This window comes from Ctenopharyngodon idella, chromosome 7 (genome assembly GCF_019924925.1).
Source record: "Ctenopharyngodon idella isolate HZGC_01 chromosome 7, HZGC01, whole genome shotgun sequence".
Taxonomy (NCBI): Eukaryota; Metazoa; Chordata; class Actinopteri; order Cypriniformes; family Xenocyprididae; genus Ctenopharyngodon; species Ctenopharyngodon idella.
In genome coordinates this window covers 38,654,160-38,938,467 of record NC_067226.1, presented here as the reverse complement: position 1 = coordinate 38,938,467, position 284,308 = coordinate 38,654,160, and the positions used below count along the sequence as shown (strand labels likewise).

General features: G+C 39.1%; 4 protein-coding genes and 1 long non-coding RNA gene across 20 annotated transcripts; 4 read left to right on the top strand and 1 right to left on the bottom strand.

Moving 5' to 3' along the window:
* Window positions 1–41,490: 41,490 nt before the first annotated feature.
* On the top strand, window positions 41,491–70,865 carry LOC127516644 (hepatocyte growth factor activator). 5 transcript variants are annotated; one of them, XM_051901430.1, is made up of 14 exons: window positions 41,499–42,100; window positions 42,216–42,279; window positions 42,365–42,458; window positions 49,388–49,461; window positions 51,583–51,723; window positions 58,694–58,825; window positions 58,925–59,035; window positions 59,581–59,755; window positions 64,138–64,235; window positions 65,665–65,905; window positions 65,982–66,121; window positions 67,255–67,395; window positions 69,825–69,967; window positions 70,409–70,865. In XM_051901430.1, exons 1-14 carry the CDS (start codon window positions 41,966–41,968, stop codon window positions 70,631–70,633), a joined length of 1,914 nt encoding a protein of 637 aa, XP_051757390.1. In that variant the 5' UTR covers window positions 41,499–41,965; the 3' UTR covers window positions 70,634–70,865. The 5 variants fall into 5 exon arrangements, with proteins under 5 accessions (XP_051757393.1, XP_051757391.1, XP_051757390.1 ...); XM_051901431.1 differs by lacking the exon at window positions 58,925–59,035 and having other exon boundaries at window positions 41,493–42,100; XM_051901432.1 differs by lacking the exon at window positions 42,216–42,279 and having other exon boundaries at window positions 41,502–42,100.
* A 3,106-nt stretch (window positions 70,866–73,971) lies between these two features.
* Window positions 73,972–121,708, top strand: dok7a (docking protein 7a). Of its 2 annotated transcripts, none has more exons than XM_051900290.1 (13): window positions 73,972–74,078; window positions 74,169–74,214; window positions 78,177–78,392; window positions 82,646–82,846; window positions 92,210–92,329; window positions 99,424–99,516; window positions 100,804–101,588; window positions 103,172–103,220; window positions 106,267–106,365; window positions 110,434–110,522; window positions 119,506–119,581; window positions 119,658–119,813; window positions 120,528–121,708. In XM_051900290.1, exons 1-13 carry the CDS (start codon window positions 74,025–74,027, stop codon window positions 120,671–120,673), a joined length of 2,130 nt encoding a protein of 709 aa, XP_051756250.1. In that variant the 5' UTR covers window positions 73,972–74,024; the 3' UTR covers window positions 120,674–121,708. The 2 variants fall into 2 exon arrangements, with proteins under 2 accessions (XP_051756250.1, XP_051756249.1); XM_051900289.1 differs by lacking the exon at window positions 106,267–106,365 and adding an exon at window positions 104,568–105,032.
* Window positions 121,709–127,637: 5,929 nt separating this feature from the next.
* On the top strand, window positions 127,638–198,016 carry LOC127516029 (sodium/potassium/calcium exchanger 2-like). Of its 9 annotated transcripts, XM_051900294.1 has the most exons (14): window positions 127,639–127,996; window positions 128,215–128,274; window positions 129,149–129,247; window positions 129,429–130,409; window positions 151,028–151,066; window positions 154,003–154,111; window positions 164,195–164,209; window positions 169,701–169,751; window positions 177,651–177,731; window positions 179,368–179,450; window positions 187,848–187,982; window positions 188,072–188,161; window positions 188,754–188,920; window positions 193,747–198,016. In XM_051900294.1, the coding sequence occupies exons 4-14, from the start codon at window positions 129,543–129,545 to the stop codon at window positions 193,994–193,996; spliced, it is 1,887 nt and encodes a 628-aa protein (XP_051756254.1). In that variant the 5' UTR covers window positions 127,639–127,996; window positions 128,215–128,274; window positions 129,149–129,247; window positions 129,429–129,542; the 3' UTR covers window positions 193,997–198,016. The 9 variants fall into 9 exon arrangements, with proteins under 9 accessions (XP_051756256.1, XP_051756258.1, XP_051756257.1 ...); XM_051900293.1 differs by lacking the exon at window positions 128,215–128,274; XM_051900292.1 differs by lacking the exon at window positions 129,149–129,247.
* A 17,989-nt stretch (window positions 198,017–216,005) lies between these two features.
* LOC127516027 (Fc receptor-like protein 5) lies at window positions 216,006–280,910 on the top strand. Of its 3 annotated transcripts, none has more exons than XM_051900288.1 (9): window positions 216,006–216,188; window positions 217,333–217,368; window positions 218,727–218,987; window positions 219,079–219,366; window positions 227,642–227,917; window positions 230,156–230,428; window positions 230,690–230,938; window positions 231,731–231,844; window positions 243,229–244,573. In XM_051900288.1, the coding sequence occupies exons 1-9, from the start codon at window positions 216,158–216,160 to the stop codon at window positions 243,252–243,254; spliced, it is 1,554 nt and encodes a 517-aa protein (XP_051756248.1). In that variant the 5' UTR covers window positions 216,006–216,157; the 3' UTR covers window positions 243,255–244,573. The 3 variants fall into 3 exon arrangements, with proteins under 3 accessions (XP_051756248.1, XP_051756247.1, XP_051756245.1); XM_051900287.1 differs by lacking the exon at window positions 243,229–244,573 and adding an exon at window positions 277,799–280,910 and having other exon boundaries at window positions 216,038–216,188; window positions 218,727–218,906; XM_051900285.1 differs by lacking the exon at window positions 243,229–244,573 and adding an exon at window positions 277,799–280,910 and having other exon boundaries at window positions 216,039–216,188.
* LOC127516038 (uncharacterized) lies at window positions 257,294–259,354 on the bottom strand. The gene is made up of 2 exons (XR_007930920.1): window positions 259,033–259,354; window positions 257,294–258,845 (listed from the first exon to the last, which is right to left on the bottom strand). It is a non-coding gene; the product is annotated as an uncharacterized LOC127516038 (long non-coding RNA).
* Window positions 280,911–284,308: the final 3,398 nt, after the last annotated feature.

Genomic DNA, 284,308 nt, shown 5'->3' with positions numbered 1-284,308 from the left:
TATCTTAATTTGCGTTCCAAAGATGAACGAAGGTCTTACGGGTGTGGAACGACATGAGGGTGAGTAATTAACTACATCATTTTTGGGTGAACTAACCCTTTAAGTAGAACTCAATCAGCAAGGTACAGATTCTTTGAGGTCCGATGAACCATTCAGAGGGCAGTGTGCTGTGGTAGTTTTTGCTTTTTTGTTCTAAAAGAGTGGCTGTGTATTTTAATGACAATGGGCTGCCCACAGTAAAAGGTTGGATTCAGCAGTAAAACATTAATGTGGCCTTTGGGACAGGTTTCAAACAGAGCAAAGATTTTGACATGTTTTTGAATGGCAGCTGTCAATATACAGTATGTGTGTGAATCGACCTGTATGAAACCAGACTGAAGGGAAAACACAGGGACTCTTATTGATTGACGGATCATAGCAGCTTCAGAACAGGGCACTCTCAGTTGTTTGAGCATTCCTGACACATACACACACTAACATAAAAAGGTTTGCTCATGATTCAAACTTGTTAAAAATTAAGGAGTGTGAGGGATTTAATGATTAAATTAAAATTTCTCATTTAAGGTATTTTTATTCAGCACATTTTTAGTTGTTATCCTTAATTATATCATTAAAATCATATCACACTAGTGAAAAGAACTCTGGGAATGGTGATGCAGTGTGTGTGTGTTGATAATTATAAGAAATGTTTCTTGAGCAGCAAATCAGCATTTTAGAATGATTTTTGAAGGATCGTGGCATTTTAGAATGATTTTTGTAGGATCATGTGGCACTGAAGACTGGAGTAATCAGTTCCCTCATTTGGATGAATTCCTTTGTTTTGTCCTCATTGGTCACTTTGGATAAAAGCTTCTGCTAAATGAATAAATGTAATGCCAGCCATTGGCAGATATGGCAAAAGTTAATTTTGGAGCATGTGTGTATTTAACAGCTGTGTGAGAGTGTCAGCTGCCCTTCTATCAGCAGTCGTTTTGCTCCCCTGCTGGTGACCGTGGCATTGGGGTTCAGAGGGCAGGACTGAAGGTTTCCACAACAATCTGTTCTCTCTCACACACACACACACACACACAAGTCCTTGCGTGCCATATGGATGCAGAGCTGCTAATTTCAGATCCTGAGATGAATGTGGATGGAAGACAAGATAAACCAGAACCTGTTGAGAGAGAATCATTCCGCGCTGCAGAGAGGTGATGATGCCCTTGACCCATAAATTGTGTTTTTGTTTAGGGCCATCTGAACGGTGTACTTTCACATGAAATGAAGACTGTACTCATAATAGGTTTCTATAAAAAGTGTCTTAATTATATATGTTGTGGATCGCCTGTTCACTGCCACGTGTCTAAGCATCAGAGAGAATCCTCGCTCATTGGCTTCTGCTTTAGTAGGTACACTAGTGGCGTAGTGTTGTTTGCTGACGCGAAGAGCGAAAATTTACAGAGCCGTGGACATGACCTGCAGGAAAAAAATAGTAAGCTAAATCGTGCACACAATTTATTAATTCGTTCCCTCGATTTATAAATCACGTGCATGTGATTTAGTAAATCGAGGGAACGAATTAGTAAGTCGTGCACACGATTTAGTAAATCGAGGGAACTATTTTTTTTTCTTGCATGTCATGTGCGGGCCTCCGTAAAACGAAATGTAACGAAGCCTCGTTTACTGAAATCATGTGACGTTGGCTGTTTGATACGCACTAAAGAAAAATAACAAGTTTGAACATTATTACGGCAAACACAAAATGGAAAGGTTTGATGGAGAAAATACTGTGACAGTAGTGACGCCCAGAAGTCGAATTGTAAAAAAAAATTCAAGGGGGATGGTGTGGTCATCTGTTGGCGGGCTCGGGTGGGGTCTACTGTATCTTTATCACATTTTATTTATTGGTTTAAATAGTAGAAAAATAGGCATTATTCGTTAAATTATTTATATCATTGTTGTATTGGATCAGTGACCACTCAGAATCCCAGATCCCAATCCCAATAAGAGATTTTACTTTGTGTTTTCTATAATAACCACTAGTAGGTGCTCTAGGCAAATGTTTTCTCTGAAGAGAAATACGTTGTTGAAAACGAAAATAAAAGAGTGACGCACTTTCGTTGCGTCTTACCGTAAAATGAGAGTTTAGTGTCTTTATTAAAATCAACACATTAATAATTTATCTCTCATCCACCTACAATTAATTGGAATGTTATTTTTTATTACTTGGCCCACCCGCCCGACCCGCGGATTATCCGCAGTATCCACGGATATAACCGCGATCCGCGCATCACTATCGAACGGTTCGAGAATGGACACAGGCCGGGAACCCGCATTAGAACCATGTCGGTGGAAAAGGGGCATCTGAGCATGTGACTGCCTTTTTGTCGACAGCCAGAGGCGGTATTAGGTAGCCTATTCGTTCTAATGTGTCAGGGGAATATTCTTAAAATACTAATTAAAGTAATATCATACCTTCCGTTCTCTTCTTTTTAAAGAACGTCAAAAGATCCACTCGAACCGTTCTCCTGATCCTTTTGAACTAGCTCGAAAAATGATCAAAGCTTGCTTGAATCAGAGCTCTGGCGTGACTGTGCGCCAGAGTTCTGATTGGTCTGATTGGTCAATTGCTGTTAGTTTGTTAATTATCATACAGAGAATTTTGAAGTTTACATGATAAGTTTTAATACATAACACTGTTAATGTAAAGGGGATGGTGGCTTTACAGAGGGGATGCTTTTTGTCATTTTTTTTCAACAAGGGGGATGCCATCCCCCCGCCTCCCCCCTCAAATCGAGCCCTGGTGACGGCCAAGATGCTTCTCTGTCGGACAGGTAAGAGAGGTAATTCTTGTGTAGACCGCTCTCTGAATCGGTGTAATTTACAAAAAACGGCTGTTTAGGAATCATTTTAAACGATTTCTTTGCAAAATGATGCACCACAGGCTGGCGGCACTTGATGGTCAAAACGGTGTAAAACATCAATGTGCAAACTCACCTTTTAAAAACCAATTGCAAATGTGTTTTTATTTATTTATTTTTTTTATAAATTTTATTTAATTTTATTAAATTATTAAAAATTAACCTAAATTATAAAACTGAGCCGAGATTATTTAAAACCATTGGACACTTGTTCATGGGTTCACCACATCAACGCCATTCAAAACTAACTAACTGAATAAGGCCCGGATATAGATCACTTTCCGTGCCCGGACGCGTCTCGCGCGCTTCTTTCAAAGTATACTCGACCGCGGATGCGCGCAGATGACTGAGTTCGACACATGCGCAGTACAGTTTTTATACTCTTTACCAGACATTGTGTCATCAACGGGACATTCGGTGGGCAGGATCGGAGAAGAAAAATATGCATCCACCATTGCAACATTGTTCAGAAGATACACCAAGTGAACAAGAATCAAAAACAATGGAGAAGGATATGCTTCTAAATTTACTCGTCTTGTTTTTGAATCGCTCTTTCCACACTCTTTCCACGACTGCACACTGTGCTGAGTACTGTGCGTATTGCCACCTAGTGGACTCTTCTGTCCTGCTTGCGTATGGGCTGTTGCACGCGGGCTCGAAATTTGGGCTGCACACGGACGGTGTGTGCGTACGTCCGCGAGCCCTCCGGATGACGAAAATTACCGAAGTATACTTTGGGCTAAACTAAATAAATAAATAAATAGTCACACTTATAACATATACTCATTATGAGATAAAAAGTCGAAATTATGACATGAGAAGTCGATGTGACATTAAGTTATAATTGAGAAGTCATAATTATGAAAAAAAAGTTGAAATTATGATTTAAAATTAAGTCGAAATTATGACGTCAAAATTATGAGATTAAAATTCAAAAATATGACATACTAAGTCATAATTATGAGATATAAAAGTCGAAATTATGTCTGCACAGTAGGTAGAATTTCTACTTTTTGTCATAATTTCCACTTTTCATCATTTTGACTTATTATGATTTACAAAAGCATTTTTTTTTTTTTTTTATGTGGTGGTAATGGGGCTTCCACGTGTCTTCCCTGTGTGTATAAAATTGAAAGGATGAGAGAGATAGCAGGTGTGTGGTATGTAAGGACTGATTGATCAGATGTTCAGCGAGACATCCGAGTAAGTGGATGTGTTGTGCGTTTCTGAGTGTCGTTATGTGATGTGTTTGATCTGTGTGTTTATGTGTATTACAGTCATGCATTACTGCAGAAAATGAAGTGAGTGTATGTGTTGCATTGTAATGTGGTCGATGGTGCACAGATGGCAACTTGGATCCAACTGGCGAGGTTTGCTGCTGTTGCCAGGTGAGCGGTGTCACAAGGGGCGAAGGTCGTAAAACTGTACACACACAAGTTTCGTCAAGGTGACAAAACCCATCTGCCCAGTTTGGTTTCAGTAAACCCACCCTCACCCTAACCAGCATGCTTCCAGGACACACACATTTACGTAGCTGTCTAAAATGCCCTCATGTGTGGTTTTGTCAGATTCAGCTCAAATTGGTCCTTAAAGTATAGCTAGTACACACATTCTCAGAAGGTTACAGTGTTGCAGGTTGACTCTTTTTCTTGTCTTTATGTAATGAAACAGCGCCATTTAGTGGCCAGTAAGTGTAAGAATGTGAAGTGAATATAGTTATTTGCTCAGCGTTGTCATTATTAGGGCTCTAAGCACCACAGCGTGTTTGTGGTTTTCTTCTTCATTATTTGTCTACTCCCAAACTGTTTGTACTGTACATTAGATTACTGTAATTCCCAGATATCTCACAATCCCAAAGTCCCAAATCCTAATTGAGAAGTGGGAATTGGGATTGCCCTTACAAAAAATAACTTCATTCAAGTGTGCTATTAGTATACTTCTTTTAAACAAAACAAGAAAGCTTACTTTCAGTCTACTTTTTTATGTACTGGTAGTGTACAGAGGAATTTACTTAAATCTACTTAACCCTTTCACCGCCATTGATTGAATTTTCCGGAATTTATGACACAATGGTTTCTGAAAGAATTTTTCAGCAATCCATGTTTTCACTGTTATACAGTAGGGGGCGCTATTACACATCTTCTGAAAGAGTACACAATCTCCAGATCATAACACTGGTAAAGAAGCAGAAACAAGCGATAGAAGCATATGCACATGTAAAATATCATCAAACAATAAACAGCATATAAATCAAAACTGCCTAAAGTTACCGAACGAAATGTCGACCTAGGAGGAGGTTTTCGAATGTGAAGCTTTGGGGGTGTTGATGGATGCAATCTACTCGACCTATGTTTTGATCAATGTTTTGAATGCGATCCGGACAGGGTTGGGGAGTAACGGAATACATTTAACTGTGTTACGTAATCAGGATACAAAAATCTGGTAAATGTATTTTGTTACAGTTATGTCAACAAACAAAGTAATCAGATTACAGTTTGTAAAAAAAAAATTGGGATACTATCAGGAGTACAATGGTTTCACTTAAAACTAAATAAATTAGTATTTTGACATAATAATGCTTTATTGACAGTAGAAATGCATGGATCGTGGTTATATCTGTGGATGCTGCAGATAAAGTAATAAAAAAATAACATTTTCAATTTATTGTGGGTGTATCTTAGGTCGATGAGAGAAAAATCATTAATATGTTTTAATAAAGACACAGAACTCTCATTTCACGGAAAAATGCAACAAACGTGTGTCACTGTTTTCGTTTTCAATAACAACTCTTCAGGGAAAACCAAGGAAAACATATGCCTAGCACCTCCTAGTGGTCATTATATAAAACACAAAGGAAAAAACCTACATTATTGCTTAATAACTTAATGGCCTGGTTTCATAGACAGGGCTTAGAGAAAGCCAGGAATATGCCTTAGCTAAGTAGCTTTTATAAACATGCCTTAGAAGAGAGAGAGAGAAAAAAAAACATTACTTGTGTGCAACATTATGGTCTTGAGACAAAACAATGGCAAGTTGCTTTCAGTTAAGACAGTTCAAACATGCATTTTAGTATGGGACTAGGCTTAAAACTGGTCTGTGTTTAGGCTATTAAGGAAATGTAATTTTCCCAAAAGAAGAATTTTAACTTTAACCTGTTAGCCAGCACCCCCACTTTTGAAAAAATCCCAAGAAATGACATATCCACTAAAACAGATGTTCATGAACCCTTCGCACTAAAAGCATAAGTATAGTCACATTTGAAAGCAGACACTTTGCAGTTTATTGTAAAGTCATAATGAATTATTGTCATAATGAAAAAAATAGTTATAAATAGCTTCAAAGTTATGTGAAGTTATTAGAAATTTATTTGTATGAAATATCTTTATGGAAATAAAAGTGAAGTTGACCTTGTTGCAATCTAGAAATGCACTGCAGCTAAAGCCACATGTCTGACCATGTTATATTTTAAATCTGAAGATGACAAGTCTAAAACTCTGAGTTTTATTAAATGTTTTTCAAGACCATGTCATGTGACAATGTTTTATTTTGAGAAGACCCTAAAATGCTAACTTGTGTTTATTGCCATCTTCTAAGCATCTATTCAGTGTATTGTCTCTATTGTTTTGTGGTGCAAACTGCTCCATTCAATTTCAGTCTCCTCTCCTGCACACATTCACACCTCTCCGGCCTGGTTATGGCTCTAATTATTCTTTTCTTTTGTCTCTGTTATAATTACTGATGATGTTTTATTCAAGCAGATTTAATCCCTAATTTCTTTCATCAAACTTCTCACTTCACCTTCTTTAAAACTGTAAAGCTTTACAATTACAGATTATTTATTTGCATTATTCGTTTAAAAACGGGTGCGTCTAGCATGTTATCTTAGCACACCAACAAAACAGTCAAGTGTTTTTAATAATCTTCTGTGATGTAATGTGGCTTCGGAAAAAAAAAATCAGACAGAAAATATATTCTTTTATGCTATTCTGCACAATGAGAAAAGCTATTTCGATTAGCATTGCATTATAAATATAATCTATTATTATGAAAATACCCGACATGGCATGAAGAACACAGATAAACCATATATCGTCACAATCTGCATGTTATAGCAATATCTGGAAGCCTCTGTTAGTTCCTGCAAAGAGTATAGAACCCAAGAGGCGAAACTCTGATGCTTTTTGGGTAACAGCCATGAGGAGGCACTTCGGTAGTGCAGCAGCCATTTTGGGGTGAAAATGCCAACTGGACAATAGAGTACCTCAGAGATGACGTGTTTTTGTATGCAAAACCCGGAAGCGAGTTAGCATTTTAGGACTTCCGGTTCCATCGCCCTAAAGTCTATGGGTTTTTTTAATGGGTTTTTGCTAAATCGCCTGAAATAAGGTCTGTGGTTAACAAAGCCTCTAAATATTTTCACGTTTTGATCTATGACATAAAACACACCAGTTATAACCCGCTTGTGATTTTTTTTAAACCTTCATTGTGTCTTAAAAACGCCGGTTGCTAACAAGTTGTTAAAGGGACTACTTCCTTTGGCGGGGACTTTAGATGTCATCATGACAAATAGGACATTTGGACAGCATTTCTCATAAAAAAGTGGATAAGTATTCATACACAGCGCAGATCATAACCAGCGAGCATGTTTTTAAATAAAGTTGTTTTTAAATAAAGTTTGAGGAAGCTTGGTGGTGGTGACATTGATCCGCGACCATGGTGTGCTGTAGTCCGTTTATAGCCTATTAGCTTTTTATATCTGACGACTTTATTTAGGCTTCAAAATGTATAAATGTGGGGGGCGCTCGAGAGCACCGCATGCAGTGGACGTAGTTTGGAGGGTCTCCTCCACTAACCTCGGAAAATTAGTTTTATTTAATCATAAACAAAACAATACCTTATCAATCCTGAAGTCAAGATGACGAAACCTAAAGCGAAAAAAGGGAACCAATCGACCAACGTGGACGAGCAATTGGTGGAGAAGCAAACACTGACTGAACAAGTGGCTACTGCTACTCCTAGCGACGAGACCGTGGCCTTATCCCCTATTTTGGCGGCTATCCAAGCATCTATCCAAGCTATGGATAAGTCGATGAATGACAGATTTAACTCCATTGAGAATACTTTATCGCAGATGCAAACATCACTCTTCGAAACTAATTCCCGCATCTCCGAATTGGAGAGCGCTAGAACCGAACATGAGAACCGCATCTCCGTGCTCTTTGCCAGGATATCGCTGCGGCCAATAAAGCCCTACACGCCAAGCTTGATGACCTGGAGGGTCGCTCCCGCCGGCAAAATATAAAAATAACAGGGCTACAAGAGAAAGTTGAAAACAATCGACCCACTGAATTTGTGGAAAAGCTGATTCCGGCTCTCTTGGGAGCTCAAAACTTTCCATCTGGGGTAAAATCGCGCGCATCGCATTGGACCTCTGCCAGCCAAAGCAGGACGCCCCCGGACGCTATAGCAAGAATCCATTACCCCGTGAAAGAACTAATCCTAAGGCTGTCCCGACAACAGTCACACCTACAGTTTGAAGGAACACGGATCTCCATATATCCTGATTTGACAGCGGAAGTAATGTCGCAACGCCGAAACTTTGATGAAGAAATTAAAGGAGGCTGGTGTCAGATATGGACTGCTGTTTCCCGCGCGTCTTATCGGCACTCACGGATCGGAAAAGATAATCTTCGATTCAGTCGCGGATGCCGAAGCATTTGCCAATACAATCACCGCCGCATGTTGACTTTTTAATGCACGCGCATTTGATTTGGACAATTTTCGCAGTTGCTCTATGCAAATGGAACCTGGATCCTGTGAGTATGTTCCTGTTCGCGCGCTGTTATACAGACTGATGTCCCGGGCTTTCTGATGTGGAAAGCCGATGATGGCTGTATAATGGACGCTCTCACTAAGACTATGAGTACTGATTTTCTATTGAAATTATTTTTTTGTGGCATCATGGTCCTGACATGTTCATATGCTAGTTTTGGCCTCGTGCCAATGTTGAAAAAAACTATTTGTTTTGTTAATCTTAAGTGCCGAGAGTGGAGGAGGAGCTGTTTTCACCGGACAGTTAAGCTCGTTTCAGCTCGTTTGCTCCTTAGCAGCCTTGTAGCTCCACGGTTCATATATGGGGTTTGTTTTTTCTACTCCACTTCGTTTGGGGAAACGGATAAGAGGGAAGGGGAGGGCGTTGGTTTTTTTCTTCATGATCATGTGTTAAGTGTTATATGTTTTGTCCTGTTTACTGTAATAACTTCAGTTCCACACAGTCATTACAACAATACTGAAGCTCATTTACATTGGTATATGAGATCTTCAGACTGCAGTGTTACCCTAGCCAGTTGGAACGTACGAGGCATTAATAACCGGGCTAAAAGGTTCAAAGTCTTTTCTTACTTGAAGTCAATCTCTGCTGATATCATTTTTTTTTGCAAGAGACACACATTAAACTTAATGAACAAGGACTCCTAAAATGTAACTGGGTTTCACAGGTGTTCCAATCTACATTCTCTTGTAGAGCCAGAGGAGTGGCCATTTTATTCCGCAAAACAATTCCTTTTAAGCATATATCTACTATTTGTGATCCTAATGGTCGATATGTGATAGTCTCTGGTCTCATTTTTTCTGTACATATTACGCTATTGAATATATACGGACCAAATTATGATGACCCATCCTTCTTCCGTAAAGTTTTTAATCTCCTGCCCAATCTGTCAAACACTCATCTAATAATCGGTGGTGACTTTAACCTGGTTTTAGATCCCATTTTGGACAGGACTCCTGTTCGTTCTGTGGGTCACCTTCCAAATTACACCACCACTCTAAACGAATTAATGAACTCGCTTGATTTAGTTGATATTTGGAGGTTAAAGCATCCGACTGACAGGCAATATACTTTTTTCTCCCACGTTCACAATTCATATTCTAGAATAGATTTTTTCCTGGTCGACTTTAAGGTTGCCTCATGTGTAACCTCAATGAAACACCACAATAGAATAATTTAAGACCATTCTGCGGTGACCATTTCCCTTGACCTTTTTGAAATAAAGCCTAATTATAGCTGGCGATTCAACCCTACATTACTCCTTGATTCTCATTTTTCCCAGCATGTCAGAATGGTTAGATGACTATCTTGCGTTCAACGATACAGGGGATGTGTCTGATTCAACGCTGTGGGAGTCACTTAAGGCGGTGTTGAGGGGACACATCATAGCATATGAATCCGGGTTAAAAAAAAACAAAGGAAAGCACGCCTGTCAGTAATTGAATCTTCTCTTAATCAACTTGAACATTTACATGCAGACTCTGCGGACCCTGACGTGCTCAAAGAGATTACAGCATTAAAGCTAGAGTATAATTCAATCCTTTCCAATCAAATTAATAATATGCTATTAAAAATAAAACAAAAACAATTCGAACTAGGGGACAAACCGGACAGGCTGCTCGCACGTCAGCTGAGAAGCATCCAAGCTAATAGAGCTATGCATCAAATTAGGAACAAGGATGGGACCCTAGTGACAAACCCCAGAGACATCAATGAGTGTTTCAAAGAATTTTATGAAGCTTTATATGAATCTCAGACTTCCGTTGCCCCTACAGCCCTTTCTTGCTTCCTTCAATCACTACCTCTCCCTAAATTGGATGATACAGAACGAAACGCCCTTAATGCAGAAATTACTTTAGATGAAGTATTTCAAGCCATCACATCGTTCCCCAGCGGTAGAGCCCCTGGACCCGACGGCTTCGGAATTGAATTTTACAAGGAATATTCTCAGAAACTTGCTCCCTGATGCTGAGATTATTCAACCATTCTATTGACAGTCAAGAATTTCCACAATCAATGTGCGATGCCAACATTTCTTTAATTCTTAAAAAAGGGAAAGAGGAAACGGATCCATCATCATATCGCCCCATAGCCCTTCTGAATTCAGATCTTAAAATTTTCACTAAGATACTTGCGAACAGATTAAATAAATGTATAACAAAAATTATTCATTCTGATCAGACCGGTTTCATCCCAGGGCGCTTTTCCTTTTTTAATGTGAGACGCTTAATGAACATTCTATATTCAAAGCATGATTCTCTCTCGAATGTCGCCATCTTATCTCTGGACGCTGAAAAGGCATTCGACCAAATCGAATGGAATTATATTATTTCAGTGCTCCAGGAGTTTGACCTAGGAGAATCATTCTCTCTATGGGTGAAAATGCTTTATGCTAAACTCAGGGCCTCAGTGCTCACTAATTTCGATAAATCATCACAATTCACTCTGCATAGAGGCACTAGGCAGGGGTGTCCACTTTCACCTCTGCTTTTTGCCTTTGCTATAGAACCCCTCGCGGCTGCTATAAGAAGTAACCCACTTATTTTATCTCCCAAGATCAATTAGACCATCATATATCTCTCTATGCTGATGACATTATTCTTTACCTTGTTAATCCAGAGCGGTCTATCCCACCCCTATTAGATTTGTTGGAGACTTTTGGAAAGTTCTCTGGTTACTCTATAAATTGGCAAAAGAGTGAATTTATGCCTGTAACGAACAATATTGACCCAGGCTTTATACAAAACCTAGCTTTTAAAATGCAGCAAACAGTTTGAAATATCTGGGGGTCACTATACCAAAAAATGCAAATGATATATATAAATTAAATTACTTAACTATGCTAGAGAGCTTGAAACGTAATATAGAAGGTTGGAGGACCTTCCCACTGTCTATGGTAGGGCGCGTGAATGCAATCAAGATGGTGACATTGCACAAATTTCTGTACCTTTTTCAAAACCTGCCAGTTTCCCTGCCCAAAAGTTTTTTTAAAGCCTTGGATTCGATTATATTGCCATTTGTGTGGGGCTTTAAAGTGCACCGTATTTCTAAACTACATGTATGTAAACCAAGGTCACTTGGCGGATTAGGCCTTCCAAATTTCCAGCATTATTATTGGGCTGCAAACTGCAGAGCTTTATCATATTGGAAAAAATTTCACCGTGACATTCCATCTTGGCTTGCCATTGAACAGAGTGTTACAAACCACTCTCTTTCCTCTCTGCACATAACAGTGGCCAGCACAAACTTCATACTTTGCAGCTCTTTTAAAATATGGTGTCAGGTCCGGAAAGTGTTTAAGTTGCCATCTACTGCTCTGTCATGTCCTATTGCTTGTAATCATGTCTTTAAGCCATCACTCACAGACTCCACATTTTCGGTCTGGTCCAGTAAAGGAATGGTCACCGTGAGAGACTTATACGTGGACTGTAAATTTGCCCTATTTTCCCAGCTCAAAGAGAAATTTGATCTTCCACCATCACATTTTTTAGATACCTTCAGCTGAGAAATTATGTTCGCATGTCTTTCTCACACTTTGAACTACTCACAGACGAAAATGAGATATATAATTTACTTTCTGCCTCTCCTGATGCCCCTAATTTGATTTCCTGTTTTATGGCTGTCTTCACTAATCAGCTCAACATATCTACTTTACATCTGAAAGATTCCTGGGAAAAGGATTTAGGTATTCAGATAACTGACGAGGACTGGTTAGAGTCTATCAAGGTCATAAATACATGTTCTATTAATTCAAGGCACCAACTAATTCAATATAAAGTAGTACATAGGCTTCATTATTCTAGGGTTAAGGTTAACAAATTCTACCCCTCAATCTCCTCTACCTGTAACAAGTGTGAATCTGCCGAGGGCTCTCTAGGACATCTCTTTTGGTTCTGTCTGAAACTTTTTGAGTTTTGGAGCGAAATTTTCAGATTCTACTCTGAGGCATATTCTTGTGATCTCTCCCCTGACCCAGAAATTGCTGTTTTCGGCTGGTCTGACTCTCTTCATGGCATCAGCCATCAAATTCAAAAAGCTGCCCAATATGGAATGGTGGTAGCTAAAAAAAAATCATCCTTTGTCTATGGAAAAAGGCATCAAAACCACTTTTTAAATCTTGGCTCTCTGAGCCAAGTAACATTGCTGGTTACATTGCTGGCTTCGAGGCCACCTGGGAACCCTTTCTTAAACATCTATCAAATGTCAAGGATAACAGTTTAAAGGTTTGATCCATTTATTACTCACATGATCACCATATTGCCCTTGTCCACTGGCCTAGAAATGTATAACATTATAGAAAATATGTATAAAACTGAAGGAACTGATGTAATTCAAGGTTGTAAAATCATTCAAAAATGTATTTTTTTTTTCTCTCTCTTTCTTGTCATTGTCTTTTTGCACTGTTCTACGTTGTCTTAATGCCAAAATAAAAACAGCGCCGCTAACTTCTGGGTTGGCCTACAAAAACACGTCATCTCTGAGGTAATCTATAGAATCCATCACATCTTACACACCCCAAATCAGCGAATCTCACAGCCAAATCAGAAACGCAATAGAAAATTTCTCAAATTCAGTAAATTTTATGACACCTACAGTAAATGTTGTATTGTCTCAAACTATATATGTTTTATGTGATCAGTTGTGGAATCCAACATTACACATCTGAGGTAACGTAGTTAGCCTACTTTGAGTATTTCCATTTTATGCAACTTTACATATTTACTATTAATAGTAGATTAATAAATTATTAACGTTAAGATCATCATGTTTGTAGCGTGATCCAGGGGATTAAAACGTATAGACAGACCTAGTGGAGTAATATAGTAATAGTAAATTACTCCACTAGGTCTGAAATACATTTTAATCCCCTGGATCGCGTTACAAACATAATGATCTTATAGAACATGATGCATTGCTGTGTCTGTTATCCCATAATTCCCACTTTTGGACACAGTGGCTGTGTTTTTTTTGTTTGTTTGTTTACACAGTCTTGCTTTAACGGACATTAATATAAGACAACACTGCAAAACAGTTTACTGTCAAGCTGTTGTATTCTTGTCCAACATTCCCAATTTTTCTGATGCATGTCCTTAATTTAATTTCATATGTTGGTATTAATTCAGTGTTTATAATGCTAATACTTGAACTTCAAAGAATTTTAACCCAAACTGACTTCTAGAGAGCAAAGGTTTTGTGAAAAAAGTAGAAGACTTAAACACAAAGTCTCTAAAATAAACTGTTAAAAGGATTTGATGATCACTAGCGATAGTATTTTATTCTGTGTTGTCATCATCCAGGTTGCATTTTAGCTTTAATGTATGTTTTTTTTTTAACAAAGCAGCTGATATTGCCATAGAAACTAGCAGACTGCCGAGTCGCTTTCACCCCAAAATGGAGGAAACGCAGGGCTGCTGCTGGGCGCCGGTGTTGCAATGGAACGTTCCATTGAGTTTCGCTTCATCAGTGTATATTCTTTGGTTCCTGTTAGTTCCTGGAATGTCACATGGTATGCCTGTTCTTTATCAATGCCATTTGTGGACTAAATGTGCACAGAGCGCCCTCAGGCTGCAAGTATGAATTGAAAACACAGTACATCAGAGTATCCAGCGCTCATAATGAATACAACGGCGCATTTTGGGTAAAAAATTGAATAAATATTACTCCTCCGTATTGAAATTTGACAAACATATGAGACTCCATCAATATTTATCAAAATGTGCATGCTTTTAAGATAAAAGCCCTGAGGGATGTTGTTTTGTCAAGTGTTTTAATGACGACATCACAAGAGTTTTTTCTCAATGAATGTGGCTAAGGTAACGACCAAAACTCCTGACGCATATTAAAAAATAACGGTCACTATACGATATTGAGAGTAAAACAGAGGATAAAAGCTTGAGTCTTAGATCTTTTTAATGATGTATAGTTTGTCAATGTAATTACATTACATCTAACAGTAAATTTGAGCTAATTTAAACAAATAAGCTTCAGTGCATCAGCGTCCTCATGAAGGTTGACAGATTTTAAATAGCTAAATGTTCATTTAAAAGCAGCCGTATTCGGTGTAATATGTTACCACATTATTATGCTTAACACTGAGAATTAGAATAATTATAATTAAATGATCGGGTGCGGATAACTAAATCAGCGAAAACCATAAGTTCGAGTGGTTGGCGGGTGGATGATTTCCCTACGCTGAGTCGGCATTCTGACGTAGGACCTGGAAGCGCTGCAGTGTCTCTACAACATAAACAGCATAGGAGACTAACATGGAAGTGAAGAAATTGTTATTTTTGTTTTGTTTTTGTGCACAAAAAGTATTCCCGTCGCTTCATAACATTAAAGTTGAATCACTGTAGTCACATTGACCATTTTAACGATGTATTTTTTTGTTAACAACTGTTTATTGAGTTTTCTTTTTTTTTATTAAAGGCAAAGAAATACAAGAATACAATTATACAAATCTAGAACCCACCCCAAACCATCCCATCCCATCCCATCCCATCCCATTCCATCCCAGGTAGACTTAGAAATATAATACAAACACAGAAGGAAGGCAAGGAAGACAAAATAAATTAATAAAAATAAAAAATAAAAAGTTAAAAATCAGGTTTACAAAGATGTTAAAAAAGTTGAGACAATATCAAAAGCAGCATGCTATAAATTCACAGTCGTAACATTGGATCCATGCATACGATAAGGTGAGAGTTCCATTGAAATAATGTCCAACAAAGACACTGTCCATGTTCGTCTGTCCATTGTGTGAGGAGGATTCCATTGGTTGACTAACATTTTTTTTTTTTTGCCGCTGTTAAGAGCGGCTAACAGTAAATCTTTGTTAAAATTGACCTTCCATTATCCACTCAATGTCTTTGCTACCTTTCTGGGCCTTGAAAAGTGCAATGTCGTTGCTGCCTGTGTGGTTCAGATAATTCTCGAATTTCATCAAAAATATCTTGATTTGTGTTCCGAAGATGAACGAAGGTCTTACAGGTTTGGAACGACATGAGGGTGAGTACTTAATGACGGAAATTTCATTTTTGGGTGAACAAACCCTTTGATAAAATAAGTATAATTAGTATACTTTATTTTTTGTAAGGCTGAGAATGCCTTGTAAATTGCAGTTCATTTCCTCAATTTGAACTGAATTTAGCATACAGAATGCAGATATGCAATTCAAGTGTGAAAGTAAGGGAGTATTAAAATGAATTGAAAATCTGAGAAATTCAACTATAATTTTGTAATTAGGAAAGCAAAGTTGGTCAAGACAAACTTGAATGTTGTTTGACAATTTTTAAAGTTTGTTTGAAAGTTTTAAAAAACATTGAAGTTTGATGCTTTATAGCCCTTAAAGAGATTAGAAATTTAGAAGTTTGAGAGATTATAATTTAGTCACCATCCTGGGAATATTGTTGTAAAATTTTCAGATGATACTGCCATTCTTGGTCTTTTGTATAAGGATAAGGACATTCAACACTGCAGAGATTGTCAACTTTGTTACATGGAATAAAGAACACAGTCAAACGTTAGAAAAACAGAGGAAATGATTTTTGATCCCAAGTTAGTAGGCAACCACTCACTTATCATGATTAACAATGAGCCCATTAGACAGGTTGTTTTGTACAGATACTTATGTTTACTTATTGATAATAAACTTTCATGGGAGGTGCATGTGGATAATTTGTGTCAAAAGGTGAAACAAAAAATGTACTTTAAGGCTCAGACATTTTGAAGTTGCTCAGAGGATCATGTTGCTGTTTTATCAAGCCTGTATTGAATCCATTTCACTGTATGGTATATTGGTTAGAGATCGACTGATATATCGATTTACCGATATTTTCCCCAATATTTAAGCATTTTACCATAATCGGATATCGGTTTTGTAATATCGGATTTACCGATAAACGCCGCCATCTTGTGTCCGTGTTTTGAGAATTGCGCGTAGGATCACCATTAGGCTACAGCGCATCTGAGGGGAGACGAGACAACGGCGTTGTGACGATGAGAAGCGTTTATTTATGTATTTATATCGTCACCAGGTCTGTGTGATATACAGTCCTTACATAATTTACATTATTATTTCCACACTCAGACAATAAAACCGTTTATATTTCAAAAGTTTAATCAGTCATCATGTTTTGGTAAAATGGCATTAACTGGGGAATGAAGACGCTGTGGGGGATGTTCGGTGATAGGTGCACATATCAACGGACATCACAACACGCTTCATTTATCAGTTCAGTTTTCAATAAATAAGGACATGACATATTTGTTTTGTTACTATACCGTTTATTTGTAAGATTGATGAGTAAAGACGATTGCCGTTGTCATCTGCTCTGGCTTAGACAATGCCATTCACTTCCTGGTTGGATTGGGGGTTTCCCAAGGGGCGAGGCGCTTTCAGGGTTGTGCATTTGTTGCACGCTAGGAATATGTTAAAATTTAATTTTTTTTTTTAATCGGATGTGAATTTTAGTTTTGAAAGGGGACTATATCAAAATTACATCCTAGTTCTATTGTGTTAAATTATGTTGACTGATTTTGCTACCGATACGTCGGAGGTGAGCAGAAGAGTGGCGTCATCAGCCGGAGTCCTCGAGAAAAAAAAAGAGAGCGAACGTGCACTGTTGATTGTGTGTGTGTAGGCTATGTATAGAGAAATCCTTGCGTGTAAATACGAACTCCAACACTGAACTGAGAAGAATAAAGTTGTAAAAAGGAGAAGACGGAGTCTTGTCTTTCCAGGGGTGCAACATAAACTTGGTGTTTCTGCTCGGTTCTGGAGTTTGGACCGCAAGGTGTGGCGTTGGCTACGGGCAGTGACGCGGCGAGAGCTGGCGGCTAGCGGGGGAGACCGACTGGGTCAACACTGCAGCACTACACACAAGCTGTGGAGGTAAAAAAAAAAAAAAAAAAAAAACTTTTTGCCATGTCTATAACACCACCGATGTCATCTGAGTGGGAAAATGTCGTGACGGAGATAGAAGAAAAGTTACTAACACTGTCCGCGTCGGAGCTGAATGATATTTGCGCAGCACTAAGCTTAAAAGTGGAGAGGAGTGAAAGAGACCTACCACGTAAGCTGAGAAGGCGAATTCTTCAGTATGTGGAAGGAGAAGAGGTCACGTCACGAGAGGATGAGGGTTTGTCGGTATTATTGCAACTAAATGATAAAATTGACGAACTAAAAGAGAAAAATGATGATGATGAAGCCCCACTTCAACAAATAGAGCAACAGTGCCCCCCCGTGGATGAAATTAGTATGACGCCCAGTAACTTAAATGGGAAAAGAGAGAATGTTGCCGCTGCAAACGCAATAGAAGCCGCATCTGTTGCGAATCAGAGCGTAGCCTTTGTTCATCCAATGTACAGAAGAGACCTCAAAATAATAGGACAAATTGGAGAACCAAATCAAAAGGATAAATTAGCGTACACTAGTTTGGAAAGACAAATTCAGAGGGCGTTGAAAAAAGGATATGATGAAGGAGAAGTAGTTGAAGCTGTTATTCAAGCCATAGCCCCAGGAACAAAACTGAAGAGTTATCTTGAAAGCAGGGTTGATTTAACATTACAAGGGCTCAGACAGATACTACGAACTCATTACATTGAAAAGGATGCTACTGAGTTGTACCACTCCCTCACGCGTGCTGTTCAGGAGCCAAAAGAAACCCCCATACAGTTTGTGGTGCGCGCTATGGACCTGAGACAACAAATTGTTCTCGCTTCAGAACGAGTTAAATCTGGATTGAAGTACAGTGCAGAACTAATTCAGAATCAGTTTCTTCAAACAGTACTCACTGGTCTCCATGACGACACCATCCGAGCTGATGTGAAGCCATATTTACAAGATCCAGGAGTCAAGGATGAGGTTCTTCTGGAGAAAGTGACGATGGCGTACAACCTGGAGACGGAAAGAAAGAATAAGTTATCATCTACATCAAAGGCAAGAATGATCAGAGTTGCTGTGATTGCTGAGGAAAATGAGAAGGTGGATAAAGAGCTCCAAGCACACAAAGCAGACAGTAAGAACAAACGTGACACACTGATGGAGAAGGTTGATCAGGGCAATAAAGCCATATGCGAGGCCATTCAGAATCTCACCACTCAAATAGCAAGTCTTCAGCAAACACCTAGGCTTCAACCAGTGAGGATGAGTGAACAGCCAGACAGGAAGTACAGATCACAGCCAAAGACCCCAAATGGTAAACGTTGTCAGATGTGTCAGCTGTCTAAGGCGGAGGGAAGGTGTGATCACTGTTATAAGTGTGGTAGCACCGAACATTGGGCTTCGGGTTGTCGAAAGAAAAATGTCTCCGCCAGCACAAACAAGATTGATATTCGACTTCATCACACAGAAGACATGGAAAAAGCGGATCTGTTTAGTGCAAATACTCCACTCACTGGCAAGCAGCGACAGACGGCCAAGCTGGTAGGGAAAAGGTGTCTAGTTAGAGCCTCTCTGGGAGGAGTCGACACTACAATACTGTGGGACACAGGTTCACAGGTATCAATAGTGGGAACGAACTGGAAGAAAAAATACCTGCCAGACATTGAGGTGCGACCGGTGAAGGAGTTGCTTGAAGAAGGAGTGTTGGAACTCTCAGCTGCAAATGGAACAGATATTCCATATGAAGGGTGGATGGAGATTGAATTCACATTGTGTAAGGATACAGTAGCTGGAATGAGTGACAAACCTGTACTGGTCCCAATCCTGGTTGCTAGCAGTAACATTGATCGACCTATAATCGGATTCAATGTGGTTGAAGAATTAGCGCTGATAAATGATCCATCTGGAGACGGCACACGATCGGGTGACATGGTGAAGAGGCTGTGCTCAGCAATGGAGGTGGGGCGTAAAACTGCAAGGGCTGTTTTATCTGTTTTAAAGAAACACAAGCCTGAAGTTCAACCCCATACAGTCAAAGTAGGCAGGCGGCCAGTGACCATACCCAAGAATGAAGTGATGGCGGTGCATTGCAGTTGGCCGAAAAAGAGAGCGTTAAGTGCATCACATGCAGTGTTAGAACCGAGCTATGAAGCACCCTGGCCAACAGGGCTAGTGATCAGAGAACAGTTGGTCTATCTACCTGCAGATGATGAGGGTGAAATTGAGATCTCTGTGGAAAATGTAACGGCAGCCGCACTATACTTGGCTGGTTGCACAATGTGGATGTTGTCTGCCCACTGCAGACAAAGCCTACTGAGGAGCAGAGCTCAGGGGTGTTGGATGACAATGTCACCTTACCAGTGCAGCAGCCCGGTCCTGATCCACCAGCTGAGCCCTGGGATCCACCTGTGGATCTGAGCCATTTGCAAGATGACCAACAAGAAAAGGTACGGCAGATGCTCAGAGAGGAATGTGATGTCTTTGCAAAGGATGAGTGGGATACAGGATGCATTAAAGAGTTGGAGATGGACATACAGTTAAAAGACAATGTACCTGTACAGAAAACATACAATGCAATCCCTAGGCATCTCTACCAAGAAGTTAAGACACACATTCAGGATCTACTCAACCGTGGGTGGATACAGAAGTCCTGTTCCCCGTATTCCTCACCTGTTGTATGTGTCAGGAAGAGAGATGGGGGTCTTCGTCTATGTATAGACTATAGACTGTTAAACAGGAAGACGCTGTCTGACCGTCATCCAATCCCGAGGATACAGGAAATCCTGGAAAACTTGGGAGGTAACTCTTGGTTCACGGTGCTGGACCAGGGGAAAGCTTACCACCAGGGCTTCATGAGCGAGAAGAGCAGACCCTGCACCGCATTCATTACACCCTGGGGGTTATACGAATGGGTGAGGATCCCATTTGGGCTGACTAATGCCCCAGCGTCTTTTCAACGCTACATGGAGGGATGCCTGGGAGATCTCCGAGATGAAATCTGTGTCCCGTATTTGGATGATGTCCTGGTGTTTAGCCCCACCTTTGAACAGCATGTTCAGGATGTGCGTCAAGTTCTCCAACGGCAACGAGAGTGTGGGATAAAACTAAGGCCAAAGAAATGTGATTTCTTCAAGGGTGAAGTCTGCTATGTGGGCCGGATAGTCTCTGCGGAGGGATACAAAATGAATCCCAAAGAGGTGGAAGCGGTCCAAAAATTGAAACAAGAGGCTCCAACCACTGTACGAGGAGTGAGAAAGCTGATGGGTTTCCTCAGTTATTACAGAGCTTATATACCAGACTTCTCTAGGGTGGCTAGACCTCTTTATGAACTCTTGGCTAAGCCCAAGTCTGAACTGAAACAGAGCCGAAAGAAAAAGGGAACTGGCCGAAAGTCTGTTCAGCTGCCGCCATCCCACCCAATCCAGTGGACAGTGACCCATCAGGAGATAGTGAACCAAATCGTAGATCAGTTGACAAATCCTCCGGTGATGGCATACCCCGACCTGGAGGAACCATTCATCTTGCATGTAGATGCATCGGAAGAGGGCCTTGGCGCAGTTCTGTACCAGCGTCAGAAAGGTGTCCTAAGAGTGATAGCTTATGGGTCGCGGACATTGACAGCAGCGGAGCGCAACTATAAGCTACACTCAGGAAAATTAGAATTCCTTGCGCTAAAGTGGGCCGTAACGGAACGCTTCCGAGATTATCTGTTTCACGCACCTCACTTTACGGTATATAGTGATAATAATCCTCTGACATATGTCACTAAATCAGCGAAGCTCAATGCTACCGGACACCGCTGGGTGTCAGAGTTAGCGGATTATCGATTCACCCTAAAATACAGACCGGGGACAGCAAACCGAGATGCGGATTTCTTGTCACGAAGGTCAAAGCCCATTGATGAGATCATGCAAGAATGCACCGAGGAATGCCAACAGGAAGCTATTGAATGTATTGGGAAAGCTCTAGAGAAAAATCACAAGGGAGAAGTTAATTGGATCTCTGCCCTCACCTGTAATGTAGATGCACTACCAGAGGAGTATAACATCTTAGAACCGATTCAGCCTCTTGTACCAGAAGACATCAGAGTCGCTCAAAATGCAGACGTAGTCATTAGTAGAGTCTTGACCCTGAAAAAAACGTGTGTGTACTTGAAACATAAAGACAAAGTGGTAGAGGATGGAGCGGTTAGACGGCTTCTCAGGGAGTGGCCTCCTCTGCAGATCGATGAAGATGGCATCCTCAGAAGGGAGACAGCAACAAGGAATCAGTTGGTTGTTCCTGAATCCTTAAAGCCTCTTGTCTATAAGCACTTACATGAGGAAATGGGGCATTTAGGTGCAGAAAGGATGGTGGCTCTTGCTAGGGAACGCTTCTTCTGGCCTAAGATGAGACAAGAGATGGAACACTACGTTACTCAGGTGTGCCACTGCATGAAAAGAAAAAAACCTAATAGGATAACCCGCACTCCAATCCAAAGTATTGAGACCTCTGCACCACTTGAAATGGTCTCTATTGACTACTTACACTTGGACAAGTGTCAGGGAGGGGAGGAGTACATACTAGTGGTCGTGGATCATTTTACAAAATATGCACAAGCATATGCGACGAAAAATAAGTCCGGGAAAACAGCGGCCAGGAAGCTCTTTGATGACTTTATTATGCGCTTTGGCTTCCCATCCAAGATCCACCACGATCAAGGGAAGGAGTTTGAAAATACCCTCTTCCACAAGCTCGAAGACTACTGTGGTATCCACCATTCACGCACCTCCCCATATCACCCACAAGCCAATCCTGCAGAGCACTTTAACAGAACGCTGTTGGGTATGTTGCGTACCCTGGGGGAATCTCAGAAGTCAAGATGGAAAGAACACTTGAATAAAGTGGTACATGCATATAACTCAACTGTGCATGAAGCTACGGGATTTTCTCCATTCTTCCTTCTCTTTGGTCGTGAGCCAACTCTACCTGTGGATCTGATGTTCCCGAAGCAAGGAAATAAATGGAGCCAGCCACCCACAGACTATGCAGAAAAGTGGAGGGATGTCATGCAAGAGGCTTATGCTATCGCCATGCAAAATCTAAAGAAAAGTGCGAAGAGAGGGCAGAAAAATTACAATCGACAGGCATGGAGTTCCACTCTTGAGCCAGGTGACCACGTCCTGGTGAGAAACCTCACACCCAGAGGCGGTCCGGGTAAACTGCGTAGCTACTGGGAGGACGTAATTCATGTGGTCAAAGAACGAAAAGGCGATGGGAGCCCTGTGTATGTGGTAGAACCCTTCCAAGGAGCAGGAAGAAGACGTGTGTTACATCGTAACTTACTGCTGCCATGTCCTTACCTGGTTGAAGAACCCGACGTTCATGAACCCAATCTGAAGAAAAAAAACAATGAAAGAAAAGCAGAACGGACAGCGAGAAGAAATAATAAACACAGTCGTGGTACTTACCTGTCAGATCCAGATAGTTCCAGCGAAGAAGAGTATCCCCTGTGGACAAGGGCTAAGCGGGCCAATCTACCCCTCAGTGTCAGAGCAGAGGAGTTCCGCCCAAAAAGGGAAACACCTAAACATGTGACCAAGGAGACGGTGGTACAAGAAGAACCCCTTGAAGAAGAGAACATTGAGAAGGGACAGAACATTGAAAGAGAAATAGAAGCGCCAATCATTGAATCTGAAGATGAGCAGAGTGAGGCTGGGACAATAAACAACAGGCCCAAGAGAGTTAGACAGCCCCGACGTGTCTACACCTATGACCAGTTAGGTGAGCCAACGTTTCAGCAGTTGAAGATCTGTCCTGTCGGAGTGAAGTGGTCTACAGGAACCAGCCGTGACCTCTCTGCTGGCTCATCCTTCATGTATCCTTTCTATCATTGCTAATGGTTAAAAAAAAAAAAAGGAACACAGAGATACAAATTCATAAGTTTTAGTTCATAATTCATAACTAATTTAGAGTAACATTTAACAAAATATAGTTCATGGCAGAAGTTACAAAATAAGTTATCTATGCAATTATTATAAATAATAAGTACGGAAATGGGCTATTATTTGAGTATATTGAAATAAAACAGTAGTGTAATAATGGTTACGTATGCACTTACCATATAAAAGGGGTTAAACTCATAGCTGAAAATATGTAGACATACAAGAAATGGGTGTAAATGGTATTTTCCTTGTCCCTGTGTGAAGATTTGGGGGGCCCACCAACACTTCTATGGATTATGCACCCTTTAATACTAATGGACTATGAACTCTTAGTCTTGTGTTGATGCTATGTGATGTTGATGCTAAGGGAAAAAAATGTGGAGAAATAATAGAGCCCAATTACTCTACAATGTATAGTGTGGAAAAGTAAAACTTATTTGTTAACTCACCCTTCTTCAAAAGTTAGATTGTTGACTTTGTTAAATCTAATTAAGTAGGAAATGTTTGACAACATTTTTTTTTTAGTGGGGGAGGGTGTTGCACGCTAGGAATATGTTAAAAAATTTTATTTTTTTTTTTAATCGGATGTGAATTTTAGTTTTGAAAGGGGACTATATCAAAATTACATTCTAGTTCTATTGTGTTAAATTATGTTGACTGATTTTGCTACCGATACGTCGGAGGTGAGCAGAAGAGTGGCGTCATCAGCCGGAGTCCTCGAGAAAAAAAAAGAGAGCGAACGTGCACTGTTGATTGTGTGTGTGTAGGCTATGTATAGAGAAATCCTTGCGTGTAAATACGAACTCCAACACTGAACTGAGAAGAATAAAGTTGTAAAAAGGAGAAGACGGAGTCTTGTCTTTCCAGGGGTGCAACACATTTAAAGGGCTGCAACGAACCAATTGTTTTTTTGTTTTTTTTCCTGGTGTTTTCTTTTGACAAATGTACTGAATAAGAAAACATTTATAACTGTTATACTTATTAATTGCATTTTCTATATCTGTTTATTTTCTGTTTCAATGGCTGTCCTGTTCTTCTTTAAACATGAGATCAATGTTTTTATTATTATTATTATTATTATTATTATTTGTTTTTTTCTTCTTTATGCTATCTGGCTGCAGAGTTGGTATAGTCCACTTACTATTCTGGCGGGAATTTAGGATATTTAAGCCAGACCTTCTCAGCCTTTGGAGAGGAAAAGAGGGGTCAGTGAGTTAAATTGAATGTTACGTTGTTTAAGCAAATTTACTTTGTTCTCGGAAAGATAGAACAAGTGTATGCTGTGTAAAGGGTTTGTAAGGTTTTTTTTTTTTTTTTTTTGCTCATTTATTGTTTTTTTTTCTTTAAGCATACTCACTTATTTGTAAATATCACCCCAACTCTTGCTACTTGGATAAATAATTTTTTTTTTTTTTTTAAATTAAAAAACACCCTTTGGATTATCCTGGAGTTCGCCTATGCCTTCCTATCCCCTCTGTTGGTCCCTAACAGCATACTCTATGACAGGCGTGCACATGTAAAGTAGCCTACACTTACCTGCTTTGCTGTAATTAGTGAACTTTATTTAACATAACAACCATTAATGCACAAATTAGATGTGTTACATAAATGCCTGAAATGTAGCTAGTTTATGCAGCTTGTCATGATGGACCACAATGGGCAAATTTGGCCAGGATGTCGGGGTTACACCCCTACTCTTTTCGAAAGATAATTATTATTATTATTATTATTATTTAACAAATAAAAAGTATAAAACGTTTTTTTTTTTTTTTTCAGTAGGCTACATCCGAGATTTCCATGTTCCACTTTTAAGTTACATGTCGCCTAGCCCTAGCCACAACCTACAGATCCCAGCATAAACGGTGATACATCATAATATTTGTTATTAAAGTATCAACAACATTCAGAAACATAAAAGCAAGCATAGGCAGTGCTGCGTGCATGATTTGGCATGGCAGAATGCGCTCAAGGAGTGTTCATTATATTCACAAAAAAGATGAAAGTTCGTCGCGATCTCACAACGCTTCAATAACTGCACAATGATTCTTTAATACTAATGTCTACACATTTTAATCAGGATTTGCCAGCATGCAAACAAAGCATTCAGTGCTGAACAAAAACTCCGACGTTTTGAGCGGTGAGTGGATCCTAACGTCTCATTGCGTTCCAGAAATCAGCAGATTTGTCTGCGATTGGCTACATTACTCAACGCTGCAAAACACGTTATTGGGAACTCTGCCTATGCTTGAGACCGTAAAGCGTTTTTATTAGATCTTAGTTGTTCTTTTAAAAAAACAACAACATTTTTATAGCCAATTTAAAGTGTTTATTACAAACAAATTATTAAATAATAAAAATGAATAAATGTAACTGAACAAACATTTGCTTTGCATTTAGCCTATAGCAGCACCTCCAGCACCTCCACTTCCCGCGCCTATGTTCAACAAAATAATTTTCAATCAGAAAAGGAAAACGACTCCGGATCCTTCTCAAGTGCTCTATCCAGAATTCAAACAACTACCATCTAATCCCGAGGTTTAGACACAACCGCTAGAAAAACTCTTTTGTTTCTTTGGCAACTGACTGTTCATCTCTTTTGGAAAGGACACAACTGTATGATTGTTATGCAGCTTCATTTGTATTGCTTTAAAAGAGACAAAGTATTACCAATTTAGATAGATACATATAGATCTTTTTAACCTCTTACTCATTGTGATCTCCTAAATCAGCTATTCACACAGTATTTTTAGGACATTTGCTGTATCTGACTAGAACATCAAATTTCAACACATAATGACTTAAATTGTGAATGAGTGATTATAAAATATAGTAGGCTTACATAGAGGATGAATTTGTAGCATACTGTACTTGAATTGAATACAAATGTTGCAGACCTTGATGATTGCTAGAAGTACTTTAGAAAGTAGTGATTCAACTGAAGTGATGAGTCTTCAGTATCTCCTGTTGCAACACTGACAACATCCAATTCCTCCGAACTGGGTAATTGTAGTGATGCTACCTCAACCGAGGCGGAAGAAACCGCAGCTTCCGACACCTGAGTTGAGACACTGGATCTGCCAGGTGAAGACAGAGAAAAGGCAGAGCCCGTCTCTAACCCCTCTGTCAGATCCATTTGCGAACCCCACGACCACAGGTGTGCATGCTATTTTCTTCGATCAAATAGTTACGATGGTGATATTTACGTATAGTTTTTTCGTTTTTACAATAATGAAAAGTTGGTAACACTCATTACTTAATATATTGACTAAATTGAAATAACCATGAGTAATACATTTGTTAGGCCTACTGTATTTACTAATCTTCGTTAACGTTAGATAATAAAAAAATACAGTTCATTGTTTGTTCATGTTAGTTCACAGTGCATTAACTAATGTTAACAAGATTTTAATAATGTATTAGTAAATGTTGAAATTAACATTAACAAAGATTAATAAATGCTGTAAGTGAAGTTCATTATTAGTTCATGTTACTGTAGTTAACTAATGTTAACAAATGAACCTTATTGTTAAGTTTATATATTATCCTAACTTAAACGAGAATCTCATTCTCATTCAGATGATATAAATTCTGTAATTAAACAATTAAAAGCAAATCACAAACAAGAAACTGAAACCAGAAATTTTAATTTCTTTCTTTAAAATACCAAACCAACCAAATGGTTTGGTTCAGACTATGTCTATTAAACCTAGAAAATAATGCCTACATAATTGCTGACAAGAAATATGACATTAGAATTGGATTTTCCATCCAAACCAGAGCCCACCCATCTTAAAAGGACTTTGCAGCAGTAGTCATGTTTGAACCGGTTCGGTTCTGAGACTGAATTCAGTTGAGTCATTTCCTCTACCATCAGATTCTCATTCCCAGTCAGCGTTAATCCCAAATACACCCTTCACATAAGAGTTCGCTGAAGACGGCACTGCTGAGTAACCATGAAAGATTAAACTGAAGGATTACTCTGGTGCCTGCTTCATATCTGGGTGTGTTAGAAAGGTTCTCAGCAAATGAGCATAATTATTCTCACTTAAACATTTGTGTGTGTGTGTGTGTATGTGTATGTGTATGTGTGTGTGTGTGTGTGTGTGTTTAGTTAGTATAGTTAGTGCTTTGGCCCATAAATATAAATAACAAATGAACACAAATGTTGTATTGCAGTATTTTTTGTTGAATTCAGTAAAACTTTGTTTAAATGAAGTAGATGATGTAATGATGTTTCCCATAATTGAGATTCAAACCTTCACTGTTTGGTGAAATTATTCCTGATGGTTCAGTTAATCTGACATTTTAAATCTACCAACTTCTGATTCTGTTTAGATTCTGTTTAGTTAGTATATATATATATATATATATATATATATATATATATATATATATAAAGGCCAAGGAATTTACATTAAAAGATTTGGTTACTTTGCGATGGTTCACTTTAGACATTCTACTAACTCTAAGTAACTTTGCAACTACATGTCAACTAACTCTCATAGGTATTAGTAGACTGTAAGGCTTAGTAGAATAAGTTGACAAGTAGTTTGACAAGTTATTAATAGTCAGTAGAATGTCTGTTGGGGAGTGCTAGCATATATTAAGAAATTAAGAATACAGTCTACTAATGAAATGAAAGTTAGTTGACATGTAGCTGCAACATTAGTAGTTAGTAGAATGTCTAAAGTGGAACATTGAAATAACGTGTTACCAAAAAAAAATAAAAAAATAAATTAACACTACTGCATGCTTAAAAACTATTGGTAAGTTGATCTTTACTTGAAATAGAAAAATCAACACAAACACAATTACAGTACTTTGTAGTCATCATTATTTATATTTATATATAAATACATTATTATAAAATAATTTTAAACAGCATATCATCATCCATAAGAATTAAATCAGAATAAAATCATAAAATCACTGTGACATTATACAACTAAATAAAATTTGTGCCCTTGGGCTCTTGAGTTTTTACATATTACATACATACACTATAGGGTTATGAGAAAATGTTACATAACACAGGAACAACTGAATTATTCACTGAATCAATGAATGAATGAATCATTTCTCTAAAAAGACCTCTATAAATCAGAGAGTTTTGTAAAACATATCTAAATTATCTATTTAACATCATTTCATTTTAAATAAATGTGATTCTTATTTTTTCTCACATAATGTCATAAACATGAACAGCCACTTTGAATAACACTGTGGATTGGTTGCATTTCTTTTTGCTGTGCAGGTATTGGAAGTAAAAAAAATGGCAATATGGAGGCATAGCAGGGCCGTAAACACAAACAGCTATGCCAACATCTTGCCATGTTTTCTCTTCCGATCCGAAAACTTGACTGTCTCCTCTAGACCTGATGAACAACTTCACAACAACATTTTTACAGCTACAGTGAAACAGTTTTCATGTGTTAGCATGTAGCAGTTTATTTAAAAAACAAAACACAAAAAGCAAACAAACAATTTTATCTAATTTGACAGAATCAACCACAGATCAGTGAGTCTCAATCAAGCATATTTAAACAGGATTGAGGAGGAACTTGTTTTGAAGGTATTCCATTATTTTAATTTAAAATATCTTAAAAATATCTTTTGTTGGCGATTTAACACATTTTGATGAAAAATACAGATTAATATATGTATGCGTTCTCAATTTGTGTGGGTGACACTTGTCGCAAAATATATGTACAAATACATAAAAGCAGATTTCTACAGCAGTGCAATTTCTTCACTCACTTTTTTTACAATAGTATTTTTAATATTTCTCAAATTGTATCTGATGACGCACATACATCTGTTTTCACCCACAGTAGTGATTGTTTTAAAAGCGAATCATTGTAGTAATACTTGATTATATCCAATATGAGTTAAAAGGAAGATATACCTGTATATGGTTTATGAAGGGTTATTTGAGCCTTACTGATGGGATTGATGGAGTAAATAAGACAAAACAGATTGGGAAACACAGACAACTGCTCCTAGAAATAAATTCATTTTGAAGGGTCAGGTGGAAAGAGACAGTTGAACAGGGATAATCGAGATCTCTTCGCTCAGTTCTTATCACAGTACTTAAGATAATTGTTTTGTACAAGTTTTCTGAATTGTTATGTTTGAATATGTAAACTAGGCGTTGTCTATTTAAAGGGATAGTTCACCCCAAAAAAATCTGTCATCTACTCACCCTCAAGTTGTTCCAAACCTGTATGAATTTCTTTCTTCTGCTGAACACAAAAGGTTTTTTTTGTTTGTTTGTTTGTTTGAAGAATATGGGTAACCAAAACAGTTGGGCCCCATTGAGTTCCATAGTATTTTTTGACAGATTTTTCTCTCTTTTTTGGGGGGGGGGTGGGGGTTAACTATCCCTTTAAGTATGCACTGATTGCATATACAGTATTTACAGGACAGAAATCTAAACACTGGATAAAATTATATTCAAAGTTATTATTTAATTTTGTTGACATATTAGATTTAAAAGTTTTTACAGAGGGGTTTTTTGATATCTCTTTTTATCACACCATAAAACAAAAATACTCTCAACAGGCAGAATTAGTAAAAAAAAAAAAAAAAAAAAAACATTTTCACCATGTAATATAAATCAGGTAAATAGTAGAAAATATATATGAAAAATCTTCATAAGGTAGATATAGTAAATTAATAAAACCGGAAAGTTTTTTCATGAGGAAAAAAAAAAACAAAACAAAAAAAAAACAAAAAACAAAAAAAAAACAATAGTTTTGCCGTAAGGAGACAACTGTTTCACTTACAGTAAACACAGTAAGTCTAAAAAAAGGTTTCAACTCAATGAAGAGCAATAAAAATCAACTTACCCTGCTGATTTTGAGTCGGAAAACGTTCTGCTGCTATAATCAAGATGTTCCTCAACATCGTTTCTGCTGTCGATATTTCAATAATCTCTCGTATCGCTGCAAAGGTCCCGCTGGAATGAATCGAGCTGCTTCCACTGAAGAGCTTTTTTCCGAATGAGGTGAGTCAGCAAACTTCGGCAGGGTGCAGGTGTGTTCAGGTGTGTTTCAGCGCGATCGCGTCACCACAGCGCCGCGCCCATGTTAGAGGAGAATAATGGAGCGCGCACGTCAGGCGTCAGAGTATCCCGGCATTCAGGTTACACTGGCCTGAAGATGCTTTTAAATGCAAAGCTCTGCTCGGTGCTTCATGTTTGTGTGAATCACGCGTGGTCTCGGTCTAGACGGGGTCCTGCATCTCTTGGGATGTGAGCTAGACTCTTGGAGGGGGTCTCGTGCTGAGTCAGGGTAGATTTTACGGATGAATCATTTAATAATTCGGCAGACTTTCCGTTTTTTTCTTTTCTTCTGCTGCTGATTCTGACCCGATGCTTTGTCACTCACTTACAGTCCACACCTTTATTAACTAGTGCGAATCACATATTTACACCCGGTTAAAAACGGGTCAGTCAAAACTATTTCGAATATATAGAATCTTTTTTATGATAAAATCCTTTATAGCTTATAATTACTACACAATTATACAGCTTACAATGTTGATTGACGACTAGGTAACACTTAGGACTATTACAGTATGTTCCCATTAGTTAACGTTAGTTAATGCGTTACCAAGTAGGCTATTAACACCTATATTTTATTAGCTTTGATTAATCTATATTAACTTCTCATTGTCAGTTCATGTCAGCGCAGGCTTGAATAATATGAATAAGGTTCTAATTGTTAACATTATATAACATAAACTAACAATGAAAAATAGTAATATTGGCCTATTTATTCATCTTTGATCAATAAAGCAGTTATTAATCTTTGTTAATGTTAATTTTAACATTTATGGGCTACTAAAGCATTATTCAAATCAAAAGTTGTATTTGTTAATATTATTTAATGGACCTTAACATAAACTAACAACATTAACATACACTGTAAAAAATTAATGTGATTTTAACAGTGAAATATTGTAAAAACGCTACGGAATTTTTTTTTAAATAGGTTAACAGTAAGTTCCAGTACTATATACAGGGAAAAACTGTAAAAGCTCTTACCAGACATTTTATGTAATTTTCACAGTAAAATGCTGTAAAATGCACAATTTTTAGAAGTAAAAAAGAACAAATCAATGTATAATTTACAGTCAAAAACTGTAAACTGATATTCCCAAAATTCCCTGTGTGACACTCCACATTTGAAAGTATTTTGTTTAAAAAATCATGTTTCTTAATAGTTTTTGTTATCAGTTATGTACATTAGGGTTTTATGTTACATCTTCTGTTGTTTAATGAATGTTTATTGCATTATGTAAGTGTTGTGGGTTACCATGATGGTGTTTTGCGTTTGCGTGAATGACTCTTTGCACCCTCTTTACATTAGTATATACTTCAGCTCGTGGAAAAGCTATTTGTGATGAACTCTGATTCTTCATGTGGCTTTCTCTTTTACCAACTGCATTATTATGGTGGTTGTCAGTATATGTTAAAGGTACAAAACAGATTTTAGTAGTAGTGTGCATTGTTGAATTTACTTGTTTACATTCAAATTTTCTTGTTTGTAAATTACAGTTTTATACTGTAAAACTGACAGTTTGTTCTGTAAATGTGTTTACAGTTTTTCTGTATTTTTTACAAAATTATTCTGGCAACCACAGCTGCCAAAATTATTTTGTAAAAACTACGGAATATGTTTTACAGTGTAGATACTGTAACAAATGTATTGTTCATTGTCAATGTTAATTAATGAATTAAAGTTAACTAATGGGACGTTGCTGTAAAGTGTTACTAATAATATTCACATATACTTTTGATTGTAATAATGCATTAGTAAATAATGAAATTAACATTAAGATTAATACATGCTTTAAACGTATTTTAGGCTAATTGTTAGTTCATGTTAACAAATGGAACCTTATTGTAAAGTGTTACTGATTGTCTGATCGGCTACTCATGTTTATCTACCATCTTTCTAATGCTTTAAAGATCCTACAGTAATTCTGATTCTACTGACAATTGTGTGAATGATTATAATGATAATAATAATAATTGTCAGACTGTTGTCCTAATTTCTCAGTGAGGTGAGTCACTTCCTGTGCCAAACCCATCACTGAATCCCACCTGAATCCTCCCACATTACAAACATGAAATACCTCCATTCGTGCGCAAACCGCCAAACCCAAAAAACGCCTAGCAGCACTCTCAACTTTCCATTGTATACCTAAAAAAACAGCAGGAAAAAAAAAAAAAAAAAAAAAAAACTGAGATCGCATTGTTTTAGTCTATACGCCTTAATTCTTCAAGCAGTAAGTGTGTGTGCTTTAATTACAGTAGGTACACATATTTCCTATAAAGAAAAAAACAATACTTAACCCTATAAAGCCTGACATATGAAAATAATTTTTTTTTTTTTTTAAATTGTACAGTTTATTGTATTATATGTTTTCTTTTGAGTATCATATTTGATACATCAGGCTTTTATGGCTCATATTTTATGATATAGTGAGAATATGGAGCTCAATTTTATTCAGAGGCCCAAAGTGAGCAAAAATATGCAATTTGGTGCAAATGCTAATATTTATATAGCCAACAAATAAGGTGAAATACTGATAGCTTGTAATGTAATTCAATGAGATCTTCATATAACAGTATACCAGACTTACATAAAATGCATCAGTTGTCACTCTATATCTGCCAATAATTTGTCTTAAGATGATATTTAAATGCTTAGTTTTATGATCGAAGCTCTGTAGCTTTAAAACATATAATGCAATTCAATACAATGATTGAGAGATGAACATATAAACGTTCTTTAAAAACATGATGGATTTGATACTCACATTTTAACATGATTTTTCTAAAAAATGATGTGTGGATAATCAAGTAAACCTGCTGCGTTAGTCCAGTGTTCATCTTGAAATATTACTAACAATATAAGTTATTCTTATGTTTACTTTATAAAAATCAGTTAAGATTTCACAGCAAAAAGACACATGAACCATGACTTTTACAACATTTTTACAATTAGACTAAGATCTTTTACTATCAATCAGATGTCAGAGTGCATGTAGTAGATTGTGTGCAACAGGTTTTCATCAGGTTTCAGGTTTTTTTCAAGGTTTTTTTTGATCATGGTGATAATGTAGAGGCCTTAGAAATTTGTGCATTAAATATGTCTCTATAGAGTTAAACAACAGATTATGCTGATTATGCTGATTCTACTAAAGGGCTTGTGTTCTCAGCAGAATGAAAGTCTGACGTGTGTGTCAAATGACTGAATCATACACACTCAACAGTACTTTGAGCTCTACGTGTGAATCACCTACAGTGACCCAGACGGGCAGATCTTCATGGCTTCACCCGTCCGTTATACAGGCCAAGGCTTGACTCACCGAAAATAACCAAAACTGCCGAGTCTGGCTGTGTGTCATGTAAGGAAAACAAAATGTTCTGCATCCAGCTCATAAGGGGATAATAAAGTTGTTGCCGTTCAGCTCGAGTGAGTCTGGTCACACTGCCAGTCCAGCAGAGTATTTTGTCATCCACACATGGTTACAATCAGACACTCGTGACGCACATTTTGCTCACTGCATGAATCAGCTCTCTAGCGGCGAAATGAACGTCCTGCTGCTTTATTTTTATGTATTTTACTAGTCTGTGCTCTTATCATTGTGAGCAAAAGTTCATGTATTCGTGTAGCTCAAAAATCAAAGGTCAAACAAATATGACCCAATTCACACTGTACAGCACAGGGGTGATTGAGTGGGGCATGTTGTCACACCATATGGGGTCAGCTGCCTCCACTGAAACCTGCTGTTTATTGCTGCTAATTTGAGAGGAATGGTGAATATAATAATGTGTAAAATCTAAAAAAGGCATCTTTCACAGCATATGGCCCAAAGAAATTACAATTAATAAATTAAAATACACATAAAATAACTGACAACTTGCCCTTAAACCTACACTCTGTTGTCACTGGGAGTCGGACGGCACCCTTTAAAAAGATGCTAATATGTAGCTTATACCTTTGGTGCCAATATGTACTTTTAAGGTACTAATATGCACAAAGGGTGTACTTTTTGAAAAGGGTACTGTCCCAGTGACACTATTTGTAGGCTACCTTTTTTCTGAGGGTTTAACATTTATAAAAAAGATACTCTCAACCGGAGAACATCAACCTTAAAAACTAGTTTGATTACATTCTTCTCTCAGTGTATGATTTATTGTGTTCACAATTTACTCAGCCACAGCAAAAATAGGAGGGTTTCTGAAAACTATATAATTTGAAATACACATTTAAACCAACCTAGGTAAACCCAGTAGAGAAAACCTTCTCAAATGAGAAAATCATTTGTACAAAATCTTTAGGATATTCCCTATTAATACACACACACACAGGTTTGCTTTGCTATCAGAGTGAGGACATTCCATAGGCGTAATGGTTTTTATACTGTACAAACTGTACATGCTATCCTTCTACACTACCCCTACTCCTAAACCCATCACAGAAAACATTCTGCATTTTTAATAAAACATTGTTTAGTATAAAGCTATTTTAAATATGAGGACAAATTTGTGTCCTCATACATCATGAAAACAAGCACACACACACACACACCAAATTAAACACAGAATCAGCTGATTGTTTTATAATAATTTAGAATTTACTACTAACATGATCACAAATCAAATAAACATAATAACCAGATGTAAAACATATAATTCTTACTTCACAAATCGTTTTTGTCCTTTTTTCCTTCTTTCTTTTTTTTTTTTTTTTTTTTTTTTTTTTTGTCACCTCAAGAGGATGGTGGACATGTAGTCATTTCAGCCCTGTACCTTCTAAGTGGTTAAACTGACACAATCAACAGACTATCCTAACTATCTTGGTCTCCTCTAGCATATAGAAAATGTATACTATTTATGAAAGAGAAAAAATAATTCAGATTTACCTGATGTACCTTCTAGGAACATTTTTATGAATTCTGCTTTATAATTGAGGACATGTAAAACGAATTTTAATGACTACTCGACTAATCTAAAAATAAAATCGCATTTTGCCATTTTTTTTTTCTTTTGTCATTTTAGCTCGTTTTTAGTTTTTAATTGTAATTTTTATTTGAACACACACACACACACACACACACACACACACACACACACGTGTCTCCTCACCTTTGCTGGATCAACTGCTGCGTCCTTGAATCGAGTTCTTCACATAAGTTTCTCTCCAGGTACGAGAATCCCCCTCAAGCTCACTTAATTCTGACCACAGAACATTCCTAGAGCTTTATAAACACCTTCAGAGGGATTCCCTGGAATCTCGGTGAGACTTTCCCACCATCCTCATTGAGACGGAATTCCCCTTGATACGATGGAATTGGGCAGAAAATAGCCGGAATTCAGTGGGATTTTTCCTCGTTATTCTGAGTGAAACGTACCGTTAATTCCCAGGAAACGACGTTTCTACAACCGTCTGTTTTTCTGTCTGAATGTCTTGTCTAGATTCAGTAATGAATGAAAGCAATGAATGAATGAACACGAAAGTGAAAGTCATTACTACTCGAGTATATGTGCATCTTTTGTGCGCTAGATGGCGACTAAATCAAATGCATGAGAGTTGTTAATATCCCATGCGACGTTGCAGCAGTGTCCTACATCTCATTTAAAACTACTTTGAACATTGTTTCAACACTATTTGACTAACTATTATTCACATAACTATTTTGAACACATACTTGAACATGATTCATCGTAGGCCTATACATAGCAGTTTATATTTATTGAGATGCTGCATTAAATATTTACTAAATAAAAGATTACTAAAGACTTTATAGGCTATCCTATACCCAGCTAACATTTATTTTTTTTTTTTTGCTACTGTTCCAATTGGGTTATAAAAACGCTATTTCTGAATGTTGTCAAAACGTCCATTGAAAAAAAAAAGAGTTATTTATTTATTTATTTATTTATTTATTGTTTTTGCTTGGTTGTCAACATTAATGGAATATTCCATTTTATCATTTTGCCAATGTAATGGGAGTGATACACCTACTTTATGTTCTCTGAACGTTCTGGAACAAGTAGGAACATTTTTGAGAGAATTATTAAAGACCAGACAACTTTGAACAAATGTTGTGTTAACATTACTGGAATAATGTTTGTTCATGACTTTGAGAGAACCTTGTCACAACGTTGGCTGAAGTTCCTGTTAGCTGGGTATGCCTACATTTTAACCTAAAATAGGCCTATATATGTATATATTTCAAAAATATTGTTTCACAAGACTTCAAATATGTAATAACTTTTCTTTTATACAACTGACAACAGAAATTCAGAGGTATCATATAAAGATTTGACCGATGTGTAACATTGCTGCAGAACTGACCAATCAAACGGCTCTGATTATAGTCATTCCTGAGATTCTGTAATATTTCATTCTGGATTTATTTATTTATTTATTTAAAACTATATATAATTATTTTTTTCTACAAACCCGATTCCAAAAAAGTTAGGACACTGTACAAATTGTGAATAAAAAAAGAAAGAAGTTTCAAATTTCAATATTTTATTCAGAATACAACATAGATGACATATCAAATGTTTAAACTGAGTAAATGTATCATTTTAAGGGAAAAATAAGTTGATTTTAAATTAAATGGCATCAACACATCTCAAAAAAGTTGGGACAAGGCCATGTTTACCACTGTGTGGCATCCCCTCTTCTTTTTATAACAGTCGGCAAACGTCTGGGGACTGAGGAGACAAGTTGCTTAAGTTTAGGAATAGGAATGTTGTCCCATTCTTGTCTAATACAGGCTTCTAGTGGCTCAACTGTCTTAGGTCTTCTTTGTCGCATCTTCCTCTTTATGATGCACCAAATGTTTTCCATGGGTGAAAGATCTGGACTGCAGGCTGGCCATTTCAGTACCCGGATCCTTCTTCTACGCAGCCATGATGTTGTAATTGATGCAGTATGTGGTCTGGCATTGTCATGTTGGAAAATGCAAGGTCTTCCCTGAAAGAGACGACGTCTGGATGGGAGCATATGTTTTTCTAGAACTTATACCTTTCAGCATTGATGGTGCCTTTCCAGATGTGTAAGCTGCCCATGCCACACACACTCATGCAACCCCATACCATCAGAGATGCAGGCTTCTGAACTGAGCGCTGATAACAACTTGGGTTGTCCTTGTCCTCTTTAGTTTGGATGACATGGCGTCCCAGTTTTCCAAAAAGAACTTCAAATTTTGATTCGTCTGACCACAGAACAGTTTTCCACTTTGCCACAGTCCATTTTAAATGAGCCTTGGCCTAGAGAAAACGCCTGCGCTTCTGGATCATGTTTAGATATGGCTTCTTTTTTGACCTATAGAGTTTTAGCCGGCAACGGTGAATGGCACGGTGGATTGTGTTTACCGACAATGTTTTCTGGAAGTATTCCTGAGCCCATGTTGTGATTTCCATTACAGTAGCATTCCTGTATGTGATGCAGTGCCGTCTAAGGGCCCGAAGATCATGGGCATCCAGTATGGTTTTCCAGCCTTGACCCTTACGCACAGAGATTGTTCCAGATTCTCTGAAACTTTGGATGATATTATGCACTGTAGATGATGATAACTTCAAACTCTTTGCAGTTTTTCTCTGAGAAACTCCTTTCTGATATTGCTCCACTCTTTTTCGCCGCAGCATTGGGGGAATTGGTGATCGTCTGCCCATCTTGACTTCTTAGAGACACTGCCACTCTCTGCTCTTTATATACCCAATCATGTTGCCAATTGACCTAATAAGTTGCAAATTGTTCCTCCAGCTGTTCCTTATATGTAGATTTAACTTTTCCGGCCTCTTATTGCTACCTGTCCCAACTTTTTTGGAATGTGTAGCTCTCATGAAATCCAAAATGAGCCAATATTTGGCATGACATTTCAAAATGTCTCACTTTCGACATTTGATATGTTATCTATATTCTATTGTGAATAAAATATAAGTTTATGAGATTTGTAAATTATTGCATTCCTTTTTTATTCACAATTTGTACAGTGTCCCAACTTTTTTGGAATCGAGTTTGTAAATACCCCACATCATTAAGCACATATCAAACCTCCAACAAATATTTTCCCACCTCAGGCATTAAAGACCTTTTATTATTTTCAGGGTTTTTTTTGTTTGTTTGTTTGTTTTGTTTTCCAGATTTAAACACCTTTTATTCTTAACCCCGTAATGGACAAAATGGAATTGGTTTAAAAGGGATTTTACACAGTATTTGTTATAAAACAAACATCTACCTACTGCTCATGTGTCCCTCACAACACTTTAGTAACTACAAATGTAAAATTTATGATAATTTTCACATTTTTATAAGTTAAAAATAGACAAAATGTGTGTCTTTGGTCTCTGGGAAAAAAATGTTTTCAATTTAGATGTTTATTTAAAAACACAGTTTTATTGTTAGTCCTTAACATGTCAGGTGGTAATCAGCAAGAAATGCCTTAGTTTTTAATCTTCCCCCCAAAAGCAAGAAATGCCTTAGTTTTTAATGATGTCATTTCTGGTAAATGATGTCACATCTGGGGGGTCTAAATTATTATAGGTGGAGAATGGTTGGCGTGACGGGGTTGAGTTCAGACTGAGGGACATAACTTTTTGCAGACTATATTTTTGTATTTATTTAGAAAAATATTTTTCACAAGAAAGTAACACAAAATAAATACTTACAATACTGCCAACAATTACAGACACTGTGCACATTTTGTTAAATATTTTGGTAGTGCAAATTCAGTGCCTCAGGGACATGACAAAATGCTAATGTATGATAGAAATAAGACATTATTTTATAATAAAAATGATTTAAATGCAATAATTATTTTTATTTATTATAATGGACATGAATGTAAACATGCCTAACATTTCATTTTGGTGAACCACCACTTTAAATAGTCTGGGGGACTAAAATATCACCGAATTTGAATGACCCACATGCAGTTTTTTACTGTTAAATCTTACCTTTCTGAAGGCAGTTACTCCAAGCTGCAGCTACCCATAGGAGTAGTTTATTAACAATTATTGTAATTGATAAAATGCTTAAAATCTTGCATAAATGTATTTTTAACTCATTTTTGACATCTGCTGCTGTAAACAGATCATCTCACACTCTGATACATTCATAGTATGTGACCTTTGTCCAAAAAAGTTGTAAGTGTTGAAAAACTTCAGTGGGTGGGGCTAAACTATCAGTGATATCACTGCGCTAAAATCTAAGTGGTAACTTTAAGCACAAAGGCCAGATGGCAAGATTTAATTTAAGAGCTTTTTTTTTTTCGTCCTTTGACTTTCACTTCAAAACAGTCACACCCAGACTCTCCTTTAAAATGACAAAAGAGTAAAATGACATATTTCCTCACGTCTTCACCCGACTGTGAATGATATGCCTGTGCTATTCATGAGACAGTTTAAGGGAGTATGTGCTGTCTGCAGTGGGGATACAGGGAATGAAAATCCACCTTAAAAGAACTAACGTGCATCTCTGTGGCTTCAAAGCTATAGACAATATTCTTAGCCTACACTTTTTCCTGAGATTTTATTAATTTGACAAATAAGAAAGTGCAGAATGGCAGTTATTTTCTTAGTAAATCTAATCTTTTATTTTAACCCCTCTAAGCTAGTCTTTTTAACCCCGAATGACGTATGCAGAAAAAAAGTTCCCTTCATCTAAATGGCATGAGACTTGATGTCGTGGTCGACACTTGCTAGCTCTACAAACAATCAAACAAACAATAAAGAAATTGTAATGATATCTAGTTGTATGTTAGCGTGAACTTTGAAATGAATGGGGAAATATGAAAAAAAAAAAAATATATATATATATATATATATATATATATATATTAAATATTTGTCAAATAAAAAAATGAAATCAGCCACAACACAGCAAAAAAAAAAAAAAAAAAAAAAAAAAAATCAGTTACAATGCAGAAAACACACACACAAAAATGAAGGGCCAATGCCACAACACATCCCTGATGGTGTGAACACACATAACACCACCACCCCACCCCCCAAATCCACAAATTACTCATAAGAAATGAAAAATGGGCTGCCATAAGTTGCTCTCTGTTACATAATTTGTCAAGAATAAATCAGCTACAAGGCAGAGCGCACACAAAAATTATGGAGTGACAGCACAGCACATTTACGATTTACGACATTTACGAGAACAAATGCAAATACTCACAACATACACACATATAACATACATAAAACACATATATACTATATTCAAATGATACTTCAGTAAATGCTAAACTTTGAAAGAGTCATTGTTATAATAATTATTTTTATAATGTCTAAACATAAATCTAAATAAATAAAAAAAAACTTGTGAAAAGATGTATACCCATGATAAGGAAATGGCAGATGAGCCATTGAGTAATTCTTTGAAGCCATCTACTGGCTGTAGTTGAAATTTCATGTTATTTTAATTTTAAAAGTAGCTATTTGTTCTAAAGGCAGCAATCTTCCTTTAAACCAAGGCACATTGTCCATGTTATCTCCAGGAATGAAAATGAGAAATGTGGATCTTTTTTTAACGTGAATTTTACACAAAAGGTTTTTTAAAATATATTTTTAATTTATATAAATTAAAAATATCTTAAATACCCCAAATACTGCACAAATGTAGAGTAAAAACATTTATACAGTGAGTGATATTACATTTGTTTTAAATAAATTATATTATTGTGTTACAAAATCACATTTTATTGTCTGGGGTTTCTGGAGACCCCACCATCCTGAGTGTACATCCCAAATGAATAGCTTAGAAGTGTTAAATAGGGTTTGTTGTTAAACATCAATAATATGATTATTAGGCTATTTTTATTAACTGTATGTATTTAGCTCATTCAGATGTAGAAAGCTTCGTGAGTATAATTCTGCTCTCATTTAGCTCAAAATTGTCTCCTTACTACTGTTACTCAGTAACCATGGCTCTTATTTTCATGTTTTCCGCTATGCACACATATGTAGAGAAATTCCTTGCTTTCGCTTTGAATGTAGTTTCGGTCAATGAATGATTAACTGCATTCATCCGAGCGTGACGCGCAAAACTCTAATCAGGTTTTCCGCGTGTCTCTCGCGGCGCAACATCACTTGTGGGTGGATTCCGTTGTCACTGACAACAACCCCAAAATCAAAGCATGAAGATCGGTATTACATCACAGGCTCGTGCTGGGCTGGGTCTGTCCACTCCGTCAGGTGTAATCACAGGCTTTTCTCGTGGGAACTCCCTTCAAGAGGCTTTTCCTGCGGTGAGCTTTCACACATCCATCGCCCCGGGATATAATGGAGGAATCCTACAAATGACACTTGCGTGCGGGACGGAAACTCTCTGAATTTATCTAGTGCTTTTATTCCTGGTGAAACTTGTCCAAAGATCAAAGATCTGCCATGCGGAGAACACCTCGTTCACAAATCTCTTGCTTGGATATTTCTGTGTTTTCTCCAGTTCTGACTCGTCGAGTGTTTCTTCTTCTGCTGCTGTCATGTCTTATTTTATTGCCCCGTTTGCAGTGTGTTGGATCGGTGAGTGTCCCATATGAGTTTTGCTGAATGTTAGTTATTTGGGATACATCTTGGCAAACTCTCTCTCTCTCTCTCTCTCTCTCTCTCTCTCTCTCTCTCACTCTGTCTTTTAAAGCGCAAGCAGCCACCTGGTTTTGAAATTTTAGTTTCCAGACAGTCTAACACTGTAACCCAGAAAGGTATGAACTCCCGAATTGCTCTAAGTCCTTAGTGTTTCTGTTTCTAATAACTGTTCGTTCATGGTTCATTGTGTGTGTGTTTTAGTTCTCACAACAGATGGCAAAGAGTGCAAGTTTCCTTTTCGCTTTGGTGGGATGATTTATCACCAGTGTATCTCTATGAACTCTAACAAGGCCTGGTAAGTGCTAACACACATGCACAGCATGTACACATTCAATGTCCTTCAACCATTCTCTTTGAGAAATAACTCCTAATCCACTGACCATCAAACCTCAGCTCTTACTTTAACTTCAGCCTAAATATAATGCCAAAGTGATCTCAAACCCCAATACAACAGCTCATGCCCAGATGCCTAAATCGTTACCAGACCCACAAAGAATCTGCATGCGTAGAATGTGTTTGTTTTTTAAATAGTTTGGCTAATTTGATGTTTTCAGTTACCAATAATAGTCTAGTACCCTCAGATTCATGATTATTACCATTTTACAGATTTTACCAACAAATCAGCATAACCTGTAATCAGATGAGATTAATCAACGTAAGTTTAAAGGGTTAGTTCACCCCAAAATGAAAATTCTGTCATTAATTACTCACCCTCATGTCGTTCCACACCAGTAAGACTTGGCAGAAGCTCAACCTCAACCTAATGGTGCAAAAGAACAAACCCCTTCCGGAAGCTCAAATGTGCTGCGTAACCAAAGAGGTTCATTCTCGTGTGTTACACAGCACGTTTGAGTTTCCGGAGGTTTGTTCTTATGCATTATTCAGGTTTGGTTGAGCTTCTGTTTATGTTCACTCATCAATGTGTACATGTGAGTAAAAGCCTAAATTAAACCTGTTTATCAAAACAAGCGATCGATTCTCTTCAGAAAATTTGGACTAAACCACTCGATTCAGATGGATTATTTATCCAATCTTTTTATGAAGTTTTTGAAGTGTCAAATTGGTAGTTGCAAAGGCAGTCTATGGAAGGAAATCTGACAGCATTCTGTCATCAAAAAGATCTTCACTTGTGTTCCGAAGATGAACGAAAGTCTTACGGGTTTGGAACGACATCAGGGTGAGTAATTAAAGACAGAATTTTCATTTTGGGGTGAACTAACCCTTTAAGACATAACTTCTGAAGATCTGGTCTGTTAGTTTGGGAAAACTAAAGGTCTGGCTTAAGCTGGTTACAGACACATTCTTAACCAGTTCAAATGAGAACTAATTTTAAAGATTTATTCAGTTTGGTTTCTAAAATCCATGCTGAATCCACCCCATCTGATGGGATCAGTAAATCCTAAATTGTTTGGATCAAAGTTATCATAATCCTACTAAAAGTTTTGAACAACACATACTGAAGATTTGAGATCGAAACCAAGACTAAATTATGTGATCCAATTCAATTAGAATATTTTTTCTTTATCTTTTGAACAACCCATTTTCAAGATTTGATCCAATCCAAATCCAATCAACTTAAAATAGTTTCTTTTGTAAACATTAGTTAACTACATTAGTTAACATAATCTAGCAACGAATAATACTTCTACAGCATTTATTAACATTTACTTATACATTTTTAGAATCAAAAGTTGCATGTTAACATTAGTTAAACAATGATCAATTGTATTTTTATTAACTAACATTAACAAAGATTAAAAATGTAGTTATATGTTTCTCATTGTTAGTTCATGTTAGCTAATGCATTAACTAGTGCTAACAAATAAGGCCTACGGTGAAGTATTACCCTATTTTTTTAAACAACTGCACCCTGGTAGTTACCCATCTTAAACCAGTTACTTAGCCAACCCATAACAATGTCCTTACAAATCCAAACCCACATCCCTAATGAGTTTAAACCACATTGTACCATCAAACAAAACTCATAACCCAGCCCTAGTTCTGATGTAACCTGGCTGTATTCATAGTGCAGACTCATCTGCATATTGAGTAACCTTTACCAAAACCAGTGATCTGTTCACTTAACCCTTGACTCTACACTACTCTGTTTGCTAAAAATGATCTTTTGTCATCATCTCTGCGGCTCTTTATGTTTCCTCTGTCAACGAGTGGAGCAGATGACTACACATACCGATGTGATAAACCATTATAAACAATGAAAAGGAGTGAGTTTTATCAGTCAGAGATCAGGGCTGTGAAGAAAGATCAAGGAGGCGGTGCGGTTATTAATGTCACTGCAGCTGAACAAGTGTGTGCAGATCTCCATATGGAGCAACTCTTAAGTGAGTTTTACTCCATAAATATGGAGGAGGGTTTGCTTGTGCCTGAGTGTTGTGAAACACAGTGCATTTGCTTCAAGCAATGCCAAAAACTGAAAAGTCATAGTTTAATTTAATTCATTTTCATTTCATTTCACTTTATTTATAAAGCACTTTACAACTGCGCCTGCAGACCAAAGTGCTGTACAAACAAGAGACACAAGCAATACATAAAAACAACCTAAAACAACACATATCCTACTAAAACAACAAATACAAGCCCACCCTCTCAAAGGCTAAAACAAGAAGTAGTTTTTGACATCAGCCTTAAAAGCATTTAAAGATGTGACCTCTCTAAGTTCCTGAGGATGACTATTCCAGAGCCTTGGACCCGCAACAGCAAAGGCCTGATCCCCTTTTAACTTTACATGAGTAAGCAAAACTTGGCGAAGAGCAATGAGCTCAGACACATAAGCAGGAGCCATCCCATGCACTGCTTTAAAAACTTACACCAGAATTTTATATTTGATCCTGTAGTCCACTGGTAGCCACTTGAGTGAAGCCAAAATAGGATAGATATGATGGAACACAAATTAAGATATTTTTGATGAAATCCGAGGGTATCTGATCCACAAATAGGCAGCAACATCATTGCACCTTTTGATGTCCTGAAAGGTAGTTAAAAACATGGTTAAAATAGTCAACATGACTACAGTGTTCAACCTTAATGTTATAAAGCGACGACAATACTTTTTGTAACATTAAGGTTGAACCACTGTACTCACGTTGAATATTTTAACCATGTTTTTAACTACCTTTCTGGACGTCAAAAGGTGCAATGACATTGCTGCATATGTGTGGATCAGATACCCTTGGATTTCATCAAAAATATCTTAATTTGTGTTCCGAAGATTAATAAAGGTCTTACGGGTGTGGAACGACATAAGGGTGAGTACTTGATGACAGACATTTCATTTTTGGGTGAACTAACACTTTAACTAAACCAGATTGTAAGCCATCCAGCTTTTAATCTCCTCTTGACATGCCAAAAGTAAATTAAGGCCATATTTCTCTCCCACTCTCAAAGGAAGATAAATCTGTGTATCATCAGCATACAAATGGTAAGACATGTCGTAATTTTAAAATTAACATATACAAGGAAAATAAAATAGGGCCAATAACAGAACCCTGAGGAACCCCACAAGTGACAGACACTGTTGTTGAAACAAGTTACCATACTTTACAGAGAATGATATATTTAAGAGATAAGACTTGAACCACTCTAAAACCATCCCACGAATTCCAACCATGGGATAACCGCTTTATAAGAATCACATGGTCTATTGTGTCAAAAGCTGTGCTCAAGTCCAATAAAATCAGAGCTGCAGCATTACCTGCATCTCGGATTATACGAAGGTTATTAACAACTCTTAACAAGAGTGCAGACTCAGTGCTGTGACCTGCCTTAAAACTGTACTGAAATTTGTGTAAGATCTTATACTTATTTAAAAATGACATTAGCTGCAAATAAACCACCTTCTCTAAAATCTTTGATAAGCATGGTAGTTTTGAGATGGGCCCATAATTCTTCAGTTCTAGAGGGTCTAAATTACGCTTTTTAAGAAGTGGCTGAATAACCGCTTGCTTAAGGCCTGTTAGGACAATCCCATTATGAAGACTACTGTTAATAATGGAAGTAATACTTGGCCCAACAACATCAACCATCACCTTAAGAAGATGTAAAGGAACCACATCGCAACTACCAGATAAACTACCAGTAGGCTTCAAACGCATAATGATGTCCTTAACTTGCGCCAGTGACACCTGCTCAAAGAGTTTATGTTTATGTACTTTTATATTCTTCCAAACCCATGTGTTATAAATTCTTTCTGTGGAACACAAAAGAAGAATTTTGAAGAATCGTTATGCAGCTTTTTGCCATTTATTTGCCATTTAGTGATGTGTGACGGCCGAAGCTATAAGGATACCTGGAACAAAGCAGTGTTAGCTTCTGATTGGCTGAAGCAAGCCACTCAAAGGCATGCAGTATGGCAGGGCAACGCAGCATCTCGTTCCCTTCTCAGGGAACCATTGTTACAGTCATAACCTGAGATGTTCCCTTTCAAAGGAATACTATGCTGCCTCTGACGTTGACGCTATGGGGAACAAAATACCCACTGCGCCATACTGACAATTGCCTGTCCTAGTGTGAAGCTCTTCAGGTACAACTTAGTACAAGAGCACTTGAGACCCTGTGTATAGTCCAGGTCCAGACTATAAAACCTTATAAATGTGTGTGGGAAACAGAGTCCTTCAGCTGGTCGGGTACCCGCTAATATTTGATGTAATGGGTGGAATAATATTTACGTGTCGGGTGTGGTGCGGGTCGGACATGCGGTAGGCACAGGCAGACTGCAGGTCCAATAGCCAAGACTATTTCAACTCAATTTGGTGCATTTCACAGCTGCTTTCAAATGGTCCCATGCTTATTTGTGTTCACACTCTCTCTGAAGACCCTTAAAGGCTTCTAATTACAGCAAAATTTGCAGCACTAGGCATTGTAGCTAATCACGCTGCATCTGATTAAAAGCTAGTGAATATATTAAAGGGAGCGCACTTTGCTCGCTTGATAATATATTCACAATTTGAATAAAAGTTTAAGCCTATTTTTCGTCCTGCTACAGAGAGGACCAGTGGCCAGGTAAACACTGCTGAGTTTCAGAAGGAACAACTGTGTTTAAATGCAAGTGAATCTGCTAAAACATTTAGGCCTACTAGCTTTAAGCTTACAGTTACATAGGCATACTAAAACATTATTTGTTCTATTATTTTACTTGTGTTGTTTAATGCAATGTTTAAATAATTGCAACAACTCAGGTTTTATTCCTTGTGTTAGGCTACATGAGAAAATAATTTTTGGCTACCTCATGTAGGAGATTTAATGTGGGTGCAGTTCGGGTCGCAGTTTTTACGTCAAACAGGTCGGGTCAGGTGCGGACTAAAATTGGTGTTTCTGTCGGATATCGGGTTGGGTGTTCTGTTAATTACTGCGGGTGCGGGTTCGGGTTACCCGTACAGGACTCTGGCAGGGAAGACCAGCCAGCATTACATACTTCTTGGGGGGAAACTCCTGACAGTAACACTTTTGAAGCTGCCATACTAGCAGAATAATGTGGGTTCTCACAACCAAAGGTGAAGGCAAGAGTATGCTATAATTGTCAGAACTTTAGGCATGTAGCCCAGTCTAGAGTGCAAAATTGCCTTGACCCTACCTGGGGCAAATTCTAGGCAGGAGGAGGATGGAGGAGGACCAGCTGAAATGCCCTTGCCACCAGGGACACTCCATCACAGACTGTTGTCACTCCATCAAGGTCTCATTGCCTGGTCTCATCATCCATGATTGTCTACAGCTATTTCTCATTACCTTGTTTACCACAGCCTATATAAAGCCTGTTCACTCAGTGATTCATTGCGAAGTGTTGTACGTGTCTACACTGTATTTCTGAGCTTGCTGCCCGGTTTCTTGGTTATCCCTGTTTGCCTGTGTTCCTGTGCCCTGTGACTGGTTGGACTTTTTACTCTGTGTTTTGACCTTTGCCTGCTTTTGGACTTTGGTTACCCTTTCAGTAAATACTGCATTTGGATCCTCAACCTTCATGTCTCGGAACAGTTTCATGACACTTTGCCTCACTATGCTTCATACCACAGTAACGTTAATAAAACTTTAAAGGATTAGTCCACTTTCAAATAAACTTTTCCTGATAATTTACTCACCCCCATGTCATCCAAGATGTTCATGTCTTTCTTTCTTCAGTCGAAAAGAAATTAAGGTTTTTGATGAAAGCATTCCAGGATTATTCTCCTTATAGTGGACTTCAATGGCCTCCAAACGGTTGAAGGTCAAAATTACAGTTTCAGTGCAGCTTCATAGGGCTTTAAATGATACCAGACGAGGAATAAGGGTCTTATCTAGCGAAATGATTGGTCATTTTCGAAAAAATACAACTGTATATGTTTTATATAAACAAACGTTCGCCTTCTAAGTGCCTCCGCCAAAACCGCATTTCCGCATTCTCCAAAATGCTTACGCTGTATGTCCTACGCCTTCCCTATTCAACTTACGGAATGAACACAGCGCCAGTTACATTTTTTTTCCGTAAGTAGAATAGGGAAGGTGTAGGACATACAGCGTAAGCATTTTGGAGAATGCGGAAATGCGGTTTTGGCGGAGGCACTTAGAAGGCGAACTATAAGTCCACTATAAGGAGAATAATCCTGGAATGTTTTCATCAAAAACCTTAATTTCTTTTCGACTGAAGAAAGAAAGACATGAACATCTTGGATGACATGGGGGTGAGTAAATTATCAGCAAATTTTCATTCAGAAGTGAACTAATCCTTTAATACATTAGTTTATTCATGAACATGATTTCTGCCTTGAGTCCCACCAAATTGCTTTCCATCGGCTGTGGAGGTGAAGACAACAACTCCCATGATTCCACGTTCATTCATGGTATCATCAAGCTACACCTTTGTTATTGTTTTGAATAAGCGACTCCTAGCGGTGAAACTTACATACTGTGCCTTTAAGTACACTTAAGTGGCCTTTAATTTTATTGATATTGTATTATCTGCAGTTTTTAAAAAAAAAAAAAATACTATACTTTTAAGATTTAAAAGTATACCACAAGTACATATTCAATACAATTAAGCACAATTATTTTTCACAAGGGTGTCCAATATGATACAAAGTTATAATGAAATTTCTCCTTTTGTGTTCCCCGGACAGAAATAACAGCATGCAGGTTTGGTGCGATATGACATAAATACATAAATAATGGCAAATTTTCCATGCACTCAACAGCCAAAGTGTGTCATGCTCATTGTTTTTTCGGTTTGACTTTTAGGTGTTCTCTCACACACAACTTTGACCGTGATCAGAAGCGGGGATTCTGCAGTTCACCCACACGAATGTTTAATCGTAAGAAATCATTTTTTTCTCTCCCATGTAAACTGTCTTGTCAAAAGTCACAAGATCTTGCATCAGCCTTTTGACAATATTAGATATCTCATCGACAGTATTTGCTCTGATTTTTTTTTTCAATTAGAGAAACCAAACAGTTAATTTGTTGCCAAGTAAAATCAAAATGTGTAATGTTTAATAAACTGATGCACAGTAAAACATTTAGTTAAAAATAACCATGGCATGTCATTCACAGTTATTAACTAAATGAACACAACAACGGAATTTATATGCATATAACAATAAATAGTAATGGTAACACTTTTCAATAAGGTTCATTAGTTAAACATTAGTTAATGTATTAACTAACATTAACTAACCATGAGCAATGCATTTGTTACTGTATTTACTAATCTTTGTTAACATTAGTTAATAAAAATACAGTTGTTCATTGTTTGTTCATGTTAGTTCACAGTGCATTAACTAATGTTGACAAGATTTTTAAAATGTATTAGTAAATGTTGAAATTAACATTAACAAAAATGTAATAAATGCTGTATAAGTGCAGTTCATTATTGGTTCATGTTAACTAATGTAGTTAACTAATGTTAACTAATGAACCTTAGTAATAAACCGTAATATTTATACGCTGGCCAAGAGAGCTTTTTTATTTATTTATTTTAATTAGTTGTCAGTATTTATAATTTTCATTTAAGTTTTCTTTTTTCTTTTTTAGTTTAAAGGGATAGTTTATCCAAAAATTCTGTCAATATTTACTCACCCTCAAGTTGTTCAAACCTGTATGAAGTTTTATTCTTCGGTAACACTTTAGTTTAGGGTCCAGTATTAACTAGTTGCTTATTAGCATGCATATTACTAGGATATTGGCTGTTTATTAGTACTTATAAAGCACATATTAATGCCTTATTCTGCATGACCATATTCTACATCCCTTAATCCTACCCAATACCTAAACTTAACAACTACCTTACTAACTATTAATAAGCAGTAATTAGGAGTTTATTAAGGCAAAAGTCATAGTTAATAGTGAGAATTGTACCCTAAACTAAAGTGTGACCCTTTCTTCTGTTGAACATAAAGGAAGATATTTTAAAGAATGTTGGTAACTAATCAGTTTTGACTACCATAGTGTATAAAAAAAACCTGTTGGAAACTGTTTGGTTACCAACGTTCTTCAAAATATCTTATTTTGTGTTCAGCAGAAGAAAGAACTTCATACAGGTTTATAACAACTTGAGGGTGAATAAATGAAAACAGAATTTTCATTTTTGGGTGAACTATCTCTTAAAGCTTTTCCATCTAATTCCTTCATCTAATACTTATAAATATTTAAAACTTAACTTAAAACCTAAATAAGCAATATTTGATAGTTTTAGCTTTAGTTAACAACACTGCATGGAAGTGCACTAAACTAGTATAATGACTTGTAAAGAAGTGTAATGGCCAAATAAAAATGGCATTAAAATCACTGCATTGCATATACACAATGTTGCTTCATTTTACATCACTAACAAATTCATTAAATGATGTGTATATCACTCAGCCTTAGTCTGCGGTCGTGTGTACATTTCTTGCTTGTGAATGGATTTATGACTGAAACTGTGGGTTTACCAGGATGTTTTACTTTCAGAGGGAGCTGTTTATGTTAATGCATAAATGACACGCTTTGTTTGTAAGACGCAGACCTCTGTGTTTATAACAGCAGATGTACAGAGTTTGTTTTCAAGTGCGTGCTCTGGTTCAAACACAGTCTGTGTATATGCTCACATCATGCACTGGATTTTTGAAGGGTCACTAGTGGCAGTTCTTGCTTATTTGGTTCCTTATACAAGACATTTTTTAGCTTAATTATTAATTCACTTGGCTTAAAAAGTGCTGTGTGAGTTTGGATGGGCAGAAATGCTTCTGTACTGTATCTACATGCACATATAACTGTGTTCAGTAATCATGGCTGAGAGTAATGCGGACTGCATTTGGCACAACATTGTTTATGATTTGGAAAACAGATACTGTATGTCTCATTGACTCATTCAAGGTTTGAGAAATGAGTGTGATGAATCAGCCCTACCGTCATGATGATAAGCAAGTTTTTCTTTATTTATCTCATTCTCTCCTCAGGATTTCTTCTTCTGCGTCAGGGTCCAAGTCTCTGCCGACAAAACCCGTGTTTGAACGGGGGCGTTTGTGCCACGAACACTAACCTGGACTCATTTGATTGTGTGTGTCCTGATGAATTTACTGGAGCTCTGTGTGAAAAAAGTAAGTGAAACACAGTGAAGTGGCCATATTCACATAATGCAATGATAATTTCAGTGTAATTATGGATTATTGGCTATTAATTGCCACTCATATGGCACAATCATGAGTGGAGTTATACAAATTCATTGACCTCCTGGCGGTGGTGGATAAAGTACTCGAAAGCCATACTTGAGTAAAAGTATAGATATCTTACCAGAAAATGACTTTGGTAGAAGTTAAAGTCACTGTTTAGAATATTACTTGAGTAAAAGTTTTAAAGTATGTGATATTTTTTGTACTTAAATATGAAAAAGTATTTTTTTTAAGTATTGACAGTAAAAGTAATATAAAAAACACTCATATATTAATTATACATTGATCATTCATGTTAATTCATAGTGCATTATAACTAATGTAAGAGACTTTAAAATGTTAATGTTGAAATTAACAATGAACAATACTTTTATTAACCTTATTTAATGTTACAAATGGACTCTTATTGTAAAGTGTTACCATTTCATTTAAATCAAAACAGTCATGCTTAAAAATTGCCATCTTTACACACAAAGGCATAGCATAGGTCTATTATATGTATACTTTCACACATTATTTGGCTCTATTTTAGAAAACTTGATGATTATCTAATCATAATATGTGTTACAGTGGCCATAAAAAAAGAACAAATCGAATACATTTCTGATTTGCTATGTTTCTGTCGTTGCATGATGAAGATACAGTTTAAATATGCAACTTCGCTGGATAACGAATGCACAACAGCGAACAAATGGATATAAACTAATGCAAATGAATGGCAACAATCATGACATTAAACAGTTGGTGTTTTTGTCACATTGTTTTAACCGCTTGAGGTACTACTAATGTTAACATCCTCTCAGCCTCGACGGCAAACATACTACTGTTCTCCACTAATGCAGCATCTAGTCAACAAACTAATTACTTTATATTGATATTAAAACATGTACTGTAGTGTACACTGTATAACATACCGTTTTGTTGTCTATGTTTTAAATCTATTTTTAAAGTGTCCCGCTCTGTGCAGCGCGCAGCCTCACGTCACGTGTCACACTCGTACTGTATAATAATGACAGCGCACTCTTCTCAGCCGCTCCAGCAACGGACGCAACCCGGAAAATGAATTCAACCGCGGTTGTGCGAGCACTTGTTTGCACATGCTTGCTTGCAGTCTATGTTCCTCCTAATTTATTTTGTAGTAAGTAATGCTTTGGGAAAATGTATCGGAGTAAGAGTATACATTTTATTTAGGAAATGTAGTGGATTAAAAGTACAAGTTGACAGAAATATAAAAACTCAAGTAAAGTACAGATTCTCCCAAAAAATACTCAAGTACAGTAACAAAGTATTATTACTTAGTTACATTACACCACTGCCTGCTGGGAGATTGTTTTAAAGGCTTCACATTATCCCTGTGAAAAAGAAGTGCGCTTAAATTGTTTTAAATGTGCACTTGTGGTGTACTTCAAATCTTAAAAGTATTTTTTAACTATACTTGCAGATTATGTAATATTAATAAAATAAAAGGCCACTTAAGTGTATTTAAAAAGAGTACACTTTCATGACTGTTTCTTAACACACTTAAGTACACTTTTAAAAAATGCACTTTGTAATGTAAATTAAAAGTTTTAGTTTACATTTTAAACCTGTCATGCTTTAAAGAAGTATAATTATTTTGATGTGTTGACTAACATATAAGCACATGTAAAGCATTTGATTATAATTTTAACTGTAGTGTGGTATGTAAGCAATAAGGTACGAGAGGCTGTGCTGTATCGTGAATAAGTCACGGCTGAAGGGCGTTGTTAGGCACGACGAGAAGTGGAGTGTCTGCAACCCCTTCAGCCGTGACTTATTCACGATTACCAACTTACCACACAGTACAAATATTAAAGCCAAAAATATGTATTAATGCAACTTTCATGAAGTAAACGTTAACTAAAAGCCTTTCTTCCGTCTGAAAAAATAGTCCCTGACCATGAACAGCAACAGAAGTTACATTATAACTCCATTAGATGGCGGCAAAGACTTTATGAGTGTGTCAGTCAGTAGTGAAGACTTTTACATTGAAAAGACTGAATTGTTGTGAACACGGAACAAGACACAACTGACAAACGCTTTGACGAGTGGTGTCAGTCACAGGAAAACCCCTTAACTGTTAAAAGGACAAGATAATACTTCGGACATGTAAACAGATTTTTTATTATGAACATAGGACTGACCTGAAGGAAAATGCTAAATCTGAATGCAGGGTAATAAACTCGCTCACTCGATCTTTTTCTCATAACACTCTTCTACATAATACAGTAAGTTTCAATGAACAATATCAATTGAGAACAAACAGTTTACGTTGCTAAGAGTGGTTGCTAAGGGTGTTGTGTAGTAATACACAGAACCGTTGGGTGAAGCGGTCATAGCCGTGTTTAATATATTTTAAATGTACTAAATTGCAACTTCATCATTACAATGTGTAATTACAAATATATTTAAATACATGCGCATTTCAATAGAAATGACATTAAAGGATATTTTAGATATTTATCCCATGATTTACTCACCCTCAAGCCATCCTAGGTGTATATGACAATCTTCTTTCAGACGAACACATTCCGAGATATATTTAAAAATATCCTTAGTCCTCCGAAGTTTATAATGGTTGTGAATGGTAGCCCAAATTCTGAAGACAGAAAAAATGCATCCATCCATACAAAAAATGAATCCATACAACTCCAGAGGGTTAATAAAGGCCTTTTGAAGCGAAGGGATGCGTTTTTGTAAGAAAACATCTCAGGTTACGTATGTAACCATAGTTCATTGAGAAAGGGAACAAGACGCTGCGTCTGATAGGATCGCTTTGGGAACGCCCCCAGCATGATTGCGTCTGATGCACGTCTGTCAACTAGTCCAATGGCGAGAGTGAACGTTACGGGCGGGTGATGTCACGACCAGGAAAGGATAAATACACATCTGGCCAGACCGGCTTCAGCTTCAATTGCAGAAGCAAATCGATCACAGGGATGCAGGGAGTATGGCAACGCGACGCAGCGTCTCGTTCCCTTTCTCAGGGAACTATGGTTACATATGTAAACTGAGACGTTCCCTTTCGAGGGAACTCGCGCTGCGTCCGATAGGATCGCTTTAGGAACGATATACCAAAACGCCGTAATTCCAAAATTCCTGTCCGTGTGAAACTGTGGCACACTAAGACAGTAGAACTGCTGATCCTGGAGCTGCGTCCAGGTCAAGGTCATAATATCTCACAAAAGTGAGCGGCAACGACCAACTGGCCGCATCACAAACTTCTTTGAGGGAAACCCCCGAAATTAAGGCCTTGGAGGCCGCCATACTCCTAGTAGAGTGAGCTCTGAAAGCTAAAGGACACTGCTGACCAGAGACCTCGTAGGCAAGTGAAATAGCTTCGACTATCCACTTACTTACTGTATGTTTGTACGCAGGGTGACCCCTTTTGTGCTGTCCAAAACACACAAATAGTTGATCCGCTTTCCTCCACAGGGCAGCTCTGTGGACGTATGTGTCCAGTGCTCGCACTGGACACAAAAGATTCAACTTCTCCTGGTCTGGGTTCAAGAACGGAGGAGGACAGAAGGCCTGCAGCACTATAGGCCGAGGAACATTGGTCAGAACCTTAGAGATATAACCCGGTTTAGGGTAAAGGAAAGCTTTGACCATCCCTGGTGCAAACTCAAGGCACGTAGGGGATACAGAAAGGGCCTGAAGGTCTCCTACTCTCTTAAGGGAAGAAATGGCAAGAAGGAAAACAGTTTTCAGTGTCAGAAACTTTTCTGAGATGGATTCAAGTGGCTCAAACAGAGCTGTAGATAAACCTTCTAAAACAATAGCCAAATCCCAAGCAGGGACCCTAGTGCATGTTGCAGGCCTCAGCCTCTGGGTGCCACGAAGGAATCGAGTCATTGATGGGTTTTTCCCCACAGTGGTACCATCCACAGGAGCATGGTAGGCAGAGATAGAAGAAACGTACACTTTTAGTGTAGATGGGGTTAACCCGGATGAGAAACGACTTTGTAAGAACTCTAGTACTGAACCGATAGGGCAGTTAACTGGATCTAACTGTCGCTCATGACACCAAGAAGTGAAGAGTTTCCACTTCAGGGGATATAGTTTCCTTGTGGAAGGAGCTCTGTAGTGAAGAATGGTCTCTACAACCTCAGTTGAGAGACCAGATTCTATGAGTTGGGCCCCCTCAGAGGCCAAACCCACAGGTTCCACATTTCTGGGCGGGGATGATGAATCATGCCCCCCACCTGAGATAGGAGGACCCTCCTGATTGGAATCCTCCAAGGTGAGCCATCGAGGAGAGTTACAAGGTCCGAAAACCATATCTGACTCGGCCAGTAAGGTGCTACTAGCGGTAGGCTTATCCCTTCCCGGCGAATTTTCTCCAGAACTCCTGGGAGCAGAACAACTGTACGTCTGTACCATGGCATCCAGTCCTAGTGGAGCTGGATGTGTGAGGGAGAACCAAAGTGGACAGTGCGTCGTATCCTGAGATGCAAACAGATCCACTTCCGCTTGGCCATAAATCTCCCATATGAGCTTCACCACCTCTGGGTGAAGTCTCCATTACCCTGGCCTCAGCCCCTGTCTCGACAGGATGTCTGCTCCTATATTCTGGGCCCCTGGAATATAGATTGCTCTCAAGGAGAGCATCTATCTTCCCCAGAGACCACAGGAGGATCTGGTGCGCCAGTTTGCAGAGTGGGCACAAATGCAGACCCCCCTGTCGATTTATATAAGAGACCACCGATGTGTTGTCTGTCCGGACAAGCACATGATGGCCTCTCAGGTCCGGGAGGAAAAACTTCAACGCATTGAAGACTGCCATCATCTCCAGGCAATTTATGTGCCACAAAAGATGATGACTAAATCGGGACAGACAACAATAAATAGACAGAGACAGATGAGTTGCATTCTTATGCTAAACATGGCCAAAGTTTCAAAACAGTTGGAAGTATGACGGAGTATTTCTATGCCAAATACACTACTTCTGTTTTCGAACCAGGTTTAGGAGAGTTTTTTTCAAATATGGCCTGTATGACATCAAAAGAGAGCAGAATTCCTTGTATAGGCACTTCTCCCTGAGAAGCGTGCACACACACACACACATCACCCAGAGCAAGAGCAAGAGCACGCCCATCAACGCGTTTCGTTCGGGACACAGAAGCCGAGAGATTTTTCAACAATGGCTGTGTCCCAATTCAGGGGCTGCACCCTTCGAAGGCTGCATACATCATCGAGGCAGTCTCATTTAAGAAAAATAAGCGTTAGATTGCAACGTAAGAGAGAAATTACAGTATTTTACACCTCACAATGAATATCAGTCAATTTTATTACGGTTACTTTTCTTAAATATGACATCCTTGATGAAGTATTCAGTCCTCAAATGCGATCTCCGAAGGACGCAGCCTCCAAAATGAGACGCAGCTCCTGTCACCAAAGGAGTGTGTTTTTGGTTGTGAGGGAAAGATTACCTTCTTCAGCTTCCCAAAGAACCCAGCGTTAAGGGAACAGTGGATGAAGTTTGTTTTTCGGGGCAGCAACGGAGTTGTGCATGTATGTTTGTTTGTTCCCGGGATTTCGGTGATGAATACTTTGTAAACAAGTCCCAGTTCAGGGCTGGATTTGCAGATCGCGGGTGGTGAGTAAAGCTGCATCAGATGTCTGTGTTTTGTTGGCAATCGGCGCGCAAGTGTATAAAATGTAAACACCATGAACGTTTTTGCTTCCTTTGTATTTATAATGATGTCGCAGCTAGCTGACGATCTCTACGCAAAAGCTGCGCGTAGTCTTGACTCTTTAGCTCCGCCCACAGCTCTGACGGCAGGCACGCCTCCAGGAGCTCTGGAAGACTTGGTTTAGCGTATCTATCTTTTATAAATATAATAAAACTAAAGAGTTTTCGGAGATATGAAGGATGCATTGTTACTCTAGATGTACTCAAGATTAACATGAGATTGACAGAAACTGTGTGTGATACCCCCCCTTTAAATATATTTTGGATTGTGTTCGTCTGAAAGAAGATAGTCATATAAACCTAGGATGGCTTGAGGGTGAGTAAATCATGGGATAATTTTCGTTTTTGGGTGAACTAACCCTTTAAGTGGGTCTATAAAGTTCAGCTAATTGCATTTAATGTAAATTTAAATTACAAAACATTTTAATTTAATTGCAATTAACATGCAAATAAGTGCCCAAAAACATTACACACACACACACACACACACACACACATATATAATAAGGACTCTTTAAATGTATGCTAAAGTGTACTTCTTTTTCACAAGGGGAATTGATATCTTTAGAGATAAAAAATATTCACTGTACTATGAAAACATTCAGAACATTCAGAAGTAAACATGTCTCAGGAGCATCCAAAAAATGTTGTTTAATTCTTGCGATCTCAGTGAAAATTTGTATCCAAGATGTTGGACGAGTTAAGAAAAGCAATTATAAATATATTATAATAATATATTATAGCAATTAATATATCAATAAATGATAGCTATTATAAATATATTTCCACTGAATTGCAGTTTTGTCTGATTAAAGTGTTTAATTGAATATTCTAATTGATCTTTTCTTCTGTTTTGGGTATCATTAACAATATTATAAGACTATAATCTGCAGTAATGATAATTAGTTTAACAGTAATAATTAATAATAGTGTATGATCTGTTCTCATATAAGTAACTAAACGTGTTCTTTTTCAAGCATTACGTCACATGTTCTCCATTCATGCGTCGCTCTCTTTTATGTTTTGAAAATTTCTCATCTTTAACACTATCACATGTCCTGTGAACCGTGAAGTTTTTGTGCTTCTTCTTTTGTCTGTCATCTGATATTGGTGGAGTTGTTTCTTCAGGGTTGATCTGATTGGTGGCAGATTTTGTTTTCTGACAGCTTGGGGTATGTTTTATAGAGAAGTGCTATGAACCGCTGCATCTGAAACACTATGACATTGGAGAGTCGTGGGGACGGATCTACCAGCGAAGTGTAGAGCTGTGCACGTGCCTCGGTGGAGAGGTCATCTGCAAGCGTGCACGTTACACGGGTACGACTTACTGAAACTACATTACTGACACCTGATCCCCTGGAGCTATGGCTCTTTCCTTTTGAACATTGTTCTTTTTGTTTGTGTGTGTGTGTGTAGTGTGTTTGCGAAATCACTGTGAAAATGACGGAGTCTGTAGAATAATAGAGGCCACTGGTGAAGAGGTGTGTGGGTGCAAATCTGGATATATTGGAAAATATTGCAACATCAGTGAGTACACACACACACACACCCATACTGAAAACATAAATTTTGAAGCAGTTTATTTTTGAAGATGTTTTTAATAAGTAACTAGATAAGACAGTTTGGGGTGAGAGTGTGTGCAGTTCACGTTGTAGAGCAAAACGTCAAAGTATTGTCAAGTTATGCCACAGGCTTCAGTTTACTCATAAAAAAAAAAACAAAAAAACAAAAAAAACAACAACACATTATAAAACCCCATAGGAAAGTTTTGAAGGAAATGGGGAGAATTAATCTTCTGGGTTTCAATGTCATCCCTGCACCACTCTATTAAAGGAATAGTTCAGCCAAAAATGAAAATATTGTCATCACTTACTCACCCTCAGGTTGTTCCAAACCTGTATGAGTTTCTTTCTTCTGTTGAACACAAAAGAAGATATTTTAAAGAATGTTTGCCCAGACAGATAGCCATTGCATTACATAGTAGCAAAAAAATATTTGGGTGAACTATCCCTTTAACACACATACGCACATGCAAATACAGTGTAATAAGCTTTCCCTGTGTGTGTCATCAGACCCACAAGAGCAGTGTTACCGTGATTCAGGTGCACAATATCGTGGTCTAGCCAATGCCACCGTCTCCGGATCGCCCTGCCTGCCGTGGAACTCGGATCTGTTGTTCAATGAGCTGACAGTAGATACAGTGGACAGCGCCACCCTCAGGGGTCTCGGAGAACATGCTTTCTGCAGGTGACTTCTTGCATTTACAGTCTCATCATGCTTGTCATTATAGTAATGTGCTGAAGATTTATAATAGAGCAAAGGTATCTTAAAAAAGTGCACTTAACTGTACACTTATTTTGATGTGTTGACTAACATACTAAAGCACATGTAAAGTACTTGATTCATTTTACTGTAGTGTGTTCAATATTACATTTAAAGTTAATATATTGGTAACACTTTACAATAAGGATTCACTTAACATTAGTTAACTACTTTAGTTAACATGAACTAAGAATTAACAATACTTCTACAGCGTTTATTAATCTTAGTTAAAGGGATAGTTCACCCAAAAATGAAAATTTGATGTTTATCTGCTTACCCCCAGGGCATCCAAGATGTAGGTGACTTTGTTTCTTCAGTAGAACACAAATGATGATTTTTAACTCCAACTGTTGCAGTCTGTCAGTCATATAATGCATGTCAATGGTAACACACACATCTATGAGAGGAAAAAAAAAACATGCACAGACAAATCCAAATTAAACCCTGCGGCTCGTGACGACACATTGATGTCCTAAGACACGAAACGATCGGTCTGTGCAAGAAACCTTTAGAATCATTCTTTACCTCTAATACACCTTGAGCGCACGCACATCTGGCGCGTGAGGTGTGTATGCGCTCTGGCGTAGTTTAAAGGATTAGTCCATTTTCAAATAAAATTTTCCTGATAATTTACTCACCCCCATGTCATCCAAGATGTTCATGTCTTTCTTTCTTCAGTCAAAAAGAAATTAAGGTTTTTGATGAAAACATTCCAGGATTATTCTCCTTATAGTGGACTTCAATGGTTTCTCCAAACGGTTGAAGATCAAAATTACAGTTTCAGTGCAGCTTCAAAAGGCTTTAAACGATACCAGATGAGGAAATAAGGGTCTTATCTAGCAAAAGATCGGTCATTTTCTTAAAAAATACAAATGTATGTGCTTTATAAACACAAATGATCACCTTGCACGTGCTTCTGCTTTCCGTATTCTTCAAAAAGCTTACGCTGTATGTCCTACGCCTTCCTTATTGCGTTCAAGGCAGGTGGACATAGTGGTGTACTAGAGGTAAAAAATGATAAAAATATTGTTCGGTTTCTCGCACAAACCGATCATTTCGTGTCTTAGGACATCAATGTGTCGTCACGAGCCGCAGGGTTTAATTTGGATTTGTCTGTGCTTGTTTTTTTTACTCTCATAGATTGTGTTCCCATTGACATGCATTATACGACTGACAGACTGCAACAGTTGGAGTTAAAAATCATCATTTTTGTTCTACTGAAGAAACAAAGTCACCTACATCTTGGATGCCCTGGGGGCAAGCAGATAAACATCAAATTTTCATTTTTAGGTGAACTATCCCTTTAATGTCAATCTTAGTTAAAATCAATGTTGCATTTGTTAACATTAGTTAATGCACTGTGAAATAACATGAACAAACAATGAACAGCTGGATTTTTATTAACTAACATTAACAAAGATTAATAATTGCTGTAACAAATGTATTGCTCATTGTTAGTTCATTAGTTAATACATTAACTAATGTTAAAAAATGAGGCCTTATTGTAAAGTGTTACCAATATTTACAGTGCCTTGCGAAAGTATTTACACCCCTTCATTTTTTTTTCACATTTTATGTTGCTGCCCTACATTAAACTACTTTAAATTACTTTTTTCCACATCAATCTACACCCCATACACCATAATAACAAAGCATGCATAATAAAAAAAAAACAGATCTGTGACAACTTTGCATATTTATTAAAAAGGGAAAACATTGCACAAGTATTCAAACCCTTAACTAAGTACTTAGTTAAAGCACCTTTATAGCTTTAAGTCTTTTTGGGTATGATGCGTCAAGTTTTGCACATCTGCATTTGGCGATTGTCTTCAATTCTTCTCCTCAGAAGCTCTGTCAGGTTGGATGGGGACAGTTGGTGGACAAACATTTTCATCTTTCTCCAGAGATTTTCGATTGGGTTCAAGCTGTGGCTCGAGGACATTCACAGAGTTGTCCATAAGCCATTCTTGCATTGTCTTAGCTGTGTGCTTTGGGTCATTGTCCTGTTGGAAGGTGAACCTTCTGCCCAGTCCAAGGTTCTGAATGCTCTGTATTAGGTTTTCCATTAAGGCTAACTCTATATTTTGCTGCCTGCCACTGAAAAACACCCCCACAGCATGATGCCACCGTCCTTTACTTTTGCGATGATATTGTGCAGGTAATGAGTAGTGCCGGATTTCCTCCAGACATGATGATTGGAACTGAGGTTCATCAGACCAGAGAATATTGTTTCTCACAGTCTGAGAGTGTCCTTTAGGTGCTTTTTAGGTGCCAGGTCACTCTGGCATAAAGCCCAGATCGGTGGAGTTTTGCAGTGATGTTTGTCTTTCCGTAAATTTCTCCCATCTCCAAATATGATCATGGAGCTAAACTGACAATCAGCTTCTTGGTCACTACTCTAACCAAGGCCCTTCTCCATCAATTGCTCAGTTTGGCCAGTAGGCCAGCTCTAGGAAGAGTCCTGGTTGTTCCAAAGTCCTTCTATTAAGGATTATAGAGGCTACATGCTTCTGTGAACCTTCAATACAGCAGAATTTGTTTTGTAGCCTTTCCCAGATCTGTGTCTTCATACAGTCCTGTCTCTGAGCCCTACAGGCAGTTCCTTTGACCTCATGGCTTGGTTTTTCTCTGATAAGCATTTTCAGCTGTTAGACCTTTTATTGAGGTGTGTGCCTTTCCAAATCATACCCATGTAACGATCGGTCCAATAGGTTGAGATTACATGTATTAAAATGAGGTCAGATTAAACTGTGTGAGCTTTTGGAGTGTTTAAAAAGATGAGACAGACAACATAAATGAATAAATAAAGTGTATTTACAATATTCACAAGGAACTTAAAACAACACAATAAAACTAGAAAAACCTAGGCTGTTAAAAGTGTGGAGTCCTTTGCACCATACCCTAAAACAGTCCTTAAGAGTCCTAGTAGCGTAGCTGAAAGTCCCAATGTGAAAGTGTCCACCGGTGTATATACAAAGTCCACAGAAGTGATAATCCAATGAAAGTGATGTGGTGTGCTGGAAAAGTAAGTCCTTAAAAACAACTCCGCAATCCAGCTTGTGGTCTTTGAATAATGACCCAGTTTGTTTGCCATGCTGCCTCCTTTATACTGGCTTACTTCCTGATTCCTGTCATGTGATCAGTCACATGACAGGCAGACTCAGACTCATTTAAAGACATACATTAAAACCAATAAGAGGAAAAATGGACTAAAAAACATGTAAACCAATTAAAGCTCTATTATACATAAAATCATTGTAATAAATATGTATTTATGTGACAGTGTCATACCCGTTCAATTGATTTTGCCCCAGGTTAACTCCACTCAAAGTGTAGTAACATCTACAAGCGAAATTGGAATGCTCCTGAGCTAAATTTCCAGAAAAGGGTCTGAATAATTGTGCAATGTACCTATTTCACTTTTTCCTTTTTAATAAATTTGCAAAGTTGTCACAAATCTGTTTTTTTGCTATGCAATTGTGGTGTATAGGGTGTAGATTGATGTGGGGGGAAAAGTAATTTAAAGTAGTTTAACATAAGGCAGCAACATAACAAAATGTGAAAAAAAATAATGAAGGGGTTTGAATACTTTCGCAAGGCACTGTATATGTACTATATTGCTACTTCATTATTACAAGTGTGTAATAACAAATATATTTAAATACATGTTACATACAGGTCTCAATAGAAATGACATTAAAGTATATTTTAGTTTACCATAAATGCTTGTCAGTACATTCAGCAATACACTTTAACCATATTTCAAAGACAATGGAATTATGAAATTACAATGAAGATGTACTTAAGTCCTACTTAAGTTGCTCAAAAACACATTAAAGTTCAGCTAATTGCATTTAATATAAATTTAAACTATAATATATTTTAATTTAATTGCAGTTAACATGGGATTAAGTGTCTGAAAACATCATAATCAATTTACACTTAAGTATATTCTTTTAAAGTATATTATTTCAATAATAAGTCTGCTAAAGTGTTCTTCTTTTTCACAAATGTAATGTTATACTTCTACATAACTGTGTGCTTACATTTCTAAGCAATCAGACGTATGATTTTCACTCAGTAAAACAGGTGAAAAAATTCCAGAGACCAGAAGATCACATGCAAGCACCTAGCAACTGCATAGCAATGCCCTTTAGAACACTTTAGTGACCGCAACATAGCGACACTCCTGGCAACCAGCCACAACAGTGTCATTATCACAGCATATAGATATAATTTGATTTGATTTTGCAGAAAGCATTGATGTTATGCTGTCTGAATTGTTTCCGTGTGACTCCATTTGGCAGGAACCCTGATCAAGATAAGCTGCCGTGGTGTTACACAACGTCAGACAGAGCCATTTCCTGGGAGTACTGCAACATCCAGCCCTGCTCCAAACAGCCATGTTAGTACAACTGCACATGCACATACAAGAGTGACAGATCCTTCAGCTTCTCCAGAATATTCCTGATAACTCACAAATAATTGTACATGAGAAGTAAAAGAAAGATAAAGCTTTCTAAAAATTCTGTAGAATTCTCATTGACTTCTTCTAGGCGTGGGAAGAGGAAATCTAAAGCAGTGTTGCCTGAAGCAATAGATTTATTGGTCATGAGCACTTGACATCATGTACATGGAATGCCATGAACATGTTATGGATTTTATTAACACTGATTCTAGCACAGATATGAGCGACACAAGTGATCAGCGATAAACATGTTAAAGCAAGCTGCTCTTACTGTGACATATTCATTCTTACAATTTATTTATGCTGATCAAAAGTTTGGGGTCAGTAAGATTTTTGTTCTTTTTGCACAATGCACAAGGACACATTAAATTGATTAAAAGTGACTGTAAATACATTTGTAATCATGTTACAATAGATTTAGATTTCAAATAAATGCTGTTCTTTTTACTCATCAAAAGGGCCCTCAAAAACTAATATACAACAAAGTTGTGACACGGCAGCACAACTGTTTTCAACATTGATAGTAATAAGAAATTATTCTTGAGCAGCAAATCAGCATATTAGAATAATTTCTGAAGAATCATGTCACACTGAAGTCTGGAGTAATGATGCTGAAAATTCAGCTTTGCATCACAAGAATAAATTACATTTTACAGTATATTACAATATAAAACAGTTTATTTAATTCATAATAATATTTCACTGTTTTGATTAAATAAATGCAGCCTTCATTCAAAAACATTAGTTAAAAAACAGTAGTTAGCACAAATGGATCATCTATATCTAGTCACTTAATCCTAAATGTTTGCAATTTTTTTGTTTGTTTGTTTTTGCAGTGACTCATTTATATATAGTTTCATTCACCAGCTGATAAAAAAACTGCTGACAAAAGCTCAAATACTATACTTTTTGTCGCAGTTTCTTTTAAATTCAGAATAAAATAGAAGTTGCGATAGTCTTTTTGTTCCTATTGTGACATATATCTGAGTAAAATGGCTTCTGGATTGAGAAAGAAATGTAGGGCGGGACTTGATTTTGTCCATGGGGAATTGATTGGATGGTTGTGGTTTGCTATTGGTTGATCTAATGTGAGTGACAGGATGTCCCGCCCCCGCACAAGTAAACACGTCATTAGAGAAGAGATGGTGCTGCAGGAGGGAGGGGAAGTTATTTTGGGCTCATAAATCAAAAATAAATGCATATAATGATGTGCATGAATAAATCATTTATAATAAATACTGCAATATTCCATAAAAAAACCAAGAATGGTCAATTTTGATTTCTTGATGACGTGAATATTCAATATACTTCAATCAGGTGTGTTTGGATTATTTTAGTTGAATATTCTCTCTGTTCCTACTGTCAGTCACCCGCAGAGATCCTGTCATAGCTGCTACACCGCGGCCGTCCCGCACCCCTGCCAGGACACCGGTGTGTGGGAAGAGGCACAAGAAACGGATCAGTAGGGCTCGTATCCTGGGTGGGACATCTGCATTGCCTGGCGCTCACCCCTGGATGGCAGCGTTGTACATCAGAGATGAGTTCTGTGCGGGAACTCTGGTTTCTTCCTGCTGGATTGTATCTGCAGCTCACTGCTTCCTGAGCAAGTATGTGTGTGTCTGTGTGTTTACATACATTTGCATTTTTATGAAGTTATAACTTCATTCTAACTCTCTTTCTCAGTCCATTGCAGTCACAGATTCGGGTTGTTCTTGGCCAGCATGGCTTTAATGACACCGGCCCGAACACCAGGACATTTGATGTTGAGAAATATATTTTGTACCCCCTTTATACTCAGTTCCAGCCGACCTTAAATGATATTGGTGAGTTTGGACTCCAAGTACAGAAACTTTAACATCATTACAGATTTACAAGCAATGTCCTGAGTGTGTGTGTGTGTGTGTCTGTGTGTGTGAGCACATTTTTGTGATTTATGAGGACACAAATTTGTATAATGACATGGGTATTACACTGGTATTATGACGTAAACATGAAATATGAGGACATTTCATGAGTCCTCATATTTAAAATAGCTTTAAAAACATACTAACATAATAAAACAATGTTTTATTAAAAATGTAAAAATGCAGAATGTTTTCTGTGATGGGTAGGTTTAGGAGTAGGGGTAGTGTAGGAGGACAGAATGTACAGTTTGTACAGTATAAAAACCATTACGTCTATGGAATGTCCTCACTTTGATAGCAAAACAAACCTGTGTGTGTGTGTGGGTGTGGGACATTCCATAGACAATAATTTCACAGAAAACTTTCTGCATTTTTACATTTTCAAAAAACATCACTTAGTGTGATTTATAAGCTGGTTTCCTCGTGGGGACCAAAAAATGTCCCCACAAGATAAAAAAAAAAAAAAAAAAAAACTGCTATTATTATCCTTGTGGGGACATTTTGTCCACAAAGTAGGGAATTCCTGACCCCACCCACCCTCACACACAGACTTTATAGACACTTTAGTTTGTCTTACATTTAAACTTTATCCCTTTGCTCTCATTAATGTTCATATTTACACTGTAAAAAAATAAAAAAAACTTATTTGCTTTTAGTAAACTAAACTTAATTTACTCAAGTTTCATAGGACATTTCATGGGAAATTCTAATTGTGATTTTTAAAGTTTCCCAGGAAATGCGTGAAAAACATATACAGATGCAGACGTGGGCTGGTGTGACACAGACACGCTCCAACACGCTGTTCACCAGCACTTGTATTGTTTGAAATGTTTTGTTTTTCCAATCTTGCCATTTCCCATTCTCTTAATAGTATTCCTATCTCCAAAAGCCTATAAATAAAACTTATTTTTTGTATTTTCCAAAAGAAAAAAGTGCACCCTTTGTCTGTGCAAAACTTGCCAAGGCATTGCAATTCAGAGAGTAAGCATTTGTGTGTTGTGTTGTGTTGTGGTGTCTATGTGTTTTGTATGTAATAAAAGCTGTTTTCATAGCCTTAGTGAAGCTGAAGAAGGTCAACGGAAGCTGTGCTCAGAAAACACCATTCATCAGGCCAATCTGCCTGCCAGGGAAAGACACAACGTTCCCGGATCACTACTGCTGTAAGATCTCAGGCTGGGGTCACATGAGCGAGAGTGAGTGACTAACAATCTCTTAGAGATTTATAATATTTATAAATTTTTAGCATTTATTTTGTAGATGTGAATTTTTTTTTTTTTTTTTTTAAGATTATGATATTCTATAATGGTAAAGATGCTGATAGGCAAAAAACAGCAGCTCACTGTGTTTTGGAACACACGCATATAATGTACTGATGAGCCAAAACATTATGTACAGTCTCTTGTGAAGCGAATATCGTTGATCTTCTTCTAACAAGGCCACATATTATAGTCTGGGTAGAATAGATGGTAAGCAAACAATCAGTTCTCGTAGTCAACATGTTGGATGCAGGAGAAATGGGCAGGAGTTAACTTCTGAGTGACTTTAACAAGGGCCAAATTGTTATGGCAAGGCGAGTGGATCAGAGTAGTGGTGAGTGGTGAGAATTTAGTGGTCTGAAGAGGGACAAACCACAAATAGGCGACAGGGTGTTGGGTGCCCAAGGCTCATCGATGCATGAGGGCAATGAAGGCTATCCCATCTGGTCTGAGCCAACATAAGGTCTACTGTGCCACAAGTCACACAACAGTTTAATGATGGTAATGAGAGGAATGTGTCAAAACACTGGTAATGAGAGGAATGTGTCACAATCGCGTAGCCGCAGACCAATCGGAGTGCCTAGATGACCCCTGTCCACTATCGAAAGTTACTTTTTTAACTGGGTATGCTGGGTGGTGCGTCATGTAAAAAAAATGTGGCCGATGCAGTTGCGTTGAATGGGTTTATAGCTAATAAGACAGACACTCGCGTTATCTCTAGACAGTGTTAGTTTACTCAGTTTCTTACTCATGACACATAGCAACACAGCGAAAAGTATTTCTAATATGTTGGACCTTTTATTGAGAGTAGCCTACATTTACTGTTGAGACGTGCCTTCACAAGCAACCGTAAGAGCTTTTGGGATGTTTGAGTCGACAGAGGAGTGACATGTGAAAGCGCGTTGGCAAAATATGCTGTATTTTTGTAAGTGTGCTAGGTGCCGCTAGTGTCACAGAAACGACTTACTTCACCTTTAAACGTATCAGTTTAGGACACAGATCTAAAAAGAGGATAAATAAGAATCACTATGGCATCAATTCAAATGTATGCCAGAAATAGTTTTTAAATTAATAATTAAAAATAAGCACTATAATTTAATTAGTATTAGTAGCCTATTATAAATAAAAAGTAAAATGTAGTTATAATAAATATATGTAGGCTATAATAAATAAAAATATCAGTAGCCTATTCTTTAAAAAAATAAGTTGCAATTATGCAAACTGATCATTTTAACAAATGCACAGTCTATTGATTAACATCCTCTGATAGTTACAGTAGGACTGTCTTAAACAATTTAATAGTTTTCATAAAAAATTATTTTCCCAATGGAGAAAATGAAATTTGATTTAGTCTAGTTAGTTTTGTATCAAATACGATGTGATTTCGGCAATTTTGGTGATCAAGATCTGGTAGCAGCAGCTCACTTTTCCTTTCGGGCGAGACACACACACACACACACACACACACACACACACACACACACACACACACACACACACATATATATATGTGTGTGTGTGTGTGTGTGTGTGTGTCTGTAAAATAATGTCTGTATCACACTGCATTGTGGGATAGTAGTGTTAAAAATGTTAGTATAAGAATGGTAGTGTATTGTGATTGTTTGAGGTCACCATTATTTTGATTGCGCTGCTAAAAAAAGATATTCATTACTCAGTATTTTTATCTTGAGAAGCAAAATTAATTAAGATATTAAGTCTTGTTTTCTGAAACCAAAATGAAGCAAGTTTATGCTTAAAGGTGCAGTAAGCGATTTCTGAGAATCATTGCTGAACACAGATATTTGATATCAACCCAAACAAACATTGCTTTGTCCCAAAAATGCACAAACATGCAATGCAAGAGTAGATGTCTTTTTGTCATAGCAGAAGCGAAGCTAAATAAAGCTTCGCGAAAAATAAAGTGAAGATGACGAGGAAGAACAAAAAATTAACATACAGTACATGAGTATATACAAGCAAAAGTTCATTGTCAGCAGCACACCAGCTCCAGACATGACACTCAAAACCATGTTTCTCACATATGGAGCAGAAACAACGCAACTCTTTTCTAACGTCTCTCAGCCATCTCTTTTTCTACAGTCTTTCTTAAAATCTCCCTCTTACTCACTCTCTCTCTCTCCTCTCCCATCATAAGTGTATACGCCCCCTACTGCTTATTGGCAGTATGCAAGTTTGTTGTGGTGCTCAGTCCGATCGACTTTCAACAGCGTTTTTCAGGAAATGCGTACTGCAACTTTAATCAAGAAAAAATATCTGCAAACTTGTTTTCCCTTTGAATTCAGTTTATGAACATGAATTATGATCTGAATAAAATTTGTGAAAGTAACTTGTGTTTGTTTGTTTAGAGGCAAACTCGTATTCTCAGCTGATTGAGGGAGTGGTGAAGATTATTCCTTTTGACCATTGTTCGAGTCCAGAAGTGTATGGATCAGAGGTCCGGTCTGGGATGCTGTGTGCCGGGAGTGACTCCTGTGTGGATGCCTGTCAGGTGAGACGTCAAAATACTAAACCCTTGTAACATATGATGTATCTTCCTCTAAGTATCACGTTTTTTTTTTTTTTGCTTTTTTACAACAAAAAATGTATTAGATTACATATTTTTATATGAATGGTACTGACATTGATAAAGCAGGTCGAAATATTTCACTTTTTTATTTTAGACTAATATCTACTAATGAACAGCTGTATTTTTATTAACTGATGTTAACAATAACTACTGTAACAAATGCATAGCTCATTGTTAATTAATGTTAGATAATGCGTTATCTAATGTGACCTTATTTTGTCAGTTTTTGCTAATGGTTGACATTGAGTAAAAAAAAGATTTTATGATTTTTGCTGAATAGAGTGACAGAAACAATTTTGCATCAAAGTAATTAAAAAGCATTGAAAAATTAGCCTTTTTTAATGTGTGATGTGATTTGTTTAGGGAGACTCCGGCGGTCCTTTAGCGTGTGAGTGTGACGGTGTGAGTTTCCTTTATGGCATCATCAGTTGGGGGGACGGATGTGGACGGTCGGGAAAACCAGGCGTTTACACCCTCGTGCCCAAATATGCTGACTGGATAAACAGCGTCATCAAAAGATCCAAAAAAAAAACAACAGCTAACAGAACAAAGATAAACATTTGCATCGGGAATCAGTGCCAAAGATAACCCATAAATCAACTGTGACTTTATTATTAACGTATTAGTTGACACTTTCCATTACAGTGTTCATGTTAACGAGTAATACTAATGAACTTAATGTGTTATTAATGCTATTGTATTTATATTAACAAGCAATGTTGTGACATGTATACACTGTAATGTTAAGTTTATGTATTATATTATTCTATATATATTTTTGCATATCAATAAATTTTTGAGTTGACTGTGGTGAAGTAAATGTGTCTTTTACAGTTTTTTTCAATTGTTTACACGCAATTTTGAAAACCGGGTTCTTTTTTCAAAATATAATCACAATTATCCAAACACCACACTCAATTTGCATAATTCCTAGATTGTTTGCAAAATGACACACTTCAGTCAAAACATATACACATATTTGTGAAAATGCTATTAGTTTTCATTTAACCAACACAGTCCTCAATGATCAGACACTATTGCAGCCAGTTTCACACTGCTGTGATAAATAAAAAACACATTTGTAAAAAACTAATTTTAGGAAATAGCATGTGCTAGATTTTTGGCCAGACATTGTTATGTAAGGGATAATTTAGATGAAAAAAAAAAAAAAAATAGTGACAAACCCACAACATTCTTCAAGATTAGTTTGAGATATAGGGAGAATGTACACAAATAGGCCTACTATAAACTTACCAAGCACTGCACAACGCTGATGCTGCAGACTGAATATTTCAAGTATTTATTTCAATACTTACAGTATTTCTTACCATAATCAGTTACAGTAATCAACCAACAATGAAATCAATGAAACAAATAAAATCTGTAGACAAATAAAAATTACATCATGAAGTACATACACTTTGACTACTGTAAAAGCAACAAGAATACTGTAACTATTCATCATCTCTCCGTCTGGCTGGATCAGGCCATAAGATTTCATCCACATCACAGGCTATGTCTTCATTGGCCAGGCACCGCTGGAAGAATCGCCTCGTGTGACGAATCCACCCCTGCACAGAAGCTGCTTCGATATGATCACAGGCCTGCTCCATGGCCTGACTGAGGGGCAAACGGTCATAGGGCCGCAGGTCGTATACCTTCCACCGCCATGCTGAAAAAAACTCTTCTATTGGATTCAGGAAGGGGGAGTATGGGGGAAGGTATAAGACTTCAAATTCAGGGTGCTCATGGAACCAATTCTGGACCAGAGCAGCCTGATGGAATGAGACATTGTCCCAAACGACAATGTACCGCATCTGGTCCACTTGGTTTAATGCTGTGACAATCTCATGCAATCTGTCAAGAAATGCAAGTATTAGATTTGCATTATAGGGTCCCAGATTTGCATGGTGGTGGAGGACCCCATTTTGTGTAATAGCAGCGCAAAGGGTGATGTTACCCCCTCGCTGCCCTGGCACATTGGTGATTGCCCTCTGTCCAATTACATTTCTCCCTCTTCTTCTTGTTTTCACAAGGTTAAATCCAGCCTCATCCACATATATAAATTCATGTTGAATTTCTGCAGCATCCATTTGCAAGACTCTCTGAAACACAGTAAAAGACAATAGGATGCTATTCAATATCTATTGCACAGTATTTTTTTGTGCCAGAACATTATGAGCAGTGCACAATACCACACCATAGTAAGATGAACAATACATACCTCCACATACTCATTGCGCAGATGTTTCACTCTCTCTGAATTTCTGTCAAATGGTACCCGATACAGTTGCTTCATGTATATTTGATTTTTCTTGAGGATTCCACCCAATGTTGACAGAGAGACTCGTTGGATGTTATTGAAAATATGGTCATCATTGATGATATTGGCTTGGATTTCTCACAGCCTGATACAATTATTGGTCAAAACCATGTTCACAATGGCGGCCTCTTGTGCACGAGTGAACATAGGGCCCCTTCCACCTTGGTGTCCTCGACCCTCAATCCTATGTAAAAAAAAAAATACATATAAAAAAATACACATGCAGCCTACTGTCAAATGTCACAGTAAACAATATTGATGATAAGTACATCAAGCTTCAGTTTCAATGTACTGTGTGGTTAGCTTACCTGTTTTCTCGATGAAATGTCCGAATTACTGATGCAACAGTATTTCTGCTGAGATTTGGTTGAACTCTTTGTCCAGCTTCCATCAGTGTCAGTCCATGGTTGATAATATGGTCAATAAGTGTTGCACGGATTTCTTGAGTCAAATTTGGTCGTCGTCTTCTTTGTTCAGGTTCTATCAACTCTTCAAGTCCTTCTCTACCTCTTCCTCTACCTCCTTCTCCTCTTCCTCTACCTCGGCCTCTTCCTCTATCTCCTTCTTCTCCTCTTCCTCTACCTAGGCCTCTTCCTCTATCTCCTTCTTCTCCTCTTCCTCTACCTGGGCCTCCTCCTCTACCTCCTTCTCCTCTTCCTCTACCTCCTTCATCTCCTCTTTGAGCTCCCCCTCTCATTCTCACACTTCTTCTTCTTCTTCTTCTAGCTCCTTCCATTTTTGTTGAAGACAGGTGAACTCACCTGCTGCCTTTTATAGCACACCTGAGTGCTGCGTTTTCAAATTAGTGCACTCAGGTGTGCTATAATTCCTTATCTGTGTCTAAGGTGTGAAAATGTGTGTAGAGTTTTACAAATCACTGTGTGTAATGTTTTGCAAAAAGGGTGAAGCAGACATTGTGTGTAATGTTGTGCAAATCTGTGGAGGTGTTTTGCTCATTGGAGTAGAATTTTGCAAATTGTGTGGACATTTTTATTTTAGTGTGTAAACAATCGTAAAAAACTGTAATCTGCAAGAAGTATTAAAAAATGTTATTAGACAGTGTTTCGTGGAATCTCACGGAATCTATCAAGAATATTTCCTCACAGTTTTCTTTACTTAAATGGGTGACTTTTGATTTTGTTTGTAATTCAGTATTTTAATTCTTATTAAGGATTATTTCCATCATATTCTCATTACTGTACTATAGTAATGAGAATTTCCAGTTATATATATATATATATATATATATATATATATATATATATGTATATATATACACACAAAACAAGGCACTGCTCATATATGTGTGTGTGTGTGTGCAAGCAAGAGATGTGTGCAAATTATAAATGTGACACTGCACTATTTCTACCTGATCTGACCATTATAAAAGACCTCGTTGTTGTGGTGCTTTCATTAATGTTACTTTAGATACCACATGATCACATTTGCTACATGACAAATTTTGTAAGTGTTACATGACAAATGCATGTAAGGGTTAATTATGTTTGACCTAAAATAATTGTTCTGAACCGACACAGTAACCTTTGACTGACCCCTGACATATGTGGTCTATTGGGGCGCGTGCTTGAGGAAGCGGGGTCGAGCGCTCCGGAGTTATTTTGAAAGTGACGCACGCACAGCTGTCATGAGGGGAAGATGAGCGATACCGTGATCGCGGAGGGAGCAGCAAAAATCAGAGACGGCAAAAAAGTACGCAAATCGCACGGTTGAGCTGAATGTGTGTATAATGTGTTCAGGAGTGACTGTGTGTAAAGCTTTGCTTTGAATTTTCTCTCGCAGTGGAGGAGCCGCTGGCTGGTTCTGCGGAAACCCTCACCGGTCGCAGGTCAGTTCATCATGATCATACGCTTCACAGCAACACAAACTCAACAATGGTAACAAGCAACAAATTTTTATTTTACGTAAAAATAACATGTACATTAATAAATATAAATAAACGGAACATTATTACAAGTAAAATCGACAACGACAATATAGCAAAATAAACCAGCAAACAAAATGTGAATAATCCTGCAGTGCATGCTTGGGAATCTAAGTGCATACAGTAAATACTGTATATATATATATATATATATAGTTTCATGACAATGAAAAGGGCCTATTAACTGCCATTAAAGTGAAATTACTGAACCTAAAGATACGATGTTCACTATATATAACGAGCATCGTATCTTTAGGTTCAGTAATTTCACTTTAATGGCAGTTAATAGGTCCTTTTCATTGTCATTAGAGTGAAATAACTGAACATAAGCATACAAGCTTGATAAAAATGCTAATTTTAGAAAAAATTTTTGCAAACTTTTACACAAACCTGTAATAATTAACCATATTAAATTACATAAATATACTTTATGTATTTAATCTAACTTTATTAACCAATGTCTTTGCTGCTTACCTAATTCAATAATAAGCAAAAATTACTTTAAATTAGATTTAGAAATAAAAGTGTTGAACTTCCTTCTTCTGTATCCTATTCTTCTTTAATCCAGAATGGCAGCACAGCTGAAAGATTTGTTTGAGATACGTTAACATTACTTTTGAGAACGGTAATTCAGGTCCACTCATTTATGTTCCAGGAGTTTCATATAACCGCACTGGAATGTTTCACTATTCAGTACAGCACTCTTGCTTCAGTGAAATGTCTTGCCGTCGCTGCAGTGTTTTAGTGGCACAGTGAAGTTTTTTATTGCGGTAGATCAGCTGTGAGAGCAGAAATGTGTGAAGAAAGACGTTTGTACAGCTGTTCACACTTGTGTGTGTGATATGCCAAAGGTGGTTTTGTTTGTTTGTTTGGTTTTGTAGTAGCAGGCATCACATGTTTGACCTATCTACATCTTTGAGGGGATGTAAAAATTGTTTTTTGAACATGCACCTCTACATGTACCTCTTTATTTACATTTAACTATGGTTAAGGTTACAGTAGTTCATAGTAGACCTATAAATGGTACAATGGCACATGAAACATTAGACTACTATTCAAAAGTTTGGGGTCGATAAGTTTTTAAAATATTTTTGAAAGAAGTCTCTCAAAATAGCTGTTTTCTATTGAAATATATTTTAAAATTGAATTAATTCCTGTGATCAAAGCTGAAATTTCAGCATCATTACTCCAGTCTTCAGTGTCATATTGTCCTTCAGAAATAATTCTAATATGCTGATTTGCTGCTCAAGAAACATTTCTGATTATTATCAATGTTGAAATCAGTTGTGCTCCTTCATATTTTTGTGGAAATGTTTTTTTTCTCAGTAATCTTTGATGAATAGAAAGTTCAAAACAACAGCATTTATTTGAAATAGAAATCTTTCGTAACATTACAGTTTTTCTCAATCGATTTGACACATTTCTCCAAACTCGGATCACTGTTCTCAAAACAGTTAACACAGTGATCTGAACACTTTGTCCTTACCAGATTGTACGTTTTCATTCATTTCACACAAATTGCAAATCATGTGAATAATTTTCTCAAAACACTATGCACAAAATTCTCAAATGTTTTCATAATAGTTAATACATCCAACCAAAACTTTAATAAAGCAGGAGAAAACGATTTCAGCTTTTTTTATTGGCTTTACACAATTCACAAACATTTATGTCAACAATTAAAAAACACTGCTTCGGAGCTTTACGATTCTTTTGTTTCGAATCAGTGATTCGGATCTCCTACACTGCTGAAATCATGTGACTTTGGTGCTCCGAACCACTGATTCGATTCGTAAAGCTTCGAAGCAGCGTTTTGAAATCGGCCATCACGATATATTGTTGAAAAGTCATTATTTTATTTTTTTTAGTGCACAAAAAGTATTCTCGTCGCTTTATAATATTAAGATAGAACCACTGAACGCACATGAACTGTTTCAAATATGCTTTTAGTACCTTTATGGATCTTGAGATTTTCAGTGGCATTGCTGTCTATAGAGGCCTCACTGAGCCATCAGATTTAATCGAAATATCTTAATTTGTGTTCCGAAGATTAACGAAGGTCTTACGGGTGTAGAACGACATGAGGGTGAGTAATTAATGACATTATTTTCATTTTTGGGTGAACTAACCCTTTAAACACTTTGAAATGTTATGTAACAACTGAAACTTCTTTTAAACACGTGCATTTCATGTGGATTAAATATGCATTTCATCAGTTTTGAAAAGATTTTTTTTTTTTTAAATACCTTTTTTGAAGCTTTATTTGTCAATGACCCATATAACAAAACCTGTTGAAAGAATATTACAATAAACGTGTATTTTCGTAAGTGTATTTATACAGCCACAGCTGACAATGTTTTAAAAACAATAGACAATATGCCTGTAGTTTTGATGTTAGTATTTACTTTTAATAAATGCATTACTAGAAAAAAATGCAGTGCTTTACTTTGCAGCAAAGTTGAACTGTTTGGCTAAGATAAGAGTGTGTTTAGATCACTGTGTTACAGTTTTTTTCAACTGCTTACACACATTTTCAAAACTTTGCCTCTTTTTTCAAAACTTTACACATAAATCCAAGAATTGCACAGACAAAATGCAAAATGCCTCACATCTCTTGCAAAATGAAGCACTGCATTCAAAATATCACAAACACATCTCAAAAGCAAACATTTGTCTTATGTTGCAAACACCTTTGACATAATATTCTATTTCTGGATATATCATATACACAGAGTTATTCAAAACCTAAAGCTCTTCTTTCATGAGCTCCTTTGTACATTTCTGTACAAGATTGAAAGTAATTGGCAGAGAGATGTTGAACAATTCATGGTAAACACGAAAGCAAGATTGAAACCAAACAATTTATTTTTTTACTGTAAGCATTTGTGGTTGTGAATACAGTACGAAAGAAAAGAAATACATCAACCATGTGTAGTTGGACAGAAACAATGGTTGTGTTGGAAAAAGGAAATCAAGATACTTCCTGTTAGATTTTTGTGTGTTACATAGAGAATTGTGTGTTGTGTTTTGCAAAAAGTGTTTTATGAAATTGAGTTGAAGACCAATAATTAGTGTATGGTTTTGCAGATTTATTGTGTCATTCTGGTGTTTGAGTGTCAGGTTTCAGAAATTGTGTGATAAGTAAGGATTTTGTGTGTGAACAGTTGAAAAAAACTGTAATTGTTTTGAGAGCAGTTACATTACTTTGGAAAAATGTATCAAATCGATTGAGAAAAACTGTAAAAACGTCTTTACTGTTTGATAAATGTAATGCATCCTTGCTGAATAAAAGTATTAATTTCTTTTAAAGACAACAACAACAAAAATCAGGGCCGTGTTCAAAAACCGAATAAGCTCAAATGCTGTAGCCGGGTCAAAGACATTACGTTTTTTTTTTTTTTTTTTTTCTGGATCTATTAATTTATTCAAAAATACATTAAAATGCATTTAATACATACAGTGACTTGAACATACCATTTCAATTCTGTTGTTTTTAATTTTTAAATTAAAATTCACATTCAATTTTTTAGGGGGATAAAGTAAATCATTGACAGCTCCAATAAGACAAATGTCCTCATAAAACACACACACACACAAAAACTCTCTTGCACTCTTACAAAAACAAAAACAAAGGTAAGTATAGTATTTTCTTACTATGTCTTGGGGAAAAACAAAAAAATAAGCAGTGCTATGTTAAAATATTGAAAGACTTGTCATAGTCATGTCATAATCATAGTCATGTCATTGTCATCAAGGTCAAGTGGAGCTTTTAGACCTTCGTGACTGTATGTCAAGGTTAATAAATCTCTTTAAATATGTCCTTTATAAAAGCTAATGTGTAAACTGTGTGTGTTTGTGTGTGTCAGATTGTTTGGTGCTGTACATGTATAAGGAGCGCGGTGTGAAGGACAGGAGCAGCGTAACGCTGGAGCACATCTGCGGTCTGGAGGCATGTGTCAGCGCTGATGGCGTTCCCTTCATCCTCTCAATACTGTGTCTCAGTCAAACTGCCATGCTTGGCTTTGACAGCAGGGAGGCGCTGCAGAGCTGGGACCTGCGACTACGCTACTGCCTTGGGGAAGGTCAGAGTTCAACATTTAACCCATAAAACAGTCACTTACAGTCCACAATGACCGATGAGATAATAGCTATCTGTATCTGTATCCATGATAAAGGGGTAGGGTTGGCTCGATACCACAATTTTGGCTTCAGAACGATACCACAATCTAATAACGTAGTATCGATGTTAGATCAATACCATACAGGATCTGAATTTCGGGGTGGGATTGTGGGTATTGCACATAATTTTACTCATTCCTGCAGGTTTCATGTTTATAATGTGGGAAATCACCGCAACCATTTATTAGTAAATTAATTAACACATATTATCACATCAAATCAGTAATTTGAAGACTTTTTGTGAGAAGTAATTTCACAAACAGCGTGATTAATTAGTTTTGGTCGTGCTGAGTGAGATTCACCTGCTTTATCCGTTTTGTTCTTCTGTGTTGTCACATTTGCCGCGTCAGTTTGGGTAGCACACTGCCACCTAGCGGTGAACTTCGGAACAGCAGTGTATCAAGTACCGAAATTAGCAAAATCATGATATCGTAGTATTTGAAATAAAATATATACCGATATTTTCCAAGTAGCGTTATACTGCGCAAACCTAGTAGTTTAGTCAAATAGTTTAGTTGCTAAATGTTTAACATTAAATCTATTTTTTAAAAATAAATCTATATATTTTTTAACGTATGCAGCTTTATGAGCTCATATCAAAGACTACATGGAATAATTACTGTCTATTAAGTGTTATATATTTATAATTATAAATTAAAATGATTTTTAAAAATAATTTGTCACACCGAAACAGGACCATTTATATTGAGGTAGGCGATATGGTGACACATTTGACCAGTTAGAGCATTTAAAGCATATACTTTTCCACATTGATGTACATTTTAACTACGTTTTGATGTTGAAACCAACATCATGCTGCATTATGCATCAGCTACCCAAAGAGATTTGATTGATTCATATGATTGTTGTGTATGTGCTTGAACTCTTTGTAGTTGTGAGCAGGCATGTGATACAGTCAGCTGCGTGTCTGTGTGTGTGTGTGTGTGTGTGTGTGTGTGTGTGTTTGTAGCTGCCTCTTTTTTGATTTGTATACCCTCATAAATCTCTTTCAAAGTTAGTGCTAACAGGTTTAACCCTGCCTGCATTCCCTCATCACATTTTACACACACAGACAAAGACAAGCTGTTGTTACTGCACAGACCAAAGTAAGTGAATGAAGTTCTTGGAATCAGGAATACTTACTAGAGTTTTTAGTTAGTGCTGTTTGCTGAGGCAAGGAGTACTGTCATTCATAAGTTGGATTAGGGATCTAAACAAATCCAAAACTTATGATTTTCATTGAATATAATAAATAAAACTATGAGTGTAAATTAAAGCTGCAAGCAGCGATGAAAGGGTCCTCACACCCGTGCCACTGCCACCTGGTGGCTTTAGGAAAACAGAGCACAGAGGGCAAAATGCATTTCAGGTCCCGTCCACACGGAGACGAGTTTAGCTGTATACACAAAAAAATTGTATCGTATAGGCGTTTCGTCCAGACGGATCCGGCGTTTTCAGAAGGTGAAACCGCTATTTTTTGAAACCGGGTCCTAGAGTGGATAAATCTGAAAACGACGCCCTTGCGTTTTCGTGTGTACAGCCAATCCGTATATTTTGTGAAACGATGATGTCCTCACCCCACGTGTCGACCCTAGTCAGACACCACTAACAGCACAAAACAGCAAGAACAATAACAATAGAGGACTACATGCTTGTGTTCATGCTGCAGAAGCTACCGAGGCTAAAGCTTTATTAAAATAAAGCTTTATTTCTAAGCTTTACTAAAGTTTGTATACATCGCGCAAGGTTTATGTGCATGCTCCAAGTCTTATTCTTTGTTTTAAGTGTATCTCTATTGCAGAATTACAGAGCCACATACTGATCTGGCATGTATACTACATCGTTTTGAGTCGTTTCAGTGGTTTCATGTGTACGCAGATATAGGGAAAACTCTGGCTTCGTATGGATGTAGCCTCAGTAGGTAAATATAGGAGGACTACGTCAGTCATTTGCATTTGCCACCCTTCCTGCTGCCAGGTGGTGGTGCTATAACTAAACCTAAATTTTAGCATGTAGATGTGTCCTGGCCAGGACTTTTATCACACATGTAAAGTTTGGGGCAGATTGGACATTGAATGCATGAGTTACAACAACTTCCTGTTTCAGGCATTAATAGCATGCTTTAGCACTTAGTAAGTGTTGCTAGCATGTTTGAGCATGGTGTGTCTCAACCAGCTCCCTAGTTCAGTAGTCAGGGCATTGACCAGGGAGTCGGCCATTTTAAGGGCTGTCCCAATCGCAGAATCCTTCCAGGGCACTGAAACTTTCGCTCCTTAAAAAGTCCCACAATGCACAGGGAAAACCAGGGAGCATATAGGGAGCATGATAGATGTTTTTAAAAATACAAACCATTATTTTATTATATTTCTGCATAAACATACATTGCTAGACAGGTAATGAACATAATCTAGCTAACATTTACAATTTATTTACGGCTGAAATGTTGCACGTAAATGTACCAAGCAAATAATTTATCATAATGTACTTTAAATAACATTACAAGTAATGTCAGAAAATATCAGCTCTGCTGTTGTTCATAAATACTAGTAGTGATGTTGTACAATGAGGATGTTGTCACGTCACCAGAAATAGAGTTATAAGTGTCCCAAAGTGTAGTGAACCAGCATCCTTTACTGTCCTTACCAGTGCCCGAATTTGTGTACACAATATACTGATTCACGAGCTCGGGAGCTAGGGAGCTGATTGAGACACACCCGATGGCATATTTTATTATGTTGCTAATAGTGCATCACAGTGTTAAATGTCACTTCCTGTTTCCAATAGGGGGCGCTATGACTATAACTGAATATGGGCATGTAGATGTGTTAAGGCCAATACTCTTATCAAACATGTGAAGTTTGAGGCAGATTGGACATTGTATGCATGAGATACAACAACTTCCTGTTTCATTGCATTAATAGCATGCTTAACAACTAGGGCTGCATGATTTATCGTGATTAAACCGCACGTGATTTGGCAAAGGCTGCGATTATTTCATGCGCAGCGTGTCAGAGCTGTACGGCTCTGTGATCATAGTAAATGCTTCTCCATCTGAAAGCCAGAGGGCGATCTTGCGCAGAAACACTAAATATGCCCTGCAGTAGAAGTACATAACACCCATCACTTCAGAATTCCTATTAGCATCATACTATCGCTGCAGCTGAATAAACAGAAGATTGAAAAGCTTAGATTGATTAAACATGACTAATAAACACACGACTGCCTTATTCTGTGTAAGAAGCCAACTGTAAAAACGTACAGCTCAGCTGTAGTTATTAAGTGAGTTTGAGTAAAAACATGTTATTAAATGTTGTCTTTTGTTGGACAAGATTTTAATAAATGCTTCTCATGTCTGGAAAGATGTTTTACGCGTGTTGCTTTTTCAAATGTACATTATAAGCGACTCAAACTCGCAGTGCTTTCAGATGGTTTAGCATTTGAAGCCATAGTTCATTGACAGGCTGCACATAAAAAATAAAGAATCACATTTAAGTGATAATCACGTTTAAGTTCAATGTTATTTTTCGTATCGTGCGATAAATTGTGCAGCCCTATTAACAACCCTATCAACCACCCGGAACACTCTAGCAACCACCCAGAATTCCTTAGAAAATATATAGCAGTCAACAGCAATCACCTGGCAATACCCCACCTTGCAATGTCCTTGCAAACACCCAAAATAACTTAGTAACCACCTATCATTGTCCTACTAACTCCCTTGCAATACCCTACAAACCACACAAAATACCACAGAAAGCACCTATAGCAATGCCCTAGCAACCAGAAGTCTTTAGAAACTACCTAGCAACCACCAATAACACACCAGTAACCACCTGGCAATGCCCTTGCATCTAACAAAATACCTTAGTAACCAACTAACAACCGCACAAACCATCCTTAAAATCACTTAGCAACGCCCTTGCAACCACACAGAATACCTTAGTAACCACCTTGCAGTGCCCAAGCAACCATCCTTAATTATTCTGAAACTAGTACCTAGAAGTCACCTAGCAACCACCCATAGCACCTTGGTTACCACACTGTAACATATTGTTAGTTTTGCACAGGAAAGCATCACTTACTTGTCCATCAGTTTCAGTTTATTGTTTACATCTGATTGAATGGTGCATGCAAATCATGTTTTCCCTTCTGTCAGTCCACAGTTTCAGCGTCTCTGTGCTTCCTGGCACTAAACTGGAAAGTGGAGCGGCGACTCTGCATTTATGCAACAATGTCCTGGTCATCGCTAAAGACCTGCCGGCCGTCATCATTGGCCACTGGAATCTGCTGGACCTGCGGAGATACGGGCCAGTCAACAACGGCTTTGTGTTTGAGGGAGGAACACGCTGTGGTTACTGTGAGTATGCTAATATAAAAATGAAAAGGCTCATTATTTTTAGCCTTTTTTATAAAATGCAATTTCAAGGTTTGGTTAGTTATCATGGTCTGTTGCTTTGTGACAAGTAAAGTTTGATGCTTTGGCATATTTTGGGACTTTTTTAAAAGTAAAAAATATACAAACTAACTATTCAAATTTTGTCTGAAATACAAGTTTGTTGTTTTTATATTGGAAATAAAATAACATTTAGTATATAGTTATATAGTATCACATTCATAATCGATAATGTACATCCAGCTGGTTATTATCACAAAATAAAACCCGACAAGGTGATCAGTACCCAGATACGAACGAGCGTAATTAATTAATTAATTAATTAATTAAATTTATTACACAGCTCTCTGGAATACTTGGTTCTGATTGGTAAGTCATGGCATTCTGAGATCTGATATTTCCTGATAAATAACCATTGTCAATTGTACTGTTGTCTGTGCTTCTTTCATGTCCCTTGAATCAGACTGTTTCAGTCTGGTTTTAAATCACTTCATAGCACAGAAACAGCCCTGTTAAAAGTTTTTAATGACCTGTTACTAGCCACTGACTAGTGATTGTGCTGTTCTCATGCTCCTGGATCTTACGGCTGCATTTGACGCTGTAGACCATAACATCTTGATTTTGATTGGAGCATTGTGTTGGCATTAAGCGTACTGCATTGGAGTGGTTCAAATCTTATCTGTCTGACAGAAGTTTTTCGGTCCGCCTTGGGGATTTTGTGTCAGCCTCGGCATCTCTCTTGTGTGGAGTCCCTCAGGGTTCCATTCTTGGGCCTATCCTATTCTCTTTATATATACATCCTTTAGGTTTCCTTTTTAGGAAATATGGCATCTCGTTTCATTGTTACGCAGATGATACACAACTTTATCGCCTTTGAAATGGAAAGATGCAAACTCTATAGCACCATTGTTGGACTTTCTTGAGGATGTTAGAGCCTGGATGGCTTTAAATTTTTTTTAAGTTCAATGAAGGGAAAACAGAAGTCATGGTATTTGGACCTGGCAATGCCCTTACCTGGATCTGAGTGCTATAAAATCATGTGTGAAGCCCAGTGTTAAAAACCTGGGTGTAATGGACAGTGACTTTAAACTGGATAAACAATTTAACTCAGTAATTAAATCCATTTTTTTTTTTTTCAGTTGAGGTAATTATCCAAAGTCAAGTCTTTTCTGTCTTTTAAAAATTTCAAAGGGTTATACATGATTTTATCTCGACCCGCCTTGACTACTGTAATGGCCTTTATGTAGGGATCAATCAGGCCTCCCTCAAACATTTGCAGATGGTACAGAATGCTTCTGCTCGTCTTTTAACAGGAACAAGAACATAGTACACCCATACTGACCTCCCTTCACTGGCTTCCTGGCTCATTAAATGGACTCCATGAAGCGCACTTAGGTCCGCTGTGCTTTTACTCTCGAACAAGGCTGAAAAGGCTGAAGGCTGAAAAGCTGAAATGGGTGCTTTTGCAGTCACAGCCCCAAAACTTTGGAATAATTTGCCTCTACATGTTAGGCAGGCCCAAACACTTTCTGCTTTTAAATCCAGTCTTAAAACTCATTTTTACACTCATTTGTTGAAACAGATGTAGATCGTGCTGAAGCTACTGTTAGTGTGTTTTATAATGAGATGTGTTTTTATAATGAGATGTGTAGTGAGATGCTCTGAATGGAGGCATTGGTTTGTGACAGCATTCAAAACTGTTTTTTTACTTGATTAATTGTGATTGTGTGTGTGTGGTCACAGCTGACAGTGTTTGTGTGGTTGTGAAGTGTCAGCTGGTTTTGGGTGGTCTTCCCAGCTAATAGGGAATGTTCTCATAACTTTGACTAAAGTTCTAGCAAGGTTCTCTCAAACTTATGAACAAAAGTTCTTCCAGTAATACTAATAGAATGTTTGTTCAAAGTTATCTGGTCTTCAATAATGTTCTCAAGAAGTTATCACAAAAACATTTATACATTGTTTGTAAAAAGGTTTTTTAAATGTCCTCATAATGTTGGGAAAAATGTTACAACACCCTTTAAACATTTAGAATGACAACTAACTTGGTAGTGTGTGCTGTTTTAAAAGAACATCCTTGGAATGTGGGACAGTTTTATAGCCTGTCCCTTAATTATTGTTCCCAACTTTTCTCTTAAATTTATGTAAAGGTTGTACAAGTGCTAGAATACAATACAATAGTACAAGTGCTTCCTGTCTACTCTCATAAATAAATAAATAAGAAAATAATGTCCCATCACATGTGTGAGTTGTCTCACGAGTTCACATTTAAAAATTATGACAGATTTCCATCAACTGGAAAAAATGAGGGGAAAAGAAACATGTAGCGCATTGTTGTTGTTCTGCTGGCTCAGCTATTCATTTCAATTATATTCATTGAAACGGCTGGCTCTTAACCACACAATTACTTCTGATTGGTCAGAGCGCGTGTGTGGTGGTGGGAGAGGGTATTAGCCTTGTTAAAAAAAACAAGAGTTTACGCATTAAGCTAGCATATCAGTTATGGACGTGCTGCTTTTGGAGGAAGTCTGTTAAAAACAAATGGAGATGGGCCTGGCTTGGAGAAACGGGGGAGGATGGCCACTCGCTCCGATCCTGGTGTAGAAAAATGAAGAGGCCAGGTGCGTGTATTGTGTGCAGAGATGTTTACGAGTCTTTTATCTGGAGTCCGAATCAAGTCTGAAGTCTTTGAGCTGGAGTCCGAGTCAAGTCTGAAGTCTTTATCACTGAAGTCTGAGTCAAGTCTGGAGTCTTTTGTCACGAGTACAAGTCGAGTCTCGAGTCATTAAAAAAAAAAAAAAATTCTCATACTCAAATCCTATTTTTTATCCTAGTTGTATTATATAGACAAAATAATATGATCTTTCTATCATCTGTTTTGTTTGTAATAAAGGTCCTGAGATGTAAGGGATAATGTACATCTAGCTTGTTACTTTATAATCCATTACAATGTACAAAACAATCGCCCTGGCAACACGAATAGTCATTTTCAATACAGTCGATAAGCGGACGCAAGATGGCGCCAGTGAGTCAGTTTGTTATACAGCAGTTTGTTATACAGCTTCGTTGTTATTGACGACAGTCATTATCAGAAAATATCAAACCTCGGAATGTTTAAGAATTTCAATAGAAAACTGTGCGCATGCTGTTTGTGATACCTTAAAATATGAGCTTTAAGTAATAAATGGATTAACATCTCTTTCTATCTCTCTCTTATGGACACATTAAAGGGTTAGTTCACCCAAAAATGAAAATAATGTCATTTATTACTCACCCTCATGCCGTTCCACACCCGTAAGACCTTCGTTAATCTTCGGAACACAAACTGAGATATTTTTGTTGAAATCCGATGGCTCCGTGAGGCCTACATAGGGAGCAATGACATTTCCTCTCTCAAGATCCATAAAGGTACTAAAAACAATTTAAATCAGTTCATGTGAGTAAAACAAAATAACAAAAAACAAAATAACGACTTATTTAGTGATGGCCGATTTCAAAACACTGCTTCAGGAAGCTTCGGAGCATAATGAATCAGCGTATCGAATCATGATTCGGATCGCGTGTCAAACCGCCAAACTGCTGAAATCACATGACTTTGGCGCTCCGAACCGCTGATTCGACACGCTGATTCCTGAAGGAGCATAAAGGAGGATGTGGTGTATCAGTCTGCAAAAAAGGAGTGACCGCAGACCCCTCTGATGATTTGTGTGTGAGACTACCAATGTGTTGTCTGAAAGGAAAAGAACTACTGAGGTCTGGGAGGAAGTACCTCAGAGCTAGAAATACAGGCATCATCTCCAGGCAATTTATGTGGGGACACGTCTGTCGTTAGTATCTTGCAATGACTAGAGGCCCCCAACACAGGTCTCTGGGACAAGAACCAAGGCTTTTTCCACATCACTAGGGCACAAAACCACCTGCGCTTAACCCTAATGATGTGAAATGGGTTGCCCCTTGGGAAAACCCTTTGGTCTTGGGCTAAAACTGCAATGGTCTCATGTCCAGAAGGCCAAAAGTAATCCCACTGAACACAGCTGTCATGAGTCCCAACAGTCTCTGGAACTGTTTCACAGTGTCGGATTAGCCTAGCATGATCTCACCTATGGCTGAGAGAATCGACTGAATACCAGCAGGAGACAAACGTGCCTCCATCGTAGTTGAGCCCCACCCATAGACAAGTGGTTCTCTGTAGTGGAGAAAGCACAGACTTCTTGGAGTTCAGTTTTAACCCCAGGCATCTCATGTGGATGGGGACATCTCAATGTCGAAACACTATTTCCTCAGACTGACCTAGAATTAGCCAGTCATCAATATAATTTACATTTACATTTAATTGAGTACAGAGATGCCCTGGAGTCACAACAGAGCCAGACCTGCATCCATGCACTTTGTGTTGGTGTGAGGTGACAAGGCTAGGCTGAAAGGAAGAACCCGATACTGGTAAGTTTCGCCCCCGAAAGCAAACCTGAGGAACATCCTGTGTTGAGGAAGGATGGATATATGGAAGTACTCATTTTTAGATCTGTTATGACCAGGCTCTGAACCGGTTCAAGGAACATAAAAAAAAAAAAACTATAAACTAGCAAAATTTTAACAGGAACTTCACAATTTTACACTTACAAATAAGTCTGATTGCGTAAATGGTATGCGTATCTGGCATGCTGTCCGAGGAGAGGGTTAAATGTTAAATTGTTAAATGAAGTTTAATTGTTCTGAGCAGAAATACTTATTTGAAATTATCATTAACTGGTTAATAACATTTTTTTATCATTCTGTTTAAGATTTTAATTTAGCAGTCAACAAATCATGAATTCAAATAGTACGGCCTCTGCAAATGTGATGTTGATGCATCCAATGTGAGTGAAATGCCCACACTCAGTTGTAAAGTCATCCTATGTAAGTTGCAAGGCAATTTGCTGGCATTAGCTGTTAGATCTAAAGAGTTTATCAGAGGATATGTCACCATGGCAAGCTATATTCAGCGCGGTGTGTTTTGAAACAGCGAAAATTGCAGGTTAGTGTACAACCGCTACAATTCAGGCTGTATTGGCTATGTCTAGACAGCAAAGACACTCTTCTCTGCTCCTCAAATACATAAAACATTAGCCTTTATACACATTGTCTTTTGAATAAAGAAAACACTTTACTTATTCACAAGCTCTTAGTATAAAGTTTAATTCAAGCCGTGGTATAAGTAGGGGTGGTCTGATCCGCCTTTTTTGCCTCCGATACCAATACCTGGGATTGCAGTATTGGCCGATACCGATTCTGATCCGATACTAAAATAATAAACAGTGCTGAATTACCTAATAAACTGTATACCTCACTGTGTGGAAGAGACTGGGATCATTCTTTTGTGAAAGGCATCAGGCTTGACTTAAAAAAAATTTTCCTAACTTTGTAAAACAATACACAGAAACAAATGTAGAGAATTATTTATTAAATAATTGTGCACCAGTGCAACAACTGCAAATAAACCAGTAGCTTCAGTAGCTTGGTTAACATTCAAAATAAACAGGAGTCAGGCTGACTCCTTCATTCATGAAGCATGATTTTGTCATGTATGACTCATACATTCATGAAAAACATATATATATATATATATATATATATACTACAAAATTAAAAGACATTTCTTTTCAATTTTAAGCGCAACTTTTTAATGAAGCAGCAACATATGATAGATAGGACAGAACAAGAATGGCTATTAATAATCTTTCATTGTGCAAAAGTATTATAATATGAAAGGCTCAATACAGAGCATCACTGAGCAACACGGACTCACAGTGCGCAGAGGCAGCGCTTCGCATTGAAAAGTTCAAAGCACAAAGGGGCGAGATGTTGATGCGTAGTGTAATATTTCTATGCAATAGTTTATTGATCCTTTTCTTTTAATTTCAGTTACTGTGTGCGTGAAGAGCAATTATAGTGCTCTCTACTCCAGTGTTGTGATCTAACAGACACCCGGGAGAAAGTAACATGAGAAACAGCAATAAACTCCAGCCAAATAAAGTCCTTTTATGCAAAACCATAGACCTTTATCAACAGATCAAGTATAATAATAGAAACATTGAATCATCTTGGAGAGAGTGTTATCGTGTTGACTGTCGTAACCGAACACAACGCACTGTTTGAATGCTGAATGGAGAATGACTGACAGCCGCTGCAGAGGGAAGCATTCACGTGAACTTGAATTTAAAAACTTAAATATTGATCTGTACCTCACATCAAACTATGAAATGGCTTCAGAAAACCTGGAATATAGTGCAGAAAAACTTTATCGTGCTTTATAATGTTTTTGTGCCTTTTGTGTGGTATAACAATAACAAAATAGTATATGCACAAAGTATCGGATTTAGATCGGGTCTCGTCTGGCCGATTATAACAAACCAGTCCTTGGATCTAATTTGAATTTTTCAGTTCCTGAAAAGTCTATTTTTTTTCCATGTTGGCCAAGAGGGCCGTTCCTGAAAACTCTGCCTGTCCTGTATCAGATAAGGAGGCCGCTGTCTGTGACTTTTAGACTGTCTGTGTGTCCAGTATTGGCCAGGAAGGCCATTTGTTAAAACCACTGCCTGCACTACCCAGTCCTTCAACCCTGTCTTCACTTCTTCTCATCAGCTCTTCTTCTTCTTCTACGCTGCGTGCTCTGTGTTTTGTGAATTCACGTCGAGCTGATTGTTCACCAGTTCAGCTCCGGAGTGTCGACCTATTTGCTCTGCCTAGAACCTCCATGCCTATTACTCCACCTCGGCCCATTGACCTGTCGGTTCCACCGTGGCTCCTCGCCCCCTTGGCTCCATCGGAGGGACCGTCACCCTATGGCTCCACTGGGCTTCCTTGTATCCTCCTTGATCAGTCGTCACTCTGACTGCACCATGGACTTACAGAGCTTCATCTGTGACTCGTCCCTCCACCCCTTTTGGCTTTGCTGGGCTCCGCCTTCCCTCTGGCTTCACCTTAGTCCATCGTCCACCCTGGCTTCACCTCAGCCACTTGGCTCCGTGGCTCCACCTTGGTCTCTAGGACCTTCTGTATAGCCCAGTTTCTTTGCCCCGTCTGGGTTTCCACTACAATCGGCTTCATCTCCTGTGTTTCAGTTTGTTTCCATTGTGTTTCATTGATTTGATTATGATTTGCACCTGATGTTAATTTTGTTGTTTAGTTTGCCTTTGTATTTATAGCCTTGGGTTAAAGGGTTAGTTCACCCAGAAATGAAAATTCTGTCATTAATTATTCACCCTCATGTTGTTCCAAACCCATAAGACTTTCATTCATCTTTGGAATACAAATGAAGATCTTTTTGATGAAATCTAAGAGCTTTCTGTCCCTCCATAGACAGCTGTCAATTGAACTGTCCCTCCATAGACAATTGAAACTTTGACACATCAAAAATTTTTGATACACCGGTGCTCTGATTGAGATTTAAATCAACATACACTGCATGTTTTATACTATGATTATGGCTGATACGATTATGAGCTTAATAAAATCAATTTTATTAGAATTGTTGTATTTACATGAGGTAAATTTAATCACAATATTGCCTAAATCTCATTATAGTTTATGATCATTAGATCATTATACAGTGGGTACTGAAAGTATTCAGACCCCCTTAAATTTTTCACTCTTTGTTATATTGCAGCCATTTGCTAAAATCATTTAAATTCTTTTTTTTTTCCTCATTAATGTACACACAGCACCCCATATTGACAGAAAAACACAGAATTGTTAACATTTTTGCAGATTTATTAAAAAAGGAAAAACTGAAATATCACATGGTCCTAAGTATTCAGACCCTTTGCTCAGTATTTAGTAGAAGCACCCTTTTGATCTAATACAGCCATGAGTCTTTTTGTGAAAGATGCAACAAGTTTTTCACACCTGGATTTGGGGATCCTCTGCCATTCCTCCTTGCAGATCCACTCCAGTTCTGTCAGGTTGGATGGTAAACGTTAAACGTTGGTGGACAGCCATTTTTAGGTCTCTCCAGAGATGCTCAATTGGGTTTAAGTCAGGGCTCTGGCTGGGCCATTCAAGAACAGTCACGGAGTTGTTGTGAAGCCACTCCTTCTTTATTTTAGCTGTGTGCTTAGGGTCATTGTCTTGTTGGAAGGTAAACCTTTGGCCCAGTCTGAGGTCCTGAGCACTCTGGAGAAGGTTTTCGTCCAGGATATCCCTGTACTTGGCCGCATTCATCTTTCCCTCGATTGCAACCAGTCGTCCTGTCCCTGCAGCTGAAAAACACCCCCACAGCATGATGCTGCCACCACCATGCTTCACTGTTGGGACTGTATTGGACAGGTGATGAGCAGTGCCTGGTTTTCTCCACACATACCGCTTAGAATTAAGGCCAAAAAGTTCTATCTTGGTCTCATCAGACCAGAGAATCTTATTTCTCACCATCTTGGAGTCCTCCATGTGGGCTTTCATGTGTCTTGCACTGAGGAGAGGCTTCCGTCGGGCCACACTGCCATAAAGCCCCGACTGGTGGAGGGCTGCAGTGATGGTTGACTTTCTACAACTTTCTCCCATCTCCCGACTGCATCTCTGGAGCTCAGCCACAGTGATCTTTGGGTTCTTGTTTACCTCTCTCACCAAGGCTCTTGTCCCCCGATAGCTCAGTTTGGCCGGACGGCCAGCTCTAGGAAGGGTTCTGGTCGTTCCAAACGTCTTCCATTTAAGGATTATGGAGGCCACTGTGCTCTTAGGAACCTTAAGTGCAGCAGAAATTTTTTTGTAACCTTGGCCAGATCTGTGCCTTGCCACAATTCTGTCTCTGAGCTCTTCAGGCAGTTCCTTTGACCTCATGATTCTCATTTGCTCTGACATGCACTGTGAGCTGTAAGGTCTTATATAGACAGGTGTGTGGCTTTCCTAATCAAGTCCAATCAGTATAATCAAACACAGCTGGACTCAAATGAAGGTGTAGAACCATCTCAAGGATGATCAGAAGAAATGGACAGCACCTGAGTTAAATATATGAGTGCCACAGCAAAGGGTCTGAATACTTAGGACCATGTGATATTTCAGTTTTTCTTTTTTAATAAATCTGCAAAAAATGTCAACAATTCTGTGTTTTTCTGTCAATATGGGGTGCTGTGTGTACATTAATGAGGAAAAAAAATGAACTTAAATGATTTTAGCAAATGGCTGCAATATAACAAAGAGTGAAAAATGTAAGGGGGTCTGAATACTTTCCGTACCCACTGTATATTATAGAATTATGATGGTACATGTAAACATAGTCAATGATCCAATATCATTCTCATTTTATGTTCCACAGACTAAATGATGACATTATTCTCTACCTTTAACATCTGTGTGTAGGGGCCGGCGTGTTCCTCCTGTCATGTGCTGAGGGCGAGCAGATCAGTTTTCTGTTTGACTGTATTGTTCGTGGCATTTCCCCGTCCAGAGGCCCTTTTGGACTGAAGCCACCGCTACCAGGTCAGTGCTGTATCACTGTAACACGTACAGTATGTATCGTTATATCAGCTTAAAGCCTCATCTGGAACCAAATTCTTAAAGCTTTCAAGCTATATGCATCAAAATCTGGTTAGTCTGTCTGTTTTGAGTTTTTGTGCTGTATCTGTCTATCGGTTTGTCTCTCTCTTATGGTCTCAGAAACTACATAAGGAATTTATAACCATCAGACATCAAGGCTTTTGTAAACATTCAGGGAAATCTTTTTTAAGACACCATTCAGTGTTTGTCTTGCAAACTTAGTTTTTATGATAATATCAAATCAGTTAAAACTATGGTATGATCCCCTTGTAAAAAAGAATTACACTTAATTGTTTTGCATTTGTAGTGTACTTTAAATCTTAAAAGTATATTTATAAAAGGATTTACTTGAAGAGAATAATATGATTGAAATAAAAGGCCACTTAAGTGTACTTAAAGACAGTACACTTTCATGACCGTTTCTTAACACACTTAAGTGTACTTCTAAAAGAAAAAAAGTTTTAGTATAGAAAGATACAGAAATTACATTAAAATATATTTTAGTTTACCTTAAATGCTTGTCAGTACATCCAACAGTACACATTTCAATGACAATGTGTATAGGACCTAAGTCCTATTTAAGTGGGTCAATAAACCACTCTAAAGTTCAGCTAATTGTATTTAATATGAATTTAAACTATAATACATTTTAACTTAATTGCAATTAACATTCAGTTAAGCATCGGAAAACATTACATTCAGTTCACACTTAAGTATACCCTTTTAAAGTATATTGTTTCTGTAATAAGTACTCTTTTTAAAGTATGCTAAAGTGTATTTATCTTTTACGTGTATTTAAGTGTATTTATCTTTTTTCTTTCTTTTTTTTTTTTTTTTTTTTAAATAAAAAGACACTTTTTAATTTTTATGTACACTTAAAAATACTGTTTCCAAAAGGGGGTTTTCACAGTAATTCCATAGAAGAAGCATTTTTGGTTCCCCAAAGATCCTTTTAGTGTTCAGTTCTTAAAATAACCATTTTTTTCTTAGTGTGAAGAACATTTTTATAATCTAAAGAACCTTTTTCCATTATAAAGACCCTTAAAGGATTAGTCCACTTTTAAATAAACTTTTCCTGATAATGTACTAACCCCCATGTCATCCAAGATGTTCACGTCGTTCTTTCTTCAGTCGAAAAGAAATGAAGGTTTTTGACGAAAACATTCCAGGATTATTCTCCTTATAGTAGACTTCAATGGCCTCCAAACGGCCAAAACCGCATTTCCGTATTCTCCAAAAAGTTTACGCTGTATGTCCTACGCCTACCCTATTCAACTTACGGAAAAAATGTAACTGGCGCTGCGTTCGTTCCGTAAGTAGAATAGGGAAGGGGCATAGACATTATAATGTCTATGGGGAAGGTGTAGGACATGCAGCGTAAACTTTTTGGAGAATACGGAAATGCGGTTTTGGCGGAAACACTTAGAAGGCGAACATTTGTTTATATAAAGCATATACATTTACATTTTTTTTTCGAAAATGACCGATCGTTTCGCTAGATAAGACCCTTATTCTTCGTCTGGTATCGTTTAAAGCCCTTTGAAGCTGCACTGAAACTGTAATTTTGACCTTCAACCGTCTGGAGGCCATTGAAGTCCACTATAAGGAAAATAATCCTGGAATATTTTCGTCAAAAACCTTCATTTCTTTTCGAAGAAAGAAAGACATGAACATCTTGGATGACATGGGGGTGAGTAAATTATCAGGAAAAGTTTATTTGAAAGTGGACTAATCCTTTAAGTGGTTCCATGGATGTTAAAGGTTCTTCATGGAACCATCAATGTCAATAAAGAACCTCTATTTTTAAGAGTGTAGTATATAGAGATCTATTTATGCTGCTTAAAAAATAACAAGTGTGATATTATAAAGACAAGACATTGTTTACAAAATTAAATAACAGGCTTTTGTTTTGTCATTGTACTAAAGCCAAAAGAAGTCACTAAAGTCTTATCTGGAAATGATTTTTCTCCATATAGTGAACTTCAGTAGGGTTCACCGGGTGGAAGGTCCAAATGTCAGTTTCAGTGCAGCTTCAAAGGGCTCTACACGATCCCAGAGGAGGAATAATGGTCTTGTCTTGATCGATTGTTCATGTATCTACTTTTTAACCAGAAATGTTTGTCTTGCACTGCTTTGCGATCCGCCAAGCATTACATCACACGTGACGTAGGAGGAAGTACCGTGGTAGGGCAAAAAACTCCATCTCATTTTCTCCTCCAACTTCAAAATTGTCCGACATCATTGTTTTACCTTTTTCTTTGTAAAGGGCATTTGACTTAGTCTTTGCACGTTCACTTTGTAGACACTGGATCTGTACTTTTACCTACGTCACACGTGACCTTTCTAACGTGATTACGTCATGCGTGGCGGATAGCAGAGCAGTGCAAGACGCGCATTTGTGGTTAAAAAGTGTGTATGTGTATATATATATATATATATATATATATATATATATTTTTTTTTTTTTTTTGAGAAAATGACCAATCGTTTCTCTTGACAAGACCCTTATTCCTCTTCTGGGATCGTGTAGAGTGCTTTGAAGCTGCACTGAAACTGCAATTTGGACCTTCCACCTGTTGTACCCCACTGAAGTCCACTATATGGAGGAAACTCCTGGAATGTTTTCCTGAAAAACCTGAATTTTTTTTCAACTGAAGAAAGAAAGACATGAAAATCTTCAATGACATGGGGGTGAGTAAATTATCAGGAAATTTTAATTCAGAAGTGAACTAGTCCTTTAATAGAATAATGTTCGATGTTTAAAGCGGACAATTTAATTTCAATTTAATTTAATAATTCGTTATTCTCCCTATCTCTCTCTCTCTGAAACTTAAATCCCTAGTTTTAAAAAAGCCCCTGGTATAATTCATGCAAGATCAGCCCTATGGCTTTTTACTGGGACATTTAAGACACTAATAAGAGTTTACATATCGGCCCAGCCAATCAGAGTGTTTCACACCTCGTCCTGACCAATCAGAACTTGAGCTTCTCTCCTATTCTGAGATGACGGGAGATCAAGGGGTCAAAGTCACAGTTTATATACGTGTGCATTCCTGATCACTCCAAGAATGCTGTAACCTCATCCTCTCTCGCGCAGTACTGTACTGTAAGCAAAGCTGTTCCTGTACCATAGCAGGTGTGGCCATTGCCCTGAGACTCAGCTGAAGACAAATACACAGACAACCAGTGTTAGGCCATTGCTTTCATATAAATTCAGTCAGAAAACTTGCATGAGTTTGAAACAACTCCAGACACATCCGTGTTTATTGATGATCAACAAATATCTGACAAAGTCAGTGCTTCTCTGGCTATTTGCCATCTCATCCACATGTCTGCTCTATTAATAGCACTTTAAGTGTTAAACAAATACTGGGACGATCTGCTGTAACCCCCTTACATGTGGTCAACGTGTCCCTACAGTTTGCTTGTACACACAATGTGTATCAGTCAGTCAGGCCATAAATATTTCACTTAGCAAGACAAAAATGAATGCAACAACATCAGTAAGTGTTTTAAAAAGCACTGACCCTCGTATCACGATCAGTTTTAAATAGTGATGCTGTGATTTTCTCTAGTCGTCAATCTCAAAACTTCTTCTTAAGCCATACTCGAAACAGGATTGGATTAATATGGGACGAAGGGTGATGTAATAATTACCAGAGCTTCTCCAGAATGTTAAATCACTTCTTAATCTGCAGTTTTAGTCAATTGCCAGAACTTTTTACAAAAAGCTATTAATATTTGGCTCATTGCACCCTCTTGTAGCCTCAGGAGACAAGCCAAATGCTTTTTTCCCCCTAACTGAAATTATGCCTTTTAAATTTGAATATAATTTGAATATTCATAACATTTAACTATAAAATTCGAATTTAGTTTTTCAGCAATTTTGACAGCCCCAAGGCTTGTCATAGTGAATCAGGGTAAGACAAAATCGCAAATTTGGAAGAAGGATTGATGCTGTATTGACTCATTATTTAAATGTTGTTAATTTTAAACAAAAAAGGTTACATAGTGTACCTTTAAAATGAATAAATAAAATTTAGTTATTATCATTGTTTGCTGCATAAGACATTTGGTAGCCATCTATGGATGTATGGAAATGGATTGCTTTATCGATTGGTTAGGAAAACGAAAAAAGTACACAAGCATGACATTTTGAGATTGGAGCAGAGGGAATTTTGGAACAGTTTATTCTAAGAAAAACAAAAGAGAGAGACAAATAAAGTTGCAAACATTGAATGGACTGCACATCTTTTTAGTCCAAGAGTACAATATAGGATTGCAGGTTCACAATCTGAAATCCCAATCAATTTCTCCTTACAATCTCAGATATGTGATATGAGATATCTCATAATTAATATTTTCAGCAAAATTAATTGACAGCTCAGCTTTTTTTGCTGCATTTCAGTCATCTTGTAAAATCTGAATTTCTAACTTCCTTCATGGAAAAGAGCAGTGGAATAGCACTTAAAGTCAGACAGCATTCCCATTTTGTTTGTTTACATGTCATATTCTGAGTGTCCGACAAAAAGCTCGATTTGTCAAGTCAAGTCACCTTTATTTATATAGTGCTTTTTACAATGCAGATTGTGTCAAAGCAGCTTTACAGTGATAACTGGTATATAATTTTGGCTGCACAGCAGCTCTTAAAGAAAATGGTGTCATCGTCCAGCTCAGTTCAGTTCGCATACAATGGTGTCAATGCAGGCAGATCAAAACATTGTTGAATATCAAATGTCAAGTGTCCCCAACTAAGCAAGCCAAAGGCGACGACGACAAGGAACCCAAACTCTAACAGGTGACATCAGGTGGCAAACAGGTGTTAAAATGGAGATAAAAGCTTGGGAGAAACCAGGCTCAGTCAGGGTGGCAGTTCTCCTCTGGCCAACAGTGCATGATTATGATTCAGGCAGCTTTCATAAGTCCGATTGGGATCGCAACAGTCAAAGTATTTATTCCAGTTCCATCTAGTCGAAGATCGTATTCATCACGCTGGTATGGGGCGGTTTGTTGAGGATCTGTGCCACTGGCTGTCGTGTCGATGAGGCCTTCACAGGGATGATCTAGTTGATACAATCTCTGCTGACACTTCAGAGCCGCATTTTTGTCGTGTCTAGGCACAGGTCCTTGATCTCACCTGGATACGGCCTGAATCCGACTACGGTAAACCTCAGGATAAACAGAGAGACTAATATTAGTGTAGATGCCATTCTTCTTCTGATGTAACGAGTACATCGGGTGTTATAGGAAGTGTTCCTGGTTCCGGCTGACCTAATTTATGGAGCCTAGCAATCCTTTAACAGATTTGAAAACATAAATTGATAATGTGTTAAGTGTATGCCAGGTTAAAGAGATGCGTTTTTAGTCTAGAATTAAACTGACAGAGTGTGTCTGCTTCCCAAACAATGCTAGGAAGATTGTTCCAGAGTTTAGGTGCCAAATAGGAGAAGGATCTACCGCCTGCAGTTGATTTTGATATTCTAGGTATTATCAACTGGCCTGAATTCTGAGATCGCAATAGACGTCAAGGACTATAATGCGTTAAGAGCTCGCTCAGGTACTAGGGGAGCTAACCCATTTAGTGCTTTGTAAGTAATTAGCAAGATTTTAAAATCTATACGATGTTTAACAGGAAGCCAATGCAGTGTTGACAGAACTGGGCTAATATGGTCATACTTCCTGGTTCTAGTAAGAACTGTAGCTGCTGCGTTTTGGACCAGCTGTAGTTTATTTATTAAGCGAGCAGGACAACCACCCAGGAGAGCGTTACAGTAATCTAGCCTTGAGGTCATAAAAGCATGAACTAACTGTTCTGCATTTGTCACTGAGAGCATATGTCGTAGTTTAGATATATTTTTAAGATGGAAGAATGCGGTTTTACAGATGCTAGAAATGTGGCTTTCAAATGAAAGATTGGTATCAAAAAGCACACCCAGGTTCCTAACTGACGACGAAGACTTAACAGAGCAGCCATCAAGTGTTAGACAGTATTCTAGGTTATTATGTGCATAAGTTTTTGGTCCAATAATTAGAATCTCTGTTTTTTTCTGAATTTAGTAGTAGGAAATTACTGGTCATCCAATTTTTTATATCAGCTATGCATTCCATTAATTTTGTGAATTGGTAAGTTTTGTCAGGGCGCAAGAAAATATAGAGCTGAGTATCATCAGCGTAACAGTGAAAACTAATGCCATGCTTCCTAATGATATCTCCCAAGGGTAGCATGTACAGAGGGAAAAGCAACGGTCCTAGTACTGAGCTTTGCGGTACACCATATTGAACTTGTGATCGATATGACACTACAAACTGATAACTGTCAGATAAGTGTGATTTGAACCATGTCAATGCGATTCCACTAATGCCATCATAATTTTCAAGCCTATTCAAAAGAATGTTGTGATCGATAATGTTGAATGCAGCACTAAGATCCAGTAACAATAATAGAGAGATACAGCCCCGATCTGATGATAAGAGCAAATCATTTGTAACTCTAATGAGAGCAGTCTCAGTACTATGGTACGGTCTAAATCCTGATTGGAAACCCTCACAGATAACATTTTTTTCTAAAAAGGAACATAATTGTGATGAAACTGCCTTTTCTAGTATTTTTGACAGAAAAGGTAGATTCGAGATTGGCCTGTAATTGATATTCTCTAGGATCAAGTTGTGGTTTTTTAATAAGAGGTTTAATAATAGCCAGCTTAAATGTTTTCGGTGCGTATCCTAGTGATAAAGATGAATTAACGATATTAAGAAGAGGATCTATGACCTCTGGAAGCATCTCTTTCAATAGCTTAGTCAGTATAGGGTCTAACATACATGTTGTTGATTTTTATGATTTAACAAGTTTAGACAATTCTTCCTCTCCTCAGGGACACTACAATGCACTGTGTGACGTGATACTGTAGTAGACAGTTGCATGGTTATAATTTTCTCTCCAATATCACCAATCTTGCAAGTAAAGAAGTTTATTTGTGTATTTGTGTTTGCTGTCTGTCTCTCACAGTTCTTTTTAATTTGCTCTGTCTCTGTCTTAGAGCCCAGTGTCAATGCAGCTTTAGTGCAGGACAGACTAAACCATGAAGCGGAGGAATTGGAACGGAGGCTCAGTCTGCTGTCTCATAGCACAGGTACCTGTGTCTCACAAGACCCCCAAAACCACATCCAAAATGTTACTCTGGTGACCCTCAATCTGGAGGATTTATGTAAAGCTTCACTTATCTGTAGAAGTTATCATGTGTTTGAATGATGGCATCAGATCTTTCCTTTTTGAAAAAGATGTGCACTTTAGCACACTTATGTTATTATGGAAATAATATACTTTCAAAGAACATATTTAAGAATGAACTGAATGCAATGTTTTCAGACATTTAACTGCATGAAAATGTATTATAGTTTAAATTTATATTAAATGCAATTAGTTGATTTTTAGAGTGATTAAGTAGGACTTTTTATAATTACTTACATAATTAATAATTACAATAATTACTTTACATAATTACTTGTATTGTCTTTGAAATATGGTTAAGTATACAGCCGAAGCATTTATGATAAACTAAAAAAAAAAAAAAAACTTTTGGCCTGGTTTCACAGACAGGGCTTAGATTAAGCCAGAATTAGGCCTTAGTTCAATTAGGATATTTAAGCAACTTTTTAAAATGTACCTTAGAAAAAACATTACTGGTGTGCATCTTGAGATAAAAAATGGCAGTGACATATTTTAAGATATGTCATTGCAAGTTGCTTTCAGTTAAGACAGCTTAAACATGCATTTTAGTCTGGGACTAGGCTTAAGCCTCGTCTGTGAAACTGGACAATAATGTAATTTCTATTAAAACTTGTATGTCATGTATTAAATATATTTGTTATAATGAAGTTGCATTTTAGTACATTTATATATTGTAATATCAAATAACACACTACAGTTAACATTATAATTAAGTACTTCACGGCCCGGTTTCACAGACAGGGTTTAGATTAAGCCAAGATTTAAGTCGCTTTTGTAAACCTGCCTTAGAAAAAAATTACTGGTGTGCGTCTTGAGATAAAACAATAGTAGTGACATATTTTAAGATATGTCAGTGCAAGTTGCTTTCAGTTAAGACAGCTCAAACATGCATTTTAGTCTGGGACTAGGCTTAAACCTTTTCTGTGAAACCGGGGGTACATGTGCTTTATAGTCAACACATCAAAATAAGTGTCTTAAATAAATAAGAATACTTAAGTGGCATTTTATTTAATTAATAGTATATTATCTGCATGTACATGTTTAAAAAAAACATTTAAGGTTCAAAGTAGCCGACAAGTGCACATTCATAGCAAATAAGTTAACTTCTTTTAGTATCTGTGAGGAGGGAAGCAAATATTTGTGCAGTCAGGTTGAATAATACTGCTTTCTTTCTCTTTTGTCCTGAAAGCTTCCAGCTCCCATTTCGGCTCTTCGATGACAGCAGACGACCGCAGCATATCTGGTTCATCTGACACCTCAGACACAGATTGCAGCATTAGCAGTCGCTCTGCACCATGGACCGATCTGGTTCTGCCCAGCACTGCAGAAACTCCTCACCCGCAAGCATCTCAGGTCGAAGAGAAACTCTCCGCTGAACTCAAGGTCCCAAATGATCCCGTTTGCTCACGGAAGCTAAAAGAAACCGGCCGACAGAACTCATCCGACAGTGGCATTGCGACGGGAAGCCACTCGTCTTACACAGGAAGCTTCTCTTCCTACAGCGGCAGTCTGGATGCTGCTGGTCCGGGGGAGGAATACGGCATGCCGTTCAACCTGGCACCACCTGCTATCCCAGAAAAACACCTGTGCACATGCAATCATGAGTACCAAATTCCCTCTTCCCTACGATACCTTTACGACTCTCCCCGGAGTCTGCTTGAGATCACCAGTGCTCCCGAGGACAACAGAGACAGTAGCAGATCTCAAAATGATACTGGACTTATAGAGCCATTCGTCCGGAAACAGTCTGAAGAATATTCAGAATCCCCCAGCCAATCAGATTCTGGCTCAGCTCTGATTTATTCTCTGGAGCTTGGTAAAATGGAGTCAAAGACAAGGAAGGGCTTAATAAAAGGGGAGGAGTCTCAGGGATTATTTTGTAATAAAAGCTGCAGTGATTGTGCAAACTGTTCACTTCCTACAGTCGGCTCTAAATCGGTCGTCACTACCTGCCCCATCTGCAGAGGACTCAAGGTACACACACTACTCAGGGTTATTATAGTTTAAAGCTAAAACTACAGCCATAAAAAAAAAAAAAACATTTTCGTTACTTGAAATAAAATAAATGTTAACTGAAATAAAATGAAATAAATAAAAAAAAAAATAATTTTATTTCAGCTAGTTGCTTCATTGTAAGCTAGTAGCTAGTTGCTCATTTTAATTTAGCTTATCTCGATATACTAAAATAACAAAAACTAAAACTGAAATAAAAATAATAAAAACAATAACATAGACATTAAAAAACAATAAGAAAAATGACAAAAACACCCTAATGCAAAATAAAAAAAAGTATATATAATAAAAAAATGTTTAATTTTTCTACAATAATGAACAGATTAAGACTGCATGATAAAATCCATATCACGTTATGGCTTAATGTATTAGTCATATCATGAAGGCTGCATTTTAATTAACTAAATATATGTGTTGCATGTTTCAGAGTGAAGTGTGGCACTCTGTTTTTATTTACACCAGTGGTTCTCAATTCCGGTGCTATAGTAATAATAATAAGTAAAGGATAATCCACAGCTAGCTGTGCTTTAAACGATTTTAATGCACGACATGGAGGCAATTCAAAACGTTTAATGCACAGCTAGCCATGGATTATCCTGCTTATAACACAATCATTTGCCTGCATTGAGAAAGTTGTTTTTGGTGTTTGCAGAGCAATATTTGACCGGAAAGGGTAAAAATATTTTTGGTCAGTTACGAAACTGTTAGATCTAGCATTCTGCCTGCTTTGAATCAGACACAGGCATAAAGTATTGCGTAAGGTTATATTTATTTGCATGAATGAATTATAGCATTTATTTGAATTAACTGTAGAGAGAGAGAGAGATGAGAGATGTGTGTGTGAATTACCTACATCTGTTCAGCATCCCTCTCTATTAACAATGAAGCTGTTTAATTGAAGAGTTTAATTACTTCAAAACCAGTGATGTTTTTCCCTTGTTTCTGTGTGTACAGCGCAATCTCTGAGTGACGTGTGTGTGTGTGCTTCCATGAAAACAGCACAAGTGACATAAGTGTGTTTGTGCTACAATGAAAACAACGCATTAGAACGGTGATTAAACTGACTTGGAATTACCTGTGCATTAAACAGTTTTATTGCACAACTTTCAGCCAATCATAATAGAATATTTAGACAGACCATGGTATAATATAAAAAATAATCACAAAATCTTTGGCCAAACTGTGCAGTCCTACAAACAAGCACAGCAAACCTGGAGCTTTTTTTTTATTTATTTTTTTTATTATTATTTTATTTTTTTAAATCAAAATCACAAAAAAGTCTTTTTTTCTCCCCAAAGTGTAAACATAAAAAAAAAAAAAATACATGGGCACATGTCACAATTACCTTATTATTATTATTATTATTATTCTATATTATTATTTTATTCTGTGGTGGGAACAAGCTTCCATACTATAGTGTTGGGAAGCAACACCCTCTGGTGTACTGCAATAAGAACAGACTCTTGCATCCAGTTCAGTTCTTTGTGGCATTGATTATGGTGTTATGTAACTGTTAATTGATTTATTCTGTGTTTGTTAAACAGGGCACATTCCTGCCTCATCCTGGAGGGACTTTACTGCCCACTGTGCCAAGTAAGATTCCTGCAGCCAGTATATCTCTTTACAACCTCTCCCTCATTCTGCATGTCCCATAATGAAATGCTTAAAAGGTTATTTAATGAGTCTCCATGAGAAAAATATGTGCACTTTAACATGCTTTTAAAAAGAGTACTTATTACGGAAAGTAAGTATATAAGTGTGAACAGAATATAAGTCTTTAGGACATTAAATTGCATGTTAATTTATTAATATTAATATTAATATTAAATGCAATTAGCTAAACTTGCTAAAGTGCTTTTTGACCCACTTAAGTAGGACTTAAGTACATCTTTATATGTAATTTCACTTCTATTTTCTTTGAATTATAAAGTGTACTGACAAGCATTTATGTTATACTAAAATATACGGTCACCTGTGATTTTGCCAAGTAAGACATGTTCCTGGATCAACATATTTTGTTGATCCTGGAACAACATTCTTGTCTGAAAATGTAGTCACAACCCCATTCCTACCCCTAAACCTATCCCTACCCATAATTTATCCCTAAAATCAGAGAGAAATGAATTTAAATGTAATGTATTTAAATATATTTGCAGTTGTACACTTGTAATGATAAAGTTGCAATTTAGTACATTTAAAATATATTCCCCCGGTTTCACAGACAAGGCCTAGTCCTAGACTAAAATGCATGTTGAGCTGTTTTAACTGAAAGTAACTTGCACTGACATATCTTAAAATATGTCAGAGCCATTGATTTGTCTCAACATGCACACCAGTAATGTTTTTTTCTAAGGCACACTAAGGCAAAACCTAATTGCCCTAATTGAACTAGACTTAATCCTGGCTTAATCTAAGCCCTGTCTGTGAAACCGGTCTATTAACTTTAAATGTAATATCCAACAACACACTACTGTTAAAATTATAATCAAATATGACATTACATGTATTTTAGTATGTTAGTCAACACATCGAAATAAGTGTACTTTAAAGCATGACAAAATATTATTAAAGCAATGATTTAAAAATGTATGTAAAGGTAAACTTTTTATTTGACATTTACAACAGCACTTTTTTTAAAATGTGTTAAGAAACAGTCATGAAAGCATACTCTCTTTAAGTACACTTAAGTGGCCTTTTATTTCCTTAATATTATATTATCTGCAAATATAGTATTTTAAGAATATACTTGTAAGATTTGAAGTGCACATTTAATACAATTAAGTGCACTTCTTTTTCACAAGGGTCTGGATACCTCCCGTATTTATTAAGGCAGTTCTCTATTAAGGCAATATACAGCGAATTTTAACATGGTAATATAAAGTGAGATTTATATGTGAGGAAAGTACAGACACACTTTCAAAGCAGCAGGTGTTACTTCAGCAGGTGAATATTCATCCCCTCCCACTGGACCAGCCACCAGTCAGGAGCCAGTGGAGATCAGCGAGTCATCTTTGACCAATCAGGATCCATGGAAACCATTATCTGAACATTCACAGACCAATGAGGAGGAGCAATCTGAGGGCTACATTTCCTGTCTGTCTGATCTCCTGGCACATTACAATCCTGCTGGGAAATCAATCAGTAGTAGCGTTTATGAGGCAATGTCATCGTCCAGACGCCCCGTTCGCAACATACACAACATCCTCTACGAGAACTGCCTCCAGTGCAGGAAAGGAGAGGGAAACTGCCGGCTGCTTAGACTCACTCCTCCATCCAGACTCGTAAATTTTGTCCAGGATCAGAGCAGAGACCTGCGTAGTAACAACTTGAACATCCCAGAGTCCGTCTGCTCTTCCATTGAGCATCCCAGTAGGCCAGTCTCTTTGCAACGAAAACCTGAAGAAGGTAAGAGAATGTTGACCCTAAACCTCTCACACTGGACATTGTCTCATCTCTAACCTAACTCTTTTTTGACGACTCAATCTTCTTCTCCTCCTCACTCCAGAAGCCTCTGTCTAATCTTATTAATAATTAGCTTTCCTCTTCTGCAAACCCATCTATATTGTTGTTTTCCATTCCTCTTCTTTGAGGGTTTGGATGGGTGAAAAATCTTAAGGACTTGAAAGCGAGTTCGATACAAGGTTGCATGTGTCATGAGTTATATCTGACTTCTGAGCCATTATGGGATTTAAAACAATACACAGGATTTATCCGATGTGACGTTTTTTATTATACAAAATAAAACAGAGAACAAAAACAAGTGGGGGAATACAGTTTAGTTGTATAATGTGTGATTTTTTATTTTTTATTTTTTTTTTTTAATTGGAGATTTTTGAAGTGATGATAGTAAACAAGTTGGCTTTAACTTTAAGGTCTCTTGCTTTGTACATTTAGTATCCAAAATACTAATCTCTTGTATAGATGGTTGAGGGAAAGTCCAACTCATATTGTAGTGTATTTTGTAAGATTTCACCAAGAGCAACACATTGAAAGGAATAGTATTTATTAGATAAATATAATCCTGCTTTGATGTACCTAATGTAACTTATAGTCTGTCAGTGTCTAAAAGACCTTCACTGTACACGAGTCTCTCAGAGCTGATATGTGTGATCAAGATGGTAATAAAGTATTGAACCAACCAATCAATCATGTGCCAATGTGTATTTGGTATGCATTGATATGTAAAGTTTGGGAAATACTAATCATTATATTTATATTAAGGCCAGTATCATGGCCAAAATCATAAATCAATACTGTTTGTCTGTTTTTTAAATTATATTCACACTAAGGCCTGGAACATATTTTATGCAAATGTGTGAATGCAAGCACTTCTTGCTATGCACAATTCATAAATGAACACAAGCACACAATTTCACTAGAAGCACTGGACATGTTCCTCTAGCCTTTTGAAAAAGAAGTGTGCTTAATTGTATTTCATGTGCACTTGTAGTGTACTTAATCATGAAAGTATATTTTTTAAAAACTGCACTTGCAGGTAATATAATATTAAAGAAATAAAAAGCCACTGAAGTGTACTTAAAGAGAGAACACTTTCATGACTGTTAAAGTCTATGTCTAAACACACTTAAAGAAATAATTCACCCAAAAATGAAAATTCTGTCATCATTTACTCATGCAGGAGCTGCATATAGCGATGGACCTTGCAACAGCCAGCTGGGGCTTTGGATGAACTGGGAAAAGGGCAAAATCTCCCCTGTGCAGAGAATCTCTTTCCTCGGTATGGAGTTGGACTGTCAACATGACAGCGCATCTCATGAGCAAGCACGCCCAGTCAGTGCTGAACTGCTTGAATTCATGCAGGGGCAGGGCAGCGGTTCCACTGAAATTATTTCAGAGGCTACTGGGGCATATGGCATCCGCAGCCATGGTCTTAAGAAGCAACCCGAGCAGCATGAGTCTGCTTCAGCACTGGCTACATGGCCGAGACCCGAGATGGGCATGGCACCATGGCACACACCAGTTGGCAATCACACTGGTCTGTTGCCAAACTTGCAGCTGGTTGTCACGCCTTTCTATGGGCCGGAATTCCCCTAGAACAAGTTTCCAGGTATGCTGTTTTCTCAACAGATGCCTCCAGCATGGGCTGGGGTGCTGTATGCAACAGGCACACAACCTCTGGCTCCTGGACAGGGCCTCAACTGCAGTGGCACATAAATTGCCTCAAGTTGCTAGCAGTACTGCTGGCCCTGTGCTGGTTTCGACCATTGCTGCAGGACAAGCATGTGCTGGTCCGGACAGACAATACATTGACCGTTGCATACATCAACACTCAGGGTGATCAACGCTCCCGTCGTATGTCGCAACTCACCCGCCATCTCCTCCTCTGGATTTAGAAGCGACTCAGGTTGCTTCGTGCCATTCACATTCCGGGCAAGCTCAATCGTGCAGCCGACGTGCTCTCACGACAGCTCATGCTCCCGGGAGAGTGGAGACTCCACCCCCAGGTGGTCCAGCTGATCTGGAGACTCTTTGGAGATGTTCGCCTCTCCTGAGACATCCCACTGCCAGTTGTTTTATTCCCTGACCGAGGGAACCCTTGGCACAGATGCACTGGCACACAGCTGACCCTGGGGCCTCTGCAAATATGAGTTTCCCCCAGTGAGCCTGCATGCACAGACACTGTGCAAGGTCAGGGAGGACAAGGAGCAGGTCTTGATGGTTGCACCCTGCTGGCCCTCCCAGACCTGGTTCTCAGACCTTCAGCAGGCTGATTCCCCTGAGGAAGGACCTGCTTTCTCAGGGACGGGTTACCATATGGCACCCATGTCCAGAACTCTGGAACCTCCACATGTGGTCTCTGGACAGGACATGGAGGACTTAAGTGGTCTACCACCAGCGTTTTTTTTTTTTTTTTTTTATATATATATATAAATAATTATAACTATGCTAAGTACATGAAGCCCTGAAGTTGCACACCCCGGTACAGTAGGTGGCGGTATGCACCTGAACAAGTTGGTTGCGACCCGCCAATAAAATCAGAGAGAGAGAGAGAGAGAGAGACCTGGAGACGGAAGGTTGAATCAGTATTGCCAACTTAGCGACTTTTCAGACCCCTTTTGCGACTTTTTTCCAAGAAAGCGCATTGTGACGAATATATATGTTAACCTGATCTAGCTTCCGAGACTCCCCGGTACTGCCGCACGAGCGCGCGGTCTTACTTTCCTGCAGCAGGCGTACCTGCGTCTGCTCTGTTCAGTGAGTGGCTGAGAAGAGCAGCGCATTCAGTTGAGTATGTCAGAGAACAAATAAAATAGATACTACTGCTTCTAACCTGAGTGATCATTTTACGTGTACATATAGCCAAAATCACAGCAAATGTCTTTATATTATGTGTATGGTGATTTTGTCAGACAACGTCTCGATTATAAATCAGGATTTTAGCGCTGGTTTAACATGTCAGGGCTCGACACTAACGCTTGTCAATTAGTCCAGGATAAGTGTATTTTTTTGAAGGGGCAAGTGAAAGAGAATTTTACTTGCCCGGCCGGGACCTGATTAAAACAATACCAAAAAAAAAAAAAAAAAACGCGAGAATGTCTGATTTTATTACATTTAGTTTAAGTGGCGATTCATAGTGGATAATAATAGGCTGTATTATAACATTGACTGTTTTTGTTCTATTTTAGCAGCAAAAATAGTTTCAAACAAAGATCAGAGCAGAACCATAGCGCAACACTCAGCCTTGTTTTCATTACTGAATGATTCAGCGTTTTGAATGAATCGGTTGAGTCAAATATTAAATGACCCATTCATAAACAACTGCCTCATTCTTGAATGAATCAGCCATTGGAATGAATTGTTTAAATGAATGACTCACTTATTAAGATGGTTACTTGACGCCACCTACTGGTGGTTTAGTTTAATTTTTAAAAGTATCATTTTCCCCCCAACATTTCTTAGAATCCCATAACATTATTTAATGCAGTTGTAATTTTTTTATTGTAAATTTGTAAATTATTTAATTTGATTGGTAACAGCCCTTAGTGTCTTATTGTAATTAAATTTATTGATTGAATTTAAGAATTTAAAATGAAAGATGAATCATACATTTTACATGAATCGTACAAGAATCGTACAAGTGAATGAAAAGGCTAAATGTCGAGCCCTGTATGTAGTCTTAATGGGCCACGTTTCAGTCACCATTTCATATTGTCTGACAACAAAAACAAAAATATAGATGAAACAATTTTATTGGGAATTTGGCTGTATTAAAATATATTATGTGAGCAAAAAGGGTAGCAGCAGAGAAGCAAACAAATAGAAAGGGCTGACACTTGGCAGAATGCGAATGCAACAATAACATGATGAATATTCTAATTGCCGTATGACGTCATCTATCGACATTTATCAACATTATATACACACACACATATATACATATATATATATATATATATATGTGTATATATGTGTGTGTGTGTGTGTGTGTGTATATATATATATATAGATATATAGATATATGGCATTAAAAATTTAAAAATTGGCATTAAAAAGCATTAAATTAGACCTGTAGAAACCCTGGTCTTTCTCCACCCTGAAAGTGTATCTTGCCACTATCGCTGCACATCACGATGCAGTAGACGGTAAGTCCATAGGAAAGCACAACATTTTTTTTTTTATTATTAGCCCTACAGAGAGCACCCTTTGAGCCACTGCAGTCAGCCAAGCTTAAGAACCTGTCTCTTAAGACAGCGCTCCTGACTGCGTTCATGTCCATCAAGAGGGTAGGGGACCTGCAGCCATTTTCGGTCAGCGAAACGTGCCTGGAATTGGGGCCGGCCAACTCTCACGTACTTCTGAGACCTCGGCCTAGATATGTGCCCAAAGATGTGGTCTCTGTAACGTCCCTTTCCATTTGGAACAGGCACGCTTCCCCAGTGTTATCCAATTAGTTTTGCCTGCATAGGGTGCAAGAAAGCAACAGCAACAATCGACATCCCCCTGGTAAAGCCCTGTCCTTTTCTGCCCCACAAGGTGTGGGGGGACTAAGCAGCGCTGGGTAGGAGCAGTGATTATGGCATTTTTCTTAGGGATCCCAATTCATCAGTCTATTCTGACATAACTTCGAACGTGACTGACTGATAGGGAACGTCTAGGTTACTATTGTAACTCCCTCCTGAAGGAGGGAACGGAGATATTACATCCCGTCACCACAATCCCTGTGCCACCATTGAACAGCCGGGACACTGTCTTGGCTCCTCAGCATAAAACTTAATGTGTGAGTGTTGCATGCTGCCTTGTATACCCGTATGTACGGGTAGTGGCTTGCAATGCAAATCACTAAGGTACATTGACTTGTTTTGTACTACTTTGTCTTTTCTCATATAACGTCTCAGTTCCCTCCTTCAGGGAACAGGGGTTACAGTAGTAACCTAGACGTTTATCCCACACAAACTGCTGTTGTGATCACTGTGTCAAGAGTTTTGAAAGAGAAATGTTTCTTAGCGATTAAAAAAACAACAACAACTAAAAAACGATAAAACTTTGATGTTATTGTGTTTCTGTGGTGGCAAGAAACTAAGTATATGTAAACGGACCTGCACGCTTCTGTTTTTTTTTTTTGCGCACATTCTGACCAAAACTTACAGTGTATAATTTTTAATGCAAATCAGCCATGAAAACATAATGTCTAGAAAAAAATACAGTTTTTTTTATTTTTTTTAAACCTGGTTGAGGAAGAAGAATATGCTTTATAATTGGACAAAAGATACCCTTGCCATATATTGGCAAGTGTGTTTTGTTTTAACCTTGTGCAGTGATTTTTTTTTTTTTTTTTTTTATGCAGATAACATAGAGAGAATCTGGGCAGACAAAGGAAGATCAGATCCTGCCTATGAAATTATGGATGGCCGAACAACAGAGAGGAGACCAGAGGTAACGATATTCCTTTTGATTTGCATTCGAAAGAACTGTGCAAAAAATACAAATGCAACCCAACACAGTGCAATTAACACACCGGTGCTCGATTAACCCATTGATGCACTGCATCGACTACTGGTGACAGATTTTTAAAAGAGGCGCCTTCAGTTGCGTTTTTTCCTGGTAACTGTGAAAGAGACTCAAAATACCCAATTTTGGTCATATAGATAACTTATACATCATTCAAAACTGTTAAGTGTCTACTTTTATTGTTGTACACTCACAATAAAAACAAAATGTTGTGATTTTCGCAAAAAAAAAAAAGAAAACAAACATGATGCGCGATCTCTCAGTGCAGTTCATTCTGATAATTCAGAAAACTCTAACTTAGTGAATACTTGTCACACAAACACGAGACATATGTCTAAAGAAACAAATTCTAAGGCGATCTATGCAATGCCCCCATCAAATCGAAAAAATGCATCAAGTTTAGTCAGATTCATGTACTTTATTATACATCATTCTGAGACACAGTGAGGAATAATGCTGGAAGAATTTACCTCAGAGGAAGAGCACGACTTTCAGTTTCATTTCGAGGAGCTTTTTGTGTCTCACCACCTTCTGCCTGAGTTAGTCGTTTGTTGTCTTGGTTACTTTTTTGTTTAGCTGTGCACTCATTATCTCCCTCGTTATCAGGTGAACTTAAGTTCAGTTCTGTTTGCGTGGCATTGTTCGGTCTCGTCTATGTTACGTGTGGTGTACCTGTTCCTGCCTTCGTTGTATCCTGTGAATTATCTAGTAAAGAGTCTATTTGAACTCTATTTGCCTTCATCATGTTATCTACACCGCCTGTTCTGTGACAGAAGACTGAACCAAAAAGAAAGTGATTATACGTGATTATACATTCTTTTGTTTCGTGTTGGTTTTTTATTTATTCCTTCCCATCACCATGGACTTTCCCGCAGTCTGTTTGCTTTGCCTTGAGCAGGGAGAAAGTTCCCTCGAGCAACATCTGGAGATGTTCCTGGATCTGGTACCTCTAACCACCTTCCCGGATGACTGCCTGTGCTTGTTTTTTGCTTGCTGGCCTCAACACCGCCACACGAGCACAGTTTTTCAGGGAGGGACCTCAAGGGAGCTTCACCAATTTTGTGGAGTGGGTGCTGATATCCTGTGGATCTGCATTCACTGTTGAGGACGTCACCCGCCCCACTCCAAACCCAGTGCCCAGCCAGACACCCACAGAAGGTGAGATGAGACAGCAGGAACACACCGCAGATGGAGAGAATGACTCAGCTGCAATGTTGGAGCCCGCACTAGGAGGAGCGATCGAGCTTGACATCACACCGGAGCCTGAGTGGAACATATCTGACGAGGGGTGCGAGCCGGCTGTCCCATCCTGCGCCGAGGGAGTATGTTTGGCAGTCAAGAGTTTGGTTAGGAGCCCCGCCCACCCGCTCGTCACTGAGAGTGAGTGTCTGGACTATAATCTAGATTTAACCCTTCATCTGCCTGACTATTCTATATTGGATTCACTGGTCCCACTCAGCCTCCCTCTTCCACCTCCTCTTCTAAATGTTCTTGCCAGCTCGTCATCTCAGCCTTCTTCCCAGATCTCAGCCACGTCTGCTGCCCTGCCCGAGTTGTCTCCCACCAGTCCCACTGTACCTCCGTTGCCTCCTCTCACTGACGTGGTTACATCGTGGGCCCACTGTGAGCCACCTCCACCAGGGCATGGGGATCCCATGGCTCCACGTCCAGCTTCTGATCGCGTCGTTCTACCTTGACCCATCACCCTGACTCCTCCACCTGCACTCCTCCCTCCCTCAACGTCTGCAGTAACCATCAAGCGTTCGGTCTCGCTGAGCTCCCTCAGACTGTCGACTTCACCCGAGTCGGACATCACGTCACATTTGCCATGGACCTGCTTGCTGTCAGATGTTCTCTGGCCCTCCACCCCTACTGCTACGGCTAGTTCTGCCCTCCCTCAGGCTCCGCCTCTGCCGCGGTCACTCCAGCTTCACCTCAGCCCTCCAGGGCCCTGCATCCATCTTGGGGGGTTGTCGCTGCGGCTCTGTCGCGGCCGTCTGGGACTTCTGCATCACTTCTCTCCATCAGTCCTCCACCTGTGCCGTGGGTTCCACCTCCTTCGTCTCCGTCCCCCTCGCTTGTCCACAAGGTGGCACTGAAGCCTTCACCACCATGGCTCCTCCCTCCAGCGCCGCCGCCATGGTCCACCATCCTGGCTGTGGCTGACCATCTGGCACTTCCTGCTCAAGGCTCCTCCCTGGCTCCCACCACTGTCATCACCACCCTGGACACCACCATCATCACCACCCTGGATTCTTCTGTTCCACCTCCTCCCGGTCAGCCATCCACTTACAAAGCCACCTCCTGTATCTTCTGCCCGTTTCGCCTTCTCATCTTCTATGCCTCCTTCTCTCTACGGCGCGAGAACACGCCTTCCAGGAGGGGGCATTCTGTCATGGTTCTGTTAGTTTGGACTTTGTGTGTCTCACCACCTTCTGCCTGAGTTAGTCATTTGTTGTCTTCGTTACTCTTTATGTTCAGCTGTGCACTCATCTCCTTCGTTATCACGTGTACTTAAGTTCAGTTCTGTTTGTGTTGCATTGTTCGGTCTCGTCTATGTTACATGTGGTGTACCTGTTCCTGCCTTCGTTGTATCCTGTGAATTATCTAGTAAAGAGTCTATTTGAACTTTATTCATCTTCATAGTGTTATCTACACCGCCTGTTTTGTGACAAAAATACGTCATGAAAATATAATTCGTTCCTCTCTTAGGGAACCATGGTTACAAGCGTAACCTGAGACATTCCCTTTAGAGGGAACTCAACGGCATGTCAGTTTGACGCAATGGGGACATTAATACCAACTATATCATGCTGACCAGTGCCTGCCTCTAGATTAAAAATAATCTAGAACCTAGGCACTGAAACTCAAAAGGTCAGCCAGCGAGCTCTCTCCCCTAAAAAACAACATGCTGTACCCCACACCCTCCTCAGAGGGGTAGGGAGGAGATATCAGTATCCTCTAAAAACAGAATTGTTGTACCCCAGGCCTGACTTGACAGCCAGGACCTCTTATCCGAAGCCCGTTTCGAGAGAATAACATTCCTCAGATCTGTTTTTTTCTAACGGGCTTCGGTTGCGAGTGCTGCTTCGAACCCCAAGATCTTTGTTGGGGTGCTCAACTAGCAACACTTGGTGTCTGATGATGCCTGACAGGTTGAGCCACAAGTGCCTCTCCGCCATGGCTGCCATAGAGTGGCCGATGGCACGGGCCGTCTCTTTGGTGGCACAGAGAGATAAATCAGTGGCTCTTCGGAGCTCTTTAATATCTTCAGAGCTCACAGCTTCACCCCTGTCTAAGTTCCCTAGCAGATCAGCCTGATAGGCCTGTAGTATAGCCATAGTGTGTAGACAGGTGCTGGCTTGACCTGTTGCCATATATGCTTTGCCAAACAATGAGGAAGTGGTGCGACATGGTTTGGAAGGCAATGTCGGGGCTTTAACCCCCAGGGGTCTGAGTGATCCTGTGGCCCTTGAGATGTTTTGACATGCCCTGACATTTGTGCTTATTTCAGCTACTTATAACATACTATTGGCTAACATGTAATTTTGCTGTATTCAGCACAAACTCTGCTATGATAATATGTGAGCAAAATAGATATTCATGTTTGCATTTTTTTGAAAATAAAGATTATGCGTGGTTAGTAAGTTTTGAGGAAAAAAAATGTCCTTGCAATAAGGCCATAAAACATATACTGAATAGTTGTTCACAAGACTTTTGAGTTATCAAGCTTGTAGGTAGGGCTGCACGATAATGGTTAAACTGATAATCACGATTATTTTGCTCAAAATTATAATCACGATTATTAATCACGATTATTCTATCAAAAAGGGTAATGTAGTTATGGCCATTTTGCACATTCTTTACCAAACTACACTTCACCCAAAAGGCCTGTAGGTGGCACACCGACTTCATTTAACCAACTATGATAATTTCGTTAGATGGTAAATCAATACAAAACACATGGTTTTGGTGAGCGCTTTGTAATCTGTATTCTCATTAGATTTTTAAAGCAACACAATTCATTTGCAAATGAGACAAACCACAGATTCAGATTGCCCTGCAAATTCGTAAAGCAAAGAAGCTCTTTGAGATAAAAAAAAAAAAAATCATATTCTGGGCTCATCTGCTTTCCTGTACACAGTATGCTTTATTAGTATGGTGTTCACTAAGTTTGGTTTGTTAATAAGACTGTCTTAATAAATTAAGCCATGTTAAGCGTTCACGTTAAGCGTTTTCATGTTAAGCATTTTAGAATGTCCCAGTGGCGATATCATTTTCAACTGATGAACATTAGCCTATGAAAACTGGTAAAACCTTTAGGAACTTCAAAAGATAAAACAGCGAAACTCCTAATATTATTTCCAATAATTCCAAACTATGTTCATTTTATTGAACTATGTGAATTTTATTTAATTGTCACCTAGGTTGCAAAAGTGCATTCTGCAAACATTAAGGTGGAGATCCATGTTGCATTTGTTGGAATTCATCGCTGAAGGTTTGATCATGGCAGATTTAGTCACACAAATAGTACGAGTGGCTTGTGAAGAAACAAAGACTGGCTGTATGACACTTTCATTGAAGCAGAATTTCGCTGTGTAGATTGCTAAACTCCAGCGCACATGTTTGTTTTCAGATCATCAGCGCTTCTTCCGCATTTAGAGGGAGCGCGTGCACAGAGTTGCAGAGATTAAGTAAAACACAGGGAAGACAGTATATCTTTTTAAGGGAAAAGCTCTATTTGGGGGATTTAAGCTCTTTGCATCTGGCAACCACAAGCATATCCCAAAGAAAAAAACACGTTTTCAGGATAAATAACGAGCGGGCCAATATCATGACGATAATTTGTAATCAATCGAGAGAAGCAGATATCATTATCGCGATTAAAATCTGATTAATCGTGCAGCCCTACTTGTAGACTAGAATTTTTACTACACAATTATGAAAAAATTATTCTGAACACTTCAACACAAACAACAATATAATGATTTAAATTTTGTAAGTCAGTTTTTGTGTCAGCTCTGCTGTATGCATGGGAGTGTTGATGGCCATAAATATTTATGTGATTCACACCAGGGGAGACAAGACACTCCCACAGTGCCTAATGGCCCATCAAAGTGGAATGCTGTGAGGCAGCCTTAACAAAGATTGTGAGGAAATTTAAAGATTTTAATCTGTTTTATTGTACTTAACAAAAATACTTTACATAAAACTTAAGACATATACTTGAATTTACACATGAAACAACATGTAGTGGTACAGAAGACAGTGTACATAGGGAGAGACAAGACTTTTTTTTACAGATATGGGTGGTTTGAAAAGCCCCACTCACCCACCTCTGCATACCGTACTTGCTCACGTAGTGTTACGGCTTCTCATGCAAGGAAAATGTCCAGGATGGAGGGGACAGGGACACTTTGCAGCCCAATGGTCAGTGGGAGGTGGTCAACAGAGCACACACACCTGAACACAGTCACACATCTCTGTGGCAGTTCCTGTTCAACTGAAGACAAGTGAACATTGCATGCCTGGCATTTCTATGGTGTAAATTGCTTTTACCACGCACTGTGGTGCACACAGCTCCGACGACCAACCATCAGCTCAGCTCCTGGAACTGGTACATGGTCACCACTGGTCCGTTTGTGGTGCTGCTTTCTGTGACACAGCAGAGCTCAGTTGTGGTCCAGTTTTACGTGTGGGCGGGAATCGCAGAGTCTGTGGAAACATGTCAACATCAGTCTCTGTTTTCCATGACAGAGTGGACTGCCTGTGCTTGTCTGCTTGTTTGCCTTGGCTCTGTTCGAAACAGGTGCTTGGAAATTTTCATTGTCACATCTGTAAAAGAAAAGAAAAAAAAAAAAGCGTGAGCATGCTGATAACACAATCAAAGAAACTGTGTTATCATTACCAAAACTGAGTGAAATATATCACGAATATGTTTAGTGAGTATCACATTACAAACGTTTACACTTGAGCATATATACACAAACATTTGTAAGTGACATTGTAAGGCAATATTTTCCATAAGCTGTCAAAAGCTAGCCAAAACTAGCTAAAATATAGTCTGAAAATTCATATGAGTTTTATATTATCACCATGCACAACAAAGGCAACAGTTTCTTTAATGCCATACAGGTACATATACATCTTGAATTGAGATGATGTTTACAGTTACATCTGTAAAATATGACATCTGTGCAGTTGCTTATGCTGATAACACAAAGAAACTATTATATTATCATTATCAATCAATAATGGCCATACATAACAAAGACAGCAGGTTTCGTACAAGAACATATACTTTTGTATTATGACGATGTAAACAATTACATCTGTAAAATATTATCTATGTGCACTACATACATACATTGTCCAAATTAAACTGATAGGCAATTAGTGAATTTGGACGCACAATATATGTATATATCTGCTGACGATGGGCCATAGGACGGACAAATATCTACTGATAGGCTGTAGGCCACGAGTACCTATCTGTTGATGGGCCATACAGACCGCACGTATTTAGTGCATTTCAAACATTTACACCTGTATTCACAAACATCTGTATATTAGGCATAAGGCCGTATTTTAGCATGATCAGCAGTGTCATAGGCTAACCCAAAACCGAACATTTGTATATAAAAATATAAAGTCTACACAGTATCACATTATTTTACCATAGGCTAAAATATATTTGCTCTGAATCACATCATATTACACCTAAGCAGATATTCGCAAACAAGCTACATTAGGCACGAGGCAGTATTTTAGCTGCAGTGTCATAAGCTAACCAAAACTGAGCGAAATATATTACAAATACGCTTAGATATTTGTAAGGGACATTGTAAGGCAATATTTCCCGTAAGCTGACAAAAGCAAGCCAAAACCAGGCAAAATATAGTATGAAAATTCAGACGAGTTTTATATTATCAGAAAAAGAATTATATAACACTAAATGACTTACCCCGAACTTATATCCTCATTGTCAGCTTCAGTTCCCTGTACACCAATAAAAGTACACACTTAACACTTTAGAATGATGTATAACACTGGTATGTGTGATCAAATTCGACTGAGTATTTTGAGTCTCTTTCACACTGATAAGAAATAAAGCAAGGTGGTATCGCCGGCGCGACTGCCGACTCCAGAGTGTTAGGAGAAGACGCGGTGTGAAGTGACAAATAAGCTGCTAACGTCTCCTCTATTTTGGGCATGACACCATAACCATTCTCTTTGAACCCTGCAATCGATGAAGAATAATGGACTGTGGGGCTCGAAAGCCTGGATGAAAATGGCTTTTTCCAAGATCTAGACACCTCTGTGTGAAGACCCTGGAAGAATGGAAAGCCCCGATGTGGAGGTTGTGTTTGTGCAGACTGTCGGAAGTGCTTATTTAGTTTGCTTTTTCTGTGCGCTTCTTGTCTCTCAGCTGGCCAGTCGATGTTTAATCTGGACACGGCTTAAGACAAAACCTCCACCAGCTCCACATACTGTGGTGATTGGGCTGGTGAGTCACCCAATTCACCTGCATCAGTACTGAGAACGTCTAATTCCTCAGAACTAGATGAACCCATTGTAATGCACTCACATGGGTTGGAAGAAGATTGTTCCGATTGTGAGCGCTGGATCCAGAGGCTGAGGGCTGAGAAAGGCCCGAAACCGTCTCAAACCCCTCCCCTAGATCCATCTGCAATCCCCACGAGTGAAGCCGCCAGGCTGCCAAGGCAGCCACGGGACCCGCACCACATGGGGCGAGCTGGCCGCTCTGATCAAACAATGCCAGCTGGGAGCGCAGCATTCTAAGAGGCAAACGCTCGCAATGTTCGCAATCAACCCCCTCGAGGGCTGACCGAGCATGCTCTGCTCCCAAACAGCTCACACAAAGGTTACTACCTAAACTGCTGCAGCTGCTCACTCACCATAATATACTGTATATATATATAATGATACGGGACAGACAACACCAAATAAGACTGACAGACACAGAGCACTTGTTGAAGATCAGAAAGCTGACAACAGCTGTGAGACCGGCTCCTTTTATAGCTTCCGCTTTTCGCCGGCTCGTGTCACGGGATAACGCTGCACCAATCAAGATTGGACTAAGTTGCACATGGCTTCAGATGCAGTCACACTGAAGGTGTTCCCCAAAGTATCATCATTGACGCAGCACGAGTTCCCTTGAAAGAGAACTTAGTAGATTTTTGATATATCAAATCTTTAGTGTATAATGCATAAACAAATTAGACAGCAAAGATAGTGAGGCAATATCTTTGCAAAGCTTTTACGTAAATGAAATGAAACTTGGCATATGTCATCATAACCATCTTTGTTGGCCCAGCCATTTACAGTAGCTGTATTTTACTAATACTTTGGGTTTTGAGACAAAACCTGGTAATTGTGATGGATGGTTACCTGAATAACAGCACTACACAGTGTTCAAAATTTGCACAAAAAATGTAAGCACAAAATGCTTAGAATTTAGGATTAATTTGGTTTTATGTTATTAGTTCTTAGCATTTGAAAAATACCTTATTTAATCTCTTTTCATTGCATGCAATGCTTTTTTTTTTCATTCATTTGACTCAATATTTTTTTTTACTTCAATGACTCGTACATCAAAGGGTTAAATGATACAGGAGTGAAATACACAATGCCACACGCAACAGTGTGTTATTATGAGGCTGTCATTTGAAAACTGCATTAAACCATAAAGGCTTCAGCCTCTCTCACTTTCATGAAACGGTGCTAAACTTGTACAGACAAGTTATAGATTAAACTGGTGTGGACATGTTACTTTAAAACAAGAATCAGACTAATGAAGGTGTGTTTTTCCATGGATGAACGTCTCTCTCTCTCTCTCTCTCTCTCTCTCTCTCTCTCTCTCTCTCTCTCTCTCTCTCTCACACAGTTGGAGGAGCGGAGCCGGTTTGAGCTCATTGGCAACTGTGCTGCTTCACAGAGGATTTCTCATCATCTCACCGAAGGTGAACTCACTCGGCTCGAGGTCTGTGGTGTTTTCTGTAGGTGTGTGTGTCTTTGATGTGGGTCTGTGTGTTTCAGGTGGAGTGTTTGCGTTTGCAGTGGACGGCTCAGCGGTGATGGACAGGCTCAGAGGAGACACTGTAACATACGTGAATATTCCCACTAGCCCCACGTCAAAGAAACAGCTGCATTACATGGAACTAGAGCTGCAGGAGTCCAGCACGACCATCAGAGGTGCAAAACAATTAAATAATAATATTAATAATAATAATCAACACCATACATAGCTATATTATATGGAAGCTTGTTTCTGCCACAGAATGAAAAACAACAAAGGTAATTCCTTTATATCATTATATAGTGCAAAAAAGCATAAAAAATAAAACAGTGATTAAGTATTGGTTCTGCATATCTGTTATTGGACAAAAAAAAAATGGTATTGGTTGTCATACACACATAATACTATTAAAACGTTTGGGGTTGGTACGATTTTTTTTTTATGTTTTTGAGAAGTCGCTTATGTTCACCAAGGCTGCATTTATTTGATAAAAATACAGTAAAATCAGCAATATTGTGAAATATTATTACAATTTAAAATAACTATTTTCTATTTATTATATTATTATATTATATTATTTAATACATTTAAAATGTAATTTATTCCTGTTATGCAGCATCTTTACTCCAGTCATCAGTGTGTGTATATGTGTGTATATATATAATATATATACACACACACTGTATATATGTGTGTGTGTGTGTGTGTGTTAATCGCTAGTCTATAGGGATGCATTGTTTGATTCAACTTCTCAGAAAAACCAAGCAACGTTGCTTATGCAATCTGTCAAACTTCAAGCTTTTTAAACTCTTTCAGGCAAAACTTTTTCAGGCCAACATCAATATCTGTCTTGACAAACTTTTCTTGCCGTTTGTTCCGGTTCTGTTCAGGGAAAATCTCCAGTAAATACGCTCAGATTGACATTGCAGCGACCGAGGCAGCTCACAGAGCGGGTACTCAGCATGCACTGGGGCGAGAAGAAGGTCTACAGAGACTGGAGCAGCAGAGGAGAAGACGGGGACTGAAAGAGGACTGAACTGAGAGACACTATATCTGGAGATTTCATGATCGTCTCTTGCTCTAGACAAACTGACCAAAACACTATATATAAAGACTATATTTATGTGACATGACAGTAATACACAAAACATAGTGTATCTACAGAAGTTTCCAGTCATTTTCTCATACAGTTGATTGTGGAATTCACTATGTAGTGAATAGTGAGTGAGTGTGCAGTGTTAGTCATAGCGTATACACAAACGTTTAAAATACAGTAATGTACTGCTTAGATGAACACACATTCTTATTTTTATTTTTTCTTATTACATTTTTATTTATTTTTTTTACATTTATTTAGTTTTAAAATGTTGAATATTACTTTCTAGTTGCATTTGTATTAAATATGCTAATTTTACTTTTTAGTCTTTTTTATTAACTTAGTCTATTCTACTGAGTCATGTGAAGACAATAATTTCTACATGAAACTACTGATTTTGTATTTTAGATTCATTTTGGAATCAGAAAATCATGCATTGCAGGTGTTCACTGTCCTTTGGTGATCAAGACTGTATTTTCTCATTGTTTCAGCACTGAAGAAAGTGAACAGTTTGAACTGTGATATGACAAACATACTGCTGCTGCTAGATATTATATTAATCATAGTTATTGTGACAAAATGAATAACAATAATGCTAATAATAATCGTTTGTATATATAGGTGTAAAATAAAATTAATGTTCAATATTGTTTATCATTATTATTATTGGAAAGTTTAGTATAAGTGTTATCTGAGGACGCAGTTCTATTGTCTCACCGCCAGAGGACAGTGTGAGGCTTTACATAAGAAAGGGCAGAATATTTAGACTTTCCTTATAACACAGAATTAGACATTTGGTTTTTAATTACATTGAAAACAAGATTTGCTGTTTTCATTTCATGTTGTTTGCAGATTTATTAATCTGCAAGATTTAATTAAGCAAGTAATTATCTGAGAATTGTGATGAAGAGAAGCCTGTCATGAACACACATAGTGTGAAGCTGTTGAAAAATAAAAACATCTATTATATAATCATCTCCTTGTGTTCCTTATGATTTTCTTCAAGAGAATGAAGAAACACTGAAGATGAGTTTGGTGAGGATTCCTAAACGTACAAAGAGGGTGTCTTAAAGAAACTAAAGGATTCCGAAAATAGTTCAGCAACATTCCAGCTGTTCTAAGAACGTTTTTATAATGTTTCCGTTAAGTTATGGAAATGTTATTTCTGAATGTTCTCTAAACGTTCATTACTAACAACACTATTAACGATACAGGAAGAACGTTTGTTCAGCATTGAAATAATTGCCAGAACTTTCTGAGAATGTTCCCTTTTAGCTGGGATGGTAACGGATGGCATTGATTTGCACTGACAGAAATAAAAAGAGACAGAGTATTAAAGTAGTTACATCTACACTGCAATCAACAAGATAAAGGTGACCTCACTATTCTCGGGCCGGATTCACGAAATTCTTCCTAAAAAAAGTTAAGACAATTCTTAGATAATTATTTAGTAACAAATGCAATTATTGAAAAATTCTTAAAAAGTCCTCAAATACTTTCTTAAGAACTTTTATGGCTTTTATGTGATTGAAAGGAGGGTGTGACTCGCTAAATGAAAAACCACAACACGTCTTTTTTTTCGCTGCCTGTAGATTACAGCGCTCAGGTGCGTCCCAATTCGCCTACTTATACCAAAAGTATGTAGGCCTACCTACTGTTTTGTGAAGAAAAGGCACTTCTGAGTGTGTAGTAGAAGAATAGGCAAGCTTTGGAACATACTTCGTCATAATTGCGTCTTTAACGGACAGCTCTGTCGCTTTACCCTTACGAAAAATAAGTTTATTCAAGTGTGCTATTAGTATACTTCTTTTAAACTAAAAATGAGAAAGTATACTTTCAGTCTTTTTATATACTTCTCAGAAATATACTTTATGTAGCTACTTCTCGGCAATATACTTAAAATTGCTCTTAAGTGCTCTTATACTGACAGAAAAGTCTAAGTATATTTGGGTTATACTTGTACTTAATCTTTTGATTGAGATATAGGCTATAAGTATAATTAAGTATTCTAAGTATACTTGGCTTGTAGTTGTGTTTAATCTTTTGATTTAATACTAGCCTACTTAATACTTTTTCACATAGTTTTACATAGCCTACTGTCTTATAAACTTACATTGTTTGAAAATACTGATTTATAAAGAAAACCGATATGTTCCTAATTCTAAGTATCTGAATTTTTGTATAGGCTAGTCCACTGGTAGTGTACATAGGAATTTACTTCAAATCTACTTTAACTCTTTCCCTGCCACTGACTGAATTTTCAGGCTATGACGCATCTTCTGAAAGAGTACAGAATCTTCTGATCAAAACACAGGAGAAGAAGAAGCTGAAATAGAAGACTACTTACGCAAATCTAAAATAACACGATCATCAAACATTAAACAGCATGTAAATTAAAACTGCCTAATGTTACTGAATGAAATGCCGACCCAGGACGAGCTATAGGACTGTGAAGCTTTGTGGATGTTGATGGACTCGATCTACTCCATCTGTGTTTTGATCATTGTTCTGAATCCCATCATACGTAGTCTGGAAAATTAAATTTTCTCTGCTTTTTGTTTAAAATGTTTTTTAATGAAACTTACCCACATTTAAGTATTGATAAAAAAGGATTCATGAAGCTAGAATAAAATGTTTTTAAAATGGAAAGAGTTAAAGTACAGTTAAATGTATATTTCAAGTATAAAAAATACCTAAATAGGAACATAGTAGTATATTTAAAGTGCAAAAATAATATATATAAAATTAAAATATAAAAATATTATACTATACAGTATCTCACAGAAATGAGTACACCCCTCACATTTTTATAAATATTTTATTATATCTTTTCATGTGACAACACTGAAGAAATGACACTGCTACAATGTAAAGTAGTGAGTGTACAGCTTGTATAACAGTGTAAATTTGCTGTCCCCTCAAAATAACTCAACACACAGCCATTAATGTCTAAACTGCTGGCCACAAAAGTGAGTACACCCCTAAGTGAAAATGTCCAAATTGGGCCCAAAGTGTCAATATTTTGTGTGGCCACCATTATTTTCCAGCACTGCCTTAACCCTCTTGGGCATGGGGTTCACCAGAGCTTCACAGGTTGCCACTGGAGTCCTCTTCCACTCCTCCATGACGACATCACAGAGCTGGTGGATGTTAGAGACCTTGCGCTCCTCCACCTTCCGTTTGAGGATGCCCCACAGATGCTCAATAGGGTTTAGGTCTGGAGACATGCTTGGCCAGTCCATCACCTTTACCCTCAGCTTCTTTAGCAAGGTTTGGGGTCGTTATCATGTTGGAATATTGCCCTGTGGCCCAGTCTCTGAAGGGAGGGGATCATGTTCTGCTTCAGTATGTCACAGTACATGTTGGCATTCCTGGTTCCCTCAATGAACTGTAGCTCCCCAGTTCCGGCAGCACTCATGAAGCCCCAGACCATGACACTCCCACCACCACGCTTGACTGTAGGCAAGACATACTTGTCTTTGTACTCCTCACCTGGTTGCCGCCACACACGCTTGACACCATCTGAACCAAATAAGTTTATCTTGGTCTCATCAGACCACAGGGCATGGTTCCAGTAATCCTTAGTCTGCTTGTCTTCAGCAAACTGTTTGCGGGCTTTCTTGTGCATCATTTTTAGAAGAGGCTTCCTTCTGGGACGACAGCCATGCAGACCAATTTGATGCAGTGTGCGGCGTATGGTCTGAGCACTGACAAGCTGACCCCCCTCCCCTTCAACCTCTGCAGCAATGCTGGCAGCACTCATACGTCTATTTCCCAAACACAACCTCTGGATATGACGCTGAGCACGTGCACTCAACTTCTTTGATTGACCATGGCGAGGCCTGTTCTGAGTGGAACCTGTCCTGTTAAACCGTGTATGGTCTTGGCCACCGTGCTCCAGCTCAGTTTCAGGGTCTTGGCAATCTTCTTATAGCCTACGCCATCTTTATGTAGAGCAAAAATTCTTTTTTTCAGATCCTCAGAGAGTTCTTTGCCATGAGGTGCCATGTTGAACTTCCAGTGACCAGTATGAGAGATTGAGAGCGCTAACACCAAATTTAACACACCTGCTCCCCATTCACACCTGAGATCTTGTAACACTAACAAGTCACATGACACCGGGGAGAGAAAATGGATAATTGGGCCCAATTTGGACATTTTCACTTAGGGGTGTACTCACTTTTGTGGCCAGCGGTTTAGACATTAATGGCTGTGTGTTGAGTTATTTTGAGGGGACAGCAAATTTACACTGTTATACAAGCTGTACACTCACTACTTTACATTGTAGCAAAGTGTCATTTCTTCAGTGTTGTCACATGAAAAGATATAATAAAATATTTACAAAAATGTGAGGGGTGTACTCACTTCTGTAAGATACTGTATATGTGATGTTATGTTCACTTAAAGAAAACTTACAAGTATACTTTCACTAAACTAGTAGATTACTGAGAGTATACTTCAAAGTGTACTTTCATATAGTAAAAAATGTACTACTAGTATTAAAATAGCAAACTACTAGTATACTTATAGTATAAGTTCACATGCAATACAAATGAAAAACGTAGCTGTGAACTAGTTGTGCACTTAAAGTTTATTACTGTTACCTCACTCTAAAAAAAAAATGGTGCTATATAGTACTAAAAGTGGCTCTTTGAATCGTAATCATAGGGGAACCACTATAAGTGCTGCATAGCACCAAATCTTGGTGCTTCAGTGGTTCTTCACCAGTTCTTTGGGATGACTGAGGTGCTATATAGCACCGCTACCGTATACAGAACATGTTAAGCCCCTGTATGGTTCTTCAGTGGTTCTTTGGGGTGGTTAAGGTGCTATATAGCACCACTGCCATACAAAGAACCTGTCAAGCTCTTTTAAAGGTTCTTTCCGAGCCAAAGAACCACTGTTGGTGCTGTTTAGCACCATTTTTGTTAAAGAAATAAAATGCGATATATTTTAAGCACAACTTTATTTAGGTTGCTTTTTTATGTGATATCTGGCAACCCTTCACCTGGAGCTTTAAATTTAGTTTTCTGGTATGTCTCTAATTTTTCCAAAACAATCTTGAGTAAATACAGTGATAAAACAAATGCAGAATTTTTTGTTTTGTTTTGTTTTGTTTTTTTCTCAGGTCCACAAAATTGACAGGAAATGTTTCAGCTTAAATCTTTCCTAAACACATGTAACTATAAATCCTATACAGTATTTTGTAGGATATTTCTGCATTGGTGCAAACCTATAGCAAGGCCAAATGAGTCAAAGGTGATTCTGACACACTTTTGCCCCAAGGTGGCAACATCGGGCATCTTTTACTATGAAAGTCTATGCAGTCCAATTCACAACATAAGCCAAGTCGGATTTTCAGTTCATTTTTATGGTTTTAATATTTTAGATGAGTAGATTGAATTTGAACAAGTATGTTTCATGATAAACTAGCTGCATATAACAGTCAGTTAAGAATAATTTACTGAACTGTCAGAGCAAAAAGATACACTAAGAGTGATGTCTTGTTTGTGAACAAGATTAATTAGTACATTATTTGTTGGGCTCTAAATCAGAACTAATTATAGATCTTGTGTTACCCATCTTTTTGAATATTACTGTTGTTGGCTGGCTGAACAAACTGCTTGCGAATCTGTTGGTCAGTGTGTCACACACACACACACACACACACACACACACACACACACACACACACACAGAGAGAGAGAGAGAGAGAGACTATGCAATCATTATAAACTGATAGAGAGGTGAGTTAACACTAGCAGACTGTAAATCATGACTCACTCTGAATTGTGTCCATCAGACAGTAACTTAATGAGCCAGCGAGAATGTGTGTGTGTTGATGAGGGCAAGAGTGTTCTGGATTCTGCGTGGGCAATTGTAATAGATTCAGCAAAAAAATACTGCATAGATCTGCACAGTGAATAAAAGCAATTACCCGAATAAACATTCCCAAAAAACACACAGACACACACACACAAATGACACAACCCGACCAAACACCAGCAACACTCCTACACCCCCAACACTTTCACACTTCTGTCTCCTGAGAGTATCAGTAAACACAGCCATTATTTTAGAAGAATAAAAATGGAGAGTCTCAATTTGAGACAAAAATGACAGATTTAGAGCATCGATACATTGATCCCTGTCAGCTCACTCAGGAAACTGTCTGAATAAATGAACTCACTCAACACACCAAACAGACTCATGAATAGAGACTGACTCTATATTTTTTTTAAAAAAAGGGTGAAGGGTACATTTCCAAAGAGAGAGATGGAGAGAGAGATTTTCTCCAACACAGCCATAAATTTGTCCACAAGAAAGAAATATTCTCAATATTAATAGGTTTCTCAAACCTTGTGCTGCATTTTTTACAGAATAAACTCAAATGCAAGTGAGTCTGAGGGAGGGCAGTTATGCGTAATCACATTTGAACAGCACAGCCACAATAACCACTGCTGTGATCATCATGCTGTCTCTGTATATGTGAGTGAATCTCATGAATGGCTATAAAGAAAATTATCTCCTACCTAAGAAAAAAGAGATTACAGTTTGCATTAAGAAAATGAAGCCAATAAAGGCTTCTATCTGTGTTTGGGACATAACTTTCATAAAAAATTAAGAATTTCTCTGTAAATCTCTTTACTGCAAAAAGCATTCTTATTCTGATATTGTCAGTGTATGTGTAAAAATATTTATTCATTTGTAGGCTATGAAGTATTTAAAAGTACTATCTGTACTATATGACACAGTAGCCTAACCAGAGGCACCATTTAAAAATAATACAGTGTCATGTCAGTTATGAATGGGAGGGGGAGTATCTGTGAACATGATGGTTTGTGCTTTTCCTATCAGTCGAAACTCGTGATGATGTGAGAGTTCTCCAGTCGGAGAACGCTGCTGCTGTAACCACGACAACGCTTCCACTCGGGCCACTGTGATGTCACAGAGCCACACGGCGGCGCGGAATCGTGCTGGGCGACACCTGTGCGCGCGCGCTCTCTCTCTCACACACGCAGAAAGAGAAAGGGGCTGTGGTCAGTTTGATCATTGCTCCTCGCCATAGGTAATGTCTGGGAATAAAATCATGAAATTGGACACAGAGACGCGCTTTCGGAGCTCCGCCCCTAAATAACATCATCATCATCATCATCATAGACGGAAAGAAATAACTGGAGGGCACGAGAGAGGACGCACGCGGACTGTCAACCTGCAGCACGCGCCGCGCCGAACCGTCGCGTTCATCCATCACCTCTGAATGTAAGTCACATTTTTTCATTTATACTATCAGTGAGTTTATCTGCGTATTTATTTGCTTTTATTATACAGCTTGGAATTGATTTGTTGTAAATGGCACATGATGCATCATTAGTGTTATGAGCAGACAACGGTGCGTTAGGTCAGAACTTACCTTCACATATCAGACTATTGGTTATTTCGTGATTTTATATTTATATCATTCATATTTTGTCACACAGAGCTCAGAGGTCATGAGAATGACAGGTCTGTTTTATGTCAGACAGACGGTGATTATTCAGGTATGACAGCCATACCGCCCTTTAATAGCAACATGATAAATGACAGCATTATTAGAAGTGACATTGCCATGCATGGAGAAATTTACTGATGATGTTCATAACATGATATGACAAATGACTGGGAGAGAGAGGGAGAATGACAACACGACGAGCATAAGTAAAGGGTTTGGAGAAATACAGATGTTCATTTAATTATTTACCTTAATGTCCAAATATCAGTATTCGCAAAATAACAAATTAAACCATTACACATTATTATTATACTTAGTAATACAACAACTAATAATAATAGTGATTACTTTCAGTAAAAGTAAAACAAAATAAAGACAGAGTTAGCCTAACTAATCATACTTACCAACTCACTAAACTTCCATTTTATGTTCTGCACTTTCTGCTACTATAGTTGCTGGACTTTTTTTTTTTTTTTTAAACAATTCTTAGCACTTAATTTGTATCTATTCCAGCCACTAAGCCTATAAATGCTTCAATACAGTATGGGCATACTGGTAAGTCACTTTAATATGCTTTATAGAAAATACGATATATGTACATGTAAATAAAAGACCTTTCTTTAATCAGACTACATGACTTTCATTCATTCTAGTATTCTAATAGCATGATCAATGAGGAAGGAATAGTGTTGATCTAGTGTGGAAGAGAAGACTTTTAAATGTGTTGTAACACTGGCAGGAGTAGAGCTGAAATTAAACTGTGAAAGTTTGTTATGTGACGATGTAATATTTTCAGGTGTTCAGAAAAATATTTTTACAAAAATAAAATAAAGACATTTGTTTTCATTGCAGTCAGATTTCTCAGTAGTATCACTGTTGATGAATTTTAGCTCTTATTTAGATCTTATTTTTGGTTATATAAGGTTCATGCTGTGAAACTGCTGCGTCGCGCATGAGAGGGATGCAGACATGCTTTTGACTTTGTGCCGTTTCACTGTGACCTTGAAAATGCAGACGCAGCTGTGAGTAAGAGCAAGTCAGCAATCACAGATGCTCACAGATTCACACGTCACACACCACTTACTTAGTGCACTCAGACACACTTAGTGCATGGACACCGACCTGGCAGCATAGATCTAGCTGGCTTTGTGTGGTGCGTGATTAACCCCCACCCCACCCTTTCTCTGTGATTATTTTTCTCAGGCTAATATGAGGAAACCTCTGGTGTGCTGAAGGACATCTGGATTCCACAGATTTATTGTACAAGTAGCATTCTCAGCATGCGCCAAGCCCAACCGTAGTGTAACAAGAGAGCACATGAGCGTTGAAGCAGAGAGAATAGTCATGGCCTCCGACGTGCAGCACCGTCAGATTGTCTGTGCCCGCCAGCGCTTGTGGAGAAAACTCAGGCCTGCACGGGTGATCGGCCTCCTCATCAGTCTCGTAGCAATAAGTGCATTGGCCTTCTCATGGCACTCTACTGCTCAGTGGGAGGGGCTACAGAGCCATGCTCCACACAGGACACTGCTATCCACACACCTGAGTTACCACAGTAACCTCTCAGAGGACACGCCCATAGCCATGCGCTCGTCCGCAGAGACAAACGAGAGTCAAGGGGACTATCCGACTGACCTGTTCAGCCTGGAGGACCGTCGGCGCGGCGCTGTCGTGTTACACATGTTCGGCATGATCTACATGTTCATTGCACTCGCCATCGTTTGCGATGAGTTTTTTGTCCCCGCGCTCACGGTCATCACAGAGAAATTCAAGATCTCAGATGACGTGGCAGGCGCCACCTTCATGGCGGCGGGGGGCTCGGCTCCTGAGCTCTTCACCTCTGTCATTGGCGTATTCATTTCCCACAGTAACGTGGGCATCGGAACCATTGTCGGCTCCGCAGTGTTCAACATCTTGTTCGTTATTGGAATGTGTGCTGTGTTCTCGAGAGAGATCCTGAACCTGACATGGTGGCCTCTTTTCAGAGACGTCTCCTTCTACATCATCGGCCTCATCATGCTCATAGTTTTCTTCCTGGATAACTACATCACGTACTGGGAAAGTATCAGCCTGCTGCTTGCCTATGCCACCTATGTGGTCTTTATGAAGTTCAATGTGACGGTAGAGACTTTCGTCAAGGGCATCGTAAACAGAAACCAGGTGGTAGAAGTGGAGGCCCAGCCAAAGGTGAGTTGACAACATCTTCCTTTCTCTGACTGTTCAACCAATGTAGACTCCCCATTTGAATGGTGGACTGGTTGAGGAGACTGAGTAATTTGGTCACTGGTCTGATTTGTAGAGAGTGATTTCTGGGCAGGATTACTGCAGTAATAGGAGATATCACAATACCCTAACCAGAGACCAAAGTTTGAAGACCAAGGGATAAGCAGAAAAATGCAAATGATTATTTCTTTTCAACTATGCAAATAGTAATCTTATACAAGGCCCCATACCAGTAGCTGCTCTCAGCCCTTGAGGTCCTCCTCGCAGTCCACACTTTGGTGGCATCATGTTATCTAGGGCTTCTGGAGGGCCGTTGTCCTGTAGACTTCTATTATTTGGTTAATAAGTGGACAGGACTTGAAAGGTTATTTTGCCGGACAGCAGGATTGGGGGGAGAGCAGAACATAGAGTGGTCGGCATACACAAGAGATCCTGAGGATTATGAAGAGTCATATAAATTCTAAACACACAATACCGGACCCGAGTCAGCACTCAAATGTTGCCAGGCAACAGGTAGAAGTTGTCTTTATGGGATACACTCAGAGACATATGCATATGCCCATGCATGACTGTGAATATAGTTTTCCTGCAGTTTCCTATGTTTTGGTTGTCCATGAAGGCATAAGCTCTCCATTTGTGATGCAGTAGTCATGGATGCAGCTGAAATAATCCTGCAGGCTTTATGTAGCATAATCCATTTGTCTCTGCTACAGCAATGAGGCCTCGACTAACAATAATCATGATCTAATACAGCAGTTTAACCTTGAGCCTAATCCCTAACCCCTGCAGCTTCCAAAGCATCTTCAAGCACCACACGAGAAGATTCACAATTTCCAATGGAACTTACCTTAAAATAGTCTGCTGTGCATGTTGCTTCATTAATCTCAAATGTAATATGGTGTTTAAGCAATGTACAAACTTACAGAATATTGTGCTCCCTACAAAATAATTTCTGGTGACCTAAAATTAGATTTTTAACTTAAGGTTTTGCTTGCACAGTGATAGGACGTGTCTAATCAGTTTAATTTGAACACTCTGCACAAATTTTTGCCATTTGCACATTGAACTCAAAACATCCACAGATTCAGCAAACTGGTTTTGGGATCAATGCTGCAATTATTTCAAGCAGCATCCTTGCAGTTTCCTCTAGTACGTCACATGGCTTCAACAGCAGTCCACATACTCCCACAGGATTGTGATGTTCGATAACATAACACTCGCCTTTTTAGGTGTAATATAAATAATATTATTAATACAGCATAAATGCCCACTGTTATGATTGGATTCCACATATGGAACTGTTTTCAAAATGCTGTCTGTTCTTGGCTTAATCCCCCTTGCAGCAATTTCAATGCAGAATCATGTGCATCATACTGTGTAAGTTTAGGCTTGTAACAGCTAGAAGTATCACATTCACAATCACCAACACCAAATTTAGCAGATAAGGAATTGTTTTATCCCATAGCCATTTTCTATGAGATTTTGATGAGGCTCAATGAATTCCTACTGCCTTTATTGTAGGAAAACATGGATTAAAGCCCAAAGTATACTTGTGTTTTTATGCATATGTGAGGGTACACGTACAGTGCGTGTGATGCAAATTTCGTCACCATAATAGCATTCTCGCCACCCGATTTTTATACCCACACATACTTTTTTTTTTTTTTTTACACGCGCAATTGAATTTTTTTACACATGCACAATTGAATTTGTTTTGCACTAATCATTGTTCCACAAGATGGCAACACTGGCCCGGGCTACACAGCAAAAAATTATTTTCTTACTTGGTATTTTTTAGGGGTAGGAATCGCAGGGTACCTCACGATACGATCACGATACATGGCTCACGATTACAACAATATCACGATACAGCGATTCTGTGATAATCGATATATATTGCTAGACAATCCTATAATGATACATCACGATATCTGTCTATATATAAAAATGCCAGTGAAAAGGTTAAGTGCAGGTTTTCTCTCTTTATTAAAGTCCAAATTGTTAGAAAACTGCACAAAAAGTTTTTCAGTCTGTTATTAAATTTAACATTTTAAGTAAATTAAACATTTTATGCTTATACTTTTTAAAAGCTTAAACTTTGCATGTAAACTGACACATTTAGCCTAAGTTAACTGCTTATCGACTTGTTTCATATAAACACAATGGTACATTAAAAAAGAAATACCAACCTCTATTATTTAAACCTGGGAAGATCTCAGTGTTTACCAGCTTCCTTATAATAATCCTGGGAATAGTGTTGTCATAGGTACGAAAGTAGGTTGCGTATTTTAAAATGTTAAAAATGTGACGATAGCAGCGTAGCCTAGCATTTGGAGCACTGTTGAGCGGATTCTTAAACACCTCTGATTGGCCATTGTGTGTTCACGCGCTCAACAAATATGTCTGTGATTGGCTACAATGATCAACGGTTCCAAAACATATTGTAAATAAACATCTATGACGCTTTTCATCGAGCGCTTCAGATTCACACGGTAGCGTTTGAAAGCAGGCGTCTATCAGCAGATCCCTAATATATCCGCTGATAGACGAATCCGCTGATAGACGAATCCGCTGATAGACGCCTGCTTTTAAACGCTTCCGTGTATATCTGCGTAAGCGCTCGGTGAAGAACGTCAAAGATGTGTATGTTTGTCACATCAGTAGTATAAAAACCTAAGTGCGTCCAGACTTTGAACTTAAATGTGGCTAGGGACATCTATTATTTTACTCACACTGCTGTCTGCTATCTGGTTAAAAACCTATTTTTCTTAAGCTAGTTAACTTCTGTTCATGTTTCCCTCATTCATGTGTTGAGCGCCGCCTTGAAGTAGTGAAGGGAACAGGGAAATCTATTTAGAGCGCCTTATTTTATTAATTAAAATATCGATATTTGGCACCAGCGTATCGATTCTCATATCGCACAGAGAAGGACGATGATATATAACCATATCGATATTTTGTCACACCCCTAGTATTTTTGTCTTGTGGTGTGTTCAAGTCACGTCGGAAAGATCGTATTTACGAGCTGAACGCACATGAACGCCACCACAATACCGTAAATACGAGTGGGAAGTTCGGGATGTTCTTTAAGCCCCGATCTGTACGAGTTGGGGGCTTGTCAGTGCGAAACATGGTGGAATACTACAATATTATATAAGTATTTAGCAGCGACATTGTCCAGCTTTTGTATTTACAACGAAGTAAGCTAATTGCCTGCACAAAATATAACAATATAATATGTAATGATAAAGTTTACAGTGGCTTCATAAATTCACTAAAAACATAAGAAAAAACCAAAACACACCTGATGCACATTCTTTGTTCTTCATTTTCAATAAGTAGAGCTGCTGTATTTATGTGTAATTAATTAAGAGAAGGTATGCCGCCATCTTACTCCGACGAAAGTGACTTGAACGCACTGCTGTCTTAAACACGACTTCCCATGAGTTAGTTTAAAATAGTACAAAGACATTTTTATCGATTAAAACTGGAGAAAAATAGACACTGTACAAGGATGAAACTTTTTAGAGCGCATGTGTTGACCCCCTGCATTCGCGTATGCTATAAAATAGAGTATACTTTGAAAGGCTATGTGTTTCTTCTCTTAGGTCATCAGCTTTATATCGGACTTGTTGTGATGCAGAAAAAATGACATGCATCACCTCTGGGGAATGTGTGAGGTATCAAGTTGACACACCATCTATTAGCATTAGCTCTTGTTAACCCGTAAAAATAAGACCTAGGGCTACTCAAGGTAATATGTTGACTTTTGAGATTTATAAAGTAAACATGAGATTTATATGTTTAACAAAAATGTTCATGAAATTAAATGAAAATGTTTAATGAAATTAGAAAATATTTAGGAGATTGTTGTTTAATTTAGTTTTATACATGTGTTTTCATATCCATATATTTTATTCTAATGTCACTGGTCACTGAGTTTTACACAATTCTTTGGTTCTTTTGTATTGTGGGTTTGCATTGGGTTTGTATTGTCACATACTCTCTGAATTATCGTAAATACGAGTTTTCTAGGTAAAAATTGCACAAGAACGGCCTCCCATTTTGAAACTTGAATGCGATGAGCTCGTAATCACGCCTTCAAAAGTGGGAATTATCAAATTTCCGATAGCACGTGAATGCAACATTACTTCTTCTCACCGCTGCTTCCTAATGGTTTAGAGGACAATTACTCCAAGTTACCCCCTGCCGTTTCAAAGAATAGCGCAACGGCAAGCACGTCAAGTATAAACGCCACATCTGTTTGGGGAGGTGTGCGCGTAGTCAGCAGAGGCGAAAGCATAAACAAGGCTTAAGGCAGCCAGGAGAAGTCTTGTGGTGCTGAATCTAAAAGTAAACTGTATTGCAGCAGTGGGAGATTGTTGGATTGTGGAGTCATGTTCATTACGTTATTCTGTTCACAAGGGATTATACAATGTCTAGTGTCAGAGAAGCCCTGCTGGGTTAAGCTAAACAAAATGTGTCCAGTTAAAAGAATGCATAAAATCTTTGGAGATATCAAAGGCTCCTCAGACCTCTGCTCGAATCTGCTGTTGTATTTCAGATATGTCATATAAGGTTAAGGTTAGAGGTTAGAAAGGTTCAACTGGAGGTAGGGATTCTCTGTTTGTTGATGTCAAAAACATAATAATATAGATGCAGTAAGTGCAGTAGAACAGATGCGCCCTGGTAGTTTAGGCTGATTTGTCAAGGATGGCCACCGCTGTCTTTCTTCAATGCTAATTGCTTTGACAACAGACAGGTCTCTATAGTGATATGAAGTGAGGTGAAGCGTTTGTGAAAAACAGCCTAGCTAAAGGGAAGGAAAAACACTGATGGTGCTTTAGGAAGCTGTTCGTACCATGTTCTTTATGGGGTGTAAAATGACTCAGGAAAGTCTTGAGTCAGCGCTGTGCCATGGGCTGTGCGATTGCAGTCCCAGAAATATAAAGCCCTCTCACTTTGTTGACTTTGGCTTTGGCTCTGCGAAAATTAATATACTTGGGTTGTAATTCAAGTAAGTATTTCTTTTTCTATAGCATTATTATGCTGTAGTTAAGCTGCAGGAACTTAACTTGATTATTTACAGTACTCAATTGAAAGAAATGACCTGAATGCTAGCAGAATGGAAATAAATAACTACAGTTTGGATAAAATTTAAAAGATCGAAGCTATTGTTTAGTGAGAGATTGGCTGTTAGCTTGCATGAAGGTGTTATTCGTGTATATGATGGTAGTTTGTTTATTTATTTACCATATTTTAAAATTTTCATATCATACCAATTTGTGTTATCTTAAAGGTGTTGTAATTAGAATTTGAGCAACGCTGTTGGACATTGTTGATATTTGAAATCAACTCAAGCAAACCCACCCCTCTCTTCATTGCTCCGCCTCCAAAACTCACATTCCAATCTTAACCACCCTGCTCCAAGTCGGTTTCAAACCCCAGCCCGAGCACTGCTGGCATGCGAGGCGAATGCACTACCAATGACGCTAAACACCACATTCTTTAGCAGTTGTCAGTGTGCAGTAGTTTAACAGCAAAACTCTCACTATCTGGCCACTGTTACACACACAATGCGAGTGGATGTCTGTTTATCACAGCTGACGCGCAAAACAAAATGCTTCACAAAAATAAAGCGCAGTTGATGAACAAACAACAAGGAAGCACAAAAAATAAACGTACAGTACACAAGAGTAAATACAAAAAAAAAAAAACGTCCGTTGTTAGTCGCGAACAGCACAGCAGCTAAAGACAATCAAAACCCAGTGTACTCACATGAGTAGCGGGATCAAAGCAGCCTCCGCGTCTGTTTTCAGGCCTTCCCACTTAGCTCTCTCCAGCGCTAGAAAGCTTTTCTAATATAAACGCGGGTCCTAAAGCACTTGCCCAGGCATAAATCTTCATTCCAGTGATATTCTTTTGAGCTCTTTTGTATTGTGTCCCATTTCTTGTTCTGCAGTTTTTTTTTCTTCTTATTTTCAAATCTCCCTCTTGCTCGTTCTCTCTCCTCGACCGTCATATGCCCCATAATGCTGATTGGTTAGACATTTGTTGTTGGTATCGGCCCGACCAACTTCCAAACAGTGTATTTGAAATACTACTGAGTCCACCTTTAATAAACAGAAAGAATGTTTTGGAGTACCACAAGAGATTCCAAAGACATTCATTGATAATACTTAATGATGTTTGTGCTGACATGCTCTTGTTCAGTTTCAGTTATATTACGGAAATCTTTTTGAGTTTTATTTTACTTTTTATTATTGCGAGAACATTGCAGTACTTTGAATTACATGAACTCACCTTCTGTCTTTTTATCACTCCCATTGGTAGTTTTAACCCTGGTTCATAAATGTGGATAATGAAGGATATCTAAACATCCTTAAGATAAAAAATTACTAGAGAAAACTGTAATATAATAAGACTTGTTGGCTATTGGTCTAAAAAGAATTATATAAATTTTTTTCTAAAAAATATATCCTTGCAAAATGTAAATTATATTACAGACAACTCTAATCAACTAAATGTGATTATAAGGAATATTATTAAACATTAACCTCATAATTTTCTGTAAATCTGCTTTGAAGCAATGTGTATTGTGAAAAGCACTATATAAATACATTTCACTTGATTTGACCTCCCTGTGTGTGTGTGGGGGGGGGGGGTTCTTTTTTTCTAGGTGCTCTGGTTTTCCCTTACAATCCAAAAACATGCAGTACAGGTGAATTGAAGACACCAAATTGTCCATAGGTGTAAATGCATGTGTTTGTGTGAGTCTCAAGCCATGCAATGAGGAGGGTTAGGGAAATACCTGGTAACCTACCCAAGAAAAATCTCTTGCGTATGGCAATAGATGGCTATAGAATCACCAGGAGTCAGGTAATAGATAGATAGATATAATAAGACATGTTTGCTAATGATCTAAAGAAAAATTAGATACTTGTTTCCAGATTTCTAGAACACGCATTAGTAGTATATATTATAATTTTTAAAAAAATTGATCTTGTTTTTGTAATGTTTAGATATTTCACAGTCTAGGAATGCAGCATCTTCTAATGCATTTTATAGTGCGAGAAAATCATCCTTTTTGGCAGAATACATCATCTGCTGAGCTCTTCTTTTTTGCTTGAGAATGATTTACGGTGTGTTTAGTGTGGCCGTTCAGAGGTGAAATGCGATCATATGCAGGGTATTTAAAGAGTCTTCTATTCTGTACTAGTTCAGGTAAAGGACCTTTCTGTGAGATTTGTTATTGACGCTCTGATTATCCCCAAGGATTTAGTCTTACCTTGTGACAAGAGATGGAAATTAGTTTTGGAGGTATGAGCTCTAAAAGCTGCCTGGTAAATCTGGATTTATCTCGAGCGCATAAATAAAATATAGACTAGGAGAGGAGAATACTAAGATAGTTCCTAATCTTCATTCGTCAGCTTCCTTTATAACAGTGCATGTCAGTAGCGAGCAGTGGATTTCTGAAAAGTCTCTTCTCTGATTTTTTTAGTCTAATATAAATTAACAGCTATGTAAAATCATAAAATTATTTTAATGTTTACGCTGCTTCCTGGGTTAAAGGTTAATGCAAAAGCATTTACACAACCATCAAACTTCCATTATACTAATATACTATTTTTCATATGGACATTTTATTTGTTAAAAATAAATAATATCTAAAAGTCTTTTCCTTTATGCATTTAAACATTTTCATATAGCCTCACAATACAAAAATCATTAACTATGCAGTACAGAAAAAAAAAATATATTTTAAGTATCTTTTATGTTGTTTGGTTAGTATTATTTATAATAATAATAAAATAATAATAAGTTTATTTTATATAGCGACTTTCTGCAAACTCAATATTGCAATAATTTACAATATTGCAACACAAATATGACAGCAGACAGAAAAACAATACGGAAACATAAAATACATAACATGAATCAGATCATACAGTCAGAGGTCAGAGAAACAAGAAACAAAAAAATATGTTTTAAGGTGGGTTTTGAAATCATGTAATGATGAGAGATCATGAATGTGTTTGGGAATGGAGTTCCAGAGTGTGGGGGCAGAGATGCAAATTGCCCGACCACCGACCGATGCTAACTTATCTAATACTTGCAAAAAATGTCTTTTTCAGAACATTAAAATCACCATGAAATCAAAATTGACAATTTAACCATCAAATCAATTCCACATGGACAAAATGAAGAAGCTGTTTCACTTGAAAATGTCACAACAGGGTAAAATCTGACTATCACATTTTCCATTTCATGTCGACTTTAAGCAGGTCAATGGCAGGTGTAATTATGGTTACAGGCATCTTCACTTCATTCGCCTCTAATCAGCATATAATCAGAATTGACAATATTCATTTTGGTCCCACTTTATATTAGGTGGCCTTAACTACTATGTACTTACATTGAAAGATAAGCACAATGTACTTATTGTGTTCATATTGTATTGCAAAACACTTTTGCTGCTATTGAGGTGGGATACGGGAAAAGGTTAGGGACAGGTTTGTTGGTATGGGTAGGTTTAAGGGTGGGTTAAGGTGTAAGGGATGGGTCAACAGTGTAATTATAAATGTAATTACAGAAATTAATTAAATATGTAATTACATGCAGGTATTTTTTTTTAAATATAAGTACCTTGTAAAAATATGTATGTACACAATAAGTGCATTGTATCACATGATTAATTTAAATGTAAGTACATAGTAGTTAAGGCCACCTAATATAAAGTGAGACCTTTATTTTTTATATCAAAAACTTGGCTGTGCAAACATCTGATTGAACGTGATCATTTTACATTCACTTAAACTACCCGTAAACTGTTCTAGCACCATGAATTGTTTCAGTGACTTGTATGTAAACTCAATGGATGCAGAAGAGTTGCAGAATCATCTAAGTAGTTCATTATTTTAAAACTGTCATCGATCTGCTGCAATGCAGTTGTACTATTTTTATCTTGACATGGTGTCTTAAAAATGCGCCCCTATTGCCATGAGATGCCTTCGAGCAACAAACTTCAGTCTTGTAGTGTGTGCTTGGCTTTATATAGAACTATCACACAAGAGACCTGACTTACAATTGATTCCAACAGAGTTTGATGCCGGTGTGCTGCTAATCTGATGGTGTACAGCTTTAAAAAACATTAAACATTATAAATATGAGGTACACAAATACTTTGTTTTGATTGAATTGAACTGTTATTACTTTTCAGCACTGAAATATAATGAAACATAAAATATAAGAATAATATATATATATATATATATATATACACCGTGTGCAGAATTATTATGTTATTAGGCAAGTTGATTTTCTGATCATATTTTTTTCCCCAAGCACATTTTACCAATTCCAAACCACATCAATCTTAATAACTGCTATTAATTTTGTATTTAATCATTTATAAGTGATATATAATTGTTCATGAAGGCTGGAAATGAAAAACGCCTTATATTCAGATGTGCATAATTATTATGCACATTTTCTTTTACAGGCAAAATGAGCCAAAAAAGATATTTAACTCTTTTTTTGACTGAAAAGTCAAAATGCTCATGAGAAGGAAGCAGTACTAATGCAATACTAGAAATTGCAGTCTTCATATTTTTTTCAACACTTCAGCTTGTGATTCTTATCAAGTGGGGTCATTATTTTAGGATTCTTTACCGAACCTAAGCCTCTGAGATCCTGACACCTTGTACTTCTGGAGACTCCAGGTAGGTTGCTGTTCTGGAAAATGGTGGCGCTGGAGACTAAAGGGTTCCTGATGGTTTCACACTTAATTCTTGACCTTAATTCTTAATTATTTTGCAGTTAACATGTTTCTTTTCTTCTCCACCTGTTTTTGTCTGACCCTGCTGACCCAATGAACGTTTTGCTGTCCATTGGTCATGCCTTAACTTTGCAATTTCTAGTATTGCATTAGTATTGCATCCTTCTCATGAGCATTTAATAATTTTTGACTCTGAGTTAAATTTCTTTTTTGGCTCATTTTGCCTGTAAAAGAAAACCTGCCTAATAATTCTGCACACCTGAATATAAGGCGTTTTTCATTTCCAGCCTTCATGAACAATTATATATCACTTATAAATGATTAAATACAAAATTAATAGTAGTTATTAAGATTGATGTGGTTAGGAATTGGTCAAATGTGCTTGGAAAAAAAATATGATCAGAAAATCAATTTGCCTAATAATTCCGCACACGGTGTATGTAATATAATATATAGTCAACATTATATAGGCTAGTCAGCATAATTTTGCTGCTTACTGTTTGAGCAAGGCTTACTGTTTGTGATCCTTAAAATGCTTTCTAGATAGGCAGCTCAGTGGATTTTGAAAGAGAGCTTGTGTGTCTCACACTTTTATAAATGTCTGTTCTATTAACTGGAATTCATTTTTGCATATTTTGAAGTAGTTTCTGCTGTTTGATGTTGCAGAGGTTGTGAATAAGAGGATTTTACCTTAATTTCCCCTTCCTGATGCTCAAACAACAGATAACGCATCTTTATCCAATAATTCTCACATATACCCATGTAGATTTGTATGCTTCCCACACACAAACACACACATTTTAGCTTTTCTTCACACAAAATGTTGGAGGACTTGAAAGAAGTCATGTGGACCACTTTAAGAATATATTGGCTGGGTAACAATTCACTTTAATTATATCAAAAAGAGCGACTTGGCTACAGTACGTATATGCATTTGGCAGACATTTTTATCTAAAGTTACTTACATTGCATTCAAGATACAGGTATACATTTTATTATTATGTGTCTACATTGCCCATTATGTGATCAAATCCATGACCTTGATGTTGTTTTTGTCATTCTCTTCAAGGATCAAGAACATTACCATATTCGTAGCCCATCTCGCTAACGCAGGGTGAAAACTGTCACACCATGAAATGCTGCAAGGGAAGGTGTGATGTGTTTGCTCGGGATTTTGTGATCATTTTTAATCTCTCTAATCTCCTTATTAACTAGCTTTGATCTATCTCTTCTCACTGTAGCGAGAGGACCTGTGACACCTGGGTCAATGTGGGTGGGCAAACAGATTATGATTAGCCTTCACTTGACGAAAAATTATAAGGCCTGTTTTAGTACCACATTAATGCAGTCAGCAGAATTCTGGCTTCTATACCAGGAATTTTTGCACATTTCCCATTTTTTATTTTCATTTATTTTTAAATCTATCTATCTATCTATCTATAGAGAGCAAGAGATCATTGGGAATATTTTTAAATATTAATGTTAGATTTCTATCACAGTTCTGTTGTCACTTTTTTTTCTGGGTAGATTCGTATACCTCATACATTGTTATTAGGATTAAACTGATCAGATTAATTTGAGCTGATGCGATCTTTTTTGTTACAATAACACCAAGTCAAATGGCTCCTTGGATGTCACAATTTTAAGGAATGTTAAAGTTTTTCAAGTCTGCATGAAATTCTGAAGAAAACAACAACAACAACTTCATTTTCATAATGCATGTTACTGGACTTATTGTAAATGATTCATTCACACATTTTATATATGTAAAAGTAGATTTTAATGTTGATACTCTCGTAAAACCATATGCCATTGTACGGTGAACCACACTGTAAAGAAAACAATTTATGTTATGTGATATCTTGAAAAATGTATGTGAACGCTTTGCTTCCCACTGTAAAAATCATTGTGGCAACTTGTAAAGTTTTTATATTTAATACTATTAAATGAAGAATTAGGGCGGTCTAAGCACAAAGCCTTGGGGAACACCACATCATATGAGGATTTACTGGACACACAATTAGTGAAATGCAGACAAACAGGATCTCAGGTTGTTTCAGTTTAGGATAGGAGCAGGATTAGGTTGAAACTTCTGGTCATTTTTGCTTCAATAACAGGTTACTTTCTATATACATCAGAGACTAAGGGGTCTTGATTGTATCACCCCTTGAATGCTAAAAATAACACGTCCTGTCCATATGAGACCACTGAAAGCTTGACCCTGTAACCACACAAAGACCCTCAGTTCATTGCTGCTTGTGTGTGTGTGTGTGTGTGTGTGTGTGTGTGTGTGTGTGTGTGTGTGTGTGTGTGTGTGTGCTCACTGTTGTCTCTGCACTTAATTACCACGCCTCCAGATCATTGTGCAGATATCAGCTCTCATCAGCATTAGAAGAGTGTCTGAATAGTAAATGTAAATGTGAAATAGAGATGCATTTCAATCTCTCTCTTAAATAAAAATAGATTATTGCAATCATGCATCCATGAGAAAAACATCTGAGATTCTGCAAGGTGTTTACTTTTGGTAATTTCCAAGGATAGGGTACAAAATAGAAAATCCTTAAAAATTAAGTTTTTTTTTTTTTTTTTTTGAGCAAATGGTCAGAAGAAGAAAGTGCTTAGCTTACAGAAAATGTTACTTATGTCAAATATATATATTACATATTTGATCTTTTTTCTTGCAATAACTGGTGTAACACGGAGTTACAATTTTAATTTTGTTTATTTTTTAAAATTTGCATGAATTAAAAAATAATTTAATTGTTTTATTTTCTTAATGCATATTAAGCAAAATTTCAAAACTTTTTCTTCCTTCTCTTTCACAGTCTAATCATTAACTAAAGAATAATATAAAGTTTTTTTTTGTTTTGCTTTTGTTTGATAAGCCGTTTCACTTGAAAATCGTTACAATATGGATGTCAGCTGCAATTTCTGCTTAATCATCTGGTAGCAGGGACAAAATGTGGGACCATGCTAAATACATATTTAGTGATTATAATTATTTAATCACAATTTACTTTTCAGTATAATAAACAATGCCAGTTCAACAGATTATGAAGACTGACAATTTTGTATGAATTTATTTGTTGGATACAGTCAAGAAGGTCAAAGCCCTTAAGACATCTTAATAGTTTCTAACAAATCTAACAGTTTTCATTTGTGCCTCAAATGCTTTTAAGTAATGAGACTTTAAAATGCATCCTATTTGTGGAAAGTGCCTTTTACGCAACAGAATTTGCAAAAATGTATAGACAACATAATGAGTAAACACAATCTAGATCAATTAAACATGTACATCATAACCCACCAATCTCACAATAAAATGGGTGAGGTGTTCCTCTCCTGCTGTCAGCCGCTGTGTGCGCATATAATTACCTGTGTGTATGTATGTAAGCAGATCCCATTAGTGTGTATTTGATCCTGAGTGGCAAGGTCACTCATGATGAGGACTGAAGGTGAGGAGCTGCGAGAGAGATGGAGACAGAAACCTGAGGCTCAATCGATCTAAGCTATTTTAAAAGATTAGAGAATTAGCTAATGTTGAAGGCAGAACAGTCGGGACTTTCCTTACTGAAGCATCATCAGCTGTGTGTGTGATGCTCTTGTTTGTGCGGATACTTTCTGTTGTGGGAAGCAGTAGAAGCTAGAGATTTTGTCCTGCTGCCATTTTCACAATTTTGAAAATAATTTTCTGTCAAGGGCTTGATGGTAGACTAATTTCTAAGTCTCGAAGTGGAAAATTTCACCCAAAAGAAAGTAATAGAAAGTAAGACATTCATGTTTATTTTTCATTTCACTCAGTACATAATATGCATTTTATGACCAAATGTATTAAATTAGTGACCACAGACTTTTGGATGGACCTTTTTAAAAGGAAGTTATCATCTTCCTATTTGTTGAATCATTAGAATTTGTTACATTTCTTTGAATTCCAATTATGTAAATTCCACCTGTTATTTAAATTTAAATACCAGTTCAGCCAATTCTTGCCTGTTAGAATCTTTTAGACTACAGTGTAATAGAGTATTATTATTATTATTATTATTATTATTATTATTATTTTCTGAATGAATATTAATGTGTGTTGTATATGTGTGTGCGCACATACAGTGGTCACACTGTTCAAGTCTGTGGTACTTTGCAGATTAAAGCAGGTCTGATTGCAATCAGTCACTATGATGAGGCTTGTGAAAGGCTAATTATCATAATGACTGAATTTGCTCTATCAATGTTCATTCAGCAGCCTGTGCTCATAATCACAACCTTCACCAATTCTGTTTTGTTGGCCCTCATGCCATCTCCAAGGTGACCTCTACACAAACAAACACACACACTCAAACACGACAACTATAGTACTGTCGCTTGACCTCCTTAGTCAACAGGAAATTTACCCCATTTAATTACTGTCCAGAGTCTTAGTTAAGATGTATTGTACAATTGATGACAGTGTTTTTGGCCAGATATGCTTATTTAGCTGATATCAAGCGACAGTTTTAAGGACAGAAATGAATTTCACAGACTGCAGCAAGATTTATATTAAAGGGGACCTATTATGCCCTTTTACAAAGTCTTGATTTTGTTTTTAGGGTCTACTAGAATAGGTTGTTATGCTTGTATTTTCAAAAACACTTTATTTTTCTCATATTTGGCATTGTTGCAGCACCTCTTCCCAGTCTGTCAGTAACATTGTTTAGTTCTGTCTCTATAAAGCCCCTCCTACCAAAAAGCACAATGTGTTCTGGACCACTGTGTTGTGATTCGTCAGCCGCTTTGAGCGTGTTTGGGAAATGTCACGCCCCTTACCATAACCATGGTCGCGTCCGAAATCACATACTCTCTTGAGTAGGTACCTATTTTGAATAAGTAAATACTTCACAACCGATAAATAAGTAGTGTAAATATACAGTGCCACTTAAAAGTTTGTGAACCCCTTCCAGAATCTGTGAAAATGTGAAACATTTTAACAAAATAAGAGATATCATACAAAATGCATGTTATTTTTTATTTAGTACTGTCCTGAGTAAGATATTTTACATAAAAGATATTTACATATAATTCACAAGACAAAAAAAAAAAAAAAATAGCTGAATTTATTAAAATGACCCCATTCAAAGGTTTGTGAACCATTGATTCCTCAGAAAAATTGATTGATTCTTCAGAAAAATCCACACTCATACATCACTACATACATCTTGTATGTAAAATGTTTTAATCAGGACAGTACTAAATAAAAAATAACATGCATTTTGTATTATCTCTTTTATTTTGTTAAAATTATTAACATTTTCACAGATTCTGCAAGGGGTTCACAAACTTTCAAGTGGCACTGTATATAGTGTGAATGTGTGTAGTATGAATGTAATCTGGATGTACTATATAATTTTGTCATTATCATGTGACCTACCAGCGTCAGTTGAGTCGCTTCAGTGCCATTCACAACTCCTCTCCCGTGGCCTCATTGGATAGTAAAGTTTCCATCGTATGTACACTTCAGAATCTTGCCGGAAGTAGCAGTACTGCAAGTACTGTGAAAACTGTGAATTCGGACATACTTCTTCTGTCACATACTGTTTTTTAGGTATGCAATTTTGGATGCAGCCCATGAGTTTCAACACAAAACTAATGCATCTCATTTAAATGAGGAATATTGTGACATGTACATTCCTGGAAGAAAACTCAAGAGTACAATCGAGGCATTTCAGGGAGTTCAGAAACAGTGCTTACTGATATAGGGTGTAACTGTCTTTGGAGTGACTTTGTGGTTTGTAACAGATCTTTTTCATGCTCAAACAGCAACATTACACACTAAAGAAAGTTGAACATGTAAAAAAGCATAATAGGACCCCTTTAAAATAGATTCACTTATTTAAATACATTAGTTGTGAGCACATTTAAGTAATAGGCTTAATCTTAGATCTGTAATGCCTCCAATTAGTCAGCTCACATCTTCTTATCAGCCTCACATTTGATTCACATCTTGCTCTGAGCTGCTTAGAGAAAGCAAAACTAAGTTGCCTGTTTAGTTGAAATCCCTGAGCATAGCTCCACTATTTAACTAATTAATGGGCCTCGTTTACACATATTCCATTTACCAGCATAAAACTATCAAGGTATATTAGCTACAGTAGCACTGATTTGATGTTTTGTTGAAAGAGGCACAGACATTTTCTTAGTGCCTTATTTTAGGATGTTACACTTAATTGAGGAGGCTTTTCCTTTTTTCTGTTAAGTGTTGGAGATTGATGATTTGGCTCCTTTGTGATTTGCGCTTTGGGGTCTGGGCCATCCTGAAATCCCCTGTAGGTGATGAGAGTGGCTGCTTTTGTAATTAGTTCAGCTTGCAGAAAATTGGGTCACTAATTAACAAGAGGGGAAAGGCTTGCTTATTTATTTATTTATTTATTTACGCATTTCAATTACACATTTTATTTGTTTTTTATTACTTATGCATTTTATTTATTTATGTGGAGTTATATTTGAAATATGATGAAGATGCTAAACAAAAAGCAACTTTAGTGTTCTCAGCACTGTGGGTGCAAAAAGATTTCAATTACATTTGAATAAAAGCATGGAAATGGATGCTGATTTTTAACAGACTCGCACTGCAAGTTGGTTCCAGGTTGGTGATGAGTAAACTAGGTGTGCAGAGACAAGAGGTACAAATTGATTTCTTCCAGGGCACTCTCTTGGAGCTAATTTAGCCCTAAGAGCTAATTTTAGAGTCTTTTCCATCATGATTGAAGCTGTAATGGTTCTGCATTACCTGCTGAACTGATCCCACTGATGTTCTAGTAGCAAAGTCCACTGCACATGACCTTTCAGCTCTTTCAGTACCCGTTCGCTGTGTTGCAGCCTGTTGGATTGGGAACACTGGAACATAACTCACAGAGCTTTACATCAGTTTACTGCATATTCTGACTAGAACTACCCACTTCAAGAGACCATCTGACTATAAACCAGTTCTTAATAGTACTGGATTAGAATAGATTGGCCCACATTGCTCCAGACTGGGCTGGGAGTGACTGGTTTATAGGAAAGTGTTGTTTAAAGTGTCATAGCCTGTTGTGTAGGGAAATATAGTACATATATTTAGCAAAATACTCCTCTCTAGAAATTTATTTTCTGGCTGTCGAGTTTATGGTCATTGAATGGCCTTTCTGAGGCAAATCTAACACTGGCTGTGTTTCCATCTACTTATTTTTATGCACATTTTGGGATATTGCATAAAAAAACGCTGGAAACACCAAGAAATGCATAAATTCTAAAAATGCGCATAAAAAAACGTATGCGCTCAAATGAGTAGGATACATTTTTTTATGCAACAAAAACATACGCATAAACTACAACCCGAGTTCGTAGTTTAAATGTGTTTTTTAAATGTGAATAAAATAAAATAAAACTAAAAGACTTTCAAATCACATGAGCCAATATTTTATTCACCATAGAACATAGATAACATAACAAATGTTTAAACAGAGAAATTTTACACTTTTATTCAGAGAAACTGGAGAAATCTCTGTGCGTAAAGGACAAGGGCGAAGACCTTTATTGGATGCCCGTGGTCTTCGGGCCCTCAGACGACACTGCGTCACTCATCGGCATTGTCAATGTCAATGACATTACTAAATGGGCCCAGGAATACTTCCAGAAACTACTGTTGGTAAACACAATCCATCGTGCCATCTGCAGATGCCAACTAAAGCTCTATCATGCAAAAAGGAAGCCATATGTGACATAGTCCAGAAGCGCCGTCGTGTCCTGTGGGCCAAGGTTCATTTAAAATGGACTGTTTCAAAGTGGAAAAGTGCTTGTGTATTTCAGCAGGACAATGCAAAATCACATACTGCAGCTATTACAACAGCATGGCTTCGTCGTAGAAGAGTCCAGGTGCTGAACTGGCCTGCCTGCAGTCCAGATCTTTCACCTATAGAGAAAAATACGTCAAAGATGACCACAAACTCTTCAGCAGCTGGAGACCTATATCAGGCAAGAATGGGACCAAATTTCAGCACCAAAACTCAAGAAACTCATAACCTCGATGCCCAGACGTCTTCACACTGTTTTGAAAAGAAGAAGAAATGCTACACCATGGTAAACATGCCCCCATCCCAACTATTTTGAGACCGTAGCAGGCATCAAATTTGAAATGAGCTCATTTTGTGCATAAAATTTCTCAGTTTAAATTTTATTATGTTATCTATGTTCTATTGTGAATAAAATATTGGCTCATGTGATTTGAAAGTCTTTTAGTTTTCATTTTATTCAAATTTAAAAAACGTCCCAACATTTCCGGAATTCGGGTTGTACAATGGTAACACTTTTACCGAATAAATTCCTTGATGCGCATCAAAAAAGACATGTGACTTTGCAATGTGACAGTATAACTGGACCAACCAGCGGCCCAGTCTTGTTGCACCACATCTGAAATGCTGTTTTGGTCATTCTGTAATGCCTGAGCAAAGATGGTTCAGTATAATTCCTTCCCAGAAGCACTTCACACGATTGGATTCACAAACACCAGGCATCTAAATGCAAGATAACATGACAGCGTTTATTGCATTTATTATATATAAAAATTATTTTATACAGTGGCTTCTACTGCAGAAACTTAGCACCAGTGTATCAGGAAGTGACGTTATTGTTCTCTTTCACTTGCTAGATGGAAACACTGCTTTATTCGCAAATGTTTTATGTGATATTCAAAATTTGCACATAAGTTAAATACACAACTTTGGATGGAAACATACAATCACTTCCATGGCCACAGGTGTATAAAATCAAGCATGCAGACTGCTTCTACAAACATTTGTGAAAGAATGGGTCGCTCTCAGGAGCTCAGTGAATTCAAGCGTGGTACCGTGATAAGTTGCCACCTGTGCAATAAGTCCATTCGTGAAATTTCCTCACTACTAAATTTTCCACGGTCAACTGTTAGTTTTATCATAACAAAGTGGAAGCAGTTGAGGCTGTTATAGCTGCAAAGGGTGGGTCAACTCCATATTAAACCCTATGGATTAAGAATGGGATGTCATTAAAGTTCATGTGCATGTAAAGGCAGGCGTCCCAAAACTTTTCGCAATATAGTGTAGCTACTAAGTGACACTGAAGCTATTTTATTGACGTCTTTCCGCAGTCAGCACATAATCAGTAAGGTCACATTTCATAACACACAGTGAGGTCACAGCACACATTTGGTGAAGTCAGAGGTCAAAATATACACTCGGTGAGGCCAGGTCAGAGGACAGAATACACTCTCTGTGAGGTTAGAGGTAACAGCACACACTTTTTGAGGTCAGAGGTCAAAACATATTTAGTTGAGTCTAAGGTTACAACTTTGGAAATGTCAAAATACACAGTTAGGTCAGAACACAATCAGTAAGGTCATATTTAATAAGACACAGTAAGGTCACAGCACACACAGTGAGGTAAGAGGTCAAAAGTCAGAGCACACTCTCTGTGAAGTCAGAGGTAATAGCACACCCTTGATGTCACTGGTCAAAATCACTATGAGGTCAGAGGTGAAATTGCACACTTGGCAAGGTCAGAGGTCAAAACACACTCAGCAGGGTCAGAAGTCACAAAACATACTCTGTGAGGTTAGAGGTTAAAACACTCGCTCTCTTTGAGGTCAGAGGTCAAACACACTCTCTGTGAGGTCAGAGGTCAGCACACTCTCTTTGAATTCAGAGTTTAAGCACAAACTGAAGAAGTACTGTTTGGTCCTAGTGACTCTTACGACTTTGGCGATCTGGACCTTGGTGACTTCAGTTTCTATGCTATTCCATGTGTGAAAAATCTTGGTGTGTTATTTGACTCAGGTCTCAAATTTGATAAACAAATTAATTCTGTTGTTAAATCACGTTTCTTCTTTAATTTACAACGTCCAGCAAAAGTTAAATCTTTTCTCTCTATAAAGGATTTTGAAACAGTTATTCATGCGTTTATCACTTCATGCCTCGATTACTGCAATTGACTCTACTATGGGGCAAACCAAACATCTATTGGGCATCTTCAAATGGTTAAAAATGCTGCAGCCAGGCTGTTGACTGGTAGTCACAAATTCGTTCACATCACCCCAATTTTGATCTCTCTGCATTGGCTACCAGTCAAACTGAGAATTGAATTCAGAATTTTAGTTTTTGTTTTTAAAGCACTACATGGCCTAGCACCAATGTACCTATCTGACATTCTACATTGTCATAATCCATCCAGGTCACTTAGATCTACAGTAGCAACCTTGGATTGCTTTCTGTTTGTAGATCTAGGCTAAAACATTGTGGAGACTGAGCATTTGCACTAGTAGGCCCTAAACTCTGGAACAGCCTTCCGGTATTGATCTGAAAGGCACAATCACTCTCCTCTTTTAAATCTAAACTTAAAAAACATCTTCTTAGGGTTGGTATTTAAATGTCTGCTGTTTTATATATTGTAATTTCTTTTTATCTTTGAGTATTATGATCTGTACAGCACTTTGGTCAACCTTGCATTGTTTTTAAATGTGTTTTATAAATAAAATAAATGAAATGAAGCACACACACTCTTTGAGGTCAGAGGTCAAACACTCTTGGTGAGGTCAGAAGTCAAAACACACTGTTGGTGAGGTCAGAACACACACTCTCGGTGAGGTCAGAGGTCAAACACACTCTGTCAGCTCTGTCCCAGCTCTGTTAGTTGATGTGTTTTTAGTGTGTGTCTCTATGGAGTCTGATGTCAGTGTGCTGTCTGCTGGTCCTGTCTCACATCACTGTGCTGTTGTCTCTTCTCTCTCTTTCTTTCTCTTTTTGTTCGTCTCTTGACTGTGAAGTTGAGCCCTAGTGGAGTGGAGGATGACAGCAAACTGTCGGTAAGTGTTGTCCCTGTCAACGTGTCTGTGCATTTGTGTTTGTGCACGATGTATTGTTTCAGCATTGATACTGCGATGTGCACATCCACGATAGTCACATCGGAGAAAGTGTGATGTCTAGTATATCTTCATTTTAATGAAGTAATTTACAATTACAATTAATCCTCCTTTAGGATTAGTTCACTTTCAAATGAAAATTAGCCCAATCTTTACTCACCCTCAAGCCATCCTAGGTGTATATGACTTTCTTCTTTCTGATGAACACAATCGGAGATATTTTAATAAATATCCTGACACATCCAAGCTTTATAATGGCAGTGAACAGGGGTCACAAGTATGAGCTGAAGAAAATGCTTCCATCCACATCCATCCATCATAAATGTGTACTTCTGGCCTTCTAAAGTGAAGTGATGCATTTGTGTAAAAAAAAAAAAAAATTCTATAATAAAGTAAAATATCTAGCTTCTGCCAGAACACCTTCCGTATTCAAGTTGCGAAGAAAGTGTAAACTGCCGTCGTGTCAGTTACACTTTTTCCGTAAGTTGAATAGGGAAGGTGTAGGACGTAGCGTAAGCTTTTTGAACTGCAAGAGTTTTACACTTTCTTCGTTTGTTGAATACGGAAGGCGGTCTGGCGGAAACTAGATATTTTACTTCATAACTTGTTAAATATGGATTTGTTTTTTTACACAAACGCATTGCTTCACCTCAGAAGCCCTTTATTAACCCCCCGGAACCATGTGGAGTACACGTTTATGATGGATGGAAGCACTTTCTTCAGCTCGTGACCCCTGTTCACTGCCCTTATAAAGCTCGGATGCGTCAGGATATTTATTAAAATATCTCCGATTGTGTTCATCAGAAAGAAGAAAGTCATATACACCTAGAATGGCTTGAGGGTGAAAAGTAAAGCTTGGGCTAATTTTCATTTGAAAGTGAACTAATCCTTTAATGTATATCAATGATTATGTTTTTATATTGTGTAAAGCACTTTGTGCATTGTAGCGTTAAAAGTCCTATATAAATAAAATTTTACTTACTTACTAGTATAGGGATCGTTAATCCGTACAGACAGTTTAACCATCATAGACCGAAAGTTCATAATTTGCATGTGTTTTAGGTCCTGTCAGCTGTACACGCTGTTTTCTGTGCATGGCCATGAACACTGAATTCTGTTCACTTCCGCGTCTATTTGTGCTTAAAATGTCCGTCTCTGCGAGTATCCTTGTAAACACAGCTGCTCATGTCTTAGGTAACGCAAACAAAGAAAATGGATGTGTATCATTATAAAGGATCAGCACATTCGGTCTTAAAGTGACAGCAGGCTTGCTGCTTTGTGTCATGAATGTTAACAAACAACAAAATACGAAGAGAAAATCACTTTTGCAGCTTTAACACAGATTAATTATATTTAGTTTATACAGTGAAGACTACACAGTGTTACTTTACATTTGATTATTCATTTTCCATTAAAAATACAAGGCACTCTTTATTTCATTTAAATCACCCCAATAATTCTAGAAGTATTAATTCTTTCCAAACTCATGTATTCAAGTAATCTGGTGAATTTATTTCATATCGCAGTATATCACAGAAAAATAAAATATCGCAATGTCAGTTTTTTCCAGTATCGTGCAGCCCTAGTTAGTGCTGTGATGCAGGGGCGCCGTAACGGGGGGAAGATTAGGGCGATTCTGAGTGTCAGACAGGGGCGCTATCGGGTGCCCGCTGCCTCATACACCCCACCCCCCCAACTGACGGTGAAATTCGATGGAGAACTTAGCCAGGGGGCCCAGAAACCCCAGCGGCACCCCTTCTGTGATGTAAAGCATGAAGCTTGCTTAATGAAACTCTTTGTTCCACAGTATAAGAAAAACTGCCTTCTTCAAAATATCTACTGGGAATCACCTAGGAATTTATTATTATTATTATTTAAAATATATCTTAATTAATAGATGGATAAGATAAATAGATATACGGATGGATGGATAAGATAAATAGATATACGGATGGATGGATAAGATAAATGGATGGATGGATGGATGGATGGATAAGATAAATAGATGGATGGATGGATGGATGGATGGATGGATGGATTTCCAAAAAACATGACACGTTTTGGTGCTTTTATGTTAGATAGACAGACCAAGATAGATAGATGGATAGATATATAGTGCTACAGTCTGCACCTCTTTCCCTCAAAGTGACAGTAAAAATGGAACCTTGACATCTGCCAGCACTGTTCCCTGATCCTCAGAGCAATTTACTGAGTGTTTGTCTCAGCACACCACACACACACTCCTGACACCTGTATGCTTGTGTTAATCAGCAGCTGACTCTTCTGATTGCACTGACATGTTACTATAGCATCAGCTGCTCTGAAGACAGATTAAGCCTCCCCTTAACCCTTGCCCTCAATCATCCTGACCCACCCATCTCTGACCTCTGAAGGACGTCCAGCCACAGTTTAGAATTGGTCAAAAATGCTGCTTCCATAAGATGAGTCATGGTTATACTGTCTCTATGGCGACCGTGCTGTCACTCTGAAGCCTTATGATGTCAAGTCAAGTCACCTTTATTTATATAGCGCTTTATACAATACAGATTGTTTCAAAGCAGTTTTACAGTGATAACAGGAAAATAATTCAATGATGCAAACAGAGTTCATTTCAGCTGTACAGCAGCTCTAAAAGAAAATAGTGTCATTGTTCAGCTGAAGTCAGTTCAGTGTTGATTAAGTTCTGTTGTAAAGAACGTCAATTATTAAATTAATTAATTTAATCTATAAAACAGTTCTGGAGAAAACAGTGATGTCATTGTTCAGCTCAGTTCAGTTATCATCCAATAGTGTCAGTGCAGTCAAATCAATAATATAGTTTAATATTGACTATATTATACTATGCAGTGATTTCACTAATGTTTCTCCTTCTATCACAGGCCAAACCACGGCTGCAGAGAGGAGGAAGCTCCGCCTCTTTACACAACAGCCTAATGAGGAACAGCATCTTTCAGCTGATGATCCACACGCTTGACCCTCTCAGTGAAGGTAAAACACACACACACTCCATCTACATTAATTAAGAACAGAATCATGTTCTGAACAGCAGAATTAATGAATTATTTAAACAAGTGATTCTCTAACTAAATAACTTACTAACTAATTAAAAAAAAATGAAGCCTGTTTTTTGCAAGGAGACATTTTAATGATAATTAACCACATGATTGATAGATAGATAAATAGATAGATAGATAGATAAAAAATTTTAGGTAAAAAATTTAATTTGCTTTACATTCATGAGAAAATGGGGGTGGGGATTTCCTGTTTTTCTTTTATTCTGCTATTTATTTGAAATACGCTTTCATTTCACACCATTTCTCTTTTCATCTGATACACAAGTTCCTATCAGTTTTATTGTAATAATAAGGAGACCTATACCTCCATATGTTTGCCTACTGGGAGAGCTGGTAATGTGATTTTTGACAGATATTTTTGTAGACTGTGTGTCATGGTTTAATGAAGTGCAGTAGTGTTACGGTGTGGCTTGGTGTGTCTGCTGCTTTTTATGAGAGATTAATGACAATTGTAAAGAAACGTATAGAATTTCCATGTTACATATGGTACTATTTTATTATGTAACGTAAAGGTGCGGTCACATTAGTGAAATTTTGGCGAGATTTTGCAGGCAAAAAAGGTCCATGTGTCAATAGTGTAGTTTTTCACTTTCAAACCAAGTGGCTTTCTGTTGAACATGAGCGACCCTCACGCAGAACTCCCAATCACGGATATCTAATAAGAGAAATGACTGGAAATTTGCAACTGCAAGAGCAACAGTAAATGTGAACAGTCTAAGAATAGATGTGTTGCTGTGGAGGCGGTTAGTATCATTGAGATACTTTTATAGTTCCCTTTCAGTCGGTCACGTTCGACGTACGTCAGTAGTGACCGACGAATTGGGATATCGCTAGAGAGCCCTATCAGCTTCGAGTGAACTACAACAGGCCAATGAAGTTGGCGTGCGATATTTGCATAATGCGCACCGCCCCCGCCAGGTGGTATAAATAGGGGAGCAGATGCAATCGCACTCTGTCTTTCGCTTCGGAGCCAACCTGTGTGTTCCTGCTGTTAGTCTGAGAGTGACTTCGCAAGCCTTTGAAGAGCTTTTGTTCTACAGTGCTGGCTTTATGGCACCTTACAGCGAGGCCGCGAGCTTTCCCAGAGTGAGCTTCTCGAGCTGTTATACAGCTCTCAACTGCTGTTTTCACAGCATTATTTGCCCCGTTGGTTTGCGATTTGGGCCGGTTCCTCTGTGTGTGTGACTCAGGGAGTGAAAAGTGTACCTGCAGTCACATCGCGGCTGTTCCCTGTGTGCTTCGGCACAAAGAACAAGAGCTTCTAAAAGAGCTTCACAGACAGACACTGCGTCTTTTTCAAGACGTCATTCTGTCTGTGCGTTTCTGGAGGCGGTCGTTTCCTATCCTCACTGACGGCCACAATCACTTTCTCTCATGTCTGCTTAGCGTGCTGAGACTGTGTTTGTGGGTGGTTCATATTCTCTTGTAAAAAAAGAGAGCATGCCCACGTCGGCGCGTTGTTCGTCTTGCCTTTCTCGTAAGGGCTTGAGCGCTCAGCGCGCCGTGTGCCGTCGAGCTGCCGGCTGACAGCGCGTGTTGCCATGGCAACCCAGCGCGTTGTTCGGCGCTCTAGATGCGTGGTCGAGACTCGAGTGCCTCAAACGAGGTGGAGTCCCCTCACCTATTCCCCGATCTAGTTTCTCTTTCTGAATCAGAAAAGTACTACTTTTGGTGAATAAGCCAGGGTGACCAGAGGATCACAGTGGGGCATTACCTGCCGAGCCAATCTCCGTGGGCCCCCCACTCCTCTAGCGCATCGCAAACATGCTGTGACTGTGTTCGTGGGTGGTTTATGTTTGGTAAAAACATGGCCACGTCGGCGCTCAGCGCCGTGTGTCGTTCAGTTAGACGACCACGTTCACTCTCTCACATGGCTGATAGCTTCTGGGTGGATTGCTGGTCCTTCTCATGGGGGACCTAGCATCTTAGTCAGGGCTCCAGCAGAGGATCAGATGTCGACTGCTACATTGGAGAGAGGGTTGTTGGGCTCTGGACATGAAGATGAGGCTGAGCGTCCCACGGTTGTGATGTGCTCATGCTGAATCAGATTCAGAGTTAACGACCATGCTTTCCCGGGCCCCTGGGGGCGTGGTGTGACGCGTACTCGCCTTGCCCCGCCCCCTGTCTTAGCCTGGACGTGCATGAAAAACTTGGCAGTTTGGAAGCCTTTTTTGGTGCCAAATATGGAACACCAAAAGGGTCATATCTGCATTAAAAGTTTTTTCTCTCTCACTACCCTCTGTGGTGGGGTGGCAGTGCTACGGGCACACCACCTCTGCCCTGCATGGGTCTTGGCCCCCGGCAAGTCTGTGGAAGGCCAAAGCACTCATTGCATATGGGTAGTTCTGAGTCGGGGTTGAGCTACGCATGATGCAAGTCATAGCGCAGGCCCCTGGCCAGACAATGTCTACCATGGTGGTCCGGAAACACCCCTGGCTAGCCTTGCAGAGGTGTGTCATCGTCTAAGTACGCTTTCTCGATGCTCTCATCTCACAAGCTGGCCTAAAATCCAGCCCGCTCAGCCCGCAGCCAAGCCACTTGGCTAGCGAGAAGCGGTCCTGGAGAAACTGGTGACCTGGAGCTGAGGTAAACAGTTCTTCGGGAGACGATGCCCGCATCGCTCCCTCCCCGGAGGAGGGCCGGGTGGAGAATTTTGGTTTGTTCCGCCGCTGGCTCTCCGGAGACCAGCGGTGCCCACGGAGTAGAACTGTTTTCTGACCCTCCAGGTCCCAAGAGGGCGCGGCTGGCAGTGCGCGAGGCCCCACCTCGCCACTCTCAGCCCCCTCTCACTTCGCCAGCAGGTCCCAGTGTGTTGGTCGAGGCCGCCTCCCATGTGCCGTCTCCCATTCACACTGCCACCTTGCAGAGTCTGACCACACTACGGGCCGCTATGCCGTCCGAGTCGGGTCCAGCACTCTACCTCGCTGCCCCACGCCCGGTACGTCTGTGGTCCATTTGGTCCCGCTGGTTCGGTGTCTGGAAGCCTGGCTAGCGCTTTCCAGCCCGTCCCGCTGGCTCATTTGTACCATCAGACTCGGCTATGCGATTCAGTTCGCCCGGCGTCCCCCGGTGTTCAGGGGTGTCCATTACACTCGTGTGTCACTGGACAATGCACCTGTTCTCTGGGCGGAGATTGCTGTCCTCCTGGCGAAGGATGCAGTCGAGCCGGTCCCTCCAGCCGATTTGAAGTCAGGGTTCTCCAGCCCCTACTTCATTGTACCCAAGAAGGGCGGTGGGCTACGGCCAATCCTGGATCTGCGTGTCCTGAATCGGTCCCTTCTCAGGCTGCCGTTCAAGATGCTTATGCAGAAGTGCATTTTCAAATGCATCCGTCCCCAGGATTGGTTTGCAGCGATCGACCTGAAGGACGCGTACTTTCATGTCTCGATTCTGCCTCGTCACAGACTCCTACAGTTTGCGTTCGAGGGTCGGGCATATCAGTACAAAGTCCTACCCTTCGGGCTGGCCCTGTCGCCCCGCGTCTTTACGAAGGTTGCGGAGGCGGCCATTGTTCCGCTCCAGGAACAGGGCGTTCGCATCTCAACTACCTCGACGACTGGCTCATCCTGGCCAGCTCGTGGGAGCAGTTGTGCGAACACAGGGACATGGTGTTAGCTCACCTCAGTCGGTTGGGTCTTCGGGTCAACTGGGACAAGAGCAAACTCTCCCCCGGGCAGAGGATCTCTTATCTCAGTAGGGAACTGGATTCGGTCGCCTGGACCGCGCGCCTCTCTGAGGAGCGCGTCCAGTCAGTGTTGACCTGCCTGAGTACGCTCAAGCGCAGGACGGCGGCCCCACTGAAACTCTTTCAGAGGCTCCTGGGGCATATGGCATCCGCAGCCGCAGTCATGCCGCTCGGATTGCTTCATATGAGGCCGCTTCAACACTGGCTCCGCGGCCGGGTCCCGAGATGGGCGTGGCAGCGCGGTACGTTCCGTGTCCCCGTGACACCGAACTGCCGTCGCACCCTCACCAAGTGGTCAGACTCTTCGTTCCTGCGGGCTGGAGTTCCCCTCGAACAAGTGTCCAGGCATGCTGTGGTCCACACAGATGCCTCTGCCACGGTGTGGGGGGCCACGTACAACGGGCATGCAGCATCGGGTCTGTGGACGGGGCCCCAACTGCATTGGCATATCAATTGCCTCGAGTTGCTAGCAGTACGTCTTGCACTGGGCCGCTTCCAGGAGCTGTTGACAGACAAGCACGTACTGGTCCGCTCGGACAACACTGCGGCCGTTGCGTACATCAACCATCAGGGTGGTCTACGCTCCCGCCGTATGTCGCAACTCGCCCGCCATCTCTTGCTATGGAGTCAGAAGCATCTGAGGTCGCTTCGTGCCATTCACGCCCCAGGCGTGCTCAACCGTGCAGCCGACGAGCTCTCACGGCAGCCTCCGCTTCCGGGCGAATGGCGACTCCATCCCCAGGTGGTCCAGCTGATCTGGCAGCGCTTTGGCGAGGCACAGATAGATCTGTTCGCCTCCCGGAGACTGCCCACTGCCAGTTCTATTCCCTGACCGGCGGCACGCTCGGCATGGATGCCCTGGCAATCAGCTGGCCCCGGGGCCTACGCAAATATGCGTTTTCCCCCAGTGAGCCTTCTCGCACAGCTCCTGTGCAAAGTCAGGGAGGACGAGGAGCAGGTCTTGTTAGTGGCTCCATACTGGCCCACTCGGACCTGGTTCTCGGACCTCACGCTCCTCGCGACAGCACCTCCCTGGCCCATTCCTCTGAGGAAGGACCTCCTGACTCAGAGACGGGGCACCCTCTGGCACCCGCGTCCCCACCTGTGGAAACTCCATGTGTGGTCCCTGGACGGGACGCGGAGGTTCTGAGTGATCTCCCGCAAGCGGTCGCAGACACCATCACTTCCGCTAGAGCTCCTTCTACGAGGAACCTCTATGCGCTGAAGTGGAACCTATTCGTCGAATGGTGTTCCTCTCAACCAGAGCGAGAGGACCCCCGATCATGTTCGGTCAGAACCGTGCTTTCCTTTCTGCAAGAGGGCCTGGAGCGAAGGCTGTCTCCCTCCACCCTCAAGGTGTATGTTGCCGCTGTCGCCGCACATCACTATGCAGTTGATGGTAAATCGCTAGGGAAGCACGATCTGATCGTCAGGTTCTTGAGGGGGGCGAGGAGACTAATCCTCCCCGGCCCCCCTCTGTACCCTCTTGGGATCTGACCCTGGTTCTTACATCTCTCCGGGGTCGTCCCTTCGAGCCTTTGCAATCAGTCGAGTTAAAAGTACTGTCCTAAAGACCGTCCTCCTGGTTGCATTGGCCTCGCTCAAGAGGGTAGGGGACCTGCACGCATTTTCGGTTGACGAATCGTGCCTGGAATTCGGGCCCGGTGACTCTCACGTTATCCTGTGACCCCGGCCTGGATATGTGCCCAAGGTTCCTACCACTCCCTTTCGAGACCAGGTTGTGAACCTGCAAGCGCTGCCTTCGGAGGAGGCAGACCCAGCCCTAGCTTTGCTCTCTCCCGTCCACGCTCTGCGCCTGTACGTGGACAGAACGCGAAGCTTTAGGACCTCAGATCAGCTCTTTGTCTGTTACGGAGGCCAGCAGAAGGGAAAGGCTGTCTCCAAGCAGAGGATGGCCCACTGGATAGTGGACGCCATCGCCCTGGCGTATGAGTCCCAGGGCGTGCCTTGCCCGCTCAGGTTGAGAGCCCACTACACCAGAGGAGTGGCCTCTTCCTGGGCGCTGGCGCACGGCTCCTCGCTGACAGATATCTGTAGAGCTGCGGGCTGGGCGACACCTAACACGTTCGCTAGATTCTATAGCCTTCGTGTAGAACCGGTATCTTCCCGTGTACTCGCTTCCACCAGCCGGTAGACGCGAAGAGCCCGTTCTAGTGTCGGCTTGCAATGCCACTCCCGCCCCCTGGGCCGGATACGTGCATCCTTTTTACTCCAGTCGAGTTCCCCGCTTGGCGAACCCTGTCGAGTTCCTCCGCCTCCCCCTTCGGCTCGGACATTGCGGAGTGTCTGATGCCAGGCCAAACCTCCGTCACCGACGTTGACGTTTGGCTGGGTTCCACATGTCATGACCCCTCCACGTGAGCGGTCCCATGTGTGTATTTGTCCACGGTCAACTCCCTACGGCGAGCCCGTGTCTTTCCCTAGCAGAGCCAGCTCTGCTGTCACCTGTCAGATGAGTCTCCCCCTACCCAGGTGGAGCCATCCCAGGGACTCCATATGCGTACTGCCCACGGCCAGTCCATATGTGTACTCTCCACGTAAATTCCTCCCCTACAGGTGGGTAGTGGTCTCCGCAGCGTCCCCTACGGGTTCGCTTCCCCAGTGTAGTCTAGTTTACTTAGTGGGTATATCGGAACAGCAGTAGACTCTCTCGGCGTAAGCTCGCCCCCTTCCCCGTCCCACTGGTGCGCCGGGTGGCTAGAGCTTGCGCTGGGCACTGGAAGGGGTTCATACTGTGGCGCTTTATTTGGGATCCCAATTCGTCGGTCACTACTGACGTACGTCGAACGTGACCGACTGAAAGGGAACGTCTCGGTTACGTATGTAACCCTCGTTCCCTGAAGGAGGGAACGGAGACGTACGTCCCGTCGCCACAGTTGCTGTACCCTCGCTGTAGTGCAGACTAGGTTGTCTCCTCAGCGAAAAACAGAGTGCGATTGCATCTGCTCCCCTATTTATACCACCTGGCGGGGGTGGTGCGCATTATGCAAATATCGCACGCCAACTTCATTGGCCTGTTGTAGTTCACTCGAAGCTGATAGGGCTCTCTAGCGATATCCCAATTCGTCGGTCACTACTGACGTACGTCTCCGTTCCCTCCTTCAGGGAACGAGGGTTACATACGTAACCGAGACGTTTTTCAGTAATATTTAAAATTAGTTTGTTTTCGTTTAAATTTCAGTTAAAGATTTTGTCATTTTTTTTATTTTTTTATTTTATACTTTTTTTTTTGATTTCAGATTTAGTTATTTATGTTGCTTTGGCAACTAACTGAAATAAAATAAGTTTAATGTTTTTAATATTTTATTTCAGTTAAAGTATATTTTATGTAAGTTTTTTTTTATGGCTTTAGTTTTAGTTAACTATCATAACCCTGTGTATTCACCCGTGTGATGTCACAAGTTGCGGCAGTATGAAGCAAGTAGTTTTTGCATCAACAAATGCTCTTTTATGTTTGTAAATTATAAGTTTTGAAATTTACAGTATGTTTGGTGTAATAATTCAGTTTCTAATTACATGAAGCCGGTTAACCCCTGTAAGGTATGCAGATATGCCAGAAAATAACTTAACAGAGAAAAATGATCTCACAAAAATGACACCAGTATCGCCTAACCAGAATGCACCTAACACATTGTTCGCAAGTTCACACATGGGTTAGGCTGATAAATCACACTTCCGCTGTTGTTTATGCATTCACAAAATTTTCAGCTTTTTGCCATTCTAATATATTCAATGTAAATTCTGTGTCCTGAAGTAAAACCAGCTATTAAAGGATTGTTTACCCAAAGATAAAAATTATGTTATCATTTACTCATGCATTTCTTTCTTCTTTGGGAAGCAAAAAAAAAAAAAAAAAAAAAGTCACTGTAATCCAGTGTTGTTTAGGACCTCATTGACTTTCATTGTATTGACACAAACATTCTTCAAAATAATCTTCTTCTGTGTTATGCCAAGTCATAAAAGTTTGATGTAATGATGACAGATTTTTTTTTTTTTTTTTTCTGGGTGAACAATCCCTTTTAAAAGTCTCCATGCAATCACTTGGTGAGAGTTTTCTGATCTTTGCTGATGTATTGGGACAGTTGCGAGGAACATGTCAACTTGTTTGCTTGCAGAGAACATATCATTGCTTTTTTAAATATCCAATAGCCTTAAGTTATATTACAGGCATTAACATGATTTTCTACTTGCTCTTGCTATTCATAGATTGCATTAGTGCTCCCCCACTTTCTCAGCGGCGTTGGTTCCAGAAGTATTTTTCCCATATGGATTTTTAAAAAAGTCTTTGTTAAAGCATTATAAATCATGAACCAAAGTAACCATCTATGAGGTGAAACACATTACAATTTTCTATTTGAAGGAAAGAATTATTTGAAAATCTGACCAAGCCAAAAGTTCAAGAGTATGTATTTTAGTGAGGAAAAGTTCTACAATCCCCTGAAGGATTGTGAATGACAAAATCAATTAAAAATAATACAGAAATGTAAAACTATTTATTTAAAGTTGTTGATATACAGCATATTTTATATACACACAAATGCTTCAGTATTTTGATAGCATAGCAAGATTATGTCACTTGCGGTGCTTCATGGGAGCGGGCGGCGTTAAAGAGCTCTTTTGTCGCGATTTGCTTGCCACAACTCTCTGATTGGTGGAATTTTCTGCACTGCATCATGGGTAATGTAGTTTTTCACCACAAATTCAGCTGTTAAACTTGATTATTATTTGCCCCTATAATGCTATTTTGAAGGTTCCTAATTGTGTTTTGGAGGTCTCCTACAATAGTTTTGCATGCATCCAAGGTAAAAAAAAAGCAATTTTCTCATTATATACAGTATATTGCACATCGCCTCATTTTTCAAAGAGTCTGAAAACGGTTTGTTCAAAGATTTAGTCTCTCTAAACCCCCCCTTTCTGAGAGCCTATTTGACTCTGCTTGGTCAGGCGGCCAAATCTATTGTGATTGGTGTCCTGCTTGCAGCGTGTGTCAGAACACAAATTTATTACACACTTACGTAGGTATGTAACAGGACGTGAGCCTGAATTGCTGACAACTCGTTTCGGCAGTTCAGAATCGATTCTTTTTTTTAGGAGACAATAACTTTATTTGAACATTAAGGGCCCTATTTTAACGATCTAAGCACATGGTCTGAAGCGCATGGCGCAGGTGCACTTAGGGCGTGTCCGAATCCACTTTTGCTAGTTTAACGACAGAAAAAATGGCAGATTGCTATTTACATGGCGGAATATAGACACCCTCAACCTGACGATTCAGTTTATATAGATGTGTATATTACTAACGCGCCCTTTAAATAACAGAAAAAATACTGCGTCATTGACTTTAGACCAGGTTTCAGTTGGTCAATGGCGCAGTCGTGTTCAGCTGCCTCAAAATAGCAATGCGCCAACAATGTGCCTGAACACACCTCGTTTTCAGACCAGCACACCCATGGGCAAACAGATGGGCGCGACTCGTGCATTTGCTATTTAAACATCGTGGGCGCTGGACGTGAAAATGATAACTGCGCCAGGCTGAAACTGGCAAAAAACACTTACGTCGCGCCTGATGTCGCATTGTGCCGGGTGTATGATAGGGCTCTAAAACTTTAAAGACCTTTTACATTCACAAACAGCTATATTACACAATGGGGGTTCTTAAAAACATTTGAAATAAAGCGAACAATTGGCTTCAACAAAAGCATATTATACCATTGACAACCTCGTAGCTAACAGTAGTCTTGTCTTTAAAGGTTTAAGTTATTGTTAAAAATCAATTTCCTTATGGAGAAAATTTGTGTATTCTCTATGAATCGAGTGGCATTAGGGGGAGAGGCATTCTCATTTAAGAAAGCATTTTGATTGGACCATATGAGTGAGTGCAGGATGAGTCATCACTATTTGTGTTAGTTTAATGCTTAATCAATCTGTTTATTAAGTTTTAATTTAATTTAATTTAACTTTAATTTAACTTTTTTTTTTTTCTCGTGGATGAGCTCAAATCTAAAAGATACAGTATGAGCTAAAAGCCACAGAACTCAAATTTTGATTCAGTGGGGTCTTTAAAAGCTTTCAGCTCTTAAATGAAACATTGCATTTTAAAAATATCAATCAGTTTTACATGCACGTTTTATGGGGATTTTAATAGTAGCACATTTCATCATTTTTTATTCACTACATGGCTTTGCACTAGAGCTAAATACTGTTTTTCCTGCTTATATTCTTTTTCATCTCTTTCTCTGTCTCTGTCTCTCTCTATCTCTTTCTGTTTTTCTCTGTCTGCTGTTTCCTCAGAATTTGCTGACTCTGGTGAGTTATTCTCTAAATCTCGTTGTCATCACAGCCACAGCTGACCACTCACGTCACCCCAAAAACACACACAAACACTGAGCCTCGTGTCCCTGCTTGTCCCTGCTGTCTGTAGTGCTGTTTATTCAATTTCCTCTCAGTATTCAGAGATGGATACTGGATGTTGTTTGTTTCTTTAAAGTGTCCATGTGTGTTTTTGCTTGCTAAAGCTCCATCTCATGTAACCCTTAACACTAATATCTCCATAACACCATAGCAAAATGGACACATTTTGTGTTTCTCATTGACATGTGTATGAATAATGACTATGGTTAATAGTTCACAAAGACCTTTACTGTTGTTATATGCATTCTTCTAGACACATAAACTAAAACCCAGCTGATTCTTTTTTTAAAATGTTTTATTTTTTTCATTTTTTTCCGCCCTTTATCATGTTTACAGTTTCTCCTTGCATTTTTGTAGTTACTGTAATCTAATCTTTATTAGCAAAAAAGCAGTCTAACAGACTGTTATTAAATTAGTCAGATTACAGTTACCCCTTTAAGATACATTACCTGGATTATACATATTTCTCACACTTATTTTCTCTTTTTAATTCTCACTGGCAGAGATGCAAAAAAGCCAGAAGTGTCTTTTTTTTTTTTTTTTCCAAATTTATTTATTTATTTATTTCTATAGCACTTTTCACAATACACATTGTAAAAAATTGCAAACGTAAAAAGTAAAGATTCTGAAAGCATTGAATGAGATCCCATAATAATTTAAAGCGATAGTTTACCCAAAAACGAAAATTCTGATTTTATTGAAGATTTAATTTAAGCTTTTATTCACATATAAACATTGATCAGTGAACATAAACAGAAGCTCAACCGAACCTGCTCAATGTGGGAAGCTGAAACGTGCTGCATAACACACGACAATGAACCTCATTGGTTCTCGCACGTCAAGCAACCATACTAACCAAGCCTAAATTCAATCTGTTCATCATATAAAGCGATCATGTCTCTTCAGAAAATTTGGACTAAACCGCTCAATCATTTTTACGATCTTCTTATGAACTTTTTAAAGCGTCAAAATGTCAGTTTCGTTGCTGTGTTTTCGGGTGGACAGAAAGCTTTCAAATTTCATCAAAAAGATCTTCATTTGTGTTGTGAAGATGAACAAAAGTCTTACGATTTTGGAACGACATGACGGTGAGTAATTAATGACAGAATTTACTAACCCTTTAATAAAGCTTTAATGTAGTAACAAATAAATATGATATATTATTATATGATATGATAAATAGCATGTTTTTAAATATGATGGTTTTATTATAAATATGGTGATTATCTCTAAGATGGACACCCAACTTGATATTTGATATTTACCATCTATATCTAATCATGTCATGTCAACAAAAGTCCTTTAGCCCAAACAGCAGGGTTGCCCTTTACCCCAAATACCATACATGTACACATTCTTCCGTTATTGAAATTGCTTTATTTACCTTGAACAAAACTGAACATTAGCGCAGAATCAACTTTGTGCTGCTGTTATGATCGTGTCAGGGATCAGCCAAATTTCCATGTGCTTCATCAAAAATCTAGTGGTTTAAAAGAGAATAAAGCCTTTTACCCCAGTGTGCCTTTAACCCCGTTGTACCCTATATACACACAGGGGTTGGACAATTAAACCCAAACACTGGCCAATAGTGTTCGAGGTTTCACGCATAGGCCTATATATCCACAGCCTGGCAGCCAATCTTCACTGATTTTACGTTGCATAAGTAAGATCAAAGTACATTAAATATTGCAATCCACACGACATAACATATCAGAGTTCAGAAGAGGACAAATTGTTGGTGCATGTCTCGCTGACAGCAAGTCTTTGTGATGTATCGAGAGCTATGGTATCCAGGGTAATGCTGGCATACCACCACAAAGGACGAACCACATCCAACAGTAGTAACTGTCGACATAAGAGGAAGCTGGCTGAAAGGGATGTCCAGGTATTAACCCGGATTGTATCCAAAAACATAAAACCACAGCTGCCCAAATACACACCGCGACTCTCCTGTTTCCATCAAAAATGTTCGTTGGGAGCTCCACAGGGTCAAAATTCATGGTCACTTGTGCCAATGCAAACTGTCGGTTTCATTGGAGCTAGCAGTGCAAATCTTGGGCTCTGGACAATTTGAAACATGTATTGTTCTCTGATGAGTCCACCTTCACTGTCTGTGGGATTTACGGTGTGGCGAAGCCCCAAAGAGGCTTAACACCCAGACTGTTCAGTGCCCAGAGTAAAGCATGGGGTGGATGAGTGATGGTTTGGGCTGCAATATCATGGCATTTCCTACTGTGCTTGATGGACGTGTCACTGCCAAGGACTACCGAACCATTCTGGAGGACCATGTGGACCTAATGATTCAAACATTGTACCCTGCAGGGGGTGCCATGTATCAGCATGTAATGCACCAATACACACAGCAAGACTTGTGACAGAATGGTTTGATGAACATGAACGTGGTTGAACATCTCTCATGGCCTGCACAGTCACAAGATCTAAATATTTTTGAGCCACTTTGGGGAATTTTGGAGGAGCAGGTCAGGAAACATTTTCATCCACCAGCATCACATAGTGACCTGGCCACTGTTCTGGAAGAGGAATGGCTCATAATCCCTCTGGCCACTGTGCAGGACTTGTATCTGTCATTCCCAAGCTGAATTGATGCTATATTGACAGCAAACGGAGGCCCTACACCATACTAATAAATTACTTTGGTCTAAAACCAGATGTTTCAGTTTCATTGTCCAACCCTTATATATGTGTGTGTGTATGTATGTATATATGTATATATATATATATATATATATATATAATACAGTGTAACAAAAAACAAGTCATGTCACTCGCAGCATCACATACAAGCTCTGTAAAACTGCTCCTGCTATATAAACACAGCGACACATCGTGATTGTGTTCATAATATATTTGTTTTGGTGGCTTAATGTGACGAGTATTCCTTATGTGTGCTGGCACATGGAGTTCTGGAGTAAAACACACACCCTCCAAATGAATTGATTAATTGCATAAGTTCATTAATTGATATTGAACACATCATAAATGACTACTGCCTGATTTTCCATATGCACACGTATTCATCCCTCTTCATTACACACACAGACCTCGCACTGCCACACTTTCACAACCTTTCACGCTCTTCAGACATTACAGATGGTATATGCAGTGGTTTTGTCTGTGTGTGTATGTGTTTTTCACTGTCTGACCTCTTGCACAGCAGTTTGTATTGATTATTGAGCTCGACCCCCACGCCGGACCAACAATTTCTCTATTTTTGGAATGATCTGTCTGCCCCGTCAAACGGACACGCATGCATTCATAAAGACGCTGTTATACAGCACTTCCAGTTAAATGCAAACAAACATGCACAGACATTCACACATGCCAGTAACCATCTGGTTATTTTATGTGCCCTTTATTATGTAACGTGAGCACACGCATGCAGTCGCACACCCTTTCCCAGCCGAATCGATGTTAAAAGCTTTGCGCCGCTGGGATGAACGGTCAACAGCTGCAGAGGTCATTCTGCAAAGTCGCCGGACTCATTGCTTAACGAGAACATGTTTACATCATACATCATATGAAGTATACATCATAGAAGAAGTACAAAAATCCAAAAATCTGAAACCATGTATAAAATCTGATCTAAATTAATCTAATCTAATTTAAACCTGAAGACATATAGAATGTTTTAGGATGATGCAAAAAATGTTATATAAATATATATGTATTTAGTTATTTAAGGATAATAATAAAGGCCACTAATCAAATAAGCTCATTTATCTTTGAACAGACAGATTTTCTTCTTTATTTTTTTTCCCACTGAAGCTAAATATACTATTCTCAATTCATGATGATCAGATTTTATTTTTATTTTTTTATGCTGGTATTATCATTAGTAATAAAAAGGTGTTACATTAATTGTAGCATTTTTTAAAATTTTTGGACCCCACTCTATACGTGTTTCCTCAGTAAAATATTAAAGTCCCTTTTAGACCAGTCATGTATAATATATAAAGCATAACCAAAGTCTGGGAATTTAATAAATTTGATTTACTCAAACTCAAACTTGGCCTTGTTTCTAACTCTTGTATTCTGGAACAAATCACATCACGATGGTTTGAGGCTGTGAACACAGCAAGTGTTGAAGCTAAAGATCATCACAGAATGATCACTAACCACCAGCCAATCAGAAGTAAGCTTGAGGCAATGCTTCAACAACAGTAAAATGAAAATCAGATTGTTTCAAATGAAAATAGACTTTGCTTAGGTTGAGAACAGCAAATCATTTTATACATAATTTTAGCATTGCTGTCTCACATTGCCACATTGACTTTGTAAGTCCGGACTAGTCTGCAGCTTATTATTATTATTACACAGACATTATTATAGACTGCAGAGACAAAAAATGTTTGGATGCATAATGTAAAATTCTGCTTATCAACTTTCCTTGCCATTATGTTCTCAAACATAAAGTGTTCTATACTTCTTTCAAAAGCATTAAAGGAATACTTCACTTTTTTTGAAAATAGGCTCATTTTCCAACTCCTCTAGAGTTAAACAGTTGAGTTTTACCGTTTTCGAATCCATTCAGCCGATCTCCGGGTCTGGCGGTACCACTTTTAGCATAGCTTTTAGCAAGTTGCAATTTTCTAGGCCGATATGGCTAGGAACTATACTCTCATTCCGGCGTAATAATCAAGGAACTTTGCTGCCGTACCATGGGTGCAGCAGGCACAATGATATTGCGCAGTGTCTCTCACAAATGTCTCCATGGTTGCAAGGCACACTCCCTGTGCAAACAGGGGGTCACAGGCGCTGCGTAATATCATAAAAAATGGTTCCGCCAGACCGGAGATCGGCTGAATGGATTCGAAAACGGTAAAACTCAACTGTTTAACTCTAGGGGAGTTGGAAAATGAGCCTATTTTCAAAAAAAGTGGAGTGTTCCTTTAAAACATCTTACCAACTCCAAACATTTAATGTAGCTCATGGAAATCTCTAAATATCTTTCAGAGGCTTGATTCCATTAACTACCAAATTTACTAAAAAACCTACTAAACCAACAGATTGATAAAAACATATGCACCTTGACTCTCACAGCAGTCAGACAATCTGATTAAACTTGTAATTTTCACTAGTACTTTCCAGTTTTGCGTTCCACGTGTAAGGCAGAAAGTACACTTCAATATAAGGCCTATTTTTTCTCCTCTTTGTTTTCTTTTTGTTCAGTTTTTTTTTTTTTTTTTTTTGCACTTATGCCTGTGAGATCGGCGTAGAGAGAGATTTTGTTTTTAGCCACCTTACCTCCTCATCCTCACTGACACTTATACAGTATATGTGTCTGTGTGTGTGTGTGTGTGTTTGTGTGCTCGTCTACATGTGCAAGCGTGTATTTCCTTACCCTTGTCTCTGTGTGATATTGTAGAGCTGGGGACTTATGGCAAGCTAAAATATTATCACTCAATGAACGAGGAAGGTAAGAATCTTTCTGTCAACCCTCATTTTTCTCTCTTACTGCTTCGCCTCTCTACCCATTATACCATTTGTGTGTGTGTGAGAGTTTTCTTTCCCACTTTTTTTTACTTTCATGACCCTCTTGCCGAGATTTCACTAACATAAGTGCAAATCGTGGTTTCCATCCTTAGTTTAGTATCATTTTAAATTTTCATGGTTATTTTTCTTTCAACCCGTCCATTTTTTTTCTCCAGTTTTGGTTGTTCATTGTTTGTTCTGAAAAAAGTGATATAAATGCATGATAAAATGTGCAAGTAAACATGATCTAAAAACATTTGAAGTAAAACATTTAGAGTCATAGAGCCCTATCATATTAACCATGTAAAGTTAATAGTAATAATAGTCTTTTTGATATGATTTTTTTTTTTTTTTTTTTTAAATGGAACAGTTTATTGAACCATTAGACAAAATCTAGTTTGCATACTGTATGTGTTTTGTTGAGTATCATATTTGATACACCAGGCTTTTATGGCTCATATAGTAAGATATAGCATACGGTGCTCAAACTCGAGGAAGAAAAAAACTAAATTTTATTCTGTTGCCCAAACTGAGCAAAAAAATGCAATTTGGTGCAGAAATTCTGATAGCTTGTAATGTAAATCAGTGAGATATCCATAACAGTATAACTATCAGTTGTCACTTTATTACCTGCCAATAATATGTCTAAGTGAGATGATATTTAAATGCTTAGTTTTATGATCAAATTTCTGTAGTTTGAAATGTATAATGCAATGTAATACAAGGATTGGGAGATAAATAAATGTTCCTCAAAAGCCAGATGGATCATATTTGAACATGATTTTTCTAAAAAAAAAATATGTAATCAATAATAATAAGAATAATATAATAATAATATTCAAGTAAACCTATTGTTTCAGCCCAGTAAGTGTTCATCTTGAAATATTCATATGTTTTTACAATTAGACTAAAAGGCCTTTTATGTGCTAAAACTATAAACTAGCAATCAGTTGATAATTTAGAGGTTTCAGTTTAAAGATCAAATATGATACAGTAGGCTTTATAGGGTTAAAGACCTGATGAAATTAAAATTGGAATTTTGTGGCTTTAAATCCACGTCTTTTAGCTTTGAGGTCACGTATTAGTTTTGAGCTTGCAACTAAATGTTAACAAAACTAACTTGTAGCAGATATACTCATCTTTTTCCAGGAAAACGATTTAAAAATATTGATGATTCATCCAGTACTACACATTTCTGACCAATCAAGCGCTCACCAGAATGAGAATGACACTGATTAGCACTGGCAAGCCATTTAAGCAAGCCACCAGCAAGCCAACTGACTAGCAAGCCATTGAAAAAAAGCTTCTTCCCAAACATCCTGTTTCAATAAATACATCAATGCATTAAAGAAAACTAGGTTAGATTAATTGGGGTCTTTAAAAAATGCAATTATCTGAATGGTTGGTCGAATGTACACAAAGTTTTCCGATAACAAAGCTGCATTACTCATCACTGTCTGTGACTGCTCAGCAATCCGTGAGACTCAGATAACGTGCCTGGCTGCATTCAGACACACACAGAAATAGATGCTAAGAAATGTACGTCACTGTGTTGAGAAGAAGAGGAGTGAGTCATTCTATAACTAGAGTTATGCAATACCAGCAGCGCAGGGATAATGCAATAATAACAGGCCCTCTCTCTCCCTCATGTCTCACTAATGCAATAATGTCAGTTCTTAGACATCAGTTATGGCTGAATTGCTTAAGTCTCTTAAAGGATCCATAACATCTAAGGCAACAGAATGACAAATCACAGTGTGTGTGTGTGTGTGTGTGTGTGTGTGTGTGTTACACTGACTGACAGAGTTCTAATTTTAGTTCCCTCCTCCGCACTAAATAGACTTTGATGTTGTAATATTCAGCATGGGAAGGTACAGTACATGAGTCAATATTTTATCTGACTCTATTTAGAGTAACTCTACCACACTCTGCTTGTATTCAGAGTAACCCAACAATGATATATTATTAATGCAGGTAATATATTATTAATTAAATAAAACGGCACTTAAGTATACTTAAAGAGAGTACATTTTCATGACTGTTTCTTAACACACTTAAGTACACTTTTAAAATGCACTTTTTAATAATGTCAAATTAAAGGTTTTAATGTAATTGTTTTAATGATCTTTTGTCGTGCTTTAAAGAAGTATGCTTATTTTAATGTGTTGACTAACATACTAAAGCACATGTACTTTATAATTTTAACTGTAGTGTGTTATTTGATATCACATTTAAAGTTAAAATGTGATATCAAATTAAATTAAATCTACTAAATAAAAAACTTCTGTGCTGCTTCTCAGTACATTCAGCAGTACATTTTAACCATATTTCAAAACAATAGAAGTAATTATGAAATGTCATATAAAGATATACTTAACTCCTACACTTAAGTGGGTCAAAAAAGTTCAACTAATTGCATTTAATATAAATGTAATCTATAAAACACAATTTAATTGTAATTAGCATGCAGTTAAATTCCCCAAAACATTACTTTTATTTCACACTCAAGTATTATTCTTTTAAAGTATATTATTTCTGTAATACTCTTTTTATGTGTGCTAAAACATACTTCTTTTTTATAAGGTAATACTTGCAATGACTTTGAGAAACCCAACTAACCTCCATTGTCAACCTCCATTGAAACTGAAGACTATGCTGACTACAGAACACTAACAATACTTTAGAAAACCTTAGCCACCTAGATCCTACCTACATTAAAACTAGTCCTACTACACCACATACCCAAACAACATACAAACCTACTTAAACATAGTTCAAACTTCAGCATAGACCCTAAAATTCCAAAGCCACTTTATATTCCAATCCATTCCAATCTGTGTTAGTGATATGTAGGTCACATAACATACATGTGCATGTTGATTAGGGTCACAACACTGCCCTTTGATCGAGCCAGACAGCACAGTCTGTCTATCAGCCAATCAGAGTCAATGAATCCTCAGGAAGGTCAAAGACATTTAGTGATCAGGTTGTTTGCCATTAGTAAACCAACCCTCCACACATTATGTTCACACATATGCTTTAACACAAGCTCAAGCACATGCAGTTTCATTCTGTACAGGAATACACTGCTACTGTCTGGGATCGCCTGAGATTTTACTTCCACATTGATGGATGCTGAAAAAGCTGTGCAACTGTATTGATGTTTGCGTCATGATTCTGGTATTGCTCCAGCCACGCTGAGTTATAGACTTTGTCTCTAAACTTTTTAACCAGTAGCAAAGCAGCTGTGTTTAACTTGCTGTTGGTTTGATGGTTAGATTAAAGGTCAAATGGTATTTTGACCTTTTTTCAAGCTATAAGTTACAAGAGGCTGTGCTAAATAGTGAATATAGTCCATTAAAGGGAGTTCCCTTTCAATACAGTTCACTTACATTGTGTCAGTTCACTAACGCTTATAGGGAAAACTCCATAATCTCAGAATCCTGAATCCTGATTGGTTCACATTGGTGCAACTGCACAGACAAATGGCATTTCAGCCTGCCAAAATGTGAAATTGTGTCAGTTCTTATGTTTCTGCAGGAGATGCTGGAGGATGGGTGCGCCCCCTCCATGCTCAAAGTATATGTGGCGGCCAACACAGCGAATCATGCCCCGGTGGCCGGCCAATCGATGCAAGATGGGAAACACGACCTGGTCGTTAAGTTTCTCAGGGGGGCTAGGAGTCCTCCACGCCAATGCTCGGTCCCGTCATGGGATCTCTCCACAGTCTTTAGGGCACTTCGGGACCCTCCCTTTGAGCCACTCGAGACTTTGGGATTAAGTTCTCCATAAGCGACAGCAAATTGATGCAATGCGAGTGAACCGCAGTGAAAAGGAACTTTAATGGCTACTCACATAACCCTGGCTCCTTGAGATAATGGGAACGAGCATTGTGTAGCTTGGCATACTACTATGCTGCCCAGCGAGTCATGCTACCCGCTCCTCAGTCCCTTTATATAGGCAGTCAACCTCACACGTTTTGATGGCCTGAAATCCCATTTGTCTGTGCAGTTGCACAGACGTGAACCAATCAGACTTCAGGATTCGGAGAAAACTGAGTTTTCTCCATAAGCATCAGCGAGCTGATGCAATGTTCATTCCCATTATCTCAGGGAACCAGGTTTACATGAGTAACCATAAACGTTACGACTAAGGTTAAACTAGCAATATACAACTAAACTATTTGGTCTCTGTGGGTGCTGCACAGTGATATCCTTTGTGAAAAAGTACACTTAAGCACACCTAAAAAGAGTACTTATTACGAAAATATACTTTAAAAGAATACACTTAAGTGCCAACTGAATGTAATGTTTTCGGACACAATCCACAAATGAATTGTATTAAAAAAAATGTATTATAGTTTAAATTAGAGTGCCTTTTTGACCACTTAAGTAGTACTATAATATTAAAGGATAAAGGTTTTACATTAACTTCTAAATCTAATTATAAAGTTAATTTTCTACTCCAATTCAATTTTGAAATAAAATCATTTACACCAGGGGTGTCCAAACTTTTTTAAAGGGGGGCCAGATTTGATGTTGTGGACACATCTGGGGGCTGGTTCCTTTTTTATCATATATATATATATATATATATATATATATATTACATGTTTTGTTTCTTGAAGCTGACATTAGACAGTAGCTTGAGATAGGACACAGATGTAAATTTAATACACAAACAATATCTGTAAAACTTTTAACAACCTCATTTTTAAAGGGTAAAATTGAAATATTATTACTGAGTTAGAACTCTATTCTTATTTAAATTAAAAAGTACTCTGATTAGAAAGTACACCGCAGGTAAAACCACACATGGCACCTCACTACATGGTAAAAAGTAAAAATATTGTTTCTATATCTAGAATGGACTAAATGAATTGGAGGAGATAACTGCTTGCTGTCAATAGTGCCAGTAAAAGTCAAGTCGAAGAAGACTGACAGATATGTAGAAACATATGCTTTCCTGGATGCAGGAAGTACAGCTACATTTTGTACTGAGGAACTGCAAAGGAAACTGAACCTGAAAGGGAAGCCAACTCAAATTCTACTGAGCACTATGTTTCTATATCTAGAATGGACTAAATGAAAAGTATTCTACCTAGATCGGCTCAATGTTTCTCCTGATTTGCACGTTATGTTTTTGATTAAATCAGCGCTGTTTCAACTGACTTTAAACTGAATTAAATCACAGAGAGATTTGCAGCTTGTACCAGAGACCTCTACACTGAACTTGAGACACTCAGCAAGTAAACACATTTGTACGCTCGTGAGTCGCGCACTACGCAGTGCGCACAAGTAGCGCTGTTTCGTTCCGCTGGCCTAAAATCATTGTGAAACTGCACGATTTGTAAATTGTGCATGGCAGGCCACGTATAATTATAAATTTTAATAGACAAGCTGCGGGCTGTTTGAAATTAATCCCTGGGCCGCAGTTTGGACATCCCTGATTTACACAGTGGCTGTCATAACTTGTTTTCATGACAAATTTATTTAAACATACATTAAATAATCAAGACATTACTAACAGGTTAAGTAAATATAATGAATAGGCTAATATAGTGCATATATGAAATACTCCTCTATAGAGTTTCTCTAGCAAACTACATTCTGTCGGCATTAAATGCCTGAGGTAAATGTAATGCTACATGAGATATTATTCTCAAGCTGATTTATTGATATCTTTCTGCAGTTGAAACACTGGTTGAGAGATTACATGTAAACATCAATCATTATCTCTTCTTCTTCTGCACTTTTTACTTGTAGCAAACAGTGTTGCATTACCACGCATACCCCCTTCTGGATTGGAGTGTGGTTTGCGACTACATTGTCCATGATGTCCATACCATACGATTTGGGACGAATACATGTACCGTTACACCCCTATTTAGTATGTTAGTCAACACATCAAAATAAGTGTACTTTTTTGAAGTGTAATGAATAACAAAATGTAAAACATTTACTTTGACATTATTACCTTTTAAAAGTGTACTTACAGTATCTCATAGAAGTGAGTACACCCCTCACATTTTTGTAAATATTTTATTATATCTTTTCATGTGACAACACTGAAGAAATGAACCTTTGCTACAATGTAAAGTAGTGAGTGTACAGCTTGTATAACAGTGTAAATTTGCTGTCCCCTCAAAATAACTCAACACACAGCCATTAATGTCTAAACCGCTGGCCACAAAAGTGAGTACACCCCTAAGTGAAAATGTCCAAATTGGGCCCAAAGTGTCAATATTTTGTGTGGCCACCATTATTTTCCAGCACTGCCTTAACCCTCTTGGGCATGGAGTTCACCAGAGCTTCACAGGTTGCCACTGATGTCCTCTTCCACTCCTCCATGACGACATCACGGAGCTGGTGGATGTTAGAGACCTTGCGCTCCTCCACCTACCGTTTGAGGATGCCCCACAGATGCTCAATAGGGTTTAGGTACACTCAGCTTCTTTAGCATGGCAGTGGTCATCTTGGAGGTGTGTTTGGGGTCGTTATCATGTTGGAATACTGCCCTGCGGCCCAGTCTCCGAAGGGAGGGGATCATGCTCTGCTTCAGTATGTCACAGTACATGTTGGCATTCCTGGTTCCCTCAATGAACTGTAGCTCCCTAGTGCCGGCAGCACTCATGCAGCCCCAGACCATGACACTCCCACCACCATGCTTGACTGTAGGCAAGACATACTTGTCTTTGTACTCCTCACCTGGTTGCCGCCACACACGCTTGACACCATCTGAACCAAATAAGTTTATCTTGGTCTCATCAGACCACAGGGCATGGTTCCAGTAATCCTTAGTCTGCTTGTCTTCAGCAAACTGTTTGCGGGCTTTCTTGTGCATCATTTTTAGAAGAGGCTTCCTTCTGGGACGACAGCCATGCAGACCAATTTGATGCAGTGTGCAGCGTATGGTCTGAGCACTGACAAGCTGACACCCCTCCCCTTCAACCTCTGCAGCAATGCTGGCAACACTCATATGTCTATTGCCCAAACACAACCTCTGGATATGACGCTGAGCACGTGCACTCAACTTCTGTGGTCGACCATGGCGAGGCCTGTTCTGAGTGGAACCTGTCTTGTTAAACCGCAGTATGGTCTTGGCCACCGTGCTGCAGCTCAGTTTCAGGGTCTTGGCAATCTTCTTATAGCCTACACCATCTTTATGTAGAGCAACAATTCTTTTTTTTCAGATCTTCAGAGAGTTCTTTGCCATGAGGTGCCATGTTGAACTTCCAGTGACCAGTATGAGAGAGTAAGAGCGATAACACCAAATTTAACACACCTGCTCCCCATTCACACCTGAGACCTTGTAACACTAATGAGTCACATGACACCGGGGAGAGAAAATGGATAATTGGGCCCAATTTGGACATTTTCACTTAGGGGTGTACTCACTTTTGTGGCCAGCGGTTTAGCCATTAATGGCTGTGTGTTGAGTTATTTTGAGGGGACAGCAAATTTACACTGTTATACAAGCTGTACACTCACTACTTTACTTTACTTTACAAAGTGTCATTTCTTCAGTGTTGTCACATGAAAAGATATAATAAAATATTTACAAAAATGTGAGGGGTGTACAAGAAACATTCATTTGCAACATTCACGTGCACTTATTTTTCCTGTTGGATGCTACTATATCAGGTTTTTATACATGGCTGAATATGGCCAATCAGAATCCAGGACTGTATTTCTCTAACCTTTTTGAATATTTTTTTTATAAGTGGCATACAGTTTGTTTCATATCCAGTGAGTGAAATGAAACATGCTCACTTAGCTAGGGAAATGTCCTGGGAAAATTTGTTACTCCAAATCGCTCACTCTCTTTCTGGACTATTTTTCAGGAAAATTCCGTGAGAAGGCTTCCATCCTTCACAAAATTGCCAAAAAGAAATGCCAGGTGGAGGACTCAAATGGAGTTGCTGGTAAGTGCTACAGTTGGAAAAAATAACATGCATTAATAAATTCAAGACCGATTCAAACAAACTACTACATTAAGTTAAAGTGTTAAGTTATGGCTAAGTTATTCCTGGTAAATTATGTACTGAGCCTAGCTCTGTATAAATGTGCCATTGCTTGTTAAATTAATTTCTTAAGGGAGTAAGACAGCCAGTGGTGTAGTCTAGTTTTTTGTAGCGAGTATACTGTGATTTTTTTCCCCTCCCAGCCTCATACTCACCCGTCCCAGAGCGACACCCCATAAGCACCACCACACTCACTAATGCATAAAGTATGCATCTGATCTAGGCTACATGTAATTGAGAGCATTCTAAAAGAGTGCTTATGTGTATGTTATCAACATGTCAATTCATTATAAGCAACACAAGACATGAAAAGATATAATAAAATATTTACAAAAATGTGAGGGGTGTACTCACTTCTGTGAGATACTGTAAGTGTGTAAAGAAACATTCATTTGCAACATTCAAGTGCACTTATTTTTCCTGTTGGATGCTACTATATCAGGTTTTTAAACATAGCTGAATATGGCTAATAAGAATCCAGGACCGACTTTAATAGTCAAGGACATTTACAGCTGGAGAGACTGATTTTCTACTGTTTAGTGTCAATCACCATCCAACTCAGCCAGTTAAGATAGCCTTAGATGTTATATGAATATGGTCCCTGGAACATACGTTTTATCAGCTGGCAAGTTTCAATGCACATTTAAGAGTGCCAGTTGCAACTTATTACATTCTAAACAATGCTGGGTTAAAAACAACCCAAGTTGGGTTGAAAATGGACAAACCCAGCATTTGGGTTGTTTTAACCCAGCGGTTGGGATAAATGTTAGCTTTTCTCAACTAATTTCCAATGTTATCAGAAACAAATAGCTTCTTAAGGTAACAACTGCTTGTGCCCTTTTTTAGAAACAAAAGAAAGTATCATAATACATTTTAATCTCCTAATATCGTTTGTGTGTTGAAGACACACATGGACTTTCATTTCAAGTGGTAAATTATGCTAACAGTTCCATATTAGCATATTAGCATATTAGCATCAAAAGCAGGGCGGCTGAGAGCAGCTTCTTTGATGTGACCACAGTCTGTTTTCAGAACATCTTTAACACTTTTTAAATCCATCTACTGCACAAAAATTCTTTTAGACACATATCTTGGCTACACTGTGCTAATCTTTGAAGTACCTTAAAGAACTATATAAATACAGTATTATGTAAAGGTACAGTATGTGAGAGTTTGAACGGTTATGGAAATTACGGTATTTGAATATATGTTATTCAAAATTGTAATTTACAAGTCTGGTTAATTAACCTTCTACAGGCAATGCACCTTACCAAATCAGACTTACGTATACAAAAAAAAAAAAAAAACAGAGAATGGAGGAATCAAGTTCAAACTTGACAAAGTGTCTTAAAATGCAGTGTTTATTGCGTAAGGTGCTGAAAAATCAGTGGTTAATGATTACAGTATGCTAGACCTGCCTTAGAATAATTTTATTTGGGGACATGTTGCATATGTGATTTATTTTATTTATTTGTTTTATTTATTTAGTAAAGGCAAACACACTTTTTTAACACTTTTTTCCTTTTTTGTGTTATAGATAAAAATCTGCCAAACAGCTCCAGCGTCGAGGTGGACATGACTCCACCCATGAATGGCACCACTGGACAGGATGGCGATGCGGTGAGTTGTTGATATTAAAGAAAAACTCACACACTGGAGTTATTATAGTTAACTAAAAAAAAAAAAATACAAATCCGTTACTTGAAATAGAATAATTGTTAACTGCCAAGACAACATTTCTTATTTTTATTTAGTTTTACTTGATGTACTAAAATAAGTAAACTAGTAAACTCTAATAAACTAAAATAAGTAAACTCTTTTCCCACCATTGACAGGATTTTTCCATGATTTATGACACAACACATCCCCGCCATTGATGAGTTAATTAGTGTTTTCCTTGTTATACGGTATGGAGCACTGTTACACATCTTCTTAAATAGTACAGGATCTCCAGATCCAAAAACAAGCGAAGAAGAAGATCTGTGGATAGAAGTTACGCTCAAGTGAGCTAACGTGAGCATCAAACATTCAACAGCATATAAATCCAAACTGAATGCCTAATGTTACTGAGAAAGATGTTGAAAAACAAAAATACAGAGGTATGTAACTGAAAAGTCTTTGACAAAATGCAATTTTCTCAGGTTTTGTTCGAAATGTTATTTTTATTTTATTTTATTTTTTTATTAAAACTTACACACATTCAAGTGTTGATAAAAATATGAAGCTAGAATGTAAGTAGAGGCTCTGTTCTTTCTTTTGATATATTCACTGTTTACAAATTCATACAACATAAAACAATATGATAAAAAATGCTAGAGCTGGCTCTCAACTTAAAAATAGGCTGGCGGGGAAAGAGTTAAAAAACCAATAACTAATAAAAATGAAAATGTAAAATGTACAAATAAAAACTAATTCAAAAGATTAATAAAACTATAATAGTAGGCCTATCTCAATGATGCTAAAATAACACTGGCTCACACACACTACTGTACACTTACTACGCATTTGATACGCACTTGATGATTTCAACACAAAAAAAGGACAAAAAGTGAATCATAGTGCTGACTTTGGCAACAGAAGTGAAGGCCAAGTCACGGCAGGACTGAAAAAAACTCACGCTTATTATGACTCAATGGAAAACACATTTGGCCGTCTCCCTCCTGCTGTACTGTGTCTCTCTCACACACACACTGTCCTGTGTTCAGAAGATGAACCGTTCTCATCCTCTGCCCCCTGTTGGCACGGCAACATGCCAGCAGAACAGACGGCACAGCATGCATGCAGGCTGAGAGAGACCTTCTCAATGTCACCGTGACAACCCGGTCACAAGAGGCCCATCACTCATAGACTGTGCACACACACGCTATAAACTGGCATCTGTCAACACAAATATAACATGGGTTTTTAGATCAGCTTTTTTGAAGCATTGCCATAAGCAAGTCAAGTCAAATTTGTTTGTATATCGCTTTTTTCAATACTATGGAAGCTTGTTTCTGCCAAGGAATAAAAATATGAAAAAAAGATAATTTGGCTTTTTAATTCATGAATCCTGCTTTTTTTTTTTCTTCTTTCTTTTTTTTTTTTTTGCAATTACAAGCTTTTATCTCACAATTTTGACTCAGTTAACATTTCACAATTCTGGCTTTTTTTTTTTCAGAATTCTCTGAATTTCACAATTCTGTGGAAAAAAAAGTCTTGGTGTAAATTAAAGTAACATGTTACCTTAGTCGTAATCTTATGGTGTAACACAAATAACCTGTGACGTGTTATCTCCATTAATTTTGTTTATTTATTTATTTATTTATTTATTTATTTTTACAAATTTCAAGTTAAGCAAAACTGCCGAATTTAGATCTGACATAGTAGTTAAAAGAGTACGACATACTGATCAAACAATAATTTCGTTCTCACTGTCTTGTGTTTTGTTTGTGTTGCTTTGAATATGGTGTCTTTTCTGAAGGTCTAGACATTTTTTTTTGTACTGTAGAGGAGAAAGGACAAGAGGAGCCGAGTCCTGCGAACCCTCGCCTCTCTGCTCATGTGGAGAATCGAATGCTACATTATTGATGAAGAGAAGGATTCATTCTTTTAGGATTGTTATATGTCTGGACAAATTGTCCTGGAAGTTACTAAAAAAAGAGAACGAGAGAAAGGAGATAAGAGAGAGTGAGAGAGGAGCCGTCGAGTCCTGCAAACCCTCAATGCATGTGTGGAAAATCAAATGCTACATTATTGATGAAGAAGAGTATTCTTTCTTTTAGCATTCTTTATGTTTGGACAATTTATACTAGAATTTACTAAAAATAAAGCATTCAGTGTTTTTAGACCATAATTGTCATGTAATTAACCGTGTTTAAATTTTAAATATTCAAATTTGATATGCACCCCCAAATGCAATGATCCACTTGTGAAGGACCCCTTTTTATTTTATCCTCCTGGGACCCAGGAATAGACTTTTGTCCTCTGTAGTGGGCATTATATTTTAGTGATTTTTTTCTGATCATACATGTCACAGTTTTAACTCAGGAGTCCTGTAAAGAGAACATTCAGAGCTTTGCAGAGATACCAAATTTTTGGAGGTTTCACCATGACAACAACTTCTCCTTGGACTTTAAATATGACTGACATTAATTTAATGATCAAAATTAGCGCTCTGGGAATATGATAATATTTTATAATTATCATTTAAATCGGATTAATTTTCAAATTGTTTGTTATAAATTAACATCTCAGGAAAATATTATGGGGTTTCTAATCAAAATATGACTTTCTTTTACAAAACAGGGCATTGATTTCATACATGTCCACCGTAGAGGACACCAGGACTTAAATCAGGTTTATCAGGCATTTTGGGAGAAACAACAAGTGAATCGCGAAAATAAATTATAAATCAATATTACTATTAATTATTAGATATTATTATGAAAATGTTGCCAAGTATTACTCCTATTTTATTATTACACTTCTTTTTGCATTACATGTTGCCCCAACAACACATTAATATGCAAATTAGATAGAGTGTATCGATGCATTGTATTGAATGGGGAAACCCATGTATGGCTATTTTACCCACATATTGTATAAAGTAAAATGGTATATCAATTAATTCCATTATATCTTTCATAACATAGTTGAGAATCATCTTTAAACAAAGTTTAGTTAAAAAAATCCTGAAGCCTAAAAATTGATTGGTGAATAATAATAATAATAAAAAAAATCCCATTGTTTTTGCCTATACATGTCATTTCATGTCATTATATTTTTTTAAACAACTTAGTAAAATATAATTTTTCAAAAATGTTCTTTTTTTTCTTATGCTCTAAACAATGTAATGATGTGAAAAAATACTAAATTCAAAAAGCTTTTTTTTTTCATGGTCCCAGGAGGATATATTTTTTATAAATAAATATTTTTATACTTTTTTTTTTTTAATTTTTTTTTATACTGAACCCCCTGGTTCAGTATAAAAAAAAACTTTCCTTCACCTGCTTTTTCACAATCACCTGTGCTCATTCTATTCTTTATCTCAGTGACACCAGTGATTGCCTCATCTCTCCTGTCATTTTCCTGTTTAAAGTATTTTGAGTGCTGGTCCCTCTCTCGCAGTTCCCCGTCTGCGTCTGTCAGGGGGCAGTGCTGCTCTGTTCACACCTGCAGGAGTGTTCATGAGTGTGCTGTCCTGATAATTATTCTGCTCCTGCAGGATGCCATCCCATGACACACACACACACACACACACACACACACACACACACACACACACACACACACACACTCCAGCTGAAGGTGACATGAAGAAACTCAAAATAATCTCAACAAGCAGCTATTTTTACTTGAAGAAAGGTCACATTTGTGACAAAGTGAAAGGAAAAGTTGCTGTTATTTATCAAGACTCTACATCCAGAAGCACAGCTGTAAACTAACAGATTGTCGGACAGTCAAATGACATTCACTGTGCATTTTAACTTAAACAGAAAGCATTTGTAAAAACTGTTTTATTTAATTCTTAACTTTAAAATCTTGTTTACTCGTCTTCAAATAGTGCACACATCTACAATGCTTCACCAGTGTGAATTAGATTTGACCGCAACCGTGGAAGACAAGATTTTAAAATTAAAAACATAAAAAAAAAAAAATATATATATATATATATATATATATATAAACTGGATATAATTCCACATTTAATTTTTTTGTGAAAAATTTACTTTTTAAAAAAAGTCTGTTAGTGTAGTCAGAGTAATTCCATGTAAAAAAATAAGTTAAACTACATAAAGTATTTGCAAATACATATATTTCATATCTCAGAGGCTGCTAAATCTGCATTTACCTAGTCTCAGCCTCAGACGTCATGCCCATGGACCATTGGTTGAACGTCTTATGTATATGGCACATAAAATGGGAAACACTTCTGGAGTTTCAAAGTCATCATCTGATTGAATTCTCCAGGATTTCCAGTCGCGTTCTTTAACAGTTTGGTTAAAGAAACCACCTGACGTCAAACCACCTTATGACAGTAAAACTGTCTAGTTGCTTTACATGCCAGTCAGATGGCCTCTGGGCATTCCTTGGCCAATGCTATGGAGTCCAGACCTTCTGCCGTCAGTCTAAAGGTCTGGCTACGCGAGACCTTACAATGTCATAAAGCCTTGAGAAATGCAAGGCACATGGTTGTCACTTTCTTCATTTATTAGTTCATTCTGCATTATACCCTTGTGAAAAATAAATACACTTTAGCCTACTTTCAAAAAGAGTACTTGTTATGGAATTAATACAATTTAAAGGATATCTTAAGTGCGAACTGTATGTGATTTTTTTTTTTTTTTTTTTGGACATTTAATTGCATGTTATTTAAAATTAAATTAAAATGTATTATAGTTTAAATGTACAATAAATGCAATTAGATGAACTTTAAAGTGCTTTATTGACCCACTTAAAGGTGCAATATGTAATATTTTCTGTCCGCTAGAGGTCGCTAGAGGCCTATTAAAAACAAAGCTTGATGACGCCAAGTTTGAGCTCGGAATCTTGGGACATGTGGTCTTCACCTCACAGCCGGTGGAAAACAATTGGGATAGGACTCGGGAAGAAATAATGTTCATGGATGTGATTATTAACGTTACTGTAGTATGAAGCAGAGCAGGACCGAGTGTTGTGGGAGCTAAACGAGGCCGCTAGAGCGACTGCGCAACACACGCCGTGAGCAGCGGAACTTTTATTATGCCACAGTCGCCGGCGCTGCTTCCGCTTTTCCGGTCATGAGTATGAGGTAACACAGCTCTGTTTATCATATTAGATATATTTGAGTGTGTTGAAAATGTTATAACATTACTCTGTGCGTTCGCTCGGCGGCTGCTGTGAGACACTTGTTGCACACTGCAGTAAGCTAGATCGATTTTAGAATATCATATTAATAACTGCTAGATGGCTTGTGTTGATAAATGGCATGCAATTAATTTTAAAACGTATTGTATGATGGAGAAAATTCTGTATTACTGTTACTAAAAATAAATCTGCATCTGATTATGCTATGTTAGCTACTTGACAAAACTCTAAGGCATGGTAAAGCATGGTACTCGCAAAAAAAAAAAAAAAAAAGTAAATTAGATTTAAACAATAAGACTAAACGTGTTGAACTATATAACAATAATTAGTTTTCTGTCTGTACATATATCAAAACAGTTGTTCCCTTGTCTATTAAAATATGTATATTAAAGCGTCTTTGGTGTTTCCATGGTTTCTACAAAATAAAACCAGAAACCGAGGGTAACGCGACTCCTCACACGTCCCGAAGCCTTGGCTAAAATTGCAATTTTCTCACGATTTACAAATAGTTGCAAACATTTGGGATATTGTAAGTACTCAAATGAACAAAATATATAACACTGGCCTAGTGGGTTTTGGATATTTTACTGCAAAATTCTTACATATTGCACCTTTAAGTAGGACATTTAAGTACATTGTTATATGTAACTTCAAAATTAGGCCTATTTCTCTTGAATTTGAAATATGGTTGAAGTGTAACTGCTGAATGTACTGACAAGCATTTATAGCACACTAAGATATGCTTCCATGTATTTATTATTAGTAACTGCAGATTTGTAATGTTGCCATTTTTAAAATATATAAACTTTAAATGTAATATTGAATAACAGTTAAAATTATAAACAAGTACTTTGCATGTGCTTTAGTATGTTAGTCAAGACATCAAGATAAGTAGCACGGCAAGACATTAAAACGTTGATTACAATGTACTTTAAAATAATTTGACTTTTGCAAATGCACATTTTAAGTGTACTGGTGTACATAGTCATGAAAGTGTACTCTTTAAGTGTACTTAAGTGACCTTTTTTATTCATATTGTTTTATATGCAAAAACATTTTTAAAGAATATATATTTGTTAATATTTGTAGTACACAACAAGTGCATATTCAATTTCACAGGGGTGACAATTAGCTATTGTACAAAGTATAGTTATATGCCAAAGTGATTAATGATCTTGTTAAATTAAGCACTTAAATGGTCTTAAAATGAAAAAATAAATAAATAAATAAAATACACATTTATGTCAAATTAATTAAATATTATTTATAGCTAGAGTAATACATGACTATACTTGTATTTTACCAAATATTGGTCTTAGAACAATGTTTTTACCAAGCAATCAGAAACATCTTTTGTAATTGGTATTTTTGCTTTGATTTCAACAGTAGTCAGAGCTTAAGATTAGGACTATGTTTGTTTGACATGTATAGCGTTTAAGGGACATGGCAATGTCCTACTTGGCAAAATCACAGTCACCAATACAGTTCTGTATGACCTCTGTTACTTGAAGATTGGTGTAAGCATTGGATTTTATTTCAGATTCATCACGCTTCACCACAAACTCTCCTCGTTAAGGAATCAGCTGAGCCAGAACCTCTTAAACTCATCACCATCACCATAGTAACCACTTCTGTGCCCTTAAAAGGGAGCACACTCACATTTCTTACATTAATTGTCAAACACACTTACACTCTAAGTGCACCTGTTTTTGACGAGCCTTAAAAGAGAAATGTGAAGAAAGAAAGAGAACACGGGAGACAGAAGGAGCTTCCCAATAAGTTCCCGCTTTTGTTTTTGCTCCGTCTCAGTGACTTCCATCACAGCGGTTATGGTGAGGAGGCTGACAGTGCGTCTCTGAGGGTCTCCGTTGTGCTCACTGTAACACGCTGCAGATGCAGAAAACCACTTTCAAATGCCTTGCTGTTTATTTTCTGAGGGTAATGGGGCAGTTTGGTTTATATGTGTTATGTTAGTGTCTTTGAAATACTGATATAGTTTTTATCAATATTATGAATGTTTTTTTTCCCCCCATAGTCACTTTAATTTTAGTTAACATTTTAAACCCTTAAATGCATGAATGTTTCTCCAAACTTTATTACAAAACTGGGTTTTTGCGATGGATCTATATCGATGGATCTCTAACTGCCGCAATGGTCCCTTTTCACATTTCTGGGTTTCTCAGAGTCAGTTGGTAAACTTATAGCGCTGAACGAGAGACGACAGCAAATATAATTTTTGTGTTTTCATTTGCTCCATTAGCAAAAGAACAATATCCGTTATAGAGTTTCCACAACATTCCAAAAGAGGGAAAAAATATAGAGAGATTGAGAAGAAAGAACGATACAAATTTGCTGTTGCTCCAGCCACACACAACAACTTTAATTCATTTTTTTTTTTTTTTCAATAAAGGTGAATTGCACATATTGAGTCATCAGAGATTCAATTATTGTTGTGCAGAAAAAAAAAAAAAACGTACACTATTAAATACCTGCGGTCGCTAGGGACCCTATTCACGTTTTACAAAAAAATTGTTATATGGTTTATAATAAGTAGATTGAGGAATACTAATAAGGTTTATGTCTAAATTTAAAAAATGAATGAGAGGAAGGGCTGTCAATGATGTCCCGGGTCGATAAAGACCCGAGATATATATTTGTTTAAGGGTTAATGATTTTGATGTGTGTTTCAGTGTTATTTTAGTATCATTGAGATACTATTATAGTTTGTATTAATATTTTGAATTATTTTTTATTTTTGTATTTTCCATTTTCGTTTTAATTTTAGTTAACGTCTTAATCATTTAGTTGTGTTTTTGTCATTTTTATTATTTATTTTTTAATGTCTCAGTTTTTGTTTTGTTTTAGTTATTTTAGTATATGTTAAACTAAATGAAAATGAGAAATGTTGCCTTGAAATATATATATATATATATTTTTTTTTACTATTTTATTTAAGTTAATGCTTATTTTATTTCAAGTAATGAAAATGGTTTTAGTTTTAGTTAACTATAATAACCTTGGTTTATAGCTGCCTTTAAATATGGCATGTTCCGACACGACTGCCTCCACCCCATAGGATTTACACAACCTTTAATTGAAGAAACACGGACCCAATCTAATGTGTTGGAGTGGTTTGTGTGTGTGAGTGTTTCATTAGAAATGCTCACATTTCACACATTTCTCTCCAATCAGGGTGAAGAAGATGACGAGGAGGATCAGCCTCTTAGCCTGTCATGGCCAGAGACCAACCGTAAGCGTTTCACGTATCTCATCATCCTTCCCATAGTCTTCCCTTTGTGGATAACTCTGCCAGACGTCAGGAAGGCTGTGAGTACTTTTTGACTAGTGTTGTTGCAATTGCAAGCTGGGAAACAGATGTAACTGTAAGATGCTTCTTGTGTGTTTTTTTTCCTTAGAGTGCAAAGAAGTTTTTTCCCATCTCATTTCTGGGGTCAATTTGCTGGATTGCAGCATTCTCCTACTTGATGGTCTGGTGGGCTCATCAGGTAAGACTGCAATAATTCTGTTGTCTTTGTAATATGGTTAAAGTTCACTGCTGAATGTACTGACAAGCATTTATGGTGAACGTCTCGGGTTACTTGACTGTAACCCTGTTCCCTGAAAAAGCGGGAACGAGATGCTGCGCCCATTGCGTATGAGTATGCAGCATTGAGTGCAGCTTTTGAAAGGGAACTAAAATATATGTAATTTCTGTTGAAACTTGTGTGTCATGTATTTAAATATATTTGCAATAACACATTTTTAATGATGATGTTTCAATTTGATACGTTTAAAATAGATTAACTTTAACACACTACAGTTAAAATTATAATCATGTACTTTACATGTGCTTTAGTATGTTAGGTCAATATCAAAATAAGTGTACTTTAAAGCAAAACAAAAGATTAAAACAATATGATTCTTTTTTTCCCCTAAGTAAAGCATTTATAATAATACATTATTATAAAGTGCCCTTATTAAAAGTGTTCTTCCTTGGATCTCCACTGGCAGTGTGTTACTGATGTTGAGTCCAATTGGGATTTGAGGCCAAGTTATGATCTTCACCAGTCTGGTTGTTTTGTGCTCATATCCCTGCAGGTTGGAGAGACTATAGGAATCACAGAGGAGATCATGGGCCTGACAATTCTAGCGGCTGGAACCTCCATCCCTGACCTTATTACCAGTGTCATTGTGGCCCGCAAGGGTCTGGGCGACATGGCTGTGTCTAGCTCTGTGGGCTCTAACATATTCGACATTACTGTGGGGTATGATTTATAATTGGTTTTTTTTGCTTTGGTTTTTTAGCACTTCAGCAAGGATGCATTAAATTGATCAAACGTGACAGTGAAACCATTTATAATGTTTAAAAAAAAGATTTATATTTCACATAAATGCATTTCTTTTGAACTTTCTTTTCATCAGATAATACTGAGAAAAATAAATAGATATATATATGTGTCTATTATGAAACTGCTCCGAGTCTTTAGGGTTGAAGATCCAAAACGCAGTTTTATTGGTGCAATCCAGAACCTTAATCCAAAATAGGGGCAATGGGTCAAACAAGACAGTCAGTCCAAATAAACAAACACACAACAAGGCAGTGAACACGGGCAAAAGAGTAGGTTAGAAAATCAAAACCATGAGACATGAAACCAGAGAGAATGCTCAGAATTGCAGTGTAACTACTTACAAAACCTCGCAAGGAATGACAGAGTAAACATGGTTTATATAGGCTGGGTTAAACAAGGTAATGAGGAACAGCTGAAGACAATCACAGTTGATTATTTTGGGCAGAGGGTTATGGGTAATGTAGTCCAAGATGGTGTGGCAATAGTCTGGGGTGGAGTGCCCTCTGGTGGCTATCAAGGGCACTCTAGCTGTTGATTGTGATATAGCCCACCATCCTAAGGAGCAGCTTCCAGACGCTCCTAACATAGCTAGAAAAGTCCAGGAGGGAGGCGGAACAGAGGGCGGGATGGAAGGCTAGGTCCATGAAGTGGAAGAGGGCCTGCAGACTGAGGCAGAGCAGGCGGCCAGGGCGGATCAGGCAGAGTAGGCGGCCAGGGCGGAGCAGGCTGAGCAGGCAGCCAGGGTGGAGCAGGCAGAATAGGTGGCCAGGGCGAAGCAGGCCGAGCAGATGACCAAGGTGGCGCAGGCTGGGCAGATGGCCAGGGTGGCACAGGCAGTGCAGGTGGCCTTGCAGACAGGCTTGAATACCCCCACGACGGAGCAGACGACCACCACAGCAGTGCAGATGGGCTCGAAGACCCCCATGGCGGAGCAGACGACCACCACAGCTGGCTAAACGGGCTTGAAGACCCCCATGGCAGAGCAGCGTCCACCACGGCTGATCAGGTAGAACTCAAACAGAGCACAGAGAGGTTAACGTTGGCCTCAGGGGCTGTGTCAGAATAGCAGGGAGCTCGAGGGTGTCCTCCATGGACATAACGAGACTGGCAAGGGGTCTCCGGTTGGCCTCAGTGGTCAGAAAGTTCATGGACGACCTCTGCGGTCATGTCGAGGAAGACTGGAAGGTCATGTACAACCTCTGTGGTAGCAACAGGGCAGACAGGGAACTCAGGGACGATCTCCGTGGTCATATCAAGGCAGACAGGAAATTCAGGGACGACCTCCGTGGTCGCATCAGGGCAGAAAGGGGACTCAGGGGTGACTTCTCTAGTCACATCAGGGCAGACAGGGAACTCAGGGGTGACCTCCATGGTCGTATCAAGGCAGACATAAAGTTCATAGGTCACGAGGCTGGGTTCTGGGACTGGAGTGAACTCTGGAGTGGACTCATGGGCTGGAGCGGGCTCTGGAGAGAACTCATGGGCTGGATCAGACTCTGGAGTAGACTCTTCAACTGAAGCGCAGTGCATGGCCCAAACACACCAAATAGCCATCGCCATAACAGGGAGTACGGTAGATAGCATGACCTCCTCAGAGACCCGCAGCCTTGACATTGCTGCTGAGATGCCAGCTGCTTGCACCGATGTCAGCAGTGTGTCCTCCAGATATGAAGCCAGTCTCAAGTGCCTTGGGAAAGCTTTAATGTCTTCATGTGCAGTGTCCATGATGGCTGGAGATTATGGCATAACATCTGTGACAGCTGGAGGCTCTGGTATGGTGGCCATGACGTGAAGAGGCTCTGGCGTGATGGCCAACTTCTCTGAAGACACCGGCGTAGCGGTCTGAAGACACAGGCGTGGCAGCCATCTTGGCTGAGGACTCTGGCATGGCGGCCATCTTGGCTGAGGACTCTGACGTGGCGGCCATCTTGTGAATAGGCTTTGGAGCAGAAACCACAGGACAGGAAGGTACAGAAAGTACAGGGCTTGCAACAATCAGAACAGGACATGATGGCAATCGTGCTGAGCCAAGCTCCGTGGCCACTGGAGCTTGGTGTGTACTGCCCCTCCAAAAAAACTGTTTAGGGGAAGCGTCCTCTTCAATGTCCACAATAGTGAAGGAAGAACCAGTCAACAACAGAGCATAATCCAGAAATTTGATGAGTGAACCTCGAGGACCATCACAAATGAGTCTAGTTTGATAGAATTCCATAACAATAAAAGTCAATGACTGCAAAATCAGGAAATTCTGTAAGATTAGCAAGATTCAGAACATCTCGGGTGTGGCCTCGAGTGGTCTGTCATAATAATAAGAATTTTTTATTTTATTTTTTTTTTGAGCAGCAAATCAGCATATTAGAATGATTTCTGAAGGATCATGTGACACTGAAGACTGGAGTAATGATGCTGAAAATTCAGCTTTGCATCACAGGAATTAATTACATTTTACAATATATTACAATAGAAAACACTAAACAGTTATTTTAGATTTTAATAATATTTCACAATATTACTGTATTTTTGATCAAATAAACGCATCCTTGGTGAGCACACGCACACACGCGCACACACGCGCACACATAAATATTAGGGCTGGGTATTGACGCAAATTTCACGATTCGATTCGATTTCAATTCAATTCTTGTAATTCGATTGTGATTATTTCGGATATATATCAGGTACAGTACATGGCAAATTTTCTCAAGGAAAAAAAATTTGATGAATGCGGTAAACTACAGGCTACATGGGAGTTGGTACTACATTACTATAATATTGAAGGTTAAAATGAACTGATTTGTACTTGCATTACACTCAAGGAAGTTTTTATAATAATACAGTTATACTAACTTTACAATCATATAATTATATTTCTACTCCAATTTGTTTTTATATTAATATAAATATTAACATTTAAATGGTGGCTGTCATAAAAACTTGACAGATTTATTCAAACATGCATTAAATACTGAAGAACATTAAACATTATAATGAATAGGCCTATATAATATGGTGCATATATTTAGCAAAATGCTCCTCTCTAGAGTTCATTGTTCTAGCTGACTATCGTGTTTATGGTCACTGAATATGGTTTTCCTGAGGTAAATGTGACGTTACATGACATATTGTAAGCTGTTTTATTGACGTCTTTCAGCGGTTGAAACACTGATTGAGTGATTACACGACACATGATACGGTTTTCGGTAAGTTGTACTGTATTTTTTAACATACCTTCGGGTGTTCATTCATGTTTATTTTGCGCTGTAACTGGTGCGCTTCGCGCTGCCGCTTCTCTTGAACTGAGGCGCTACAGCGATCTGTCACGCCACATTAAACAGCGCCAAAATGGTATTTATTTTTGGAATTTCATAATAAAATGGACAGAATTTTAAATCTGAGACTTTGTTGAGACTTAGTAACAAAGCACAAAGCTTATTGCAATTTATATGATGGGAGGTGCAGTACAATGTTCAGTTCATTTATCAACTGAAAACAGGATAGACTAATCGATTCTTGGGATTTAAAGAGAAATCTATATTTTGCCCTCTTTTGGCATTAAAAAACTATTGTCAGGATTAAGTAAAGATACAGTGAAAAAAATAGTGCTGAAAAGGCATGGACAGTTATTTTTGTTGCTGACCTTTTTTTTTTAGGATTTTCTCTTTCAAATGCAAAATTTATGGAAGGAGAGTATTTAAATGAATCACTCAAGGTTATTTACTAAGGTTTGCACTAGTCAATTTACTGGTATTTGCACCATTATTTACTGCTCAAAAAAAAGCATGTCTTTAACCAGACGCTAAATTGTTCTGCTCTTGGTAGACTGCGTTGGTCTTTATGGAAATGATTCGGCTACATTTTTTTTTTTTTTGAATTGCGCTCTCATGCTAATTTGCCCTGTTTATTAAATATGGCCTTAAGTATACTAAATTGCAACTTTATCACAAATGTGTAACATTTACAAATGTGTAACTACAAATGGATTTAAATACATGACATACAAGTTTCAATAGAAATGACATTAAAGAATATGTTTAGCATAAATGCTTGTCAGTACATTCAGCTGTACACTTTAACCATAATTCAAAGACAATAAATGTAATTATGAAATTACATATAAAGATTTGAAAAAACACTCAAAAGTTAATCTAATTGCATGTATTGTACATTTAAACTTTAAAACATTTTTATTTAGATGCTATTGTCTGAAAACATTATATTAATTTCACACTTGGGTATATAATTTATATATATATATATATATATATATAGAGAGAGAGAGAGAGAGAGAGAGAGAGACTCATAAATCTTATCTTCTAATGTCCAATTTTGGTGAGTCAGTGCGAATTGTAGCCTCAATTTTCTATTCTTAGCTGAGGAGTGGCACGCGGTGCTCTGTGGCCCGTCTTCTTCAAGGTTTGACGTGTTGTGCGTTCAGAGACGCTCTTCTGCATACCTCAGTTGTAATGAGTGGTTATTCGAGTTACTGTTGCCTTTCTATCAGCTCTAACCATACTCATATACAGTATATATGTATGTGTGTGTGTGTGTGTTTCTGTGGCACATATATGTGCTTCCCATCCCATGTAGATTATTTCAGATCAGTCATTTATTGTATGCTTTTCTATCTAAGGAAGCTACATTAAGCATCAAGGCAGCTCACTTGGTTTTTGAAACAGTTAATGTTTTGTTCTGTACATTAATGATCTTCAGAGCCCTAAATGACCATTTCTTTTTTTCCCCAGGTTACCATTCCCATGGCTTCTGTACTCCTTTATAAACAGTATGAGCCCAGTTAGGGTGAGTAGTAACGGCCTGTTCTGTGCCATCGTGCTACTCTTCCTCATGCTCATCTTCGTCATCATCTCCATTGCCGCCTGTAAATGGAAAATGAGCAAACTGCTGGGCTTCATCATGTTCCTGCTCTATATCGTCTTCCTGGTGGTCAGCGTCCTGTTGGAGGACAAGGTCATCGTCTGCCCCATCTCTATCTAAAGTCTGGTCTCATTTACACACACACACACACACACACACACACACACACACACACACACACACACACACACACAAGCCAAAATCATACCTGCTGACTTTACCACACCTCTATAGTGATTTATTTACTTATGACCTTATGACACTTCAGAGTTTCCGGTCGGCATGTGTGCGTTTATGGAGTGTTACACACTTAACAAAAAGGTTTTAATATTAATATTTTTCTTGTTTTCCAATAAAAATATCGAAATATCCTTAAGATAACTGAACTGTCTACTTGTTTTTAGAGAATATATCTTGACTTAAGTTTTTTCTTATTATTTCTTATTTTTTCTTCTTGTTTTAAGAATAAACATTGTTAAATTTTTAATAAAACATATATATATATATATATATATATGTATGTATATATATAAAACCTCAGCTTTTTATAGATTTATTTATTTATTTATTTATTTATTTTCAAACAACATGCAAGTTCAGTTCGCAGTGGTTCGAGATCCAAAGAGCAACACGGATGGAGCTCTCTGAATGATCTCTGATTATTTCTTCACCGGCACGTCAGTGTTTAATCACTCTGTAGGGAGCACTAAGGATTTATAACCAGACAGATGCTGTGATTATAGCAGCCAGCGTTTGGTCATTTCTCAGTCTCTGTAGGCCATTTGTTCATGCTGTGAATGTGCTGCACTTTTGACTAATAGCTGGTCTGGAGCAATCATTCCTTGATTTAACTGATATATTCTTCAGATTGTTTTCACTTTGCATGAGCTAATTGGCCATTGTTCATTTTCTGATTTTTTTAAAATTCTTTCTATTATGTTTGTATGCTAAACACACATGTTGAGAACATAAGAAAACTTACTTGTGGTGGTGGTAGTAAATAGAAGTAGAGTGTATTCTGCACGTTTGACAATGCCTGTGTTTTAATTTTCTTTATTTACATAATATTATTCACATCATATAACTAATGATGCACCCAGCCAGCAGATCCATTCAGCTTTATAATATAGCAAATAAACAAACAAACAAAAAAGTTTATTTAATGTTTATTTTTTTTATGAAATGTAATTTATTTTAATCACAATGGTATGCAAAACTAAACTAACCCCAAAACGGAAGAAGTCTGTAAACCATTACCTCCCTAGGTTTAATAAAATGACAGACAAAGATTGACTGATGATGTATTTTAGATGCAGTGGAGGTATTTATTTAACTTCGGAAATAATAAGGCTCTTTTGTTTCAGTTCATGGTGAAAGTCTGTAAAATGTATTGGCTGCCACTTGTCTCTATTGGAAACAGTGGCAAAGAATATTGTAAGGTTTTTTTCTGGATCCCGGATGCCAATCTGGATTTATTTATTTATTTATGATTATTTAAGGATATTAATTTATGTATTTATTTTTGTTTTGTTTTGTTTTTACATTTTGCCTGTGTGTCAAGAGGCCAAAGTAGCCAGATGAAAACTAGGCTACATTGAATTTTGAACATATTGTTTAACCTGTTATGTCATCCTCCCTCTGTAGACGCTGTTTCTATGCTTTTATTTCAGGAAATGACAAATGAGCAAAATGACTGCATGTTGCTTCTCCAAGCATACAAAAAAATCTTTATTATTCACTCATTTATAGAAAAATCGTGTTAAGTAATATTATAAACACGATGGAAATGTGTAGATGCTTAGGCCTATAGTCTGTAGTTAAGTGTAAAAGAAAAAAAAAACTAGAAAACAGTAGACATATATCACTCCTAGCTGCTGAAATGACGGACGTGCAGTGATTTCCCTAAATAGTCGGCGTAGCACAATCCTTGTATTTGGACTGGAAATCAGCAAATTCTGAGATGGTAAAGTAGGCAAAATTTCAAATGCATGCATGAAAATATGTAGCCTAATTCAAGATGTGATCATTGCTTTACTGTATGTTTCAAAGACCAACTATTTGCATAATGATTTTGCTTTACAAATAGTTTGGTAACGAAAGAGTAATGTGCTAGCACTGTCTTAAGTTATTCTAGATGAGTAAAAACAGAAGAATTTATGAGTAGCGCAATCCATGTTACCACTAAGGGTGCTTAGGACTCTTATCTTTGTAATCTGTACAGACACATGCTAATATATAGGCACATAGACTACTAATAGCGCAGAACTCGCTGATAAAGAATATTCACATAACACATAGGCTACTGTACACTAGCATAAAACTTCTTCCAAATAGTTATTTTATTTGTGGAGGCAGACGTTTCATTTGTATGAAGAAGTAGGCTAAATGTTGGCTTGACAGAAGTGTGAACGCAGATGCATACAGGCATCTTTAGCAAATACTGCCCTCTAGTGTGTAATAAGACTTTATTTTTGTATGAATCTAACTTAAAAATCTAAACAAAGTTATATGTTTACCTTTTGTTCAGTGTTTACTCCACCAACGCCTGTTGTATCTATTGAGCAGACAAACACATGCACTGAAATGCTTCTCTTTTGCTGTATAGGGCGTACTAATTTCTTTCTTTTTTCTTTCTTATTTATTTATTTATTTATTTGAAAAAGAAGAAAGTACAATATCCCTGTCAGCCCAATATGTTAAGAACATCATATTTACTCCTTTAGCTGAAACTACCCTATTTTTACAATGCAGAAGTAAGCTATTTTCTCTTTTCTGTGAATGTGCAGACTTCATAGCCACTTAACTCAAAGAATTATTAGTACAATAAATGGCAACTGTTTATGCTACAAACCAATGTGTGTATAATTATGACAATATATTAAAATAATATGGTAAGAAATACCAGTTTGCAGTATCAGGCAGCATAACGAGCTGTTTTGATACAGCTAAAAATACCTGGAAGCTGATGACACCGGAAGCCAGTCACATTCAGTTTACAAATGGCCGCTCTTAAAAATAAGGTGGATACAAATCTTAGATTGCTGGATGTACATGTATCTTTCCATTTCAGCAGTCCACTTGTTAAATCTGTAAGGATTTTCTTTTCTGAACCAATAAAGTGTATTTCAGCCGATCTGGACTGACAAAATGAAATTAACGTGCGAATGTGTATTAAATATATGAATGTGGAGATATTGAGCTGAACTAATGCTATTTATGATATTTATTATATGAATAAACATAGAAAAAGTTAAAATGTTCAAACATTGAAAGGTTTTTAATAATAAAACATGATGAAAATAAAAGGAAATGTAACTGATTAAAGCAATGTAGCTGTTTCTAGGCATTTAAAAATGTGTTTTATTCAAATGTTTAGCCTACTCATTTTCTCCCAAATATTAAAACTCACAAACCTAACTTGTTACACCATATTTATTTTCCTTATTGACATCTGCCTTTTGTAATTATTTTGTATTTTATTTTATATTTGTTTTGTCTTATAAGAGGGCTGTAGAAATACACACTTTTCAAGTGCCCCTGCTTTATCCTGTTCCATGCTTTCTGGCAGGCTAAGGACTATTTTCATTTTTATTTTTGTTTCGTGTCAAACATAGCGTCATTGATATGCACTTTGCATAATTATGTGTCTGTTTATTTAGCCTATTGTTTGTTTGCTCTGAATGAGGCTGAAGCTGAATGCTTGGCCTGAATTTACACAAATCTGGAGATAATCTTCACTATTTTTAGACTTTAAAGGAGTGAAATTGCTAATTGTGTTCACTTGTTCTCTTTCTGGCCCCTGTCTCTGTCTCCACTGTTGTCTTTGTTTCTTCATAAAACTGCACTTTTGTACTGAATCACGAGATTCACGCCTAGTTATAGACACGGCATGTCAACAATCACTCCATCACTCAGTGTTTAATGTTCCATTTCACTAGTGTTCACGAGTCATTTCGAATGTACATATATACAGATACTAATACAATCAGAATATAGAGAAACTGTTTATGTAAATGCAAAGTATGTCTAATAAAAGAAATAAAGGCAAATATAAGGGCAGATTTTCTGTGGTGAATGAAGTTTTTCATAAAATTAGCAACTGCAAAGATGTGAAATAAAGTTGAAACTCACTAACCAACAGGACTCTCTTTTCTTTATTCTACAAATAAAATGTATGGTCCCACTTTATATTGTGTTATATAACTACAGTTTTTTAAACCCCATTCTCTAAACCAAATTTTCAAAGGCCTAAACCTATTTTTCAATTAAATCACTCTTTCTGCAAAACCTTAAACAAGTTCATGCAGTTAGACACCATTTAGAAAATAATCTCATGCACTCTTTTTTGCAAAACTCTAAATACATTCTCTCTCACGAAAACATGTTGCAAAACGATAAACACAAGTGGAAAAAGTTAAACACAAATACAACACAGTTGTCATTGTTTACACACAACGGCTCAAAATTGTTCACACTTGTTTCTAATGATGTGATCAAACCAACTGTACAAAATATGAGTCCGTTCAGAGTGCAGAGGTGGCACAGGTGCACTGAATGTTGGTATGAACAATGGAAGGAAACAATCTGAGAGGAAGAGGAGAAAGAGTATGTGTAAGAGGTGGTGGACGAGGAGGAAGAGGACGAGGGGTGGAGAGTGTTGTCAAGGCTGGATCCAGCTCACCAGGGACAACTTTGACTGTGATGTAGACAAAGTCCTCAGGCCGGACCCAGCATGAACACGTGATGCTGAGGCAGAATGAGTCTTCCATTAACTTTGATTTTGCAGTTGCACAACTTTTTTGAGTGTACTGTAACATGCTTTTCATTTAGAGTATTCTTTGACTTCTTGGGCTTTTGCATTTGGACTAAGGCATTTTTACAGCAAGAAAAGTGCTGAATACAGACATTGAATACAACATTTGCAGTATATAATATATACTGGTAACACTTTAGTTTAGGGTCCGGTTCTCACTATTACAGTTTTTTTTTTTTTCAACTGCTTACACACAAAATCCTTACTTCTCACACAATTTCTGAAACCTGACACTCAAACACCAGAACCACAGACCAAATCTGCAAAACTATACACTAATTCTCGGCCTTCGACTTCAATTTCATAAAACACTTTTTGCAAAACACAACACACAGTTCTCTATGCAACACACAAAAATCTAACAGGAAGTATCTTGATTTCCTTTTTCAAACACAACCATTGTTTCTGTCCAACTACACATGGTTGATGTATTTCTTTTCTTTCGTACTATGTAATACTGTGTTCACTATGTAGGAAACTTTTTCCTCGTCGAAGCAGAGACCAGGAGACGTTGGGATATCTTTCAAGCAGAAGTTACTCTTTATTGAGAAACGCGCTGTGCGTCGCTTGGTAGTTCATATACATTCAAGGGGGAGGGATACATAGAGTAGAGGTGGAGACAATCTAAACAAAGCATGCAAATGCAGTGCAGGAATCAGCCCATTCCCTACATTTCCCAGCCATGATCTAATCAGCATTACGGTGTCATTCAAATGCATAGGTGCTAATCCACTCAGTCTGACAGTATCGCCCATACCTTTACATTATCATAGAGACAAAGGCACCGCTGTATCTTAAGCTTGTCCTGCCAAATGGTTAGGAAGTGCATAAAGACAAAAGGTTAATGTTACAGACACCTGGGCTGCCTGCCTTGATCTCCTTAAATTGTCATTATCTTTACCTCAAAATGTTAAATACAATATACTTCACCTTAGTATTTCATGTGAGGTTATGTCAGGATGTAGGATCAGCAGATCTTAAACAGATTCTTAAATTTGTAATCCCACAACTACCACAAATGCTTACAGTAAAAAAAAAAGAAAAAAAAGTTTGGTTTCAATCTTGCTTTTGTGTTTACCGTGAATTTTTTAAAATCTCTCTGCCAATTACTTTCAATCTTGTACAGAAATGTACGTAGGAGCTCATGAAAGAAGCGCTTTAGGTTTTGAATATCTGTGTGTATATGATATAGCCAAAAAATAGAATATTATTGCAAAGGTGTTTGCAACTTAAGACAAATGTTTGCTTTTGAGATGTGTTTGTGATATTTTGAATGCAGTGCTTCATTTTGCAAGAGATGTGAGGCATTTTGCATTTTGTCTGTGCAATTCTTGGATTTGTGTGTAAAGTTTTGAAAAAAAGAGGCAAAGTGTTGAGAATGTGTGTAAGCAGTTGAAAAAAACTGTAACTAGTTGCTTATTAGCATGCATATTACTAGGATATTGGCTGTTTATTAGTAATTAAACAGCTCATATTAATTATTCTGCATGACCATATTCTACATCCCTTAATCCTACCTAATACCGTCCTAAACCTAACAACTACCTTACTATACTAACTATTAATAAGCAGTAATTAAGAGTTTATTAAGGCAAAAGTCGTAGTTAATAGTTAGTTAATAATGAGAATTGGACCCTAATCTAAAGTGCGACCTATTCACCTTACTAAGTGTTGATTACTATTCTTTTTTATGGAAAAATTGCAAAATTTGTTTACTGTATACAATATACTTTTTTCTCTGTAACCTCATGTTCTGGATGCTGTGTTCTCCATTTTTTGATAATGTCTAATGAATGCTCTGTAGTGTTTATATATTGACTGATGTGTGTATGATCTGAAAGCATTGTTTGATTTTGAGTACAGGTGAAATGGTTTTGAGTTGATTGTTTGATTTTGCCAGAAGAGTATACAGGGGTTTTGTGAATGCAGTTTGAAGATTTGGATTTGTGTTTAATGTTGTAAAAGATGGGTGAATGTTTCAAGAAATGTCTTAGCAACTGTGAAAAACTGTTATATGTATTTAATTAATCATTTGATACAAAACACTTGCATGTTTTTACATTATTATATTTTTATAATTTTTATAATTACACTGTTGACCATTGACTTACCTCTTAACCCAGGGAGTTTATATTTTTTAGATGACACAGACTCCCAAATATGATCATTCTCATGTGAGGGACCCCCATCCTAAAATTTAAAAGGCATCTTTTAGCTAAACACTCAATTTATACAATGAAAAATTAATATTATAAATCTAAAATTAGATTCTATTAAGTCACAATATATATTTTTATATACTCGCTAAAGTGATGTACCGTTAAATGTATTATTTATTTGTTAATTTGTTCATCTAATTTATATTATTTTTATTTAGTATAACGTAATTTAATTAATATATTTAAAGTTTTTTTTTTTTTTTTTTTTTTTTACAATTGCTAACATCCTTTTTTCTAATCTGTAGTCACATTTAAAACTCTAAACATAATTAGCTCAACATCTGTCTGTTGTGACCATACCATTAACACATTTCATGTCATTTTCACACAATATGCAGTCAATTAACACGTTTCTAAAATTCTTACATTTTCTTTTCACACAAGCTTACTCAATACCAAAATCATGGATCTTTCTGATCTTATTTACAAATGCTTAAACACAGCATGTCAGAAATGATGTTCCAATCTTTAAATATAGTATAAAACCTCTACTTCTATATATAACAAATATACAACAAATACTGAAACAATTGATAAGCATTTTTTAGTAGCAGATCACTGAAATATTGAGAAATAGCTGATTCCAATCTCAGTTGAAATCATAGTCAGGTGTTGAAGTTCTTTTCATTACATGGACGTACAGTAAAATAGGACTCTTTGAATTGGTTTTGTTCAGTATGGATGCAGAACGACACAGAGGAGCAGAGAGAGAGAAAAAAATAATGTCTGGGTGAAGGAGAGGAATCTTTATGATTTCCCCCTTACACATGTGGAACCTCTAAAGCTTATTTCTGCCATGAATAAAAAACAAAAAAGGTCATTGTGAATTTTTAATCTCAGAATTATGACTTTTTTCCCTCTTAATTGCTAGTTTATATCTCACAATTGCAAGAATGTTGAATTTGTTATTGATCAATGGCAGCAATTTCATGTTTTCATTTCAGTAAAAGCTTAATGTAAAGCTTTTACTACAACAACCTCTGTTCCATATACGCAGAATATGCAGTCTGCGTAGGGCACCAACTACAAAGGGGGCACCATCCCATCCTCTATGGGGGCAATGAAATTCTGCATATGGGACCCATTTGACCAGTGGCTTCCCTGAGCAATTCTGTTATTTCCTTCTTTTTTTCTACTGTGCATTCTATAAAGTAATGATTCATTCACTTTCAGATAGTATGTTGCTATGTTGCTAAGAATGCACACATTCAATGCTCAACCAAAAATGTAGAATGGCTTACAGTAAAAGGAACCTGGATTATAAAAACTAGGGGTGTAACAATATGCTCAGGTCACGATACGGTACGTATCTCGATACTGGGTTCACGATATGATACGTATCACGATATTTTGAACAAAATTTTAAAAATGAAACTGAAATTCAAATATAACAGATTTATTTAAAAAAAATATTCAAAAATTTCAATAACTTTCTTTGTTGTACATACAAGATCACATTTCAAGGTTTAATAAAAACCTTATGTATTCAAATTATCAACTGAATAGGTCTGTCTGTCACTGAAAAAAAAATGTTAAATTTACCATGAACTTAAGAAGAATTAAGAAGCCTAAGACAGAACTTCTTAAAGCAAAGCATCGCAAGCATCTTTTGCTTTTCTGTGAGCACAGCTGTTGCAGTGGCACTGCGGTGAAAGAAAGCCATGACTTTTCTCACGCGATCAAGCAAGCGACTGACGCGAGAAACATTTAAACCTGCTTGTAACGCAAGATTCGATGTGTGCGTGAAACACTTAATATGCAGTGACAATCCGGCTTCTCTCACTGCCACCTTCATGTTGCGTGCGTTGTCAGTAACAACAGCAGTACTATAAGGAGCCCTTTCAAGCTCCCATTTTGGGATTGGGCATCTTCAGTTTCAGTTTCAGCCGAACTCATGTTGCCCTACTAATGTTCAGTTCAAGCGATTTCTGCAACTGCGATGAAAGCACACGCGACGCAGTTGCAGAGTAGGTCACGTCGGCAGCTCAACCAATAGGATTAAACTGCCATCATATCGTAAAAGTATCGCCACCACTCTACGATACGTAGCATTTTTGCATCGCGAAATATCGTACTGCGATATATCGTTACACCCCTAATAAAAACAAATGGATTTCATATTTTCTGCAAGTAGAACTGAAACATGATGCAGTTTTCATAATGCCATCAACTGTTAGTATTTTGACAGTCATTGCATTATGATTGACTATATGTTCATGTTGGATAGAAAACTAGTGCTAGTGTTTTGACAGAATGACTCGATTTTGAATTGGGTTTGCTCTGTTTTGATAGAGATAGTATATGTAGAAAAAGGTTTTTAGCATTTTGAAATTTAGAGTTGGAATGTAACAAAATATGGTTTGGGGCAGAAAATTAACTATTTGGCTAATTGTGTGATGTGAGGTGTGTTGCTGTGTTAGCTGTGAGTGAAAAAGTAAGTATTGGTAAACACTTATTAGCGTTTAAAAAAAAAAAAAAAAAAAAAAAAAACTGTTATAGATCCATACATAACTAATAATTTATTTATTATTATTATTATTTAGTTTTTTCCATGACATTTCCACAGACCTCCGTCACTCCCTTGTGGCCCCCAGACCCCAGTTTGAAAACCCCTGCCTTTACACACCCTTACACCTACACATACCACCAAACCTGTACCTAAACTTATCCACATCAGTAGCAGCACAATTGTTTTGCAAAACAACATGAACACAATAAGTACATTGTACCTAACAATTTATTTTTTATGTAAGTCCATAGTAGTTTTAAAGACACTTACAGTTTTTCTCGATTGCTTAAACACATTTCTTGAAATGTCTCCTTTTCTCGAAACTCTAAACACAAATCCAGAACTTCTCACCCAATTCCCCAAACTTCCTATTTTCAGGTCAAAATGAAGCTCTCCACTCGAAACCATTCATTCCTGAAAACCATTAACTTTGCCTTCAGACATGACACACAAGCCCTCTAAAACACACACACTACAACACTATACTGGTGAGATAAATTCAAAACAATACTACAAAAACTGGTAATAAGTTATGTTTCTAGTACTAGACTGCTTGTCTCCTTGCCCTTACCTTTCCCCTTCCTCTTCCTCGTCCTCTTCCTTCACTTCCTCCTTCACTCCTTACTGCACTTCCTCCTCCACCTCTCTGGTGACCTCAACCTCTTCTATCAAGTCTCTCTGGATCCATTGTTCCAAAACTGAATGAACTGACCAGTGTTGCCAGATCTCGCGAGACAAATAAGCAACCAGGCCTGTGAAAACAAGCCCAAAACAAGCGACTTTTTCTACGGAGCCCCCCTAGGTTCCGGGAAGAGAAAAATAAATAAACTGTGTGCACGGTTTTACAATCCGTGGGGACGGATTTTAAACTGTGGGTACAGATTGTCAATTTACATCCATGTGGACAGATTGGTAAACTGTGCGAAGTTTTACAAAACTGCACACACGGTACAGTTTATTTATTTTTCTCCCCCCCTGAGCTTCAGGACAATGACCACAAGAGGGAGTTAAACCACCTTTTAACATTATTTAACATTAGAAAACTGATGGGATATCAAATATAGACTGATGTACCAAGTACATTATATACACAGTAAACATCTGATAATTAAAATTTGCACACACAAATAAATATCATCCTGAATTCACAAATTCTTTATTTATTATTGCAGGGACATTTTTAAATAACTATAACCCAGAAACAGGAGAAATTATTGATGATCTTAGTGTGCAGCAATAAGTGGCTCCTGCTCTGATAAACAAATGAGTGAGTTAGAAAAGACTTAAATAAACGAAACTGGTTTAAAAACCATTCCAGTCAGTCACCATCAGTCGCAACTCGCGCGCACATTCATTTAAAGTTTACGTCACTCACTGACGACGTTTTCCTAACCAGAAAAAAAAAAAAAAAAACAGATTGCCCTGCTCTGCCTCTGATTGGCTAGTACTCGTTGCCATCTGGGTCAGAGCCAATTAGAAGCAGGATGTGGGTGGGAAAAAACTCTGCTGTCTCCTGTGTGTATGGGGAAAGGGGAGGGACAGAGAGAACAGGCTAGACAAACTCCCACATTTAAATAACATATAGAAAATATCTGCTTGACAACTTATTATGGAGCTGGGATCAAGCCCAAATAAGCAACTACACTTTAGAAACAAGCCCAAAAAAAAAAAACGCGACCCGCGACTACCAATATTTGTAAGCGACTTTACAGAAAAACAAGCCCAAAGTCGCTTATAATAAGCGGACTTGGCAACACTGGAACTGACTCTGGCTCTTTTACCTATCTGTTGACAGTTCTGATTGGTGTGTGATAAATTTTGACTTTTAGTGTTTCCACCTGGGTATTTGTGTGCTAACTGAGCTGAAGTTGTGCTGACTTGAGAGAACAATATTGAATGCTAGTGCTTTCTAAATGCAGTGAGCTGCCTCTGAACGCTAGGGGAACCGCCTCCGCGGGAACCGGTGTCTAAAACACATATCCAATCTCGGCAATATCATATTGACGGGCAACAGCCCATGACATCATAACAATGCGACCCAGAAGTATATAAGGGGCGCCCAGATAACATGTCATCCTCTTTTTGTCTTCAGGGACTGTTTTGTGTGAAACACTATCGTGGCAATTATGAAACGCACAGAGTATCTAGTAGGCTTACTAAGTGTGTGGATCCGTGTCCTCATTATCTGACACCAGAGGACTGTCTAGAGAAGAGCACGCATGGGCAAATTCTCGAGGAAGTTGCCTGTGCAAACTGTAGTGTTTTCCTAAGTTAAGAACGCTCCGTTCTCGTCTGGCTCTCTTTTCGAGGGAAGAGAGTTCAGCATCTGGACCTGGTGGAGGCAGAGCGGAGACTCAGATCACGGGGCTCTCAGATGGGGCTCGCTGAACAGTTTGAGAGGGGTGTGACCGCTCACGTGATTCGGGAGAGGATGCGTTGTCATCTGCATCCTCAGGTCCAGCGGCGAGTGCACTTCCAGCCGAGGAGGGTAGAGAGGATGAGTTTACTGAATCCTCTCAGCCACCCTGTCCCGCGTATGGAACGCGCTGCTGGCAGATTACAGTTTCCATGGCAGCGCGTTAGGAGAGAAAACGCGCGCATTCGAAAAGGCATGACGATCGGTTTCTCTCTTGCCATAATCCTACAGCTCAATTGAGCTTTCCATTCCTTCCTGACCTGCATACTGAGGTTGATGAGGCATGGAAGAATGCCAAGACATATTTTGAAAAAATATATAATGCCCAAAAGTTTTAGGCTTGGAAAGAGTGGTAGACCTTCACGTTTTCCATGGTGTTAGGTCGCCACCCTGTGGCCGCAGGTTGAACTGTTTGAGGTCTGGTTACTATTTAAATACTGAAGTATTTTCTTTGTAGGCCACTGTTCCCTGTGTAGGGTTTGTGGAAGGAATATGGGTATGTGTCGATGCCACCGACTGGTAATAATTATAATCTATTAATAAGTGTCATTGTTTATCACCTTTCTTGTTAAAAAAAAAAAAAAAAAAAGCGGACATCGACACTGAAAGCTCAGACTCTGCCATCTAAGCTCCTTAAAGTGACATCTTGCTTGAATGGCAAGGGCATACGCAGCAGCGGGCCAGGCTGGTGCTGCTCTGCACATGATGGCTGTGTGGCAGGCGCACCAGACTGACCTGCTGAGTGACTTAGACCAGCGGCATTCAAGACGTGCATGCCGCTGAGGTCTGAGTCCTCAACCAGACAGGTTGGGCCTGGCCCGTCCAGACCAGAGGGCCGCAGACAGGGCCAGAAGGCTCCGTTCTTCTTTAACCCCGGGCGCTTCTTACATCAGGCCTGTGGCTGGGCCGATAATGAGTATTATGATTCTGATGGTCTGGCTTTGATAGTGAGAAGACCCTTTCAGGCTTGTAAGGGTGGAAGACACCATGTTTCCATGGTGGAGGTTGCCACCCTGTGGCCGCAAGTGGAACTGTTACCAGGTCTGGTATCTATTTAAAATACTAATGTATTAGTATTTTAGTCTTTTAAACAGCTGTTCCCTGTGTAGGATGTGCATGGGCATTCATCTAAATTAGGAAGGAATTTTTATTTTTATTTTTTATCTATTGTAAAAATATAATAATTAGGGCCCTGAAGTTTCCTGTAGGTTGGGTATCTACAGATTTACCAAATGGGTCTTCTTAGGTGAGTGTGCTGGTTTTCACTTATTGTATGTTCCCTGGTGAGACCAGACTCTTTTGTATTTCTCTTTATTAGCGAGTAAGCTGGCCTCCTCCCATTGAGAGTGGTTTTGAGGCCACTGCTCTGTTGCAGGCTGGCCCTCTTCAGGCCGCCTTGATAGCCACCTCAGGGTAGAGTAGTCTGTCTCAGAGACGAGCACTTTGATTTCAGATAGATTAAATGTCTAGCGTCGACCCACGGGGCCTCCTGACATTGTTACCTGGTTAGCGTCACTCATCCTAAGATTAATTTAGGATAGCTAAGGCTTTTATTGTATTTTTAGCATCCTTAGCGGTGTCATTTTGAGTGATTTTGCTTCCTCTCAGCTGAGAGTTGTTCTGTAGAGGCCGCTGCTCTGAGGAGCGCCAGGTAGATCTATGCGTTATGGGTTGGCCCTCACTCGGGGTCTGCACTTCCGCGGGAACCGCGGGACCCGATAAGATTTCTTGCTGCGCGGGATTAAATTTTGAATGAAAGGCGGATTGTGGTCGGTAACTATAGTGTACTTTAGGCGGGAGCGGGCGGACTGACAATAACCCGGTCGCTCCCGAGATGCTTTGACATCAGCGCATCTGTGCTTGAACTTGAAGCGAACAAAACTTTCTACAATGGTGGCGTTCAAACAGTCACCAATTCCATGTCCTGAGAAACCTGGCAAGATATGTTCTTTGCATTAGAGGTCTGCGCGAGTGCACCTTCAGAGAACATTCAACTTTTGCGATCGGATTTTAGAGGAGAGACGTTCTGAAACAGTCGTCAGTCAGCGTCATTCTTTTCTTGCGTGGACGTTAAAAAATATTTTATTTTGCAGTATAGCTAGTAAGCTAGCAGTTTTTGTTTATGTATTTTTGGCTTAGCCTATAGTTTTGAGGGACATGTTGTAGGCTATTTAATTTAGCCTATTTTTCTCTGTGATATTTAGCCTATTATTCTTTGGACATTTTTTTTCTGACATTTTTTAGGGTGTTGACAGCGTCATAAGACAAATAACACATAAAAATCTTGTATATGCTATGCAACATTTTATATTTGTTATCCCCAATCACTCTTTTTCTTTAGGGGAAGTTTAAACGCGAGATTCTGGAAACGATCTAAATTTAGCGGGACCCGTTGGGTCAGGAAGAAAATCACTATATGTGGATAGCGCGTGAACACGGAGTGAATTTTAGACAGGAGCGGGAGCGTGCACAATAGAACCTTGCGGGAGCAAGATGAAAAAACAGCCCCGCGCAGACCTCTAATGCAGATAGGTGTAGAGGCAGAATAGATGGGTTTCCGTTTTCTATTTGTGATTAGTAAATGCTTTTGCTGCGGCCTGCATTTCAGAAGTTGAGCTCTGGTAGGCCTTCGCTAGGCTCCTCTCAAGCCCACTGTACTAGACATTCAAGCATTGGGTTGATGGAGGGTAAGCCACCATCAACCCAGTGAAAGGCCCCCATTCCCCTGGGGTGAGTACAGATATAATTTCTGTTATGAGTAGAGCTTCCACCCTGGTGCTTCTTAGTGTTAACCCTTTCGCACATAAGTTTAAAATATTCTAGCTGACCCTCCAGCGTGAATTTTTTAAGGTGACCGTTATTTAGAACGTATCACTTTATTGTATCCATGGTGATGTGTCATTGCTTGTCACATAACATACCACACCGCTGTATGACTGATGATCTGCTTTTATTTAACTTTTCCTTTTTTTTTTCAAAATATTCACAAATTTGTTAGCTATAGCATGAAATATCTGATATTCCGATTGTCAAATATGTGCAAGTGGATGTGTTTTGCTGTTTAAACACCTTTATAACGATCGCGTTAGTTGAGCCATATGCGCGATGGGCGCCGCCATGTTAGTTTGCGCCGCACAGAGAGTCGGATCTGTTGGATTTACAACATGTGAATTCATCCACTTCTCCCAAAATACATGAAATTAAGTGAGTCGGTGAACTGGGGAAGAATAGAGTAAACTTTAAAATTACTTTCACAATGTGTATCTGATATGCGTCGTCTAATTATAATGGAAAGGGTTGTTATTTCCGCTTCTATACACATCATTGTGTATTATACAAACTGTAAATATATTGTTTTGTTAGTACTCATGCGTATTGAAACCTAAAATAAACATTATTTGTTTGAAAACACTGCATATGTGATATATGAAAGCGATGTACGCGTCTGTCTCTGGTTTATCGTCAGCCAAAGCGCGCAAGCACATTTGAATTTGGCAGTTGATCACGTGAGATGCTGAACGTTCTAATCACACCGGTGTGATCGTACGCTCCTGGGGCCAGCCAAGACTTATCACACCGGTTTGATCGTACGCGTCAAATGGTTAAACAAAGTGTTTCTGAGTGCTTCGCTTATAGCTCTGTTTTGTCTGCCCTGCACCATTGTGGCTCAGGTCGAGCAGTATTTGACCTTCCTTTTCCTATTTAGCACCTAAACTTTGGAACAGTCTTCCTATCACTGTTTGGGAAGCAGACACACTCTGTCAGTTTAAGTCTAGACTAAAAACACATCTGTTTAAACTTGCATACACATAAACCATTATCTACTTCTATAATTCAAATCATGTAAATTGTTAGGCTGCATAGATTAGGTCAGCCAGAACTGGGAACACTTCCCAAAACACCTGATGTACTCGCTACATCATAAGAAGAATGGCGTCTACGCTAATATTAGTCTCTCTCTGTTTATCCCGAGGTTTGCCGCAGCCTGCCAGATCCAGGCCGTACCCAGATGAAGGACCTGCATCTAGACATGATGATAATGCAGCCCTGACGTTTCAACTAATCTATCCCCTGCGAAGGCCCATTTCCCTTTCCTTTCCCTATGTATAGATAAAACGTTATCAAAATTATTCCAGTTCGCCTAGATCCGCGGACACAACTAATTTATTATGTGGACCAGTAAAGTAATATCACTTTTTTTAAAAAGACCAAGCTTCTGCGCACATACACACTCAAACACGCAAACCTATAGACTACACATGTAAACGAACAGCAAGAATGCATTAAAGGTATTCGGTTTTCAGTAGGAAAGGTGTCATTTAAGCGGCCCCTAAAGTAATAATTAACAATTTTTACAACGGAAGTGATTCAATCAAAAACCAACTTTAGCTCGATAGGAATTTTCCTATTGTCACTGTGAAGCTGCTTTGAAACAATATGTATTGTGAAAAGCGCTATATAAATGAAGATGACTTGACTTGCTTTGACTACGGGCTGGTCATTTAGTTCGCTCAGCATTGCCACGAGCTGGCGCCTGTGTTCATTGGGAGTAGTAGGCCCAGGTGGGCCTCCTCCAGGGCGTGTTGGCGTATGTTTGTACTCCCCTTGCTTAAACGGTAAAAAGTGCTTTTACTGAGTACACCGCTCGTTGGCAATGTGATAGGTCCCAGGCGTTGTTGAATAGTAAAACTCTCTCTGCTATTAGACTTGCTATAAAGTAGTAGGCCTTAACAAGCCTCCCTTCAGAGTGAGTCCCCACCATGTTGGGCCCCTAGCAGCCAGCACATGTGCTGTCAGGTAGCTGGCCTTAACAGGCCTCCCTGTTAACAGCCCCAATAAATGGGTTTTCTGGTAGCTATTTTGATATGCAGTCAGATAGTAGGCCTTAGCAGGCTTCTCTGTGGCGAGCCCCCAACAGTGTGGATCTTGTAACAACAAGACACGCTCCGGGTAGCTGGCCTTAGCAGGCCTCCCTGTAAGCGAGTCCCAAGCACTTTGGGTATGTGAAAGCTAGCAGGAATTTGCTGTCAGGTAGCAGGCCTTGGTGGGCCTCCCTGTGGGCAAAACCCGTATGGTTTGGGGTTCTTAGCAGCTAGCAATGACTTGCTTTTGGATAAGCAGGCCTTAGGAGGCCTCTCTGTGAGCGAGTTCCCTATTGTGCGGGTATTTTTTTGTGTAATTAGCCACGTAGAACTGGCCACCAGGCAGCTGGCCTTAACGGGACGCCCTGGAGGCTAGTCCCCCGGCAGTATTGGGGTTTCTGGTAGAGGTGCATGGGCTTGCTTCAGATTGTAGGCCTTAGCAGGCCTCTCTGAGGTCGAGTCCCTAGCAGCGTGGGTATCTGGCAACCAGCTATTGCTTGTTTTCAGTTTGTTGGCCTTAGAAGACCACTCTGAGAATTGGCAGGCCTCCCTGTGGGCGAGCCCAAGGTTGCAGGCTTTGGACAGCTAGTTAGCTAGTTATCAGGTAGTTGGCCTTAGCAGGCCTCCCTGAGAGCCAGCCCCTAATAAGCGGGCACATGGCAGCTAGCAATGACTACATTCAGCCAGTGAACATTGCCATCAAGATGTTTGGCCTTAGTAGGCCCCTCTGAAGGTGAATTCCAGGTGAATGGTTACTTCTCTGCTAGTTAAGACTTGATACCAGGTAGTTGGCCACTGTTGGCCTCCCTGATACGAGTCCCCAGCAGTTGGGTATCGGTCAGCAAGGTCTTGTTGTCAGGTGGTTGGCCTCTCTGGCCTTCCTGAGACCACACGCTACTATGTGTTGCTGGCTTGGCTAACCTAGTTCACTTTTGTATTCTAGCCTGTAGCCTGGTCGACCTAGTAGGTCGAGCTGGTACTCTCCTCACTCTGAGGGTGGGTTTGAGTACTTAGCTTCCTAAGTCTGGTCAGAGGTTGAAGGCTTCCCTCGAAGCCTCCCAGTTAGATCAGCCCTTAGGCTGTGAACATTCCCCTCGCGATGGTTCCTTTAGAGTGCATGGCCTCCTTAGCGCCTTGAAACATAGGTGCTTTGTAGATCCTAGGATCGAGCAGAGTAACTCCCCTCGCTTGCAAGGGTCGATAGCACTTTGCTGAGTCCTGCTCTCCAGGATGCCCGTCTCTAGGGTCCAGTCTGAGTTGGTTTACTGCCCTTTCTGCAGTCCCTCTTTCTGGATGTCTCTTCGAGAGACTTCTGTGTCTAGAGACTCTGTTTCTGAGGAAACAGACAGGTTGTTGGCAGACTAGGCTACTACTTCAGCCTCCCTGGTGGTATTCAGGGTTGACTTTGTTCCCCTGAAAAGTGACTGGCTGGGGTTCCTTCGGTCCCCTTAGCCACGTTCCCTTAAAGGGTCCCCTTCTGTGGAAGTGGTTAGTTCCAGACCTTTGTGCAGCCTTGGCAGGGCTTCATATGTAAAATATGGAGGCCGCGTTGAGGCTTATAGCTGAGGCTTTGACCCCTAGGAGCCCTGTCACTGACAGCTCATTTTTGACCCTTAGGATGAGTGTGTCTGGCGTTTCATTTGAAATTGCTTGATTCTGACAGTTGTCACTGCCATATGTTGACATGCCCTCAGCATTGTAGCATGGGTATATTGTTCCCCTAGTGTTCAGACACAGCTTGAGTTCTCTTTCGAAAGGGAATGTCTCAGGTTTGCATGTAACCATGGTTCCCTGAGAATGTCTCGGGGCCCGCCTGCTTACAGTCCCTTCATGTTATCTGGGCGCCACTGATATACTTGTGGGTTGCATTGTTATGATGTCATGGGCTGTCAATATGATATTGCCAAGATTGGATATGTGCTTCAGACACCGGTTCCCGTGGAGGCGGTTCCCCCAGCGTTCAGACGCAGCATCTCGTTCCCTGGTTACATGCATAACCTGAGACGTTATATATATAAAACAAAATAATCACATATAGAAAATAAGTTTACAAGGAGTTTACAGCTGACGAAAATGAGCGGTGAACAAATGAGTTGGGCATTTCTCAATACCAAGTATGCAAAGTTTGGTAATTCTACATTATCTGCAAAATGCAACAGCAGCAATCTTGATAACATCAATCAGATCGCTCTGGCTACTCCGGTTATCTCTGTATGTATAACTGCCAGCAACATGTCATACAAAACATGTTATAAAACACCAATCTGCCTCTTTTCAGTTTCATTTAAACATATTAATAATAGCCACACAAATTTGGTTCAGGCAATGCTTACATTGATTATCTTCACTGCATTTACAGTACCGGTCAAGTTTGTAAACATTAAGGTTTTTTAATGTTTTGAGAGTTGTCTCTTAATCTCACCAAGGCTGTATTTATTTGATTAAAAACACAGTAAAAACAGTAATACTGTGAAATATTATTGCAATTTAAAGTAACTGGTTTCTGTTGTATATTTCAAAATGTAACATATTCCTGTGATCAAAGCTGACTTTTTAGCATCATTACTCCAGGCTTCAGTGTCACATGATCCTTCAGAAATCATCATACTCACCTGTTCACCACTCATTTTCGTCAGCTGAAAACTTCTTATCTCTCTCTCTCTCTCTCTCTCTATATATATATATATATACAGTGGGTACGGAAAGTATTCAGACCCCCTTAAATTTTTCACTCTTTGTTATATTGCAGCCATTTGCTAAAATCATTTAAGTTCATTTTTTTTCCTCATTAATGTACACACAGCACCCCATATTGACAGAAAAACACAGAATTGTTGACATTTTTGCAGATTTATTAAAAAAGAAAAACTGAAATATCACATGGTCCTAAGTATTCAGACCCTTTGCTGTGACACTCATATATTTAACTCAGGTGCTGTCCATTTCTTCTGATCATCCTTGAGATGGTTCTACACCTTCATTTGAGTCCAGCTGTGTTTGATTATACTGATTGGACATGATTAGGAAAGCCACACACCTGTCTATATAAGAGCTTACAGCTCACAGTGCATGTCAGAGCAAATGAGAATCATGAGGTCAAAGGAACTGCCTGAAGAGCTCAGAGACAGAATTGTGGCAAGGCACAGATCTGGCCAAGGTTACAAAAAAATTTCTGCTGCACTTAAGGTTCCTAAGAGCACAGTGGCCTCCATAATCCTTAAATGGAAGACGTTTGGGACGACCAGAACCCTTCCTAGAGCTGGCCGTCCGGCCAAACTGAGTTATCGGGGGACAAGAGCCTTGGTGAGAGAGGTAAAGAAGAACCCAAAGATCACTGTGGCTGAGCTCCAGAGATGCAGTCGGGAGATGGGAGAAAGTTGTAGAAAGTCAACCATCACTGCAGCCCTCCACCAGTCGGGGCTTTATGGCAGAGTGGCCCGACAGAAGCCTCTCCTCAGTGCAAGACACATGAAAGCCCACATGGAGGACTCCAAGATGGTGAGAAATAAGATTCTCTGGTCTGATGAGACCAAGATAGAACTTTTTGTTAATTCCTTAATTCTAAGCGGTATGTGTGGAGAAAACCAGGCACTGCTCATCACCTGTCCAATACAGTCCCAACAGTGAAGCATGGTGGTGGCAGCATCATGCTGTGGGGGTGTTTTTCAGCTGCAGGGACAGAACGACTGGTTGCAATCGAGGGAAAGATGAATGCGGCCAAGTACAGGGATATCCTGGACGAAAACCTTCTCCAGAGTGCTCAGGACCTCAGACTGGGCCGAAGGTTTACCTTCCAACAAGACAATGACCCTAAGCACACAGCTAAAATAACGAAGGAGTGGCTTCACAACAACTCTGTGACTGTTCTTGAATGGCCCAGCCAGAGCCCTGACTTAAACCCAATTGAGCATCTCTGAAGAGACCTAAAAATGGCTGTCTACCAACGTTTACCATCCAACCTGACAGAACTGGAGAGGATCTGCAAGGAGGAATGGCAGAGGATCCCCAAATCCAGGTGTGAAAAACTTGTTGCATCTTTCCCAAAAAGACTCATGGCTGTATTAGATCAAAAGGGTGCTTCTACTAAATACTGAGCAAAGGGTCTGAATACTTAGGACCATGTGATATTTCAGTTTTTCTTTTTTAATAAATCTGCAAAAATGTCAACAATTCTGTGTTTTTCTGTCAATATGGGGTGCTGTGTGTACATTAATGAGGGAAAAAAATGAACTTAAATGATTTTAGCAAATGGCTGCAATATAACAAAGAGTGAAAAATTTAAGGGGGTCTGAATACTTTCCGTACCCACTGTATATATATATATATATATATATATATATATATATATATATATATATATATATGTATGTCTTGAAATGTGTTTTGAAGGATGTTTCTATCTTTTATTTCCTTGAGGTGCAACTTAAAGGCGCTATAAAATAAAGTTTATTATTATTTTTATTATTATAAATGCATATTTCGGGGCTTCACTTGGGGGGCTAGCATAAATTGGCCCATAGCAAAGCGCCATCTGCTGTTTTGGAAGAGGAAGTTGCTCAACTGCATTTGTGAGAAAATCAAGCCGAGAGATCTCATAAAAAGGCAAGGTTTTTTTTTACAGTCGTAACAGACAGGTGTGCATATGTATGCACTAGATTTGGTATTTGTTCAAAGGTTACATGCCATTTTTAGGGTGGTTTGTATTTATTTGTGAAATATGATGTAGGCTCATTTATTTATATTTGTAAAACACTATACATATATCTGTTACTCATCTGTGTTTTCGCTCAAAATGACCTTTGTATTTGCACATCACTTTCTGTTTGTTTGTGAGTCGAGTTTTCCTTTGCAAAGCAGATCGTGTTTGTTTGCAAAATGCTGGATTTGTTTGTTTAATTATGGCACAATATTAACTCCATAGGATTTGTGTGTAGAGATTTTCAGTGACAGTTCAACAAACCTGACTCATGTGTCAAAACAGGGGAATAGTGTGTATAGTTTAGAGAAATGGGTGTGCTTTTTGATAAATGGCACTATGGTTTTAAAATTTTAGTTTTAAAGCCTGGCTATAGTGTTTAAGCAATCGAGAAAAACTGTAATATAAAGTGTGACCAAAAATAAAGAAGCAAAAATTAACATTTCAATATTTATTACATTTCTTGACATGATAGATCATGCTGATGTTTCTCTGCACTTCTAAACCACAAGCCGTTTCTCACATTCTCATGCTGCATTGAAACACAATGACTATATAAAACAAAAGTGTGGTGGTCCATTCACACTTCGGCTATTGTGTTCCAGTGACATCATATACTTCGTCTCTAAATAAAGCCTGCTTACACCTGCGAGGTTGCAGGGTTACAGGCTGCAAGGTTATTTCTGCATCTTTCGTTTTTGCAAATTGCCATATGTGCAATTCTCCACAATACTTGACTTTAATGGTCCATTATTAATAGAATACTATGGAAATTGGTGCACTTTTGCTAATGCTCGGTAAGTATTATTTTCTATTTCTATTATTTTGTTTATTAAAATAAATTATTTAAAAATTTCCAATATAGCAAAAGTGTTTTATCCAGTGCATCAACATAAGTGATTTATCTTAACAACCCAGTTTTATTTTTATTTTTTAAATGTGCACAACTCAGCAACATTTTTGTTGACACATTCACCATCTGAAAAAAAAAAAAAAAAAGTCTTTAAACAAAGCTATTTGAAATATAAATATGTAGGGCAGTTATTGTCTTTTTTGGGTAAAATAGCAATAGAGCATGTGACCTTAACCACAGTGCTGCTTCATACGGAGCCCTGCACATGACATGCAAGAAAAAAACTAAATCGTGTGCACGATTTACTAATTCGTTCCCTCGATTTTCTAAATCGTGCGCACGATTTACTAATTCGTTAGCTCAATTTACTAAATTGTGCGCACGATTTACTATTTTGTTCCCTCGATTTATAAATCATGCGCATGCACAGTGATTGATTAGCCTATATGTATTTATTTATTGTAAACTTTATTATTAAGTGAAGTAAACATTTTGCTGAAATATCCACAAGGTATAAGAGCGCATGATTTAGCTATCCGTCGATCAGATGCGCGTGAAAGTTGTGTTCGTTACTATAGCAACAGTAGAATCCGGGTACAGTGTGTTTCAGAATCAATCACTGTAAAAAGAACTTTTATGTCGAGATGACGAGAAAACAACTTTTGTTATCTCGAGATCACGAGAAAATTAAGTCGTGATCACGACAAAACAACTTTTGTTATCTCGAGATCACGAGAAAATAAGTCGTGATCACGACAAAACAACTTTTGTTATCTCGAGATCACGAGAAAATTAAGTCGTGATCACGACAAAACAAGATAAAAAAAAAAAATAATAATAATCCATGGCCGTTTAGGGCTTCCGTATAATGGTCCTGTGACAAATTATTTTTAAAATGTACAATCCATGTAGCCTCTCAATTTAAGAGTTCATAAAGGTGCATGTATAATAATTAAAATTGTCAAAATACTAAAATAGTTCAAGATAGAGTAGCGTGCCACACCACAGGACATCACTGACACATGAATGTGCTTTGTGCTGTATTAATGGAAATGCCTCATGTCTGCATGGCTTTCTCCCACTTTTAGTGCTGATGTCACCCACTCTGTCTGGATACACTCAAGGTGATGATTTATGACATTTTTATCTAGAATATCCTTGTACGCTTCATTTGCATACATAAATATAGACTATAAAAACAGTGTTCATGTTACACATATTGCATATTATTTATACACTGTAAAAAAAAAAAAAAAAATCAGTCTTTCTACCTCAAAATGTCATGTTTAATTCAATGTTACTTATTATTGTAATTATTTGTGAAATTTACTAGCAATTTCTGATTGAAATATTGTAATTATATTCAGTGTGCAGATTATTAATTAAATACATCTTATTTCTTAGTATCACTCACTTTCTTGTTTATGATTTTATTAATGCATGCTATCTAATAACATTTAAGTAAAATTGTTACTTGCAACAGTTTCTCATCTCAAGACTTAAAGGTACAGTAAGTGATTTCTGAGAAATGCTGTTGAAAATGTAAATCAACATCAAAACAAACAATGTTGTGAATATTTGCAAGATATCTGATATAAAAAAGATATAAAAAAGTGTTTGTACATAGTCCTGGCTGTGTAAATAGGAGAAAAATCTGGGGGTGGATTGGACCCACCGAGCACCAAAACACTCTTGTAGCCAATCATCAGCAGTAGGGAATGTATGCTCATGATGGGGGAGTAGAGAGAGACGGAGCAAGCAGGACATTTAGAAAGACTGTAGAAAGAGATGGCTGAGATATTACCAACAAGGAAAAGCTAGAGAAATATAATTGGAAAAAGAATGGTTATGTTCAGACAAGAGCTAGGACCTGTATTAATATTGGAACAGCTTTCCTGCGCTGGAGAGACATTAGAGAGCAGGAAGTCCTGAAAATGGATGCCGAGGTTGCTTTGATTCTGCTCGATATGTGAGTAACATTGTTTTTTCACGGTTTCACAGAACCAAGATATGCTGTTGTAGTTGTTGAATCACAGCTGATTCATCCATAATTGTTTGAGCCACCTGTTAGTGGTTACCTGTGTTGCACTGCATGTTCATTATTTTGGGGTGGAGCAATGAAGGGAAGGGTGTGTTTGTTTGGGTGTAGAGTCAAAATCAACAGTATTTCTCAGAAATCGCTTACTGCACCTTTAAGTGTTTAAGTGTTTCACAATGTTTGTATGACAAAAAATCAAGGTAACACTTTATTTTACAGTGCCGTAGTTACACGTTACTACGTGTACTTACTATAGAAATAACAGTAAATTATGCATAATTACAAGTAACTAACCCTAAACCAAACCCTAACCATAACTCTATAGTAAGTACATGTAGTTAATTAATAGAACACAGTACTTATTTGAGTAATTACAATGTAACTACGGCACTGTAAAATAAAATGTAACCAAAAATAATTATTAACCTTAGTTTGATCTTTCAGCAAGACCAAAAGTTCAAGTGACTGCAATGCCTAGTGACCGTGTCTTCAGCGGAGAGACAGTCACTCTCAGATGTGACATAGAGGAAGAGGCTGACTGGACATACAGTTGGTATAAAGATGGTTTGATCACCTCCTGCACAGAGAGAGTCTATGAATTCACATCTTATGAGTCTGACAGTGGTAAATACACCTGTAGAGGAGAGAAGAAACAAGACTCGCACAGATCAGAAATCAGCGACTCTGTTACACTGACTGTATCAGGTTAATATAATATTCATAATGGTGTATTTCTCCATTATACACTCACAGATGTTTTTTTTTTTTTTTTTTTTAATTATTTTTTTATTCACAGATCTACCCAGAGCAACAATTACAGCAGATCCAGACAGGTCTGTGTTCACCGGAGAGACTGTCTCTCTGAAGTGTGCAATAGAGTCTCATTACAGTGACTGGAGATTTCAGTGGTCTAAATACAGCAGCACATTTGATGCAGGCGAGCCAGAGAAAAACACAAGCAGAGAGACTCTCACTATTGAGAGTGTTTCTAAGTCTGATCAGGATAAATATCATTGTTGGGGAGAAAGAGAGAGCAGACCAATGAAATCCCAGCAGAGTGTAGCTTTTTCAATCAAAGTGGAAGGTGAGTGCTTTATTGTCTGTAACACTCATTCACCCTTCAACCAATGGCATGATTTTGTGACTATGTTTGTTAAACCAATGGCAGATGGGAGGAGTGTGTAAGAAATCGAATAACCCATGCAATTATTAATAGTGAATGAGAACCAGTGTTTTTGCATTTCCATTTGGTGCCACAAGGTGTACAGAAATTCCATGCTACACTCCTTGTGAAAAAAAAGTGAGCTTCTTGTATAGAATGTGCATTTGTGTACTTCAGATCTTAAAAGTATATTGCTAAAAAAACATAAAATTAATTGTATAGAATGTGAAATTGTAGTGTACTTAAAAAATGTGTGTATAAATATATATATATATATATATATATATATATATATATATATAGCTGCAAGCCAAGAAAAACTAAAACATCTAAAACTTAGCTAACTGCATTTAATATAAATTTAATCTATGCTTTTTCAAAATTGCAATTAACATGCAATCAAGTGTCCGAAAACATTACATTTAGTTTACATTCTTTTAAAGTATATTATTTCAGTAATAAGCACTCTTTTTAAAAGTGGGCTATGCTAAAGTGTTGCCAACTTCTTTTTCACAAGTTACTGTTGTTAGGAACTGATACAGTGTGATTCAGGCAGACGAGCAATGATTATGTCAGAGATCAAATTTTAAATAAGGAATAACACATTTTATGAAATAAAATGTAAAATTATAAGGACAAGAAATGAATAAAGTAAATATTAAAATTGTAATAGCAAATAAGTATCAAGATAATATAGAAAAATACATTTATCTTAGTCAATAGATAATAATAAAATCCAAAGTATTGTATCTAACAGATGAAGTTTGTTAAGATCAGAGTAAAGAGAAAGAAAGGCCCAAAAGAAGTAAGATATTTGCAGACTGAAAAGAGAGACAAGAAAAAAGTCCCAAGTCTTCTGAAACTAAACTTTTTACATGCTGTGCACTGCTTACAGGAAGGAACTAGGGAGCTACTTCTTTTGCAACCATTTGCAGACAAGACAAAGTGCACCTAGCAGATCTGATTAGGTGACCATGTTCTTGTAATATTAGCAGATCTTGCATCATCTCATGTCTGCAGAGATGAAAACAGATGCACTTTGTTATCATGGTACATCATGCAATTAAGTCTCAAGGAAAAATACACAAAGAAATCAATAATTTGTACAGGGAAAATCATGTAACATAAGGCATAAAATGGATCTAGAATTCATAAAGAAAAGATTAATAAGATTCATAACAAGGAAAAATTTATAAAATAAATAAAAAGACTAAAATTTGAATAAATTCAAATATGATTTTTTTTTTGCATACATCAGGAACCATTCATACAGAACGTGTCCGCTGTGGAGGGGAAAGTAACGCAAGGTCTTGAGATGCTTTTTTTTTTAACTTAAGCGCCATGTTTTTAGAACGCTGTGTCATATGTGAGAGGCTGCAAAAGACGCAAGAGCAACAAAGAAAAACAATGGAAAATCACTGCAGTGTTATACAAAAACGTGTTCATTTCCTATGTGCGACACGGTAAATGTTATCTCTCCAGCGTAAATCTGACATGACAAGCAGTGAAAAGGCACAACATTTTGTCAATCATGTTGTTTCTATTTCTGTGGCGCTATTCTGTGTAACTTTGGTGTGAAATCACATTCGTCCACAATCCTGCTCTGATTCACACTAAAGCTGCCCAATTTAGAGGCTGCATTAAAGCCACTTGAAGGCAAGCCTGTATCCTAAGCTGAAAAAAGCGTAATGCCTGCTAATGCCACGGTACGCAGGGAATGGATGGATGTCAATGGAGGAGAGGCTTCACTATGCTGAATAAACCACTTTTGTGAGGAAATAGCTTATCATTTATTGAATCGACAGTCCATCGGCTGATCTTCAACATTCATTTTGGATTGATCTATTTTTTAGTTTACACTGAAAAAATGCTGTTTTATAAGAGAAGTCACGACAGGTATGATTCAGTTTACGGGACTTCTCATTCTTTCAATGGTATCTGCAAAGAGTAGCTACGGCCCAATTCAGAGGCTAAATCCCTTGAAGGACGCAGACTTTAAAGGCCACACCTTTGAAGGCCACAAAGGTCGGAACAAGCGTTGTTAAATGGGAAGGTCTAGCCTACGGAAAATTGTTCTTGTCGCCAAGTAAATATGACAGCTGCTGTTGATGAGTGGCTATAACTTTTGTACAGGACTTTTTTGAAAGTTATATTAAACTGTCTGAAAACAAAACAGGGTTCACAAACTGTTTAAATATGTTCACCACGGTCCATTTCTGTATATAATAAAGAGTATAAACTGTATATAATCACATCTTAGTAAGATACTTAGTAAGATACTAATTACTTTTACATTTGTACCATTAGATATTTGACTAAGTTGAAACCCAAAACTTGGAGGACGCATTTGAAGGAGTCTTCAAATTGGGACTTCGTCCCAAATTGGCCTTCGTTGCGCCATTGTGATGCAATCAGTCTTCAAATGCAGCCTTCGAAGGATGCAGCCTCTGAATTAGGATGCAGCTAGTGATTGACAGTTGCACAACAACTCTGAATGAAATTCAATGACGTAAAGGCTGTAATGTGATTGGTTACTAAGGCACACTTGATCCAAGTTAGCCGTTACGCTTTCTCCAATGGTAGAGCCAGGGATGCTTGTATCTCCCAAAAAAATAATACCATCTCTGGCTGCATCCTTCGAAGGCCAATTGCGTCACAACGGTGCGACAAAGACTGTCCCAATTCGAAGGCTCCTCAAATGCGGCCTCCAAATGTGTCCTTTGTTTCCAGAATTCATTGCACGCTGATGATGATTTTTTTTATTTTTGTTTTTTCTTTGAGAGAGAGAAATTGTTGGATTACACTTTTAAATGTAAGTAATGGGTTTCAACTTTCAACACTCAAATATCTAATGATACAAATGAATACACACAAATACACACACACACACACACACACATATATATATATATATATATATATATATATATATATATATATAGCGGTTCAGATGTTGATCTTACTAAGATGTGATTTTATACAGGTTACACTCTTTATTATATACAGAAATGGACCATGGTGAACATACAGTATTTAGTATTTTTATTTTACAGACAATTGAATATAACTTTAAAAAAAAAAAAAAAAAAAGTCCAGTACAAAAGTTACTGCCGCTAGTCAATGGCAGCTGTCACAGTTGCTAGGCAACAAGAACAATCCTCCGTAGGCAAAACCATCTCATTAAACAACGCTCAGTCAGAACTTCGCAGCCTTCGAAGGATGCAGCCTCTCAATTAATACACAGCTCACGTGGACACCCTTGTGAAAAAGTACCCTATAATATGACACTTTTAAAAAGAGTACTTTCTTATTATTGATGTAATGCATGTATGTATGTGGGTATCATAGTTTTCTATAATAAAAGTCTGCCCCCTTTAAAGCACAGCAAATGTTTATTAAAACATAATGATTTAAAATGTACTTTAAAGTAATAATTTGACATTACAAAGTGCACTTTTTAAAAGTGTGTTAAAAACAGTCATTAATTCGTACTCGCTTTCAATAAATTTAAGAGGACTCTTATTTTATTAATATTATATTATTATTATATTTCAAAAATTATACTTTTAAGATCTGAAGTAATGTACACTCAATAGAACATCTATGGTTTCGAACGTGGCTCCCTGAGAGGGAACGAGATGCTGCGTCGAAGACGCTGTGGGAACGCCTCTGCATGATTGCGTCATGAAGCATGTTTGAAATCACTTTAATGGCCTGTCGGAATGTTATAGGCGAGTGACGTCATGACCAGGAAACTATAAAGAATACCCAAACCGAACAGCGCTAGCTTCTGATAGGCTGAAGCAAGTCGGTCACAGGCATGGACCCCGGAGTGGAGGCCAGATCCAGGTTATAAAACCTCATAAACATGTGCGGCGAGGACCAACCTGCCACATCACAAATTTCCTGGAGGGAGACTGACAACAAAGCTGTGGAAACAGCCTTACTCCTGGTCGAGTGGGCCCGGACCGCCAAAGGAAAAGGCTGGCTGGTCGATTTGTACGTGATATAGCCTCGACAATCCAATTGCTCATAGTCTGCTTAGATGCAGGGTACCCTTTCTTGGGAGACCTGAAACACACAAACAACTGGTCAGTCTTACGCCACAGGGCAGGGCAGCTCTGTGGACATATGTATCTAACGTCCTGACTGGGCAAAGCAGATTCAATTTTTCCTGGTCTGTAGTATGAAATGGAGGACGGCAGAATGCCTGCAACACAATAGTACTCACCACTTTAGTGGGGACCTTAGGAACATAACCTGGTTTAGGGTACAAGAAGAGGCAGGAAGAGGATAATGACAAGGCCTGTAATTCTCCAGTTCTCTTGAGAGACGAGATAGCGAGGAGGAACACAGTCTTAAGAGTAAGGAACTTCTCAGGAACTTCTTCAATAGGCTCAAAGGGGGCCATGGAAAGGCCTTCCAATACTACGGCCAAATCCCAAGCGGGCACACTTGTGAGTGCCGCAGGCCTCAGCCTCAGAGTGCCACAGAGAAAATGAGTTACCAAGGTTGTCTCCCAACAGATTCACTGCCGCCACATACACCTTTAAGGTGGGTGGGGATAACCCTGCAGTGAATTGTTCTTGCAGGAACTCCAGTACTATACCAACTGGGCAGTTAGCTGGGTCAAGCAGACGACTCCCGCACCGTGAAGTGAAACTCCACTTCAGGGCATACAGTTTCTTCATGGAGGGAGCTCTGGAATTGAGTATGGTCTCAACAACCTCGGTTGAGAGACCCGAGCCTATGAGCTGGGCCCCCTCAGAGGCCAAGCCCACAGTTTCCATAACTCGGGCGGGGGTGAAGGACTGAGCTTGAGCTTTTTGACAGCACAATTTAACTGGCGCAGATCTAAAATAGGATGCAACCCCCTCATCCTTCTTTGGAACGATAAAGTACCGGCTGTAAAACCCTGACTCCCTGTCGGGAGGAGGAAAATATTCTATGGCCTCCTTTGCCAACAGGGCCTTTACTTCCTGTTCCATGACCAGAGCCTGCTCGGGGCTTACTACTGCAGATAAAATCCTGCTGAATCTAGGCGGATGAGACCCGAACTGAATTCTGTACCTTTTTTCTACTGTTTGCAGGACCCAATGAGATATATTTGGCAGAAGCTTCCATGCTGCCAGAAAATCTACTAAGGGAACCAGTCTCTCGAGACTGGCCTCTGGTGTTACACGAGTGGCCATCTTGGTGCCCTGAAGCGGCGAACCGGCAGGGAACAACCAAACTGACCCCTCTGAGACCCTCCTTGGAGGGGGTGAGCATCTCCACACTGCTACATTTCTGGGCGGATGTTGAGGCATGAGCTTGCCAGAGACCACTGGGCACCGAAGCACACAAGGTGGAGGTATTGGCAGAATGGGCACCGTATAGTGAGGTGTAATCCATTTCCCTCCAGAAGGGACTGCCCTCAGAAGCCTGACGCACTGGCATCAGGACTTCTTTGTCAAAGCCTTCTTAGAGATAATAATGGCCCTCAGATCCCTTCGAAAGTTTCAATTGTGAGCACCACCCCAAACCCCAGACCTGCTGCCGAATACATTTTACCCACCAGCACAGATGTCGTTCTAACAGGTTTAGTGGGCAACTTCGGAGCTTTAAGGGACGATGCTGACTCAGGGGAGAGATTGCTGGCTAGCGTCTCTTCGACCCTCGGAATCGCCCCATAACCATAATCTTTCAGTTCCACGATGTTGGAATAGTTAGACATTTGGGAGAGAAAAACACGATATGACACTGGTTTCTTTGACACCTTAGTGGGGAGGTCAGGAAAAGATGGTAAGCCCTGGCGAGGAGGCTGTGATTGCTTCGTCTAATTTCATCTAATTTGTCTAATTTTCTTTTATGGCGAACCTCCCGTTTCTCGGCCGGCCAGCCGATTTTTAACCTGGCTACGGCACGAGTCACAACCTTCATCAACATCTCCAGTCTCAATACTGACAACATCCAACTCATCAGAGCTGGATAGTTGCAATACCGGTGCTTCACCAGGGACGGAAGAAACCGCACAGTGTGCTTTCAAACCCCATGATGAAACACTGGACCCAGCAGGTAAGGGCAGATAAAGGGCAGTGCCCGTCTCTAACCCCTCTGCATGATCCATTTACGATCCCCATGACAAGAGCCTTTGCTCTGCCTCAGCAGCAGTGGGACCTGAGCCATGGGGAATGCGAGCCGAGGCGCCTGACTGAGCATGCTCCGCTCCCAAACAAACAACGCAAAGCTCGTGCGTATCCCCACCCGTTATGTAGCGAGGGCAGGGAGGAACACGCTGCTTAAATTGCTGTGTGCTCGCCATAGTTTATATATATATATATATATATATATATATATATATGTATGTATGTGTGTGTTTATGGGACAGACAACACTGTAACGATTTAACAAATTAGCTCAAATTATGGGTGAAATATATATATAACTAATGAATAATCATAATATAAATCGACCAAAAAGGGAATTATGTATAGATAATCAGTTACAACGGATTATAACCATTTATGAATATATATATATATATATATATATATATATATGGTCTAGAATTAGTTCTAGTTTTAGAATTACTTTACAAAAACTGATCTATTTTGTCCAGCAAAATTATCAGTCTGGTTATTCTTATCAGCTCTTAAAAAGGAATTTTCCTCTGGCCACGAGGAAAATCTCCGATCTAAGTACTTACAAAAGCATAAGCGAAATCAAATGTTGAAGGGACTTGGATTCATAAATGAGCAGCAACAGAGACAATAAAAAGTATAACTATAATGGATTGAATAGATACGAACTACAAATATATGACTAAAATATAACAAAGGAACATACATAGAATAAAACGAAAGTAAAGTCAAGAAAACAGAGGTGATCAAAGAAATGGCAAATTACAAACAGTTAAAACCTTTGAGAGCCAGCAAGGAAACTCAAAACTTACACGTGGAGCTTAAAGCGCGTTGAAATAAATGGTTCTGTACTTGCATACTGTAGGTTTAGGTGCTGTGGTTGCTTCGCCTTTCTGCAGGAGTTTCAGTGCGTGTGAGATGGAGTGATTGGTCCGAGGAAGGGTCTTCGGCGGGATTTTCGAACAAGGTTTTAACTTAAGAGTAAGATGGCTGGAAACTAAGAAAGGAAGAGTCCGTCTCATAGGTAATGAACACTCAACATTGAGAGACGTGTGTCGTTTTCTTTTAAAGACAAACAAGCCAATACGCCTCCTTGGATGCGCCAGCCAATGGCGAGGGTGTAATTTTGGCAGGCAAACTTTTTCTTTGTCTCCATTTACAACCTAATTTGCATAGTATATGGAGTGTCAGATCTGAGTACATTTTCTTTGAAGTACTATTAAAAATAGAAAAATGCATTTTACAGTAACATAATATACATTGTTAATTAGAACATTCGGAGAGGTTTCATACAAAACTAAACATGCTAGGTGGAAAAGACATTGAGAGAGAGATAGAGTTTTATACTAACTAAGCTTATATAATATGGATACATGCATACACACTGAACTGAAAACAAGGGTACACTTTGGCATAGTCATATTTTGAGGCTAAATGTAAATACATTCTCCATGCATGTGCGTGTGTGTCTGTATGTGTGTGTGTGATGTGTATTGGGGTTTTGGCCAGTGTCTGTGGGCCACATGGCCATTAGCCCAACGTGGGGTGAACAAGGGTGACTCTTTTGAAGTCCCTGGAGCTGGTGAGAATGTCTTCTGCTTAGCTTCAGTGAGGCAACAAAGATGCCAATGGGGCAATCTGATCCAAAACTGCTGGGTCCGATTCATGATTTACATGAGAATCTCAAGAAGCTAAAAGCATTCTGAAAATTCTAAAGTTGGTTGGCTAATCTGATCCTGTCCAGACACTACAACACCAAAAAAGACAAGATGATTTCATCAGAGAGCGCTTGCTGAAGACATAGAAGCTAGCGCTGTTTGGTTGGGTGTGCTTTATAGTTTCCTGGTCATGACGTCACCCGCCTATGACGTTCCTTCACGACATTGGAGTGATTTTGCATGTGCTTCACGACGCAATCACACAGAGACATTCCCACAGCATCTTCGACGCAGTGCGAGTTCCCTTGAAAGGGAATCAAGTGCTCCTCTTTTTTTTTTTTAACAAGGTCAGACAAATGACTTTTGTTCTCAAAACTATTCACTATGGAACATAACACATAATTTTTCACATGACAGACAGCGCCCAAGCAGTTTTGATGATTTATCCTCAGAACTGGCTGACTGAGGGAGACTCAGTAACTCTGACGTGTGAGGTGAGAAGCTCCTCTAGAGGCTGGATGTTCAGCTGGTACAGAGATGATTATAACCTCCTGTCAGACAGCAGGAGAGGAGCTCAAGGCTCTTACACTATCAGTCCTGCTGCTGTAAAGCACACAGGAGTTTACATGTGCCGAGCAGAGAGAGGAGGTTATTACACAGAGTACAGCCACACGGAGCTTCTCTGGGTCATCAGTGAGTATTTGCGTTCATGGATCTCTTAATTGTGAACCAGTCCATTTACTGGTTTTGTCCATTTGCTGCTTGCTTTGACATACACTGTATGCTGAAAATCAAGTGGAACCAGCTAAACTGGATTATATAATTTCTAGTTAAGATGGTTGATAGTGGGACTGAGTATTTAGGGCTAGCCACCTTAAAGGAATAGTTCATTCAAAAAAAAAAAAGAAAATCCTGTTATTATTTACTCACCTTCATAGTGTTCAAAACTACGGAGCCCCTAAAGGGACCTTTGCAAAAATAAAAAAATATACAGAGTTTCACGTGCGCACGCGTTACAATTTCCGGTTTGTGTATACTAAAACCTATTTAATTTGTGCGTCACTGCCTATGAAGAAAGCAAGAGTATGCATGCACATGAACTAATAAAGACCTAAAGACCTATTTGCTCAAAATTATGAAGAAAATGCGAGTATGGTTGAATTAATAAAGATCTATTTGCTCAAAATTATTAAGAAAATGTGAGTATGGATGAATTAATAAAGATCTACTTGCTCAACATTATACAGAAAATGCGAGTATGGATGTGCATGAATTAATAATGATCTATTTGCTAAAAAAAAATTAAAAAGAAAAAGAGAGTATGGATGCGCATGAATTAATAAAGATCTATTTGCTTAAAATTATAAAGAAGAACATAGTATGGACACGCATGAATTATTAAAGATCTATTCGCTCAAAATTATAAAGAAAATGAGAGTATGGATGCGTATGAATTAATAACGATCTATTTGCTGAAATAAGGCTTTCGTAGGGCAGTTTATATCACGGCCTTATGTCTGCTTTAAAGCATTCTCTGTGACGGCCGGGAAACCGCGACATGAATGGCTGTGTGCATTGTTCTTTTTGCCAAGTTAAAAAAAAGAGGCTGATACAGTAAAAAATGCTAAAATGTGGCTTTCGTTAGGGAAGTGCGGCACATTTCAAAGACTTATGTCCATTTTAACGTATTTAACTCTGTGGCATCCATGAAATCGCGCTGGGAAATGGGCTCAGTGTGCATTGTCATAATGCCACGTTTAATGGTTCATGAAAAAACATTGGTACAGTAAAAATGATAAAACTTTGCATTTCGTTAGGGCAGTAGGCCATATTTATATTGTCCCATATAAAAATACTGGAACTGTAAAATGTAGGCCTTCTAAAATTTCGTATTTCACAAGATCAAACGCCCCTTTATTAAACCACTTTGTCGGATTTAACGCATGCTTACAGGTGGCAGAGAAATGCTTATTTTCTTCATTCAGTTCTAACAGCGCATATTGCGAGCAGAGCCATTGACATAAAGGACTTTAGATATAAAGGAAGGCACATGTTAAAAAAAAAAAAAAAAAAAAAACTAATAATTAACTGGATTCATCCTAGACGATCTGGTCTAAGAAAGCCAGATTTTGAGCAAATACAGCTTTATTAGTTCATGTGCATCCATACTCTCATTTTCTTCATAATTTTCATGATCTTTATTAGTTCATGTGCATCCATACTCTGGCTTTCTTCATTTGCAGTGACGCACAAATGAAATAGGTTATAGTATACATAAACCGGAAATTGTAACGCGTGAGCATGACATAAGTTTCTCGTGCGCACGCGATACATTTCTCGATTTTTTATCAGTCAATTTTTTATTTTTCCGTACAAAACTGTATGACTTTCTTTCTTCTGTGAAACATAAAAATCTGTTGGGTTTTTTTTTGTCCATACAATGTCAATGGCCAATGCAATTTGTTTCCCAGTGCTCTTTTATGTTTTGCAGAAGAAAGGTTTTCAACGACATGAGTGAGCAAATGATAACAGATTTTTTTGGGGGACACTATCATAACATATTATTGTGCAAAGAACTGAGCGAAAATAAGTGTTTATTAATCAATAAACTGTGCCTGTTATCATAATGTTTTTTTTTTTTTGTTTTTTTTGCAAAAATGTAGGTAGAGGCACATTTTTCCAATGAGCCTAGGTTGGATTTGATAGACATTGGTAGATAGTCACGAATAGTGGAATGACCTCTTGTGCATTAGTTGAGTCGAAAATAGACTTAAAACTTAAATATTTATAAAACAAGACACATTTACTTGAAAAGTAAATCTGTGATATCAAGACTTAATGTCTGAGAATGTTTTTTTCACCCTACTGTTAAATTGTCATTTTTAAGCATAAACCTCATTATAATTGCCTAAATCAGCTCGATGTTTTCAGCTCGATGGCCCCTTGCTTCTCCAAACATCAATCCCAGCAGATCTCAACACTTCCACACTGACTCTCTCTCCCTGAGCTGTGAGGGTCAGAGTAGCTCTGGATGGAGACTGAGGAGATACAGTAAGAGGCCTGAAAATTGTTCATCATTTGACTGGGGGTCAGAAACAGGGTCTACGCGTAGAATCAGCTCTCTTAAGACATCCGATACTGGCGTGTACTGGTGTCAGTCTGAGTCTGGAGAGCACAGTCAACCTGTGAACATCACAGTACATGGTGAGTCACATGACACCCCTTGTGGAAAAGAAGTGTGGGCAATTGTCATGCATATGCACTTGTATTGTGTTTCAAATCTTAAAAGTATATTTTTTTAAAAGCAATACTTTTAATATTATATAATATTAATTAAATAAAAGGCCACTTAATTCTACTTAAGTCTTTAAAAACTTTAACCTAAGTCTTTAAAAAAAATGCATTTTACTATTATTATTTCTATAATAGTGCAGTCTTGTTCCTGTTGTTTATACATTGTTTCAGATGGTGATGTGATCCTGGATACTTCTGTTTATCCTGTAACTGAAGGAGATTCTATAACTCTACGCTGCTTACAGCGAAGTACAAATGCTTCAAACCTCAGAGCAGTTTTCTATTATGATAGATCTCTCCTTCAGACTCAAACTACAGGACAGATGATCATTCCGACTGTCACAAAATCACATGAGGGTTTTTACTACTGTAAACTCCAAGAGGGAGGAAAATCACCAAAGAGCTGGATCTCAGTCACAGGTAGGACTGAAATTCATAAAGCAAACTGGAGATAATATTTTCATTCTGAACTTATAATTTGAATCAGGGTATTCTACATCAGGGGTAGCAACCCTGCTCCTGGAGGGCTACTTTCCTGCAGACTTAAGTTCCAACCCTGCTCCAACAGACTGCTCCAGGGAGATCTGTGGGGGTTTTCCCGGCGGAAAGCTCTCGCTGTAACCCTCAGTCTCCAAAAGTGTTGAACAGACCCACGGCTTTGCTTTTACATACAAGCGGCTGGGCCGAGTTCACACTGCATGATTTTTGCCCTGTTTTTCACTTTTCTTTTTCTCGCTCTTGCTGCAAATCAGCGCACAGACAATTTGGATTGCAAGCTTCTTGCAGGCTACAATTTTTAATAACAATTCCAGTCTCGCGCATGATCTTGCGTTATTTCTATATCACTTCTCATGTGTGTTTGGTTGTGAAATGTAGTTTGTGGACCAGACAGAGTTGTTACAGATTCTTCATAATGTAAAGTCATGCAATGTGTAACCCCCTGTTGCTGATCCATCATGCACTGTGCACACAACAGCAGCTGAATGCCACCCCAGATAGTTGTGCAGTGTGAAAAGAACAGTGATCTGTTTGACTTTGAAAATTGAGCAACGTGAACTAGGCATTACCTGTTATACCTTAAACACCTTGATTAGCTGGTTCAGGTGTGTTTGATTAGGGTTGGAGCTAAACTCTGCAGGATGGTAGTCCTCGAGGAGTAGGGTTGGAAACCCCTGTTCTAATGATAATGTGTGTATATTTCATATATTTCAGAGTCACAATCAGAATATCAGATTTCAGTCTTCAAAATGATCAGTAGTGTGCTTGCAGCCTCTCCATATTTACTTCTGTCTATCATTCTGGGAGTCAAATGCTACAGAGCTAGAGGTAAAATGTCCTTTTCTTTACTTCCTTCTCTCAAACACTCTTTGTTTCTGAGTCATAATTTCCCACTAGCCAACTTGAAATAAATTGGACTGGGATGTCACACACAAAAAGTTGAACAGTTTGGCCAAAGCTTCCATTACTAGTTCTAAAACGTCACTTTAGAACTAGTAGTGAAGGAATGTTGAGTCGCTTCATTGAAGCTCATTGTAATAAGTAGAGTATTATAAGAGAGAGATCGCCTGAGCGAGTGTATTACCTGCATCTAGCTGATATTCTTCAGGTCAATCTTATATTCATAATCACAAAATCAGTTTGAATGTCTGCTGAGGAAAGCAATCTTTGTCTTTGTCCTTTTAACATCAGGCTGTCATCACTCCCATGACAGCACTAGTCAATGCATTTGTCAGTTGCATCTCATAAGATGTTGTTTAAAGTAAAAACAACTTCTTTGTTTCAGTCCATTTCAATTTAAAAGTCTTTGCGACTGACTCACTCACTCATAAAGACAGTCTTTGCCGCCATCTCATGGTGTATTAATGTAACTTTCACTGAAGTCGAAATCACTAACAGACTCTCTCAATACCAAAAAATATGGCATGATATTTATATAAAATATTATTTATTGAACAATAATATTTAAATTAACAACAATAGCCATTATAACAGTATAAGAAGTAAAATAGTAAATAAACACAAGCAAACAGTTCAGTCAAACGTAAAAAAAAAAAAAAAAAAAAGAATTTCAATTTCAGGACTTAATTTCAATGTAAATATAAATGTATGAAACTTAATATAGCCCTTAAGCCGAATCTATAACCTGGAACAAGTAATAAAATAATAAGACCAAAGATTGCCCGTTAGATATACCCAAAACGAATACCTCATGTTTAAACACTTTCTACATAAGTGCTAGCAGCAAATTCCAGAAGGACTGGCAAAGATGAAGCTGTTCTCTGCGGGTACATGAGCGCTGAATTGTCACTGACGACCTGGAGCTCGCATCTCCGAAAGCGTCTAAACAAATTTTCAAATAGGCACTATGTTTACATATAAATCGCATATCTAAGGTCTAAACAACTATATTCTCACCTAAAAAACTCTTAAACCAACATTCCGTTACAAAATAACAGTAGTATCTATAAAAATATGGTGGGTTTGCTCGTCTGCCATGACACTCGCTGTGAGAATGCTGACAGCAGAGTGATTCAAACGGTGAATGGTGAATATCGCATGGCTGGAAAGACCTCTCAGCCAATCAGATTCGAGAACCAGAAAGAACTGTTGTGTGTGTGTGTGTGTGTGTCTGTGTGTATATATATATATATATATATATATATATATATATACACACACTACAGGGCTGTTGAATGCTCGAATCTGATTGGTTGACCAACGTTCTAAGGTGTGCAATTATTTTCAGGGAAACGCACAGCTAAAGTAGTTCTAGCAGGTCTTGACCGCATTGCAGTTCTATATCACTTTGCCAAATGTTTTCAGTTCCCATTCAGTAAGTCACGTCGATACTGACGTAATGGGGTCTTGCCTGGGAGCACAATCACCTCAAAGTGGTACAAAACGAGCCAATCGAGATTGGCCAGTGAGATTTGCATGCCGAGCCACACCTATGGGTATAAATAGGACCGGCATACTCACTTCATTCATACTTCTGCTTCGGAGCCGAGCAGTAACTCAGAAAAAATCAGAAAACAGCAATTTTAATAGCTATTTTGCTTGCAGCTCATCATGGGATCTCTCTGCAGGTGTGATGGCGCATTCCAGCGGTGTTTGCATCCAGCTTGCTGTGCACACAGGGCAGCATTCGCCCCTGGGTGCTTCGGCTAAGAGTATTTCCCTAAAAGAGCAAGCACGGCAGTGAGCGTCTATTTAAAGACGCCTCTCTGTCCTTGCATTCCTGGATGCGGTTGGTTCCTGTTTTCATCTGACGGCCACGATCGCTGTCTCACATGCCCAGCATGTTGATGCATCATTCGTGGATGATTCGTGTTCTCGTGGGAACATGATCACGTCAACACGCAGGTCATGACTCTCTTTTCTCGTAAAGGCTTGAGTCCCCTTTGTTGTTGCCCAGCCGCTGCTTGTGTGTAAAAGCAAAGCTGTGGGTCTGTTCAACACTTTCGGAGACTGAGGGTTACAGCGAGAGCTTTCCGCCGGGAAAACCCCCACAGATCTCCCGCTTCTCAGCGTGTCGTGTTACCGGTGAGCTGCCTGCTGACAGCATGTGTTGCCACGGATTCAGAGTTGACAGCCATGCTTTCCCGGGTCGCCGCGATCGCTCAGAACGAGTCTGAGCGTGCTGGTGGATTAGTTCTGGGCTTGGAGCGCGACGCGAAAGATCGCCTCGCCCCGCCCCCATGACTTTCTTCCCAGAAGTGCATGAAGAGCTTTGGCAGTATGGAGGTACATTAATGCCAAAATCTGTTCAAAGTTTTTTCTCTCTCACTACCCTCGTCTGTGGGGCGGTAAGGGGGTTCATGGGGGTTCCTCAGGTGGACTGTGCAATTGCGGTGCATTTATACCCGCAAAGTGCTGCCACCTGGAGGAATCATCTGTGGCTCCCATCCAGTGCCTGTGAGGTGATGGCAGCTCTAGCTGTTAAGCCTCACGGTGCTGCTGGACAGACTGCCTCCTTCTTGCATGCAGTGGTCATCCTGCTGGCCAAAGCAACGCACAAGGGTAGTTCTGAGGCGTTCTGGCTAAACTTTGCAGAGATGCGAGATGTCAACAAAGTGCACTTTCTTGACACTCTCATCTCACAAGGTGATCTCTTCTTTCGCCACAGGCATGGAGTGTGCATTAGAGGATGTGCTGCTTCCTCATGCCTCCCTAGCCAGTCCCTCACGGTACACCACACTCACTGCCTCTACTTCAGGACACTGTGCTTCCCGGGTTAGGCCTAAGCGCCCTCGCTCTCCCCACTGGTACATCTGTGTCCCCTTAGTGCCACTCGTATGGGCCTTTGGAGCCTCGCTAAAGCTTCTCAGCCCGTCCCGCTGGCCCATTCGGACAGTCAGACTCAGCTATGCGATTCAGTTCGCCAGGTGGTCCCCCAGGTTGAGCGGTGTCCTGTTTGCCTCATAGCAGACAAGGACGCCCCTGTCCTGTGAGTGGAGATTGTATTCCTGCTGGCGAAGGACAGCAGCGGAGATGGAGGATTATACAGCAAGCGTCCTTCATCGTACCCAAGATAGCGGTGGGTTATGGCCAATTTTGGATCTGCATGTCTTGAATCGGGCCCTTTATAAGCTTCCATTTAAGTTGCTCAAGCAGGAACGCATCCTCATATGTGTTCACCCTATGATTGGTTTGCAGTGATTGACCTGAAGGACACGTACTCTCGTTTCACCTCAACACAGATCGTTTATCGCTCTGCTTCGAGGGTCGAGCATACCAGTACAAGCTCCTCCCCATTTAGGCTATCTCTGTTTCCCCGCGTCTTACCAAGGCCGCAGAGGCTGCCCTTACCCCGCTCAGGGAGGTGGGCATTCGCATCTTGAACTATCTTGATGACTGACGCATTCTGGCTCACTCTCGAGATCAGTTATGCAAACACAGGGACCTGGTGCTTAGACACCTCAGCCATCTGGGGTTTTGGGTCAACTGGGAAAAGAGCAAGCTCTGCGCAGAGCACCTCTTTTCTCAGTGTGGAGATGGACTCGGTCAGTATGACGGCGCGTCTCGCCAACGAGCATGCACAGTCGGTGCTGAACTGCCTGAATACATTCAGGCGGGAGACAGCGGTTCCACTGAAACAATTTCAGAGGCTCCTGGGGAATATGGCATCCGTAGCCACGATCACGCCGCTCGGATTGATGCATATGAGACTGCTTCAGCACTGGCTACGCAGCCGAGTCCAGAGATGGGCATGGCACCAGGGCACGCTCCATGTGGCCATCACACCGAGCCATCCCCAAATGTTCAGCCCGTGGTCAGACCTTGCCTTTCTACAGGCTGGAGTGCCTCTAGAACAAGTGTCCAGGCATGTTGCCCCGGGGCTTACGCAAATACGCGTTTCCCCAGTGAGCCTTCTTGCACATACACTGTGCAAGGTCATGGAGGACGAGGAGCAAGTCTTGCTAGTTGCACCATACTGGCCTAACCGGACCTGGTTCCCAGAGCTAATGCTCCTCGCGACAACCCCTCCCTGGCGGATTTCCCTGAGAAAGGACCTGCTTTCTCAGGGATGGGGCGCCATATGGCACCCACGTCCTAACCTCTGGAACCTCCACGTGTGGTCTCTGGATGGGACACAGAGGACTTAAGTGGCCTACTGCCAGCGGTAGTTGACACTGTCACTTCGGCTAGAGCCCCCTCTATGCGGCACGCTTATGCCATGAAGTGGAGTCTGTTCGCTGAGTGGTGTTCTTCCCGCCAGGAAGACCCCCGAAAATGCCCGGTCAGCTCTGTAATTTCCTTCTTTCAAGATGTCTTGGAGTGGAGGCTGTCCCCCTCCACCTTGAAGGTCTATGTGGCCGCCGTCATAGCACATCACGATGTGGTCGGTGGCAGGTCACTGGGAAAGCATGACCTGATCATCAGGTTCCTGAGAGTCACCAGGAGGTTAAATCCCCCTAGGCCTCGCCTTGTTCCCTCTTGGGACTTCTCTGTCACCCTGGCGGGCCTACAGAGAGCTCCCTTCGAGCCCCTTGAGTCAGTCGAGCTGAAACATTTGTCATTGAAGACAGTGCTCCTGACCGCGCTCGCTTACATTAAGAGGGTCGGGGACCTACAAGCATTTTCGGTCAGCGAATCGTCCCTAGAATTCGGGCCGGCTGGTTCCCAGAGCTGATGCTCCTCATGACAGCCCCTCCCTGAGTTATCCTGAGACCTTGACTTGGATATGTGCCCAAAATTCCCACCACTCCCTTCCGGGACCAGGTGGTGAACTTGCAAGCACTGCCCCTGGAGGAGGCAGACCCAGCCCTTGCGTTGCTGTGTCCCGTTCACGCTTTGCGCATCTATGTGGACCGCACGCAGAGCTTCAGAAGCTCTGAGCAGCTCTTTGTCTGCTTTGGAGGTCAGCAGAAGGGAAAGGCTGTCTCCAAACAGAGGTTGGTCCAGTGGATAGTGGATGCCATCACCTTGGCATACCAGTCCCAAGGCGAGCCGTGCCCCCTGGGGTGAGAGTAGATAGCTACGGGTTCTCGCTTGCTGTGCCATTTCCCTCTGATGTGGGAATACGAGCACTTTTCTGCTCCTCAGTTCAGTTCCCCAGTTGGTGAACCCTGTGGAGTTTCTCCTGCATCCTGCGGCAGTCAGACGCGGCGGACTCGTATGCATGCCCGGCTGGTCAACCCTTGTACTGGGCTAGATGCCCATATGATGTGATTCCCTGAGGGTAATCCCATATGTGTTTCGTCCACGGTACGGTTTCCCTGGTTAGGTAGGTCCTACCTCAGAGATTTCCATATGCGTTACTGCCCCACGGCTCAGTCCATATGTGTGTTCCACACGCCACCTCCCTTCGGGCAGGGTGTGGTCTCCGTAGCGTTCCCCTCCACTTGGACTCAGAACGCTTTCCTGGCGTTTTGGTTATGGCTGAAAAAATGTGGGAATTGAGTCCCAAAGCACTCTTCCCCTGGGGTAAGGAACAACAGCTTCGACCATCCCCTGAGTAATACCCTGTCCACTCCATCCCTCTGGTATGGAGGACTCCCTCGGGCTTACTTCAGAAGCAGGAAGGTTACGACATCTGTGGTAGCACTCGTAACATGGTTCAGTTGCTATGGCGTTTTCCATTGGGACCCCATTACGTCAGTAGTGACTTAACATCGAGCGTGACTGACTGAATGGGAACGTCTAGGTTACTGTTGTCTCCTGAAAGCACATACTCTCTCGCGCTCTCTCTCTCTCTCTCTCTCTCTTTCAAACGTACACACGTACTGTATTGTACAGACGCACACTCATTTGGTCAGCGCTGCTCTGACAAATTAATCAGTAAAATAGTTTAGCAACTTAAGATACATGACTCACCAGCGAGGTAATAACTGCAGTTCTTGAGATAAACTAGTTTCGCTATTAGTAGAGACATTGCTGCCGTTAAAGACACACAGATCAGGTAGGCTAATTCACATATGCTGCTTATTTTCTCTCTCTCTCTCTCTCTTTCTCTTTCTCTAACTGCATTAACAACTGTATGACCGGTATTATTCTGCTATCAAGGCTCAAGCCTTCGTTACTAGTTCTGAAATGACGTTTTGGAATTAGCAACAGAGGCTTGGGATGAGATGCGTAAGAAATTAGTCCCACACACAAGAGTGTTTTAAGGACAAAAACCTGACAAATGTCTTGAAATACAACATCGGAACAGTGTCTTGAGGTGTGGTAACCATAGTATAAGCGGAATAATTGATTCTGGGCCGTTAAATTTTTAGAAAATAATGCACACCCGAGGTGTAACGGCAACTCTACTCACATATATATTTATTAGGGATGCACTGATACGATTTTTTAGGGCCGATACCGATTTTAACAAGCAATTATTGGCCGATACCGATATTTGTCACTTCCTCTCTTATTTGAAATTGTGTCATCAAAATAGATATATTTTGATCATGTTTTAATTAATTATACTAGCAGTTTTATTGCTGCATCATCAAACAATTTCTAATGAACATGGATTGGATCCATTTAACATTCAGCAGGCCTACATAATAGGCTACAACAGAACAAAGATACATATGAAATAAACAGGTAGGTTTGACAGTTTTCAGGTACCGAAATAAAGTAAACAAATGTAAAATAGCACTGCATATTATTCACTGTATAAATTAAATACATATGAATCCTTTATTATAACAGACTTTTTTATGATTAATCTTCTAATTTGTTTTTGTATACATTTTAATATTTTTTGTAAGTTAAAAGATCTGCACTCTCTCCTTTACTAAGGCAGGACTCTTAGACCCCGTTTACACTAGTGCGTTTTCATTTTAAAACGCATAAGTTTTGGTGTGGTTTACACTACGCTGGCGTTTTCGAACCTCGAAAACTGAGACTTTTTTTAAAAACGCTGCAAAGCCCGTTTTAGTTTGAAAACGCCGGGGTTGCATTTCAGTGTAAAGGTACCAAAACGGAGACTTTTGAAAACGATGGCGTGGCTGCCCACATTCGCTCCGCATATCCTTGACGACCGTGTAAACAATAACATGGAGAATGAACTGCAATCTTTGCTGGATTTGTTTTCATTTTTAGCAGCCACTGTGCAGTTAAACTCTGCAATTTTTTTTAATACTGCAGCTACCTACATGCGCAAGAGGCAACTGTTTACACTTGTACGCGCATGCCCAGTGTGCATGAACGGTCATGTGACATGCGTTTTCAGTCGTGTAATGTAGACGGAGATCGTTTCTGAAATGCTGTGGAAACGCCAGTGTAGACAAGCATCGTTTTCATTTTAAAACACCGTTATAAAACAAAAACACACTAGTGTAAACGGGGCCTTATTTTCTATTTCTAGTCTGCAGTGCGATACGGGTAATGACAAGGAGAGCACACAGTTCTTCAGAGATAATTTGCAGATTTAAAATTTGTCAGTTTATTAAGCGCCCCTCCGAAAAAGGCATGAGATCTGCATGTATTTGTTTACTGTTAGTTGTAATAAGTGTTTTGTGTAATTTGCTGTGTGTTGATGATAATGCAGCGGAGAGAGTTTAATGTGCACTTCTTGTGCTCTGTATTGTTTAGCTTTTATGGTGATTTTTTTTTTGTTTTTTTTTGGAGTGAACACGGACGCAACACTTATGAAAGTTTTTTTTTTTCTTTTTTCTTTTGTTATTTGATTAGCATTAAAGCACAGACAGCAGCGCTAGGATTATGCAACAGACATTATACAGCTCAGTGCATTTACGCAGTTACTTAATAAACCATCGGTTTGTTATATTGGCCTTTTTCCTGATATAGCCGATATGCCGATGGTTGTAAATTGAGCAAAAATTGATCAGCGAAAAAAATCAGCGACCGATACATCCGTGCATATATATATATATATATATATATATATATATATATACACATTGCTGCTTGAAAGTTTGTGAACCATGATTTTTTTTTTTATTTTATCATCACCTGCTTTTTATAAATTAAATGTCAGATGTATGTTGATCAATTGCATATGTTTGTTTAGAGGGAATTTTGTGAGTAGCCAAAAAAATACATGAAAGATTGAATTATTGTATGTGCAAAAGTAAGTGCATTGGTAAAGTAAAGTGGGTAACAGATTCAGGTGAGACACATTTGGGAGCTTAATTAATCAGTTAAATTAAACAAATTAAACAAATCAGCAGACCAATCAAATTAGACATCCTTAGGAAAGTGGTTAGGCAACACTGATTAAAAGAGAGAGGAAACCAACCAAACCTCTGTAGTGCCAAGGAGTCAAACAATGCCAAGAGGAAAGGAGATATCAGAGGACATCAGGAAGAAAGTGGTGACAGCCCATCAGTCTGGGGAAGGCAATAAGACCATCTCCAAGAGATTCCAACTCCATCCATCCACTGTATGACAAATCATCTACAAATGGAAGGCATTCAACATGACCACAAGTCAGAGAGCTGAAATGGGTGATGCAACAAGACAACAACCCTAAGCATTCAAGGAATGACTTAAAAGAAAGAAGGTTCACACTCTTGATTGGCCTAGTCAAAGTCTGGATCCAAAGTCTGGATCCAATCCAATTGAAATGTTGTGGCTAGACCTGAAGCGGGCAGTACATGCCAGATGTCCTTCCAACCTCTCTCAACTGGCTGAGTTCTGCAAGGAGGAGTGGGCAAAAATCTAGATGTGAGAGACTGGTCAGTGGTTACAGAAGATGTTTGGTTGAAGTATTGGCTGCAAAAGGAGGTGCCACAAGCTACTAAATAAAAGGCTTCACATACTTCCGCACAAGTCAAATTTCCAGTTTTTGTGAGATTAACACCTTTTGTTCAAAAAAATAATGACAATATATCCTTTTTTTGTTGGTTTGTTTTGTGTCCATCATTTGAAAGTCTGCTTCACAAATTGAGTTTTGGACGTACATTCGATTAGGTTATTCAATATTTTTTTTTTTTTTTTAACACAAAACCTGATCATGTCTGGAGGGTTCACAAACTTTCAAACAGCACTGTGTGTATATATATATATATAGAAATCTGTAAATATGACTGAAGACTGAATAGGCACAGAATGTCAGATTTTATTATTGGCTGTTTCAACACATAAATGTTTTACCAACTAAGAAGAACAACACTTTTACCCCTAGTTTCGCATACAAGGTTTAAGCTAGTGCTAGACTAAAATGTATGTTTGATCCGTTTTAACTGAAAGCAACTTGCACTAATATATTTAAAATGCACACCAGTATTTTTTTTTTTTTTTAGGGTACTTTTATAAAAGCTACTTAAATGCCCTAATTGAACTAAGACCTAATTTAGTCTAAGCCCTGTCTGTGAAACCAGGCTTCTATAATGTGAGCAGTAGTTTTGGGACAATTTAACTAGTATTTTTAACTAGTATTTAGTTGCAAATCTGCAACCCATAGACATCAAAATCATTTTAATGTAGCCATTTTCAACTGATCCTTGTTTTGGGGAGTTTCTGTCTTTAGTCTGGCAAAATGCATGTTCAATAGATTTTAAATCTGGAGATTGACTTGGCTAATCTAAGACCTTACTTTTCTTTCCCCTATATAAACTCTGTATTGTTGGCAGTGTATTTTGGGTCATTGTCCTGTTGCAATATGAAGCGCTTCCCAATGAGTCTGGTGGCATTTTCTTGAACACTGGTAGCCAATATGGTTTTGTACATTTCTGAGTTCATTCTGCTGCTGCCATAATTCATTAAGTCATCAATAAATATGAGTGAGTCTATTTCAGAGGCAGCCATGCATGCTCATGCCATGATGCTACCTCTACCATGCTAGATAAGATTGTATGTTTAGAATAATTTGCAGTTTCTTTTTCCCCCCACACGTTTGCTTTCCCATCACTTTGATAAAGGTTAATCTTTGTCTCATCTGTCCATAAAATTCTGTTCCAGAACTGTTCCGTCACTACTCGCATTCTAGCACCATGGTCCGGCATGGTTGGCTAATTCTGGGCCGATAGCGGTTTGTAATCGTACCATGCTGTACAAGGCTCAAGTGGAAATACAACTGGAACCATTCCTTACCATTCTTAGAACCGCTTGGCCCAGTGGTGGAAAAGCAGATTTTGTGAGCAGTGCAGTGGTGTATTGGCAATTTACATTAAAATCTTCCATTACAGATTTTATTTTCATACAGGGTGACCCCTTGAATTTCGTAAAAAAAAAAAAAGTTTACCATCTTGACTGGAAAACACGATTTTTGTCAATTTTTTGTTTATTTTTGCTAATTTTAGTAAACTTTCACATTAGCGTGCACATCCAACGCTGTAATTAATATGGGGATCGGCTGGAAATAGTGACCTGGTTTGATTTAGTATTAACATCATAATCTGAACGCAATCTTTCCATTACTTACTTTTCAAATGTTTTAAAATTGATCACCCGAGCTGGTCCAACGGGCCGTATTTAGTGGGCCGCCAGTTGCCCATCCCTGGTCTAACTGATACAACACGTTCCCTGCTTTTAATGTGTGAATTAATGCAACAGGACACGGACGATCAATTACAAACACCTGTGAGCCAATTGTTTCAATGCATATGACAGAATGTGACACTTTATTTTGTCTCATATTCATCTCATATTTACAGATTTATTGACTCCACAGCAAAAAGACCAATTTTGTCTTTACTGTTCCAGTACTTATGGAGGGCACTATATTATAGTTGAACCTGCTGAAAACCACTCACTGAATATACAATGACCTTGCGGACAAGATAACATGACAGTGTTTGACACTCTCTTTTATTTTACTGTCTACTGGCCTGTCTGATACAAATTAGAATCTAAAATGTACATATAAAAAAATCAACAAAATATGACCTGGTTTCACAGACAGGGTTTAGATTAAACCAGGATTAGGCCTTATTCCAATTGGGACATTTGAGTAGCTTTTATAAACATGTCTTAGAAAAAAAAAAAAAAAAAACATTACTGGTGAATCTTGAGACAAAATAAAGGTACTGACATATTTTAAGATATATCGGTGCAAGTTGCTTTCAGTTAAAACGGCTCAAACATGCATTTTAGTCTGGGACTAGGCTTCTCTGTGAAACTGGGGGTAAATGTTTTATATTTAATCTTTATCCCTTAAATATTTTTCATTAATGACCATTGATGTTGCAACAACTGCACATATTCATGTTTTACAATGGCTCAGTGTATTGTATGATCATTAAAATGAAAACAGTTTTATTTTATTTTATTTATTTATTTATTATTTATTTTTTATTTGTGTTTCACAGTTACACCTGTTGAAGACCACTTTTAATTTGGTGGACTCATCAGCATGACAGTGCTTGGCATAGGAATCCAATGTCAGATGAAATTTACATTGACAAACAAGCTAAATTGCTTTTGAATTAAATTTAACTGAAATTGTAAAATGTCCTGATTAACTATAAATGTATTTGCAATTATTTTACTTGCCCTTCTAGCCTGCTTTGAAATTTTGTTTTGCCATAATTGTAATGTTATCATATCCATAATTAAAATCATTGTATTAACATATTCTTCCACATCACTTTGGCTAAAAGCATCTGCAAACATACTGTAAATTAATAAATGTAAATCTGGTTACGAATGCATACTATTTACAGTGCATTCAGAAATAATTCAGTCTCCATTGTTCTCAGGTTGTATAGCCTTAAGCAAAAATGTATGAAGGATTTGTTGTAGGTAAAGTTTCAACACAGTCCACAGTGACATGTTCTCATGCTCACCAATCACAGAAATGTGTGAAAGCGGAGAAGCATGGACTTTTCTATATATTGACCTGCAGTACTGGGTAGTTACATTTCAGACTACAGTTACTTTTTATTGAATACACATGATTACATATTATTCACACAATGGCAGTAAATCATGTTTTAAATTGTGTCTTCTAAATAGCTTATATACTTTCAAAAAGTCTTATAGTTTTGTGAAATTGAACACACACACCTGCCACTAGTCAGGTGGCTATAATTAAATGGAAAATTGAGAAAACCTGATGTAATATAATATTTATTACACTTCATGTTGTTGATAACAAAGAACGGAATATATTATGTAGGATTGAAAATATCTAAAGATATTTTAAAATGAACAAAGACATTTGCTTTACTGTTTCAACCCCCTCTCTTTTGCTACAAGGGCCATTTGGAAGGCACAAAGGTGTTGAAGGTGATCAAGGCCTGTAGGCCAAAATGTATATACATCGGGGGTCTACAAATTGTCACACCTTTAGTACAGTGGAGGAAGTTTTAATCTTCTGATTGGTCAGTTTGAATGTCTCACATTTGGGTTTCAGTCACATGGTCAAGGAAGGGATAAAAGAAGATTGTAACTGTTGCTCTGGCTCTTTGATTCTTGGCTTTTCTTGGGCATTCTCTCTGGTCCTCTCTCTCTCTCTCTCTCTCTCTCTCTCTCTCTCTCTCTCTCTCTCTCTTTCGCTTTCACTCTCTCTCTCTATCTCTCAGGTAACTTTTGACATACATGCTGGGTACGATTAATGGTATATGATTTTATCATCTCATACATCTATTTTGTAATTATTTTAAGTGTAACCATAATCAGATATTGTCATTAAACCCTTTGTATTACAAATGATGTGCTAACTAGTTTTTTCATTTAGTATTAACATTAATGTGCTCCCTATTGCAATACAATATTGTCACACTGTAGCAACGCTCTCCCACATATTTTGCTATTATAACTGTGCTTATTTCTGTCATTGGTATAAGTTGCAGTGGGTGGTTATAGACAAGAAATGTACAGTTTTCTGCCATCTTGCTGATAACGTTTCTTTAGTCGCTCGGCAACCCTACAGCCTGAACCCCTGTAGTAGGTCCACCCTTACAATTACTCTTTGTATTTTTATATCAACATGGCACAATATTATCCTATTCAATTGAATGTGATGAACGAGTTAGGTCAAAAGTAATCTAAAAGTAATCAAAAAATAGTCTGATTATATTACTTAAAATGTGTAATGTAATGGATTGTGTTACTATCTACAATTTATGTCAAGTAATTTGGAATAAGTAACAGACTACAATTTGTAAGTAATCTACCTAGCACTACTGGCTATGTATGTATGACTATGTATGACACGTACAACAGATGTAGCTTCATCTCTCTATAAACATATAAACACTGCTCTATACGGCAGTGCATGTCATTCAGAGTACTAAAATACTGACAACACACTGTTCTACATGCAGAATTGCTACACCTGCTAACGTTTACGTCAAGGCTATAGATTCATCAATTGTGGTCGTATCGGTTACCATCGTGTTCATTATTTTGCATGGTTTTTGAATAATCTTTTGTGTTACTGACACACTTGCACTATATGGATTCACAGATAGATTATTTTTCTAAAAATCTTCATTTTTGTTTCAATTTTTATTTTTGAGTGGGATGGGGTGTCTTTTTAATAGACATGAGATCTAAAATTTTATGTTTGAGAATAGAGCAATATGGATTTACCTACCTAAGAGCACTAGTTTTGAGGAACAAAAAGTTGGCATGAAACTGAAGTTGCAATAGTCTTCTCTTCCCTATTGTGACATATATCAGAGTGAAACGCTTCTGGATCAAGAAAAAAAATGTAGTGCGGGACTTGATTTTGTCCATGGGGAAATGATTGGGTGGTTGAGGTTTGCCATTGGTCGATTACATTGGAGTGACAGGCTGTCCCGGAAGAAGTGTAAGAGGGAGGGTAAGTTATTTTGATTAAAGTTTAAAAGGACACATAAATAATATTTAAGCGGATAAATAGAGGAGAAATAGGGCAAAGTCATTTTGATGCACCTCACTTCCTGCTGCCAGCAGGTGGCGCTTTGACAATAACTGAATATTGCCATGTAGATGTCTTCAGGCCAGGACTCTTATCAAACGTGAAGTTTTGAGCAGATCAGACATTGTATGCCTGAGTTACAGCAACTTCCTTTTTCGTGGGGTTAATCGCATACTTTAGCACTTAGCCAAGTGTTGCATGATTTAACGTGTTTCTAGCATGTTTGGTACTTCATGGCATATACAAATCTGTTTCTGGGAGTAAATTACAGTGCAAAGCATGCCATTTCCTGTTTCGCTTTGACTAACTGAATATAGGCATGTAGATGTCTTTAGGCCAGGACTATTATCACACATGTGAAGTTTGGGACCGATCGGACACTGTATGCCTTACGAGTTACAATAGCTTCCTCTTTCATGGTGAAACATCAGACTTTGTCAGGCTGCCACGAACATGCCCTTCAGCGAAAACTCAAGATTTTCACAAGTTAACATCGCTAAGGCCTTAAGATTAGACAGATCAAATATGATAAATCTCTACGAGGAGTTCACAGTGTAAAACAGTCATTTCCTGTTACCCAAAGTTGGGATCTCAAAAGAGCCATTGAGTTTCATACGTGTGCTGTCATTTTAGGTCATGGACTACATCCATGATAGTGATTGTCTTTCTGTTCAGTGTAGGTAATAGCATTTTTATACACATATTAATATAGTCTATTAAACAGTTTCACCTTCTATTTCATGCACATCTTAATTGTGTACCTCTCTTAATTAAAGCAAGACACCCCAGGGGAATAGGGTAATTGATTACATTAATTAAATTTTTTTGTGTAATACAATTTTTATGAAATGTTATGTATGTTTAAATATGCAAATGAGGCATTATATTATATGCACTCATTTGCATACATTACCAGAACAGAAATCTAAACATTGGATAAAGACAGGTTCAAAATTTGTGATTTATTTTGTTGACGTATTAGAATCAAAGGTTTTTACACTAAGGATTTTTTCTTTACGCCTTTAGTCTTTCAGGGTTGGGGTTGAGGGATTAGGCAAGGACTCAGTGGTGCAGAGTTGATGGGCTTTGTAATAAAAATAAAACAAAGGTTTTTACACTACAGATTTTTTTCTTTATCGCCCCATAAACCAGAAAATAGTCAACAGCCAGGGAAAAAAAAAAAAAACTTTTTAAGAATAAAATGTATAAAATCAGATAAAGGGAAACAAAACTTTAGAATAAGAATAACACTGTAAAGTTTGGTGTATGTAAGTTCTACAAAAGTGAAGAGTGTCTCAGTGCTCAGTCTCAGTTGTACATCCGCTCACATGTCTATTAAAACAGCTTATGACTCACTTGTGGTTTTCACACGTTTTTTTTTTTTTACATCAGAAATAGAGCATGGTGGTTTTTAATCTTGCAGTTGGAGAGCTGAGAGGAAAAGGCACATGTTCAAGCCACCGTACAGGTGGAGCACACTCTTGTGTTATAGGTCATCAGGCTCAAGGCTGGCCTACACTAAAAGATTTTTAAAATCTTATCAGATTTTCAAAATGCGAGAGACCCCAAACATGAAGGTATTCCTGGAGTGCCTCGATGTGACCAAGACAGCACACCACACACTATCAGATTCCATTCACAAACAACCAGATTCCTGACTGTGAACACAGTAAAATCTCGCAAAATCTCTCATGGTCAAACGTGACTTTAGATTAAACAAACATGGCGGAAGACGGAAAAGAAGAAATGGCAATAATCAGGGCTTGACCTTAACACCCGCCAACCCGCCAAATGCGGGTGGATTTCAGCAGTGGTATGTAATGCAGTCAGTCCTACTAGCCACTTTGGCGGGTTGAATTTTATATACAGTGTTATGCAAAAGTTTGGGAACCCCTTGCAGAATCTGTGAAAATGTGAATAATTTTAACAAAATAAGAGAATCATACAAAATGCATGTTATTTTTTATTTAGTACTGTCCTGAGTAAGATATTTTACATAAAAGATATTTACATATAGTCCACAAGACAAAAAAAAAATAGCTGAATTTATGAAAAGAACCCTGTTCAAAAGTTTGGGAACCCTTGATTCTTAATACTGTGTGTGGTTACCTGGATGATCTACGACTGTTTTTTTGTTTTGTGATGGTTGTTCATGAGTCCCTTGTTTGTCCTGAGCAGTTAAACTGAGCTCTGTTCTTCAGAAAAATCCTCCAGGTCCTTCAGATTATTCAGTTTTCCAGCATTTTTTGCATATTTGAACCCTTTCCAGCAGTGACTGAATGATTTTGAGATCCATCTTTTCACACTGAGGGACTCAAACTGAGGGACTCAAACACAACTAATAAAAAAGGTTCAAACATTCACTGATGCTCCAGAAGGAAACAAAAGGGTAAAAACTTTTTGAATTTGAAGATCAAGGTATATTGTACTTAATTTTTCTTCCGGGAAACATGCAAGTATCTTCTGTTGCTTTTGAAGGGCAGTACTCAATGAAAAAAAATTATATTTCAACAAAAAAAGAAAAATTTAGACATCTGCATCCTGTTCAAAAGTTTTCACCCCCCGGCTCTTAATGCACTGCGTTTCCTTCTGGAGCATCAGTGAATGTTTGAGTCCCTCAGTTGTCCTCAGTGTGAAAAGATGGATCTCAAAATCATTCAGTCACTGCTGTAAAGGGTTCAAATATGCAAAAAATCCTTGAAAACTGAATAATCTGCAGGACCTGGAGGATTTTTCTGAAGAACGCTGGGCAATTTAACTGCTAGATCGTAGATCATCCAGCTAACCACACACAGTATTAAAAATCAATCACTTTTGAACAGGGCCATTTTAATAAATTCAGCTATTTTTTTTTTTTTTTTTGTCTTGTGGACTAAATGTAAACATATTTTATGTAAAATATCTTACTCAGGACAGTACTAAATAAATAATATCATGCATTTTGGATTTTTCACATTTTTCACATTTTCACAGATTCTGCAAGGGGTTCCCAAACTTTTGCATAACACTGTATAATATATAGGCTACCCTAGTGAAAAATAAATATACTAAAATGTATACATTTATTTAATGCTAAGTATACTACAATTGCATTTACATATTTATGTACTTAATATAAATACCCTGCAATTGTACTTTTAGTATACTAAATTAGTATAAGTCTGCTAAACTGGAACAAGTATTTTTGTGTTGAGGTCCAACTAAAGATATACTTAAGTATATTTGATTGTGCTAAAATGGATCTATACTGAAGTATAGATCTATACTGAAATGCAAGTATACTTTAGGTACACTTTATATATCTTGCATTCAAATTATACAGTGATCATATTATCCTTACTAATATTGATATTAAACACATTTTAGGGTTAATATTAAGAAATATGTTGTCACGAATATGGCTCCTTCGGCCCTTCCTCCGGACCACCGGAGGGAGCCATCACCGGAATACTGATCAATTCTCATTCGGACTACGTTTCCCATGGGCCCTCACTCCTGGGACTGATTGCACACACACCTGCACCGCATCACACTCACACTATATAAGACACACTCACACACACACACATTGCGAAGTCTTGATTTGCCGTGGTGATCATTTCTGGGCGTTTTTCTGTGGACTGTTTATTCCCTGCGACCCTTTGCTGCCTACCCTGATCTTTGCCTGTTTCCTGGACTGTGATTGTTTGCTGCCTGCCCTGATCCTTGCCTGTACCCTGATTCTGTTTGTCTGCCACCTGCCTCGACCATTGCCTGTTACTGTTTATGCCTCTGCCTTTGCCCTGTCTACTCTGTAAGTACTTTTAATAAACTAGCTGCAAATGGATCCACATTCTGTCGACCCATCATTACAGAAGACTTCGCCAAACAGCGATCCAGCAGCCCTCATGCAGATTTCGTCAGAACTAACTGCCCAGGCCAACCAGCTAGCGGTGCATCAACATCAGCTTAACCGCTTAACTTCTCTTACCGAAGAGCTGGTGAAAACGCTCCAAGGCCTCCGATTTAGCCCTGCTGAAATCGCCACGCCGCCGCCCGTTGTTCCCGCCAATCCAGGCTTCGTGGCCTCCCCTGCAGTCAACCCTCGCCTAGCGCTCCCAGAAAAGTTCGACGGCAGTCCCGCCAGATGTAAGGGGTTCCTTCTCCAATGCTCCCTGTTCATCAACCAACAACCGTCTCTGTATCACACCGAATCCAGTCGGATATCGTTTGTGTGTTCCCTGCTCACTGGCAAAGCACTGGATTGGGCCACCGCGGTGTGGAGAGATGACAGCCCTGCGTTCCCCACTTTCCAGGACTTCTTGCGAAGCTTTAAAGAGGTCTTCGAACATCCCGAAGGAGGCAAGAGCGTCGGCGATCAGCTACTATCTCTCAGCCAAGGTAAACAAACAGCAGCTGAGTACGCGCTCAACTTTCGCACTCTCGCCGCTCAGACGAACTGGGTTGAGGACACATTAAAACTGCTTTTCCGAAGGGGTCTATCACTGGAATTACAAGCTGAACTCGCGTGCCGGGATGAGGGAAGCTCGCTCAACGCTTTCATCGAACTGGCCATTCACATTGATAATCTGCTACGCACCCGACGACCCGTTCGGCTATCCGCCTCAGCCGGACCCGCTTTGGAACCCATGCAACTCGGCTACACTCCGCTACTTCCCGAAGAGAGAGAAAGGAGACGACAACTACATCTGTGTCTCTACTGCGGCCAGGCTGGCCATATCAAGATTAACTGCCCCGTACGACCTCAGTCTTCCAATCCCAAAGCGGTGAGTTCTGCACAACACTCCAACTGCTTTAAAATTCCCATTCAGATTACCATAAATGGCCAACGTCTATCCACTCATGCCTTGCTGGATTCTGGAGCCGCTGGGAATTTCATGTCTGATGCTTTCATCAAAGATCATAACATCTCACTAACAGACTGTAATTCCCTATTGACAGTGGAGGCGCTAGATGGGAAGCCCATCGGCGGAGGCAAAGTGATCCATATCACAGACGAACTCGCTTTGCAAGTAGGGGCCCTTCACCATGAGCTCATTCGCTTCTACGTTATCCACTCACCCAACAACCCCGTGATCCTTGGTCTGCCGTGGCTCAGAACCCATAACCCACACATTTCCTGGAAGGAGGGCCAGATTGTACAATGGGACGCTAACTGCCATGCAAACTGCTTGAAACAAATCACTCCCCTGCCAGTTCAAGCTGCTGCACTCCACGATTCTGACACCAAGAAATTAAACATACCCGAAGAGTACTCCGATCTGGCTGTGGCCTTCAGTAAGAACAAGTCCACCGAACTTCCTCCTCATCGCTCCGGGGACTGTGCCATCGACCTGTTGCCTGGAACCACACCTCCCAAGGGCAGGATCTTTCCCCTGTCACAACCCGAGTCAGCAGCCATGAAAGCCTACATCGAGGAGGAACTAGCCAAAGGATTTATCCGCCCGTCCACATCACCGGCAGCCTCCGGATTCTTCTTCGTCAAGAAAAAGGACAGCGGATTAAGACCTTGTATCGACTACCGTGGACTCAATGACCTCACCATCAAGTTCCGGTACCCCTTACCTCTAGTTCCTCCAGCCCTCGAACAACTCAGGCAGGCCATATACTTTACCAAGTTGGACCTTCGCTGTGCGTACAACCTGATCCGCATCAGAGAAGGGGACGAATGGAAGACAGCTTTTTCCACCACCACTGGTCACTACGAGACCCTCGTCATGCCGTTCGGGCTAGCCAACAGTCCCTCTGTCTTCCAGTCCTTTATTAACGACGTCTTCCGTGACATGCTTAATCGCTGGGTCATAGTCTACATAGATGACATCCTCATCTACTCCAACTCTCTCAAGGAACATGTTCAGCACGTACGGGCGGTACTCCAAAGACTGATACAACACAAACTTTATGCAAAAGCAGAGAAATGCGAATTTCACCAAACCTCCACAACCTTTCTGGGTTACATTATCAGCCGTGAGGGCGTGGCCATGGATGACAGTAAGGTGAGGGCGGTACAGGATTGGCCACAACCTCGCACACTGAAGGAGTTACAACGGTTCCTGGGGTTTGCCAACTTCTACAGGCGATTCATACGGAACTTCAGCGGCGTTGCAGCCCCGTTAACGTCCATGACCAAGCGGCAGTCCTCACGTCTCATCTGGTCCTCTGAGGCAATACAGGCTTTCCAGGAGCTAAAGGAGCGTTTCACGTCAGCACCCATCCCAGACCCTGAACTTCCCTTCATTGTAGAAGTGGACGCCTCCAGCACGGGTATAGGGGCCGTCCTTTCTCAGCGCCAAGGTAACCCAGAGAAGATGTACCCGTGTGCTTTTTATTCCAGGAAAATGTCGGAGGTTGAACGTAATTACGATGTGGGCAATCGGGAATTACTGGCTATGAAGGCAGCACTGGAGGAGTGGCGTCACTGGCTGGAGGGAGCAAAACATCCGTTCACCATTCTCACAGACCATAACCTGGAATACCTGCGTTCCGCCAAGCGTCTAAATCCACGGCAAGCTAGATGGGCCTTGTTCTTCACACGCTTCCAGTTCTCTGTAACTTATAGACCAGGCTCTAAGAACACCAAGGCAGACGCGCTGTCATGGCAGCATGAGGAGGTGGAACGGACAGAAATCGCAGAGAACATAATCCCTGACAGTTTACTGCTGGCTCCAGTTCAATGGGACATTATCACAGAGATCACACATGCCAACGAACAGACCGCTCCTCCTCCAACATGCCCGCCGGACCGCACCTACGTCCCAGCACAGCTTCGGGACAGACTACTTCATCACGTGCACGACTTCCCAAGCTCTGGTCATCCGGGTGTTACAGCCACTCTCCATCTGCTACAAAATCAGTTCTGGTGGGACTCCATGTTATCCGACACTACCCGCTTCATCACTAACTGTTCACCCTGTCAAACCACCAAGGCTTCACACCAAGCGCCAGCTGGACTGTTACAACCATTACCCATTCCTCAACGTCCCTGGTCTCACATAGCCATTGATTTTGTCACGGATCTCCCAGAATCCCAGGGCCACACCACCATACTCACAGTCATCGACCGTTTCTCAAAAGCATGCAGACTCATACCACTGGCCAAGCTACCCACAGCATTCGAAACAGCTGAGCTTCTATGCAATTATGTGTTCCGTTTCTATGGACTACCCGAGGACATTGTATCAGACAGGGGCCCACAGTTCACATCTCGAGTCTGGTCATCCTCCAAGAATCTCAATATCAACGTCAGCCTCACTTCAGGGTACCATCCAGAATCCAATGGCCAAACAGAGCGCATGAACCAAGAATTAACACGATTTTTACGCACCTACTGCCAGCGCAACCAGACTGACTGGAGCCGTTATCTGCTCTGGGCGGAGTACGCCCAAAACTCCCTACAGAAACCTGCCACTGGTGTCACGCCCTTTCAATGCATCTTGGGCTTCCAACCTCCATTATTTCCTTGGTCTGGGGAACCATCCAATCTACCGTCTGTTACTGAATGGATGCAAAGAAGCAAAGAAACCTGGGACCAAGCTCACCATCACCTACAACGTGTGTAAGAAGGCAGGAGATGCAGGCCAATCGTCACCGACGTCCCAATCCCCAGTACGCCGTGGGACAATGGGTTTGGCTGTCCACCAGAGACCTCCGGCTAAGACTTCCATGCAGAAAACTCAGTCCCAGGTTTGTAGGGCCCTTTCAAATTATCAAACAAATCACCCCAGTATCATTTCGTTTAGACTTGCCTGCTAATTACCGTGTCTCTCCCACTTTTCATGTTTCGCTGTTAACCCTCCGGGGGTCCGAGAGGGGAGCCAGAGGGAGCCGAGGTCCGCTCCCCCCCACCCTTGTTGAAGGCGAGGAAGCCTATTAAGTACGAGAGCTGCTCGATTCCAGGCGCTGGGGTAGGAGACTACAATACTTAGTCGACTGGGAGGGGTACGGCCCGGAGGAGCGATCCTGGGTCAATGCGGATGATATCCTGGACCCCTCACTCACAGAGGAATTTCATCGGACGCACCCGGAGAGACCGGCCCCTCGACCACGTGGTAGACCCCGGCGTCCGCTTTCTCGCGTCTGGAGCCGCTCACAGGGGGGGGGGCTCTGTCACGAATATGGCTCCTTCGGCCCTTCCTCCGGACCACCGGAGGGAGCCATCACCGGAATACTGATCAGTTCTCATTCGGACTACGTTTCCCATGGGCCCTCACTCCTGGGACTGATTGCACACACACCTGCACCGCATCACACTCACACTATATAAGACACACTCACACACACACACACATCGCGAAGTCTTGATTTGCCGTGGTGATCATTTCTGAGCGTTTTTCTGTGGACTGTTTACCTGTTACCGATTGGACTGTTTATTCCCTGCGACCCTTTGCTGCCTACCCTGATCTTTGCCTGTTTCCTGGACTGTGATTGTTTGCTGCCTGCCCTGATCCTTGCCTGTACCCTGATTCTGTTTGTCTGCCGCCTGCCTCGACCATTGCCTGTTACTGTTTATGCCTCTGCCTTTGCCCTGTCTACTCTGTAAGTACTTTTAATAAACTAGCTGCAAATGGATCCACATTCTGTTGACCCATCATTACATATGTATTGTGCATTGTGCAATAAAGAAGAACTCCAAATAAAGTTTAATTAAAATATTTATGTCAGTATATATAGTAGTCAACATTTGAAGTGGATCAAAACCTTTCATCAAAGTTGTCCTAAAACCTTCTTAGGACAACTTAGTTCTTAGGACAACTTTGATTAACTTTTTCGATCCACTTCAAATGTTGACTACTGTATATTGATGGGCGTGTAGTTAGTGTGAAATGAATGTAGGCCTATTTTAAATATATTTTGGTAGGTTTTTTTCACTAGAGCAGGCTCTGCATCCATTGCCTCTGACATGTTTTCTCACCGTCATGCACCTAACTCAGAAACTCTTAAGAAAATCCAGAGTTACCTAAACTCATAATTATGAGTTGTGCTGATGTTCATGTGCATTTTATCTCATAAATACATTCTTTCTGACATGACTTTAAAACACTGTAACCAACGTCCTACCATTGGTTGAACCAGAAGTTGACACATATAGACCACAATGATTGATATATGTTTTCAAACACGCCATAAAGCGAATGCCATCACACTCCCCAACAATCGGTTTAGCTGTACTTTTGCTTAACAACCGAACTCTGGAGTGTACATTATTGGGAATCTGTGTTGCAGTTATGGCAGATTTGTCAGAAGGAAACTGAGTCTAGAAACTCCTTGTAGCTAAAGACACAGATCTCACCATGTTTTTCAAATCTGTGAATGATGAAATTATTTTTAGAAGATGCTATATAATTTTTTAGATGAGACTTTCTTTTTGTGCAAACCAAAGAAAACATGAGGTATGGACTGAAACATCTAGTTTGTTTCTGCTAACTGGCTGTAAGGGCAGAATTTCCAAACCCAACTTTTGCCTACAGCTCAAATGTAACAATGAGCAATTTGCAAATAAAATGATTTAATTTGTTAAATATTTAAGTAGCCTACTACTTCAGTAATTTATTTTTGTTGAATACTATGTTGACCTGTTGTGATTAAATGTACAATTCAATTAACTGTATTTGAGATCTACTTGTTTAGTATAAAAATAGTATTGATAAAAGTTTACAGGGAATGTATTTTGAGTTGCAAAAAATAATCATGAAGTAAGTTTTATAATTATGACCTTTACCTTTTCAATAATTTGCTCACACTTTGAATATCAGGTAGGCTATTGTTTAATTCAGTTCAAATTGATTTCTATAGCACTTCTCATAATTTTGCATGGTTGCAAAGCAGATATACATACATATAGAAAGTAGTTACAAAAGTAAATATTTGTAATTATGACAATTAACAAAAAAATCAGAAGTTTTATTACTTTAGTGTATTTCTAATGCATTCCAAAGCACCTACTGTAACACACTTTTCCCATTAATGGTACTTTAAGAGCCCGTTGCACTTTGAAATATGGACTGCAGCCCTTTGGGCTGTCAAAATATTATGAATTATTAAACTAATTATTAAACCGATCCTGACCAGTCTTCAAGAATTACACAAAAAGTTAAAATGTCAAATAAATTCAGAAACGTTAACTGCATGAAAAGTAAATAATTGTAATTTATGTGTCACATTTAAATCCGCAGCGTAATGCGAGACCGCCAGACTGCCAAATCATTTCATTGCGTTTTTGTCAGGAGCAGTTGTGGTGCATTGAGAGTTAAAGTGCGCAGAGAATCGGCAGAGAAATGTTACAGATGGTTTTATTTCATCTGCACACTCTGAAACACAAGCAGTTCTGCATGTTCACATTCTTCCACCAACAAACGGAACTGTCTGTGTTTTAGTGCGTGCACAAGAATAATGTAATGCTAGTTTATGCAATTGCTTTATGTTGCGTTAATGACAGATCATGTCAAGTAAAATGGAAGCAAAACGTTCTTGATATTTAATGTTGCATCTACTGGTTTTATTTCTTCAACAGCTTAAAGTTTAATGCACTTTCGTGTTGTATAGCTACAGGCCATTTCACGTTTGTTTTCATGCACCACATACTGTGCCTATATTGAGACTTTTCTCTGCGATTCATTTTCTTTTAATCAATTTGTGCTGTCATTAATAGTTGTCATTAATAATGTCTGTTTGCTTATAGCTGTAACAGTATAGAGAGAACACAAAGTAACCTCAGTTTTGCAAGGTTTATGTCTGAGTGGTGGTGCAACAGGTAAGCTGAGTGCTCTTGTGCAACAGCGACCCGAGTTCGATTCCAGCCCTTACAAGTTCCTGCATTCAATATACATATACATTTGTTCCCATTGTCTCACTGATGTTCATTGGATAAGAAAGTTACTGGTATACTGAGGAGTCTGTAAAAGGCAAATTCTTAAGCTGTGACTTTATTTATAAAGATTACTTTATTGTAGCCTATTTATATAATATACTTATCTATATATTAATGTATGTTCAACACTCTTATAATGTAATTGAATTGCAATTCTAATGTCACCAAAATACATTTAAAGTTTATGCTGAGTGAATTATGGATTTCAAAACTTAAATACAAGAGTATATTTAAAGTGTACTTAAGTATACTTGGAATAGTTCCACTTTAGTACAAACAAGTACATTTAATAGAACTTTAGTTGAACTTAAGCACTGCTTTTGGTCAACTAAAATGCATTTAGTACAAAATTAGTTGTTCCAATTTAGCAGACTTTAAGTATACCAATTTATAGCGTGCCACAAATACATTTAGTAAGTACATACGAATAAATTGTGCTTAAGTATACTATTTTTTCACAAGGGTATACATTTTTTCAATTGTAGTCTTTTAAAAATTATAAAAATCACAGATTCTTGATTGCATTGCATTTTACAAAATGTCCCAGCTTTTCTAGAAATGGCATTGTAAGTTAAGTTGAATTAAAAGTTGTTTAATAATATTTTGAATATTCTGTAATTGTGTTTCGTAATGTGGTAGTAGTAAATCGCACAACGAGGAATAATATTAGGGGATAGGCTTTAATAGCAAAAAAGCAGGAACAGGATAAACACAGGAGAATACACAGTTACATTAACGAGAATGGACAAAGACTGAGGGAGAACACAAGGTATAAATACACTGACCAAACAAAGGAACTAATGAGCGAGTTAATGATCACAGGTAGAAACTAATTACATAATTAACAGACTGACAGACAGAAACTAGGTCAAACTAATGCTGCCTTCATGTGCTGTTGGAAATTTGATAATTCCCACTTCTGAAGTTGTGATTACAAGCTCATCGCATTCAACTTTCAAAATGGGAGGGCGTTCATGTGCAATTTTTACCAAGGAAACTCGTATTTACGATAATTCAGAGAGCATGTGAAGGCAGCATAAGAAACACAAAACAGCAGACGTGACAAATTGTTAATAAATGATAAACATAAAAATGCTATAATTACCAATTTCACCTCTAGAAATTGAAAAATAAAAATCCATTTAATAGAGGCGTCAGTATTGAAATTGCCTTCAGTCATAGTACTTATGTACTACAAATATTTAAAACATACTTCTTTAGCTGCATTAATTTGGAGATTCTAATGCAATTGTAAATTGTACAGAAAAAATGTGATTAATTAGTTAATTTGTTTTATCGATTGACAGCAGTAATTTCAAAATATCTAATTTTATAGTCAAAATATCATTACATCACAAACAGCCCATCTTATCAGACCTCCACAGACTAAACTAGTCCCTTCAGGTGTTTGTGATGTCTGAATACTGAGATTCTGCCTGCAGACCAGCACACACAGGAGCGGGTCTGAAATCAATCTCACACTCACAAAGAACACAGGAATATACCAAACTGGAAGAAGCTTTTGTGGAGGAATGAAGAGTACAATGAAGGGCAGGTAAAACACCAGCAGATTGAATATGAAAACAACCAAAATATGATGATCTAGTTTTGATGTGTGAGAGCGATGTTCAGCAGAACATGAAGCTCTACAGGATATTATCCATGTGATCAAAGACACAATGAACATAGAAAGATTAATAAAGAAATAATATTCATGCAACAACGAAATCTCACTGATAATGATACAGAGAAACACGAGTATGTAGAAAATTATGAAATAAGGTGAAGAGAAAACAGAAGCAGTATACAGTGGAAATCTCACTGAGAGAATTCCCTCTAGCGCCACCAGCTGGTTTAAGAGGAGACCATAGTCTCTTGACGACAACCATAAAGAATACACAACCCTCCATGCCCAATCTGTATACCAGGAGATCTCATTTAAGAGATATTTTATCAGTATGTAAGGACTCAAGAGAAGCTCAACAAAGTCAGTGAGGAGGAGGAGGATGATGAAGGCTGAAATACGGTGTCCATTCTTTCTGTGATGAATTAGATCGCTGACAGACCAAGCAAGAGCTGGAAGACATGCGCACGCACAAATGATGGTGAAGATGGAAAATCTGACCCTCATCTCCAGTTGTTTAGCTTCTTGCTTCCAGTAAAATGGATGATATTCCATATTGTAGTCTCTCTTTGATCTCTGCGATATCCAGCTGAAAATATGTAAGTGTATAAATAAGTGAAAAAATAATATCTGTGCTGAATAAATGCTGAGCAACTTCCAGAAGTCACAAAGCTCATAATGGCATTAGCATACAACAACTCAGAATCATCAGTCCGAAAAGATTAATGCATTCTAGTCTGTATTACATGTCAAGTGAAACAACAACCATGTCTTACCTAGATATATTCATGAGATTTCTATACAGCACTGTGCTCCAGACTTAAGCAAACTTGGTTGATTTCTTCTCTCATTCTGTCTGTGTTTTTGCTCTTTCTTCTGTTTTTCTAATGCTAGTTTCTGGTTGTTGGTTTATATGGTGGTTTGATCTCAGCTCTTACATCAGACCTTTGACTGTGGTTTCAGTAATAAAACTGTGGTTTTTACTTAAACCATAATGATAAACACATGGTTTCACAGACAAGGCTTAAGCATAATCCCAGACTAAAATGCACATTTGAGCTGTTTTAACTGAAAGCAAATTTGGCTGAAATATCTTAAATTATGTCACTATCATTGTTTTGTCTCAAGATGCACACCAGTAATGTCCCCCCCCCCCCCCCCCATTGCATGTACCATGTTATCAAAGTGCATCTGTTTTCATCTCTGCAGATATGAGATAATGCAAGATCTGCTAATATTACAAGAACATGGTCACCTAATCAGATCTGCTAGGTACAGCTTGTCTTTAGTGGATCTTTAAATGGTAGCAAAAAAAGTACCAAGAATTGCAATACGTATTTTCCTTCCTGTTATGTAAGCACAGATATAAACACATATAATGTTTAGTTTCAGAAGACTCTGGGCTTCTTTCTTGTCTCTCTTTTCATTCTGCAAATATCTTCTTTTGGGCCTTTCTTCACAAACTTCATCTGTTAGATTGGATGGTAACACTTTACAATAAGGTTCATTAGTTAACATTAGTTAACATTAGTTAACTATATTAGTTAACATGAACTAATAATGAACTGCACTTATACAGCATTTATTAATCTTTGTTAATGGCAATTTCAACATTTGCTAATACATTATTAAAATCTTGTTAACATTAGTTAATGCACTGTGAACATGAACAAACAATGAACAACTGTACTTTCATTAACTAATGTTAACGAAGATTAGTAAATACAGTAACAAATGTATTGCTCATGGTTAGTTCATGTTAGTTAATACAATAACTAATGTTTAACTAATGGACCTTATTGTAAAGTGTTACCGATTGGATTTTATTATAATCTACTGACTAAGATTTATTTATTTTTATCTTATCACAATTTTAATATTTTAATAGTAATAATTTTAATATTTATAGGAGTGCATGATTGTGATTTCACTTTTTTAACTTTAGTTAGTGTGTAATGTTGCTGTTAGAGCATGAACAACTTCTGCAAAGTTACGACGCTCAAAGTTCAATGCAAAGGGAGGTATTTTCTTTTACAGAAATTGCTTTTTAAGGACTACAACAAATGGCTGGTAAGGACTACAGTGTGCTTCTTCCCGGGTTAGTGACATCACTAACCCTAAAATTTACATAAACCCTGCCCCCGAGAACACTCAACAAAGGGGGTGAGGCCAAGTTATTGCAATACAGTACATAACACAAAAGCTGACAACATAAGTTATAACCGTAATTAAACTAAACTAGATACCTGTTCATGCAGCATATATTCTCTGGCTCTATAGGATCTTACAATAGTTCCCACAAGAGCGATTTATAGATTATCATGACAGAATATGTTAATCAATGACTTTAAGATAGTAAACTCCTCATCAGCTACATAAATTCATCAACTAACCATTCAGAAATGTTCTGTTGCATTCTACATGTTGTGACTTCTTCTTGAGTCTCTCCATCATTGCCCAACTTTGAACATAAAGGCTGAACAGTTTCTGATATTTTTAGCGAGTCTGTCTGAGGTAATCGGAGCTGCTAACACAAGCTCTTGAAACTCTGTCCTCTTCTTGGGAGCAGCAGCTCATTTGCATTCAAAGGTACACACACAAAAACAGAGCGTTTTTGCTCACCCTCAAAAAGTGACAAATTTAACATGCTATAAAAAATAATCTGTGGGGTATTTTGAGCTAAAACTCCACATACACACTCTGGGAACATCAGCGACTAATTGTACATCTTATAAAAATGTCAGTATATGACACCTTTAATATAATTATAATATTATAACATTTTAATATTATTTGATTCATTTGTTGTCTTTATAATTTTACATTTTATTTAATGCAATTTGTTATTCCTTATTCAAAATTTGATATTTGACATAATCATTGCTCGTCTGCCTGGGTCACACTGCATCACCCAACATATATTCTTAATGCCCTAGCCTGAACAACTTCCAGTTACTTTAAAACAGATGATGTTGCTGACCCATATGCCAGACATCCATAATCAATATGAGACATAATGATTCCCCTGTATATCATCATCAGTGTATCTCTGTTCACTTCTGTAAGTTTGAAAATTAACAACGACATTGTTTTCCTGTTCCAACCCGTCTTTCTTACCAACAGGGTCATCTGGGGTTCCAAAAGAGGTGCTGATAGTGATCAAGGCCTGTAGGCTAAGATGAGTGTACATCAGGGGTCTGCTAATTGTCACACCTTTAGTACGTAGGAGAAGCTGTAATCTGCTGATTGGTCAGTTTGAATGACTTGCATTTGGGTTTTAGTTAGGCCTGGGCGATAAAACAGTATCGATATTTATCGACGGTACGTCTTAATCGATAACGATATAAAAATGTTCGATATATAACTCTCGATATAGTTTCACTTAAATGCATTAAAATGTAAACAGACATGAAGTTCGATTGCATGAACAACTCTCACAGACGCTACGAGTGACACACAAACAAGTTGCTGTGGAGTTCAGTAGCGCAATCGCCACGTGAGATCAGAACACACAAACACATGAAAATGAGTGCTGTACCTGCCGGTGACGAGGAGATTGTGAATAAAAAAAGACATATCAGCTCGTCAGTGTGGCAGTTTCGTGGTTTTCTTACGTAGCAGCTGATCTACTTCAAAGTTCGTCTTGAGAGAGCAGTTGTCATGTCGGTATAAACAGCTGCACAAACAGTGTTTTCAACCACACAGTATCTTTATTTCTGTGCTACAAATATTCAAATTATCACAGAAGTACTGCGATAAAAGTTTATAGTTCAGATAAAACACTAATTATCTATGTTATCAATCAAAATAGAGCAAATCAGCTTTTGAAAGAAACTTGAACGCGCTGAAAACGACGCATTTATCGATTACATTGTTTCACCACCAGGTGGCGACAAGTGACTGTTAAAAATGTATTTGATGTTGAATTTTCATCCAACAGATTCTTTTACATACACTGATTCATCCAGTAATGAAACAAGAGTATTTATGGGCGTGTCATTGAATCATACATCCAAACATATTTATTTATTTATTTATTTTTTGTAAATAATTAATTCAAATATATTTAAAATTTTAAAATAGACCGCAGCAATTAATATTTTGTCAGAACCTAGTAGTAAATCACGTTATTTCGTCATTCAGAATTGTGATCTCAGTTTGAAACAAAAAAGTTTCTCAATTTATACAGAATTGTGCAGCTCTAAGTTTCTTTAACACTTATTTATTTAATCTTCATATAAAAAATTAGAAAGATTTGTTTAAATTTTATTTTGCTTTGTTTTAAAAATTATTTGTTGTTTGCATTAATTAAAAATGCATTGGTTAAATTCAAACTTTTTTTCTGCTAAATTTTTTTCAATAATTATCGATACTGATCAATTTTTTTTAGCTGTATCGCCCAGCCCTAGTTTTAGTCACATTGGTCAAAAAAGGGATAAAAGAAGGTTGTATCTGTTGCTCTGTCTTTAGCTATTTAGTGGCCTTCTCTTTGGCTCTCTTCTCTTTCTCTAGCTCTAGTCTTAGGCTCTTTCTCTCTTCTCTTTTCTAAGCTACTCTCATTCTCTCTCTCTCTCTCTCTCTCTCTCTCTCTCTCTCTCTCTCTCTGGGTGTCTGTTGCATGTTGGGATGTGAGAGTGTGGTGTGGGGTGTGAGATCAGCACGATTAAATTTGTTCAAGGTTCATTTTTTAGTTTTATTTCTTTATGGTGTTCTTTATGGTGGTGTTTTTTTTAATCATTATTAGATATTTTGGTAACACTTTACAATAAGGTTAATTAGTTAAACATTAGTTAAACATTAGTTAATGTATTAACTAACATGAACTAATCATGATCAATACATTTGTTACTGTATTTACTAACCTTCGTCAATGCTAGTTAATGAAAATACAGTTGATATATACAGTATATATATATAAATACAGTTCATTGTTTGTTCATGTTAGTTCACAGGGCATCAGCTAATGTTAACAAGATTTTAATAATGTATTAGTACATTTTGATATTAACATTAATAAAGATTAATAAATGCTGTTAACTAATCATGTCAAGTCACCTTTATTTATATAGCACTTTTTACAATGCAGATTGTGTCAAAGCAGCTTTACAGTGATAACTGGTACATAATTTTGGCTGCACAGCAGCTCTTAAAGAAAATGGTGTCATTGTCCAGCTTAAGTAAATTCAGTATTGATTCATTCCGTTGTAAGAATCAATAGTTATTAATTTAGTTAATTTATCTATATCAGCACTGGAGTAAACAGTGATGTCATCATCCAGCTCAGTGTTAACTAATGAACCTTATTGTAAAGTGTTACCGATATTTTCTTTCTGATTAGTTAAAAAAGCATTGCAAATGCATTTTTGATTTAGAAAACTATGGCGTCTCCCTTAGGTGAAGGTATGCCTTTTTTTTTCTATCAAGAATGGATGTAAAGTTTTTTTTCCTGATCAAGTGTTTATGGTAGATGTTGTTCTCCTAGCTATGGGAGATATTGTAGGTCATCGAAATATAATCTCTGCCTCCAGAATGAGCAAGGCTGTCATGTTTTTTTTCTGAAAGAAGAAAATTTAGTGAACAGGCTTGTTGAAAATGAGAACATTGGTGCTGTTAACGCTGCATTTAATGTGCTGCCATGCATCTTTTTTTTTTTTTTACAGTGTGGTTATTCCAAACAAAATTTGACGTCTGTCTGATGTTGCGCTTGATGTCAAACAAACGTTGGGTTTAGATGTCAATCTGATTTTCATTTTCAACCAAAATTTGATGTCTGACCGAAGTTAGATTAGTTTCTTCCGGGCGTCACATTGATGTACTATGCTTGTAATTCATCTAAGCGAGATGGTGAAAACAAAGTAGGCCCAAATGTTTTGAAGGATGTAGATGATTCTGTTAGTGATAGTGAACATGGTACTGGTGATGAGGTTGATAGTGTTAGTGGTTTGCCGTCTACTTTGCTAGTAGAGAATGAAGATAGCGATGGGGCACAGATGGAGGAATGTGATAGTTGCTCAAAGGTTTCTGAAATTGATTGCAGTCAGTCGATGAATGACGCTTATTCTGTGGAAGAATTAAATACATTTCTGCATCAAACTAAAGGGAGAAATGCTGATGTTGTAAAACACTTCCTTAATGGTAAGACATTTGTTAAATCAGTTTTGAATGCTCAGGACTGTTGGTTACAATGTAATTTTCAAAACAAAAAACATTTAGGAGAAAAAATAAAAGCACATGGGTGTGGGATCTATGTTTTTTTTTTTTTGTTTAGAACCAGAGATCTTTCAGATTACATCTGGAATGACTCAACATTCAGATTCATCATTAGCTGGAAATTTGTCTGAAAAGAAACAAGATCTTGAAACTTTATTGCAAGTTCAGCCTAAAAAGGTGCCCTAATAAGATCTTGTTTTATGTCTGTATGATATGGATGCCCCCATTCGTTCGTTTATTCATTCATTCATTTAGAAAAGGTCTCAAAGCAACAAAATGAAATGTACTGCTTGACAACTCCAGATGGACTAAAGACTTCTGATTCAAGACAAATGCAAAAAATTGCAGTGTTCTTTTATTTTTATTTTTATTTATTTATTTATTTTTATTCAGGACTGTATAAAAAGCAACACACTGATACAGGATGTGTATCACAATATATTACAACATTATTAGTATATTACAACGGATTCCTATCACTAAATATCGGAGTCAGAATATGGACTGTACTGTTTCTTTTAAGGAGTTAACTGATGCTGTTATATAGATGAAGTCTAACCGTGCACCTGGAATTGATGGACTGCCATTGGACTCTTATAAGGTTTTATGGAAGATCATCGGAAGAGACTTTTGTGGAGTGTTGAAGAATGTTTTACAGATAAACTGCCATGAATGTGTGGTAAAAGAATTTGTGGTGGTTTAAGTCAAGCAATAAGAATGCAGAAGGGTATTAGGCAGGGGTGTCCACTGTCAGGACAGTTATAAGTTTTAGCAGTGGAGCCGCTGTTGTGTCTGTTAAGAAAAGGTCTGTCCAGCTTAAGGGTTGGTGATGATTCTCATTCTGTTGAACTGACTGCATTTGCAGATGACATTACTGTAATTGTAAAAAAAACAATCAAAATATTAATACTACTATTAATACTATTAATACTACTAATTATTATACTTTTAATATCTGCAAAACTCAACAAAGGTAAAACTGAAGCATTTTGGTGTAATGATAAAACAACAATGCCCTTACCATTTATCTTTGGAAATGTTAAGTAGAAAAAAAAAATATGGTTCTGAAACAATATCAAAGAAAAAAAAAAAAAAAAAAAACTTGGAAGGTGTAAAGGACAAAGTGCCAGGTTGTCAAAACTGAAATGGATTTTGCCTCAACTATCCTATAGGGGAAGAGTGCTGGTTATAAATAATCTTGCTGCCTCTATCCTATGGCATAAATTAAATGTATTGAATCCACAAGAATAATTTATCGGAGGAATCCAAAAATGTATTGTAATTTTTTTGTCGTCTGGACAGCATTGGCTATGAGAGTCAGTTTTGTATCTACAGGTACATGAAGAAGTTCTTATGGTTATTAGGTCTAAAGTGGCTGCTTTTAGACTGCAAGCTGTTCAAAGATTACTCTATCATCAGTCTCAGAACTGGAAGACGCGTGGGAGGAACTACATGGTTGCACTGCCCCTCACTGTAATCTGGTTGGCCACCACTGATGCCTCCCTAACAGATCTCTTGTGATAGGCTTTTTTTTTTAATGCCAGTACCTTTTTAACTGCATATTGAAATTAACAATTCAGTGGAATTTCAGTGCTCAAATCTAGCAACTTTCAGAGACATTGCATGCAATTTCACCAACGTTTCATTAGCATGATTGGAAAGACAAAAACAAGAGAACAGGTAGGCAGCCTCTGTATGTGGTTTAATATGTAAGGGATAATATACAATCAGCCTGTCATTATTGCCAAATAAACCCTGGCATGGTGATCAGGACTTCCACAGGGAGTTTATTATACTGCTACTCAACAATTACGTGGACATGAATTAGCCTATTTTAATCTTACCTGTACATATTATGCCTCTTTTTACAAGAGGCAAGATGTAATATAAATCTCAGGTGTGGCTCAGATATTGACAATATGGCAAACACTAAATATGAATAAAACAATATAGTCAAATGTAAGATATATATGTGTGTTTGCTTTGTGTTAAACAGAACAAAGAAATGTATACAGGTTTGGAACAACCTGAGGGTGAGGAAATAATGACAGAATTTTCATTTTTGGGTGAACTATCCCTTTAATAGCTTTCTTTTCTATGACTCTGTCACATTATTAGATTAGTAAAATTGTAACGCATCATCATGAGCTCTAGTGTGTGTAGTATTAAACATGTAGTGTTATGAGAGTGAAGTATGGGGTTTTAGGATAAACCATTGAAGCCCACACACTTGCCCATCTGGTATGAAACTTGTAAAATTATACTTTTAAATTACAAATGACTTTTAAATCATACAATTGCTTGGGAAGAAGTCATGGTTCCCTTTCAGTCGGTCACGTTCGACGTACGTCAGTAGTGACCGACGAATTGGGATATCGCTAGAGAGCCCTATCAGCTTCGAGTGAACTACAACAGGCCAATGGAGTTGGCGTGCGATATTTGCATAATGCGCACCGCCCCCGCCAGGTGGTATAAATAGGGGAGCAGATGCAATCGCACTCTGTCTTTCGCTTCGGAGCCATCTAGTGTGTTTCCAGCTTACAGACTTCAGTGAATTCTTCAAGCCAAAAAAGGAAAATTTCTTTTTCTTGTGTTGGTGCAACGGCACTCCAGCGAGGTCGCGAGCTTCCGAGGAGCCTGAGCTTAAAGCTCTCAACTGCTGTTTTTACAGCATTCAATTTCCATTTCCCAGCATTGTGGTCTGTTGCGATTTGGGCCGGTTCCTCCGTTGTGTTCGGGGAGTGGTGTACCCGAACACATCGTGACACTCCCTGTGTGCTTCAGCACAAGAGAGCTGAATTTTTCCCCTCCTAAAAGAGCTTCACAGACGAACCCTGCGTCTTTTTCAAGATGTCATTTCGTCTGTGCGTTACTGGATGCGGTCGTTCATTGGTCCCCGCTGACGGCCACAATCGCTGCATCACGTGCCTGGGCGTTCAGCACGCTGAAGCAGCTTTTGTGGATAGTTCATGTTCTCACTGTGGGAACATGACTATTGCAGTGTTGAGATCGAGACTCTCGTTCCTTGGTTCTCAGGGAGCGGGGGTCCCCTCCCCTATGCCCCGTGCCGCCGTTTTCTCTGGCTTCGGCCGGGGTGACGGTGCGCCGGCGTGTAGGCAGGGTGATCTGAGGATCACGGTCAGGGCTTCCCCGCCGAGCTCCGCTCCGCGGGCCCCTGTCCCCTCTACCTCACTGCAACCGGTGGTGTTACCGATTGAGCGTGCTGGTCCCTCTACGGAGCGACCAGCCGTTTCTTTCGGAGCACCGGCGGATGACTGCATGTCGATCGCGGCATCGGAAGGTGAGCCAGAGTCCTCGGGAGATGAAGACTCGGCTGCGTTACCTCCCTCCGGGACCGTAGCGTTGTCCGAGCCTGATCCTGAGTTGACGGCTATGCTTTCCCGGGCTGCCGAGAAGGTCGGGCTCGTCTGGAACCCTCCACCGTGTCCCGAACCTTCTCGGCTCGATGATTGGTACCTCGGGGCGGCCCGCGCTGGTCCCCAGCGCCCCGCCCCGATGCCTTTCTTCCCGGAGGTGCATGATGAGGTGACCAGGTCCTGGCGGACGCCCTATAGCGTTCGTGCGAGACCTGGTCCCTCGTCCGCCTTCACCAACCTGGATGGCGGGGAGGCTAGGGGATATACGCGGATTCCCCCAGTCGAGAGGTCTGTTGCGATGCAACTGTGTCCAACGGCCTCTGGCTGGCGCGGTGAGCCGCGTCTCCCATCCCGGGCCTGTAAATTCTCGTCAGGCTTGACAGAGAAAGCTTACAGAGCCTGCGGACAGGCTGCCTCTGCCTTGCATGCCATGGCCCTTTTGCAAGTTCATCAGGCAAAAGCGTTGATGGAAATGCCCCAGGGAGGTCTTGACCAGCAGCTGCTTGGGGAGCTGCGTGCCGCCACGGACCTCGCCCTCCGGGCGACTAAGGTGACGGCACGTTCTGTTGGTCAGGCGATGGCCACGCTTGTGGTCCAGCAACGCCACCTTTGGCTGACCCTTGCTGATATGAGGGATACCGACAAATATCGGTTCCTGGACTCCCCCATATCACAGGTCGGCCTTTTCGGCGACGCGGTAGAGAGCTTCGCCCAGCAGTTCTCTGCCGCCCAGAAGCAGGCTGAGGCTATCAAACACGTCCTGCCCCGGCGGTCCGCTGCTGCCTCCACCCCGCCGCCGGCAGCACAGCCTCAGCCCGCTCGTCGCCGAGGGCGCCCGCCTGCGTCGTCCTCCGCCCCTGCTAAGTTGGCAAAGCAGCAGCCTACACCAGCCAAACAGCAGGGTGCCGGTCGCGGACGCGGCGCCCAGCCCGCTCAGGCCAAGCCAGGTGGCAAGAGGTCGAGGAAGACGCGACCCTGAGACGGGCGACCTGGAGGGGAAGGTTCCTGCTCTTCGGGAGAGGACTCCATCGTCTCTCCCACCCCCGGAGGAGGGCCGGGGGGAATTTGTGAAATTGTCTGTCCCGCCGCTGGCTCTCCGGAGTCCAGCGGTACCCACTTCATCACAAAAAGAGCAGTTTCCCAATCCTCCAGGTCACAAGAGACTGTGGCTGTCAGCGCGCGAGGCTCCGCCTTGCCACTCGCAGCCCACTCTCACTTCGCCAGCAGGTCCCAGTGTGATGGTCGAGGCCGCCCCCCAGCCGTCTCCCATTCACACTGTCACCTCGCAGAGTCTGACCCCACTTCGGGCCGCTGCGCCGTCCGAGTCGGGTTCCAGCACTCTGCTTCGCTGCCCCACCCCCGGTGCGTCTGTGGTGCCTTTGGTCCCGCTGGCTCGGTGTCTGGAAGCCTGGATAGCGCTCCCCAGCCCGTCCCGCTGGCTCATTCGCACTATCAGACTCGGCTATGCGATTCAGTTCGCCCGGCGTCCCCCGGTCTTCAGGGGTGTCCACTACACTCAGGTGTCCCTGGACAATGCACCTGTTCTCCGGGCGGAGATTGCTGTCCTCCTGGCGAAGGATGCAATCGAGCCGGTCCCTCCAGCCGATATGAAGTCAGGGTTCTACAGCCCCTACTTCATTGTACCAAAGAAGGGCGGTGGGCTACGGCCAATCCTGGATCTGCGTGTCCTGAACCGGTCCCTTCACAGGCTGCCGTTCAAGATGCTTACGCAGAAGCGCATTTTCGAATGCGTCCGTCCCCAGGATTGGTTTGCAGCGATCGACCTGAAGGACGCGTACTTTCATGTCTCGATTCTGCCTCGTCACAGACCCTTCCTACGGTTTGCGTTCGAGGGTCGGGCATATCAGTACAAAGTCCTACCCTTCGGGCTGGCCCTGTCGCCCCGCGTCTTCACGAAGGTTGCGGAGGCGGCCATTGTTCCGCTCAAGGAACAGGGCGTTCGCATCCTCAACTACCTCGACGACTGGCTCATCCTGGCCAGCTCGCGGGAGCAGTTGTGCGAACACAGGGACATGGTGTTAGCTCACCTCAGTCGGTTGGGTCTTCGGGTCAACTGGGACAAGAGCAAACTCTCCCCCGGGCAGAGGATCTCTTATCTCGGTATGGAACTGGATTCGGTCGCCCGGACTGCGCGCCTCACCGAGGAGCGCGTCCAGTCAGTGTTGACCTGCCTGAGTACGCTCAAGCGCAGGACAGCGGCCCCACTGAAACTCTTTCAGAGGCTCCTGGGGCATATGGCATCCGCAGCCGCAGTCACGCCGCTCGGATTGCTTCATATGAGGCCGCTTCAACACTGGCTCCGCGGCCGGATCCCGAGATGGGCGTGGCAGCGCGGTACGTTCCGTGTTCCCGTGACACCGAACTGCCGTCGCACCCTCACCAAGTGGTCGGACCCTTCGTTCCTGCGGGCTGGAGTTCCCCTCGAACAAGTGTCCAGGCATGCTGTGGTCCACACAGATGCCTCTGCCACAGGGTGGGGGGCCACGTACAACGGGCATGCAGCGTCGGGTCTGTGGACGGGGCCCCAACTGCATTGGCATATCAATTGCCTCGAGTTGCTAGCAGTACGTCTTGCACTGGGCCGCTTCCAGGAGCTGTTGACAGACAAGCACGTACTGGTCCGCTCGGACAGCACTGCGGCCGTTGCGTACATCAACCATCAGGGTGGTCTACGCTCCCGCCGTATGTCGCAACTCGCCCGCCATCTCTTGCTATGGAGTCAGAAGCATCTGAGGTCGCTTCGTGCCATTCACGTCCCAGGCGTGCTCAACCGTGCAGCCGACGAGCTCTCACGGCAGCCTCCGCTTCCGGGCGAATGGCGGCTCCATCCCCAGGTGGTCCAGCTGATCTGGCAGCGCTTCGGCGAGGCACAGATAGATCTGTTCGCCTCCCCGGAGACTGCCCACTGCCAGTTGTTCTATTCCCTGACCGGCGGCACGCTCGGCACGGATGCCCTGGCAATCAGCTGGCCCCAGGGCCTACGCAAATATGCGTTTCCCCCAGTGAGCCTTCTCGCACAGCTCCTGTGCAAAGTCAGGGAGGACGAGGAGCAGGTCTTGTTAGTGGCTCCATATTGGCCCACTCGGACCTGGTTCTCGGACCTCACGCTCCTCGCGACAGCACCTCCCTGGCCCATTCCTCTGAGGAAGGACCTCCTGACTCAGAGACGGGGCACCCTCTGGCACCCGCGTCCCGACCTGTGGAAACTCCATGTGTGGTCCCTGGACGGGACGCGGAGGTTCTGAGTGATCTCCCGCAAGCGGTCGCAGACACCATCACTTCCGCTAGAGCTCCTTCTACGAGGAACCTCTATGCGCTGAAGTGGAACCTATTCGTCGAATGGTGTTCCTCTCAACCAGAGCGAGAGGACCCCCGATCATGTTCGGTCAGAACCGTGCTTTCCTTTCTGCAAGAGGGCCTGGAGCGAAGGCTGTCTCCCTCCACCCTCAAGGTGTATGTTGCCGCTATCGCCGCACATCACTATGCAGTTGATGGTAAATCGCTAGGGAAGCACGATCTGATCGTCAGGTTCTTGAGGGGGGCGAGGAGACTGAATCCTCCCCAGCCCCCCTCTGTACCCTCTTGGGATCTGACCCTGGTTCTTACATCTCTCCGGGGTCGTCCCTTCGAGCCTTTGCAATCAGTCGAGTTAAAAGTACTGTCCCTAAAGACCGTCCTCCTGGTTGCATTGGCCTCGCTCAAGAGGGTAGGGGACCTGCACGCATTTTCGGTTGACGAATCGTGCCTGGAATTCGGGCCCGGTGACTCTCACGTTATCCTGAGACCCCGGCCTGGATATGTGCCCAAGGTTCCTACCACTCCCTTTCGAGATCAGGTAGTGAACCTGCAAGCGCTGCCTTCGGAGGAGGCAGACCCAGCCCTAGCTTTGCTCTGTCCCGTCCGCGCGCTGCGCCTGTACGTGGACAGAACGCGAAGCTTCAGGACCTCAGATCAGCTCTTTGTCTGTTACGGAGGCCAGCAGAAGGGAAAGGCTGTCTCCAAGCAGAGGATGGCCCACTGGATAGTGGACGCCATCGCCCTGGCGTACGAGTCCCAGGGCGTGCCTTGCCCGTTCAGGTTGAGAGCCCACTCCACCAGAGGAGTGGCCTCTTCCTGGGCGCTGGCGCACGGCGCCTCGCTGACAGATATCTGTAGAGCTGCGGGCTGGGCGACACCTAACACGTTCGCTAGATTCTATAGCCTTCGTGTAGAACCGGTATCTTCCCGTGTACTCGCTTCCACCAGCCGGTAGACGCGAAGAGCCCGTTCTAGTGTCGGCTTGCAATGCCACTCCCGCCCCCTGGGCCGGATACGTGCATCCTTTTTACTCCAGTCGAGTTCCCCGCTTGGCGAACCCTGTCGAGTTCCTCCGCCTCCCCCTTCGGCTCGGACATTGCGGAGTGTCTGATGCCAGGCCAAACCTCCGTCACCGACGTTGACGTTTGGCTGGGTTCCACATGTCGTGACCCCTCCACGTGAGCGGTCCCATGTGTGTATTTGTCCACGGTCAACTCCCTACGGCGAGCCCGTGTCTTTCCCTAGCAGAGCCAGCTCTGCTGTCACCTGTCAGATGAGTCTCCCCCTACCCAGGTGGAGCCATCCCAGGGACTCCATATGCGTACTGCCCACGGCCAGTCCATATGTGTACTCTCCACGTAAATTCCTCCCCTACAGGTGGGTAGTGGTCTCCGCAGCGTCCCCTACGGGTTCGCTTCCCCAGTGTAGTCTAGTTTACTTAGTGGGTATATCGGAACAGCAGTAGACTCTCTCGGCGTAAGCTCGCCCCCTTCCCCGTCCCACTGGTGCGCCGGGTGGCTAGAGCTTGCGCTGGGCACTGGAAGGGGTTCATACTGTGGCGCTTTATTTGGGATCCCAATTCGTCGGTCACTACTGACGTACGTCGAACGTGACCGACTGAAAGGGAACGTCTCGGTTACGTATGTAACCCTCGTTCCCTGAAGGAGGGAACGGAGACGTACGTCCCGTCGCCACAGTTGCTGTACCCTCGCTGTAGTGCGGACTAGATTGTCTCCTCAGCGAAAAACAGAGTGCGATTGCATCTGCTCCCCTATTTATACCACCTGGCGGGGGCGGTGCGCATTATGCAAATATCGCACGCCAACTCCATTGGCCTGTTGTAGTTCACTCGAAGCTGATAGGGCTCTCTAGCGATATCCCAATTCGTCGGTCACTACTGACGTACGTCTCCGTTCCCTCCTTCAGGGAACGAGGGTTACATACGTAACCGAGACGTTTTCTGGGCCCCTGTGAGAGAGCTGAAGTCGAAGCCCAGATATTCAGCATCAGAAAGACAGAAAACGATAATGTTACCATAATGTGATTGAACAGAGTATTATTGCTGATAATTCAAATGTATTATATTTTATATAAAAGCAGGCAGTCACTCTTTACCATTATCTTGTCTTTCAGCAACTCAAAGTGATCATAGAAGGCAAAAACAACTACAGTGATCTTGACATTTCTAACACAGCTGCTGAAGTTACTAACTGCTGTATTACAAACTTTAATTACTAACTGCTGAAGATTTTAATATAAATGAAATGGATTTTCATCTAAACCCTTTGTCATCATGTTCAGAAATCAGACTGTCTATCTTCCTCATCACTAGTGTTTGTGTGGGTCTGCCAGCTCTCATTTGGGCTTTTCGTCTTCTGAACCTTCACAGAAAGATCAGAGGCCAAATCTCATCCTTCATCCTGTTCCTCCTCCTCAGTGATCTGATACAACTCCTCCTAAATCTATATACGTTGACACAACTACTCAGAAAATGCATATATTGGAACTCTGACATGATTTTACAGTTTTGGTCAGGCTTACATTTTTGTAGTTTTCATCTGCATCAGCTGGTGGCTCTAGAGGGGGTCTTGACAGCGAAATATCCACTGCGTTCTACTAATATTTTCTCACTCCCCTGTTACATCATAATCTCCATCCTTGTGCTTGTCTTTTCCATAGTGAGTACATTAACTGCATACAATCCTATATTTGCTCCTTCCTTGTTCAGTCTTACCACCATTTTGGCATCACTGAGCTATTTGGCTGCAACATGTGTAATCATCTGTACAGCTCCTCCCACTCCTGTCAGACAAAATGCATGTTCAGTGTTCACTGTTGCCATTCTTACCTTTGTTATGCTGTACTTACCATTCATACTGATTATCTGCGTGAATTTCTTCATGGGTGGAGTCAACATATCATGGTTTGTGATGTCTGTCTGTTTGTTGAGTTTGAGAGTGATTTCAGACCCTCTCCTGTGTGTTCTGGTTTGCAGAAGAAATCTCAGACACCACTAAATTTGGCATGTTCGGCACTCATGATTTATTTATTCGGCAATTAAAAGTATTGTAGGGGGTTCCTATGATAAAAGGAGCAACATTCACATGACAGCCAACCATCCATAGAATAAAACAGCTAACAAAATGCAGCACTCCCCATCAAATGATGTGCACAGAGATAATTAACATTAGTTTGGCATTAAAACAGTATCAAATCATCTGGGCTTCACTAGCTCAGATACACATGATAAGTTAATCCACTAGATTTTAAGTCTGGTCTAGTCAAGCGACCACGATCACACTGGAAGAGTCCATTAAGCCATTCAGCAAAGCAGACCCAGGCACATGTAGTGGGTTGGAAAAAATGGATGTGTATAAGGCTCCAACCTGGTCTCATGGAAAGACGTACCTGCGGGAACGTTTTCGCGAGTCGCAAAAATACGTACCAATACGTACATATCACTGCAGTTTCCATAGAAATGAACACTAGAGGCAGTAAAACAGCAAGCGCTTTTAATCGTTTTCATACACAGTTACGATTATAGGGTCAGATTATGGATTAATAAAGACTTGTTTTCACATCTCTTTGCACAATATTATGTTATGACTTCAAAAAGCTTTTTACAAGAGTGCACAACGTGTAAACAAATATATTTTGGACTTTGCATTGCTTAAGCAGCTCCATACGTTTCGCTTTTCTGACATAACAAGCTTGCTCGGTAGCTCAGCTGATACGGAGATGGACTTAGGACAAGGAAGCCTTGGGTACGAATCCCTGGGAAAATTAGTCACGGTAAAAGAGCTCAAACATGAGAGATCAAAACAAGCTTAAAACAGCATGATTATGGATGCTTTTTGTGTCACATTTGCTTTTGTTAACACTATCGGGTAGGTTTAGGTGTAGTGTTGGTGGTACCTTATTTTAAAACGTAATGGAGCATTACACTTTTAGCGCCACTCACAGGACAAATTTCAAATCAGAACTGCGGTGATTCGTATAAAAACCAACATCAAAAACGTACCATGTTCACGTTTATCTGTTTCAGCAAAAAAAAACAAAAAACAAACAAAAAAAAAAACACGCTTTTAGCGCCACTCAGTGGACATTTCACATTGAAACTGCAGTGATATGTACATATTGGTACGTATTTTGCGAATCGCGAAAATGTTCCCACAGGTCTGTTTTTCTAATGAGACCAGGCTCGTAAATTCATCACGTTTTCATTTTCATTCATCAAATTAATTCATAAATTCATCATTATCTTTGTTGTGAGGAAAATAATGTAGTGTTGTTGTTATATTTGCCACCTGTAGTGGGCGCTTAGCACTATCTATTTAAGATACTGGACTGGGCGAGTCAGAATCAATTAAAGGGTTAGTTCACCCAAAAATAAAATTTCTGTCATTAAGTCTCCCCAATATGTTGTTCCAAACCCGTAAGATTTTTGTTCATCTTCGGAACACAAATTAAGATATTTTTGATGAAATCTGAGAGGTTTTTTTTTTATTTTTTTATTTTTTTATCTCCCATAGAAATCAGCGAAATTACCATATTCAAGAAATTACCAAATATTACCATATTTGTTTTTTTTTTTTCGTGCACAAAAAGTATTTTCGTCGCTTCATACCATTAAGGTTGAACCACTGTAGTCACGTTGACTATTTTAATAATTTGTGTTCCGAAGATGAATGAAGGTCTTATGGGTTTGGAATGACATGAGGGTCAGTAAATAATGACAGAATTTTCATTTTTGGATGAACTAACCCTTTGAACATTGTTGAAGACTGCAGCCAGTACTTGTGTCTCACAGCATCTCTTTCTATTATTCTACAGATTAACAAAATTGATTCAAAAACTAGTTGAAACTGATGTTTAACACTGTGTTTCAAAGATGTATGTGTTGATTTTTGTTGGGTTAAGGTTGTTTATTAATGCGCATTTAGTAATAATGAGTCAAGTATCAGACATTAGATTGACAAATATGTTAATGTTAAGTGAAATATGATAAAATATACAAGTGAAAAGAGTGGATGTTTTTAAAAACATCCATTTACGTACATGTAAAACACGAGGATAGCTTGAAGCGAAATGCTATAGGCCTATTCATTTGTACAACAGTCTAAAAATGAGATTAATGAATTTTATGGTGATGTGAAATATAGGATATTTGACTGAAATCCCTGTAAAAGGTGAATGTATTGTGTTTGATAGTAATATGTAACAGAACTTAAGACACAAATAACTTCTGGAAGGCCTTTATTGAAATGTAACTGTCTTTATTTTCAAATGAGTTGTCTTACAAAGAAACAAGTAATTGTTGTTAAGTAAAGTTAAATATGGTAATGTTGTTAATGCATTGAAATCAAAGAAAACAATGAGAGTCAATTAAACATTGTCGAAGACTGCAGCCAGTACTTGTGTCTCATAGCATCTCTTTCTATTATTCTTCTATTTACCCACTCAGCACTGTGACTGTGATTTTAATGGTAAAAGACTGTAAAAATGCTATGGTGAAAAACAGTTAATTGGTTTACAGAAAGAAGTCACTATATACGGTGAATAACTGTAATAGATCTAATGGTACATTTAATATAATTTTAGGATAAAACACCATTAAATTTATAGTTTTTGGAAGTGAAAAATAACAATTCATTGAATAATTTACAGTGAAAAAAACATAAATTGACATTCCCACAAGCCCCTGTGTGACACTTCACATTTGATGTATTTTCCTTGAAATAACTAGTTTCTCCTTAGTTTTTCTTAGTTTTTTCTAATCAGTTATGTACAGTAGGATTTTATGTTACATCTAATGTTGTTAAATTAATACTTATTGCATTTTTAAAAATTTCATGTGTGTTACCATGATGGTGTTTAGCGTTTGTGTGAATGACACTGTGTGCACCTTCTATATATTAGAATTGTCCTTCTCAGCTTGTGGAAAATCTGCTTGTGATGAACTTTGGTCCATTGTGTGATTCTCATCACCACTGTGTTTGGTGGTTGTCAATGTATTACAAAGGTACAAAACAGATATTAGTACTTCAGTAGGTTGGTAAATTAACATCATATCAGTTAATGAAATACGTTTTTTTTTTTTACATTTTTTATTTTTTACATTGCTACCGTATTTTTTTTACGGTAAAGTTCTGGCAACCACAGCTGCTGTTTTTTTACTGTAAATTTTACAGGGATTTTTTTTTACAGTGAGGCTTCTCAGACTTAAGGCGGGTAACACACACAAAGCAAGCAAACATGTGGTTCTCATGGCTCTTCGAGCAGCAGAAGTACAATATCTTGGTGGTAGATCTGCTTGTTTTGGGGGGCTGTATTATCCTATATTGTCACACTTGTTGTCTCTGTTGTTTGGTTTATTAAGTATGTCTATTAATGCAGCAGCATGTATGATATACAGCAGAATGCATGTATTGGCTTGTATTGTGCCATGCTCCTGTCACAGACACGCCAGGTTCTACTATCACCCAACCACAGCACACGTCATCACCCGAGTTCTAATCACGCACACCTGCAGCCCATCAGCACAGTCATCAACAGCAGCACAAAAGGCACACACACTCACACAGTCACTGTCCGGTCTTGTTTGCACATGGTCTTACCTGTATCTGTGTCTCCTCAGCTCCAGTCTGTCATCTGCCTGCAGAGGACTGCAACGGATTCCTCCTGCAATGTTCGCTGGTCGTGGAGATGCAACTGTATCTGTACCCCAACGACCACGCTGAGGTAGCGTTCATAATTTCTCAGTTAAATGGCAAGGCGCTTCGCTGGGCTGAACCTCTTTGGTCCCAGAAAAATCCCATAACCCAGTCTCTCTCCAGTTTCATCGCTCACTTCAAAGAAGTTTTCGGAAGACCTGCCTGGGATTCTTCAATCGGTGAGCAGTTATATCAGTTGAAACAAGGATCAATGACTGTTAACGAATATGCTCTTCAATTCAGAACCCTCGCTGCCGCTAGCGGATTGAACGAACAATCCCTCATAACCACGTATCATCAAGGATCGGATCCACGTGTGCGGTTGCATCTCACTGCATACGAGGATTCCATCGGGCTTGAACGCTTTATCCAACTCTCCATTCGCTTCGCCACTCATATGCAGTCGTGTCTCAAAGAGCACCAGGGCCAGCCGTTATTTCCATCATCCCTCCGCCGACCAGAATCCGTCAGCTCCCCAGAACCAGCCAGCGAACCCATGCAAGTGGAAAATACTCGTCTGTCTATGACTGAACGGCAGAGACGGCTGACCCAGAACCTATGTCTCTATTGTGGATTGTCTGGGCATTACATCTCTGAATGCCCCACTCGTCCAGCCTGTCCCTTGGTGAGTGTGATTATTCCCTCTATAAATAAGATGAAACCACTCACCACTGTTGTAAGCCTTACTGCTGCCGGTGTATCTCTTCCAGTCAGTGCCCTCCTTGATTCTGGGTCAGCCGGCAACTTCATCTCCGGCGCCCTCTGCCGTCAGCTCAAGCTCAAGACCACAGCAACGCTGTCGACTTACCAGATCCACTCGGTAACTCGGCCATGGGACTGTGCCATTGATCTGCATCCGGGTGAGCCAGGAAAGATATATTCACTGTCCATCCCGGAGGAGAAGGCCATGGAGGAATACATCAAAGAGGCTCTGTCACAAGGTTATATCCGCCCATCTACTTCCCCTGCTGCTTTCCAGCTTCTTCTTCATGGCAAAAAAGGATGGAGGCTTGCGGCCCTGCAGTGATTACAGAGCACTCAACAAGATTTCTGTGAAGTTCCGTTACTCACTTCCTCTTGTCCCATCTGCGCTGGAACATCTCCGAGGTGCCACTGTCTTCACCAAGTTGGACCTCCGCAGAGCGTACAACCTCATCCGGATTCATGAGGGGGACGAGTGGAAGACCGCATTAGTGACCCCTACTGGCCATTATGAATACCTTGTCATGCCGTATGGACTTGTCAACGCCCCCTCCGTATTCCAGGATTTCATCCATGAGGTGCTCCGGGAGTTCCTCCACAAGTCAGTCCTGGTTTACATCGATGACATCTTGATCTACTCCCGGAGCATAGCCGACCATCGCCACCATGTTGCGGAGGTCCTGAAACGCCTGAAGGAATTCCACCTGTTCCTTAAGGCAGAGAAGTGTACTTTCCACCAGCCCTCAGTTCAGTTCCTTGGTTACTACATTGATATCAGTGGCATCCGGATGGACGAGAGGAAGGTGGCTGCTATCAAGGATTGGCCCATTCCCATGACAATCAAAGAACTCCAGAGATTCCTAGGATTCGCAAATTTCTATCGAAGATTCATTCAAGGTTACAGTATCATTTCCACTCCACTCACCAACCTTCTGCGCAGTAAGCCCAAGTCTCTGTCCTGGAACCCAGCCGCAACCCAAGCCTTCGAGACCCTGAAAGAAGCTTTTACCACCGCTCCCCTCCTGGTTCATCCCGATCCAGAAAAGCCCTTCGTCGTGGAGGTCGACCCCTCGACCACTGGAGTGGGAGCGGTCTTGTCACAGCAGCAGGGGAACCCAAGTAGACTCCACCCATGCGCCTTCTTCTCCCGCAAACTCAACCCGGCGGAGATCAACTATGACATCGGCAACAGGGAGCTTCTCGCCATCAAGCTGGCCCTTGAGGAGTGGAGGCATTGGCTCGAAGGAGCCAAACACCCGTTTGTTGTTCTAACTGATCACAAGAACCTGGAATATCTTCGAGACGCAAAACGACTAAACCCATGCCAAGCACGATTGGCCCTGTTTTTCATCCGTTTTGATTTTATCATCTCCTATCGCCCTGGGTCAAAGAATGTAAAGGCAGATGCCTTTTCCCGTATCCACAGTCCCGAAGAAAGCTCTGAAACTCCTGAACCAATCCTGTCCAGGAAGCTCTTCGTCAATCCCATTGTCTGGTCCAAAGAGACCCTGCCCGAGTCCAATGCCTCCACCAACACTCTGCCGGGTTGCCCACCAGGTTTGCTCTACATCACCCGGACACAGCGCACTCCCCTCATCCAGGCATCTGGCCACCCTGGGGTCAATGAAACCCTCTCGTTGCTAAAAGAACGCCTCTGGTGGCCGAACATGGCATCGGATGTCAGAAGGTACGTGCAGGGATGCAAGGAATGCGCCATCTTGAAGAGTCCACGACATCTTCCCTCCGGAAAACTCCATCCTCTGCCCGTTCCTAACCGACCCTGGTCACACCTAGGAGTAGATTTTATCACCAACCTTCCAGCCTCAGATAATTGCACCTGCATTCTGGTGTTTATTGACAGATTTTCTAAGTCATGCCATCTGAATGACAGCCGACCCATACCAACCAGGGCAGAAGGTCTGACACGCCAGGCTCTACCATCGCCCAACCACAGCGCACGTCATCACCCGAGTTCTAATCACGCACACCTGCAGCCTATCAGCACAGTCATCAACAGCAGCACAAAAGGCACACGCACTCACACAGTCACTGTCCGGTCTCGTTTGCACATAGTCTTACCTGTACGCTTACCTCAAGGACTCCTTCCAAGATACTTACCTGTCTCCAGCGTGTTCCCAAGTCTCCTTCGTTGTTCCTCGTCTTTTGTGAGTTCCTCAGTGTCTCCTCAGCTCCAGTTTGTCATCTGCCTGCGATATCTGCAAGAGAAAAGACAAGTATCACTCCAGTATCCATATCTGCCACCTGTCTTATCTGCCATCACTCACCTGCGCTCCGTTTATGCTACTGGTTGTTCAATAAACTATATTACCTGCATTCCAGTGCCTCTGTCCCCTTCTGTATTGTAACAGCTCGTTTGTCTCTTGCTTTAAAGGGGTATTTTACAATGCCTATCTGTGCATGTACATGCTCATAGCAGCGTGTCTGTGTGCGTATTGACAATAGCAAGTAAGTCATATCTAAAACAAATATGCACTTATAGTGACATTTATAGTCCAAAACAAATTCATGCATTAATCATGACATTAGTGAAAAAATAAAAAGAGGATACCCAAGAATACTCAGGTTTGCAGTCTGGGAGGAGCTGAGAATGGAGACGTGAAGTCGGACACTTTCTGCTTCCCGTAGTGACACTTGTGCTGCGTTTGCATACTTTATCACAGATGAAGTGAATTAAATTCACTGAATTTAAAATGTCTGTTTTTTAAGAGCATTTACTGTTATAAAAACACAGATTTTTGAGCATTGGTGGAACTGAAGGTGTCAGAAAAAACACAAAACACGTGATCGTTGCCATGCGGTGAATCCGGCCAATCGTGAAACATCTGTGTCGTCATCAGAGCTCATGCATCCGCTGGCTGAGTCAGCCATTTACTCTCACTGTACTTTGATGCCATATGTCACAGTGATGTGGCATCACCGCTGTCTCAAGTAGGACACAATTTCTAACTGGCATGCACTGCTTCAAGCAATCGGTCTGTGCAGCACTGCATAAAGGAAAAACAAGCCTGTTGGTTTATTGTGTTGATACTTTCAGGTGTGCCTTGTTATGTCATTAGTCCTTGTGTACAGCCATCATGTTTCCATTTTCTCTTGTCTAGTTTTTGTTTTTTTGTCATCCTATTGTTGGTAAATTTCATGAAGTTAAGTCTAGTTAAGTTATGTCACAGTCATTGTTTTGTTCACTTTAGATTACTTTCAATAAACTGCATATGGGTTCAGTTCCACTTGCCTGGACTTTGGTCACAATAAACCTCTGGGTCTACTGGACCACATACTGTACAGGGCACTTGCTCATTGCAAGCTTCATCTGGCTCCCAGTTTTTGATCCAGTCAGTAAAGTGCTCCTCTCAGTAATTTAGACATAAGTAGAATATGCCATGCTGACATTTTATTATAATGAGTTTATGTGAAGACTGTTTACATTTTGTAAAATGCAATACAACCAAGAATCTGTGATTCATTAATTCTCTAGAACCTTTATTTAACTGATAAAAGTACAAAGAAAAAAATGAAAGGATTATACAATATTAAAGTTAAACCATTTTGAAACAGTTCACAATAAGCAGGTGAATTGGTAAAAGGTGAGGGTATCATGATTGGGTATAAAAGGAGCATCCACCAAAAGGCTCAGTCTTTGCAAGCAAAGATGGGTCACTGTGTGCCAAATTTCATGATTGAATCGACAAACAATACAAAAAGCACATTTCTCAATACAAGATTGCAGAGAATTTTACCATCTACTGTACTTTATACTATGAAAAGATTCCGGGAATCCACAGAAATCTCAGTCCGTGTAGGGCAAGGCAGGAAACCTCTGTTGAATGTGCGTGACTTTCGAGCCCTCAGATGGCACTGCATGAGAAACCATCATGCTACTATGTTTAGTATAGCCACATGGGCTCAACAGTACTTTAGAAAACCATTGTCACTTAACCTAGCACCTCCAGCAAAACTCATTGGAGTCCTGATTGAGACACTTTATTTCCAGTTCAATCATGTAAGTTTTGTTTCTCCTTGTGTTGTGTATTTGTTTTCACTTGATGTATATAATTTAGGTGTGGGTTTCTTCAGTTAATGGTAGATTTGGAATGGTAGACTGATGAGGATTGAGGCTCTGGAACTTAACATACACGGTAGCTCCCCAGAGTATAACAGTGTTGATTAACCCCTCTTCCCCTCTATCAGACCACAAGACAGTAGGAATGCCCCTACTCCAAGATAACAAAAGTTTTACACTTATTTCTTAAATGTTTAGCAGAATTAAACAAAATAAAGAAAACAACAGTCATGAAATAAATTCTTTGTTTCACTTTCTTATGATTTTACCAAGAAATATATAAAAACTAAAGTTTTGTTCAGATTCAAACTTTTGTTCAGTTTCTTTCAACAATAATACTCAAAATCAGTTCTGATAGAATGCTCAGATGGTACTCAGTTCACTCAAAAGTACATTACAGATGTTTCATTCCACATCAGATATTTTCAGTTGACATACCTGAGTGAGATTCACAACCCCAAAGTTAAAGTTTTACCTCACAGTAGAACTGGGCTGGTGTTGGAGTGTCCAGAAATGGCAGGGTAATTAAATCAAACAAATAGCCACCTGTTCAAAAACAGAAAGTCCCTTCCGTTTCTTCAACGACAGGAAAAATAATGTTCAAAAAAAAAAAAAAAAATGTTCAAAAAAAAAAATCTTCACAAACGTTTCTGGTAGACGAGACAGTCCCTTCAAAGAAAAACAAAAACAGGATCCATTCGGATCCACTCATTCGGATCCATTCATTCGTGCAAACTTAGTTATCAGTTCTCAAGTCTATGCAATTGTCCATTGTGATTTCAAAGTCTCCAAGTGAAAACAGTGCAAAATGTCCAAAAAATAAACTGAAAAATAGAAGGAAAAATATTGTCAAAAGAAGAGCGTCAATGAGTTCGCAATGCCGTTTGTGTCCACACGGCGGCACTATTGTATCAAAAACAACACACAAGGATTTCGGCTCGAACAACAGTAGCAAAATCACTCGATCCAAGCTGCTTTGCTTCAAAAACAACAAATAACGTCCATGTGTTTCTTCAGAATAGCAACTGTGGTTAAACAACAGTGAAGAAAAACTCACAGTATCTCAGCTCCCTTCTGTAGAAGATGAACACCCGTGCCAACACACCATCTCAGCTAGCACGATGAGCAATGCCCCTCCTGGTATATCACAGACATGCAGTTCAGTTTCTCGGCGATCAGGCTTGGTCAAAACTCATGACAGCACCTCGTCCGCTCACCTCGACGCTTGTCTAAAACTGTACACATATATCAAAGAAGTCACGAGAAAACTAATTTTTTTTTCCTCGCGCTCGTCTCGCTCACTTCCTTCCTTTCCGGAACACCCTGTCTTCTTCTCTCTCTCTTTTTTTTTTTTTTTTTTTTTTAAAAACCTTTTCAAAATAAAGGTCCTTGAATACCTCCACATTCCCCCCTGCTAAACCCTGCCATATACAGTACTCTCCAATACGACCAGCTCCTAAGTAAAAAAAAAAACAGAAAAAACACAAGAACAGTCATCATTTGATTCATCAACACAACATTTTCAGCACTTGTTTAGACATTTTCTTTACACTTGTATTGACACTTTAACCCCAAATTACATAATGTAATCATCCTTATATCTTACAGGCAATCAACCTTGTGTTTTTCTCTTTGAACGTCTAAAACCAGGTAC

Coding starts and splice junctions, on each gene's coding strand:
- LOC127516644 (XM_051901430.1), top strand. CDS start 41,966: ATGCGGAGAACACCTCGTTCACAAATCTCTTGCTTGGATATTTCTGTG. Junction 59,756..64,137: donor GGAGAACATGCTTTCTGCAG/GTGACTTCTTGC, acceptor TCCATTTGGCAG/GAACCCTGATCAAGATAAGC. Junction 64,236..65,664: donor GCCCTGCTCCAAACAGCCAT/GTTAGTACAACT, acceptor TCCTACTGTCAG/TCACCCGCAGAGATCCTGTC.
- dok7a (XM_051900289.1), top strand. CDS start 74,025: ATGAGCGATACCGTGATCGCGGAGGGAGCAGCAAAAATCAGAGACGGC. Junction 92,330..99,423: donor ACTGAAGCCACCGCTACCAG/GTCAGTGCTGTA, acceptor TCTCTGTCTTAG/AGCCCAGTGTCAATGCAGCT. Junction 105,033..110,433: donor GCAACGAAAACCTGAAGAAG/GTAAGAGAATGT, acceptor TTTTTTATGCAG/ATAACATAGAGAGAATCTGG.
- LOC127516029 (XM_051900291.1), top strand. CDS start 129,543: ATGAGCGTTGAAGCAGAGAGAATAGTCATGGCCTCCGACGTGCAGCAC. Junction 177,732..179,367: donor GGACTCAAATGGAGTTGCTG/GTAAGTGCTACA, acceptor TTTGTGTTATAG/ATAAAAATCTGCCAAACAGC. Junction 187,983..188,071: donor TGCCAGACGTCAGGAAGGCT/GTGAGTACTTTT, acceptor TTTTTTCCTTAG/AGTGCAAAGAAGTTTTTTCC.
- LOC127516027 (XM_051900285.1), top strand. CDS start 216,158: ATGGAAATTGGTGCACTTTTGCTAATGCTCG. Junction 218,988..219,078: donor TGTTACACTGACTGTATCAG/GTTAATATAATA, acceptor TTTTATTCACAG/ATCTACCCAGAGCAACAATT. Junction 219,367..227,641: donor TTTTTCAATCAAAGTGGAAG/GTGAGTGCTTTA, acceptor TTCACATGACAG/ACAGCGCCCAAGCAGTTTTG.